The 284,319-nt window shown below is 49.4% G+C and overlaps 4 protein-coding genes and 2 pseudogenes across 6 annotated transcripts; 4 read left to right on the top strand and 2 right to left on the bottom strand.

Moving 5' to 3' along the window:
- Positions 1–9,482: 9,482 nt before the first annotated feature.
- LOC138990600 (U6 spliceosomal RNA) lies at positions 9,483–9,574 on the top strand (annotated as a pseudogene).
- Positions 9,575–42,587: 33,013 nt separating this feature from the next.
- On the top strand, positions 42,588–57,192 carry GTPBP4 (GTP binding protein 4). The gene is made up of 17 exons (XM_005901803.3): positions 42,588–42,740; positions 43,575–43,745; positions 45,008–45,111; positions 45,192–45,328; positions 46,349–46,449; positions 46,651–46,743; positions 47,363–47,554; positions 47,631–47,696; positions 48,623–48,712; positions 49,161–49,271; positions 50,545–50,622; positions 50,880–50,931; positions 51,371–51,471; positions 53,208–53,405; positions 54,292–54,357; positions 55,499–55,642; positions 56,506–57,192. The coding sequence occupies exons 1-17, from the start codon at positions 42,693–42,695 to the stop codon at positions 56,656–56,658; spliced, it is 1,905 nt and encodes a 634-aa protein (XP_005901865.2). The 5' UTR covers positions 42,588–42,692; the 3' UTR covers positions 56,659–57,192.
- A 2,304-nt stretch (positions 57,193–59,496) lies between these two features.
- On the bottom strand, positions 59,497–63,672 carry IDI1 (isopentenyl-diphosphate delta isomerase 1). Its single transcript, XM_070381220.1, has 5 exons — positions 63,346–63,672; positions 62,932–63,104; positions 62,699–62,791; positions 62,122–62,252; positions 59,497–61,169 (listed from the first exon to the last, which is right to left on the bottom strand). Exons 1-5 carry the CDS (start codon positions 63,492–63,494, stop codon positions 60,852–60,854), a joined length of 864 nt encoding a protein of 287 aa, XP_070237321.1. The 5' UTR covers positions 63,495–63,672; the 3' UTR covers positions 59,497–60,851.
- Positions 63,673–66,525: 2,853 nt separating this feature from the next.
- WDR37 (WD repeat domain 37) lies at positions 66,526–99,956 on the top strand. 3 transcript variants are annotated; one of them, XM_070381218.1, is made up of 14 exons: positions 66,526–66,664; positions 76,932–77,109; positions 80,154–80,250; positions 81,202–81,297; positions 81,563–81,627; positions 85,662–85,797; positions 86,900–86,971; positions 88,248–88,292; positions 89,732–89,808; positions 91,217–91,457; positions 92,512–92,653; positions 96,925–97,059; positions 97,511–97,625; positions 98,805–99,956. In XM_070381218.1, exons 2-14 carry the CDS (start codon positions 76,972–76,974, stop codon positions 98,934–98,936), a joined length of 1,491 nt encoding a protein of 496 aa, XP_070237319.1. In that variant the 5' UTR covers positions 66,526–66,664; positions 76,932–76,971; the 3' UTR covers positions 98,937–99,956. The 3 variants fall into 3 exon arrangements, with proteins under 3 accessions (XP_070237319.1, XP_070237320.1, XP_070237318.1); XM_070381219.1 differs by lacking the exon at positions 66,526–66,664 and adding an exon at positions 67,020–67,173 and having other exon boundaries at positions 91,220–91,457; XM_070381217.1 differs by lacking the exon at positions 66,526–66,664 and adding an exon at positions 67,020–67,173.
- A 1,598-nt stretch (positions 99,957–101,554) lies between these two features.
- LOC138990412 (metallothionein-2A pseudogene) lies at positions 101,555–109,960 on the top strand (annotated as a pseudogene).
- A 4,407-nt stretch (positions 109,961–114,367) lies between these two features.
- ADARB2 (adenosine deaminase RNA specific B2 (inactive)) lies at positions 114,368–179,415 on the bottom strand. The gene is made up of 9 exons (XM_070382013.1): positions 179,340–179,415; positions 176,813–177,687; positions 136,688–136,802; positions 128,382–128,550; positions 126,997–127,148; positions 122,045–122,213; positions 119,221–119,402; positions 117,003–117,181; positions 114,368–116,589 (listed from the first exon to the last, which is right to left on the bottom strand). The coding sequence occupies exons 1-9, from the start codon at positions 179,413–179,415 to the stop codon at positions 116,413–116,415; spliced, it is 2,094 nt and encodes a 697-aa protein (XP_070238114.1). The 3' UTR covers positions 114,368–116,412.
- Positions 179,416–284,319: the final 104,904 nt, after the last annotated feature.

Raw genomic sequence — 284,319 nt, 5'->3', positions numbered from 1 at the left:
TTCTCTCCCAGTTAGTTTTAGTAGCCTCACAGCTGATCTTACCCACCATTCACCATGCCAGCTTACTTTTCCTTTAAAACCATCCCCCTCTGAGTTGAGACTTCTTGGTTGCCCCAGAGGGTGAAGTCCAAATTATCTTTCATGGGCTAGCACACCCTTCACAAGCTAGCTCACAGTACACACCCCCCCCCCCCCGCGCTTTTTTTTTTCTTGCCCTAGGGTTAGATACCGTAACCTTCAAATCACATTCTCTTTAACAGGCATTTTTGAAGGCCTTGGGGTAGTCTCTGGGTGTGAATATGAATGACACACAGGCTTTACACTCTATGACCCTACCGTTTACTAAAAGACCAATCAGCAGGTAGTCACCGGAGTGTGCTAAGTCCTGTTAGGGAACAGAACAAAGCGAGGAGCACTAGTTCTAGAGTGTTTGCAGTTCACGAAGTTTTGAGTGGAGTGTCTTCATTCCTGAGCACGTTGGTCTTTTGGTGTCCTTCTGCTTCCACTTCTGGTAAAGTCTAGCTTATTTTTCAAGTTACACAAGTGTCAATCATTTGTATATTTTCCATTCAGAAAATTGATTTCCCTCCTGGGCCCTGGTAGCCCTCACCACATCCCTGCTGTACTCAAGGTCTGTGCCAAGTGCTGGGGAGATGCCCCAGGGCAGCACCGACCATAAGACAGATGAACAGATAGCAAGGGATAAAGAGGAGTAAGGATTACAATGGTATGTGCACGGATTGCCCAGGTAGCAAGCACACAGGAGGGTCTGCAGCCAGCTTGGGAAGGAATCAAATAAAGAGATAAGTAGACGAAGGCCAAAGAGACCGCAGTGGAGGGGCTGTCAACACAACTTCCAGCAGGGAGAGAGGACATAGTTGAACATGACAAAGCATGAAACCAATCTGGTAAGGTGGGTGGAAGGCATGGGAGTCTGGAGGGGTAAGCATGGTAAGAACCCCAAGGGTCTTCTAAACCGCTTAGGATGTTTGAATTTGTTAGTGAGTCAAGATTTTTATTAGGAGACAAAAGAGGGCTTGTAAAAGGTTTTAAGTTCACAGAGAATCTCTGGCCCCAAAAAGTCATTGAAGTAGAAATGCAATAAGGAACTAACTTAGTCAAATTAGATGGAACTATCAAACTGAATATGACAGTAACACATTAGAATGCATTGGGAAATAAAAGATTGCATGAGTTCTTACTAAATAGAAATAAATAAGTAAAAAAAGTGATAGAGATGCAGAATAAAAAGGGAAAGGTGTTCCTTAGAGTAGAAGGCTGACTAATGAATGGAGAAGGAATTAATTATTTTTTAAATTACCATGTTGCAACTATGGTAGCATTTATTCTGGCAAGAGTCATCAGTGAATGCTGAAAATCAGTGAGTAAAAGTTGTTGAGTAAAAAGTTGTGTATGCCATTTCATGGCTTTTTAGTTGCTTATAAGTTATTGATTTCAAAGGGGGAAAAGGTATTTTTCCAGTTAAACATGATGGTGTTATCACTCACCTAGAGCCAGACATCCTGGAATGTGAAGTCAAGTAGGCCTTAGGAAGCATCACTAAGAACAAAGCTAGTGGAGGTGATGGAATCCCAGTTGAGCTATTTCAAATCCTAAAAGATGATGCTTTGAAGATGCTGCACTCAATGTGTCAGCAGATTTGGAAAACTCAGCAGTGGCCACAGGACTGGAAAAGGTCAGTTTTCATTCCAATCCCAAAGAAAGGCAATGCCAAAGAATGCGCAAACTACCGCATAGTTGCACTCATCTCACACACTAGTGAAGTAATGCTCAAAATTCTCCAAACTGGGCTTCAGCAATATATGAACCCTGAACTTCCAGATGTACAAGCTGGTTTTAGAAAAGGCAGAGGAACCAGAGATCAAACTGCCAACATCTGCTGGATCATGGAAAAAGCAAGAGAGTTCCAAAAAAACATCTATTTCTGCTTTATTGACTATGCCAAAACCTTTGACTGTGTGGATCACAATAAACTGTGGAAAATTCTGAAAGAGATGGGAATACCAGACCACCTGACCTGCTTCTTGAGAAACCTATATGCAGGTCAGGAAGCAACAGTTAGAACTGGACATGGAACAACAGACTGATTCCAAATAGGAAAAGGAGTATGTCAAGGCTGTATATTGTCACCCTGCTTATTTAACTAATATGCAGAGTACATCATGAGAAACACCGAGCTGGATGAAGCACTAACTGGAATCAAGATTGCCAGGAGAAATATCAATCACCTCAGATATGCAGATGACACCACCCTTATGGCAGAGTGAAGAACTAAAGAGCCTCTTGATGAAAGTGAAAGGAGAGTGAAAAAGTTGGCTTAAAGCTCAACATTCAGAAAACGAAGATCATGGCATCTGGTCCCATCACTTCATGGCAAACAGATGGGAAAACAGTGGAAACAGTGACTGACTATTTTTTGAGGGGCTCCCAAATCACTGCAGATGGTGATTGCAGCCATGAAATTAAAAGATGCTTACTCCTTGGAAGGAAAGTTATGACCAACCTAGACAGCATATTAAAAAACAGAGACATTACTTTGCCAACAGAGGTCCGTCTAGTCAAGGCTATGGTTTTTCCAGTGGTCATGTATGGATGTGAGAGTTGGACTATAAAGAAAGCTGAGCGACAAAGAATTGATGCTTTTGAACCGTGGTGTTGGAGAAGACTCTTGAGAGTCCCTTGGACTGCAAGGAGATCCAACGAATCCATCCTAAAGGAGATCAGTCCTGGGCGTTCATTGGAAGGACTGATGTTGAAGCTGAAACTCCAATACTTTGGTCATCTGATGCAAAGGGCTGACTCATCTGAAAAGACTCTGATGCTGGGAGGGATTGAGGGCAGGAGGAGATTGGGACGACAGAGGATGAGATGGCTGAATGGCATCACCGACTCAAAGGACATGAGTTTGGGAAAACTCCGGAAGTTGGTGATCGACAGGGAGGCCTGGCATGCTGCGGTTCATGGGGTCGCAAAGAGTCGGACATGACTGAGTGACTGAACTGATCTGAACAGTGGATAAATATGATGGACCCTATCTTAACTGAGGGGTGAAAGTTGGCATCTCGTGTAATGGTGCCCTGCTGACGTCACGTGATATCGGTAATGTCATGTTCCAGTCAAGCCACAAACTAATCATGATGGATAATCACAAACTCAAACTGAAGACATTCTACAAAACTGTCAGTCTTCAAAAATATGAAGGCTGAGGACTTCCCTGGCAGTCCCTGGTTAGGACTCTGCACTTTTGCGCTCAGACAGCTAGGGTTCAACCCCTGATCCAGGAACTAAGATCCCACAAGCCTCACGGTGCAGCCATAAAAGGCAGCGAAAGGTTGAGGAACTTTTCAAAATTTAAGGAGACTAAGGAGATATGGCAACTAAATGTAACGTATGATCCAGGACTAGATCCTTGATCAGAATAAAATTTACTATAGAGATCATAATTAGAATCTCTATATGGAATCTTCTGATCTTACAATCAAGGTTCAATTTTCCCAATTGGATTTATTTGTAAATTGTTTTGTGGCTCAGTAAGAAGATATCTTTGATCTTAGAAGATATAAACTGATGTATTTAGAGGAGAGGGATCAAGACATCTGCAAGTTTCTCTCAAATAGTTCAGTGGAATACACACATACACACTTACACAGAAAGAGAATATAACAGAACCTTAATTAGTGAACTAGATGTGAGATATGTGTTTGTAACTCGCCTGTAGATATAAGGCTCGTCAAGCAGAGAGTTTTCCTTTAGAGATATATTTGTTGTTGTTTAGTGATCAGTCATGTCTGACTCTTTGCAATCCCATGGACTGTAGCCCTCCAGGTTCTGTCCAGGGAATTCTCTAGGCAAGAATACTGGAGTGGGTAGCCATTCCCTTCTCCAGGGGATCTTCCCCACCCAAATCTGGGTCTCCTGAATTGCAGGCAGATTCTTTACCATCTGAGCCACCAGGGAAGCCCTTAGAGATATACACTGAAGTATTTATGAATGATACTGTATTATGTATATCTAGCATTTGATTCCAAACCATCTAAAGGAAGGTGAAAAGTGAAGTGAAGTCGTTCAGTCGTGTCCGACTCTTTGCAACCCCATGGACTGTAGCTTACCAGGCTCCTCTGTCCATGGGATTTTCCAGGCAATTGTACTGGAGTGGGTTGCCATTTCCTTCTCTAGGGGATCTGCCCAACCCAGAGATTGAACCCGGGTCTCCCGCATTGTAGACAGATGCTTTAACGTCTGAGCCACCAGGGAAGTAAAGGAAGGTGGTCAGCAGGAATACATAAGAAATAATGGGACAAGCTAGTGTGTTGAAAATTGTTGAAAGCTGGTGATGGATACATGGGGGCTCATGAAACTCTTCTCCCTACTTTTGAATATGTTTTTAAATTCCTCATGATAATAAAAATATGGTGATAAAATGGAGGGTTTCAATTCATTACAAATATTCCATGAGCACGTGTGGCCCAAAAAGCAGTCAGAGAGAAGGACTGCATTTCCCAGGATGTTCTACAGCCCTCCCTCAGGAGGAACAATAGGGCCAAACCTCTGGTTCTGGAAACTGAGAGGTTGGGAGGGTGGGGCAGAGCTGTGTCCACAGGTGCCAGCCCTCAGGGGGAGAAGGCCTGAGGGCCTCCAGGGGAGATCAATTTTGGCAACAGGAGCCATATCTAGAGCGAGTTTCTGAGGAACTTTTCTGTGTAGCGTATGTTGTAACACCCCGGAGCCAGTTCCTAGTAGAGACCTAGTAGATGCTTCTGTAGTTGGATTGTGTTTTCCTTTGAAAGTATCTCTGTTCTCAGCCAAGGGTGCTTCCTGTGATGGCGGCTTAAATTCCTACTATTTTTGGCAATATCTTCTGGGATAGTTGACCTACATAGTCCTGTCTGCACTGAGGCAAATGCGTCACTCCAGGCCTCAGAAAAGGTGGTATTTTCACTATGATTGCTGCCTGCCTGTCACTCTCATTGAAAGCAAGATAAGTGGATGAATCATGAGAGACATCCCGTTTGGATGTTTCAGGCAGAGGACTAGACTTAACAAGCATGTTAAGTGCACGTTCTCCTCAGCCCCACATCCATGTCCCTCAGAGGCATTCCTCTAAGGGGAGGGAAGGTTGCTGTCTAGACACCCCTGTCTCCAGAGTTCTAGACTGTGCGTGGCTGCCACCGGACGCTGCCCTGTGTTCTTCCCTGCGGCTCTCCTGGCTTCCTTGGCCCATCTCCCCCAGGCCGGAGTTGGCCCCGCACACTCTAGGATGGAGCATGTGTGCCAGGGGGTGCTGTGCTGGCTTCTCAGTAGTCTCCCGAGAAGCGTGCCTCTCACCCCCACCCCCACTCCAGGCTCCCCTGAGGAGGACCCCTCAGTCCTTTAAAAGCTGGGCAGCTCCTGTTGCTGCCTAGTGGTGATGAGCTGTCAGGGTCAGGGGAGGGAGCCTCTAAACACCACCTGGAGGGGCCTGAGGTTTCCCTCCCGGATTCTGAACTGAGTAGTTTCCTAGGCACACCGAGCCACTCCACCTCTGTGTGTTTCCCTTCTGAGACTCCCCTCTTCCTTCCGGCTGGTTGTCTTCCACAGTTTCCACGACTCAGCCCAGACCCTTTGACCCCTCCAGGAAGCCTTCTCTGAATCCCTGCCCAGCCCCTCCCCGGGGCGTCAGGGCCATCCACGGCTCTGCATCACAGTTCCTCCTGCTTTGAGTAGGAGCACCAGTGTGTGTGGTCGTTTATCTCCTCCTTAGGAATTTCGCAAACGCAGGAACTTCATTCATCCTCATTGTTATTCATCATTCATAGATGTCTGCTGAACTGAACTCGTTCCAGCTCTGCAAGCTCACCCACCAGCCTGTGGCAGGTTTTTGTCCTTTCTCAGTGAGCTGCTTCTGACACCATTCACCACAATGAGTCCAGCAGGCTTGGAATCCTTATCATTTGCACTTTTTTCCCCCACTAGATTCCATGGTAATAGCAATTTTTGTTTCCTTGTTTATTGGTTTTGATATCATAACATTTGGAGAAGGAAATGGTAACCCATTCCAGTATTCTTGCCTGGAGAATTCCATGGACAGAGGAGCCTGGCAGTTTGCAGTCCACAGGGTTGCCAAGAGTAAGACAAGACTGAGTGACTTAACACAACAACCATCATAACCTTAAATAACATATACTACAGTTGTGTGACTATTTTCCACACATCAGCATTTTCCTCTGGATATATTTTAGTCACTTTGATCAGACTTGGGAGACTGTTTCCTTGATTCGGTTAGCGCAACACTTAAGTCTCATCGGAAGCACAGCCATCACAGTCAGACACAGAACACCAGACGTGGCGCTGCAGCCTGAGGGACGACTGAAGTTCCATTTGGAGGCATCTTTGAACTCACTGAGCAGACATCACGAGCAAAGCTTACCCTCCCAAGTTGAAGAATCTTATGGATAAAACGTTATCACCGAAATTAAATGGTGGCAGACATGTCCAAGGAATGTTGCAGGGATTTGACCCTTTATGAAACGTGTGATAGATAACTGTGTGGAGGTGGCAACTGGTGGGCAACACAACAGTCCTGGGATGGTGGCAGCACGAGGAAAGAGCGTCACCACGTTAGAAGCCAGGGAAGAAGCACGAACAATGGCTATGTCACCAGCGAGATCAACAGCATGCATCCCCTCTCCACACTTCACTAGGAGAAAAATTGACTCGTGTACATTTTCTTACTGAACTTTTTTGTTAAATAAGCTTTCATAATAGTCATCCAAAAAAAAAAAAAAAAACACCACAGCAGGCACCACAGTTGGAGTTGCCACCAAGAAAGTAAGTCTAAACCAGTGTATGTCCATTCTTTTTACCTTCAGTTTCTAAGGGTAACGTCTTCTGACCTTGTACCCTGACTCTGGGTGTATTACCCTCTTTGAATACACAGTCTCCACACATTTGTTAACGTGAACAAATATGCAACACCTACACACATAAAGACAAATATGCATCACAAATTTTTCATTATGTCAGATGTTTCAATTTATCTTTTTCTTTGGAAGTATCTCCTCACATTTAGGATTAAAATATTTTTCTAACAACCAAGTTTCACTGAAGTCCTAGTGAAATAGCCATTATCTTACATATGGGAAAAGTGAGCTAATGTAGAGTTTTCACACTTTTGAAAAAAAAAAGCCAAGGCCCATAATAAGAAATACATTTTATAGTACAGGCCATTATACACACACGCACGTGTGCGCACACACACATACACATACATACACATGAAACCAAAGTTTCATGAAATATTGTTAATGGTGGCACACCTTTGTGAATGTACTTAATGCCACAGATTGTACACTTAAAAATGATTAAAATGGTCAGTTTTATGTTATATATGTTTTAGCACAGTTTTTAAGAAGTTTTATGAGGTAATATTTACCCTTACTTTATGCCATTTTCTTTGATCTCTTCTATTTTTGTTAATTCTAGTTATCATCCTTTAAGTTGATTTATGACTCACCATGATCACCGCTGGCTGGTGAAATGCTGACCTGAGGACTTGGAAGGTGAACTTGTTCACTCCATTTTCATACAGTTTACTGGGCTGGTGGCTTTTCCAAAGCATTTGAAATAGCTGCTGCTCCACCGTTACTTCCTGAAGAACCCATGGATGGAAGAGCCTGGCGGGCTACAGTTCATGGGTTTGCAGAGAGTTGGACATGACTGAGAAACTTTATTACTATTCAGTTCAGTTCAGTCGCTCAGTCACGTCCGGCTCTTTGCGACCCCATGAACCGCAGCACACCAGGCCTCCCTGTCCATCACCAGCTCCCGGAGCCTACCCAAACTCATGTCCATTGAGTCGGTGATGCCATCCAACCATCTTATCCTCTGTTGTCCCCTTCTCCTCCTGCCCTCAATCTTTCCCAGCATCAGGATCTTTTCAAATGAGTCAGTTCTTCCCATCAGGTGGCCAAAGTATTGGAGTTTGAGCTTCAGCATCAGTCCTTCCAATGAATATTCAGGACTGATTTCCTTTAGGATGGACTGGTTGGATCTCTTTGCAGTCCAAGTGATTCTCAAGAGTCTTCTCCAACACCACAGTTCAAAAGCATCAATTCTTCTGTACTCAGCTTTCTTTATAGTCCAACTCTCACATCCATACATGACTACTGGAAAAACCACAGCCTTGACTCGATGGACCTTTGTAATTATTACTATTACTATTAATAAAAAGGAGTGAGTAAAATCAAGCTAGCAATTCCCTGTATATGTGTGTATGAAACTGAACTGAAAACTGAAGCATTCACTCAGTGGTGTCCAACTTTTTGTGACCCTGTGAACTATAGCCCATCAGGCTCCTCTAAGATTTTCCAGGCAAGAATACTAAGTGCATTGCCATTTCCTTTTCCAGAGGGTCTTCCCCACCCAGATCTCCTGCATTGCAGGCAGATTCTTTACAGTCTGAGCCACCAGGGAAGTCCATGTGTGTATAAGTCACTATTTTTGAAGGCCAAGTTTGGGGCCATGTTTAGAAAGTATGACATAATTGTATAAATTATATCTTAACTTGCAAATCTTTCCTTCCTTAATTTGACGTCTGTAAGTATGTGATTCTGTAGATTACTATTTTTATCTTTAGCACTAGAGGTTATAAATGCTGAAGGCATCTTCAGGGATCAGAGAGTTAACAGAAACATGGGGACTGGCTGGGGTGACATAAGGGAGTTTGCCCAGCCTGGAGGCGCTCAGAGTCCAATAAAAACAAACACACAAACTGCTGTGTCCACAGGGGTCTTTATGTAACCCACAGCCTGTGTTTGAGATCTCACTTACACACAGTTGTTTCAAGAGGTTTGACCATGAAAGCCAAGAAGGGAAAAGTAGGTTCCCTACTTTCCCTACTGAACAGTAGGTTCAGGGAGTGACCACGGAGTGATAGGAGAGACTTTTAAGAAGCAGAAAAATTGAATACACAGAATGGGAGCATAGCAAACATCACAGCAGTGTTCTGAATTGTTGCAATCCTGGTTTTGGATCTGTAATATTAATACTGATGAGGGTGTTATTTGTAGTTCCTATCAGTAATGTAGAATTTTATCCAGCACTCCATAGTGCTTTTATATAATATTAGTAATTATGACTGCCATGTCTTTACCATTTTGAATGTATAAGATGTTTTCCACTGCACAGTCTCAGATCCCTAAAATGACAGTGGAATGTCAATTACCATCATTTCCACTGTATAGGTAAGGAAAGGGAACCCAGAGATGTAAACTAATCTGCCAGCAAGTGGGAATCCAGACTTCCAGACTCTGTACGTTTTCCATCGCCCCATACTGTGTTCCGCATCTCTGTCCACAGAATGGAGGTCCAATCATGCAAACCTCACATCTCACTAGGTGGAAATTTTTTCTGCTATACCTTACCTAATGTGGCAAAGTGGAAGACAAATAACTTTCTATATAAAGAAGCAATCAAACTTGCACTTGCTTCAGCAGCACATATACTAAAATTGGAATGATACAGAGAAGCTTTGCCCAAGGATGACATGCAAATTCGTGAAGCATTCCATATATTTAGGACCTACTGTATACCACAGGGAACTCTGCCCAATAATCTGAAATGACTATATGGGAAAGGAATCTAGAAGGGAGTTGATATATGCGTATGTACAACCAATTCACTTTGTTGTACACCTGAAACTAAAATTACATTGAAATCAACTATACTCCAATAAAATTTTTTTAAAAACCTACTGAAAATTGTTATAAGAAAAAAAGAAAAAGAATCAACCAGGCTTATTATAATACTCTCTGATAAAATTTAGTCAGACTGTGACATCTATGCTCAGAGGAGAATAGCTTCATTTCTACTAGAAGAAAATGGGGTCCCCTAGCCCTAAGCACACCTTCAGATGAATCGCAGCCCAAGCTCACTTGTTGACCCAGCCTCCTGAGATGCCCAGCCTGAGAACTACCTACCTATGCCTCTTTCACGAGCCTGACTCCTTTTTGAAATGGTGAACTGGAACTGACAGGACCTAACAGAAACAGAAGAGATTAAGAAAGATGTGGCAAGAATACACAGAACCAAACAAAACCACAAAGGGGTAGTCACTAACCAGAGCCAGACATCATGGAATGTGAAGTCAAATGGGCCTTAGGAAACATTACTATGAATAAATGGGCCTTAGGAAACATTACTACGTGACAGAATTCCAGTTGAGCTATTTAAAATCCTAAAAACGATGCTGTTAAAGTGCTGCACAAAATATGTCAGCAAATTTGGAAAACTCAGCAGTGGCCACAGGACTAGAAAAGGTCAGTTTTCATTCTAATCACAAAGAAGGACAATGCTAAAGAATGCTCAAACTACCCATACAACTGGACTCATTTCACATGCTAGTACAGTTATGCTCAAAATCCTTCAAGCTAGGCTTTAGCAGTACATGAACCAAAACGTCCAGATGTATAAACTGGGTTTAGAAAAGGCAGAGGAACCAGAGATCAAATTGCCAACAATCATTGGATCATAGAGAAAGCAAGGGAATTCCAGAAAAACATCTACTTCTGCTTCACTGACTACGCTAAAGCCTTTGATTGTGTGGATCACAACAAACTGTGGAAAATTCTTAAAGAGATGGGAATACCAGACCACCTTACCTGTCTCCTGAGAAACCTGTATGCAGGTCAAGAAGCAACAGTTAGAGCCAGACATGGAGCAATGGACTGGTTCAGAATTGGGAAAGGAGTGACAGCTGGATACTGTCACCTTGCTTATTTAACTTCTATGCAGAGTACATCATTCAGAACGCCAGGCTGGATAACTCACAAACTAGAATCAAGATTGCTGGGAGAAATATCAACAACCTCAGAGAAGCAGATGATACCATTCTAATGGCAGAAAGTGAAGAGGAACTAAAGAGCCCATCAATGAGGGAGAAAGAGGAGAGTGAAAAAACTGGCTTGAAACTCAACATTCAAAAAGCTAAAATCATGGTATCCAGTCCCTTCACTTCATGGCAAATAGAAGGGGAAAAGTGGAAGCAGTGACAAACTTTATATTCTTGGGCTCCAAAATCACTGCTGACAGTGACTGCAGCCATGAAATTAAAAGATGCTTGCTCCTTGGAAGGAAAGCTATGAGAAACTTAGACAGTGTGTTAAAGAGCAGAGACATCACTTCGCCAACGAAGGTCCATATAGTCAAAGCTATGGTTTTTCCTGTAGTCATGTACAGATGTGACAGTTGGACCATAAAGAAGGGTGAGTGCCTAAAAACTGATGCTTTTGAATTGTGGTGCTGGAGAAGACTCTTGAGAGTCCCTTGGCCTGCAAGGAGATGAAACCAGTCAATCCTAAAGGAAATCAACCCTGAATATTCATTGGAAGGACTGATGCTGAGGCTTCAATACTTTGGCCACCTGAATTGAAGAGCTGTTTCACTGGTAAAGACCCTGATGTTAGGAAAGATCAAAGTCAGGAGGAGGCGGCAGAGATGAGATAGTTTGATAGCATCACTGACTCTATGGACATGAATTTGATCAAACTCCAGAAGATAATAAAGGAAAGGGGAGCCTGGCATACTGAAGTCCATGAGGTTGCAAAAGTTGGATATGACTTAGCGATGAATGACAGTAACAATCTGTTATGGTTTGAATATGTTCACCCAGAATTTATATGTATGGTTGTGTTTAGAAATGAGGTATCTAAGGAAATGATTAAGGTTCAAAGCAACCATAAGGGTGGGGACTTGTGAAAAGAGACATGGACAGCTCTGGGTGCCCTCACCCCTCAGGGCTGACCAAGGAAGGGCCAAGCGAGGACAGGGCCAGAATGTGGCCAGGAAGCAGCCTTTTCAGTGACCGAACTGGCTAGGATCTTGATCTTGCACTTCTGGCCTCCAGAACTGTGAGAAAATAAATTTCTACTGTTGAATCCACCCAGTCTACAGTACTTACAGCCAGGAATATCACAGTGCTGAAAGAATTGACCCCTTGGGGAAAAGTCTCTATAAATAGTACTTGCTTCCCGGTACTTTTCTAAATGTATCTGTTCTCAAGTTAACACCACATTATAGAATACTGAAATTCAACTGCTAAAAATAAAAGTAGACTTTTAATTTCCACATTCTGTATGAAAATTTCTGGAAAGGCCTTTACATTCCTTAACCTCCTCACAGATTGTGTGTTTTATATCAGCTCTTAATTACAGAGGCTGGTGTTTAAATGAATATATAAAGACTTATAAAGATTTTTAAGTAGTCAAATTTGAGAATAATTGTTATTCTTATAAATAGGTATCAGTTCAGTTCAGTTCAGTCGCTCAGTTGTGTCCGACTCTTTGCGACCCCATGAATTGCAGCACGCCAGGCCTCCCTGTCCATCACCAACTCCCAGAGTTCACTCAAACTCACATCCATCGAGTCGGTGATGCCATCCAGCCATCTCATCCTCTGTCGTCCCCTTCTCCTCCTGCCTCCGATCCCTCCCAGCATCAGAGTCTTTTCCAATGAGTCAACTCTTCGCATGAGGTGGCCAAAGTACTGGAGTTTCAGCTTTAGCATCATTCCTTTCAAAGAACACCCAGGATTGATCTCCTTCAGAATGGACTGGTTGGATCTCCTTGCAGTCCAAGGGACTCTCAAGAGTCTTCTCCAGCACCACAGTTCAAAAGCATCAATTCTTCAGCACTCAGCTCTCTTCACAGTCCAACTCTCACATCCATACATGACCACTGGAAAAACCATAGCCTTGACTAGACGGACCTTTGTTGGCAAAGTAATGTCTCTGCTTTTGAATATGCTATCTAGGTTGGTCATAACTTTCCTTCCAAGGAGTAAGCATCTTTTAATTTCATGGCTGCAATCACCATCTGCAGTGATTTGGGAGCCCCAAAAAATAAAGTCTGACACTGTTTCCACTGTCTCCCCATCTATTTCCCATGAAGTGATAGAACCAGATGCCATGATCTTAATTTTCTGAATGTTGAGCTTTAAGCCAACATTTTCACTCTCCTTTTTCACTTTGATCAAGAGGCTTTTTAGTTCCTCTTCATTTTCTGCCATAAGGGTGGTGTCATCTGCATATCTGAGGTGATTGATATTTCTCCCGGCAATCTTGATTCCAGCTTGTGCTTCTTCCAGCCCAGCGTTTCTCATGATGTACTCTGCATATAAGTTAAATAAGCAGGGTGATAATATACAGCCTTGACATACTCCTTTTCCTATTTGGAATCAGTCTGTTGTTCCATGTCCAGTTCTAACTGTTGCTTCCTGACCTGCATAGAGACTTCTCAAGAGGCAGGTCAGGTGGTCTGGTATTCCCATCTCTTTCAGAATTTTCCACAGTTTATTGTGATCCACACAGTCAAAGGTTTTGGCATAGTCAATAAAGCAGAAGTAGATGTTTTTCTGGAACTCTCTTGCTTTTTCCATGATCCAGCAGATGTTGGCAGTTTGATCTCTGATTCCTCTGCCTTTTCTAAAACCAGCTTGTACATCTGAAAGTTCATGGTTCACATATTGCTGAAGCCCAGCTTGGAGAATTTTGAGCATTACTTTACTAGTGTGTGAGATGAGTGCAACTATGCGGTAGTTTGCGCATTCTTTGGCATTGCCTTTCTTTGGGATTGGAATGAAAACTGACCTTTTCCAGTCCTGTGGCCACTGCTGAGTTTTCCAAATTTGCTGGCATATTGAGTACAGCACTTTCACAGCATCATCTTTCAGGATTTGAAATAGCTCAACTGGAATTCCATTACCTCCATTAGCTTTGTTCATAGTGATGCTTTATAAGGCCTACTTGACTTCACATTCCAGGATGTCTGGCTCTAGGTGATTGATCACACCATCGTGATGATCTTGGTCATGAAGCTCTTTTTTGTACAGTTCTGCTGTGCATTCTTGCCACCTCTTCTTAACATCTTCTGCTTCTGTTAGGTCCATACCATTTCTGTCCTTTATCGAGCCCATCTTTGCATCAAATGTTCCCTTGGTATCTCTAATTTTCTTGAAGAGACCTCTAGTCTTTCCCATTCTGTTGTTTTCCTCTATTTCTTTGCATTGATTGCTGAGGAAGGCTTTCTTTTATCTCCTTGCTATTCTTTGGAACTCTGCATTCAGATGCTTATATCTTTCCTTTTCTCCTTTGCTTTTTGCTTCTCTTCTTTTCACAGCTATTTGTAAGGCCTCCCCAGACAGCCATTTTGCTTTTTTGCATTTCTTTTCCATGAGGATGGTCTTGATCCCTGTCTCCTGTACAATGTCACGAACCTCCGTCCATAAATAGATATACCTCCGTCCATAAATAGGTATGCTGCTGCTGCTAAGTCGCTTCAGTCGTGTCTGACTCTGTGCGGCCCATAGACGGCAGCCCGTCGGGCTCCACGGTCCCTGGGATTCTCCAGGCAAGAACACTGGAGTGGGTTGCCATTTCCTTCTCCAATGCATGAAAGTGAAAGTGAAGTTGCTCAGTCGTGTCCGACTCTTAACGATCCCTTGGACTGAAGCCTGCTAGGCTCCTCCTTCCATGGGATTTTCCAGGCAAGAGTACTGGAGTGGGGTGCCATCGCCTTTTAGGTATACATTTGTCCAAATTGCTTTTCTGGTAACTTTTAGGGTAGTTCGAGTGGTGGTCTCTCCAGTTGTTAAAAGAATCCTAAAAGACCAGAGGAGCAAGCATTTCCTCTCAGGTCTGTCCTCTAGCGACTGTGTCTGCGTGAGGGATGGCCACATGGGTGCAAAGAGCACTGGTCTGTGGGCCCCAGTTCTGAATAGCATCCAGCAAGTTATTTCAAGTTATTAATGTTCATTTCTCCCATTTGTTGAATCAAAGGATTGAACCATGTTATAACTAAACAGAGCAGCTACATTAGATTTTAGAAAAACACTAGAAAAAAATACCCTTCTTAAAAAAATAAATGTAGGGATAATGACTTCAGTCCAAGCTAACTGGAAAGGAAAACTGTCATAATTTTGACTCTGAAATACTTTTATCTGCTGAGTTCCTTCTTTAGGGTGAAAAGGAAGCAAGAGCCAGCATTTCATCATCAAAACCAGTATATCTTGCCAATTCTTGCCAACACGCAAACAAAAAACCGTTTTGTTCTGCTTCTTTCAGGCATGGAAAAATATGACTCAGTTCTGTCCTCAGTACAAGTGGCAGAGGCACTGTGGTGACCCACATTTCCAACCAGAGGGCATGAGCCTTGGGCCATGGTCGGTGGTGGTACATAGTGAGACACCAGGAACCAGGGAGGAAGTCCGTGACCCAGTAGAACCAAAAAGGAAGTAGGCTGTGGCCCTGGCAGGGAGGTTAAGAAGTCTCAGATTTTCTTGATTGACTGATGAACAGAGGTTCCTTTAAATGTAGAAAGCTCCTAAATCATGAGGTTGATATACAATTTTTAAAAATTAATGAATCGAAAAAAAAAAAAATAATGAATCGAAGTGTCTTAACTCTTGATATGGTCAGATGGCTGACGGTGTGATGCTGACTGGTGAAAGGCTTCTCGAGGCAGAGTCTGTGACAGTACACTCACTGTGTTGACAGGCAGGTCTCCACTCTGGACGGACAGGGGGAAAACGCCTCCCAAATGCAGAAGGCACACTGCCTTCCTGTTTCTTTATTAAACTTTTCATTTGGAGGTAATTCTATTAATAGCTTCCCATGCCGAGAGGTCAGAGGCCCCTCTCCCCAGTTCCCCCATGGCGGCAGAACGCACAGTTGGAGGGCAGCATCCCCCCAGACACCGATGTTGATGGAGGCACAGGGCACTCCATCACCAGGGGTCCCACTCACTGAGTCGTTAGAGGCACACCACTTCCTCCTCAGTCCTGGCAGCCACTGATGTCTCCTCCATTTCCACAATTCTTTTCATTTCAAGAATGTCCTATAAATGGAATTGTACAGTTAGTAACCTTTTGGCATTCGCTTCTTTCATTCAGCATAATTCTCTGAAGAGTTGTTCAGATGGTTGTACGTCTGCGTCAATAGTTCATTCCTTTTTGTCACTGAGTGCTATTCCGTGGAATGGATGGACCACAGTTTTACCATTCACTCAAGGAAGACATCTGGGTTGTTTCCATAGGGATATTACAGACAGAGCTGCTGTGGACGCTTGTGTACAGGTTTCTGTGTGAATGTAAGTCTTCATTTCTGTTGGATAAACGCCCAGGAATGTAATTACTGTGTTGCATGTTTAGTTTGTTAAGAAACAGCCAAACTGTTTTCCAGAGTGTTTGCACCAGTTTGTATCTCCACCAGCAGGACATGGGTGATCAAGTTTCTCCCTTTCCTCACCAGTACTGGGTGCTGCCATCATTTTTAATTTTTGCCATTCTGGTACATGTACAGTGATAACTCCTTGTGGTTTTAACTTGTATTTCCATTATGGTTCTTTATGTTGAACATTGTTTCCTATGCTTATTTGCCATCATTGCATCCCCTTCAGTGAAATATCTTTTCCTAATTTTTACCCATTTGTAATTGTATCATTTGTTTTTTACTGCTGAATTGAATTTTGAGAGTTCTTTACGTAGTTGAGATACTAGTCCTTTGTTGGATATTTCCCTTGTGAACATTTTCTCCCAGTCTATGGGTTTGTCTTTTCATCTTCTTAGCATGGTCTTTTGCAAAAGATGGAGTGGGAGGGCCTTTCAGGAAGGGCTTTGGGTTGTGCACAAGCATAGCACAATGATTGACTTTCTTGTCAGGAACACACAGGATTTTTGACAGGCAAAGAGACTGACAATAATAATACCTCACACGTGGCTCTTTGGCCCAAATCTTACCCTTTGGTGCCTTTTAGGCAGAGGGGCCTCCTCTACGCACTTTGGCTTGAATGATGGGAAACTTCAACTTCTAATGTTTGCTGAGAGAAGCCAAACTTTTAAGTGAGAAATGTGATATGTGGTAAATACTTTCACAAACATTTCTAAAGGTAATCAAGAGAGAAATAAAAATGGAACATCTGTTGAGAAAGGTCGTAAAGTAAGACCATTGCTTATTTTGAAATTCCTCCTTGGAACTCAGACAGTTCCAGTAAGATATGTTAGTTGGCCGATGCCACCATTCTTTCCACATTCAGGAAAGTTCAGGAATGTTTTCTGTTACAAAATCACTGGGAAATCTGATGGCAAGTCTATGCCTCCATAACTGGCAGAGTTTTGTCCTTGTGCACTCTGTGCGGGTGCCCAGAGAAGACCTCTCCCCTCTGCCTGCGAGGTTGCTGCTGACCTTCTGGGGAGGTGATGAGCATTCTTACTTCTCCTCACACCTTTCCTTAAAACAGTAAGACCCTTTCTATTTCTTGAAAGCATGTCTCTTCCTCTACTGTTGCCCAGTGCCTGGAATAGTCTTCAGTTACACAGTTACAGGGTCTGAGCAGGCCTGCTGACATGCAAGGCCTGGTCTCCAGCGCCACAACCTCAGCAGCTGCAGGGTCTGGATGGCGTGACTGTTTCCGGCCCTCAACCCCAGCAGCCTGGGCTCCAGGCTCCATGGCCTGCGGGGCTGCCACGTCGGGGGCCTTTGAGTTCCACCTGTGGGTCTCATGAGTGTGAGTCTGAAGAGCCTGCTTTAACACAGATGGGCCCGCAGCCTTCTGACTACGTCGGCCACATGGGAGGTGAGGCAAGTGTGTCCCGTGCTCTGGGTGTGCCCGCCTGAGGGGTCTCAGCGCACGGACGAGGTCTCAGCCAACTCAGAAACCTTGAGCAGAGTCCACAGACACTTTCCCTGAAAAATGACTTTCTGTCATTTAGCACAGACATACCCGAAGGTCCTTCTGTGGAACCATGGCGAAAGCCCTTACTTAGAGCCGGACAGCGACCTCTTACCCACAGCGCAAATGAACCCTTGACAAAGTCAAGGCTGATACCCACTCAGCGACAGCAGAGCCAAATGAGGTGCTCTGTTCATCATCTTTGTCCAGTTGGCGTTCAAAATTCCAGGATTTTTAATTGAAAATAACCAGAAAAACTCTCAAAATTCGAAATCCTCAAGATTCATAAAGATTGCTATTTACTGCACTACAATCTAATCTTGCTTTTGATTTAAAAATATTATCATTTTTTAGAGCTGCATTGTGATCCTCTTCATCCTGTTTCTAGTGTTAGACTGTCTACATCTATTTGTTAGCATAACCGGGGCACACCCACTCCAGTAGCCTGCAGGATTCGTGCCCTGGGTGGAGTGTGGACCAGGCCATGGCAGGCCGGCAGCAAGTGCAGTGATAGCAGACCTACCATTTGGAATCTCCGGTGCTTGGCAGAAATCTGGTGCATGGTGGGTTTACTGTTCATTCTGAATAGTTGTGTGAGTGAACATGCTTTGTGAACACGCAGCTTTATTTTGTTGGTCTGAAGATTCTGGTTCTGAATACCTCAGACTCTTATGTTTGCCTAAAAAGTACAGGCTTTCCAGGTGGTAAAAGCACAACCTACATTATGGTGAAGAACCGCCATAAACTGGAGCCAAGGACTCCCCTGCTCTGGAAGAGGGCAGAGTGGCCCTGCATGGGCAGTGGGAGCATCTGCTTAGGGTTCCGGGAACACACACACTGCAGCCTGGTTCAGAGATCTGGGGTCTTCATTACAAACAGTCTCACTAGACTTGCAGGAAATCAGCGTCTCCTCTAGGCTGGTCCTGTCAGTGCCGATCAAAGACCCCACGGTTCCATTTCTGCTGCGATAATTAACAGTGAGCCCCCGCAACTCACCTCCCCGCTCAGGAGCCAGCGAGGGTGCAGGGCTTGGAGCTGCCACTGTTGTGGATGAATGTGGAATGTTAGGAGAGCCAGGGGTTTCAGGGAAAAACAGGCAAAATACCTTGAAGTGACTCTTCCACCCCAGCCCAGCCTGGGGCCACTTCTCCTGGTGCACGGCTCACAGCTGTAGTGGTTAGGACACTGTTACCACTTGGCCATGTTTCCAGGAAGGAGCCTCGGAGCCTGGAGAGCAAGCAGCTCTGGAGGAGAGAGTTGTTGAGAAGGGTCACGCAGCACTTCGGGGCGGGGACCAGCATGCAAGTGTGGAGGGGGCCAGCATGGTGCCTGTGAGAGGAAGTGGGTCAGAACGCTGTGCCCAAGCCCAGCTCTGCACAAAGGAGCAGAGGCGCTCTTCCTGGCCCTATGACCCTGGGCTGCACAGCCTGACCCCTCTGCAGGACCGGCCTTGGGCTGGGGCCCCAGGGAACCTTACAGACAGACGAGCAGTCAGGGCACTGCGCTGCCTTGGCTGCCCACTTTGACTGTGAATTTGCTGACTTGCTTACCCATTATAGACCTCAGTTTACCCATCTGTAAGATGGGGATCGTACCATCTCCCTCACAGCTGCTCAGAGTTGGGCAGCTGACTTGTGTAGTCACTCAGTAAACAGCAGCTCTGTTTTATTCACCCAAACCGACACTGTGCGTGTATGCATGCTAAGTTACTTCAGTCGTGTCTGACTCTTTGCGACCCCATGGATGGTACCCTGCCAGGCTCCTCTGTCCATGGGATTCTCCAGGCAAGAATAGTGGAGTGGGTTGCCATTTCCTTCTCCAGGGGATCTTCCTGACACAGGGATCAAACCCTCATCTCTTATGTCTCCTGCATTGGCAGGTGGGTTCTTTACCACTAGTGCCTCTCAGGAAGCCCCAAACTGACACTGCTTGCTGCTGCTTGCTGCTTCAGTCGTGTCTGACTCTGTGATCCTATGGACTATGGAGCCTGCCAGGCTCCTCTGTCTGTGGGATTCTCTAGGTGAGAGTACTAGAGTCTTTTGCTTTGCCCTCCTCCAGGGGATCTTTCCCACCCAGGGACTGAACCTGGGTCTCCTGCATTGCAGGCAGGTTCTTTACTGCTGAGCCACCAGGGAAGCCCCAAACCAACACTCCTATTACCTAATTCACCATCACTGTACATTAGATCTGCACACAGAGACACTTTGATTTGCCTGCACTGTCTTAGGCAAGTCAGCGGACAGTTGAAATACCCTTGGTGACACTGTTCTGAACATCACTGGTGGATTAACTCTGGGTCTGTGGCTCACGTGTAACTCGAGGTCCCCGAGCAGTATGTCAGGAAGCACTGCCTTCATGGATGGAAAGCCTCAGGAGTCACTGGCTCCCTCCTGCCTGTTAAGAGCCTGCGCTCAGCACCGCTGCAGACACTCCTATGTGTAGAGGCCACGCATGGTCGTCTGCCTCAGGCTGTGTTTATTCCTGGGGAATAGTGACTCACCAGCTGCTGAAAATATTGTGACTTTGGGTTTTTTGTGACAGCCTCTCCACGTTTCCTTCCTGCAGGGCCATTTCATTTAATTATAGCATAGTAGTAAACTGCGGCGATTCTGTACATCCTCACTGAGCAGATGCATTTACATCTTTGTTGTCAGTGGGAGCTGCTTGACGAAAATACGTGGCATTCGCTTGTGGAGTTCTCGCAGCTGTAGGCACGCAGCACTGTCCTTTGCTCCTTGGGGGCTGTTGTCCATCTTTCCTTCTCCAGGACTTTTCGCCCCTCCGCCAGGTCCAGAGGGGACCTCAGGTATGTGCAGAGGGGACTGTGTGCTGCAGCAAGCCGATGGATGGGTGGTGATGGAAAGGAAGTGTCTCCTCTTTCTTCATCTTTATGCCTGCTAGTTGTGAACTCCAGAATTTTCTAGAATTCTACCTAAAGACAGAGTTAGCCCAGTGAGAAAGGAAAAAGAACTGAAACATAAACACTGACTCGTTCATGATCCAGAATCACTTACCATGTTAATACACTGACCTCTTGTTTCATCTGAGTTTTTTCATCTATATATAGTTTCATCTTTACCCATAGCTTCTTTGCAGAATAAAAGGAAAAACGAAGACAGCAGGCACAACAGAGGCAGCCACGTCGGCTACAAATGCTCCTAAAGCTCTCTTCACTTATAAACCTGGGCAGACCCCCCAGGGACCCCTGAGGCCCCTGAGACATGTAAGGACACAAGGACCACAGGCAGAACTGGAATAAAGAGCCCCAGAGGCTGTGGTGCTGAAGCCAGAAATAGGCAAGAACTTTAAAAATGTGAAGCTAGTAGACCCTTCGGCAACTTTCAGGACAGTATTATGTACTTGAAAGAAGAGCAGACCGCCAGGAGGAACACCACTACAAGAAAGAGTTGTAGGGAATTTTAAACATAATTTTTATTTTGTTAATTTTTTATTATAAATTTTGTTGATTTTTTAAGGTATTATGGGTTATTTTTGCAGTCTTCAAAATTAGGTGGTTGAGTCTTAGTTTAAAAAACAACAACAAAAATCCTCTATTGTATACTCTGTACTCAACACGGGGAGGTGGGAATAAAATATACTTTTTAAAAGAAATAAGTTACAAAATTCAAAGGACCAACCTAATAACAGAATGGATTCAGGGATGTGAACTCCAGGTACAGAGTGTGTTTGAGGGAATCTAGACTATGCAGTAAAAGCACAGGGTGAGGGGGTTTCTGCTTTCATCAGTGTGGGAACAGTAAATCTTCTCAGCCTCCCTGAAAATACTTGGAGAGGCCACGGGTTAAAAACCTGGGAAAAGCAGAAGGACTAACCAAGATCCGGGAAGATGGGGAAGCGGGGCTGAGCAGGTGGAGCCGGCCTTGACCCAGGAACGAGGGGCCGGGGCGAAGCTGCCTGTAGGCTGACTCAGAGCTGACCCTCAAGGCTGGGAGCAGGTCACCCCATAGAGACCATCCTGGCTGTGTGGCCCTGGGGTGCCCAGACACTCTCCAGCCCTCACATGGTACCCCTATCCTCCTGGAGGCCGCAAGACACAGCTCATTGCTCCTGCGTGGTCCCTGGTCGCTCTGTGCACACGAGAAGAGTGGAGAGGTGGCCCTTCACCAAGAAGGTGTGCCAGTCACTGGCCCAGCAGGCAGGCAGCTTCATGCAGCCCAGGTGCAGACAGAGGAGGGAGGGCTGTCTGCAGGGACCCGTGAGGAAAGACGTGCCATCGGCCATGGTAGGTGGGGACTCGTGCCCGGAAACCACGTGTGGCTGTGAGGGGTGCTGGCATGCATCAGGACTCGGAGGTCAGAGGGGCTCTCTGAGGAGTTGGGGGGAAGTGAGGCTGTTCCGGGGGAGATCAGGGCTCCAGCGGGCCTGTGGCGGGGGCTGAGCAGCTGGCACAGGGTGCTTCAGAGTTAAAGTCAGAGAGGTGGCGGGGGGAGGGCAGCCACAGGAGCTGGGACTCAGGTGCCTGTCAGACACATGTCCTGTGGCAGGTCTTCCTCCAGTACCTCCTATCCAAGAGCCAACCCTATGAGGTGATGTGGGGTCTGCATCCCCAGCCCTGGGACCTGGGGAGGGTGGAGCAAGGTGGAGCCCACCACCTTGCTGGGCTTCCCTGGTGGCTCAGACAGTAAAGAACCCGCCTGCAATGCAGGAGATCTAGGTTCAGTCCCTGGGTGGGAAAGATCCACTGGAGGAGGGCATGGCAACCCACTCCAGTGTTCTGGCCTGGAGAATCCCATGGACAGAGGAGCCTGGCGGACTATAGTCCATAGGGTCACAAAGAGCTGGACATGACTGAGCGACTAAGCACAGCACAGCCAGGGGCAGGAGGGGCAGGGCCTGCCAGGGGCCCAGCTCTGGGAGCACCCATGTTGTTGTGCAGGGCCTGGGAGCGGGCTTGAGGTCTGACAGCCCAGGCCAAGCTCCTGGCTGGCCTCTGGGAGCCCAACCACATCAGGCACGTGCTGCCTGGAGCAGGGCCTGCCCGAAGTGCAGCGGCCTGGATGAAACACAGGAGGTGCAGTTGGCCTGCAGCTTGTTCCTCACCAGCAGGGACTGCGACTGTGCGGGCACACGGCCATGGTCGGGAGTGGAGGTGGGGTGAGTGGTGACACAGCAAGGAAGCAGGGGGCCCCAGGGTCTCTGCGGGGGAGCTACATTCCCGCTATTATCATGGCTGCCCGGCTGCTGCAATGTCCGGCTTGGTTGATGGAGCCTCTGTCCCGAAGGCCTGTAATTCCACAGCTGCCATGGTGTGCAGGGGCCGACGGTGGTGTTTTTGTCCACATTTCACAGGTCAGTCTTGGACAGACAGAAATCACGACTTGCTTCTCACTGTGCAAACCCAGCAGCAAGGAGGGCCTCACAACCGCTCTGGTAGGGGATCCAATCTGTGATGGTGGCAGACACTTTGTTGAGATGATTGTGTGTTTTTGTAAATTAATTATTTAATTGTGGCTGCAATGGGTCTTTGTCGCTGCTCGAGGGCTTTCTCTGGTTGCAGTGAGGGTGACTTTTCCTCGCAGGGCATGGGCTTCTTACTGGCTGGCTTCTTTTGCTGTGGAGCATGGGCTCTAGGGTGTGCAAGCTTTCTCTAGTTGTGGTGCATGGCCTTCTCGTCATGGTGGCTTCTCTTGCTGCGGGGCACAGGCTCTGAGGTGTGGGACCTCAGTAGCTGCGGCCCATGGGCTCTAGGGCACAGGCTCAGTAGTGGTGATGTGTGGGCTTTAGTGGCCCATGACATGTGGGGTCTTCCTGGATCTGGGATGGAACTTGTTTCCCCTGCATTGGCAGGCGGATTCCTACCCACTGGAGCACCAGGCAAGTCCGTGATGATTGTGTTTTGAATTGACTGTTTCACCTGCTGTAAAAAGCAGGAGTTGGGGGGCTGACAGTGAGAGGTGAGTATGGGAGGGTTCCCACCAAAGCCCTCCTTAACTTTGTCTTTTCACTGTGGGGACTCACCATGCAGGCGATTCCTCTTGGCCCTGGATGTGCTGGTCTGGGGAACGGGGTGACAGAGGGGAAACACCTTCCCTCTGTGGCCATCAGTTTTTGTGTTCCCCTGGGCTGTTGCAGTTTCTTAATTGAACAGTGGAAACAGTGACAGACTTTATTTTCTTGGGCTCCAAAATCACTGCAGATGGTGACTGCAGCCATGAAATTAAAAGATGCTTACTCCTTGGAAGAAAAGTTATGACCAACCTAGACAGCATATTAAAAAACAGAGACATTACTTTGCCAACAAAGGTCTGTCTAGTCAAAGCTATGGTTTTCCCAGTAGTCACGTATGGATGTGAGAGCTGGACTATAAAGAAAGCTGAGCGCTGAAGAATTGATGCTTTTCAACTGTGGTGTTGGAGAAGACTCTTGAGGGTCTTGGACAGCAAGGAGATCCAACTAGTCCATTCTAAAGGAAATCAGTCCTGAATATTCATTGGAAGGACTGATGCTGAAGCTCTAATACTTTGGCCACCTGATGCAAAGAACTGACTCACTGGAAAAGACGCTGATGCTGGGAAAGATTGAAGGCAGGAGGAGAAGGGGACGACAGAGGATGAATGGTCGGATGGCATCACCGACTCAATGGATATGCGTTTGAATAAACTCTGGGAGTTGGTGATGGTCAGGGAGGCCTGGCATGCTGCAGTCCATGGGGTCACAAAGAGTCGGACATGACGGAACAACTGAACTGAATTGAGCTGAACTGAATTGAACTCCAGAGCTCTTCCAAGGGTGTTATCACCCTGGGTAGTTGTTTTAGTTGTTGTTTCTGTGGAAGGACACAGCCTGGGACCGCCTCGTCCTCACCTTGCTGACGTCACCTGCATCTCTACTCTTCGTCAACCCCCTGGGACTATAGCCAGTGGAGGAGCCCCACTCCATGGGTGCCAGGTGTGCTACGTGGTGGTGGAGGGTCAGGCTGGTAACCTAAATACAGTGCCTAAATACAATACAGATTTTTCTTTCCGGGCCCCAGCCCCTCGCAAGTTTAGAAATGTGTTTCTAGCACTTCTGCATTTCCTGAGCCAACTCACCTCTCTGTGGGTCTGACGCTGATTAAACAATACCAATGGCTGATAAATTTCTAAAGTTCTTTCTCATGAAATTACCACTCCTAAAACCATGTGGAACTCAGGTCATTGTGTTTTCAATAAGGTATTTTATTCCCCAGGCAAAGTATGTCTGCCTGTTGCCTGGAATGTGTAGCTTACGTTCTCTCACTCCATGGATTTAAGAGAGCTTTTCCAGCCTTCAAGACACATTGGAAAATCCAAAGGGCTTAATACTCTTTCTGCTCTAAGTTTTAGCAGGAAATAAGCAAAGCAAACACTGTTCTCTTAGCTGGAATAACTTGAAACTACACTGGTAACTTTTCATATACACATGTAATCCCTTGAAAACCCTGGCAAGAAGGAAATGTGTGAGGGTATTTAGAGCCCTGGGTCTTTGTTTCTCCTTCTCATCCTGTCTGATGCAGACTGCTCCCTCCCCACTCTGGTCCCCACAGTGTGCCCCTTCACCTTCACGTACAGGAAGGCAGGGCGGGGTGGTGGTGCACCACCTGCAGGAGGAGAGCCTCCTGGCTGGGCTTCTGGTCTACCCATCAAACCAGAGGCTTCTTTATGCAGCTCTCCTAGGGTCTGACTCAGACCAGCTTTCCACTTTCAAACTGCTGACCCCATGAACCCTGAGTGATTCCATCAAATTATACATGCACCAGCCCCTACGGCTAAATGTAATAGCATGGAGCTTGATTTGGACCACAACTATGTAGTCACCTTACCAGAGTACTTACAGGGCTCCCGTCTGCATGCCCAAGACTACCCTGGCATCTAAGAGGCACTCAGGTACATTGTCTATGACAGAAAACCTTTCAGTTATTATTTTGTTCAGCCTAAAATGACAAAGACTAAGCAGGTTCCACAGGACTGCTTCCCTGTCAATGGTGGGCTGTGGGCTGCAGGTCACCATGCTGCTTCTAGGAGCTTCTCGTAGAGGCCCAGCCCCTTGTACCAACAGGCAGGTCAGAGCTGGGCATTCTGAGCAAATAGAAACTCTACAAATGGGACCAAGGACAGTGATGGGATGAATCTGTTATGTAGACAAATACTGAAAAAAGCTTAGTTTTCAAGATCCTGGTATTTACATTTCTGGCCTTGTCTGTAGCTTGAGCTGTAATCCATGTTTTGTTCCTTTAGAGTCTGTCATCCTGTGAAGGGAATAAAATCCGAATCAAAATACAGCTAAGCCTGAAGCCCCAAGCCTAACAACCCTCCAGACTGTTTATAAGCATCTTTGACAATGGGAGAATAAAAGCCAGTCCTCTTGGTGGATCTGGAAGTGTCCCTTCTCCTCTCTCAGCCACAAACCAACCCTCTTGGTTTCCTGCATAAATCTGTACAGCAGCCCCTTGACTTTGGCATTTCCTCCCTTTCCTTGAATCACCTTTTATTGGACTCTTCTAATTACAAAAGCAGTGCATGTTTATTGCCATTCATATGGAAAACACAGAAGATCCCAAAGCAGAAAACAATAACTTCCCACATTCCCCCATCAAGAAAGAAACACTCTTGGGAATTCCCTGGTGGTTCAGTGGCTAAGACTCCCCACTCCCAGGAGGCCCGGGTTAGGTCCTTGGTCGGGAAACTAGAACCTGAATATCACAGCCAAAAAGAATCCATAGGCTGTAACTAAGAACTGCCGCAGCCAAATAAATTTTAAAAATGATTTTAAAATTAAAAAATAGAAAGAAACTCTCTTTAGTTGTTGAGATAAGACCTTCTAATGATGTGTGCGTGTTTATGAAAGTGGGATCTGATGTTTGTGGCTTTTCCACTGTCTGTGATAACCATTGGTACACAGGTGGGTCAAGTTGTGTGGTAGTTTCTGGAAGTTTTTCTCAACAATTCACCTTGAGCCAGGAGGTCGAGGACACCTCATACAGGCAGAGGGACTTGGAGGGCTCCTGGTTCATAAGGAGCTCCTGGAGCAGTGACACGTCAGCCCTGGGCTGCCAGCCTGCCTGCTCTCTCTGTAGAGAGAAACTGCATTGTCTACACCGCTCTCCTTCTGCTTTGTCTTACTCCCTTCAAAAGTGAAAGTGAAAGTCACCAAGCTGTGTCTGACTCTGCGAGCCAACGGACTGTAGCTCATCAGGCTCGTTCTTTCCATGGAATTCTCCGGGCCAGAATACTGGAGTGGGTAGCCATTTCCTTCTCCAGGAGATCTTCCGAACCCAGGGACTGAACCCAGGTCTCCCACATTGCAGGTGGATCCTTTGCTGTCTGAGCCACCAAGGAAGCCTAAATGTTCTGCTATACATGCCTGTTAAACACACAGGACCACCAGCCTCTACCCCTTGGGTTTGTGTTAGCCTGTTTCACTGATTGCAGAGGTCTTCACTGAACAACCACTTCTATTCACTGCTGGTCCAGGCCCTAGGGACACTGCAGTGAGAAAACAGGTCCTCACCCTCATGGACTCACTTCCCAGAGTGGAAGACACTGCGTGTGCTAAGTTGATTCAGTCCTGTCCAACACTCTGCGACCCCATGGACTCTGTCCATGGATTCTCCAGTCAAGAATACTGGAGTGGGGTGTAATACCCTCCTCCAGGGGATTTCCCTGACCCAGGGATCAAACCTGCGTCTCTTATACCTCCTGCATTGGCAGGCAGGTTCTTTACCACTAACACAAGCTGGGAAGCCCAGAAGACACTACGTCAGTGACTAAATAAGATCGTTTTTGATAGTGATAAGTGACCAAACTGGGGTGTGTATTATCTTCCTATTAGTGCTGGAACAAGTTATTGCAGACAGTGGATTAAACAACATAGATTAATCTTCTTACAGTTTTGGAGGCCAGAAATCTGAAATGGATTTCAATGAGCTAAAATCAAGGTGTCTGCAGTTCTGTGTTCCTTCCTGTGGGCTCACGGGGAAAACTTGTCCCTTAATTTTCCAGCTGATAGAGGCTACCCACGTTTGTTGGCTCCTGGCCATTCCTCTGTCTTTCAAACCGGCAACGGCTGTACTGAGATCAAGCCCTCCGACCCTGACTCTCCTGCCTCCCTGTCCATTTTAAGGACCCCTGTGATTACCCTGCGCCCTCTCAGGTAATCTGGAATTCCCTATTGTAAGGTCAGCTGGTTAGCTCTCTTAGTCCATCTGCTACTTAACTTACCCTTTGCAAGGTGCAGTGTTACGTTTGGGAGGTCTAGGATTTCAGAGGGGGACATCTTTGGAGCAATGTAAAATAAATTAATTTTTTTAAAGAAAAAAAAGAAGCCAGCTGAGATTCGGAAAGGGACTGCATTGCGTCTGTAGATTAACTTGGAGATTATTCCCATCTGAGCAACATAACATCTTCCAATTCATGAACATAGGATATTTTTCCATTTATTCATTTTATTTAATCTTCATCAACAAGGTTTTATAATTTTCAAAGTACGAGTTCTAAACTTCTTATGTTGTTCCTAAGTGTTTTATTCTCTTTGATGCTATTGTAAATACAATTTTCTTAACTCCACTTTTTTTATTGTTCCATGCAAATATATAGAAGTATGGTTCATTTTTGTATTTTGACGTTATATCTTGCAACCTTGGATTCGTTATTATTTCTAGTACTTTTTAACAGGTTCTTTAAGATTTTCTATATACAATATCACGTAACCTGTGAACAGAGAGAGTTTTACTTCTTCCTTTCCAATCCATATGCTTTTTTCCCTTTCCTAATTGCCCTTGGGCTAGCACTTATAATTTTTTCTTTATTGTTCTTTAGATTTTATAATCTCTATGTTCTATCTTCAAACTTGCTGACTATTGCTAATGCCAGTTCTCATTTACGGCTCCTCTAGTGAATTTTTCATTTTTGTTATTGTACTTTTCAGCTTCAGAATTTCTGTTTGTTTCTTTAAATTTTTTTTTATCATTTGTCTTATTGGTGTTATATACTTGATGTGACATTGTCATCATCATACCTTTTTTTACTTCTTTAATTATGGTTTTCTTTAGTTCTTTGAACATTATTTATAGTGGCTATTTTGAAGTTTTAGATAAGATCTGGTCACTCTCACCAGCACTTTTTGTTGCTTGCTTTTTCCTTTTTTCCTGGTGTCCGGGTCATCCTTTCCTTTGCATGTGTTGTAATTGCAATGTCTGTTTTTTATTCTTCTTTATTTTTTTCATTTAGCAATGCAGCATTAATATTTTCCCATGTCAGTAAAAGATTATCCTGTGATATTATTTTATATGGCTATATATAGATTTTAATTGGCTCTTTAAGAATGAGTACCCCAGGGGGTAGATGGGAGGGAGATTCAAGAGGCTGGGGATATATAGATATATAGTTATGACTGATTCAATATGTTGTACAGCAGAAACCAACACAACATTGTAAAGCAGTTATCCTCCAGTTAAAAAGGAAAGAAGAATGAGTATCCCAATTACTCATATACTAACAAATAAAAAAACACTCTACTTTTGTTTTTGCTTTAATTATATTCACTTATTTTTTAACACTTATTTTCACAATTTTTTAATCATTCGGAGTGCTTAAAGACCATGACTTCTACTCTGCACCGCAGGACCAGGGCTGAAGCTCAGAAGCTGGTTTCCCGTTTCCTTAATCAGTAAACAGGCTGTGAGACAGGCCTTCATTCTCCCATTCCATGTGTGTGGAGGTTGATGCTCAGGGATGAGTTCATTGCCCAGAGTCACACAGCTGGTGAGCTGTTGATCTCCGTTTGATTTCTGGTCAATCCAGTTTCAAAGACCAGCTCCTGACTGCTGCTGCCTCTCTAATGAGAGGAGAGTTTTCAAACACGGTGTAGATTCCCCAACAAAGCACCCAAAAGTCAAGTGAAAAGTGAAGATAAAGATGGAAGATATAAAGGAAGGACACCCAGGAATTGTTGCTAATGTTCTATTTCATACCCTGAGGGGTTGTTACATCGATGTTTCCAATTATTTGATTTTCAAATGTATGTTGTGCTTCAAAAATTTTAAAGATAGTAAAAAGGGTGTGTTTGTGTAGGATAGATTCTGTGCAGATCTGATTATAGGTTGAGAAGAGATAAAGGAATCAAAGGATCAAAAACATAATAAGATCGAAGTGTTAAAAGAAAAATCCCGAGTTATAAGGGTTTAGAACTTTGATACTTGAGAGGATTAGGGAAACATTTGTTTCTCATCTGCAGTTAATTTCTTCACTTGTGGGGCATAAGTAACATTCTCCAGGAGCTGAATTACATTCTTTCATAACACATCTTTCTCTTTCTCGACTTGTGCCTGTGTTAGCCTGGCATTTCCATAGCTGTAATACTGCTTGTTTTCTCCCAGTTTGCTTCTTCCTTAGTTTTTTCTCAGTGCTCCGTAAGGGGATGTGTTCTTGCTCCTTCTGAGAACAAATGCCCCTCCAGCTCCTGGAGGCTGAGGAGAGAGAGGTGGGCTGCCCTCTCCTCACCTTATTGTGTTTCCCCTCCCTCCCTGACACACAGGGAAGCTTCAGCTGTGTGCACAGGTTTGCAACCCCCTCCAGTATTCCTGCCTGGAGAATCCCACAGACAGAGGAGCCTGGTGGGCTACAGTCCAGGGGGTCGCACAGAGTTGGACACGACTCAAGCAACTTAGCATGCATGCACGTGTTGGGACTGCCTGCCCAGTAATCAGCTGTCTGAAAAGTGGTTGAACACGTTCTGAGATCCAGTACTGAGCAATCCCTGTGGCTCAGTGGTAAAGAATTCGCCTGCAATGCAGGAGATGTGGGTTCAATCCCTGGATCAGCAAGATCCCCTGGAGGAGGAAATAGCAGCCCACTCCAGTATTCTCGCCTGGGAAATCCATGGACAGAGGAGGTTGGCGGGCTACAGTCCCATGGGGTCACAGAGTGTTAGACATGACTGAGCGGCTGAACGAGAGCAAGTGAACGCTGTGGTGGCTGCGGGAAAACAGGGGAGGACTGGAAAGCGAGGCATGCTCGGCCCTTCCCCCCGCGTCCCCGTGCCCAACTGGTGGCTTCCCTGCAGGCACTGCCTTGCTGCCACTGCCATCTCAGGTCTGTCTCAGGACCAGGTGGATCTGCTCAGTTTGTCTCCGGCAGTGCACAGGCTTCGTTCACCTCTTTCGTTTCCCACCTTAGCTGCCATTCTCTTCTTGGCTCCCTGTGGTCTTGCACATGGCCTCCTATTTCTAAATGAAAATTCTTTATTTATGCAGACTCAGCACAGCCAGCAACAGTCATGGGATCCTCCTGATTGATCCTGATCAAAGATGCGGCTCTGAGAGAGCGGAATGCTGAGAACCACAGGCAGAGTCAGTGCTCGGACAGGACCGAGCCTTCTGTTCACCACAAATAAAGAGCACTTCATTGTCCATTTTCAGGCTGCCCCACAGGGAAGCAAGTTGTGCCTCCCCAGACAGGTTTCTGGGCTGTTTGATGTATGTTTGTCCAGAAACCTCATCTTGTGTCTCTGTGAGGATAGTGCTGGGAAGGTGAAGATAAGGTGTATGCGGAAGCCAACCCCACCCAGGCAGTCACATGGAAACTTCCCCTTCTAGGGCAGAAAATTGATATTTTAAATACCTAATTCTCATCTTGTAGGATGATAACAGTTTTCCTATCAAGAAGTGAATGTCAGACTTCCCAGGTGGTCCAGTGGTTAAGGAGCCACCTGCCGATGCAGAGGATGTGGGTTCAATCCCTATTCCAGGAAGATCCCACAGGCCTCGGGGCAACTAAACCTGTGTGACACGACTGCTGAGCCTGTGCTCTAGAGCCCATGCTCTGCAACAAGAGAAGCCACCCCAGTGAGAAGCCCCCACACTCCACACCCAGAGAAAGCCCTCTCACAGCAACAGAGACCCAGAGCGGCCAAAAATAAATGAATAAATATTTTTTTAAAAAAGGAGAAATGCATGCCCTTGCTCACATGCTAAGCTCACTGTCTCACATACATGCAGCTGTTATATGATAGCTCTTGCCAACAGCTTATCTGCGGTGAGACAGCAGGGCTCTGTGGCACTTTCAACCTGTCTCAGTCATGTGTCTTGAAATAAATAAGCATCCTTTTCTGTGGAGGATGGACCCTTTCCTACCAGCCACCAAGCCGTCGTTGGGAAATAATTATACTCTTGACAGACTTAAAATTTTTGCCTTTATGTTTAAACCAGGAAAGAGTTTATGACTGTTAGGAATCCACTCAGAAGCCTAGAGTTGGTATGAAAACTAAACTTGCAGTTTTTATTTAACAGGTGCAGAAACAAGCTTTCTCAAAGCACCCCTGACCTGACTAAAGGGGTCTCCTCTTTGGGGCGGCTTCTCCTCCCAGCACAACACTGAGAACCAGCATCCTGTGAGCCGCCTATCTGGGGATCCCAGTGACCATGAAGAAGACGGTGAGACCACTGGCACCTGACAAACAGTATCTAAACTCTCTTATCTCTCGTGCGTTTTCCTAAAAACCCATTCTTTCCTAAAGGCAGCAGCTTATTCTTCCCACAGGAACCTCCTTGCCCTTCTCCCTTCCATTTGAAGGTGGACACAGAAGCCCCAGGTTCTAACCACCGCCTTCAGTGACTCATGCCTCCCTCCCTCTTCTCTCCCAGTAGACCATGTAACATGGTCTATTACGTAGTCCTTGCTCAGGAAAAATTCTCGAGCCGGGCCTTTAGCAGTGAACAGACATTTAGATTCAATAGCCACTGAGATTCTGTCTCCAAGACCCTGTACTCCTTACAGCATAAAAACTTCATTATGTTGGAAACTGGTAATTTGTAATAATCTCACTGGCTCAAGCTGTACTCTGCCTTCGAGTTCATAAAAGGCTCTTTAAAGCAAGTAAAGCTGCTTGAGAGCAAACTGAGGTCAAACATTATAGATGAACCAATCAAACCATCTGTGTGCTAATTGAAGGGATTCTTAGAGAGTTTCCAAACGAGTCTTTTCTACTTAGTAACCCTTTATTAGCATGTTTTTGGTTACTTAGATGTACTTGACTTTTCACTAATTCCGTTGGCCTTGCCTCCGATTAGCCTAAATTGATAGCATTGTGCTCCATGTGAGCATCTTAACTATAGATGCAGATAGAGATGTTAATGAGGTCTCTCTGATCAAACGAGCTTTGTAAAGATGAGTCAATGAGTATGGAGACGAGGATGGAGACTTTGCCTTCCTAGTGAGCTGTTGTAAACTTGGTTCTCCTGAAAGTCCAGCATCTGACAGTTTCATCTGCTTTGCTGATGATCTTTCAGAAAGTAGAAATGCCTTAAGCTAAGCTAAGCTAAGCCAAGTAGCTTCAGTGGTGTCCGACTGTGTGACCCCATAGATGGCAGCCCACCAGGCTCCCCCGTCCCTGGGATTCTCCAAGCAAGAACACTGGAGTGGGTTGCCATTGCCTTCTCCAATATATGAAAGTGAAAAGTGAAAGCGAAGTCGCTCAGTCATGTCCGACTCAGCGACCCCATGGACTACAGCCTAGCAGGCTCCTCCATCCATGGGATTTTCCAGGCAAGAGTACTGGAGTGGGGTACCATTGCCTTCTCCATGAAATGCCTTAGAACCGCAAAGAAGAGCTTGGCAGGGCGGTGTGTCGCAGGAGAATGCTGTCATGTCGCAATGCCTGGAGCAAGGGGCTCCAGACTCTAGTTCTCTGCCTAGCACAGACCATGTCCAGGCACCAGGTCTGGCACCATATTGTAAGAAAGACTTGGGCAGGGGCTTCCCTGGTGGCTCAGTGGTAAAGAATCCACCTGCCAACGCAGAAGACATGGGTTCTAACTCTGGTCTGGGAAGATCCCACATGCTGATGAGCAACAAAGCCCAGGCACCACAGCTACTGAGTCCACACGCTGCAGCTACTGAGGCCCAAGCAGCCTAGAGCCGTTGGTCTACAAGAGTAGAGAAGCCTGAGCACTGCAGCTAGAGAGTAGCCCTCATTCTCTGCCACTACAGCAATGCTACTTTAGGGGTGTTGTTGGGGAGTGCAGCCCTGGGCACGCCCCCTGCATCCCTGAGCTTTCCACTGAGGATGAGCGTGGGGTGGTCACGATAGGAATGTCCTGAATATGGGCCTCCACTGTCCCCTTGGGCCTTTTCACTGCTCAGGTTTACTGGGTGGGAGCAGCAACTCTCCTCACTGAGATTAGATCCTACCACCAACACCGACAGAAGGAGGCACAGATGTGGATGTAAGCTGACTTAAAAAACTACAGTCGTCTGGCATGTTTGCATTTATGGATTAGATAACTATACATTTGTATAGCTCCATGGCAGAGCAACCAATGAGTAGCACATTCTGGAAAGAGGATTTTAGTTAATTTGAGAGGAAATTTATAACCATCGGTGCTAGCTGGCAATAGGATGGAGAGATTTGAGAAACCACGAGCCTCTACTCATAAATGGAAACTTGAGTTGATGTCTCTCCTTCAGGGTGTTTCAAAGGAAAATGCCGTGATGGGTGCTGCAGATGGCACCGAGGGCTCTCTGCCAGGCCCTGGACATCTGGACTCCATGTACGAATCACTGGAATCCCCACCCCAACATGGGGGCAGGACTGTCGTTCTGAGTGGCTGGTGAATATTTACACGGCGTCCTCTGAGAGCAGTGCTGGGGCTTCCTCATCATATCAACCAGCACTGACAGCAGCTGAAGAGTAATTTTACTCTGGCTCCTAGGATGAGCACCAGCTATAGCAGCTCTGATCCTCCTCAAAGCTGGGCTGTATCTTCTTCCTGGGGATCTAAGGAATTTGTTCTCCTTTCTTTCTTTCTTTTTTTTTTTTATGGTAGCTAGAATGCTACACTGAGCATCAAGAGAGAAGAAATTTGAAGTAAAACCTGGAAGCTCAACAGGCAGAATTAGAGGCAAAGGAAATGGAAGACAGAGATTGAGAAGAAAGAAAAGAAACATTCCAAGTGTTGCTTCCAGGCCAGGCTGGAGTTTTATTACAGGATGTCTTAGTGCTCCAAGTGTTGGGCTTGGCTTGCCTGTCCTCCGGTGACGGGTGTGCTGTGTGTCAGGTGAAGTTGTCAGCGTTTGCAAAACCAATTAAAGTGGCATTAGTGCGCCGGTATGCGTGTGGGTGTGTGCACATGTGCGCGCACACACACACGTGTGCTAAGCTGCCCATGTTGTGTTTACGCCCTGTTTCTGGGCAGTTATTCAACTCAAACACTCATTTAGAAAAAAGTTATTTGAGCAAACTCTCAAAACAGAAATTTGTTCTTTAATTTTAATTATTTTTTATTTTATTGGAAATGTCAAGGCTTCAGTCAATTCAAATATTGGTTCAAAGTGTAGAAAAGTAACTTTTCCTTTCTATTTGCAACAGGCTTGTAAAAATTATTTTTGCTACTCTTGTGACTTATTATTAAGTTCTAGGTACTGCTACAGGTGTTAAACACAGGATAAGAGTAGATGTAAATCTTCCCTGATAGCTCAGTTGGTAAAGAATCCACCTGCAATGCAGGAGACACCGGTTTGATTCCTGTGTCGGGAAGATCCCCTGGAGAAGGAATAGGCTACCCACTCCAGTATTCTGGCCTGGAGAATCCCATGGACTGTACAGTCTGTGGGGTTGCAAAGAGTCGGACACGACTGAGCAACTTTCACTTTATTGCTCTTTAAGTATAGAACATATCCCCAAATTATATAATACAAACAATGGGACATGGAGGTGACCAAAATTATTTTGTAACAACAGTTGGGAAAAAAAGTATTTTTTCCTCAATTTGTAACAATGTCTGATCTTGATTTCACATTATTCAGTGGCCTAAACATACTTGCACATCAGGAAAATATTTTGGGAAGTCTATTTTAGGCCGTGGCAAAGTGGCTTTGGGGGAACTCACTCTCCTGGTAATAATAATCATAAACTCTGAATTAAATATTAAAAATAATAGTTTGAAGATGTCAGAGCTGAAACAAAAGCAGACAGAATCTAGGAGGTCATGATCCTTGAAACAAGAGAAGCAAACCCATGCATGCAGTTCAGACACATTCACCTCACTGGCTCCCCCAGGGCTCCTGCTGGCTTCCCTAAACACTCATCCCTAGAGCTCGTGATGACAGTTACCTGTTCTTTTCTGACTTTACTTCGTCCTGGGTTTTTCCTATTTCATACTCCCCCACTGTGGAGTAGAGTATATTTTTGTTACCTTCCTTGTGTTCCTTTAGGACGGGGCAGGATATATGTCTAGACATCAGTATATGAGAAAATGAAGTAATGCTGATAGTGTGATGGGTGTTCCTCTGGAGCTACATTCTGGAGCTCTGGGACCACCTGCTTGCTGGGGGACCCCAGGCAAATCTCTTTGTGCCTCAGGTCCCTGATTTTTGAAAGGGTGGACTCACAGGGCTGACGTGAAGATTAAAGGAGAGACTAGGGTTCAAGTGCAAGCACCCAGACGGTGGGTGGGAGGTGTCTTGGTGAGTGGAAACGAGGGCTTGGGGCCAAGGGTGTGGGTTAAAACCCAGGCTCCCCCCTCACTGGCTGGGGCTGTGTGAGCTTCTCAGCCTCTGTGAATCTTGGTTTCATTTGTTAAATAGGAGTACAACTTGTTTCACAGGATTCTGTATGGGTCAAGTCAGAGAGGATCCGAAGCACATCCAGCCAAGAGTGGGGTGCACCAGGCGCTCAGTCCTGGATCTCCCTGTCCTTCCTGCCACTGCAGTGTTGTCGGGACTCACTTCGGACCCCAGGGCCTCGGCCACAGTCTGGCTCTTGCAGATGCCAGGGGACTCCAGGCTGTAGAGCTGTGGTTAGGTCGCTGGTGTAACTGGGTCCTGGGCGCTGAGATCTAGGGGCTGCCCTCCTGCAGTGAGAGGTGGGGAGGATGCAGAACAGCACAGGCCAGGAGACTCCGGACAGCGGTGTGTTCACGGGGGTATTCCTCCCCTGGGAACCGGCCAGATCCCAGGCCCTGGGGGTGAAGTTGGACCGTGGCGGATCTCAGGACTCTGGCCCAATGGGCTGCAGGTTAAAGCCAAATGCCAGTTCTGGGCAGGAACAGCGTAGCAGGCAGGGCTGGCCCTCCCTGAGCCCTGGCCAGGGTGGTGGGCGGGCTCCGGCCCTGAGGGTGGGGTGCAGGAGGGCCTTCTCCATCCCACCCTCCCCACACTCCTCCCCCACCTTCCTTGCTCCATCTGTGGTCAGGTCAGAGCTGTAGGGTCGTCTGTGTGTCCGTGGTTCCCACCCTTGTATCTCTGGCCCCGGCCTCGACACCAAACAGCACAGACAGCTGCACTGAGCAGCCCCCTCGCCGTGTCCCAGCCAAGCACCAACCGTGTTCTCAGGCTCTTCCTGGTCCTCTCAGTGGTGGGTGGCCCAGGCCCAGACCAGTGTCCCCTCCACTCCCCTTCTTAGACACCCCAGTCCAGACCCGCAAGCTTCCCTCGGGCTTCCCGGAGTCCACAGTGTGCTTCCTCCACCATCTTCACCGTGACTGGTTATGATTCTAGAATTTTCCTAAATGATGGGGAATTGGTCAGTGGTGACCTCATAGCATTCTCAGGAGACAAGTTTAAGTTCTGCTCACGATTCCAGAGACAGAGTCAAGGAGTCAAGTGATTCTCACAAAAGCAGCAGAACTGAGCTCGGCTTGTGTGACTACACTGCTTTGTCTGCTCGGGAGATTTTCAGGGCTGGTCTTCACAAGTGCTGATTTTAACGAGCTGCAAGTGGACACTGGGTCCGAGGGATACCTCTGTCAGCAGGTGGCCCATGTATTTAAGCTGGGTGCCAGTGCCCCCGAGTCCTCCTCGCCCCTCACCCTCTGTTGTAGCCGTGCACGGGCACCCAGCTGGTCATCCTAGGGCAGCTTGCCCGAGACCCCAGTCCACCCCACATCAAGGTTGTCTTCTGGTCTCAGGAGCTTCCATCCAGTAAGCCTGAGAGTCAGTGGCAGGGGCGCTGGAACCTCGGGCTGCAGGTCCCTTGGATGCTCAGTGTGGCCCCGGAAAGATCGTTCATTCCCTGTTCACCATCCGCAGTGACTAAGGGCTGGACTTGGCGGTTGGGCAGTCAGGTCGGAACTCCGGTTCCAAGTCTGATGAGCTGTGTGACCACAGGGAGCTGACTCAGTGGCTCTGTGCCTCATTTCCCCTTATGTGAAACAGAGTCAGTGATGGTGCTTGTACAGAGAGCTGGTATGTGAGTCAAATTATTGACAATTTGTAAAGACACTGTAAAAGTGTCTGGCTCATAGACATGCTGTCTGAACATAGCTGAATACACTGATTCATTTGACCGGTGCTGATTAAGCCTGGCTTATGGGCAAGCAGTGTGCTAGATGCTGACGATGTAACAGTTCAGTGGCTTAGCCAGGTCAGCGGTCGCATGGACTGCCTGGTGCCACAGGGCCCAGGCTAATCCCCTTGAGACAAAGGCCCTCGAGGTGGCTCTGAGTGTGTGGGCGGGAGGGTGCCTCTGCTAGCAGAGTCCAGTTACAGCGTCTGCAACCGGGGGTCTCCAGACCGAGCCCAGAGGGTGCAGGCCAGGACATCGGAGCTACTGGTTGCCTTCCTGCTAAGGTCTCAACACTTTCACTGTTTAAGGTGAAAACATTAGTTTCGATATTAATCTGTTTTCAGCAAAGCCACATGAATGATATTTAAAAGTTGCTTTATGTTTATCTTTGCAGTAACAAGTTAGCTGGTTCAATTACCCCATTTACCACCTGGAAGGGTGACTTGGCAGCGAGCTTGCACACATGCCACACTCACTGGATGTGTGGATGGCTGAGGGACAGGGACCAGGCCTTTGGACTTCCAGGAGCACTGGACTTCGCAGGGGGGCAGAGTGCTGCCTGAGGGAAGTCACCCAGAAGCCTGGCACCGTGGGTGTGGGCTTGTTTGCCTGATCAAGTTGTTTGGTCAGCTGTTGGTTCCATTCTCAGATTTTACCTGAGGAGAGTAAGCGGCTTCCCCGAGGTTTAGGCAGTTGTTTCTGCTGTATCACAAAGTCTCAGCTGTGGAGTGTTCTCTATGGCCCCCCTGCACCCCACTTTGTCTCTGGGGAGAGTCACCTGCGGCCACAAGGAGCAGGCACTCAGTTTCACCAGGCAGCTGTCCTCCTATCTGCCCCTGCAGCCAAGCTGCCTCATTTGGGGTCAGGCACTGCCTGACTACTCTGTGGGACAGGTGTCTGGGTGCACCCCTTTGAGGGGCCCCCCCACTGCTGTTAGCTGGAGGTCTGGAGCTGAGGGAGGAGCTGTGAAAGGGGGAACCCCAAGTAGCACAGAGCAAGTGTTGCCCCGGCTGCACCAGCTTTCCACTGGCTGACCTCCGCTGTCCTTCTCAGAGGCCCGGGGCAGTGTTGCCAGGGTGGGAAACATCAGGAGGGCATACAGTCTTCCCTCGAGGGGCCATGGGAAGTAAGCTGGACCTGGGGGACACCCGAGTCATACTGAACAAGCCACCAGAACACAGTTTCTGGGGACGCAAGGAGGGACTGCCAGGTGCAGTCCTAACGTCTCATGCCAGATCTGCATGACCTTCGGCTACGTGACTAATCCCCACACAAAGGCTCCTTTTAGGTATGAAGTTTGGTCACAGTTCCTGGCACAGACTCTGCTGAAGGATGTACTTTTCGTCAATCAGAACTATAGCAACAAGGCAGCAAAGTAGAGAGACCAATCCCAACATAAAGAGGCCTGGGGACAAGCCCTTTGGCTGCAAAGTGCCCCGGTAGTCGGAAGTCACCAGAAAGCACGCTGGGCACCCTGGGGAGTGTCCTTCACCAGGCTCGTGGTCTGAGGAGCCCTGGTCACTGGACACCCTGGTGCACGGGCACCATGAGCTTGGGAACTGGCCATTGGCCCACCCACTCTCCTGAGAAAGGGTCTGGGAGCCCAGCTGCGTGTCCAGGGACGTGTGGTCCAGACGCATACCTGCCCCTGGGAAGCCATGCCCCGGCCGGTGGAGTGGAGGCTGAATGGATGCTTGGCGGCTTGCCTTGGTGCCTTGTCCTGCCTCTGGGTCTCTTTTCCCCCGAGTCACAGTGCTCGTGTGTCCATCCAGATGGGCCTGGTGGCTGAGCAGAGGGTTTCACCCGTGGCCTGGGCACACAGACACCAGGGCAGGGTTTCACCTGCTAGTTCTTGTCCCTCAAAGGCTGGCACATGGCTCAGGTTCTGCGTGACTGTGCTGATTCTGTTGCCACACGTTGAACTGAGACTCCCTGGTGAGAAGCTAGGCATTCAACATGCTTCATGGCAACGCTCAGGGCACGACCACGTGCTGCCCCAATGAGGTTTCCATACAGAATTGATTTGCGGTGGTCTGTGTGCGAGTACCTCTTTCCAGGGCTTTGAGGACAGGTCACTCAACGTGGCTTTCATAGCTGTGAGTGCAGGGCTTGTCAGCAGCTCAAGAGTTTAGCGTTTTAGGTGAATATGATTTCAGATTCACGGCTGAATCATAAAAATATCAAGGACTTGTCCACTTCCCATTAACAGGATGTAGGAAGTCCTCTGAGGTTTTCCTCTGACAGGATATTTTTAATGTGCTTTCTCTTTGTCAAGGTTATGTTTCTGTTTCTCTAGTGGTTCCCCTTCTTTTCTGTCGAACAAGAAGACTTCAACTGTTCTTCGTAAAACCAAGAAAATCATGTATCCGATATATTATCATCATTAAAAAAAAATTCTGTCCCCTCCATATACTGTCTATATACATGACTAAGTTAGGGGACAGTTGAGAAGATGCTGGCCTTCAGCAGGGCCTGGGGTCCTGTCACTTGGAGCACCTTTGGGGAGAAGCAAGCCTCTGGTCTTGGTTTAGTGGCACATCACAAGCTTGTTGAGAATATTATTATACTAAAAAGTAAAGCACAGTCCTACACAACTGGTAAGAAATTGTTTTATTATTGCTTAGAGCTAAGAGCTAAAGAAAGGATATTTGTTATTTAGAGCAAAGGACTGGTTGAATTTATATAAACAGAATAGTTTTTGACGAGGAGGAATGGACCATATAAGAGTGAGGGGGGAAGACTGAAGGACACACAGGTACCTGAGGAAGAGACGGGTGTGAGCACAGCTCTGTGCCTCTCAGGAACGGTGGGCACAGCTGTCTGGGGTTAAGCAAATGATCCTGATGAGTCTAATCACCTCTCAGGCCTCCTTTGGAAGTGCCACAGACTCAGGAGGCACGCTTATAACACCCACGACACAAAAAAAGGGCAGTACAGCTAGTGACAGATGAGAGAATCCTGACCCTCTAGAATTACTTTCTGCGTTGGAATTTGGGGAGTGTAGGAGACGTTTTCACGTAAGAAGGAGAGGACTTGCTAAAAGGATCTGAGAAGTCAAGGGGCGCGGAGATGATGCAGGGGCAGAGCAGCTGCTGGTGGACAGCAGGGATGTGGGTGGCCACCCGGCTTCAAGCCCCACTGCTGCCCCTTATCTGTGACAGGCTAGTGGCAGCCTTGCTGGGCCTCAGTGCCCTGCCCACTCACAGCGTTGCTGTAGGGTTGAAATGAGTTCACACATGGGCAGGTGCTTTGGACAGCGCACCACACCCGGTCACACACAGGTAGTTTCCCGCAGGATGTGCTCCTGGGCTCTACAAGGGAGTGGCCACCCTTTAGCAGGTTACAGAGGCCAGTGTCTCAGTGCCCCAGCCTTCTCCACGGAGCCGACCGCAGCCCTCTGCCTTGGGTGGGCTTTTCCTGCCCTACCCCTCATCTGTGGGGTTTTGCGGGTCTCAGGGGCCATCTCCTTCCTTCTGACCTCATCTCACCCACAGCCTGTTTTGCACTCGCAGCAGGTCAGCCCGGCTCTGGGCTGCCCCTTCAACTGCCCCTCTTCACAGGACCCGGAAGATGGACCATCTGCAGTCTGATTCTCAGAAAGGCTGTGCTGCAAATCTGGAATTGTGCCCACAGGCAGTGCACAACTGATTGGAAGTGTCTGGTCCATACAGGCATTTGGGGCCACCCCCGGCAGGCAGAGTAAAGATGTGGGGCAAAGTTCCAGGTGGAGTTCGTTGGGGCAAGGCAGTGCGCAGGTCAGTCAGCCACGGTCAGGGGAGCAGAGATGCTAAGACAAGAGCCAGGGTCACCGAGGCGGAGGGATAGATGAGGGGCTTCTGAGGCAGAAGAGGGACAAAAGGCCTGCGGCTGGCCTGGGTTGGGGGAAGGCTGGCAGCTCCGGTGGGGCCAAGATGGGGTGGGTGGTAGTGTAGGGTCGCCAGCGGGGCCTCGCGGGGGAGGAGAGGCGTCCCTTGTCGCACAAGGCTGGGCCTCCACAGCCTTCATTTAATAAGAAGCAGGGGACTTCCCTGGCGGTCCGGTGGTTAAGACTGAGATTTCACTGGAGGGGCGGATGTTCCATCCCTGGTGGGGATTCTAAGATCCCACCCGCCTCGCCGACCAAAAAATTTAAAAAAAGGAAGCGCGCTCACCGGGGGAGAAGCGACGTGAGCGCGGAAGGAGCAGACCCGCGCGCCCCCCACCTTCCTCTCACCCAGCCAGAGCCCGCGCCCGCTCCCCCAGACCCCCCGATCCGGTGACCCCAGACCCCCCGATCTCCGGAGACCCCAGACTCCCCGAAACCCCTGGAGCCCTCCGAGCCCCTCTGACCCCCCTACCCTCACCCCCCAGGCTCCCAAAGTCCCCCCAGACCCCTGGCCCAGGTCAGCCAGACCCTGGACCCGGCTGGGCAGCACTGATGCCCGGGGACGCCTCTCAAGACGCTCCCCTTTCCGCGGTGGGGACCGGACCTCAGCGCCGCCTTCCCGGCGCAGTTCTCCCGCCGCGCGCGCCCTCCGCTCCGGCCCCGCGACCCCTCCTCCGGCCAGGCGAGGGCGCTGTGTGACCCCGAGGCCGTGCGTGGGGAGCAGGGAGCGCCGGAACTGACGCACCGCCTACGCACCGCAGGAGGAAGTCTCGTCCTTCTCGGCGGAAGTTATTCCCGGCTCCTCGGCGGAAGTCCGGGCGGCTGTCCCCTCGTGGCGAATCGCTGGCATGGCGCACTACAACTTCAAGAAGATCACGGTGGTGCCGTCCGCCAAGGTAGGAGGCCCCAAGGGCCCTTCTGCCCCCGCTTTTCTCGGCCAGGTCGCGGGACGCTGGGGCTCCGGTCTGTAACGGTGGGCTGGAAGGGGCCGCCTTCCCCTCCAGGCCCCTTAGATCACGTTCTCTCGAGATTCGGACCCCCTGATTTGGGGTCCTCCCAGAGAGTGGGGGCCCTTCCTCAAAGATTAGGGCCCTCAGGGTGTTGGAATCTGCCCGGAGGAGAGGGGAGAGTCAGGAAGCTCTGTGAAGTAGGTGGGTCTGCGTCGTGTCTGTCAGACGGACGACCGGCGGCAGCGTGCCTCCCAGAGCCGGCGGTGCCTCCCAGAGCAGACAGCGTGGCATGCCGATCTTCTTGGACGGCTTGCTCTGGACTTCATGCCGGAGTTTTTCATGTCCACCTTTCCTTGGGAAATTGAAAACAGCGGGTTTTCGTCTTACCGGTTATTGTGTGTGCTGTCAGAACTGGAGATACACAAACCGAAATAGTAGAACTGTATCTCCTTAAAACATTCTTTTTTCCTGATTTGTGCTTGAGTTTTCTGGGTACTTACCTTTCAGATGGTTTTAGGTATATGGAAGTTACGATAATGTCAAGAGTGTGGGATAAAATTTATTTCAGCAGGCATTTGCTGAGTGTTTTCATAAAGGCAAGGAACCATAAAGATGAACAGAGCTTTACATTGAAGATTTAATTAGAATAAGTGTTCGTAGTTTAAAATAGAAAGTGTTTGTAGTTTAAAATACATTGTTGAACATTAGTCTTTTAAGGTGATTTCAAATAAGTGGGTGAAAGGAGACATTTTTGGTGTAACTGTCTTTATTTTATTGCAGGACTTTATTGACCTGACATTATCGAAGACTCAACGAAAGACTCCGACAGTTATCCACAAACATTACCAAATCCATCGCATTAGACATTTTTATATGAGGAAAGTCAAATTTACTCAGCAGAATTACCATGACAGACTCTCACAAATTCTAACCGATTTCCCCAAATTGGATGTAAGTGACTGTGGGATGAAAGCGATTATGTAAATATGAACCTTTAGGCAAGGTTAAACCAGGTGTGTCTACTTAGTTGACTGATAGTGAAGGAAAGAGGAAATAATTGACTTGTCAAAGTTTACTCCGAAAGTTAGTAACAAAACTGGGAGCAGATTGGAGGTTTTTTGATTCCTTAGTATCTTTTTTCCCCAGTGAAACTCCTATTTTTGAAAGCCTTGGGCTTTCTCTGTAATCTCTAGGCTGTGGGGACAGTTGGGATTCTGAAAGCTGTGGACTGAATTCAGAAGCCCAAGGTCCTGGTGGCCTATGTGCGTCCTCCTCTCCTTCTTTACAAGGCGCCCTTTCCTGTGGCTTCAGATGGGGCCAGTGGCTTGAGGCCCAGCAGTGTGTGTTATTTTGTTGTTGAGGCTGATGGTCAGTGTGCTTTTCTTATGAGAGGCAGTCTCATGGGGCGCTGCCTTCTTCACTGAGCCCCCGAAGTTAGGCCCTGCTGCACCGAGCTATCTGCCTGTGTGCTTAGCTGCAGGATGCAGGAGTGGACCCTGCCTGTGGAGCCCCTGAATGGGACCACGTGGTTGTGAAGTTGCTGAGGTGATGATGGATGTGGGGTCTGCAATACAGCCTGAGAGCCTCAACTGCCCTGAGGTAGTCCCTGAAGGTGGGTTAAGGCTGAGAGAAGAGATTGGTTCATGTGACAGAAACTGCTGGTGTAAAATTCTAGGACCTGATGCTAGTGCTTAGTGGCCACTGGCTGGATGAGGGTATAATTTCTGGAGAAAGTGCAGGTACTTCGGAAAGTACATGAGGATGAAAAATGCAGTGAGGATGAGGTGACAGCACCAGGAAACACCTGTACAAATAGAAGAGGAGCAAAGAGATGGGGGTTTTAAAACTTTCTTCTTAAGTTTTGGGCAATAACAGCACATTTACAGGTTGACGGGACTGGCTGGATGGATGGGAAAGTATTTCTGGAGCTCTCTTCTCGAGCCCAAGGGGTGGGCTCTGGTGCCCAGATGGAGTTGGGCCTGGCCAGGCCTGCACAGGGCAGGTGGACTTCGCTTCCCTGCTGACTCTATTTTTCTTCTGTGACTAAATAGTCACTGAGAGAGGCTTGGGGAGAAGATTGAGGGGGGAGGGTGAGCGATGAGGAAGAGCAGAAGGTATGATGTGTTTCCCTAGGAAGTTATGTTCAAGTGTTAGCCACACACAGGAGGAGAACCTGCCAGACCAAGGTGACCATTCTGTTGTTCTTGTTACAGGATATTCATCCATTTTATGCAGATTTGATGAACATTCTCTATGACAAGGATCATTACAAGTTGGCTCTAGGACAAATAAACATTGCCAAAAATTTAGTGGACAAGTAAGGGATTTTCTTACTGTAGTATCTTTTAAGTTACTGTCAAAGGAGAGCAAAATCTTACATGTTTTTCTGTTTTTCAGCGTTGCAAAAGATTATGTGCGGCTCATGAAATATGGTGATTCTCTGTACCGCTGCAAGCAACTGAAACGCGCTGCTCTCGGGCGGATGTGTACTATTATTAAAAGACAGAAGCAGAGTTTGGAATATTTGGAACAAGGTACTTGTTATGCATCAGCAACTAACTACTTGTTAGTGCATTCTGTTAAAGTACTTGATTATTATCAAGAGTTATTTTTATAATGTTTATTTTTGTTTTCTTATAGAGATCAAAGGAACAAATTATTTTTCCCAGTCTAGCCTTTAAGAAAGTCTAAGAGGTTAGATGTGATTGAAAAAGCAGCTAGAACTTAATTAATACTTACATGTTAATAGCACTATTAAAAACATTTATGTCTTTCAAATTTAATAGGCAAGGCATGTACATTATAAATGGCCGGGAGATACCAAAATGTATAAAAATAAAGTGACCTGTAATTTTACCTGTTACTGATATTTTAGTGTAAAACATGTTAGCATCAAACTGCTACTCCAGTTTTGTTACCTAATAGTTTTATTCAGTAGGCGATTTCTGAATTAATGTAGAATAATTTTTATTGAAACAACTTTGTGCTGTTTTGTATGCGTATATATTTTTACATTTCAGTTATTTTTAACTGATTTGATTTTGATTCCCTCCCCCAGCATCTTGCATGTAATTTGCAACAAGATCATAACTGTGAGCTGCTTTGACAGTGCTTCCAGTCATCGGTTAGGTCTTTAGGTGGCCCGCCCAGTGGTGCTGCTGGAGCAGTCGAGGTCCCGAGGGTTGCTTGTTACGTGGAAAAGGAGTCCTGTAGGCCAGGAAGTGCTAGAGCGCACACTCGGTCGAATCGCCCTTTCAAACTCTACTCTCTTGCTCAGTCCTCTGGGTTGTGTGGTCTGGGCCCCACCTCAATCTGCTGGGTGGGAATCCACGCTGTTTGGACCTGGGAGGAGGGTTCTGGGTTCAGCCTGGATGCCCCTGCAGCTGGCCCCTCCTCCATTCATTCATATTTTCTCGTCACGTGTGTGAACATTGTTGGAGTGTGGTAACATGGCCACAGGCCTGGAGTGTACAGCTAAGTTGAGCAGACCGTCAGCTTTGAGTCGCTTATGCTTTTTCATGAAGTTAAGCACATTTACTTTCGCCTTCTCACAGTGCGTCAGCATCTGTCCCGTCTGCCCACCATTGACCCGAACACGAGGACCTTACTTCTGTGCGGGTACCCCAACGTTGGCAAGTCCAGCTTCATCAACAAGGTTGGTGCTGCCCCCGCACTGACCGAGGACCCGCTTGCGTAGGCTGAGGGGGGCCGCCCGGTCTGTGCTGGCTCCTGTCTTAGCAGTCTAGTCACGTGAGGTGTCGTGGGGTCTCTTCTGACCCCCGATAGTCTTGATGCTGTGCGGCTGAGGCGTTTGTTCTGGGAGGATGTGAAAGTCAGGACCTGTGGTTTGTTCTAGGTGACGAGAGCAGATGTGGATGTCCAGCCCTATGCCTTCACCACCAAGTCTCTGTTTGTGGGGCACATGGATTACAAGTATCTGCGCTGGCAGGTGAGCGCTGGCCTGGGGCGTGCGGCCTCATTCCTGGCGTCCAGCTCTGGGCTTCCCACCGATGAGGGTCTGCCCATGTCCAGGGAGCCTGGGGAGCAGGTCCTGGGTCGCCAGAGCACCCCCCACCCCCCATGGACAGGCTCCAGGGCCGCATGGGGGCCGCTGTCTGTACTCAGGTGAACTTGGGACACAGCGGCTCCCAGTGTGGCGTCTGTGCTCTGCTTACAGCAGGACTTCTGATTGATGCATCCTCAGAAACCCAGAAAGGGTGGCGCAGCCTGTGTCCACAGTTGAATGTGATATTGTAAACAGTAGTGTTGTTCTGAGCACTCGGGGTGTGCTGGTTAATCCAGGGCTCATAGAAAGAGCAGTCCTCTTTCCACCCAGCCCTCAGCGTTGCTGGTTAATCCAGGGCTCATGGAAAGAGCAGTCCTCTTTCTACCCAGCCCTCAGCGTCACTGGTGAGCTCGTTCCTCAGTGAGGACCCCTCCCCCGGTCTTCACTTGTCCTTTCCCACTGCCTTGTTCCTTCACCGTGGTCAGTGGGGAGCTCCATCAGGGCTGGTCTAGGTCTGTGGGCACCCTCGGCCTGTGTGCTGGGCTGACTTGTCTGCCCACAGGTGGTGGACACCCCTGGGATCCTGGACCACCCTCTGGAGGACCGCAACACCATCGAGATGCAGGCCATCACGGCGCTGGCCCACCTGCGAGCCGCAGTGCTGTACGTGATGGACCTGTCAGAGCAGTGTGGCCATGGGCTCGCGGAGCAGCTGGAACTCTTCCGGAACCTCAGGCCACTCTTTGTCAACAAGGTGGGTATGGGCCGGTGCGGTCTTCTGTGAGTAATGGCGAAGGTGATGATTTCATTAGTTTTCTTCCTCGCTGCAGCCTCTTATCGTCGTAGCAAACAAATGTGATGTGAAGAAGATCTCTGAGCTTTCTGAGGACAATCAGGTAAATCACCTCGATGTTTTCAAAATTTCCTGCTGATTCGGAACCTCGTCTCCCACAACCGGAGTTGACAAGGAATGTTAGTGACGCTAGTTCACAGTGTTTTGTTTTACGGTTGAGATTATGTCCTTAGTGACTGAGTCGCTGTAACCTCACGGATGTCCATCAGTGGCAGAGGGACCATGAGGTTTCCTGTGGCCTCTCTCAGAGGCCGTGGGGCTGGCAGTGCCTGTGGTCAGAGCGGCAGCCCCAGGAGCTGCTTGTTGGGAAGGGCTGTCTCTCAGTTGGGCACCTGGGCAGGTGGCATGGGTGCGGGTAGCCACACTGGTCATGCTGTGATTGGTGTTTCCAGGGAGGAGGGGCCTAGGAGGGAAGCAGAGCTCCACCCTGAGCAGCCTGAAGTCCTGAGCTGGCACTTGTTTCTGGATCGGGGGCTCGTGGTCAGGCCGGCAGCGAGGTGTCAGGTAGCCTTGGTGGAGGTGCAGGTGGGGTCCCTCTTAGGGTCTTGGTGGTTCGTTTGTCGATGAGTCGTACTTGTTGCTGAGGTGTTTTCTCAGGAATTATCTTAGGCTGAGGAAGCCAGGTATTTATAAAGAACAACATTGAGAGCATTGTCTGTGAAGATGTATCTTGGTTTTGCCAAGGTTCTCTTCAGAAGGGTAGGCCTCACAGAATGTCCCTGAGTGCCTCAGGTTTGCTTCCTGCACTCTGGTTTGATTCTCCCCATAATGTGCATTGTCTTAATCACAGCAGGATTTAGGGACAAATAAATAACAGTTCTGGGAGATGTTCTTCAGAAGAATTAAAAACCACAGAGGTGTTTGTTGTGAGTAGCATCTGTAGCACCTGTTTGAGGAGGAGGACGGTTTGTGGATGGGAACTGAAAATAAATGCCACAGCTCGTGTTTACTCATCCGTTGTGTTCCCAGAAAATATTTCTAGACCTGCAGGCGGAAGGCTTTCCTGTGGTGGAGACCAGTACACTGACGGAGGAGGGGGTTATCAGAGTGAAGACAGAGGTCAGTGCACCCTGTAAGCAGGCCAGTCCCTTCCTTGGTAGGAGCTTGGCCAGCCCCGAGTGCCAGCAGCCCTGCTGAGAGATGCGTCTGGGTTCCCTATCGCTTCTGCGCCCCCTCCTCCTGCCCTGTGAGTGTTGGGAATGGGGGTCACACCCACCATGGGTCGTCTGCCCCGGTCCTGCCCCCTCGGTTCCTGCATTGGCCTGGGCTTGCCCTGACCCAGGAAGGGAGACAGCACCCGCTCCCCACTCCAGGAGCACACAGTCTGCCCTGGGCAACTTACTGAACTTGGGGGTCCTAGCACCCAGCTCGCAGAGGCTGTTCTGAGAGCGTGGCAGGTTCCAACCTCGGGCCCATCTGGCGTGGGGCTCTGGCTCCTGGGCCCTTTCAGACATGATGGGACATTGGATGCCCCATGACCTAGCACCGTGTGTTCTCACCCTCCTAGGCTTGTGACAGGCTTTTAGCTCATCGTGTTGAAACCAAAATGAAGGGAAATAAAGTGAATGAGGTACTGAACAGACTGCACTTGGCTGTTCCCAGCAGGAGAGATGACAAGGTGAGAACTCCTATGGAGGCCCTGGAGGCAGGGCTTGTGGGGCTGGTGGGGTTTCCTGGGTGCGCTTAGATCAAGGTCACGCTGTGTGTGTGTCAGGATTGAAAAGGTGAAAGGAAAGGAGGAGCCAGGTTAAATTGCTGCTCCCTCCACCAGAGGCTGCCTCCTGCAGCTCGTCTCGTTTATCTTTCCAGAAACATTCTGGCATATCAGCTTTTCTCAAGTTTTAAATAGGGTGGGATGCATAGGTCTCTTTTTTTAATTGCAAGTTTATCGGTAGAGTGAAATTTAAGACATGGCATCAAAAATGTCATTGTTCTCAAAAGGGCACTGGAAGTTTATGCTCCTGACGTTTTGAGAGTGCACACTTCCTGTTCTATCAGTATGACGGACCACAGATGGTTCTGTTGTCATGGTGTGTTTTCTTTTTGTCTTTCTTGCACAGCTTTTGGGATCTCAGTCCCCTGACCGGGGATGATTGAACCTGGAACCTGGCAGTGAAGGCCGGAATCCTAACCACTAGGCTGCCAGGGAATTTTCACTTGTTTTTTTTTTGTTGTTGTTGTTATTAATTATTTTGATGTTTTTCATGTATTCTATTCATTCAGCACTAATTTTTGGTGACCAGTCTAGGAACTAACAGTAGGTAAAGATCATTGCCAGTGACATTTGTTACTGTAAAACTATTTGTTCACAGAAAGTTGTGCCAGTTTTCAGTTTTTCTTCAGTACCACACATTTTTTTCTCCAAAATAAAGTGAAAAGTATAAGAAGTAATGTTTCTACATTGTGGTTTTAGGCAGTCGCACTCACTGATTATTCAACTTGATTGTTTCTAGTTACTGAACATTGTGTGGAACTGGGTATTTCATGGTGATTAACATACTGATTGACTTCTTCACTTCTGTAGGTTGATTATCTCTTATTGATTTCTAATTTTTATATTAAGGAAGTCAGACTCTTATGTGTTCTATGTATGTGTGCTCAGTCACTTCAGTCGTGTACGACTCTTTAGGAGCCCATGGACTGTAGCCTGCCAGGCTCCTCTGTCTGTGGGGTTCTCCAGGTAAGAATACATGTGTTGCCATGCCTTCCTCCAGGGGATCATCCCGACCCAGAGGTCCAACCCACGTCTCTTATATCTCCTGCATTGCAGGAGGTTTCTTTATTGCTAGCTTCACCTGGGAAGCTCTGTACATTCTGTAGACATTTTTTTTCTTTTTGTGTTTTGATTCAGCAAGCATTTCACATGGGTATTTCCAATCATATTTTCACAGGAGAGGCCCCCGTTCATCCCTGAAGGCGTGGTGGCACGCAGGAAGAGGATGGAGCTCGGGGAGCCAAAGAGGAGGCGGGTGGGTGAGGGAGCCCCAGGCCTGTGCTGGAGTGGGGACGGGGGCGCCTGGGAGCATAATCCCCAGGGCTGGGACCCTCTCTGGTGTCGGGGGACAGGGCTGCCAGGGGTGGAAGCAGGTTTCCCACTGGAAGTTGGTGCTGAGCTTCAAGTGGCAAAAGGTTGGAGAGGGGTAATGCCATGGGTCTGGGGGGCACCCGGCAGTTCTGGCCCTGGGGGTCGGAAGTGCTGATGAAAACTGTTACATTTTCGTTGCAGGAACGGGACCTGGAACTGGAGATGGGAGATGATTATATTCTGGATCTTCAAAGTAAGGGCTCAAGTGTGGTAGTTTAAGATGCTAGGTGTGGGAAGAGTATGAGGGTACCTTAGTGGGTACAAGTTGTCCAGCATTTTGTTAGTTTAATTTCTTGAAGGTGAAAGGTTGCCAGGATGCTGAGATTTTTTCCTTCCGAAGTAGGTTTCTCTTGTTTTTGGTGAGGGATTATTTTTGTACCTTTCCTAGTGTATAATGCTGGGCCAGGCTGATACCATCGATAGTCTCTTGTCCATGCCTTAGGACTCTTGGTTTTGGGGTACTGATGGGCCCTGGCATGAGCGTGGAATAGTCCTCTGCTCGAGCACATTACCTTGTTTACCTGGCACTGAGCACAGATGCTCTACTGTCTTTGCAAATGTGGGACTTGGTTAAGTGGTAACTCTTGGGCATCCAGTAATTGAAGATTTTTTTGTTGTTTTTTGACCTTTAGAGTACTGGGATATAATGAATTCATCTGAGAAATACGACAAGATCCCTGAGATCTGGGAAGGCCATAACATAGCCGACTATATCGACCCTGACATCATGCAGGTTTGTGTCCCTGGTGACACCGTGTGACTTTTACTCCTCTTCAACTTGACCCAGGAGATACGAGCATAACTTCCCACTCCACTTTGTCCTTGGCCCTTGTTCCTTCTGCGCCCACTGAGAGCCTGGGCTTTGCCACCTGGGGCCCCGTGTTCAGCCCTGTGTCCCTCCACCTGAGGCTGGTGCACACTCTTTCCTCCACCAGACCTCCCTCCCTGTCTTCCTCTGCTGGGCTCAGGGTGCCTCCTTCATGAAGGACTCTCACGTGTGGACACCCTAGTCACCTGCCCCACCCCGCCTCACCCCATGAGTGGACCCTCTGCTGCGGCTGCCCACTCCCCAGCCTGACCCTCCTCTTCCCTGCTCCTGCTCTGGCACTCGCGGCTGGCCCCCTCCTCACTTGATATTTCTTAACATACGAGTGTCCACAAGTTTCTTTCTTTTTTAAAAAAACAAAGCCTTCCTTAGACCCTGTGTTCCCCTTCAGTTGCAGTCCTGAGTCACGTCTTTCTTAATGTGTGAAAGTGTGCGATCGAGTGGCATCTAGTACATAGGTGGTGGTGTGCAGCCACCACCTCCCTGTGGTCCCAGAGCCTTTTCATTTTCATCATCCCTGAGTAACTCCCAGCTCTGACAGCACTTCTCCCCTCCCTGGCCTCGGGCGGCCGCATCCTCTTTTGTCTCTGTCAGCTTGCCTATAAAGTGGAGTCACACTCTAAGTTGGCCTCCCACTGAGCATGGTATTTTCAAGGTTTGTCCCTGTTGTAGCATGTGTCAGCTTTCTTCCTCCCTCTTTCTTAGTGTTCTATTTCAAATGAATGGCACATTCTATATAGTATTATAGTTCATACTCTCATCCATGGATGGACATAAGACTGTTCCATGCCGCCACTTTACCTTCTTTAGAAAGAATCACTCCCAACTCCATCTTTGTTTCCATCTTTTGGGTGTCATGGTTCATGTATTAGTATTGAGTATTTTCAACATGTCTGGGCAGATTCCTAGGTGAATTTCTGGATTATAAGGTAATTTTATGTCTTTCTTTTTGAGGACCTGCCAGTTCTCTGATGGTGTCCTTGATTTATATTTCATGTCTTCATCTCTTCACTTGTGCCTCTTGCTCTGTCTCTTATTGTGTAGCAGCACGCTTCCACAGTCTGGACTCTGATGGCCCATGATTGGCTTCACCTTGCCTATCCCCTTCCAGTCTCCTTCCCTCCTTCTGCCTTATCACAGTAGTGATGGGAGCACCTTTGACTTGGGCTCTTGTTGAGGTTTATTATACATTTTTATTTTATTTTATTATTATACATTTTTAAAGATGTTATTATCCGTACAGCTAATGAGCTTGTATTTGGAACGGCTTTGGGATGGATACACAGGCTGTCCTGGTCCAAGGCCAGTTTGGGTTGATATTTATGGTTCTAAGAACAGAGCTTTTGTGTACCTGCTAGGAGAGAGGGGAACCTTTTACGTGTTTTCACCTTGGAGTTGGGAGTGATTCTTTCTAAAGAAGGTGAAGAAGTGGCATGGAACAGTCCGCTTCTGTTGGTGTAGTCTTCTTGCTCATCTCAGTGCCTATTTGCGGGGAGGTGAGCCTTGCCGAGGCCATGTGAGCCTGAACCGGGGCATTTGTACCACCTCAAAAAGCTTAGGAGAAACCTGGTCTTTATAAAGGTTGTTGTACTTATGTATGAGTTTTCCATTGTTGACTTTAATTATGGTTTTTTTAAAAAAAGAAATTGGAAGAGTTAGAAAAAGAAGAAGAACTAAGAACAGCTGCTGGAGAATATGACAGTGAATCTGAAAGTGAAGATGAAGAAATGGCGGAGATTCGACAGCTGGCAAAACAGATTAGGGAAAAAAAAAAGCTGAAGATTCTACAGTCCAGAGAGAAGGACACACAGGGGCCCAGGATGCCTCGGACGGCCAAGAAGGCAAGTGTTGTGCTCAAGAGTCAGTGGTTCTTTGTGTGTGGTCGTCTGTATGGCCCTGCCTTTTGGTTGGTGTAAGTTGACTTTTGAGGTTGGCTGAGTGTTGACATTCTATATTGAGTGTTCCACCCTTTCTTGGTGACTTTCACTGTTGGATTCAACTACTTTGTAGCTGTACAAATGAAGATCGTGAGTTATGGGTAAATTTGTGGAGGTAAACTCATCAGTTAACACGTCCTTATTCTTCAATTCTTTATTGGTCAGGACTTCCCTTTTACTTTCTTCAGAAACCTAATGCAGTCTAACTCAGAGCCAGAGTGGTTTATCTGAGCCCTGTGACTGGTTAGGATGGGGAGGTTCACGCTGAGGCACAAGTGGATTGGATGGAGCCAGGGTCCTCTGGTCCTCAGGTCTGTCTCCTTGGGCCCTGGCTCTTGTCTGGAGTCACCGCGCCCAGGGAAGGAGGGTGGTGTGGGGGATGGTTGAGTGAGCTGGGCCAGGCTGTCTGCATGGAGCACACGTGTGTGTTTGACATGCGGTTTCTGTGTGGTGGCGGATGACGGGGACAGCTGTGGCATTGCTGTGTCCCTCCACCATGGGGGAGGAGCTGCTGGCCTCTTGGGTCTGCATGTGGGAACCCCTGGGGAGCTGAGTGGAACCTGGGGGCCACGCGTACGTTGTCCTGTGTGTAATATGTAATCACCCAGAAAATGTTAATTTTTATGTTATGTAATGAGTTGTCCAAAAACATGCATGTGAGCCTAAGTAAAAGAGTTTCTAAAATAAGTGTATCTTGGATCATTGTTCTGTACATTTTTCCTTGAGTTTTTTTTTTTTTTTAAGGTTTCATCAAACTAACTGTTTAAAACAATGTCGTTTCCCCTTTCAGGTTCAGCGGAAGGTGTTGGAGGATGAGATGCGCAGTCTTGGTGTTGATATGGACGACAAAGACAATGTGAGTGTAGACGGCCGGGGTTGGGGTGGGGCACTGTCCTGGGAACCAGGGCAGGAACAGGTTACGGAGTAGTTGGCGCTTCTGGGGTTTGTGTTGAGAATTAACGTTGTTTTGCACAGTTCTTATTCTTTAGCTATGACTTTGATTTTGGTGACCAGTGTCTTCACATCGAGCTTTAATTAGCTTCAGTTTAGACAAAATAAACGGGAGGTGGTGCTGAGTGCCTATGTGTGAGAGGAACATAGGCTGGTAAATAGTTCGAAGCCATGCCTCAGACCCCAGAGGTTAGAAGGCATTTCACATACCTTTTTTAGTGTCCTAGTTTTTCTTGATGAATTGAGCCAGAGTACACATCATTGTATGAAAGAGCATCTTGACGTTCTGGATTATTTCTCAAAGCAGTTTCTCAGAAGTGGAATTACCGAAACAAGGAAAACCATCGTGTTAGACTAATCGGATTTTGATGAGCCATGTGTGCTGTTCACATTATGTCTCCTGACTAATGATTATTGGATGCTGGGCTCTTGGCCTGCCTTCCTCTCACATTGCTGTGCAGTCTTATTTCCAGACAGTAACCTGAGGGACACCTTGAGCAGCGGCCTGCAGAACTTGTCCTCAGCACCTGAGTCTTTGCTCAGCTTCCCGGCTGAGCTTTCTGGCGGCCAGTAACTGCAGAAGTGGGGTGAGAAGGAGGGCCGCTCTTGACATAAATTGTGCTGCTTAGGAGGTTGAACAGGCAGCTCTGAGTAGCACACAGCAGCTGTGTGAGTGAAGACGAATATTTGACCAGTAATTAATGGGGACTGTGTCTACTTTATTGTTTTACAGTGTTTTGTTTGTTTGTTTGTTTGTTTATTTTGGCCATACTGTGCTGCATTTAGGATCTTAGTTCCATGACCAGGGACTGAACCTGCATCCCCTACGGTGGAAGGGAGGACTTTTCCCCACTGGTCCACCAGGGGAGGCCCTGACTATTTATGTTTTAAATGTATTTAGCTTGTTCATGACAGTTCTACAAGCCCTTCATGTGCCTTCTCCCCCCACTGGAGTAATTTCATGTTTGTCCCTAAGGCCGGGTCCCCAAGGTGCCAGGACCTCAAGGCACTGGGAATCCGAGGCACTGAAGCCTACTCTGTTTCAGGCCCATTATGCAGTCCAGGCCAGAAGGTCTCGGAGCATCACCAGGAAGAGGAAGCGGGAAGACTCTGTCCTGCCCGCCTCTGTGACCCGCAGTCACAGCTGTTCTCGGCCTCCACGTGATGTCTCTGGTCTCCGGGATGTCAAGGTTAGTCCCTGTAACGAGTAGCTAATAAAACAGTAGCCTCTACGGTTGACCCCTCAGGGGGTCGGGGCAAACACTTGGAGCCGCAGAGATTGTGGGGTGGGTGGTGGAGTGCGCTTTTCTGAGTGCTGCACCCCGAGGGTTGGTCTTGGCCCCTGCACAGCTGGGTGTCCATGGGCCTTTTCTTCACGCTTGTGTGTTCCTTCTCAGGGTGGACAGAGCAGGGTATTGCAGTAGCCTTGCAGCCTGAGCCTTGGTCCCAGCCACTCAGGGCTATGCTAGGAAACAGTCCTGCTCAGAGCCTGGACATGGGGCCCTCACCCACCACAGGAGAGAGCTGTTTGGGGCAGTCTTTTGGAAAAGACACTTTGGATGTGTATAGTCTCTTTTTTGTGGCAACTACTACTTCTTCTCTTTAAATACAAAAATGGTCAGTTTCAGCATTTTGAAAATTCATATAGATGAGAAAGTTTGTATATAAACTGACAAGCAGTGTGCTTTCAGGGAGCCATTTCGTCCAGTAATCTGGACTTAATACCAGCATTGCCACTTGTCAGTCAGGTACGAGTAGCTCCATGGCCGGATCTCCGTGCCCTCATCTGCTGAGAGGGAAGTAGAACAGAACAAAGTACCTCATCTTGCAGGTCTGAGAGTGTCTGGTCCTCACAGATACTAGACTGGTCTGGTACAGTTTCCATCCTGCAGGTACTGTGGTGTGTCCACGGGAAAATGGTGTGAGTGATGCTCACCAGGGCTTCTCTTCACAGCACAGACCTGGACTGTTCACATCAAGTGTTAACAGGTAATGGAAATTCACTTGGAAATTTGGGTTTTCACAACTGATAGGTTTTTCTTTACCTTTATAGATGGTGAAGAAGGCCAAGACAATGATGAAGAATGCTCAGAAGAAGATGAATCGCTTGGGGAAGAAAGGGGAGGCAGACAGACATGTGTTTGACATGAAACCGAAGCATTTGCTCTCAGGAAAGAGGAAAGCTGGTAAAAAGGACAGGAGATAGTGTCCTTTGCCGCTGAAACACTTTGACCCGACTTTTTCCTGGTTTGGTTTCACAGAGCTGGGAGTCGTGATCTGTAAACTGAACAGAACAGTGAAGTAACTCAAGGACTTGATGCTTTGCTGAAAGCTATCGTTATGCCTTAACTGTATGGGTGTGGGTAATTTTTGTCACTGTATTATAGATATTTTGGGTGGGCAGTGGTTTCTCATTTCTGAAGTTTTGGTTGCTTCAGACTTGCAGGACAGGAAAGATTTATTGATGTGACTGTGTTGCTTTTGATGGACAAATCTTACTCTTGTGCAAGAGAGAACATTGGTTCAGTGCACATGAAGAGTCCCTTTTTGGCAAATGCACCTCTACTTGAGGGTGTGGACAGAAGTCTGAACTGGTGAAAGGTTACAGATACCAGCATGCCAGCAGTAAAAGGACTAAGTCAGCTCCTAGTCCTTTTGTTCAGTGCACCGTTTGATTTGTCTTCAACTGTTTTTATCCAAAATAAACTTCGAAAAGAAAGAAATTTTGATTTATTTGGTTGGTTTTTGTTTCAATTACAAACCACTGTCAGTTTGGGCAGGTGAAAAGGGAAAAAAGCAAATGACAATTCTTTTTTGTTTTCAAAGCAAAAAATACCTTTCTGTGGAGTAGAATGTTGCCTAAGTTGCTGAAGCAATTAAATGTGGGCATCTCCTGATTCAGTGTCCACTGCTGAAAACTAATTTGAGTGGAAATCATTATGAGGTTCACGCCCAGTAAAATGAAGGGAATTAGCATGTGAGAATATGAAGTGCTTACAGCAGCACTTCTTGACCACAAAACTGCCATGGCCACTGCTTTGCGTGCAGTTTCCAAGTCCCGTCTGCTCACTGTTGGTGTTTCTAAGTGCACCTTTGTGGGTCCTCCAGTGTTGAGAGGAGTAATTCAGGGCTTTTCTACACATAGGTGTGTTTGAAAGTTGCATTTTAGGGATCCAAAGTAAAGTAAAAGTTTTGTTTGTGCTGGGAAAGGTTATGTTCAGAGAAACCTGTTGAATGATATCAGGCGGAATGACCAGGGACACCCAGAGTCCCTCTCCTCTGGGATTATACTTTCAGTTCAGTTCAGTCCAGTCTCTCAGTCGTGTCCGACTCTTTGCGACCCATGAACTGCAGCATGCCAGGCCTCCATCACCAGCTCCCAGAGTTCACCCAAACCCATGTCCATTGTGTCGGTGATGCCATCCAACCTTCTCATCCTTTGTCGTCCCCTTCTCCTCCTGCCCTCAGTCTTCCCAGCATGAGGGTCTTTTCAGATGAGTCAGTTCTTCACATCAAGTGGCCAAAGTATTGGAGTTTCAGCTTCAACATCAGTCCTTCTAATGAATACCCAGGACTGATTTCCTTTAGGATGGACTGGTTGGATCTCCTTGCAGTCCAAGGGATTCTCAAGAGTCTTCTCCAACACCACAGTTCAAAAGCATCAATTCTTCTGCGCTCAGCTTTCTTTATAGTCCAACTCTCACGTCCATACACGACCACTGGAAAAACCATAGCCTGGACTAGACAGGCCTGTGTTGACAAAGTAATGTCTCAACTTTTTAATATGCTGTCTAGGTTGGTCATAACTTTCCTTCCAAGGAGTAAGCGTCTTAATTTCATGGCTGCAGTCACCATCTGCAGTGCTTTTGGAGCCCCCAAAAATAGTTAGCCACTGTTTTCCCCATCTATTTGCCATGAAGTGATGGGACCAGATGCCATGATCTTAAGTTTTCTGAATGTTGAGTTTTAAGTCAACTTTTTCACTTTCCTCTTTCACCTTCATCAAGAGACTCTTTAGTTTCTTCACTTTCTGCCACAAGGGTGGTCATCTGCGTATCTGTTATTGATATTTCTCCCAGCAGTCTTTTTTTTTAAGGGACTCTCAAGAGTCTTCTCCAACACCATCCCAGCAATCTTGAATCCAGCTTGTGCTTCTTCCAGCCATGTTTCTCAAGATGTACTCTGCATATAAGTTAAATAAGCAGGGTGACAATATACAGCCATGACATACTCCTTTACCTATTTGCAACCAGTCTGTTGTTCCATGTCCCAAATGTTGCTTCCTGACCTACATACAGATTTCTCGAGGCAGGTCAGGCGGTCTGATATTCCCATCTCAGAATTTTCCTCTGGCAGAAACTCTGCTGACTCTTTGGGACTCAAGGAGTTTAAAGGCTGGCCTCTTCCCGTGGCGGGGAGGCCTTGGTGGTAAACCAGTTTGGGTCAGTTTTAGCCCCTGTAGCTCAGCATCAGCCTGTCTTCCCACTCCCAACCCCAAGTTGGTCACTGTGCCAGTGTTTCTGGAGCTGCCTGTTGGCATCAGATTGAGCCCTTAAAGGGCCTTGTCCTCCAAATACTGGGATTTTTGATTGGCAGTTGCTGCTTCTGATGGATACCTGTAAACAGATGGATACCTGCCAGAGGAATTTGAAGGGCCAGTGCTTATTTCTTTTTCCCCTGCATTTTTTCCTTTTTTACCCTTTTGAGAGCTAGAGATTTAAGAATTATGACTTCAAAAAGCACTGCCCGCTCAGGAATTTAGTAAGTCAACATGTTGATAAAAAAGAAACACACTTGGAAAAAGAACTGAGACCTGAAGACCTCAGAAGGCACAGATACCCACAACTAAAAATTCCCGTACAAAAATAGTGTGGAAAATGTGGTCCATTAAAGGAAAAAAACTAGGAAACCATCCTTCAGGAAGACCAGATGGCAGACTTACTAGACAAAGACTATAAAACAGCTGCTTTAAAGCTGTTGAAGAAGATACAGGAAGATGGAGACAGAAAAAACAATGCATGAACAAAATAGGAATATCAATAAAGTTTAATAGATGGTACCTTGTTCTGTACCTGTTGTCAGTGCTTTGTCCAGAATCTAAATATAAGACACCACTGCCCACACAGCAAGCAGTAGCCATTGTAGTTACCAAGTTTTTTGTAAGCTAAAGAACTAGAAATAATATAAACGCATTGTGAATGCATTTACCATGCTTAAGCTACCATAGGACTTTTCACCTATTACTGTATTGAAGTTGTAACAAATAAACAGTATCAAAATGTGGTAATTTATCTTTATTTTTATTGTTAGGTAAAGTTAATATTTGCCACAGTTTTGCCTGAAATTAATAGCATTCAAGGATAATAAAGCAGTCTTAAGGTTTCAAATGTGAAAAATCCATGGCAAGAGTTTAAAAAAGTTCTATTAGTCAAGGTACAGTTCAAATAATCATACATATTCCATAACCCAAATCTATTTAACATGAATATTAACCTGTTTTTGTTAATTTTCCTACGACATGGCCTGACTGCAGACAAGTCCTCCAGAAGACATTTAGCATATGGTGTCACTGGGGCTGCCATGGGGGGAGGGGTGCCAAAGGCGTTTTTTGGGTAGAACCTAAGGATGCTGCCATACAAGGCAAAGGATGAACCTTCAAAAAGAATTATCCAGCCTAAACTGCAGTGCCAGTTAGAAGAGCCTGTTGTTGAGTATGACTCAACTGACCCAAGTTCCATTTTACAAATAGTCTGTGTTCCTAGTAATTCTGAAAACCAGACTTTACTAATTGGCATGGACTATTTAAATAACTTCACCTAGCCAATGTCCCTACCAAAATCAATGTTAGACTTTTAAGTATCAAAAATACTTCCAGAATGATTAAACCACAAAATTAACTTTCAATGACAAAAATCATGTCATTTAATTCCTTGAACTGCTCTACTATATTTTATCTAACATGGGAAGTTAAACTGCAATGTTTTGAAGTAGATAAGCAAATAGCTTCCATTGCACATTTTTCTGGACCATGATAAAAGTTAAAAGATATGTCAAGCACCTGGAAGATAGTAAAGTGTATACAAGTCTTCTGAAAATGTTTATCACAATATATAAAAAATGAACACCACGTGTTTGTTTAAATGTGTCATAACCATCTGTTTAGACAGGTTAAGTTTATTTTGCTCTTTGTATAATCTCTCAAATTTTTTTTTATAAATTGCACATATATATGGGGTGTATGACATAAAATCAAGAATTCTTTTCTATACAAATTCTGGTTGTAAAGTATCAGTATTTCCAAGGATAGTTCCAGTGGGGAACCAGATTTTTTTAAAGTTCATTTTAAGTTTACTAACTATAGAAATTCTTCAGTACTTTAGTAACCATTCATCTCCACTTTTACATCCTGTGTATTTTCTCATGGTCAACAAACAGATTCAAACGATTTAAGTTATCCCACCACTTAAAGAGAAAAGTATCTGCAATAATTTGAAACCATGGGGTTATCTTAATTTCACCATGGGCCGCCTTTCCTAGAAGTTCTTCTAATTCTTCCTTTGTTACGTAGCAATAGCTTTTAATCTCATTGGGGTCTGGATTCAAGGTCACATTCTTCTTTACCAACAAAATGTAGTCAATTTCATGTTCTCCCCAGATACTATCAGATTGAGCCTTGTAGTGAATTCGTGTTAGATAATTAATTTCCTCTGGAGGAACCTAGGGTAAAAAAAAAAGAAAAACCTCCAAAACATCAACAAAAAAATAATCTAAATCAACCTACTACATTTCAGTAATACCTTGAACACAGAACTAGTTTTAGAATGATAATTTTTGAAACATCAATTTCCTATTACTACACGGAATACATAAAGTATATATACTGTGAAAGTGAAAGTCTCTCAGTCCTGTCCAACTCTTTGCGACCCCATGGACTACTATACAATCCACTGAATTCTCCAGATCAGAATACTGGAGTGGTTAGCTGTTCCCTTCTCCAAGGGATCTTCTCAACCCAGAGATTGAACCCAGGTCTCCCTCATTGCAAGCAGATTCTTTAAGAGCTGAGCGACCAGGGAAGCCCAAGAATACTGGAGTGTGTAGCCTATCCCTTCTCCAGGGGATCTTCCCAACCCAGGAAAACATGTATACTTGAAATAGTATTAAATAGTTTCAAGTCTGAAATTTTCCCCAAAGGACCAAAAATAGAAGATTTATTGAAAAATGTGTATTAAAGAAAATAGGAGAGTCACGCAAACTAGAAGTGTGACATTCCCCCTCGCATCTTAATTTATAGCAGGAAAAAAAATTCCCATTTTAACTAGATAAGAGAGATACTTTTATTTATTCAGGTCTTATTGAAAGGGGACAATTCCAGGAACAAGAGGATAATTTCAATTCACCCAATCCGGTCTGTAGTTTACAAGAAAATATTCATCTTTGGTCAATTATAAAACAGTCAACTTTACATACCGGTTAATAGATCAACCCATTGTGGTAGAGTTAAATATCTACAAGTATTATGAAGTCAAAATTTAACTTATTTAATGGGCTTTTTTGGGGCCTGAAAATAACCAAGTGATACAAAGCAGAGAGCTACACTTGAATTTAAAGTTTTACTAAAATTGTTTTAATGTATTCTAAATACATTTCAGCTGGTATGGTGGGTTACCTCTTCCATGGGAATTCCGAGTTCGGCCTTTAACCGCCTCTGTGCTGCTCTTCTTACTCCAATAGCATCATTTTCTTCCAGCTCACTTGGGTTGCTTAATGGGTGACTACAGCAAGTATTAGTAAAACACCCTGGAACATGTTAATGTTTATAAATATACAGAGATAAACTTTTTCTGAAAAATAGGAAGATTAAGAAAACTAAGTTTAAAAAGTAACAAAAATAAAATGATTCTGGAGAATTTAAAATCTGTTATAACGGGCTACCAGCGACCATTTTGTGAAAGACACAGGCAGATGTACATTTTTATGAATGCTTTCTTAACCCAAACGGTTAAACGGTCTTGTGTATAAGACACAAATGATCACAGACACATCTATACATACCCAGCAGCTCTTATCCTTTACTGCTGCTTTATTAGGTTGCATCCACCGTACAAGCTTCTCGTGTGAAGAAAATAAAACTCAGCAACTGACTAGAATTTTCTGATCTCGGCTACCAGAGATAGCCGAGACACGTGACAAATCAAATCAAAGCACGTACAGCTGCCAACAACACACAAAGGGTGAGCACTTGCCTGGGAAGGTAATCTTAGCGTCAGACCTCTGCTGCAGCAGCAGCTTGTTCTCGGTGTTGAACAAGAAGACACTGAAAGCTCGGTGCAACAGCCCTGACGGCGAGAGAGATGCGATGACCTGAGTCTCTGTCTCTGGCTCGCAAGGGCTCGGGCGGCCGGAGGGGGCGACGTGGTATTCCCGCCCTCCCTGCGCCCGAGGACCCCGGCCCGCCGCCCGCCGCCCTCGCGGGCACCTCTCTCGATGTTCTCGTTCAGGTGGCAGTTCTTCTTGGTCTCTGCCCCGATCCTCCGGTCGTTCTCGTCGACGAGGATGCACATCTCCGCCATGAGCTGCACCTGCCGCTCGTCCAGGTCGTCCGTGCTCACCTCCGGCATCGCCGCCCAGCCTCCGCGCCGCCCCGGGAACCTGGGGGCGTGGGTCCCAAAGTCGGAGGACGCCCCCACTGCCTCCCCAGCGCCGGGCCCCGGGCCGCGCTTACAGCCACCCGCGCTACCCACGCGCCGGGGACCCCGGGCCTCCGGCTACTTCCCCACACGGTTGGGTTAGACTACGGGATGCGATCCGGAAGCGCTCGGCCCGCCCCTCAGCGCGCAGAGCCCGGACCCCCGCCCGCCTCCCGACACCTCACAGACGCTCTCCTCCGTACCTGAGACACGAGCCGTCCACTGTAGGCTGCACCGCCGGGGGAGTATCCTTCAGACTCCGCCCCAAGGCACGGGCCCCGCCTCCGATCCGAGCCCCGCCCCCCGAGGCCGCGCGGCCAATTGCCCGCGCCGGGGCCAGGGCGCGCCACATTGCCGCCGGCCAATGGTGCGCCGGCCCGCGACCTACGTCACGGTCGCGCGGTGGTGCCACTCCAGATCTCCAGGCGTCTCCTCCCACGGCTCTGGGGTGCGGAACCTTCCCCAGGCCGCCGCGCGGGTGCTCTCGGTGCCTTCAGTACACAGCTGAGGTGACGCTCCTCGATGGCGGAACGGCCTGACGGAGGGCACTCGCTGACTAGGGTCCGAGTGAACGTCCGCTTACGTCTTGCCCTCGGCCCTGGCCGCTCTAGCCAATCGACGCGCCCGAGGCTTTGTGCTCGCGGCGCGTTGACGTCAGGCGTCTCCGCGCGCTCGGGGTCTGAGGCGCGGGGAGGCGCTTGTGTGAAGCGGTTCTGTGAGCTAAACAGACCTGTTGGTGAGCGTGAGCTGTCCCCGCCGGGTAGTGTGGCGACTTCAAAGTAACTAGACAGGTTTGTCACTATTTGTGAAGGAAAGGAGTTAGAAAACGACCTCTGCCAGTCGGGAGTTGCTGGCAAACCACCAGAAGGCGCGCACGCGAGAGAGACATGGCACAGATTCCCTGTCACAGGTCTCAGCAGGAACCAGCACCGACTGGCACCTTGATCCTGGACCTCAAGCCTCCAGACCCGAGACAATACATTTCTGTTGTTTAAGCCTGATTTGTGGCATTTTGTTACAGCAACCCTATCAAAGGAAAGCACTGTGGAAAACGTGGGCTTTGATGTGGACCTGGATTTTAATCCAATCTTTGCTCCATTGCATACTAGCTTTTTGAGTTTTGACAGCTAATTATAATATCCTCACGCTTAATTGGACTTCCCAGGTGGCGCTAGTGGTAAAGAACTCACCTGCCAATGCAGGTGATGTGAGACACAGGTTCAATCCCTGGGTTGAGAGGATCGCCTGGAGGGAGGCCCTGGCAACCTTCTCCAGTATTTTTGCCTGGAAAATCCCGTGGACAGAGGAGCCTGGCAGGCTACAGTCCATGGGGTCGCACAGAGTTGGACACAACTGAAGCGACTTAGCATGCTCGCATGTTTTAAGTTCAATTCAGAATAATTTGTACTTCAGTCGATTTATGTTAGTTTCTGGTGTACAGCAAAATGATAGTTTACACATTATTCTTTAACAGTATAGGTTATTACAAGATGTTGAATAAAGTTAGTTCCCTGTGGTACACAGTAAATCCTTGGATTCTGTTTATATATAGTAGTGTATATGTTAATCCCAATATAATTTTTCCATCCCACCTTTCCTCTTTGGTAGGCCTAAGTTTGTTTTTTGTATGAGTCTATTTCTGTTCTGTAAATTAAAGTTCATTTGTATCATACTGTAGATAGTTGGATGGCATTGCTGACTCCATGGACATGAGGATGGACATGAGTTTGAGCAACCTCAGGGAGTTGGTGATGAACAGGGAAGCCTGGCATGTTGCAGTCCATGGGGTCACAGAGTAGGACACAGTGACTGAACTGAACTTAGATCCCACCTACAAATATGTGTTTCGCTGACTTTCTTCGCACTGCGACAATCTCTAGGTTCATTCATGTTGCAAAAACTGTTAGTCGCTCAGTTGTGCCTGACTCTCTGCCACCCCATGGACTGCAGCCCACCAGGCTCCTCTGTCCATGAGATTTTCCAGGCAAGGATACTGGAGTGGGTTGCCATTTCCTTCTCCAGGGGATCTTCCCAACCCAGGGATCGAACCCAGGTCTCCTGCACTGCAGGCAAATTCTTTACTGACTGAGCTACAAGGGAAGCCTATTCATGTTGCAAAAGGTTTTTTTTTAATGAGTAGTATGCCATTGTGCACACGCACGCATGAGTGTATACACACATCTTTATCAATTGTGTGTGTGTATGTATACACACCACGTCTCTTACCCATTCCATTTGTTGATGGACATTCAGATTGCTTAATGTCTTGGCTATTGTGAATAGTGCTGCTGTGAACATTTGGGGGTACATGTATCTTTTGAAATTAAGAGCTTTGTCCAGGTATATGGTCAGTTGTGGGATTGCTGGATCATATGGTAGTTGTATTTTTAGTTTTTCAGGGAACCTCCACACTATTCTCCATAGTGGCTGTAGGTTCCTTCTTCTCCACACCCTCTCCAGCATTTACTATTAGTGGACTTTTTGATGATGGCCATTTGGACCAGTGTGAGGTGGTACCTCATTGCAGTTTTGATCAGCACTTTATTAGGTTGGCTTGACAATCAGACAAGTTAACAAATATGTTATGTGCCTGGCACACAGTGAGCCCTCAAAGTGTTGATTCCTTTCCCCTCTTATTTTTGTGACAGTTCTTTACAGTCATGGTTGACTTTTACAGAATTCTAAATATAGCAGAGAAAAGATTACCTCAATTATAACAACATCCTAAGTTTCACCCAAACTGTTGATGATGTGCTGCAAAATAAAACTACATGTTAGCACCTGAATCAATTGGGAGCTGATACTGTGGTTCACTCGGCATTCTACCTGCTCCCTCGCCCTGCAGAATGCCTTGTGCATATTACGTCCCTAACAAAATTGCTAGTTGAATAGTAGCTACAACCACCAAACTTGAAACCCTAAGTTCACCTTATATAATTGATTCTAGCAATAAACTTTTATTATACTGAATATTGAAGTAACCTCGGGTTTTATTGCACAAACTTTGTGGCTATTCGAATCCCCAAATACGTCGAGTTTGTTTCTTGTGAAACAATCGTACTAATGCTTCTCCAATTCGAATGATGAGCTTTAATCTGTATTAAAAAAAAAAATGCTCCCACGCGTCTGATTTCGTCTTTGCTTTAGGACTTTAAACGCCCAGCTGGTTGTTCCTAGAGCAGAGGCTGCCTGCGCACGCTGTAATTTTTCCAACCTGTACAAGGACAAGAAGGCCATCAGGTCCCACCTTTCGCGGCGAGACGCTGCCTTTGTTTCGTCTCCGCAGCCAATGGCGAACACACACTTCAGATCGGAGGCTGCAGGGGGTGAGTCACCCTCCGCAGATCCGCCGGGATCCAAGCGCAGCCGTCTCGCCCGCGCCGCCCCGGGAAGCGACGCCCGGGAAGCGGTTCCTGGGACACGAGGCGGTTCCGACTGGGGCCGGCGGCTCCAGAGACCCGACCCGGGTCCAGATGGACGCCGACCTGCGCCCGCCCGGGACGCCCTTGGGCCCCCGCCGCCGTGAGTACCCGCAGGTTCTCAGCGCCCCCGCGCCACGGGCGCCCGCCGCCCTTCGGTCCTCTGCGAGGACTTCAGATGGGCGCCGACACCGCAGGGCGAGGGTCGGGTGGTCCCGGTGCCCAGCTGTGTATTTGCCGCCGCCGCGACCCACTTGAAGGCCGCGGCGACCCACTAGAGGATCCCCGCCCCCGCGAGCAGCGGGTGGGACTTCCTGCGATGGACTGGACTTCCGGCGGTGCCAGCCGCGGGGCGAAGGCGGGACTTCCCGTCGGGCCTGCGCGTGGAGGATGGCGGGAGGGATTTCCGGCGTGGGGCGGAGGCGGGGCGGGGACTTCCGGCGCCGGAAGTGTGGGGCGTTGGGCTGCCGGGTCTTGGGGCCGCGTCTAGGCGGGACTCGGGGTCCTGTGCGTCCGCGTCCGTCCCGTGCCCCGCGTGGCTGGGAAGACACGGGCGGCAGCTCACTGCCGGGGTGGCACTGCGCAGCGGTGGGCTCGGAGGCGGCGTGACAGGTGAGTGCTGGCCCGCCATCTTCAGCCCGGGACCGCAGCCGCAGGCTGTGCGGCGGCGGCCTTCGCTGGGCCGGGTTGTCCTGGGGGGCCCCGCGCACCCGGACTTGGGCCCTGATTCCGTGCCTCTCTCCGACCCCAAGCCCGGCTGGGTCTGGACGGAGTTGGAACGCGCGCCCCTCGCCCAGAGCGGCTGGGGAGGCGGGTCCTTCGCCGCCTCCGGGAACCTCCCACCCCCGAGCGTGTCGGAGCCCGGGGTCCCCAGTACCATTGGGGGTGTGGAACCGCGCAAGGGGCGCCGCGACCTTGGGCTGGAGCGGCGGGCCGTGTCCAGCCTCGCGTCCTTCCGGGTGCTCGCACGGAAGCCCCGGCGCGTTTCCTTCCTCCCCAGGACCGGGCAGCTGCGCGCACCTGCTGTGCCTTGGTTGCGAGCTGATGCCGTCAGCCCCTTCCCCCGGGAGTACCGACGGCGCTCTGAGTTTCCAAGTGCTGCTTCTTCTCATACGACGACTAGACAGTTAAGAAGTTCATCCTTGATGCGAGCTCATTCTTTTAATAGAGGTCTTTAAGTAGCGTTGGTGGTTTTCCGGTTAGAAATGCCCCCAGTCCAGCATCAGGTCCAGAATTGGTGAGCGTGCCTTCGACTGGGTGGACGAACCTTTAGCCAGTTTACCGAGGCTGGACTGCGGAGCTGCCTTTGGTTGATGTCACTCAGCAGCTGAGTTTGTCGTTTGTCTTCCGGAATTGAGTAAGGGTACTTTTACAGTGAAGGGCTATGAAAAACTCTATCGGCTTTTCAGCTACGTTTTGTATTATTAAATGCCACATGTAGAGTATAGCTTTTAACCTTTTTTTTTTTTTTTTGCATGTTATTAACGTTCATGACATTTACTATTTAGTCAGTATTTTTCTTTGGCCAAAACTGTTTAAAAACGCCACTGAGTTTGAAATTGTGAGTATTGTTTTGTTTGTAGGGTATAGTAGGCATGTGGCATGCAAGGGCAAACCAGTTGCGCAGAAGGAGAGTTCATATTAAATTGATGTACTTGACCAATAGGATAGGGAGGTTGGATTCTTGGAGGGAACTATTTATACTTTTTTGGATGTGTTTAAAAAAACCGTAGGACCTTTTATTCATTAAACCTTCTGTTTAATGTGGTCATGTGCCCTGTCATGAAGCTTTTCTGGTGGCTCAGATGGTAAAGAACCCACCTGCCAATGCAGGAGACACAGGTTTGATCCCTGGGTCAGGAAGATTCCCTGGAGAAGGAAATGGGAACCCACTCCAGTATTCTTGCCTGGGAAATCCCATGGACAGAGGAGCCTGGCGGACTACAGTCGTTGGGTCGCAGAGTCGGATACGACTTAGTGACTAAACAAGAGCTAAAACCTCTTTGAAGGACCAAAGCCTCTTTCATATTTGTAATTATTTGAAATGTGTGTATTTGTGTAGAAATTGATGAGTGGGAAAAGATGACCAGTACGTTGACTATTTGGTGAGGTGACCAACAAAAGCAGGCAAAGCCCAGAGTAGTACCAGGTGGTTCATGGGGTTGAGGAAGGGGTTCAAGGCTCAGGGACAGGCCGGGTGAGAATCTTACAAGTTAGTAGTGAAGAAGACTGCTTATTTCTACTGAAGATTCAGACGCTGAACAAGCTGGTTATGTGATCCTTAAGGGAGACTATCATTGAGGTGGAAGGAAGGTTAATACTGCAATTTTCACACTTTGTGTAAGCAATTTGTAGAACCTTCGGAATGCATTAACTTCCCAGTTTACGTTTACCAGAGTATTTCTACTGATGACATTCTTAAGAAAGGAAAGAGAAGCTTTCTGCTATTTTACTTGCTTGATTGAAATATTTAGAGATTGTCACGTTTTTTCTTGAGCTTTGTGAAACAGGGTTTTGATATGTTTGTTCCTTTAAAAAACATAACATGAACTGTGAGGTGGCTGGGATAAATTTCTGTGTTGAAAATCTTAATAACTGAGATGCTTTATGAAGTTAGTTATTTAACGTGTACTTGCTGAAAAGAGAATTATATATACCTTCCTATTTTTTTTTAGCCTGGGAGTTGTTTTTTATTGAGTAAAACATACAGTAAATTCATACAGTGTGCTAGTTGTAAATGTGCAGCTCTGTGGATTTTTACCTATATATACATCTTTGTATAAGCATAAACCAGGTCAAGATAGGGAACATTTGCAGCACCCCAGAAGGCTCATTTTTGCCTCTTCCACCTGGGACCTTTAGTTTTTAAAGTGAAGAATATAATTTCTGGTTAAGATTCCTTTAAGTCACTTTGATTTCTTGGACAACTTTTGTATACGGCAGTTAAATAGTTTCTAAATGCTTCTATTAAAAAGTTATTGAAATACTCTTCAGTGGGATCATATGAGTTGCTTAAAGAATTTATGTTCAAATACTTTAAATTAAATATCAGTATCTTTTTTGTGTGTGTGTAAAATTCTGCCAACCACAGATTCTGCCATTGTTTTTCTTTATACTTTTGTCTCAACTGTCTCTAATTTCTATAGCTCAAATTTTTCAGATCTAAATTTCATGAAAAAGATTTGTTCCGTCATTTTCCATCAAAAATAATTTTTTGTGAGAGACAGTTTTATTCTGTGTTGCCTATAATAGTGTAATAGTGAAGTTGCTCAGTCGTGTCTGACTCTTTGTGACCCCATGGACTGTAGCCTATCAGGCTCCTCCGTCCATGGGATTTTCCAGGCAAGAGTGCTGGAGTGGGTTGCCATTTCCTTCTCCAGGGGATCTTCCGGACCCAGGGATCGAACCCAGGTCTTCCGCATTGCAGGCAGACGCTTTACCGTCTGAGCCACCTATATCTACCAGTAATACACTTTTCCCCCCTCTTATGCAGAAGAGCAGTTAAAAATGGTAAGGTATTGGACTTAGAGGCATGATGGGGTCAAAGAACCCGTCTTTACTTCAGTGTAGACTTCTCCCAGTTTTATACACGTTCTGTAGTTCTCTCTTCATCTCTAAACCTGTACACCCTGCCTCCTTGTATTTTGACATTCAAAGGCATTGCAAAAACAATACATTCAGTATTAGGTCCTGATTTCTCCATATCTGCTCTCTCATCTTGGTAATCTGACCTCTGTTTCACCTACCTGCTGCCTCAGAGAGGGGCTGTCCTTGTTACCTCTCTCTTCTTCCCCCTGCCCACCCCAATCCATTCATCCTCCTCTAATCTTAACTGTTATAATCTATTACCTCGACTGTTTCAGTAACTGCCTAATTGGCTTCTCATTCATGGTCGTCTTACTTTTTAGTGTATTTTTCACATAGCAGCCAGTCTACTGTTGCTTATTTGCGTAAAAAGTTTTAAGTGACTTTCCTTTTATTTTAGGATAAACTGTAAACAAAAGATTAGATTCTAAGCCTGTCACTCCACTTACCTTGCACTGTTCTGTCCATTGTTTGCTGTATTACAGATGTAGTATTTGTTTTTTAATATCTGGGCATTTTCCCATGCTATTCCTGTCCTTGAAATATCTCCTCCCTTTTCTGTTTTCCATGTGGTTAACTCTTAGGAATTCTTCAGTCTCAATTTGGATGCTGGCCTCTCAGAATGATCTTTGTAACTATTTAGCTAATAGCTGGTCTCATAATATTTGCACATGTCTTTTGTAGCACTCGTCACAATTTATAACTTCTGTAATAATTTTGAGATTGTGTGTATAATATCTGTCTTCCAACTCAAATCTTAAGCATTCTGAGAAGGTAGGAACCAAGTCTGTTTTGTTCACTACCGCATTTCCAATGCTCAGCCCATCCAGATGAGAGGAATACTGGTGAGTGACTTAATGAAGTAGTGCTATTATTATCCCTGCTTTAAAGATACAGAGTTAAGCCTTCAAAAGGTGGTTAAGTAACCTGACCAGGGTTACACAGTCTGTCAGTGGTAGATGTAGTGCTCATCCACCCATCAGATATTTGAGGATGTGTTTATGTCAGGCCTAACAAATACGGTACAAATACAGTAGTGGCCCCAGTTTACTGTGTCCCAGTCCTCACTGTGTTGATTGTGTAGTGGGGGAAACACATATTTAGTGAGTAAATCATAAATAGGATGTAAATACAAGCATGGCGAGAGTTAAGCAGTGCTGTGGCTAGTGGTCTTCAAGGGAGGCTGTTATGGGAAGTGACATTCAAGCTGAAGCTTCATGATGGAAGAGAGCCAGCCCTTTGAGGAGTTGGTGGGGATTTAGGTTTGTATGACTCTCAAACTCATGTGAGTGAAATAAGGTGTGATGGATAACACAGATTCTTACTGTCCTGTTGGTAGGTGAAGCCTCTGCCCTCTGCTTGAATGGGGGTTGGCCTTGTGGCTGGCTTTGACAGATAGAGTATACAAAAAAGCAAGGAAAATGGAAGATATATATATTTTAATGAGAATTTTTGAGATAAAAAGTTATCTTATTAAGTGTCCTTTTTAAAAAACATTTGAGAGTTAAATTTTGTCTATATCAGTTCAGTTCAGTTCAGTCGCTCAGTCGCGTCCGACTCTGCGACCTCATGAATTGCAGCACGCCAGGCCTCCCTGTCCATCACCATCTCCCGGAGTTCACTCAAACTCACGTCCATCGAGTCAGTGATGCCATCCAGCCATCTCATCCTCTGTCGTCCCCTTCTCCCCCTGCCCCCAATCCCTCCCAGCATCAGAGTCTTTTCCAATGAGTCAGCTCTTCGCATGAGGTGGCCAAAGTACTGGAGTTTCAGCTTTAGCATCACTCCTTCCAAAGAACACCCAGGACTGATCTCTGCAAAAAGTGATAATTTTAATAAATTAGTGAATTTCAAATTTTAAAACCTAAACACAAAGAACTAATTGACTGTCTTGAATGTACTTACTTTTTTGTTATTTTTTGTACAAGGCCTACACATGTTCAACTGGGGAGTCAAAAGATCTCTGGCTTTACAGTAGATGTATACTTTTCCTGTTGCTCCCACTAAGTACAGCTAAAAACAGTGGACATTAAATACAAAACAAATAAACAAACAAAAAAACAAACATGAGACTGAAAAGTGGAGAGAAGAAAGAAAACTGTAGGGGTATGGGGACCTGAGAACTGACTCAGGGCTAAGTTCCCTGGGTTTTCCTTTTGCCCCATACATCCTAGTCTTGGGCCTTGAGCAGCCACAACCCAGCAATGCCAAAGGGCTCAGCAAGCCCCGAGAAAGCTGGCCTTTGACCAGAAGACCAGGAAAGGGACAGCCTGCCAGACAGGACATGCTTAGAAAACATTGTGGCCCCACCTCACGCTGAGCGTCCCAGCTTGGGTAGGGAATCTAGTCTCTGACCCCTGACAAGCCTTGTGGGGACCACACTGTGCCGGGTGGGATCAGAGAGGCCTGGTGAGAAGCTGGGTTCTCATCTCTGTTGTGCGGTAACAAAGAACACACTCTTCTTTCCCGTTGGAATTGCCTCAGAAGAAACCTAGCAAAAGTTCAGGAATTTTACCGCCACCTGTGGTGATGAAGCTTGGAACCGCACAGTGACAAGGCGCCCTAGGCTCAGCTCAGCAGTGTGAATAGAGTCCAAGAGAGCTTCACCCAGCATCTGCAGGGGGACTTCCTCCTGGGTCAGAGGAGGCGGAATGGGGCGCACTTGCTTCCATCCCCACTTTCTATATCCATCTGGCAGAAACAAGGCCATACCCTTGTTTGCTGGCTGGGTCAGTATCAGAAGAGGCCTGCTGGAAGACTTAGATCAGGTCTCATGTCTGATAACAACACCCAGCATCCTGAGGCTTCTCACACCGAGGGGGAAGATGTCAACTTGAATCAGAAAAGGTAGCTAACAGCCACACAGGACCAATGCAGATATTAGAATTGTTTGACAAGATTTTAAAACAGTCGTGATAAAATTTTCAGTGAGGAGATAATAACACTTGAAGCAAATGAAAAATAGAAAATCTCAGGAAGAAAATATGGCATGTAAAGAAGAAACAAATGGAAATTTTAGAACTGGGGAGTACAATAGTGAGCTTGTGGAATCCATGAACTTGATGATAAAACAATGAAAATTACCCAGTCTGAACATTAGAGAGAAAATAGACTGGAAAAAAGTAAACTGAACCCCTGGGACCTGTGCCTTTACCAAGAGACCTGTCCTTATCAGGAAGAGAGGAGAGAGACAGTGGGGCTGAAAATATGTTTGAAGAAACACTGGCTAGGTATTTCCCAAGTTTGGCAAGCCATAAACCTATATATTCAAAACATATGGTGAAACCCAGGCAAGATAAATTCAAAGAAATCTGCTAAGCTGCCTCATAGTCAGACTTCTGAAACTAAAGATGAAAAAGCAATGGGAGAGAGAAATGTCCCTTTGTCTGTAGTTGATTTCTCATCACAGACTGCAGAGGCCAGAAGGAAGTAGTATGTTTTTCAAGTGCTGAAGGAAAAGAACCATCAGATCAGAATTCTCTATCAAGTGAAAACATCATTCACATGATTTGTTACCAGCAGAGCTACCCTGAAATAATAGAGGAAGTTCAACAGAAAGGAAATGCTGTAGGAACACCAGGAAGGAAGAAGAAACAATGGAGAGAGTAAATGAATTGGTAAATTCAATAGACATTCCTTCTCTGACTTAGGTTTGAAAGTTGAAGCACAGCTGTCTGATGTGGTTCTCAGTGTGTTTGGAGGAAACACTTGAGACGATCATGTTGTCATTGGGGAGGGCAGAGGGGTGTGGAGGAAGTAAAGCTTCAACACTCACCAGGAACTGGTAGAACGTTGGTGGTCAGCAGATTGATAAGCTGTGAAAAGATAATGAAAACTTAGCAGCCACTAAGAAAAGTTATACAAAAGAAACTCCAAAACAAGAGAAATCAGAAAGAAATTCCAAAAAATGTTAAAGTAACCTACAAGAAGGCAGAAAAAAAAGAAACAAAAGGAGAAAACAAACAATGAATTATGCACCATGCCCAAGTAGGATTTACTCCATGGATGCAAGTTTAGGTCAGTATTGAAAATCAGCAGTGTAATTGACCTGTTAGGGGCTTAGAAGAAAGCCATGTGCTCATATTAAGTGACTCCCAAAAAAACATGACACAGTTGACACTCCCTCGTAAAACTCTCAGAACGTGAACAGTTGAGGGGGACTTTCAACTTGATAAAATGATGTGTTTACCCAAAACCTACAGCTAATATACTTAATGGTGAAAACTGAGTATTTTTCAAGATTTCAAGTATTTCAAGATCCAAATAAAGAAAGGATGTTTGCTGTTACTTCTAATTCAACATAGCATTGGAATTTCTAGCCAAGTCAGTAAGATAAGAAAAGGAAATAAAGGCATGCAGATTAGAAAGGAAGAAGTAAGCTGTCCTTTTTTACATGACACAGTAGTCCACATAGGAGATGCTAAATAATCTACAGAAAAATCTTGAACTGGTAAATGAGTTCAACAAGAGCATAGGATACAAGCTTATTACACACAAATCAGTTGTATTTTTGTATACCAGCAATTTAAAATTGCACAAAAATATAATCTTCAGGGTTATTTGTATATATAGAACTTTTATGCGAAAACTACAAGCTGAGGAAGGAAATCAAAGATGATCTGAAACAGATCCTCTGTGTCCATAGATTGGAAGTCTCTACATAATAGACAAGCTAGTTCTGTCCAGATTAGTCAACAGATTAAACGCAGTTCTTATCAAAGTTCCGTCAGGAGTTTTGCAGATACGGATGAGATTATTCTAAATTTCTGTGGAAAGGCAAAGGAAGTGGGATGGCTAAAACATTGTGAAAAAGATGTGGTAGAAATCACAAGATGTATGATTTCAAGATAACACAGAACAGTGGAACAAAATAGAGAACCAAGAAATAATCCCATAGAAATATAGCCAATTGATTTTTGAGCAAGATGCCAAACTTGCTCAATTTGGTGTAGGATAGATTGTCTTTAGCATATGGTGCTAGAATAACAGGATACCACCAGAAAAAAAAAAACCCCAAAAACCTTGATCTAAACTTCACACTTTATTAAAAAAACAGTCCCAGAATAGCTTGTAAATTTAAATGTAACTGATAAAGCTAAAATTTTAAGAAGAAAACATAAAAATTTGGGAATTTAGGATTGGTGGAAAGTTCTTAGACATGACTCTAAAAGTATGAGTCTTAAAAATAATGGATGAGTTAGGACTTGATCAAAATTTAGAAGTTTTGGCAGAGTGGACCGTGTGTGAATTATATCTCAAACATTTTAAAAACTTGTTAGTTTTTTCCTGTAAACATACAGGAGTCAGAAGAAGTAGAAACTTCAGTTCAGTTCAGTCACTCAGTTGTGTATGACTTTTTGCGACCCCACGAACCGCAGCACGCCAGGCCTCCCTGTCCATCACCAACTCCTGGAGTTTACCCAAACTCATGTCTGTTGAGTCGGTGATGCTGTCCGACCATCTCATCCTCTGTCATCCCCTTCTCCTCCTGCCCTCAATCTTTCCCAGCATCAGGGTCTTTTTTAAGCGAGTCAGCTCTTCTCATCAGGTGGCCAAAGTATTGGAGTTTCAGCAAAAACCTATGTTATTGTCATAGTAGCTTTATTTGTAATAGTAAGAAACTGGAAAGGGCCAGAATTGTTTGCAGTAGGTGCATGGTTAAGACAGCTGTGCTGCATCCACAGGGGAGCAGCGCCAGCAGTCCACAGGAGGTGGCTGTGGTCCATTGGCGGGGGCGGGCTGAGAGCCCTAAGCTCAGGATCCCCAGAGGACATGCACTCTGCCACAGCAGAGTGGGGAGTGGAGGGCTGTGGGCTGGCTCCAGAGAAGGTGGGACACTGAGAGCCATTTTACAGTGAGGACCTACAGATACTGTCGGTTGTTGAAGAAGGAAGAAATATAAGTATATGGTTAAAATTACTTGCATTCACAAAGGTATTCTGGGAGAAGGAGGGAGCAGTGAGAGCAGAAAATGAGGAAGTGATATCCAAAATATCAATTTGCAGTTGAAGGAGTGTGTCCTGTGTAAATATACTGCTTAGAGTCATATTAACTAAGTAATGTGATTGTATTGTGAAGAGTTGTTCATGGTAGCAGGAAATGAATAATGCCCAAAATGGGGAAAGGAAAATGTGTTACGTGGATATTGGAATGCCATGCAGGATTTTGTGTGCTGTATGACGGTATGACGGCGGTGCTCACCGTAGGTGAGCCCCACGAGCGTGGCCGGTTCCCAGTGAGCGGTGTTGTGAGTGAGAAGGAAACTGGAGCCTACAAATGCTGACAGATCTCATTTGGGTTTTTACTTGACTCAGATGAGAGTATTTTAAACATGGGTTAAATAAAGCATTAAAATGTTATTTGTCCTTACCTTTTTAATGTGCTTGCTAGAAAATCTGCAGTCGCTTTTGGGGCTTGCATCGGATTTCTCTAGGAGGGCATAGCTCTGGAATCTGTAGCTGGAAAATGCAGTTAGAATTGGTTCCCCAGGGGAGTCGGGGAGTCTGCAGAGAGTGGGCTAAGGGAGAGTTCTCTATTTTAAACCCTTCTCTGCTGTTGATTTTTTAAAAGGGTGTTCATGAAATTTGATAAAAAAGTTACCTGTTTAACAAAGGCTGTGGTCTCTACCTTAAAACATGTGAATGTATTACGTTCTAATTTACATAGTAAATGTTAACATAATAAGGAAATTGGCAGTGGGCAGTTTCATCCCTATCCCCTGTTTTTCCTTCATTTCAGTTTGCCATATCAGAAATACCGTACTTGTTTTTCCTGTTCCTGTTTAGCTTCTTGCAGGAGTGACCAGGACCTCATCTTCCAGAAGTAATGCCCACAGAAAGCGGGAGTTGTTCAGCTGCTCGCCAAGCAAAACAGAAGCGCAAATCTCATAGCCTTTCCATACGGAGAACTAACAGCTCAGAGCAGGAGAGGACGGGCCTGCCCAGAGACATGTTAGAGGGACAGGTGAGTGTCTGGTGAAGATGTGAATCGTGTTGGCAGTGTTCAAAAAATAGCCCAGTGTGTACAGATCTCCAAAGTGGAGGGAAAGTGTGGGTTACCAAAACAAGCAGGCCCCCCATAGACCAGTGAAAATGACAGTCAAATGCAACAGCCTAAAGAGGCAGAATTCAATTTCTAGGTTAGTGTTACATATTGTAATAAATGTGGGTGTGATAGTCGGCTAGTTTTTATTCTTTGCACAGGCAGATTGACAGAGTACTTTTAGGCTTCTGTCTCACAGCCTCAAGAGGAGAGCAGAATCAGGTATAATGATCTTTGTTCTCTGAGGAGTTCTTGGAATCTGATCTTTCACTAACTTTTCTTGGCTTTATCCTGTGTCTGCTGTGTGAGTATATCTGCTGCTTATTACATTGTATGTCTTTCTGATAATTCGATGCCCCCTTTATTAAGTGATCTAATATTTTATTGACAAAGATAAGTTTGCTTCTTTTTCTAGTTCTTCTGTAATGAGTAAAACGTTAGGTTTTTAAAAGAACATTGTTTCTTAAGTCTAAATAAAAGCATATGTTATAGTAAAATAAATTGTAGATATATCTGCTATATGTTTATATAGGCGTAAGTATATGTGTGTGAATGTGCGCTCAAGTCATGTCCTACTCTGCGACCCCACGGACTGTAGCCCGCCAGGCTCCTCTGTCCTTGGGATTTCCCAGGCAAGAATATTGGAGTGGGTTCCCATTTCCTTCTCCAGGGAATCTTCCTGACCCAGGGATCGAACCCGTGTCTCTTGAGTTTCCTACTTTGGCAGGTGTAATCTTTACACGGTAGTAAAAGTATGAATACTGGGAATTCCCTGGTGGTCCAGTGGTTAGGACTCCCAAGTTTCCACCACAGGGGGCATGGGTTCAATCCCTGGTCAGGGAACCAAGATGACCTGCCCAACCCCGCCCCATATCTATCTATCTATGTAGATATAGATAATCATTCCTTTGCAGTTAGAACTGATTCATCCACCACAATGTTACAGGGAAATATGGTGTAAATCTGAGAAATTGGCTCATTTGCTGTTGACCTAAGAAGCTGGGACGTGGAGCATGTGCTGGCAGGATGCAGCTATGTGTGCTCAGAAAGTGGTGCTGTTGCTGGTGGGTGGGAAATGTTCACTTAGGGTCCTCTTATGTACTGACTGGGTGAATAATGAATTGGTTACATTTTAACTTAATTTGGAAATAAAATTGTAGATTGAAGGGGCCTCCAGAATGGCTTTGCCTGTTCTTGTGAGCTCGGATGGCCACAGCCAAGTGCCACAGATGGGAGATTAAATGGCAGACGCTTTTTTCTCTCCATCCTGGAGGTGGGCAGCTGGAGGTCAGGTGTGGGCAGGGTGGTCCTCCTGAGGCTTCCTTCCTGGATATGGACCCAATCTGTGTCCTCACACGTTCCTCCTCATCACTGGTGTCTGTGTCCTCGTCTCTTCTGACAAGGAATGCTTGAACCAGAGCTGTGCACTGAAACTTCTGTGGTGGAAGGTTCTAGATCTGTGCTACCTGTATGGGCGCCCAGAGCCACGTGTGACTGGTGGGACAGAGGAATTTAAAAATCGTGACTGACCTAGTTTTAAGGTTAGTCACATGTGACCGTCAGCTCCCCCACTGGCCAGTGCAGGTTGTCTAAGGGACTTTTAAACTGTTAGTCATCTCAGTTCTCAGCAGTGACCCTTTGTTGCTGCCCCTGATGGCATCTTTGGGGGTAACTCTGTGTGAGGGGCCTGTGTTCTCAGGGCTTCCGCGCCATCCCCATTGTGATGTAGAGCCAGCTGCCTCTCGGGTACCCCTTTGTGAGGGTCATTCAGAACCCTGCAGGTGGGTCGGTTCCTGTGGGCAGACGGGCAGCTCCCTGGGCTGGTGGGGGCACTTGGCCCGGTCCTGCGGCAGCAACGGCGGTTATGGCGTTGGATGTGGGCACCTGGCATGGTATGTGTGGCAGGCCTCAGGCTCCGAGTGGAGCCACAGGCGATACTCTGGACGGGATTACAGGCTTAACTGTCGGGCAGCCTTTATGGGAATTGGATTCTTGAATCAGAAGCAAGGAGGCAGCGGTGCTAGTTGTGGAGTGGGAAACCCATGTCTGCACTGGAGGCACTGACCCAGGCCAGGAAAGGGGCCTGCCTCTTCCATGCCAGCCGTGAAAATGCAGACTCTTCTAGAAGTTTCACTGAGTCGTAGCTTCATAGTGAAGCCCCTGCAGAGGCCTGGGACCTTCCACGCTGGTGTTTTCATTCAGCTGATTCGCCTTTCACTCTTACAGCTGAATTCACTTTTCTTCCTTGGAGCAATCTTTAAGTGCTGAGTAGAGCTATAGGAATGGAGAAGGCAGTGGCACCCCACTCCAGTACTCTTGCCTGGAAAATCCCATGGATGGAGGAGCCTAGTAGGCTGCAGTCCATGGGGTCGCTAAGAGTTGGACACGACTGAGTTACTTCACTTTCACTTTTCACTTTCATGCACTGGAGAAGGAAATGGCAACCCACTCCAGTGTTCTTGCCTGGAGAATCCCAGGGACGGGGGAGCCTGGTCGGCTGCCGCCTATGGGGTTGCACAGAGTCGGACACAACTGAAGTGACTTAGCGGCAGCAGAGTTACAGGAAGTGTCCAGTTTACTCTGCTTGGAGCACAGTGGATGTGAGGATTGTGAGGTACCACTTACTAAGATTGACTTGTGATGCCACATGCTGGAGCATCAGGGCTGTTCTTAGCTTCATCTCCCACAAACTCGGAGATTTTAAATAGGCTTGTTTCCTTCCTTGTAAAGGGAGTTACGTGTTTGAAGACCTGCTTGGCCTCAAAACCTGTGCCATCCTGGGAAACCATTTACACAATTTGGTTTTAGTTTCAGCTGTAGGAATTTGAAACTTGAAGTTCTTTTGAGTGTTTACGTAGAAGAAATAAAATATGTAATTCCGTTTGGAAAAAGTGTACTAGTGCTCGGTGTCAGAGCTCCTCATTCACTTACTCGTTCACTTTCAGCACAACCTTTTTTCTCTGCAGGATTCTAAGCTGCCTTCCTCGGTTCGCAGTACTCTTCTGGAACTGTTTGGTCAAATAGAAAGAGAATTTGAAAACCTTTATATTGAAAACTTAGAATGTGAGTATTTCTCTTATTTGAAATACTTTTATAACCTGTCACTTCTCCATATGGATATTTGAGAGTTTCATCTCTGGGTCACATTCACCTTTGTACCCCTTTTCTTTTCTGCTTTGACGTGTTTGGGGGGGCTTATGATGGCACTTGTTTACTATCTTCCAGCTCCGCACACTCAGGGCAGGGTCTGGGGGCAGGGGGTTGGGGGCGTCTGTCTCCTGCTGGAGTGGGTTGTGACCGCAGGTCCCTGCAGAGTGAGGACAGAGGCCCCATCTTGCGTTCCCGCACCCTGCGTCTGCTTCTCTTCTTCCCCATCTCCTGCCTTCCTCTTCCTTCTTCACGTCCACTGTGATTCAGTACTTTTCTCTTCACTTTTTTTCTGTTTTTGGTCGCACCGTGTGACTTGCATGACTAGTTCACCGACCAGGGAATGAACCCAGGCCCTTGGCAATGAAAGCCCAGAGTCCTAACCACTGGACCGCCAGGGAACTCCTCACTGTTAATTTTTTTCTTTTTTTCCCTTCAACTTTTAGTCTTTGAGATGTGTAGCCTTCACTTGACGCTCTGGTGCCAGACAACAGTAACGATAGTCAGGTTTTGTTATTGTACATTTCCCCTAATGATTTCAGGCGAGACTGTAAGTATTCTATTGAGTTTCAGACAGGACCAGAACAGTGTTTTTAAGTGCACAGAATAAAGTACAAAGGACACGAACTCTGTTGAAATCCAGGAGCCCCGTTTGGGGGTCAGTAGCACAGTGTCTTTCTGGGGTGGCGTGAGTGGTGGACTTTGTGTTTTTGGAATGTCTTTGAGTTTTTTGGAACTCTGTGGCCATCCTCTTGTTTACTGGTATATCATTCACGTGCTTGTTTAGACAATTCTAACATGCAACATTTTTATGTACTCAGTTTTGGAACTGGTGAATATACCTGAAAAGCACATTTTACTTTTCAGTGCGTAGAGAAGTCGAGACTCTTAATGAGCGCTTAGCAGCTGAAGGACAAGCGATCGATGGAGCAGAACTGAGTAAGGGCCAACTCAAGACGAAAGGTGAGGCTGGCTTCCTGCAGGCGACTGCAGGGAGAAAGTCTGACTCCAGTGCAGACTCGCTTCCTCTGCATGGTCAGCAAGCTTGAGTAGCATCCCTTGGATCCGGGTGTGGAAGGACGAGGAGGCTCCAGGAAGCCCATGTTTCTGCTGGTGTGGGCACACCCCGGGCTTGCATTGTCCTCCGTGTCCTTGAGCCATCTCCCCGTCCCAGCTCTGACATTCTTGCTTGTGTGATTTCTTGACGGTTGGTTCTGTGTCTCTGCAGCCAGTCACAGCACCAGCCAGCTTTCTCAGAAACTGAAGACCACCTACAAGGCCTCCACCAGCAAGGTATGTGTGGCTCTCGGGCCTTCATGAGTGTGTGGGTCTGCACGTAGTGCGATGGGAAGAGAGGAACCTAATATTTAAGACAAGTATTGTCGATGTTAAGTGGCTCCAGGGCAGAGGCACCTGGATGCTACCTATGCTGCTTACTGTGGCTGACACAGCATGTGTTAGTAGGTGTGGTCTTTTTTGTGGGAAAGTACATTTTTTATTGTTAATGTGGCTTGATGAGGAGATTCTGAATTCAGAGAAGCTAACAAATGGGTATAAAGCAATGGAACTTACATTGTGAGTTGTAGTTACGTTTTAGTTCATCTCTTCTTTAGTTTGCAAAGTATGATAAAAAAGTGAAGGTCCAAAGGCACAATAGAGACATTTGTCATATTTTGCTGTTTTACAAATCATCATTTAAAATGGCAAGGATTTAATTATTTGGGAATTAGTTTATCTCTGGCGGAATACTACTATGAAGTAATATTTTGAGGTGATTTGTGTGCATCTCTGCTTTGGGGTATTTGGAATAAACAAAATAAATTACCTGCCTTAAACGAGTGTATAGTACTTTTGCTTAATATTAGGAGGAAGTTGAAATTTGTGGTGAGTCTGCTATGAAGGCATAAATAGTTTTTTGTTAGCTTTTTATTTTTCCCTTAAGTAACTTAAGCTTGTATCCACAGTGAGATGAACTGCAATTCAAGGAGCAGCTTCAGTCTTAGGCTGTTTCTGCTTATTTGAAAGTCTTTGGTAACTTTTTGTTTTTTAAAAAACATGAATATTGCTGACATTTTCTTGTGTTTCCTTTGATAACTCTAGGATGTAAGTGGCTTACTAAAATTTTTTTGTTCTGTTATATCTAGCTTACATTTAGTAGTTTTGAATTTTTAAATAAACATTAAAGTACTTTTTTAAAATGTCAAGTGACATTACGTTCTTATTTAACTTCTTATGTTGTTTTGAATTATATTGTTTATTCCAGTTTATATATACAGTGTATGGTCTTAGAATTCCACAATTTTCTGATCATTTCTGAAGTAGAGGAAGAAAGGATTATATAGAGTCAACCTCTTACCATGAGTAGTAAAATTTAAGATTTGAACAAAGATAAGGATGTGTACAATAATTGCTTTTAAAAAATGTATTAGAAATACTAAAAGCCCCAGTCATTTTAGAGACTAAAAATTTATCTGAATTTATAAGAAACATACTATTAACGATCTTAGTAGCCTGTGCACACACCTTAAAGAGTGAAGGTGAAATGGAGTCCAGGTCTGCTCTGCTGCAGCGAGTGTTCTTGGAGGAGTGGATGGGTTCAATCTCCTCACCCCCAGCAGACCCGCCCCTCCTGGGGCCTGTGGACTGGCTCTGAGGCCTGTGGGGGCAGCACCACATGCTAACCAGCAAACTGTTTCCCAGGAACTTGTGAAATTGTTCACATAGGTTTTTATAAAGATAAGGTTCTTTTGCTGTGAAAAAGCCTCTCTTTGTTGTTGTTGTTCAGTCTCGCTAAGTCGTGTCCAACTCTTTGCGCCCCATGGACTGTAGCTCGCCAGGCTTCCCTGTCCTTCACTGTCTCCTGGAGTTTGCTCAAACTCATGTCCGTTTGAGTCGGTGATGCCATCCACCCATCTCATTCTCTGTTGTCCCCTTCTCCTCCTGCTCTCAATCTTTCTCAGCATCAGGGTCTTTTCCAGTGAGTTGGCTCTCTGCATCAGGTGGCCAGAGTATTAGAACTTGAGCATAGGTCCTTCTAATGAATATTCAGGGTTGATTTCCTTTAGCATAGACTGGTTGATCTCCTTGCAGACCAAGGAACTCAAGAGTCTTCTCCAACACCACAGTTCAGAATCATCAGTTCTTTGGTACTCAGCCTTTTTCATGGTTCAGTTCTCACATCTGTACATGACTATGGAAAGAGCCATAGCTTTCACTATATGAACCTTTGTTGGCAAAGTGATGTCTCTGCTTTTTAATATGCTATCTAGGTTTATCATAGCTTTCTTTCCAAGGAGCAAGCATCTTCTAATTTAATGACTGCAGTCACTGTCCAAAGTGATTTTGGAAACCAAGAAAATAAAATCTGCCACGGATTCCCCTTTTGTTTCTCCTGTTTGCCATGAAGTGATGGAACCGGATGCCATGATCAGTTTTCTGAATGTTGAGTTTTAAGCCAGTTTTTTAACTCTCCCAAGTCTTTGAGACCCCATAGATTGTAGCCTGCCAGGCTCTTCTGCCCATGGGGATTTCCAGGCAAGAATACAGAGTGGATTGCCATTTCCTCTTTCAGGGGATCTTCCAGACCTAGGGACCAAACCCGCATCTCTTGCATCTCCTTCATTGGCATCGGCAGGTGGATTCTTTACCACTAGCGCCACCTAGTGCTGGCGTGCTGCAGTCTGTGGGGTCAGACATGATTGAGCAACTGAACGCTGACAGGGGACTACAGCAAGCGCCACCTGGGAAGCCCTTTGTTTTTTAGAGTTTAAATTTTATTTTAGTGCAAAGGATAATTCGGAAGCATCCTTCTGCGTTTGCATCACAAGTGTTCCCTGGAGGTAATTCAGTCTCATGGGCCTCTGTGCAGTTATGCCTGAGTCCATATTTGGAAAACAGTGCTTCAGTGGTCAGAATGTGGCGTGCACCTGGAAGCGGTGCCTGAGACCATCTGCTTGGTGGCATCAGTCGCAATCCCTCTCCTCCAGCTTCACTGGAAATGTGGTTGGCACAAGTCTTGGCCATGGACCCGTGTTTCTGCTGGGCAAGTGGGGGCAGTTCATATCTCAGAACAGTGGTATCTGAGAAGTTGCCCACCACTTGTCATGAGCTTTGCCCCCGCCCCTCCTGAAAGTGTCTGGATGGCTTGTGGGATGTCAGTTCCCCAACCAGTGATGGAACCCGTGCACTTGGCAGTGAGTGCGCAGAGTCCTGACTGTGGGACCACCTGGGAAGTGCTGTCCCTCCTTTTACATTTAAGCCGAGTCAGGAGTGTGTACTGAAGAGTGAGTCTCTCTGCTGGAAGTCTGTTTCAGCCTTTCACTGTGTCAGGAATCATTTGAAGGCTCATGCTGGTGGTGGTGAAATAGTGGATTGTGTTTTAAGTGTTTATACTGAAATTAAACATAGATGCATTTTTAGGGCTTTGCTAAATCAGTGTTTAAAGCAGCTGTAGAATACCTCACACTTTTTTTTAAACTTGGTTTTACCATTTCAGTATTCTGATTAACTTTAAAGGCTGAAAAGCCATCTTTTATCCCAGAACAGTTAGAAAACCAAACCCTTTATGTTTTGTTAGCGTCTCCCTCAGGCCCTTCCATTGTGAGAGAAAGGGGGGCTGCGTGCTGTGTGGGTCATCCAGGACGGTGCCTCCTGACCGCTGGGCCTGAGTGTCCGTGCCAGACTGTGTGCCGCCTGAGGCCAGGGTCCGCTGGCCCTGCCCTGCCCCCTTCCCCCTCAGGAGCAGGGCTGGCTGAGGCTGTGCTCAGTGACCTCACCTGTTATTTTTTCATTCCTTCCCACCTTAGATTCTTTTTCTCCTGGTTTGGTGTGAGTTACTAAAAATAAGAAAATACAGGTCTCCCAATAGTAAGAGTAATTAGTGTTAAGGGTTTGGGGTGTACCTACCTGACTTTTTATGTCCTGCTTTTTTTTTTTTTTTGAGAATTTGGAAATGTTGTGTGATAGTTTCGGTTTGTGTATGAGGACATGTAAGGTACACAGACAGGCAGGCAGGCAGTGGGGGGTGGTTGTAGGGTTCTTCTGAGGCTTTTGTAAGGGCTTTGCCCTGCTTTGTGAGATCTAACTGCACTTACACTGTGTTGCTATAACGTTTTAAATTTTCTTTTCAATGATTTATGAATCATTTATAAATTTGATTTATAAATCATTGATTTATAAATCACTTTTGATAAATCACATTGATTTAGAAATCACTTTTGATAAATCACATTGATTTATAAATCACTTTTCAATGATTTATGTATTTCCAAACATATTTTTTTTTTAACTGAAACATATTTGCTCAATAAATTCCATCACAATTTCAGATCGTCTCCAGCTTCAAGACCACCACATCCCGGGCAGTGTGCCAGCTTGTGAAGGAGTATATTGGCCACCGGGATGGCATCTGGGATGTCAGTGTGGCAAGGACGCAGCCTGTGGTGCTGGGGACGGCGTCTGCTGGTGAGTCTGGAACCACCCCAGCCTGCGGCAGGGCCTTCCTGGAGGTAGTGTGGCCAAACGCTTAGCTGTGTGCCTATCGGCATCCGAGTGAGTGGCTGCGTTTGGAACCACTCACTGTCCGGGACGCTGTCCAGTGGCACAGGGTGGATTGCCTCTCCATGGCATTAGGTAGTTGTGATTGGCTTTCTTGTCAGCCATAGTCCGCGTACATTTGCTTTGATAGTGTATTGCACTTTTCCCCACTCGAGAGGCCCCTCCAAGGACATGCTGTTTGGTCTGACAGCGCCATGCTGGCCTGGTGTAGGGGTTCCACTGCCAGGAGTCCTGGGGCGGCATCAGAGAGCCCCGTTCTCCTCCTTGGAGAGGAAGTGTCTTCTGAGAGCTAATAACCTAATAACCCTTCAGAAAAAATTCCCGGAATTAAAAATGTGCTCACTTGTGGAAAAGGAGTGCCAACTTGTGAGAAGTTATGTGCTACATCCAGCCTTTCTGAGTGGGAATAGGAAATGTAAAGTCATTAGAATGATGAAGAAAGTTTTCTGTTGTTTAAAACTGTGTTCATACATGAGCACCGCAGATTATTTTGGAAATTTTAGCTTAAAAAGGATACAGATTCCTTTTTATGACTTCTGAAATCTCACATGGGTAATCAGCACTTTGTGTCAGGTTTCCTTAATGAGTGTCCTTTTTATCTTTGTTTTGGAGAGGTCCACAGAGCATGGGTTATCTCAGATAATTTGAAACTGGAGTTGGGTGCTGTTTGCATTTGAATATAGCTTGATGTTCTGAAAAGTCTTACTATTTCAAAAAGGTGAGGAGCCCATGACCCATGGACCCTGGTGTCTCAGGTCCCAGGCCTGGTGCTGGCAGCATGGCCATGCCCCAGGAGTCAGGTTCCCAGGTTCCCCTGCCAGTTCCATGGCCTCGGGCGGGTCACTGGCCCCCTGTCCTCTTGCATCAGTTGGATTACAGAGGAGTGTGAGCAAAATCCCATGAGATACTAGTGGTGATGAAACTTCTCAGTTTAGAATTTTTATCCTCCTGTTTAATTAAAAAGACTAATGTTGGCAGCGGCTCACTTGTGTTTGTTTGGATCTTGCAGATCACACAGCTCTGTTGTGGAGTATCGAGACGGGTCGGAGCCTCGCCAAGTACACGGGCCACGTGGGGTCAGGTGAGCCGTAGATCGCGGGGCGTCCCCTTATGGGTGCTGGGCCTCAGCCTCTTGCCTTGCACGGTCTGGGACTGACGTGTGTCCACTGGCTTCGCGCTGTCCAATTGCTGAGGCTCTGTGGTGCAGAGGTGCTGTATGTGAGCCCTGTGGGTGCTGGTGGCTGCTGGGCTCCTTGCTGCGGACACCATGGGCTGTCCCACTCTCCCTTCTTCCTTCTGGCGCCCCGGCTCTGGGCCTGTGTCTCGTTGCCCCTGGCCAGCTCACCCTTCACCCTGCACACAGACTTGGAGGTTGTGTCCACTACCCGCCTCCAGGGTCTGCTGTGTCCCCCACGGACTTGGGTAAACACCTCCTCTCCCCCTCCTCCCTGGCACATCTCCCGTCCTATCAGTGGGGGTGTACTGCTCTCCCATCGGGGCTGTGGGCCAGGTCCTGCTTGGCCCCCCACCCCTGCCTCGTCCACTGTCCCCTCCAGCTGGACCCTTCATCTCCCTCAGGACCATACCTGGGGGCTGTTGCTCCTGCAGTGGGTGTGACATACTGAGTACTCGTCAGCCTGAGCATTAAGAAAGCGTTAGCTTGTGTGACAAACCCATGGGGGCCTTGTGCTCATCCTTCTCACTGCCATCTCCACTTCTCAAAGTCAGCCACTTGGAACAGTTTTAAATCTTCTGCTCTTTCCTTCCATTTAGAAAAATAGCCTGTCTTATTGTTTGTTACTTTTTTGGGTTTTAGACAAGAGAGGGCTCCTGTTAAGAAGGGAGACGGGCTCTGTGTTCCTTGTCCTCGCCGCCGCCCTGTGCAGCCCGTGGCTCCCCGGGCACATGCCTCACTTGCAGTCCCCAGCTTTGCTGTCCTGAAGGGAGTAGTGGTCTCATTTCTGTGCACATTGTGAACTCGTGGCTTCTCTGAAGGGTGGGCGTGTGGGCAGTGAACAGTGTCCCCCACCATAATCTACCTTTGCCTTTTGTAATTAAGTTTTCTTTTTTCATCTTGGTTTACTTTTAGCCCTCAGTGACTTCTCAGTGTTTAAGAGATCAAGTATTGTTTTCCTGTGTAGCCGATTCTTGAGTGGTTTGGTAGTTCATATTTAGTTATTTTGCATTGTATCTTTGTTTTCTTTATTCATAGTTTAACGGAATGAGAAGACTTAATATTGAACTATCATAATTCTTTAGTTTTTAAATTTAACTTTACAACATATACTGTAGTTGTAATAGATATTGATGATATATTCTTATTGTAAACCTGTTTTTTCAATATTTTTACTTTGCAGTAAATTCCATAAAATTTCATCCATCAGAACAGTTGGCCCTCACCGGTATGTTGATTTTTTTTTTTTCTTTATTGAATAGTTATTGCTGATCTGAAAACAATTGTCATTCCTTTTCTTATCAGTAGCGTCAGGATTAGCCGTGCCATTCACAGAAGTTGGTCGTTAGTAGACATTTCACAAGTTGCATGAAAAATGAATAAAGAAAACAATACCAAGGGTTATTTTTAACCAGCAGTGGCCTGCGAGTTAGTTCGGTTCTCCTGGAGGTCTTTTTACAGAGCCTATCCCTGCTCCCCACTCTCTGACTCTCAGGCTCTCTCAGTCCCTGTGTGCACAGAAAGGAGGTCAGCGGTCCTGGCTTGGGCACCTCCAGGGCTTAGGTCTTCACTTCTTCCCAAGTGGTCCTCCCAGAAAGAGCTGTGGTCTCTTGGGTTTGTCTCTACCTCATCTAGTGGTCTTACAAACACTTTCATGGTCACAGTGAGGAGTTGGCCCATAAAACTGTGTGACCCTGTGGACCCCTGTCGTGTTTTGGGGACACGGATGTAACCTGGAGGGTGAGTGTGTGTCTAGACCAGTGACCAGCAGGCTTTTCTGTGAAGGACCAGAGTACCTGTTTTCATCTTCAGGCTGGTTTGAACAGGCCTGCACCTGTGGACAGGTGACCGCTAGTGAACGTCTGAGCTGACCTCTGGGGAGCCGTCAGCTGGGAGTGAAGCCTTGTTATGGGGGCCGTTTGTTGTGTGATTGGGGAGCCGGAGGGAGACCAGGGACAGCTGGGCTGGAGAGAGGGGGCTGAGGTTGAGACGTGTCGGCAGGCTGCGGTGGGGACAGAAGCCGGCAGAGTGGTGGCCTGGGGAGAGGAGGCACATGGGGCTGGGGCTGGATGCCAGCTCGAGAGGCCAGAAGGTCGGACACTTTGATGCCCTGAGGCCCATGCTACCATCCACTGCTTTGGGGAGCTTTGCAGCCTTTGCAGCTAGGGAAGGTGGAATCCAGACAGTGCTCCTGTCTGGGGTGGAGGCGGCCCTTTGGCATGTCTGCAGGCCATCTGTGCCTCTCAGCAGCCCTCTGTCTTTCCTGGGTTCTGAGCACCCCTCGCAGCCTGGCTACTGACAGTGAGGTCTCGGTACCAGCTGCTCCCTTGCCGGGGCGAGGTGCCTCCTGGTTCAGCAGACGGGATTGTGCACTCGAGTTACTGTGGACTTGGGTGTCTGTCGTCTTAGATTAGCCAGGTGGAGAATGAAATCCACGCCTTGTGAGTTTTCTCTGAGCCTTCAGAGCTTTCCACCTTGGGATGGAGGGAATTATTTTTATAGGTAATTATCTCGGGGCACCTTTGCTATTCCTGGGAACATCTCAGAAGAACCTGTTTAAGTCAAGTCAATCCCTTGTGATCCCTCAAGGAGTGGACTTAGCGGGGTCTCACCCATGCTCGTCTGCGTGCCGGTAACGCACTGCCCCGCCCCGCCTTCTCTCCTCAGCCTCTGGAGATCAGACTGCCCATGTGTGGAGGTATGCAGTCCAGCTGCCTGCTCCTCAGCCTGCGGCCGACTCTAGTGTAAGCAGCACGTTTACTTACCCTGAGAGCACGACCCGGGGTATGTCGGTGGGTTCTGGACATCTGTGAGTTTTAGGAGGAACTTAATGGTTTCTGTTGTGGACTGAATGTGTGTGTCCCCAAATCCATAGCTTAGAACCCTCACCCTGGGGGCTGTCCATGGAGATGGGCCTCTGAAGAAGTCACTGAGGTCAAGTGAGGTTGCAGGGTGGGGCTCTGACCAGCAGGATTGGTGTCTGGAGGAGAAGAGGCACCCGAGGGCTCCCTGTACCTTTTCCCTGCGTGCACTCAGGAGAGGCCAAGCGAGGCCACCGTCTGCCTGCCAGGACACCAGCCGGGTGCCAGGCCGCCCAGCAGACCAGGGCGTGCGTCTGTCTACATCGCCTGTGGTTACGTTTACTTTATCTTTTCCACAAAAGTTATAACATATACATATGTTAGTCCTTTAATTTTAAGGTTAGGTTAAATTTTTAGTGTTTTATGTATTTGATTGTAGACAACTTGTCTGTCTCTCATGTGAGATAAACCCTGTAGGTTAGTGGGGCGTGTGATGTCATTGTCACGTGGGTCAAGTTTTAATGTTGGTGACAAGTTAGGTTGCATGTTGAGAAGAACGGACCACAGGTTTAAACCACAGACCGCCCAGTTCCTACCTGTCCTGTCGGGTGTACTTGCACCACATCAGCCCAGTGCCACCTTTGGGTCCTCACGTGCGCTCTCATCCTCCTCCTGGGTGACTTGATCTGATCTTGTTTCTGTGGGGTGTGCACACAGGGGCCCTCCCTGGGCTGCTCCCGCAGGTGGGGGTCCTTGCAGGCCCAGGGCACTGGGTGAGTTCACGCTGTGAGGGTTTCTCTAGTTGCGGCGAGTGGGGGCTACTCTCCAGTTGTGATGCACAGGCTTCTCACTGCAGTGAGTGCTCTTGTTGCAGAGCATAGACTCCAGGATGCATGGGCTTCAGTAGTCTCAGCTCCCGGGCTCTGGAGCACAGAACTTGATAGTTGTGTCTCTCAGACTCAGTTCCTCTGAGGCATGTGGGGTCTTCCTGGACTAAGGATTGAACACATGTCTCCTTCATTGGCAGGTGGATTCTTTACCACTGAGCCTCCAGGGAAGCCACTTAAGAATTCATTTTTAATTGAGTGTGTTATGTATATATTTTTTATTTTAACAGAGATTTTATTTTAACTCTGCCGTGTTTGTAGACGTGACACACATATCCTTGTGTACGTGTGTCCATGTGGTGTGTGCTCCCACATGGTGTGTGTGTGCATGTTTACTTAGTGCCAGACACCCGCTGGGACGGTCATAATGGTCATTAAGTCCTGGAAGGATAGGCGGTAGCGGTCTGACTGTGCGGCTGGTCTGCAAGGTCAGGATCCCCAGGGACCTGCCTCTGCTTCCCCAGCAGCAGCTCTGTGGCGAGGACGAAGTGGAGTGCTCCGACAAGGACGAGCCTGATGCAGATGCCGACGCGTCCAGCGACTGTCCCACCATCCGGGCGCCGCTGACATCTCTGAAGAGCCACCAGGGAGTGGTCATAGCTGCTGACTGGCTGGTTGGCGGGAAGCAGGCAGTGACAGCCTCCTGGGACAGAACGGCCAACCTGTACGATGTGGAGACGTCAGAGCTCGTCCACTCCCTGACAGGTGCGTCGTGTGGGAGGGACTTCTCGTCTGGATTGAGTGTTGGCACAGCTGTGATTTTCAGAGATCCTCCTGAGTAATGGAGCCATTAGTGGCTAAATTTATCTTTTCTTCAGGGGGTGTAATTGCATCTAGAGATGTGCAGTATGTAGATATTTGAATGTGGTTGGTGTGTTAGCTTTTTTTTGGATTTAATTTCCACACACTTAGTATCTTAAAATAACATGCTGTTCCTTGGCCAGGAGTTTTGGGCACGTGCTTCCTGACGCTCTGATTATCAGGGGGTCGTGGGCGGGATGAGAATGCTGGCAGGGTTGTGCCCTCACCTGAGACCTGCGGTCCTCTTATTGCCATTGCAAGGATCCCTTTCCTGTGGCCGTTTGTCTGCCAGTTTTCGGCTGGGGGCAGCTTTCAGTACCTGGAGGCGGCTGCAGGCCCCCTCCCCCGGCCCTGACAGAGGCTTCTCACCACATGGTGTTGGCTTTCCTCCGGGCCAGCAGGAGCGAGTCTCTCTCAAGGCTCACCTGACTGTGGCAGGCCACCCAGGAAGTCTGGGTTTTTTTTTGACTAACTGAAAGCCATGCAATTTGGAGGCCTTAGTCATATCTGCAAAACCCATTTTGCGTTATAATGTACTGAGATCACCAGAACACCATCCCACACATCTGCAGGTTGTGCCCACATGCAGGGCAGGAGTCCAGCAGGGCGTGTATAGCCCCGTGCCCACCACCAGCCTTCATACCTGCTTGTCAGTGCATTTTGTCATTGAGTGACAGGGATGTCTCTCACCATGTGCTTCCCCCTTGGATTATTAGAGGTTCTTCTCACATGCGAAACTCAGAACTGTACTTGCTCACACATTTGGCCATTAGAGACCCTCCTGACCTTTCATCCGTCGGGGTCAGGAGTGTCCCTCCCACACTGCTCATTCAGCTCTTTCGAATGCACGAGGGGAAGGAACACGGGTCCCCCTTGATCCCACACACCGTCCCCGCAGCTGCTTTTCCCGGGAGCCGGGCGGGGGCCTCACTGTGACTGCGTCTTCCATCTCCCACAGGGCATGACCAGGAGCTGACGCACTGCTGCACGCACCCGACCCAGCGGCTGGTGGTGACCTCCTCTCGCGACACGACGTTCCGCCTGTGGGACTTCCGCGACCCTTCCATCCACTCCGTGAACGTGTTCCAGGGCCACACGGAGTGAGTCTCGGTCGCATAAATGTCTTTTTAACTGTGGTCTGGGCTGGGAGGTGACTGGGTTTTCTAGGATGGTTTCCTTGATCCTCCTAACCCAGTGGTTTTCTGAGCATTGAAACAAACACTCAGGTGTGCTGTTCTCAGGAGTGTGGCTCTTCTTCCCTTGTGTCACCCTGGAAAGTCCCTGTGGAGGGTTCTCAGTGGATGGTTGCTGACACACAGGCAGTGTTTCTTACTGTGTGACTGCATGTTTCATGTTATTATGATGTGGAACACACTTTAGGAAAGCTCATCTTAGGGCATATTTTCATTTATAGGGACTCAGCACAAGTTCTCTAGTGAAGTGTGTTAGACTCTTAACATCTTCCGTGATATGAGTACTTTAACTCGAAATACAGGTAATTCGAGTGTTCTGTGTGCTGGTTGTTCCTAAGGCAAGATGTAGCGGTGTAGGCTTCAGCATCACTGACTCAGTTCTGTAGCCCAGCTTCTCTAGGAGCTGGAAGAGATACTGTTTTCTCCTTTTTATTTCTGGTACTGTTACGTGGCTCCTGTGCCTTTTTCAGAAAGTAGGGTTTGAGATATAACACTATTGTGTAAGATAAACGAACGTCTGTAGGACGAGTCCCCCTGAGATCTGGCTGTATTATTTTTGCTGGGTGGAGAGAGAGCTCCGGGTGGAGTGTCTGTTCAGGGTTTTCATTGTACATTTGTGAAAGAGACAAATGAGCCCCCCACCCCCTTTTTGGTATGTTGCTTTTATTTTCACTCTGTATTATGAAATTTCTTCATTATAATAGGAATCTTAACAGGATTTATGTAGTGAAGCTTGGGGTCTGTATTATTACAAGCTTTTGGTGGCCCAAGGTATACCAATTTGACTGAAAAGCAATTTTAGAAACCTTTTGTAACCAGCTGTTTTCCTGATAAGTGGGGATTGTAGTGTGTTCTGTTCTTGGAAATGACAGAGATGTTTAGTTGGAAAAATTTGGAATGTCACAGGAGTTTCAACTATTGGCAGTTCACTTCTCATGTATTTCTGTCATCAGCCTTAGCCGAAACCCAGAACTTTTTGTCTGATGGGCTCGGTCCTTGTGCGTTCATGTGCTTTCCACCACCACCTGAGGATGGCCTGGTGGGGACGACGCCCTGGCCCCTCTGTGACTTGCAGTCAGTGGGGCTGGACTCCGGCCATGCGGGTTGGATCCAGGGCCGTAACGGCTCTCACTGTCACGAAACTTACTCTGACGCTGGAACCCCTGCTGCACTTGAGAGGAGCCCCCCAGCACCACCGCCTCCTGTGGAATGCGGCAGAGATGTCACCCTGTTTTTAGTTTCATTTTGCTTTGTTTCCATTGCGATAAAAAGGGGCCAGCAGTGGAGGCAGTCACTGGTCATTAAGCTTCCCCCGTGGGTGGCCGATGACTCCAGGCTGTGCCCAGCTGATGGTGTCTACACGTGCCATAAACTCTGGCATTGAAGAAATCAGAAATTAGCTCAGCACGGAATATTTCATTCTTAGAAATATCTGAGAATGCAGAGTTTTTTCTCTTTTTTTGCCTAAATTCCTTTCATACACTTGTTTACTTTATTCCTAGAGTGTGAACTCAGGTGCTTTCTTGTCTAAAGAAAACAAGATACGATGTCTCACAGAAAAATTTCTGTCTGCACTTCTTCTGGACCTGATAAGGTGTTGGCAGGATGCCTTGAGCTCCCTGGGGCAGGGAGCAGGGTGGGGCGGTGGTGGTGCCTGTAAGAGGTCGCACCCACGCCTCTACACGTGTTATGTTCCGTGAAGCCCGTGTCGCTTCTGATAGGTGCTGCATGCGGCTCTGAGGCCTATGTGCACGCGACCTTGTCAGGGCCCTCGGCTGGATAGTGTCAGTACCTTCTGTCGTGTATTTTCTCGTAGGACGCAGGGCCTGGCACGCGGTGATCGAGGGAGCGGTTCTGGGATTTAGCCTCATTGTGAAGTGGACAGGAGTGTCTGCACTGAGCCTGGGGGCGGCTGGAGAGGGGCATCAAGTGAGGTCTGGCCTTGCTTGCTGGAGTGTCCCCTGCCCTCCTCCAGGGGAAGCCAGACTTGAAATCCTAGAAAGAATCGGTGTGGTGCAAACCTGACTTCCTTTGAATGCTTGCTATCTCAGGGTCTGCTCCTTGGGGAGCTGGCCTTTCAGGACTCCTCAGAAGTTTGTGTCATTGGGAGATGAGTTTCCACTTCTCATTCAGGTATCTGAGATCGTGAACTGTGGGAGCCGAGCATTCTCTAACTTGGGGGTGCCAGTGCTCGTGGGGGCGGCGCTCTGAGGGCCCAGGGTGTCCCCAAGGATGGGTTCCTCCTCGGGGACCTTAGCGTCTTAAGCACAGCTTGGAGGCCAGTGGGTGGAAGGTGGGGGGCTGCCCGAGCCCTGTGAGCAGCATCGGTTAGGTCCTTGTGGGTTTGTGCGCAGCACTGTCAGGCAGGAGGGTGGCGTGGGCCATGTGTCACGTCACACCTGGGTCTGCACTCCACGTGCCCCTTACGCTGCCTGCAAAGGTGGAGGAGTGAGGGTCTGCCTGGGCCCCGTTGCTGAAATGTGTGCTCCCTGCCTTCTCACTCTGCCCCGTCGGATGCCCCATCCCCTTCAGCGTGAGAAGGCGCCTGCGGCCGGTGCCAGAGGAGTTGCTGCCTCCTGTCTCCGGGCTTCATTTTCCACATTGTGCACTTTCTTCCTTGGCTGGGAAGTTTCAGCAGATTGTTATGCAGAGCAGCCGCTTCCCTGTGTGATGGGGGGACAGCTGTGGGTCCTAATGAGGAGCCCAGCTTTCTGTCTCCGCTGATGGAGGCCCGCAGAGGGAGCGGAACGAATGTTCTAGGCGTGCCGCGGCAGCGGAGCCGCTCTGTCAGCTGGAGGCACACGCTCGGCTGCTCTCGGCGACAAGATAAATGAGGCGGTGGGCGCTGGTGGGGCCGGGCCTTCCACCGCCCCAAGGGACCGTGTGGGAGAGGCCTTGGGAGGACAGTCCTTGGAAGAACTGCAGCCAGCCTCTCTCTTTGATGCCCCACAATACCTGTCAGGGTCCTGATGCATTGAAACCCAGTGTCTTTCAGCATTTCATTAACAGGGTTTGACAAGCTTTGTGGGGACTTTTCCCACTAATTTAGCAGTGTTAACTGAGGTTTAACTGGGCCAGACCTCCTGAGACCTCACATCCACAGGGAGGTCGCCAGCAGTGGAGGTGTCTGCCCTAGGGCCTTGTCAGCGGCTGGGCCCTGATGGCCCTGTGACCTGAGGGGCAGCAGCACCTGGTTCCCACTCAAGCCCGCACTGTGTCCTTGTCGTCGGATGAGGAGTTTGGGTGACTCGTTGCGTTGCTCTTGGGGTTACCCTTGTCTCCATCTTTCTCCCTGTGGCGCCCTCGGCCTTTGACCTCAGCACAGTGCCCTCCAGGTCCATCCCTCTGTGTGGACACATCCTCTTTACCCAGTCCTCTGTCCATGGACTTTTTGGTTGCTTCTGTGTCGTGGCCGTTGTAAACAGGGCTGCCATGCACTTTGGGACGTGTGTATCTTTTTTATTTATTTATTTTTTCCAGTTAAATACCCAGGAGTGAAATTGCTGGGTCACATGATAGTTCTGTCTTTGAGGAATTTCCACAATGTTTTTCACAGTGGCTGCGCCAATTTACGTTTGCATCAGCATTGTAGGAGGGTTCCCTTTCTCCCCACCCTCTCCAACACTGATCGCTGTCTCTTTGGTGACGGCCATTCTGACAGGTGTGGAGTACCAGCTCACTGGGGTCTGGTGTGCATTTCCCTGGTGACTAGTGATGGTGAGCACGTTTTCATGGGCCTGTTTTCAGGTTTCATCTGTAAACCTCTCTTGGAGAAGTCTGTTCAGATCATTTTTTAAATGGTTTTTTTTGTTGTTGGAATGAATTTTTTTTCCAGTGCTCTGATTGAATTGTCTGAAAGTCTCAGTTGGGATGGATGTTTAATTGTCTGCTCTAGAGATTTCGGTGGGTCCTGTCTATCTGGCCCATCTTGTCTGGGAGCCTGCTCCTTGCTCCACTGCCGGGATGAGGTGAGGCCGCCTTGGAGAGGTCAGTGCGGCCCCTGTGTGCTGGCGGGGGTTAGCAGGAGAACCAGTGAGCGGAGTTGATGACTCATGGTGTCCACATCCCTGCCTCCCTGCCCGCCCGACAGGCCCTGGGGTGGCAGGATAGGGTGTCTGCTGTGCACTGTGGACAGGGACTTCCTGATGAGGTTCTGACCCCGTGCCCTCTCTTGGCAGCACTGTGACCTCTGCCGTGTTCACCGTGGGAGATAACGTGGTCTCTGGCAGTGACGACCGCACTGTGAAGGTCTGGGACCTGAAGAACATGCGGTCCCCCATTGCCACCATCCGCACAGACTCTGCCATCAACAGGTGATGGGTGCTCCCCCATGGACCATTAGGGTGGCCTTAAGGGGGCTTGTGGCATGTGTTGGCTTCCTGTAAACTTGTGTTCACTTGGTAGGGCCTTGGGAAAAGTGCTTTAGAGTCCCAGGAAAATATATTTTATTGATCCTCTAATGCACATTCTGTATTCTATAAATACTGAAACCTGGGTATAAAATCAGGTTGGTGTATTGAGCTTTTTAAGAATTAAGAATGAGTCATTTTTGGCCAGAGGTTACTGTGTAGCACATGTAAGTTACAGGTGAGTAACTCAGCCCGTTTTCTAATGCCATAGGCTGGTAACACCTTGGTTTGCTAATGTGTTTTGGCTTGAAGAGTGGAATGTGTGAAACCCCCACTACATTATCGCCTATAATGTCAAAAACTCGTGTTGTCACTGTTGGTTACGTAACTTACTTTTCTCTCCTACACATTGTAGGATCAATGTGTGCGTTGGCCAAAAAATCATCGCCCTCCCCCATGACAACCGCCAGGTGAGGCTGTTTGACATGTCGGGTGTGCGGCTGGCCAGGCTTCCACGCAGCAGTCGGCAGGTGCGTGCTGGGGCCGCCTATGCGGGCGGCTGGGGGCGGGGCCCGCTTTCTGACCTGGGGAGCTCCCAGCCAGCCTGGCTGTGTTCAGTGCTCCAGGAGCCCCTCCTGAAAGAAAGAAGTTAATTCTCACAGTGGGTTTTAATTACCCAAGTACATTCAAAACAACAGTCTCACATGCAGTCAGCAGAAGAAAGTTCACAATTTTACACCCTTTTCTTACCAGGTCTCCATCAGAAGTACTTGGTCATTTGACTCGAGAGCGCTGGGGCCCAGTGAGCAGAGGGGTGTGAGTGGGAGCATGGACCTGATGGGGGTGCTCTGGGCCCTCCACTCCCCAGCTCCCTAGCCCCTCCCCTTGCTGTGAGGTCACTGACACCAGTGTCCTGCCGTGGGCCTGGCGGTTGTGGTCTCTCGTCCAGAGCCCTGACTTCAGTGCCTGTCTCAGGTGACCCGCTGCAGTTTTCTCAGTGGTCATGGAGGGGAGGTCTTGATCCTGCGGTGGACGTCCCTCCACTGGTGGCCCTGGGCCTCTGGCCCGGGAAGGCCTCCCCAGTGTGTGGATGACACCCGCCATGGGGACGTCTTGCAGAGGGAATTTTGGTGCTGTTCTGTTGAGAGTCTGTTTTACTTACGGGATTTCTGTCAGCTTTTCTGAATTTTGCCCTGTACCTGTTGTATATTATAGTAACAGGTCAGTGTGTCCACTTTAAACTCCCCAGATAGCCCTCAGTGTTTGTTCCAGCATTCTGAAGGTGGCAGGAATCTACTTGAAAGGCTACTTATTTTATCTTTGTTTTATTTGGCACCAAAGGTATATTTCTAGCTCCTTTATTCCTTGAAGCAATTATTTGTTCAAAGGTACTTAGGGTCTTTGAGTGAATTATATTTGTTTCTTCCCACATCATCCATCTTCACTTATTCATTAAAACATCCCAGAGGGGCCGTTTCTGTATTCTTCCTGTTGACTGCTGTCTGACTCCTGTTCTTGGAGAAAGGGTCCTGAGGCGCTGGTTGGGCTGCACTGAGATCAGCCGTGTTCCCACCCCTCTTTTTGCGGCAGCTCCCCCAGCAGCACAGGAGGTCTCCTGACTGGTCCAATTCACGGCCCCCCTTTCTGACGGGTCGTGGGGGTGTGGTCCTGCTCAGGCCCTGCTCTGACGGCGCTGTGCCTGGTTGCAGGGCCACCGGCGGATGGTGTGCGGCTCAGCCTGGAGCGAGGACCACCCTGTGTGCAACCTGTTCACCTGCGGTTTTGACCGGCAGGCCATCGGCTGGAACATCAACATCCCAGCTCTGCTGCAGGAGAAGTGAGGGCCGTTCCGAGGCTCCCGCCGGCCGGGGACCGTGCCTGCCGGCTCGCTGGGCGCTGGGACGCCGCGGCTGTGGGCGGTGGGCCTGAGCAGGGTGCTCTCTCCTCGCTGTACCCAGCTTGCATGAAGTGTCCAGAGGTGTGCCCTGTTGCTTCTTTCCGTTTTGTGTGTGTGGGCATTGCGGCCGTGAGGTGGAGCCCCTTCCATGGCCGCTGGTGTAGTGAGTCCTTGGTGTGTCGGGTGACAGGAGGGCGGGGCGTCTGGGTGAGTGGTCAGTGGTCTCTGGAGCGATGGTGCGTGTGTGCCTGTCCGGCAGGAGTGGGCAGAGACCTCACGTCTGTGTGGGGTTCTGGCGTGTGCTAACTCAGCTTCACCTCTGTGTTCTGTTACAGTTGTGAAATCTGCTTGGATTTTAGAAGTTAAAAAAAGCGTAGAATGTTGAATTTGCAACATTTGGACAGTTTCTTTTGAAAAGAAAAAATTTCTGCTCTTTTTATGGAAAACCATTTCAATCTCCTGAGGTATCTCATGCTGGCAAATTCTGAAATAGAATGGTTCTAATCACTGATTCCAGACATTAAGTAAAATTTAAAGCACTTTAGTTTATAGCTGTGGTTATAAACAGTTTTTAGAAGTTTCAGATGACTTGTCCATTGAATGTGACTTGACCTTTCTAGAAGGCCCTGCTACCTGAAGACAAACCTTATTTATTTTCTACACCTTGGGTTTGCATTTTTCCAAGTGGGTTCACTTCCTGGCGGCATCTGAGAGCCAGCAATGCAAATAAATGAGTTCTACCTCAGACATGAAGTATTTGGGAAACTTGGGGTGTCACTGTTACTGGCTCAGGCACTTGTGATTTAGAGCTGGAATGAACTCATCCAGAAGGCAGGAGAGGTGGGCGCAGCGATGGCCCTGCCCAGGAAGGGCTGCCAGCGGCCCCTTCTGCCTGGAGCCTGTTGCTCCTGCCTTCTCAGGACTTTCTGTCCAGTGTTCACGAGTCGTGTTTCTTGTTGAGTTACAGTTTGATAGCGAGACATCTCAGTGCCCCCCAGCCTCTCCCTGCCCCGTTTGTAACCCTTGGAGGCTGTCTTGGGACAGGCACGGAGAGGGACACTGGAAGCCATCGTGTCGGCCTCGTCCTGTCACCGCTTCCGTTTTGTGGTGTCACAGGTGGGGCAGCCTGAATGCTGGTCCTTCGCCCGCGGGTCCTTCGGTCAGGCCCCATGGTAGCTGACCTCAGGCCTCTCGGCCCTGGATGGTCAGGACTGGGTCGGGGTCAGACCCAGTCAGACCCCTGGCTGGCTGGGAGGGAGACCTGAGGAGCGAGGGTGAGACGGCAGGAGTTTCAGGGCAGCTTTACAGCAGTGGCGGCTCAGGAGCTGATGTTGGAGTCCGGTATTCCCTGACTGCGGTGTGAGGATGGCCCCCACCCTGGGTCTTACTTGGAGCTGCCCCCCTGCCCCTGCACATACCGGCCTCTCTCCTGCTTTAGTCTCACAGCTGAGTGTCTTACTAGAGTCACTGCTAGGAACATTGGAAAATGTCTGCACATCATTGTGCCAGACTTACCCAGATCTCTGCCTGCTGAAACAATGGGAAGCGAGTGAACTCAGCGTGTGTGCCAGCCGTGTGGCCGTGTGGATGAGGCTCCACACGCAGCCCCATCTCTCTCCCCCCGCCCCCTCCCTCCCCAGGGCTTGGCCCTTCTCAGGAGTGGGACCCGCCACTGTGGTCACAGGGCGTCTTCACGCGTCACAAAGGAGCTGGGGGTGCTGTATGTGCACACCTGTTTGTGCACATGAGTGTGCGCGGGATGTGTGTGCGTGCGGCTGCAGTGAAATCATGTGGCCCACTGCCTTGATCTCATCTGAAGCAGTGTTTGGAAGTGGGAGTGGTTTTGTCCATGTGCTGACGAGTCCAGAATTTCCTGTCACAGGAGGAGGAAATGTGTGTTTACTGGAGACCGTGTGTCAAGAGAATTTCTTGAGAGGTGTGTTGTTGGACAAACGACACCCTTTCTCAGCCACTGCACATCAGTTTCTGCAGAGTGAAAATTCTGTACCTATTCTGGAACTGAAGAATCCTATGTAAATCATCTGTTGCTTGAATCTGTGAAAAATAAGGTTTTTTGGGGGGAAAGTGTGCATTTTAAGTGTTGTGTAGAAGAAGGTGTTTTTACTGTGTTGATGTAATTGTTCATAAATGTTCAGTGTCTTCATTGCAGTATGAGATTCATTAAAAACCCATGTTCTGTAACTGTTGTTGTGAAAGTGTTGTTATTAGGAGTTTAAAAAAAATTATTTGGCTTTTTTTCATGTTTTTGCTTTGGGTAAAGCATTGTTAATGGCTACTGAACATCACAATCATGTAGAAAGTGAACAAGTTAATTATAGTATTGCCCATTTGAAAAACTTTACTTTTAGACTTCAAAGCTCAATTGTGTTTTATTTTCTGTTATACTATAATTAAATAAACCACGTTACACTTCTCCATTCCTGCATCGCCACCCCAAAATTTCTGAAGGGAGTTAATAACTTGACGAACTACAGTCCTTTGTCAAAATTCCTCAGTTTAATAAGACACTTGTCCTGTCCTTACTATAGTTAAGCTTGTTTGAAAGTTGAAAACAATTGCAGTTACAGAAAGTGACCTGTTACAGAGAGAGGGCCTGTTTTCTGTGTTGAATTCATGCTGGGACTGGCCGTAGCCCTGCTCACTGTCCTGTTCTCAGCCACGTGGATGGAGCTGCATCTGCCATGGGAGCCGTGGCAGGTGGCTCCTGGGAACCCAGCAGGTGGCAGGGCCTTCCCCGGGGTGTCCTCCAGCCCCGCCCCAGACCAGGAGGACTTGCCACCCCAGTCCTGTGGGCCGCAGGCACACATTCAATCCCCAGAGCGCAGAGCTTCTCCATAATTTCTCCCTTATCCTACTCTTCGAAAATGTGAGTATTACCTAGATTTCATAATTATACCTTCAGTTGCGTTTAAAGTTCGTGTTAGTACAAAGAATTGAGAAGGCAAGGCTTGTATTGCTTTGATTTCATCAAAATGCCACCAAGACGTGTCTCCCTCACTGTGCACAGGTTTTCTGTTTTCACTGAATAAATTGGGAGTCAAGGAAATCATTCCCTACGTTGAGAGTGCCTCTGCTTTACATCAGCACATGTTGTGCAGTCCCTCTTGTATGAAGAGACTGAAAATGAAGTCACAAAAGTGCCCTGAGTTTAAAACCAGATTTCTAAGAACATTAAGCAGCTTAGGGCCAACATGCAGGTAGACTGAGCACCCTTTGGTGCCTTGCAGACTGTGTGCTTTTTGGGCTGGACAGGGTCTCCAGGGAGAGGACCTTCAAATCAGAGCCTCCCGTCAAGGCTGAAGAGAGTGTCATGAAGTGAGAGGGACAAGAGCAAGGTTTCGGCCACTCGAGAAGCGTGACCGGGTGTGGAGGGCGTCCATGATGGAGGCAGCTTGGTCAGGCTTGAGAAGGGTGGCTTACTCCATGTGCGCTAGGCACCTCCAGACGAGTGCATGGGAGTCTGGTTCCATGGGATTCGTGGTGAGTGTCTAGCTGAGGCAGCAGGGCTTATCCCATGATGAGGGCAGTTCGCAGGTCCCGTCAGGCTAGCACACAGATGTCCGTGGTACCCAAAGGGTGCTACCGTGTGTGAGAAGGACCCCCTTCTCCCCCCTCCCAATGATAGGGAAATGCTGGGAAATTTTAGCTATGATTTGGAGACTGTAGTTGTTACCTGGGCCAAGTTCATCTACCCCGTGCTGCCGGGCCCCTTGTCACCACCGGCCCACAACCCCATCCTCCCACCTGCATGCTGGGTGAGCTGTTGCATGCTCCACCAGCCCAGACATGGCTATTATAGTGCTGCCTGGGAAATCTTGGAACTGGAACTGAGAAAGTCCATTTCTCTCCAGTAGTTCAGCTATGTGAAAATATGCCAGGTGCTTCTAAGTGAAGAGAAAATAACTACGATTCTGTGCTCAGCAAGACCTCCTTCAGGAATGAGTGTGAAGTGATGGTCTGTGGATAAACAGAAGCAGTTTTTACCAGCACCCCTCCCCTAAGGGACCTTTCAGTTCAGTTCAGTCGCTCAGTTGTGTCCAACTCTTTGTGACCCCTTGAACCACAGCACACCAGGCCTCCCTGTCCATCACCAACTCCCGGAGTCCACCCAAACCCATGTCCATTGTGTCGGTGATGCCATCCAACCATCTCATCCTCTGTCGTCCCCTTCTCCTCCTGCCCTCAATCTTTCCCAGCATCAGGGTCTTTTCAAATGAGTCAGCTCTCCACATCAGGTGGCCAAAGTATTGGAGTTTCAGCTTCAACGTCAGTCCCTCCAGTGAACACCCAGGACTGAAAATGTAAAGGGACCTTTACAAGGATGTTCTGTAAGAAGAAAAAGTCACAAAGGCATGGTTTCAAATGGACCAGTACACTGGCACACATCTGCACCAAGTTACGTCTGATTGGAGATTGGGTTTTAAATATCTGTTTTTGTTCTGCTGGGGTTTGAAAGAATAAGGCCTTAAGTTATTAAATATTTATAGAGAAATTTCAATGCTAACCACAAAGAAAAGCACCTTGGAAAGAAAAAAGAAATGGTTAGACACGGTTACTGTGAGGGACTGGGAAATACGGTAAATGAGAGTAGGGTAGAAGTGAGGTTTTATTGTATTTCTTTTTATAGTTTTTGGAATTTCAGAACCTTTGAAATACATCACGTTATCTGAGAAGTTTTTGCTTTTTTGAACATGTGACAAAAAGAGGGTTAAAATCAACCATATTTTAAATATTTTAAAACTTTAACATAGATATTAGAAAAGACATAAAATGACAGACCATCAGGTTTATTAATAGGAAGAGTCCATATTATAAAAGTGTCAGTTCTCCCCATATTGGCAAGTAGATACAGTGCAGTTCCAATCCAAATCACCCAGGTTTTTTTTGAGGCATTGGACAGTGTGGTTCCTAAGTTTTATTAGAAAGAGCAAAGGCCAGGGTTAACAAGATGCCCAAGAAGAGAAAAGAGGAGGCAAGAAAAGAGAAGAAAAAATTTACCTCAAGTCTGGCAGGGCTGTAGTATGCAGAGTGAGGGGTTTGCACAGAGTGGGAAATTGACCAATATAACAAAGATATCAAAGTCAATTCATGCATAAATGAAAACCTGAACCATTTCAGCTCATATAGTCATAGATCAGCGGGGGGAAATGAATGGTTCTAGTACTACTGGTTATTCATGTGGAGGAAGATAGTAAAACTGGATCCCTGTCTCACACACCAAGGGTTTCCCTGGTGGCTCAGACTCCTGCAATGCAGGAGATGCAGGTTTGATCTCTGGGGTTGGGAGTGGATACCCACTCAGGTGTTCTTGCCTGGAGGATCCCATGGACAGAGGAGCCTGGGGGGCTATAGTTCATGGGGGTCACGAAGAGTCAGATATGACTAACTAACACACCCACATCTCACAACAGAAGGAGAATCAATTCCAGCATTATATGTGAAAGACAGAACATTAAAAGAAAAACTGAAAAATTCTTAAAGAGATGATAATACCAGACCATTTTACCTGTCTCCTGCGAAACCTGTATGCAGGTCAAGAAGCAACAGTTAGAACTGCACATGGAGCAACAGACTGGTTCAAAATTGGGAAAGGAGTATGACAAGGCTGTATATTTTCACTCTGCTTATTTAACTTCTATGCAGAGTACATGTGAAATGCCAGGCTGGATGAAACACAAGCTGGAATCAAGATTGCTGGGAGAAATAACAACCTCAGATATGCAGATAACACCACCCTAATGGTAGAAAGTGAAGAACTAAAGAGCCTCTTGATGAGGGTAAAAGAGGAGAGTGAAAAAGCTGGCTTAGAACTCAGCGTTCAAAAAGCTAAGATCTTGGCATCCAGTCTCATCACTTCATGGCAGATAGAAGGGGAAAAGTAGAAGTAATGACAAATTTTATTTTCTTGGGCTCCAGAATCACTGCAGATGGTGACTGCAGCCATGAAATTAAAAGATGCTTGTTCCTTGGAAGGAAAACTGACAAACCTAGACAGAGTATTAAAAAGCAGAGATATCACCTTGCTGACAAAGGTCTAAATACTCAAAGCTATGGTTTTTCCAGTAGTCATGTATGGATGTGAGAGTTGGACCATAAAGAAGTCTGAGTGCCAAAGAATTGATGCTTTTGAACTGTGGTGCTGGAGAAGACTCTTGAGAGTCCCTTGGCCTGCAAGGAGATGAAACCAGTCAATCCTAAAGGAAATCAACCCTGAATATTCATTGGAAGGACTGATGCTGAAGCTCCAATACTTGGGCCACCTGATGCAAAGAGTCAACTCATTTGAATGATGCTGGGAAAGATTGGAGGCAAAAGGAGAAGGGGCAGCAGAGAATGAAATGGTTAGATAGCGTCACTAACTCAATGGACATGAATTTGAGCAAACTCCAGGAGATAGTGAAGGACAGGGGAGCCTGGCGAGCTCTAGTCCCTGGGCTTGCAAAGAGCACATGTTCAAGGTCATAGCACCAAACATGGAACAACCGGCACACACCACCAGGGACTGGAAAGCAAATCTTGGTACATCTACACAGCAAAATGTGACATAACAGAAACTGGATGACTCACATGCAGCTGTGTGCAACTGTTGGACCGTATGAAACCTCGTGAGGCATGAGCCATCCAGCCTTGCATGTGATCATAGCCTCGTATTTTGTGGGATGAAACCCAACATTCCGAATGGTCCTCTGTAGGCCAGAAATAGGGCTGGAGTGAAGGAAATGGTGAGATCAGGAGGAGCTGAGACTGGCACCATGCCATTCCTCATCTGGATCCTGGGCACACAGGTGCTGGTCCTGATCTTGACAGTGGGCACATGGGTGCCGATCCTGATCTGGACAGTGGGCACACGGGCACCGGCCCTGACCTGGATGGTGGGCACACGGGTGCTGGCCCTGACCTGGATGGTGGGCACATGGACGCCGGCCCTGATCTGGAGGGTGGGCACACGGGGGCAGGTCCTGATCTGGACGCTGGGCACACGGGTGCGTGTTCCAGTTCTCACACTGTATAACCTGAGTGCTCCTACAGATGTTCCTTTAATGTGTCTAACATAATACAACCAAGATAATAGAAACAGTTCTAAAGAGAAAGTGTTGGATCAAGTGAATGCTGGTAAGATGAGGGAATTTGTAGTAATATTTTTCCCCACATCAGTTTCATGCTTATTGCAAACCCTGTTTTTTCACTTCAGATACTAGTTCTTCCACTTACAAACGTGTAAATTGTCTGAATTGTCTCATTTTCCGTCATTGTATGTTCCATGGGAGGAAACGCAAAGCCAATTTTGTTCCAAGATCATGTTCTTGAGAAAAGCAGTCACTGAGCACACGCCCCGTTGCCATCCTCGCCATCCTTTGTGCAGTCGTCTCTGGACCCCAGCCCTGCTTCAGTTCGCCGTGGATCCCAACCGCTCCTGCACCGCAGGTGGGTCCTGCACATGTGCCGGCTCTTGCAAATGCAGAGATTGCAAGGCACCTCCTGCAGGAAGAGCTGCTGCGCCTGTGGCCGCATGGGCCGTGCCATGTGTGCCAGGGCTGCAGCTGCAGAAGGGCCTCAGACACGTGCACCCGCTGCGCCTGAAGGCGGGGAGGGCCTGCTGTCCAGTGTAAAAAGAACAACATGTACAAACGTGCAGGTTTTAAAAAATGCAACCTGACATGTTTGTTACATCCCTTTCTTTCTTTCTTTTTTGTCCTATAAAATACAAGAATGATAATAACAGTGGTTGGCTTTAAAAAAAAATAGTCATGAAGGCAGTTGTCAAAAGGCAGAAGTTTATACTGGCAAAATTGGGTTGTTGGTCAGATATAGTTTATAAATCCTGGCTTTATTTATTTATTTATTTTTTTTGTAGTTGGCACATCTTGACATGAGCCATAGATGCTATTTTGAATTCTCAATGCCTTTTATTAGATCTTTAAATCAATTACTACTAATATGATGAGAAATTCAGAGTTTTCAACCAGTTTTAAATCCTGGCTTTAAAGTGGGAAATGTAATAAGGATTTCATTTACCAGGTGTGATCATAAAACAATAAAAGTAGTTTTCTTATGTTCCTCATAAGTGGGGACTGAAGGCAATTTCAAATCCAGGAGACAGTCCAAAAATTGTGTTGAGTGGGGGCCACGTGCCAGAATAAGACTTTTTATTCTCACAGTCTTGTTTCGGGGAAAGCAGCATTTATTTGGCTAAGTGGGTAAGTTCTCATATATTTGCTAAAATAAAATCATTTTCTACAATGCATATGTATTACTAATGTCTTCTACCTCTGAATTGATTCTCAACAAATAATATAAAAATGTCCTGCTGGTGAACTTTTTCTGCTTTTTCAGTGATACAATTATTTGTGTATGTTCTGTAACTAGTTCTCTCTATTGTAAATAGGAACCTGATTTTCCTTTTTTTAGACACAGTTTTATTGGGGTCTAATTGAACGTGTGAAATACACTGATCATATATGAAGTGTAAAATAGGTATGGATGGGGCAGAGGTGCTGGAGGTTACGGAGCCAGGGTTTCAAAACTACTCTGGTTAACACGCTAAGGGCTTTAGTGGGAATGGTGGACAGTGTGCGAGAGCTGATGGGAGTGATGTGGAAACCATAAGAAAGACCAAAACCCTGGGGCAGACATGAAGAACGCCTCTGAGGACCGTTCAGTAGACTGGACTGAGTGTCTAAACATGGGTCAATAGAATCGTCCCAAACAGGAATCCAAAGAGGAAAAAACAAAAAAGTCAGAATAGAACATCCAGGGACAGTTACAGAAAGGTGTGATGTCCACATTTGGGAACTGGAGGAGAGGACGGAGCAAGGAGATTTGAAATAATAATAGCTGAGAATTTCCTAAAAGTAATGACATAAAGCAGACCACAAATCAGAGATGCTGGGGGGTGCCTTCAAGTGCAGAAAGGCCAGAAAATCAACACTTGGGCACGTCACATTCAAACTGCAGAACAGCGAAAACAAAATCTAGAACGTACCGCGAATATACCACAGCTAGGACAGAGGGATGAGAGGAGCATGGGACGTTTCATCAGAAACCACGCCGGCGAGAGGAGAGTCAGATAGTACGTGTGCACGTGTGTACAGAGCAGTCATCGTGCTCATGGATTCTGTGGTCGAGTTCAGAAAGGGTGTGTCAGAGGTGACTGTTTTCTCCTCCACGATGTCTGAGAGGATCGCACGCTGGGAGCAGTGCAGTCACAGCTCTGGAGTCATCTGCAGGTGTCTTCATGTGCATCTGGCCCCTGAGCTGGCTTGATATGGAAGGCTGGCTCAGCTCAGAAGCTGCCTCTCGTGTGGACTAGGTTCATGGCATGAAGGCCTCAGGGAAATCTTCCTCGGCAGGGGCCCAGATGTCAACAGTGAGCGTCCCGTCTGTGGGGCAGAAGTGGGGGCCCGTGGCACCCTGTCTGCCCGGGCACTGCCTTGGGTGCTTGTGTATTAGCTGCTCACTGAGCCTCACGGCCACAGTTTACGGGTAGGTGGTCTCTTCCCAGTGTTTCAGCGTGGACCAGAGAGGGAAGGGGGGTTCTGGCTGAGACAGTCCAGCTCTGGGGTTGGTGCTGATGCTGCTGACAAGCTGACCCTGGCATCAGGTCTCTGCCCATCTGGCCCCTGGGGCTCCCAGGCTGTGGCCGTGCTTCCAGCTGCCTTGTCCCCACACCTGCCCACTGGGCACCTGCTCTGACCACGTCCACATGTGTCACCCCCAGGGGACAGGATGGTGGGTGTCTTCTCTGAGCTGTGGGGTGTCCAGGGGCAGAGGAGCCCCCTTCCGGGAGAGGGTCCAGCAACAGGCAAGAAGGGCAGTGAATGTGTTGGGTCTAGTCCCTCTGCAGTGACCTTGACTTATCTCTGAATCTCTGCACACTTCCCAGTGGCTACCTCTTGAGATAGTCCCTACGAGCATTTATAAATTAGGGCTTCTGATGTCTCTCCTCGAGGCAGGGCAGCTTGCATTTCCCTTTTCTCACCTCTGGACTCTTCCTGCGGATGACCCTGCCCAGGGTGGTCTTGTCCTGTCTTCACGCCCCCACAAGGTGCCCTTGCCTCCCTATGATTATTCCAGCACCCCCACCCCTGGCACCAGACTTGCCTGGTCACTTGGTTTGTGGCCTCCTTGTTTCATTGGAAAGCAGTGCTGTCCACTGCTAATTATGTCTTGCCTGTGTTGTGAACACCATTTAATTTCTTTTTAAATTGCTTTGTGTTCATTGCCACCAACTAGTCTATGAGCTCTTTGGGACTAGAGAGCACATGTGTTTTATTATCTCTAAGGATAGAGGACGATGGGTTGTTCATAGCAAGTCTCAATAAATACTATTTATTGAAGAACCTGGAGAGTGATCACTTTGACTCTTCCTGTTAGTGAACGGTTGGAGTCCTGTGATGGCAAGGAGGGCGGAAAACCTCCAGACTCGAGTAGTAACTCATCATTATGACTATTTATTACCAAAAACAAACACATTCCCCTTAACATACTTAATGAATCCTTGTCACAACCCTTTGCTGCAGGTATGATTCTGTTGTTAAAAGATGAGGGATTGGGGTTCAAAGGCAGGAGCCGCCTTGCTCAGAGCTGTGGGTGAGTGCGGTCTTCCCTGATGCCAAAGTGAAAGTTGCCCAGTTATGTCCGACTCTGCGACCCCATGGACCATACTGTCGTGGGTAGCCTTTCCCTCCTCCAGAGGATCTTCCCAACCCAGGGATCGAACCCAGGACTCCCACATTGCAGGCGGATTCTTTCCCAGCTGAGCCACAGGGGAAGCCCAAGAATACTGGCGTGGGTAGCCTATCCCTTCTCCAGCGCACCTTCCCGACCCAGGGATCAAACTGGATTCCCCTGCATGGCAGGCAGATTTTTCACCAGCTGAGCCACCAGGGAAGCCCCAAGTCACCGTGCAAACAGCCTCCACCCACTGAGGAAACCAACCAACCAGGTGCTGGATAAGCTGAGGTCAGTGCAAAGAGATTCATGGGTCCTCAGGGCACCCCAGTTCGGGTGGCAGCTGAGTCCCTGCTGGACAGGGTGGGTGGTCCACAGAGCACCCCTAGTCCCCGTGAGCTCTCGGTGTGGAGAACAGGTTTTTCTTGAAAACTTGAAGCAGCCCTCGCTGAGGGGCCTCAGTTCTGGGGTTTAGTGGAGAAGCTCAGCAGCCTCACTCGCTCCTTGCACCGGGCACCTGAGGCGCGGCCTCGCAGAGCAGAGCGGGCTCTCAGGTGGGATGTCCGCAGGAGGGAGGCAGAGACTGGCCATCACAGTCACAGCCACAGGCAAGGTGGGCGAGGCTGCTGCCTTCGGGGCTGAGCTGCAGTTCTGCATTCCCAGCCAGGCCTCTCCTCCTGTCTGTGGCCGCAGGCCTCCACAAGAGCTGCTTCCCTGAGGGCACGAAGGCTGCCTGCCTGGACGGGCCCCTTGGCTCAGCCAGGCAGCGAGTGTCACCTGTCCCGGGCTCGCTCGTCCATGTGCCTCAGCCTGGGGAGGGGACGATGGATTTTAGTCCCCCCTCTTCCCCCAACGTGGGCTCCCCAGGCTGGGGGTGAGAGTCAGAAGTCACTCTGGACACTGACCCCTCGCGGAACAGAGCTCAGGGCGGAGAGCCCCCCCCCACTGGCCTCTTGCAGACGCTCCAGGTGCGGTCCTGGCCGAGGTGGTCACCGCCTGTGACACTGCCCTGCCGGGTCAGGATGGAGAAGAAATCCCACATGCAGGGAGGAAGGTTCCCTTCTCCCGTGATTAGACGTGGCCTGACTCACCCACAGGGAACTGCAAGTGTGGTGGACACTTATCCTTCTGGCTACTGGCTTTCTGAACCCGCTTCTCTATGCAGGGACCCCAACCGTGGCAGAAGCAGAGCCTGAGGCCTGGAGGCTGGGTCTGGGGGGAGAGTGGCCAAGGGGGGCTGACGTCCCTGACGGTGTGTCTGGCTCAGCCCCAGCCCAGGGCATTCAAGGCCAGAGGTCAGCCTTGGTCTGCCCCTGCGTCCTCGGCCTCTGGGGGGGCTGTCCTAGCCTCACACAGTCCCCACTCCTTGCAGGTAGGAGCCCATGGGGACCGGAAGCAGCTGCCGCTTGGTGAGAGGGGTTCTCCGAGTGTGCAAAGGAATTGTGGACGCTCCTCCTCCCCTTGTGTCCAGGACCTGTCTCCCTGAGGGTTCACAGTGCTGCTGAGCGACCAGCCCGGGTGCCCTGCTCCCCGTGGGGCGACTTGCCGGTCACGTGGTCACTGTCCTGTCCCTTAAACTTGGGTGATGTCGGGTCTGAGGAGCCCCCACATGGAGTCTGGGTGGCCCCCTGTCCAGACCTCAGGCTAACTCTCCCCGGGCCACTTTCCCGGGAGGAAGGACCCTGAGCTGACCTGCTGGCTGCCAGGTGCTGTTCGTCTCCTGTGGGCGGGTGTGGTCCCCCCCCAACTCCAGCTCCAGCTGGAGTCACCCTGGGGGGAGGGCGACTCTCGGTGGACTTCGTCTGTGAGGCCTGGGGGACAGCCTGAGTCATCTGCCTGTGCGGACACTCTTGTGGCCCCACCTGTGACAGCAGGGTGGTCACACGCTGCCTGCATTCAGCCCATTCACCTCATCTGGAGTGTCGGTCCCAGGAGTCCCTGTCCCCCGAGTCCCTGTCCCCCGAGTCCCTGTCCCCCCCGGAGTCCCCTCCCCCGAGTCCCTGTCCCTGGAGTCCTCGTCCCCGGAGTCCCTGTCCTCTCGGAGTCCCTGCCCCCGGAGTCCATGTCCCCAGAGTTCCTGTCCCCTGAGTCCCTGTGTCTGGAGTCCCTGTCCCCGGAGTCCCAGTCCCCCGAGTCCCTGCTCCCCAAATCCCTGTCTCCCTGGAGTCCCTGTCCCCGGAGTCCCTGTCCCCGGAGCCCCTGTCCCCTGAGTCCCTGTCCCTCGAGTCCCTGTCCCTCGAGTCCCTGTCCCCCAAGTCCCTGTCCCCCCAGAGTCCCTGTCCCCCAAGTCCCTGTCCAGCAGAGTCCCTATCCCTGGCCTCTGGCCACCAGGGGGCATCTGTTGTCCTTTTCACCTTGGGCTCGTTTCCCTCCAGACTGGGGGGCTCAGACCCCTTTGCCTGAGGCCTGATCTCAGATGCACTCCTGTAAGAAGATGAAAGTTCAGAAGCTGACCCTGCTGATTCTTCGTGGGGGCAGAACTGTGGACTCTGAGCCCCTAGAACTCTGCTTGATGAGAAACGCCCAACACCCAAGGAAAGCACAATTGTGCTTAATGTTTTTATTCACTTAACAGAAACATTCACTTATCAGATTTCACTGAAGTGCAATTTACAGAACTCAGAGGCAAATTAACATATGTAAATTCATATTTTAAGGTTTCGGATTTTTTTTTTTACAAATATTACAAATGTACATCGATCGTTAACAATATTGCCATTCAGTCATGCTTTTCATGTACATACTTTGATTTAAGAATTACTATTTATTAAGTTCATTTTGCTTAAAAAATGCTGAAAATTAACTGGGCACTGCTGGGAAAGTGTTTTTCCTTTTTTACTGATGTGTGTACTGCGGAGTGGTAGAAACCTAGTGCCTGTGTGACACGAGGCCCTCGAGTCCAGGTCGTTTGGAGGGTATTTCTCCCCCGGCTTCCTTTCTCGCAGGAGTTGGGAACCAGGTGTTTCTTTCTCCAGGGCCGGTGCTGCCCGCACATCCCTGCAGCAGTGATACGATCTACATTTCAGAGCTGTGGTGTCAGTGTCCCTTTTGGTGAACAGGCTCCAGGGGTCTGAAGAGCCTGAACACGAAATCACGGGAACACGCCAGGGGCCGCCTAGTCCTGAGCAAAGACCTGAAACAGTCAACGAAGTGGGGCTCAGGGCAGACACGCCCCTGAGACCTGATGCTCAGTGGTACCAGGATGGGGGGTCAGGCAAAGGAAAGTGAGGAGGTCGAGGAGGGAGAAAGCGTGAGAAAGAAGAGGCAGCTGAAGGCAGCGGCTGCCTCTGCCTCTTGTTTCTGCCTCCCCCACCCACCACCTGCACTCTTCATTTGATCTGATTCAGTTTGTGGGAGGATCTTAGCAGGAGCTGGAGCATCCCGCATTCTCAGAACCCACCGTGCATCAGCTGGGGGTGAGTCAGGACCGGGCAGGGGTGGGCAGGGGCCCCCAGGGGCCCTCCCGAGTCAGAGCTTCCTCCCCACCGCCCACCCCCTGCAGGGACTCCATGCAGGGCCAGGGAGTATGTGGGACGATGGGGAGGAGCTCAGGCTCACCTGGCCGCTGAGGGGTGGTCCATAAACAGGCTTTCCTGACTTCCCTTTGGTCTCATCAGAAAGTGCTATTTGTTGTATTTTGGGGCCAATTAGACGAATTCATTGGAATGGCTTCTTAAAAAATGGGTATAGAAGTTTCTCTAAATTAAAAATGTCTAAGATTCAAATGTCTTTTTAATTTCTTTAAACAAGATACTATAGACACATCTTGAAATTTTTAATCTAAAAAATAGGATTTCATCAAAATACTCTAACTATTCTCTTCTGGGCATTGATATACCTTGTATTTACTATTTATGGCTCTCCAGACATGATAAACATTATACTGAAAAAAAAGAAAGAAAAAATGCATTTAACTTTACCGGTAAGAACAGAATACTTGAAAAAGGAATCATGTGGGAAAATATGAGCTGCGCCTGCTTGAAAAGCTCGTCAACGGTTCTGAGGAACAGTGGACGTTAAGACACCGTAGCCTCCAGCCATGAACAGGCTCAGAGAGGAGCAAAAGGCAACAGCAGTTATAGACCTGCACATCCTTTGCTTGGTAAAAACAAAACACAAATCTCGAATTGAGCAACTCGCTGTCACATGTGCGACCCGCTGCCCCCTCCCGGTTCTGCAGGTGGGTCCCGCCAAGACGCTCTGCACACGGAGCCCCAGGCCTTCCCGCAGGGAGCCGTGTGCGCTGGGGAGGGAGGTGGACGCCATGGCGCGGGTGGATGTGACCCAGCAGGGCAAGTGTGAGTGCGGAGGCATAGATGGTGCTCCAGCAGGTTCTGCGGGCGGTGGACGGTGGGCCCTTTCGTTGGCTCTGTCCTGCTTTCAGGGGAACTCAAGTTTTCTTCTCACAGAGGCTACAGGAGGGGTCCAGGAGGTGTCTGGCTCTGCTTGACTCATATTCCCCAGGTTTTTTTCCCCGCCTAAGCAGGGCCAGGCTCCTGGGGCTGGAGAGGAGGGAGAGGCACCTCTGGGCTCTGGGATGACCTGAGCTGGGCCCTCCCACCACCCCAGACCTCCTCCTCGAGCTTTCAGTCGTCCCAGCTCCTGCCCCCGCTTGCCCTCCTGTGCCAGGAACCCCGGGGCCCTTCCTCGTTTCCTGCTTACTCATGGCAAAGTGCCAGGCCCTGAGCCCTGGCTTTCTGCTGCCCTTGGACCCTTGTCTTGCTGCAGGCGGGCCCTGCAGACTCCTTGTCCACCTCTCCTGCCTAGAAGCACCGTTCTGACACGACAGACTGGCCCCAGACTGGTGCTTACGGGCACTGGGTGTCAGGTGCCAGCCTCCTCCAGGAGCAGATGTTTACATAATCAGTTGGGGTACTTTGTGGAAACCCAGTGCCTCAGATGAATGTGAACATGCAGCCCTGACCCAGGCCCTGGGGGAGGCTCAAGATGGGTGAGTGGGCGCCTTCTGAGCCCCTAAGCAGGTACTTTGGGCAGTGCCCCTGCCTCATTTGTGGGTCGCCCCCCCACCCCGCATCTTCCCTGGCATTTGCTCCCTGTGCCGGGAGCTCCTTCGTATGAAGTGTGGACGGTGTCCCTGAGGATCAGCTCAGGGTGCTGCGAGCTGGGGTTCTGCTCAGAGCCAGGACCAGGCTGTGCCTCCAGCCTCGAGAGCAGGGCTCCAACTCAGGCTCCAGAGTCAGAGTCACAACCGGCCCAAGGCCTCTGGCTGAGCTTCGTTTGGTGAGATGTCGGAGGATCAGAGACTTACATCAACTGGCCTTGACCCTGGCTGTGTAAGAATTAAGATTTTACTGTCTTTCCTCAGTTCTTAGGAAAGATCCCTATGAGTCATCTGTTTGCAAGAACGTTTTCATCTCTCTTGAAACTTTATCTCGGAAAAGTTGTTCACTGCCGAGCCAGTCTTCTCTTGTCAAAGAACTAGAGTGCTGAGTTTGACTTTATATTAAATCCTAGGAGAAGCGTCTCCTTCCAGACTTGTGATGAATACCGGCAGCTCGCTTTGTCTCGCTTTTGCCCCGTTGTTGTGGGATCTGTGAATGCAACGCTGTGCCTGCATTTGTCAGGTTAAGTGAGGAGCCCGGGCTGCTGTGGAGCTTTGCTGTTTCTATTTTGCACCATGAACGCCAGATCTTTTAACTGGAGGAACGAGGGGCTGGTTGACCAGCATGATGGAGCCAGACATGAGTCCTCAGTGGTGAGAGGCGTACGATGGGCTGAGGGTGTCCTGGGTGTCTCCCCACTGCATGGAGCGGGCTCAGGTTCCTGCCCCCTCAATCCCGGGCCCCCCAGGTGCACGGGGCAGGGGACCCAGAAGTGGCAGAACCCTGCCTGCTGCGCTGCTGCAGCTGCTTGAGTGAAGGGTTTGTCGTTCAGGACGGAGATCAGAGAGCCAAGATCGGGGACCAAGATCCGGCAGGTTCCGTGTGCTCTGGGCTTGCTTCTAATAAAGCTCAGGCACAAGGGCAGGACTCAGTCTGGGACGAGACGACCCCGAGTGGCTCAGACCTTGTCTGTGCTGTTGAGTCATCATCCACCAGGGATGCAGCCATGGGAGCGATGGTGTGGGGCCCTCGTCACCGGATGTCCGCAGGTGGGTTCCTCAGGCCCTTGATCGTGGCCCTGGTGCTTTGGGAACTGACCCTTTGCTCTGTGAGGATGGTTCACTCTCTGGTCCTGTTTTGGGGCTGCTTAATATCATGCACCTCAAGTCCTTTTGAAAGGAAGTGGAATAAAAACTGAAACCGATGAACGCGACAGCTCGTGCTTTCTGGCTTCTTTGGGGAGGAGCCCATGGCTTTTCTCTTCACTCGTGGCTTACCCTGAAGTCCCACACACTGTGCTTGTGGGAGCCCCTCGGTCAGGAGGTGCGTGGCGGGGTTGGGGCGCTGGGTGGGCCTGGCTGCTCCTCACCAGCTGCACCTCGGCACTTTTCAAGGCAGCACTTGGCACCTCCGGCCCGAATGGAAGCTCCCTTGGACACACGGGGGAGGGAGACAGGGCCATCTGTGCTGGAAGCGGGGTGTGGTGGGCAACCTCGGTCCTGGCCTCCTGGGAGTGGCCGTCAGAGAAGCACCACGCCCCTAACCCAAGGCAAGTTGCTCACCCGAGCTTGGACACGCGTGTTTCTGGAAACCAGAGGAAAGCGAACGCTTGGTGCGGGTCAGCACCGTGGGGGCGCCCGCCGCACGCAGCGTGCCCCGCCAGCCTCACAGCGCTAGCAGGAACTGGTCTTGCTCGGGTGGCTTCCTCACCCACGTGCCTAGGCCGGCCTTCTGGAACGCTCTGCACAGCTGCTGTTTGACGGCCTGGTAGGTGCGTGCCCCCAGCTTGGCCTCACAGTACATGGATGGCGTGTCCCCATGCCGTGGGATCCGTGTGCTCAGCTGTGGAACAGAGCGAGAGGGGCCATGAGCCCGCCGGGAGTGGCCTGGCCAGTGGGGGCCGTGGTGGGGGCTCCAACTGCTCGCTGGCCAGTCCGCAGCCCTGATACTCACTGCCATGTAACTGAGGGCACCTAACCTTAGAGCATCTGTCTCCTTCTGTCTGAACCGGAACCACATTGACTCTGAAGTCCCCGTAGACTTTTCATGGGCTGGGCCGGCCACAGCTGTTCACCACTGAGCCCCTTTCCATCTGTTTCTGGGGCCACAGGGAGAGCCTGCTGCGGGTGGGGGACGTGCTTGGAGGGGCCATGTCCAGGGTCCCTGGAGGACCAGTTGGCATGTTTGCGGTCACCTGGCCCCACCTGTGCCCCCCGCCACCCCCTGCCCTCAGACCCTGAGGGAGCAGCTCTCACCTTGCCATAGAGCCGCGCCCAGCGCGCCGAGAGCCTGTGCTTGCAGAGCCGAGAGGAGCGGCCACAGCTCCGCCTCCCAGTGGTGGCATCGATGACCTCCACGTCTGCTGTGCCCACCACCCAGTTCACGCTGAAGTGGGGTGCCTTCCCAGGCTGTCGCGCTTCCGCCTGACTCACTCCTGCCAAGAGAGGCCAGGTGCCGGGTGTGAGCGCTGCCCGCCCAGTGGGGACCGGGGCTGAGGGAGGGGTGGGCGGCCGCTGTCACTGGGCTTGGGCGCACTCAGGGCGTTGGAGGTAAGGCTGTCCAGTGAGGACACAGCCCATGTGTCCCCTCTCTGGATGTTTGTCCTGTGGACTGGGGAATGGATGGAGTCACGGGAAGGCCGCCTGAGAACACGTGTTCATGGGGCACCTGCTGCGTGCCAGCTTCCCACGGGGTGGATGCCAGGGTCACGGACACAAGATGGAGTGAAAAGAAGCGAGGCCTGAGGATGCAGGGCCACTGGCATGGCGAGGTGAGCAGAGGGCCCAGTGTGGACTGGAAACTGGCCTGTGTTTACATTTCAGGACAGCAGAGCATTAAACCGGTTCCTTCTAAGCCCAGGGGCTACTGTAGATTCTAAACCACAGAGGACGGTGGCCTCGAGGAAGGGCGCTGACCCTGGGCTCTCGGCCACGTGCCCTCCATGCCCTTCCACTCTGTGTGCAGCCAACATGGCCAGTCCCCGGGTCCTGCTGAGGTCACACAGGAGTGGGCAGAGGACGCGCTTGGCCTCGTATTCATGGTCCTGACGCTACAGGGTGTTCAGCCCAGCTCCTCCTCACCCCCACCCCCTTGGCCCTCCCGACACCTGGATCCAGCCACGGGGCACCCCTCCTGTCCGCATGCTGCTCCTCTGCAGCCTGCTACTCCCGAGTGGATGGCTGGATGGCTGGACAGTGGACGGGACCACTTAGTTCCCAGGGCAGCAGCGCCTGGTGCCGGAAGTCACTGCACTGCAGACCCAGCTCCTGTGGGCACCAACCCCCCAGGAAAGCCACCCCCAGGCTGTTGGTGGCCATCACCTGCCTGGGCTCCGGCCTGGGGACCCCTGGGCACAGCTTTGGGTCAGACTTGCAGGCACCGTTCATGGTGGGGAAGCGTGTGAGGGGACCCCGTCCACCACAGGTCTGCCCAGGGTCACAGCGAGGAAAGCTGGGCCATGGTCCTAGATGGCTCCTGCGACCCCTGTCCCATGACCTCCCTGCAGTTTGCCGAGGCCCCTCTCTGGCCCTGGCATCTGAGGGGGCTCCCTAATTCTGGCAGAGGGTTGCAGGTCTTAGGAACAGAGTCTCGTGTGTAAGAAGCCTGGGTCTCTGAGCACCAGGCAGTCCCAGCCCCGATGCTCTCCTGCCCTCTCTGAGCTCTGGGGTCCGAGATGCTATCCTTGGCCAGGGACCACTGTAGGGGTGGGGGGACCAGGGGTGGGAGGTGCCTCCTCTGGGGAGCTGGCCTGGCCTGTGGGTGCCCTCACAGCTTAGTGCCTTCTGTTTTCACTGCCACCCTGCGGGTACCACCAGTGCCCCTCGGCTCCTAAGTGAACAATTTCAGGGTCCCAGGCGCTCCTAGGCTGACTCTCACCACAGCCCTCCACCGTCTCTGTCTCCTCTTTCTGAGGATCTCGTCCAAGCCCAAGCCCTGGACCGGCTGGCCTCTGTGGGTCTACATGTGTCTGCCCAGCCCCACTGCAGGGGAGGAGCACAGGGAGCACAGAAACGCCCCTCTTCTACCTTCCCGGGGCCGCCGGTCAGGACAGGCTCTTCGGGATGGAGGGTCACCCCCACAGACCCCAGAGCTAGGCGGCTGCCAGGGCATAGCCATGTGACTCCTGGTCCTCAGGATCCCGGGCTGTGCCCCCTCCCAGGGTGGGGGTGCTGGGGGGACTCTCAGGAACTCGCTCCTGGATCAGGTCGGGGTGGCCGGTGGCCCTGGGTCCCCTCCGCCGTTGGACACGCGTGCTCATTGCCTGTGCTTCTGTGGCCCCGCAGACATGGCCCTGACAGTAACACCGCGCATGCGGGGAGTCCACCCTGGACTGTCACCAGTGCCTTCATCTGCCCGTCTGGTCTCCCAGGTACCGGGCGCTGGGTCTTAAGCAGCTGTAGGCCCGACCCGGAAAGCCTGCCCTGGGGCCCAGGGCTTGATACAGGGGTGTGCGTCTGGGGATGGCCTCCTTACCGCTGAGCAGGGGCCGGTTGTGCCGGTAGGAGGCAGGCAGCTGGCCGATGTCCTGGGTCCGGTGGCTCATGACGCGGAAGAGGTGGCCTGTGTGGCGCAGGCTGCCCACCACGATGCTGTGCAGGTACACGGGCTCGATGAAGTGGCAGAGCAGCGCGCCCTGCAGGCCCAGCACGTTCCACCTGGGGGGAGATGGGGGTCAGGCCCTGGGTGCCCGGCCCAGGGGGACCTGGCAGTGGGTGGGGCCTGCTCCGGTGACCCAACGAGTTCGCTGGGCTCTGGGCTGCTTTGACTTCAGGGGCCCTGAGCAGAGCATGGGGCTCCGAAATGAAAGCTGCTCTGGGTGCGTGTCGGCTTCTGCCAGCAAAGGTGACAGGGCCCTTGTCAGACTTTCCCCTAAATTTGGGTGGAACAAGGTTCTGCGTATGTGTTATTTAAGGCAGGATTCTGCGGTTTCCATTCTAAATAATTTGCTTAAAATCCAGCCTCCACCCGCCGCACAAGCATCACGCAGCTAATTTCTTACATCATTGTTCTTTTCATTAATTAACATTTCTCTACGGTTAGAGTGATTATTGTGGGGCCTCCACGCTGCACATTTCCTTTCATGATTAATAAGGAGTCATTATATTTCCCTTTCCCGAAGCAGTCAATTAACACAGAATTCTTTCCATTAATTACCGAACGCTCAAACCAGCAGGCCTACCTGGAGAGCAGTCTGCTCTGGGAACCTGTGACACCAATTGCCTTAAAAAGTTCTCTTTAAATTTTATTCCAAAAACACAAGCAATTTAGCTGGCGATATTAATTTGCCTCAGAAGCATCGAGGTGAATGAGAAACATCTTTTAATCTCATGCAAGAAAAGGCAGCCATCTGGCTGGCGAGCATGGAGGCGCATCCCCTCCTCCATAAGTGCGGGTCATTAAAGTAATGTGCTCACCCACATAAAACTCAAGTGGAATATAAAAGGTAATATTTACACACAAACAGTTTAGTCCCACAATTTAAACAGTCATTGGTTTTATGAAACGTTTACTTTAGCCTATCAGATTTGCATAACTTCACTTAAAAAAATGATTGTGGTCATTTCTGTGAGTCACATCCTGTCTCCTTGAAAGGAGTGGAGGGCTGTCCTTGGGGTTTGGTGGGCGATTTTCCCAGAGAGGTGGTGTCCGAAAGGTATGAAGGAGAGGACATTGCTGGAGGCATGAGATGCCGCAGAGTGGACATCCCCATGGATAACAAAGCCCTTTCTTAAACGATGAGGTCAGCGTTCCAGAGGCCGTCCATGGACTGGCTTGGAACAAAGCTGTATCTGAATGGTTCTGGCTGTGGGATTGTCTAAAGACAAACAAATTCTGTATCTGGCTTCCTCCTAATCACCTTCGCAGCAGAGATGATCAGCTTTCTCCTGGGCTGGCTGTAGGAGTTTAACTTGTCCAGCCAATGCTGTTGATAAAGCCAAAGTCACCCTGAATACAAACTGGAGAGTTTTCAGTTTTCTGGAGGGAATGGGAGAATGCCTTTCTTCTAGTTCAAACAGTGATATCACCGCAATGTTGACAGAGAAGAAAGTTCTAGATCTGGTTTCAGTGTAGATAATCCTAAAGAAATACGTTTGTGTCTGTCTGTCAGTCACTGAAACACCAACGATACCTGAGGGGCGATTCTGGGAAGCTGGCCTCTTTAATGAGGGATACACTCTCTGGACCCGGGCGGCCCCAGCCCAGACTGCCCTGCCCACACTCAGAGGGAGGGACCCCCGTGGCCCGAGATCTCAGCACAGAAGTCCCTGGACAGCAGCTGTAACTACTTGCAGTTCATTTTTATGGAGAAAGTTTTAATCTGTTCATTTAAAGACACATTGCAATCGATAATCAAGTTCAGGTGCTTAAAATTAGAAACCATATCTAAAGGAACATTAGTTCCAGAAGATTTAGACTTTTATAAGCCTCTGGACTCTGAGAGACAAGAGCTAAAGACCCCCAAAACCCGTTCCCCGTCCTTTCAGGAGGTGGCGTTTTGGCGTTCGCCTGTGACGGAGGATCGCTTCTCATAGCCAGGCCAGAAAGACCGGCCATGTCCGTGAGAACTGTCGATGCCCCACACCACGCTGGCCTCGTAGCGAGTTTCACTCTCTGTCCCCTGATGTTTGAGGTCCTAGAGGCGGTGAATCTTCATTTCTGCCTCATCTGTCCACTTCACTTTCTAGGGGTCAGTCAGAGGCCCAGCGCTCTTGGGGTAGCAGGAGGACTCCCTCATGCTAGACACAGCTGCTTTTCCCTCTTGATGAGGGGTGAGAACATCACAAAGGAGGGCGCATTTTTTTCTGACAGAGGAGCCAGCTGATGCTACGGGCACTTCTCTTTGCTGCAAAAATCAGTGCTTTGGTTTATGCGGTTGGGCCAGGGTGGTCGGTCCCTCCAGGGCAGTAAGCAGCCCTGTTTCTCCTGCAGCCTGTTGGTCATTTCCCTCAAGATTCTAGATCCCTGTTTACAGGAGCTCAGGTTTTATCTGTTGTGTAGCCCAGGAAGCCACAGGGGCGCCGAGTGTACCTGGGCCACCTCCATGTGCAGGGTCAGGGTCCAGGGCCTGGGGTCCCTGCTGCCCGGCTCCCCAAGTCCCTGAGTGTCTGCCTCTCTGAGCCTTGGCTGCCCCTCTGACAGTTCTGCCTGACTCTCCATGGAGGTGGGGGATGTGGACAGAGTCCGGGACTGCAGGGTGCACCTCAGTACCAGACTAGGCCCCTCTCCGGGACCACAGCCCTCGTCTCCCTCCCCACACCAGGGCGGCTCTCACGTGAGGAAAGGAAATTGCTGTTACCTGGCAATCTTGTCTGTGCAGGACATGGTGACCAGCTGCTCGCCCAGCAGGACGCCATCCCAGGTCTGCACCGTGCCTGGGCCGCGCACAGGCACCGTCCCCTCCCCAGACTCGATCTTTGTGCGCAGGTGCCCCCGGAACTTCCTGGCCAGGTGCTTGCTGCTGCTCACTAGGAGATGAGAGCCGTGTAAGATTTGGGGGGTGGGTGGGAAGGGGGCCTCACTAGGGGATGAGAGCCACGTAAGACGGGGGTGGGGGGCCGCATATGATGGGTGGGGGGGTACTGGGCAGCACCTCTGGGCGGGACGGGCTCATGTAGATGTGGAGGAGCTGGAACATGACTCCACCCTGGTCCAGCTCGGCCAGCGTTGCACCACAGTTTGGACACTGACCATCAGAGGCTCTGCAGCTGTCTGGTCTCTGAACACTGAGCATAGGCAGGCTAGAGGAGGAGCCGCGTGTACAGCGTTGACGTCTGGGCTCCTTCTCACCTCTTGAGAAGTTCTTTTCACCTTTGTGGCCATTCAGAAACCACACTTAGTTTCCAGGCAGCGGGCTGCAAACCCAGTCTAAATCTGAGTCCTGGCTCTATGGTCTCCCAACTGTGTAGCCTTGGAAAAACTACTTAAGACCACTGTGATAGTTACTTCTTCTAAAAATGGGGACAGTGGGGTTACCTCTCTCCTAGGTTGAGGGACTGAGATGGGACCTGGGAGCCCAGAGCTGCTCCCAAGGGTCTGGTGGGGGGGGTGTCTCTACACCCAGAAGTGACACCAGCAGGTGGGGTACTGCCTTGTCACTGTTCCCCATCTTTCCTCTCCAGAGCCCCCACACTCACACACACCACAGTTACATGAAGCACTGGCTTGAACAAGACAGATTAACTTTACTACTTTGTCTTTTTAAAAAATTTCTGTACACTTAGTCTGCATTATATTGTATTATAAAAATGCTTAACTGCTTTGCATGCAAATTATATGTGAAATATCATAGTGATATCAGCACTGATATACACACCATGACATGGATGGACAGTAGATGCCTTCTTTACAAGGTTTCTATATAAGTTTTAGAATTCATGAAAATGCATTACGTTTTTGCATACCTCACTGAACAATAGATGACATTTGAGTATACATGGGCACCTTCTCTTACAGACCTCAGATAATTCTTGGCATATGTTCTCATGGTTTCTAAGAACTGAAGTTCCTTTCCAACATATTAATAGCACCCAGAGGCCATCTCTGGGGAAGAAAGTCATTGCACTACTCAAAGAGGTTTCAGGTTGTGACTGACCGTGCTACCAACCAGGTCCTTGGCAATGTGAGGTCCAGTTTGGACTGGCCTCTGAGTCTTCTCTGGAAGGGAGAAACAAGCTGAGAGGCTGAGCCTGGGGATGCCTGGCTCTCCCCTGGCTAGAGCCTGAATCTCTTCTTTGCCATTTTACATGGCACTAGGACTCACGCCTGCAGTCAGGGCAGCAGCCGAGAGGAGCTGCCCCACTCCCTGAGGTCAGGGTCGGTGGCTGAGAGGAGCTACCCCATGCCCAAAGAGCTGCTGCTACACAGGCGCAGGAGGGCTGAGAGGAGCTACCCCATGCCCGGAAGTCAGGGGCAGCTGAGATGAGCTACCGTATGCCTGAGGTCAGAGGCGGCTGAGAGGAGCAACACCATGCCCTGAGGTCAGGGGAGGCAGCCAAGAGGAGCAACCCCACGCCCAAGGAGCTGCGGCTGCGTCAGCACAGGAGGGCCGAGAGGAGCTACTCCATGTTCAAGGTCAGGAGGGGCGGCCATGAGGAGATACCCCTCGTCCAAGGTAAGGCAGCAGTGGCTGTGCTTTGCTGGAGCAGCCATGAAGAGATACCCCATGTCCAAGGTAAGAGAAACCCTAGTAAGACGGTGTTGCGAGAGGGCATCAGAGGGCAGACACACTGAAACCATAATCACAGAAAACTAGCCAATCTGATCACATGGACCACAGCCTTGTCTAACTCAATGAAGCTAAGCCATGCCGTGTGGGGCCACCCAGGACGGGCAGGTCATGGTGGAGAGGTCTGACAGAATGTGGTCCACTGGAGAAGGGAATAGCAAACCACTTCAGTATTCTTGCCTTGAGAACCCCATGAACAGTATGAAAAGGCAAAATGATAGGATACTGAAAGGCGAACTCCCTGGGTTGGTAGGTGCCCAATATGTTACTGGAGATCAGTGGAGAAATAACTCCAGAAAGAATGAAGGGATGGAGCCAAAGCAAAAACAATACCCAGTTGTGGATGTGACTGGTGATAGAACCAAGGTCCGATGCTGTAAAGAGCAATATTGCATAGGAACCTGGAATGTGAGGTCCATGAATCAAGGCAAATTGGAAGTGGTCAAACAGGAGATGGCAAGAGCGAACGTCGACATTCTAGGAATCAGTGAACTAAAATGGACTGGAATGGGTGAATTTAACTCAGATGACCATTATATCTACTACTGTGGGCAGGAATCCCTTAGAAGAAATGGAGTAGCCATCATGGTTAACAAAAGAGTCCAAAATGCAGTACTTGGATGCAATCTCAAAAATGACAGAATGATCTCTGTTCGTTTCCAAGGCAAACCATTCAATATCACAGTAATCCAAGCCTATGCCCCAGCCAGTAACACTGAAGAAGCTGAAGTTGAACGGTTCTTTGAAGACCTACAAGACCTTTTAGAACTAACACCCCCAAAAGATATCCTTTTCATTATAGGGGACTGGAATGCAAAAGTAGGAAGTCAAGAAACACCTGGAGTAACAGGCAAATTTGGCCTTGGAGTATAGAATGAAGCAGGGCAAAGGCTAACAGAGTTTTGCCAAGAGAACACACTTGTCATAGCAAACACCCTCTTCCAACAACACAAGAGAAGACTCTACACATGGACATCACCAGATGTCCAACACCAAAACCAGATTGATTATATTCTTTGCAGCCAAAGATGGAGAAGCTCTATACAGTCAGCAAAAACAAGACCGGGAGCTGACTGTGGCTCATATCATGAACTCCTTATTGTCAAATTCAGACTTAAATTGAAGAAAATGGGGAAAACCACTAGACCATTCAGGTATGATCTAAATCAAATTCCTTATGATTATACATATTATACATACAGTGGAAGTGAGAAATAGATTTAAGGGCCTAGATCTGATAGACAGAGTGCCTGATGAACTATGGACGGAGGTTCATGACATTGTACAGGAGACAGGGATCAAGACCATCCCCATGGAAAAGAAATGCAAAAAAGCAAAATGGCTGTCTGAGGAGGCCTTACAAATGGCTGTGAAAAGAAGAGAAGCGAAAAGCTAAGGAGAAAAGGAAAGATATAAGCATCTGAATGCAGAGTTCCAAAGAATAGCGAGGAGAGATAAGAAAGCCTTCCTCAGCGATCAATGCAAAGAAATAGAAGAAAACAACAGAATGGGAAAGACTAGAGATCTCTTCAAGAAAATTACAGATACCAAGGGAACATTTCATGCAAAGATGGGCTCAATAAAGGACAGACATGGTATGGACCTAACAGGAGCAGAAGATATTAAGAAGAGGTGGCAAGAATACATAGGAGAATTGTACAAAAAAGAGCTTCATGACCAAGATAATCACAATGGTGTGATTACTCACCTAGAGACAGACATCCTGGAATGTGAAGTCAAGTGGGCCTTAGAAAGCATCACTACGAACAAAGCTAGTGGAGGTGATGGAATTCCAGTTGAGCTATTTCAAATCCTGAAAGATGATGCTGTGAAAGTGCTGCAATCAATATGCCAGCAAATTTGGAAAACTCAGCAGTGGCCACAGGACTGGAAAAGGTTAGTTTTCATCCCAATCCCAAAGAAAGGCAATGCCAAAGAATGCTCAAACTACCGCACAATTGCACTCATCTCACACACTAATAAAGTAATGCTCAAAATTCTCCAAGCCAGGCTTCAGCAATATGTGAACCATGAACTTCCAGATGTTCAAGCTGGTTTTAGAAAAGACAGAGGAACCAGAGATCAAATTGCCAACATTGCTGGATCATGGAAAAAGCAAGAGAGTTCCAGAAAAACATCTATTTCTGCTTTATTAACTATGCCGAAGCCTTTGACTGTGTGGATCACAATAAACTGTGGAAAATTCTGAAAGAGATGGGAAAGAAGAGGAACTAAAAAGCCTCTTGATGAAAGTGAAAGAGGAGAGTGAAAAAGTTGGCTTAAAGCTCAACATTCAGAAAATTAAGATCATGGCATCTGGTCCCATCACTTCATGGGAAATGGATGGGGAAACAGTGGAAACAGTGTCAGACCTTATTTTGGGGGCTCCAAAATCACTGCAGATGGTGATTGCAGCCATGAGATTAAAAGACACTTACTCCTTGGAAGGAAAGTTATGACCAACCTAGACACCATATTCAAAAGGCAGAGACATTACTTTGCCAACAAAGGTCCGTCTAGTCAAGGCTATGGTTTTTCCAGTGGTCAAGTATAGATGTGAGAGTTGGACTGTGAAGAAAGCTGAGTGCCGAAGAATTGATGCTTTTGAACTGTGGTGTTGGAGAAGACTCTTGACAGTCCCTTGGACTTCAAGGAGATCCAACCAGTCCATCCTAAAGGAGACCAATTCTGGGTGTTGATTGGAAGGACTGATGCTGAAGCTGAAACTTCAATACTTTGGCCACCTCATCGAAGAGTTGACTCGTTGGAAAAGACTCTGATGCTGGGAGGGAATGGGGGCAGAAGGAGAAGGGACGACAGAGGATGCGATAGCTGGATGGCATCACCGACTCGATGGACATGAATTTGAGTGAACTCTGGGAGTCGGAGTTGGACAGGGAGGCCTGGCATGCTGCGATTCATGGGGTTGCAGTGTAGGACACGACTGAGCGACTGAACTGAACTGAGGACTCAGGTGACAGTGATGACGCTGGTGATGCTGGTGATGGAGCCCGCTTACTCACGCTCGGCCGCGCGCTCGTGGGGTGAGTGCAGGCGTGCGTCTCCGCAGGGCGAGGCGCTCAGGTACAGGTGAAACAGGACTCCGTCTCGCAGCCGGAAGCCGCCCTCTTTCAGCCGCTCGAAGATGGAACGCTCGCTGTCCTCGCGCCGCTTGCTGTAGACGGGCGGATGCTCAGCCGCGATACGCGGCTGGGCCCCCAGGCTCGGCTCACAGCCGCCCCCGCACCTCCCGCGTGTCTCCCCCCGCGTGGAGCCCCCTGGGTCTGGCCCCCACTGTCCTCCCCGATCTGCGTCCTCGGGGCCGTGACCCTGATTGCGTGTCTGTGCTGGGGGTCATAGGGCCCCGAGTTCCCTAGGGGACCGTCTACACTGTACCAGGTTCTGAGTCAGATGAAGAATGGGGACAGAGAGGCGCGGCCCCCCAGGAACTCTGTACGTAGACCCCTCCGGCCGCCCGCACAGGGGAGCCCCCTTCACAGAAGAGCCTCCCCTCAGCACGGAGGAGCACCCCCTGCACGGAGGAGCTCCCCACCCCCGCACGGAGGAGCCCGGCTGCGGCCCTCCAGCGGCCCCGCCCACACCCCCGTCCTGCCGGTCACCGCCCCCTTCCTCCGGGTCCAGCTGTTTCACACGTCTTGCCCCGTTGCTGATTGCTCACACAGGCGGAGCCTGGGAACCCCTTGTGTCCCACCAGCCTCTCTGCCTCCCGACTCTACGCCAGGCCCCCAGCCACAGTTCCCCAGAACCTTGGGGCAAACGCGCATCCTGGCTTTCTGCAGCCATTGCTGGTCCCCTCCCCACCATCCCCCAGAGCAGGGGCCCGGGTGTCCATTCCCCCTGCCCTCAGCCTGCAGCTGGGAGCCAGCGCACAGCCAGGCCCGGGCAATGGTGACACACCCAGAGTCAGGGGTGTTTGGAAACATTTCTGACCTGGACACTCAGGGCAGAAACCCCTCCCCACGTTAGGTGAGATCTCCAGCTCTCTTCCCCACGTTCAGCCCAGGCCGACCTACTGTGGGCCTGGAACTGAGGAGAAGCTGCAGATCAGGGGCTCGGATAAAACTTCCCAGAGTGTATGAAGGCCTTGCTCCCTGTGCGTCTGCTCAGCACCCCTGGGCCTGTGCCCGCTCTGTGCGGCTGCTGGGACCCTGTGTTAGAGGGTGTGGGGGACAGCAGACCTGGCCGAGATGCCTGCTGTGCTCGGGGCCACCGAGAGTCTGCCCCTGCCTAGGGGGTCCTCAAGTGAGACGCCTCTGGGACGGCCCAGTGAAGAGCCGCGTGCTTTCGGGGCACGGCTGCTGGCAGGTGCAGGGCTGGCCAGGACCAAGGGGCCACCAGGACAGGGGATGCCAGGACAGAGGGACACAGGTGCAGGCCTCGTGCTCACCTCAGGTGCAGCTCCAGCTGTGCGTATAGGAAGTGGACCAGCGCCCGCCTGGCCAGGATCTCCGCATGGCAGTCGTTGACCACCAGCCCCTGGTCGTTGATGTGCTCGCCGCTGATGCACTTCGTCCCCGAGGACAGGACAACCACCTGGGCTTGCCTGGCGTCCAGGCCTGGGGAACAGAGGAGGCATCAGAGCCCGCGGCCACTGCCCTCCCTGCGGGCACTGAGTCTGCTCTCCCCGTCTGTCCCCACCCCTCCCCCCAACCTGAGTCTCAAGTTTATAAATAGACAGCCAGCTGGCCAGCGGAAGGTGCTGGGGAACCCGGGAACCCTGCCGTCACCTGACCCTTGGCCAAGGATCACCCCCTAACTGGAAGACTCCCTGAGGGTGGGCCTGATGCCCACGTGTCCCCTCTGGTCCTGTCCAGGGCTATGCAAGCTGCTTCCTAGCCAAGCTTTCGGGTCTATGGGGAGCCCTCAGGGATATTGTTATGTAAGTAAGGAAAGCAGCTCCTGCTGCTGGGGGTCCAGAGCCCTAAACCCCGGGGCGTGGGGTGGGGTCACAAAGCCCTGCGGAACAGGAGACAGGACTGTGAGACCACCTTGAGCCAACCCGACCTGTGGTGAAGCTGAGACCCTGATTTCCAGGTTAAATCCTGAGTCCTGGCTTTCCTGAGAGCCATGCCTCCACTCAGAGGGTACCAAGGGCTCCTCCCAGAGTGACCCCCCTCCCCCAGTACATGTATCTGAAGATCAAAAGCTCTTCAAAGGTACAGCTTTACCCAGCTTCTCATTGGCGCCTTAGTTAGTCCCGACCCCTCAGAACATCCTTGGACCTGCAGCCGCCTTGGTGGGTGTGGGGGGCAATAGGAGCTGATGAACTCCGTGGCTTTCCTGACACTTCTTCCTTTCTTCTATCCTTTTCTTTCTCTCCTCCCTCCCTTCCAGCCACCTCTTTCACAAGCAGCTGTGCCCAGCGTGGACAACTGATGGTCATAATTAGGGAGAAAGTGGAATATTTTGTTGAATAAGATAAGATGGTTTAAACACCCTAAAGCTACCCCTGGCACATAGACAAACATTAGATGTTAGTGTTTTTTCTGTTATTTGTTCACTAACAAACTTAGTGTTATGTTTCCACTAAATTTAGAGACTGGAAAAAAGATGGGGATAGTTTATTGCCGCCAGAGAAAATAGGGAGTAGGTTTTCCCCCCATGAAATCTTTGGGGCAGTTACATGCTTGGCTGTGACTTGATGACCATCTACATGTGGCATCTGAATGGCTTTGATGGTAGCGTCTGATTTCAGAAGAACACGGCCCAGGTTCAGTCATCTTCCCTTCTTCATGTACTCCTGACACTTGTCGCCTTCCTCATGCAGGTGGACATAGGCATTTCTGGGATGTAGCCCACAGTCAGGGCTGCTGCCCATCACCTGGTTGAGCTCTGACCCAGTGGGACCTGGTGAATTCTTCTAAACTCCTGTTCATCTGCATGTGAGCCGGGAGTGGGCTGGGTGGTCCTCATGTTCTTTCTTGCTCCATTTTAAGGGGAGACATTTACCATAAATAAGTCAGCACGCATGCTATGTGGGGTCAGTGGTAAATCTGTCCTGCATTTTGTGGTTTAAACTAACAGTTTAAACCCCAGATTTAAAATCAATTGTCCATCACACTCCTCGTTTCAAGGTGTCCGCCCCTTGGAATCTCAATGTGCCCTGTGTCTCCATGGAGACGTTTTGTCAACTAAACTGTTATTATGACTGACTCCTTGGAATCCAGTTTGTCATTTACCATCTTTCACCGCAGCACGGGGCTTCTGTCCAGTTCATTTGCTCCTACTCATCTCCCCTGCATCCTCCTGGGCATAAATAAAATACCCCACTTTTAATTTTACTATTGAAGCAACTGCCAGTCATTCAGGAAAAGAGGAAAAGAAAGCATTTGGGAATATGGGGACAAAGTCCTTGAATCCTGCCTCTGTGAGGCCTCTGTGAAGGTGGACATTCCTTTTTGCTCCTGGCGGCAGAAAGAAGTCTCAACTGTATTTGATCTGTCAGGATCTATTGAGTGCCAATGGGAAAGCAATGTTTAAGTGCCAGTTCTTCTCGAGCCAGAGTCCAGCCTAACTCTCCACCTCCTTGCTCACCTGAGCAAAATGCACGCAACAAAGCACCTCTTACATCTCTTAACATCTCATGACTCTGAAAGGTTGACTGACGTTCCGATGCTGAGCTCATCAGCGCTTCCAGTTTTCCCAGAGAAGACAGGCCTGGCCGCTGCCCAGAGGGCCTGGCATTCTGGATGGGGCTGTCCTGGGCTGTGCTCTCCACTGCCCAACTTCAAGGAGGTGTGTTTTTTCAGGGCGGGTATAAATCCCAGGCATTCATGTATGTTTAAAGCTGCATGTTAACTTAAATGGGAAAGAGTTAACTTAAACGGGAAAGAGTGAAACCAAAGCTTCTAACTTTTGCAGGCCAGGCTGGCAAAAGACAGTTTTAAATGTAAACTTCTAAAAATATACACTAGGGAACCCCTTTTTTGGCTCTTTCATAACCTTAGACCTAAGCAGTTGCATGGACAGATCTTCAGCACTGTGCCTTGAGTTGTGTCCAGGGCCACGTGGATGAAGGACTGGAGCCTGTGGCTGCATCTTAGCTCTGCATACCCCCCCCCCATCAGATGTGAGGGTCACCTGACCTCTTGGTCTTGGTGTCTGTACTTCTTCAAATTGATAATAAAGATTCCCTCCTTTCCCACTTCTCGGGGTTGGTGCAATCAACTGATAGGCGTATGTGAAAATGCTATAAAAATTGCAGTTTTCATATCAACTGAGACTCATGACAAACAGCTGCTCAGAAATTGCTTCTTCGTGGGAGCGTGGGCACCGTCAGAACAGAGCTTGACCCGGGCTCCACCGAACACGGTCCAGATTTGGGTCCAGAGGCTCTGATCCTCCTCCATTTCCAGCCCCACGGGAAGGAGGGGTTCCAGGGAGAGCGTGGCTGGGGGCAGGGCTTGACCGCCAGGACCTGGGAGTGGAGGGCGTGGGAATGGGCCTGCCTTCCAGCTCTGACCGCAGAGAAAGCATGATGCTGAGTTGGGCTGAGAGCAGGCAGAGCCTGTGTCCCATTTTAATTCAGGGGCTGCCCCCCTGGAGCGGATGCGTGGGGTTGAGGGACACCTGGCAGGAGGTTCATCTCCTCGCTTCGGCCTCGGGTGGTCCCTTGTGGATGACCAACTCCTGCCCACTCCGCTCAAGGAGGCGCCTGCATGGGGAAACAGGGTGGGTGGGGTGGGCAGCATTTCTGTTCGGGTGGGAAATCCGTGCGTGGTGCCTACGATGACTGGACCAATATTTTACTCACAAATATGGATGTTCAGACAGAAATCATAACCAGGATAAAAGGGAAAAACTGAAACTAAAGAAAGACTCCACCGATCACAGAGGAATCACTGTGATTAGGGACCAGAGACAGGATCAGTAATGTGCTGGTGAGTCAGAGAAACCTGAAGAGACTGGCTGGCAGTGAAACAAGAAGAGCATCCTCTGAAGAAATAGGAACCAGAGGACAAGCCAGGAGTTGTGGACAGTAGCTTGCAAAAATTAGAACACAGGGCAGCTGAAGAGCTGTCACATACACAGGGAATTTCCAGGAACACAGAGTAAAAGGTAGATTAACAGCAAGTCTTCCCTGGTGGCTCAGATGGTTAAGAATCTGCCTGTAATACAGGAAACCTGAGTTCGATCCCTGGGTCAGGAAGATCCCCTGGAGAAGGGAAGGGCAAACCAGTCCAGTATTCTTGCCTGGAAAATTCTAGGAACACAGAGTAAAAGGTAGATTAACAGGAAGGTGAAAGACAGGGAGTTAGCTGAGAATGTTGAAAATTTGACAAAAATGTGAATGAAAGAAGGAATTTATCAAATAAATGATACAGGAAAAATTGCAAAATAAATGACTTAAATATGTCAGGGAAGGTGACTGGCTCACACCTACATGGTCTTATGAAATTACGTAGCATTCAAGTGAAAAAGACCATGCCCTCCCGTGGCAGGGGTGGGGCGACTACTGCAAACAGATGTCAGTTAGGACATTCCTAGTCAGAGATACTGGATAAGAGAGCAGAGAAAAGCCCTGGAAGATACCCAGGGCAAGCAAGTGTGAGCTCAGACACCCCAGCTCACCCTCCCAGGAGCAAGAGACCTGGGTTAAGAAGCTCCTGGAGACGTGGAGATTCAGTTTCCATCCTATGCATTTTAAAGATGTTTCTAGAGACAGAAGGAGGATGGCATGGATGCTGAGACAGTGGTCCAGGTGGGTGGTATGGGACCCCTGGTCTGGTGGGCAGAGACTCCAGCACCAGTGCACCCCGCAGGTGCGAGGGCTTGGAGGTCATGTGACCACCCCCCCCAAAAGTGGTTTAAGGAAGTCTAGCTGGTTGGACCAACCTTCAGTGTCACATGGTCTGAGAGGTGGGGGGCTTGAGGATGGATGTGACCCAATAGGGGGAAAGGCTCTTTCCTCAGAGATGCACCCCCACCTGCGGCTGAGAACTGTGAGATTCCTGCAAGCCACCTGACTTTGCCACGCGACTTACAGCATCCTGAGTGTGGATGCTGCTTAGTGGTAGTCTTAAACCCATGGTGGAGGTGAGATAGAGGAGATGGCCAAGGCACAGAACACAGAAGAGAGTATGAACACCATCGCTGATGACATAAAAATCCATCCACATGCAGAGACGTCACCGGGGGAAGACAGGGTTGACACCACCAGCCCCAATTTACAAAATGGAAAGTGGAGACGCCCCATCCAATCTAACAGGGTGAAAAGCAAAGGGTTAAGTGTATATTATAGACACAGAAATGGAAAATAACATAATATCCATTTTTAATAGTGTGAATCAATTGATAAGATTTAGAATAGAAAATCTTGAAACATAGAACCAAAACAGTATTTAGAGTCACAAGAGCAAAATCTAAAATTATTAAAATGTCTGCCTCCCAAGAATATACAATGGATTAAAGACAATCTCTTTAACAAGTAGTGCTGGGAAAACTGGTCAACCACTTGTAAAAGAATGAAACTAGAACATTTTCTAACACCATATACAAAAATAAACTCAAAATGGATTAAAGATCTAAATGTAAGACCAGAAACTATAAAACTCCTAGAGGAGAACATAGGCAAAACACTCTCCGACATACATCACAGCAGGATCCTCTATGACCCACCTCCCAGAATATTGGAAATAAAAGCAAAAATAAACAAATGGGACCTAATTAAACTTAAAAGCTTCTGCACAACAAAGGAAACTATAAGCAAGGTGAAAAGACAGCCTTCAGAATGGGAGAAAATAATAGCAAATGAAGCAACTGACAAACAACTAATCTCAAAAATATACAAGCAACTCCTACAGCTCAATTCCAGAAAAATAAATGACCCAATCAAAAAATGGGCCAAAGAACTAAATAGACATTTCTCCAAAGAAGACATACAGATGGCTAACAAACACATGAAAAGATGTTCAACATCACTCATTATCAGAGAAATGCAAATCAAAACCACTATGAGGTACCATTTCACGCCAGTCAGAATGGCTGCTATCCAAAAGTCTACAAGCAATAAATGCTGGAGAGGGTGCAGAGAAAAGGGAACCCTCTTACACTGTTGGTGGGAATGCAAACTAGTACAGCCACTATGGAGAACAGTGTGGAGATTCCTTAAAAAACTGGAAATAGAACTGCCATATGACCCAGCAATCCCACTGCTGGGCATACACACTGAGGAAACCAGAATTGAAAGAAACACGTGTACCCCAATGTTCATCACAGCACTGTTTATAATAGCCAGGACATGGAAGCAACCTAGATGTCCATCAGCAGATGAATGGATAAGAAAGCTGTGGTACATATACACAATGGAGTATTACTCAGCCATTAATAAGAATACATTTGAATCAGTTCTAATGAGGTGGATGAAACTGGAGCCTATTATATAGAGTGAAGTAAGCCAGAAAGAAAAACACCAATACAGTATACTAACACATATATATGGAATTTAGAAAGATGGTAACAATAACCCTGTATATGAGACAGCAAAAGAGACACTGATGTATAGAACAGTCTTTTGGACTCTGTGGGAGAGGGAGAGGGTGGGATGATTTGGGAGAATGGCAATGAAACATGTATAATATCATGTATGAAATGAGTTGCCAGTCCAGGTTTGATGCAAGATACTGGATGCTTGGGGCTGGTACACTGGGACGACCCAGAGGGATGGTACAGGGAGGGAGGAGGGAGGAGGGTTCAGGATGGGGAACATGTGTATACCTGTGGCGGATTCATTTCGATATATGGCAAAACCAATACAATATTGTAAAGTCAAAAAATAAAATTAAAAAAATAAATAAATAAAATGTCTGCCTCCGAGTTTGCCTGGGGGCAAGGATGGAAACTTCCATTTGTAAGTTCTCTTCTCTTTGTGCTTTTCCCAGTGAATGCAGTGTTTTCATAAAGGTAAAAGTGGTGCTGTTCATAAGTATATATTTCTGCCATTGTATTTTTCAGAGTGGCTACAAAACGGCATCAGTCTCACTCGTGAGATAATTGATGTGGGTGAACTGGCTTCCTGCCTAAAAATGGAGGGGATGACATGTCAGGTTTTATTTCAAAATAAACTTAATTTATAACATTGTAATATATGTTATAAAAGCTAGAAAAAGACACATCACCCCCTTTTAGAGTTTCTTAGGCATTTGCTTGGATAACTGAATTAGAATTATGATTACATTGCCCATCACCTTTAAGTAAGTGAATATTTGAAAATATTTCTATTAGTTGTTTTGCAAAATATTTCCCAATCTCTTTTTAATCAACAAGTTTACTAAACCTTCTCTTTATAACAGGAAAGTAAATTTCAGTAATTTATTCTTCCATGGTCATAAGTTACTAATCAGTGTAGGTTTACCATGTAAAGTCTCACATTCATGTAATATTGCACGCATATGTGCTCAGTCATCTCAGTCCTGTCCAACTCTTTGCAACCCTACATAGCTCGCCAGACTCTGTCCATGGGATTCTCCAGGCAGCAACACTGGAGTGGGTTGCCACACCCTCCTCCAGGGGAATCTTCCCAACCCAGGGATTGAACCTGTGGCTCCTGTGTTTATGCATTGGCAGATGGATTCTTTACCACTGAGCCACTGGGGAAGCCCATGCTATATTGGGTTGGCCAAAAAATTCGTTTGAGGTTTTCCATAACATTTTATGGAAATGCATTTTATGCATTTAGTTTCTTTACGTGGATTGCCTGCCTTAGTTGGATTGAGGGCTGCCTCCAGCGGCAGTGGTCTGGACTGGGGAGGGGGGCTCTTAGCCCTTAGTTTGGGACATGTTTTATTCTATCAAGGCAGAGTGGCAGGGTTACAGAATCCTGGTGGCTCCCGTGGGGCACCTGCTCCAAATTCAACAGTGTCACTGATGGAAGAGACTTGCCTTTGACTTAGAGCATTACCCTTATAAAGTGATTCTTACTTTTCAGAGCTCTTCATGTCCTGTGTCCTAGTCACCAGCTTACCCTGGGAGGAGGCATTTTCATTTCCATTTTCCCAGTGTGGAAAGACTGAGTGAGAGTCCTCATGCTGCTGCCCCGACCCCAGTGGCCTTGCACTCGGTGGCCCTGGAGGAGCCTCTGGTGTCTGGAGTGAGAGGGAAGCGGGCCAGTTGTCTGGCTTCTAACACCCATGCTTTTGGACAATAATCGTTCCCTGGTAGGTCATTACCAGCTCACCCCAAACTTTGCAGCTAGAAACAGTTGAATTCAAATAACCAGATGGCTAGTTACTATTAGTAGGTTGTTTAATAGTGAGATGTTTTCACCCAAATTGATGGTTTAAAACTAAGCATCACTTTCTTGAACCTGGCTGGTAAGAGCAGCCTTGATGGGCTGTTTGTTGCTGTTCTGTCACCGTCCGTGAGCGGTTAGGGGTGGAGGCTGGAGAAGGCCTGCCTTCTGTCTCCTGCAACGGGTTTGTTCAGGGTGGTGTGCGCCCTGAGAAGGGGATTGAGGAATCTCGGGGTAAGGGATTCCCTGTGGAGCCTGACCCTGGCTGAGCTCCTGTAGGCAGGATGCTGCAGTCCCCCCGACGACGAGGTGTGGGGACATGCCTGACAAAAAGGGACTGCTGTGCCCTCCGGTCGCCCTTCTTCGGGGTTCTGGGGGGTGGACTGTCTGCTCTGTTCCGTGTCTTCATGGGGAGGGGGTCCTGTTTCCAGGCTCGCCCCCTCTTCCCGGCGGGGAGGTGTTACCTCGGGTCATGACGATCCCGGCCAGCGCCTTGTGGCGGGCGTGCGCTGAGGCCAGGCCCGCAGCCAGCTCTCGGAACTTCTGTGTGACCAGCTGGGACACGGCATCTGCGAACTCCTGGAAAACACAAGCAGCAGCCTTGTGACCGCGCCTCCTCCCTCCTCCACTCTGCCCGCGGCCCACTGCCCGCTCTGTGACCCCCTGGCCTCAAGATGGCAAGCTGGCCACAGCGATTCTGGCCCAGCGTGGCCCCGGGGCACGAGCCCCCAAGCAGGACCCTGGGGGGACTGTCCCTGCCTCCTTCCCGCCTCGCAGAGGCTTCCTCCAGTTGCCGGTGAGCTGGTGCTCACACCACTGACAACCGGTTCCCACTTTCTTCCCTGTGTCACAGAACCAATCACCCCAACACCCAGGAATCACCCCAACATCTGGGAACCGCCCTTTCTCTTCAGTGACTTCCCAGGTGCTTCCTGGATGGCGGGGTCCAGAGCTCCCCACCCCCGCTTCTGAGTGCCCCCTCCCACCCTGTCCCCATCCAGCCTCTGAACCACCCGTCCTCCATCAAGACCTTCCTTTAAACATCTCCCCTACAGGTCTTTTTTCTTTATCCTTTTAAGGGGTCCTTGACATTTATGTTAAGCGTATTTCTCAATTAACATTTTATAAAGGTGAATGTAGAAAGAAAAAAGCAAAGATTTCTTTAACTTTTCTTACTCTGGGTGGAGGACAGTCTAATTAAGATGTACAGGGGTATTTAGCCGGTTAAAATTTATCTCTTTGGTATTTAACCAGTATCACTTCCTAGGGCGGCTTTGAGACGTCTTGCTTCTTTGGTATTTAACCAGCATTACTTTCTAGGGTGGCTTTGAAAAGTCTCGCTCGTAGTTTTGCCAGGGGGAGTTTTATGGAATGTTTATATATTGAACTATGACCCTTAGTTTTTCTGGGTTTAAAAGTCAGAAGAAGAGAATCGTGAATAACCACCTGCATTAGAAAAGTGCATGTCCTCTGTTAAGGCACTGAGGTGTCTCCTCAGACCTGGGAAATGAACAGACTGGGGCTTCATAAGGAACTCAGCCTGGAGCTTTCTGTGCTCAGGCCTCCTTCCCTCACAAACCTTCTCCACCCCCCACCCCCCAGTCCCCCGTCTCCCCAGCCCCCCATCCCTCATCCCCAGCACTGCAACTATTTTCAGTGATTGGCTTTAATTAGATCACATACATGCTTGCAGCTGCATGTAGTTCTTCATAGTTGGATTTGTATGTGTAAATGCTGTTGATTACGTGGTGTGTTAGAAACCAGGCAGAAACTTAGAATTCACGTTGGGAGACGCAGACTTACCATCTAATTTAACACTAGGAATTTTTAATGTTTTAATCACTTGAGATTTAATACATACAGTCAACTCTGGTTACTGCAAACCCAACTAATCAGACTCTGAGATAATTTGATTTTTCTCCATTTGGTTTATGGTAGAAGCAGCTAAATGCTCAAAAGCAAGCTCGTGTCTTGAATTATTTTTGTAAGTTCAGGTTCCAGGGTGCCTCCATGGACTCTGTGGAGCTCCTTCAGTCTCCTAGGGTGGAGGTGAGCACCCCAACCAACAGCAAACTTTGAGGGGGTCTTTCCAGCCCACTTTCCAGGTCAGAAGCAACAGTTAGAACTGGACATGGAACAACAGACTGGTTCCAAATAGGAAAAAGAGTACGTCAAGGCTGTATATTGTCACCCTGCTTATTCAACTTATATGCAGAGTACAGCATAAGAAACACTGGGCTGGAGGAAGCACAAGCTGGAATCAAGATTGCTGGGAGAAATATCAATAACCTCAGATATGCAGATGACACCACCCTTATGGCAGAAATTGAAGAGGAACTAAAAAGCCTCTTGATGAAAGTGAAAGAGGAGAGTGAAAAAGTTGACTTAAAGCTAAACATTCAGAAAACGAAGATCATGGCATCTGGTCCCATCACTTCATGGGAAATGGATGGGGAAACAGTGGAAACAGTGTCAGACCTTATTTTTTTGGGCTCCGAAATCACTACAGATGGTGACTGCAACCATGAAATTAAAAGACGCTTACTTCTTGGAAGGAAAGTTATGACCAACCTAGACACCATATTCAAAAACAGAGACATTACTTTGCCAACAAAGGTCAAGGCTATAGTTTTTCCATGGTCATGTATGGATGTGAGAGTTGGACTGTGAAGAAAGCTGAGGGCTGAAAAATTGATGCTTTTGAACTGTGGTGTTGGAGAAGACTCTTGAGAGTCCCTTGGACTGCAAGGAGATCCAACCAGTCCATTCTGAAGATCAGCCCTGGCATTTCTTTGGAAGGAATGATGCTAAAGCTGAAACTCCAGTACTTTGGCCACCTCATGCAAAGAGTTGACTCATTGGAAAAGACTCTGATGCTGAGAGGGATTGGGGGCAGGAGGAGAAGGGGACAACAGAGGATGAGATGGCTGGATGGCATCACCGACTCGATGGACATGAGTTTGAGTGAACTCTGGGAGTTGGTGATGGACAGGGAGGCCTGGCGTGCTGCGATTCATGGGGTCGCAAAGAGTTGGACACGACTGAGCGACTGAACTGAACTGAACTGAACGTCCAGCCCACAGGCTGCACATTGCAGCATCAATGCTTTCTGGTCTAGTCCGTCCCTGATGGGGAGGAGAGGGGTCCTACAGAGATCCAGGAGTCTGGTCTAGTCCGTCCTAGGGGGAGAGGAGAGGTCCTACAGAGACCCCCCAGTCTGGTCTAGTCCATCCTGGGGGGAGGGGAGGGATCCTACAGAGACCCCCGAGTCTGGTCTGGTTCAGCCCCTGGGCACAAGCCCAGCAAGAGTTGTGGTGAAGCCCCTCCTGGCACCCTCAGGGTGGGTGGTCTGCCTATCAGGACAGTGGACAGGGAGATTCTGGTGGGGTCTGGGTGGGGCAGTAGAGGCTGGATGTGGGAATGGGTGAGAAGCCAGCTTTGCAATATCGAAAGCCCTGTGCAGAGAAGCTCTAAAGACACACTGCAAAAATCCTGAATAATGAGCTGAAGCATCATTTGCAACACAAATTCCTTGTTAAATATGAAAAAGAGGATGTCTGGCGGCTGGTGATTTAGCTTCCGAAGGTCCCTGGGTAGCGGGAGAGGGTCACTCTGTCTTCCCCAAGTGGGTCACAGCCTCTCTTGGGGTTTACAGTGGGAGGAAACGTGATGCCCAGGGGCCCGCCGCCTCCCCCATGCCCCCTTCTCTCTGCAGGAGCAGATGGGATGACTGGGGTAGGGGCTGCAGAGTCTGCAGAGCTGCCCAGCCCCTTCAGGGCCTGACGAGCTCCGTCTGGGGTCCACTGATGCTTTTCGTGCAGAACTTGGCACAGGTTGGACACTTGGAACAGAAGCAATCAGAGGAGAGCGGACTGGCTTCTGGTTAAACGATGGTGATCGTCAGGTGGCTCTGCTTCCAGAGCTTAAGTGGGGAAGTTGGCTCGGCATTTAATGAGCTGCACGTTCCCAGCGAAAACAGGAATGCAATGCTACTTGTGTGTATGTGGTCCGCATGCTGCCCGCCGGCCCCAATTACCGAGGCAAATTACCAGCCTTATTCAAATAGGAAAAATAAACTTTAAATAGGACCACCAAAAGACTCAAACTCCACTTATTTCCAACACTAATATTTTGAAAGGCCTAAGTAAATAAAATGAGTTGCAGGAGCAGTCCTTGGGGTAAAATTGACATTCAGCCAAAGTGGGGAGGATATTAAAATCCATAGATTATGAGGGAGAGAGCTGTGGGTAAATATTTTCCTGCTGAAATCCCGCCTTCGGGTTTATGCTGCTGGAATATCAGAAAGGTTAGATTTGCATATGGGCAGGGCAGGATGGGGCACCCTCGCCCTCCTGTCCACCTTGTCCACAGCACATGAGGTGAGTGGGCATCCAGAGGTGGAGGCAGGCTGCCAGCGGTTGAGACAGTGGGGCTGACTTGTGTCCTCTCTTGGCCGTCCATGCGGCCGGAACTGGGAAGGCTGGAGAAAAGCTGCGGGGATGGTCATCAGGCCGCCAGAGGGCGGGCATGGCTCAGAGGGGGCCCCATGAACACGAACAGGCGAGGATCTTCCCCCGCCTCCCTCTCAACGTTCTTCTGGGTCTGAGGAAAAGCTGGTCTCTGGGCCTCGGTCATGGCTCCTGTTTACTGACAATGGCAATAAAGCCTCATTCATTTCAAAGTCAGGGACTGGTGAACACGTGTGCAACGATTCAATTATTCTATATCTTGAATTACTGAATGCCTATAACGAATCTGAAAGAAGGTATGAAAGATGGAAGGCCTTTGTCACCCTTTCCCAGCACCATGGAAAAGCTCTGAACTTGGCACAGAGCTCGGATAGTGATGGTCGAGATGGCCATTCCAGTAACAGCTTCTCTGGTGCCCACGACTCCCCTGGGCCGTCCCTCCCCGCTCCCTGGATGACCCTGACCCCGAGTTGTGCCATCTGCTGGGCGCGCTTTCAAAGAACCTGGACGACGGGTGAACATCGAGGGGCCCGGAAGGCTGTGTATTGACTTGACCTACACCCCTGGGCACGGATATGTGAATGCGTCGGTTGTAAGGAGCAATCACACACACATCAAAGCTCCACGCAGCCAAGTTTAGTGAAAATTTGGCAATTTGGGGTGAGAAGATGCTCATCAGTTAGGCCATTTGCTGATCTTTTATCACCTGGAGTCAGGCTGACCGCACTGCCGGCGGACTGGCTGGTCTACACTCGTCTTTCTGACTCGTCCATCCTGCTGTCAGCCTCGGGCCAGGTGTTCTGGGGTCACTGATGAACATTGTATTCATCAGCCCAGTGCCCGGGTGGCACCTTCCTGATCATCTTGGCAACAGCAGTGTCCACACCCCCCCCCACATACACCCCCGCCCACATACACCCCCCCCCACACCCCCACACCCGCACATACACCCCCCCATACACCCCCCACATACACATCCCCCCACCACACATACACCCCCCACCCCCCAACACATACACCCCCCCCACACACACACCCCCACACCCACACATACACCCCCAAACGCCCCCCACACATACACATCCCCCCCCACCCCCACACACATATGCACCCCACACACACCCACCAACCCACACACACCCACACTCCACACACATACACACACATACACACACCCACCCTCAACACATACACACCCCACACACACCCACCAACCCACACACACCCACACTCCACACACATACACACACATACACACACACACCCTTAACACATACACACCCCACACACATACACACCCCACCCACCCCACACCCCACACACACCCACCCCTCACACACCCCCACTCCACCCACACCCCCACCCCCACACACCCCCACCCCACCCCTAACACCCCCACCCTCCACACACACCCCACCCACACACCCCCCACCCTTAACACCCCCACCCTCCATACACACACCCACCCCACACACACACACACACACACACACTCCTACCCTCCACACACACCCACCCCCTACACACCTCACCCCTCAAACACCCCCCACACTGCACACACCCCCATCCATACCCCCACTCCACACACACCCACCTTCCACATACACACCCACCCACACTCACACCCCCCACACCTCCCACACATACACATCCCCACCCCCACACACACACCCCCCCACACATACACACCCCCCCACACATCCACCCTCAACACATACACACCCCACACACACCCCCCACCCCCACCTCCCCACTCCCAGCCCCTCACACCCCCCTCACCCACCCTGCACACACCCCCATCCCGCACACACCCACCCTCCACACACACACACCCCCCAGACCCCCACCCTCACCCCAACATCCCCACCCTCCACACACACCCCTACCCTACACACACACACTAACACACACCCTCATTCCCCACACACCCTCACCCCAACATGCACCCACCCTCCACACACACTCCCACACCACACACAGCCCCACCCACACACACCCACACCCCACACACACCCCCACCCCACACATATGCCAACCCCCACACACCCCCACCCCACACACATCCCACCCCATACACACCCCACCCCACACACACCCCACCCCACACACACCCCACCCCCACATCCCACCCCACACACACCCCACCCCACACACACCCCCACCCCACACATATGCCAACCCCACACACCCCACCCCACACACATCCCACCCCACACACACCCCCACCCACACACACCCCACCCCACACACCCCACCCCACACACATCCCACCCCACACACACCCCACCCCACACACCCCCACCCCACACACACCCACACCACACCCTCCCCATACCACAACACACCCATCCTCAACACACATCCACCCTCCAGACACACACCTACTTCACACACACCCACACCACACACATCCCCACATCACACACACACCCACCCCTCACACACCCCCACACTACACACACCCCCACACCACACACACGCCCACCCTCCACAGCCCCCTACCCCAAGACCCCCATCCCACACACACACCACTCCCCCACCCCACAAACCCCAAAGTGTATGTTGCCTTTGGGGCCTCTGGAGCGCCCCCAAACCCCCACCCTAGGGCAGGGAAATTAATCAAAATTTATTGAGCAAGACACTAGTGGGTTTCAAGTCTGATTTCAAGCTTCTGAAATCCAGAGATGAGTCAGATGGGGTCCTCTGTCTGAAGGAGCCCCTGACTGAATATCCCCCCAGGGCTGGGGGCCTGCCTGGAGCTGAGTGACCAGGGCAGCCCATCCCCTTCACCTACATATAGACCCAGAGGGGCCGCTGTGGTCACCTGTCCACAGCCCAGCAAGCTGAGGGGAAGTAAGGAGACCCCACGTTTGTTACCTTGAATAACTGAGAGTTGAGGTTGTGTGCACAAATGCCAGTGTATCTACATATCGATTAGGTAAATTGTAGTTACTCACAATTATCTGAATGGTTAGATATAGACATATTCATTTAAACATGTTAACAGCAGTTACTGCTTTAACAATTAACTTCAATACAATAAACATGTAGAAGAAAACTAAAACCACATTGGAAAATGTGATATTTCTGCTTTTGTTGCACTGGTGCTTTCTCAGGGAGATATTTTGCATCTGGGTCTAATTAGAATCTTTAAATTCTCATTAGTGTGAAAACATGAGGACGTGCACAGATGAGGGCCTCTGTTTGGGGCTGATTCATGGCTGTTTGAGCTCATCTGGATCGAAGACGACGTAAACAAGAAGAATCACTGCTGCGCATCAAGAGGGAAGGGCTCTCTGTGGGGAGCGCAGCCCCTCAGAGGAAGCGGCGTTTACTTTCTTAGCTTTTGTTAAATTTGGGAGCAGTTGTTTAGCTATTGCCTGAATAGCAAGGGAGCCTCACACCTGTTCTGAGAAATTACCAGGACATCAACGCCGTTCTCCAAATGCTGAGCTCTCAGACCCTTCATCTCGTGACTTGGACCCTAATCTCATCTCTTTACCCTGAGAATCAGTTCCCAAAGGAGAAATAAAGTTGGTTAAAATTGCTAACTAGCTTTGAACAGCACACCTGTAGTGCTGACTGAAGCTGGGACTGGGCAATTCTTCAAGTTCATGGAGGCCCGAGACCAGGGATCCACCACCACGTGCTTCCTGTGTGAGACACGTGGGAGAGGCAGCTGGACATCCATAGTGGAGAAGGTTGTTGTCCCCGCTCCCTGGACACAGCACCACGGGACACACACCTGGGCCCTTGACCTGGTTCTTCCCACTCTGGGAACCAGCGCCACCCCCGGGCCACCACGCATGCCACCAGCTGGTGCCTGGCACCACAGCAAGTGAAGAGCTTTCCCACTGAAGCCAGTCCTTAAAGTCTGGAAAGGGCGACCGTCCCTTCAACTCACAGACACCAAGGCAAGATGTGACTACCAGGAGCATAAAGGACATGGAGCCATGACACCAAAACACGTTTCCAGTAAACGGCACTGGGAAAACCGGAGATTTACAAGTTTCCTGAGAAAGGATTCAAAACAACTGTTTTAACAGAAGCTCACTGAACTACGAGAGAACGCAGATAGACAGCTCAACAAAACCAGGAAAGCAATTCATGCACAAAACGAGGAGCTTAATGGAGACAGAAATCATTAAACAGAACCAAACAGAAATTCGGGAGCTGGAGAATACAATGACTGTGATGAAAAAACACAGCAGGGAGCTTCACCAGCAGACCTGGTCGAGCAGGAATTCCTCTTTCTAGAGAAATCTGTGAACTCAAAGACAAGTCACTTGGAACTATCCAGGGGAGAAGAAAGGAAAAAAAGATGGACAGGAGAGGGATTTATGGGACACGGTTAAAGGACCGATGGACACGTTAAGGGAGCCCAGAAGAGCAGAGGCAGAACAAGAGGCAGAAAGCTTAAAGAAACAGCGATAAAAAAGCTTCCTGAACCTGGAGAAGGAAACAGACACAGACTAAGGGAGCAAAGGATCCTAAGCGGTTTGAGCAGGACGAGGTCTATGCCAGGACATGCCGTGATTCCATGACGGAAGTCGAAGACAGACAGAGGCTTCTGAAAGCAGCAAGAGGCAAGGGACTCATCCTGCTTAAGGGACGCCCGTGAGGTCCCCACTGGGTTTTTCAGCAGAAACCTCGCAGGCCACAGAGGTGCATTCAAAGCACCAAGGAAAGAAAAAGGCCACTCTTTGAAAATGAAGGTGTCTCCCAGGCAGACAAAGCTGAGGGATCACATACTTGAGACCAGCCTCGCGATGCGTGTGCACACACACCATGGAGTTGTGTTCACCTTTATGAAAAAGGGGATACTGAGTCTGCGGCAACGTGGATGGGCCTGGAGGACACAGAAACCCGAGGTACTCGTGGAATCTACAGGAGCGCTGGGTGATGCTGCAAATTCTCTGAAGACAAATGGGCCGTGGAGACAATGCCCCCAGGTGTGTCGGAAGCACGGCAGATCCTCTGGGGTGACAGTGGGTTCTTACCAGATTCATATCTGGCAGTGCTCGGCCAGAGGCACCTGCACTCTGAAAGGATTTGGCGTCGCCCCACTGAGCGCCTTTATCTCAGTGAAAGGGACTGTGTCTTCACATCCTGCCCCCACGGATGGATGAAGGGCCCTCAGAGGCGGCGGAGGGACAAAGAGCCCTTGTTGTGGGCGCGGTCCGAGTCCCCAGGCGTCCTCTGGGCAGAACGGACACTTGGGAGCTGCCCCGGGGACCAGAGGCCCAGGGTCCCCAAAGCCTGGTGGCCGTCTCAGGAGTGGGGATGAGCCTTCAGGGCCTCGGGGGTAGGGTGGGGGGAGACTGCGTGGCGGTCAGTGTCTGCCCCAGCCTGGCCTGGCCACCGAGCTGCTTGGCCACCAAGCTGGTGTCCAGGCTCCACAGGGCGTCCAGCTCCACCTGGGAATGGTGGCCTTCCTGACTCTATGTGTGGACACTGAGCGTGGCCTTTGCCTCACTCCTCAGGCACAGACTGGACCCTGGCACCCCAGGGTTGGGAGCTGCTCCACGTGGGGCCTCGGGCCTCACCCATCCACACCTTCCACTGAAGACATGGGGCCCAGGGTGGATCCTCACCTGGGAAGGTCAGCTGACAAGTGGAGGCCTGAGGGTCGCTCCCCTCACCAGTGCCCCCACCACACTCAGCAAGAATCAGGACCCACAGCAGGAAGTCAGTCCCATGTGGTTCCAGATGGGTCCCCGAATGCCCCACCCCCTTAGCCTTGCATGGACGCAGCATCCCTGGGTCCTGCCCTCAGCCTCCTTGTCAAGGTCACTGTCCCCAGGACGCTCTACTGGGCTGGGCGTTGAGCCCAGAGCATGGGGTCCACGCTTACCCTGACCCTTAACCACGCTCCGCTTCCCCATCCACACCACACCACACCCGTCCGTCCATCCGTCCTTCTGTCCTGAGATTCCCAGCCTGTCCCAGAGGGAATCTCAACTAAACTAAGAGAACCTAGAGCACCAGGGCTTGCACTTGGAACAGAGCAGACAAAACAAATGTCTGTCCAGAGCGAAATAGAAAACAATTTGTAAGTTACATTCCCAATAAGCATCACTTTACTGCAAAGCCTACTTATCCCCTGGTTAGACAGAGTGCTGGGCTCTGAGGCTGGTCTGGGTCCTTCCTTCTCTGTGAGGACATCTGGGATCATGACACACAGACCGAGCTGGCAGCTTTCTCTTTCTCCTGATACAACGAGGCGGCTGTTTGCAGGGGCCTTGCTGCACCCGGGGCGGGGGAGGGGCCTGCGTCCCCTCGTGGGGTGGAGGCGGCACTGCATGGTGAAACTCCGTCCCTCCCCTGGACGTTGTGCATCTGGGGGAGGTGACCCCGGTCCTCCATCTGAGGTCTTGGCCCACTCCTGGCAAGTCTGCGACCCGGGGGCCCAGGTCAAGGACTGAGGCAGAGGTGTGTGTGTACCATGGCTGCAGCCTGTTCTCCATGTGAGGGTCCTTGTTAGGGGATGATGCTGGCATGAGAACCAGCCAGGAGTTTCCTCAATAACTTGGGGGGAGAAAAAACCCATAGCCTTCAGGAGCAGGTATGTTGCTAAGAAACCAACATTTTTTGACTGAAAAGTTGAACGTTTTTAGAAGAGTTTTTGTCTCATCCACAGAGAGAGAGAGAGAAGAAGGAGAGATTTCTAAGCAGCCTGACTTTTCCTGGGATTGGTTTTCCTTCCTTCCCCTCAGTCTTTCTTCTTGTGCACATTTAAAGACCTGCTGATAGGTTTTGGAGAGCAATCTGCCTTTGTTGTGAGCGTCTCGGATTTTCCCTTCGCGTTCTAAGGGCACTTCCCAGGAAGGCTTGGAGATGCCACACAGACTATTATGCCAGTGGAGGTCTGTCCAGTTTCTGATAAAACCAGAACTAATTTATTTTTTGTTTATCCTCCGCTGCCTTTGACAAAGTTTCCTCTGGAGATGTGTATCTTCATTCTCAGCTCCTTGGGTTTGTCATCTTTTCGCGCTTTGTTTTGCAACTGACAAGGGGAAAAAAAATCTGACACCAACCTTGGAAGACGGTAATGCATTCAAGACTTTGTTTTCCTCACGGATCTGATAAAAATCTTGCCTAAAACCATGTCCAACCTTTTCAGCAGGAAGTCCAGATGGCCTTGCAGCCTGGATAACAGACTGCAGTCGCTGATGCTTCGTGGATTGTCGGATTGTCTTTCTCAAAACATAAGATGCAAAATGGAAGACAGCATCTGGGGTCCAGGCAGGGCTGGTTGGAGGGGCTGGCGGTCGTCGGGGAAGGGAGAGCAAGCAAAGGAGATATGTAAGATCCCATGGAAGACGGGCTTTTGCGAAGAAGGCTCCGTCAGGTGGGACAGGTTGGGGAGGTGGCTGAAGTCGGCTGCACAAAGGCTGGGTGATTGACAGGAGGGAGAACCGAACTTCCCTTCTGCTGCAGGTGAGCCGATAAAATCGGCCGGTGTGTCAGCGCTGTGTGCTGCGGAGGGCTCATTTCCGAGCCACTGGAGGCCGCCGTGTGGACATGTGTTGTCCGCTGAGTGTGGGCCTGGAGGCCCAGGGAGAATGGAGTTGCCCTGGCAGGTGGGAGGGAGGTCTCCCCATTTCCCTTTCCTTCTCAGGACGAGTGACAATCCCCCTGAACTTGGTGGCTGCAGCTGGCAGATCCTGGGTGGATGACGTGTTTATGATCCCGCTGACAAGGCCTTTGGCTCTGGAAACGTGTGTGGGCCTGACTTCCAAGTGGCAGCCACGGAAATGGACTCAGAGCAGGCGGCAGACTCCTCAGTGACCCCCCTCGACGCTGCCAGGCCCAGGGAAGCTCTCCTATAGCCGTCGCCTCTTTACACTGAAGTTGCACCACCCCATCTGGTGGTGACACCATGGGATCAAGCCTCCCGGCCTTCTCTTTCTCTTCCAACTTCAGAGCTGTGTGGACCCTCTGACGCATCCAGCCAGCCTGCCTCCTCCCTTCGTGGGGCATCTCCTCCACCACACGTCACAGTAACTAGCTCCACCTCACCCACTGCTGTGTGTGTGCCCCGGTGTGAAGTGGTGGGTCACCACCTCACCCGCTTGCTAGCTTCTCCTGGGAGATTTAACAGCACCAGGGCAAGGATGCGCAGGGTGAGGACACATTTAACAGCACCCAGGGAAGGTCCCAGGGCAGGTCCCAGCTGCACCAGCAGGACGCCTGGGGTGAGGACAGAGGCAGGGGTGTGAGCTCACGTTCTCCTCCCGTGGGAACATCGCCAGTGTCTGTTGTGTGTGTCCATCTCCTCTCAGCTGTTCACAGAGAACAGTCCACTTCCAGTGTCCTGGGAAGGCCCAGCACAAGGCCCTTCTGTCTGGGGTCACATTGAACATCTAGGACGGAGCCCGGCACTGCCACGCTCACTGGTGGATGACTGGGGGCCAAGGGCCCGGATGTGACCCAGGAAGGAGAAAGGTCAGAAGAGTGAAAAACTGAGATGTTACACAGTCTTGGAAAGCCCACAAGGGAGTATGGAGCAGGAAGCTTGGCGGGGATGGCGTGCCATTTGGACAGCAGTCAAAGGCATCGAAATGAATTGGTTTGTACTTTTTGGCCTCTTAAAGCAACTTAGGAAAAGCTAAGATAAGGCTCTATAATTTCATGAGAAAAAATGGGGACAATGTGAGAGGTCACAATGCAGATAGAGAGGAAGAGGACCCTGAGTAGGGTGGACACAGTGGGCTGGTCATCGGAACGCCACATACCTTTGCTTCTACTCCTGCTAATGATGGGACTGCCTCTGTGCCTAGAATTCCGGTTTATTTAGAGACCACAAAAGACATGAAGGGGCTCATTAAGAATTTTTGATCTTTAGAGTTACCTAACTAAACTGTGGAACAGTGATAAATGGTTTTCTTTTGTTATTTCAAAATATTCTTCAGAGAAATAATCTCTACTGTCATCTAATATGGGAGAACTACAGCGTCTTTAAAACTTGAGTATTTACATGTGGAAGCAACCCCAGTGTCCATTGACAGAGGAATGGATGAAGAAGCTGTTGTACATATACATGATGGAATATTACTTAGCCATAAAAAGAATGGAATAATGCCATTTGTAGAAACATGGATGGATTTGGAGGGCACTATGCTCAGTGAAATAAGTCAGAGAAAGACGAATAGTATATAATATCACTTACACGTGGAATAATCCAAAAAATATAGCAAACTAGTGAATAAAGCAAAAGGCAGACTCACAGACACAGAGAAAACACTAGTAGTTACCATGGGTAGAGGGAAGCAGGGAAAGTGCTTATTACGGGATTATATGAAATCCAATATGTGAAACTTCTGTAAAATTGAAAAGCATTACAGAATTAAGAAAAGCCCCTGGTTCTGGTGTCCAAAGTGTGCAAGACAGACAGCACCAGGGGCAAGCCCATGGCCTGTGGAGACAGCGTGAGCGCTCTTGGGTGCTTCCCCTGCAGGACGGGGCCTGGCCAGGTGCGCAGACCACAGACCCCGAGCCGCATCACAGACACAAGGCCAAGGTGCAGGGCTCTTTATCTGCTTGTGTTAAACTCAAACCCCAGGGCTATTCAACCTCTGAATGTCGCAGACACGGATGACACCGAGCGGCCAAGTGACGCTGTCAGCTCCGGCCACTGACAGAGCGGGACAGCTCTCCACACGGGCGAGTCGCAGGTCAGCAGACCCGTGACGGAGGACGCTTACATGTGTCACTAAGGCAGCCGCTCTAGACAGTAGGCTGCCCGTGTCTAACGTGCGCTCATCAGGATGGAAGCCTGACGAGGGTGCGGGCAGGCCCAGCTTTCCTCGCTGTCTCTCTGTCTCTGTCTCTCTGTCTCCTCAGGGTTCATTAGTTTGGCTGATTAAAGAGTAGGGTGACTAATGAGAATCTACAGTGAATATCAGGCAGTGCCAAGAAATCATTATAGAATTCCTTGTAGTTTATTTCCTGTCATTGAATTTTGTGCTGATGGCTCTGGTCTAATCCTGTCAGGTAATTCATTTTTTTAAAAAAACAGACCTTAATTTTCAGAGCAGTTTTGGGTTCGCAGCAAAATTGAGGGGAAGGTACAAAGATTTCTTGTGTACTTGCCACCCCAGCCATGTACAGCCTTCCCCGCCGTCAATATCCCCCAAAGACGGTGCACTTGTCATTTTCTCTTTTAGACCGACCTGTGTGGCTTGTGGGATCTCAGCTCCCCAAGCAGGGGTTGAACTCTGACTCCCTGCAGTGGAAGCTCAGAGTCTCAACAATTGGACCCCCAGGGAAGTCCCACAAAACCTGCCTTTAAGCCCTGCAAAGACCAGGGAAAGCATGGACATGACCCCCCCCCGCCCCGCCCCCGCCCCCGTCCCCGCCACAAGTCATGCAGTTGGGCTTCCCACACTGGTGGACACCGCAGGGGTCCCCACATCAGGGTGTGACGGGCACCCTCACCTTTGGGGTCATGGCATCCCCCCGGTAGGTTATCACGTTTGTGATACCTCATGGACCTACACAGACACGTCATGGTCACCAGAGCACACAGCTTACATCAGACTTCTCTCCTGGTTTGTACCTTCTATGCGTTTGGACAAATGTGTAGCGAAAGGGTCCTTCATTTCTGTGTTGTGCAGAGTAGTTTCACGGCCCTAAAATCCTGTGTGCTCCCCGACCTCATCCATCACGCCCTTCCTGGTAACCATGGCAACCACTCATCTTTTACTGTCTCCAGAGTTCTGCCTCTTCCAGGTGTCATAGATCTGGAGTCATACAGTCTGCAGCCTCTCCCGTTCTGCTCATCTCACTTAGTGACATGCATTTAAGTTTTCGTCCTGCCTTCGCATGGCTGATGGCTCGTTTCTCTTTGCTCAGGGTGATGTTCCATTGTCTGGATGTAGCAGTTTATTCATCTACCACCTACTGAAGGGTGTCTTGTTTGCTCCCCAGTTTCAACAGTTGTGAATAAACTGCTATAAACAGATTTTTTTTTCCTTTGGTGGATATAAATTTTCAACTCCCTTATGTAAATATCAAAGGAGTTGGGTCATATGGTAACAGTGTGTTTAGTTCGTAAGAAACCACCAGGCTGTCGTCCATGGTGACTGCTCCGTCTTGCGTCCCACCAGCAAGTCCACATCCTTGCCTGCATTGGTGTTGTCAGCGTCCTGGTTTTGGCCTTGCTAAGAGGTGTGCAGTGCTATCTCACTGTCTTAATTTGCATTTCTAGGTTACTAATTTTTGAGCATACCATTTATTCTGGTGGGTGATCAGCAAGTTGGGGAATTTAAGCTTGGGTCATCTTTTAACTTTCTCTTTGGGAAAACAGGATGGAGAGAGAGCATGGGAGGTCTAGTCCTCTCCTAATTTAATTTTCTCAGTTGCAAAAGCTCTGAAAATGGTTTACAAATAGATGTGGTTTATTACAAGTTGGGTTTGGCAAGGATCAAACACTATCAGGCCCATGACTGAGATGTCCTCTGGGAAAAACAACACAGGCAGTAATTCTTTTATAAAATTAGGCTCTCTCTCAGATTTAGACTATTCCCCCCTCCCCCCAGCAGTAAACTCCACAGAGTTTTAGTGATTGTAGGGGTCTGACTGAGGGAGATGTTTGGGGAAGTCTCGCAGGCTGCCTCTAGGAAGTCCTGGGTGATAATAAACATGGTCTGTTTGCAGATGTTGAGCAGTGAACTTAGGAAACAAAACAAAACAAAAAACAGAGACTCTGCCAAGCGCCGTGGGGTTGATTTCAACTGGGCCCCTGACTGCTCAGTCTTATTTCACAGCACCGGTCTCTGTCCCATTCGCTTTCAGCTGGGTGGGTGTGGTGGTCCCTGAGCCCCTGGGCACATGTAGTGAACCTGGGTCTGCTCCTGGTTCAGGGGATCTGCAGGCTGTGGCTGGTTGTGCTGGGGTTCAGAGGCGCTTGTTGTTGTTCAGTCGCTAAGTTGTGTCCAACTCTCTGTAACCCCATGGACTGCAGCACACCAGACCTCCCTCTCCTCCACCATCTCTCAGAGTTTGCTCAGATTTGTGTCCATTGAATCAGGGATGCTATTCAACCATCTCATCCTCTGTTGTCACCTTCTCCTCTTGCCTTCAATCTTTGCTGGCATCAGGGTCTTTTCAAATGAGTTGGCTCTTCATATCAGGTGGCCAAAGTATTGAAGATTCAGCTTCAGCATCAGTCCTTCTCATGAATATTCAGGACTAATTTCCTCTAGGATTGACTGGTTTGATCTCCTTGCAGTCCAAGGGACTCTCAAGAGTCTTCTCCAACACCACAGTTCAAAAGCATCAATTCTTCAGTGCTCAGCTTTCTTTATGGTCCAACTCTCACATCCTTACATGACTACTGGAAAAACCATAGCTTTGACTATGTGGACCTTTGTTGGCAAAGTGAAGTCTCTGCTTTTAAATACACTGTTCAAGTTTGTCATAGCTTTCCTTCCAAGGAACAAGTGTCTTTTAATTTCATGGATTCAGTCACCATCCACAGTGATTGTGGAGCCCAAGAAAATAAAATCTGTCACTGTTTCCACTTTCTCCCCATCTATTTGCCATGACCTTATGGGACTGGAAGCCAAGATTTTAGTTTTTTGAATGTTGAGTTTTAAAGCAGCTTTTCCACTCTTCTCTTTCACCCTCATCAGTGGCACAATCAGCTGCAATTAGCAGTGATTCTTTTTTATTTTTTGGTTTGTTTCTGGCTTAGATTTAAAATTTGAGAAGTTTTTTGAAATGTCCCAGGACCGATGACTGTCGTCCCAGCAACAGAGACTTTGGTAAAATGACTCATGATGGTTTTTGCCCTGCGCACGTGGGTTCCAGTTTAGGATGTGGGAGGCGGGCTGAGCCATGGGCCGTGCTTCCAGGTCCAGACCCCCTTCTGAGGTCAGCCGAGGTTGTGGCTGCACAGTCAGGGATGCTCTGTCTGAGGCGAATCTGCCTCCCTCTCTGCCTCTGCCTCCGCGTTTCTCACATCTGTTTTCAGGCCTGTTTCCTCCTTTGTTCCTGGCAGCGCACCTCCAAGGTCCCGCCTTCTGCTGGTCTGACTCAGGAAGTACCATGCGTCTGGCCAGCTCATCCTGCCTGCCCTCCACGTCCTGGCTGCCCTCCACGTTCTGGCTTCACTGCGGTCCTGCCTGCTCGCATCTGAGCCCAGCGTGTCTCTTCATTCACCTCCCTGGTCCCCCTAGGCTTGAGTTCAGGACCACCTGCCACCCTCCCCTGTGATTTCCTGCGGCTCCATCATGCTCTCATTTGCTCAGCAGGTGTTAATGGGCCTGTTGTGGACCAAGCGCTGGGCCATGTACTGGGAACAAGCAAATAGGATGCGGTCGGTGGTCAGGCTGGGTGAGAGTCTGATGGCGATCTCCACGGCACCCGGTGATGGAAATGCTCCAGGTGGCTGTGTTTACAATTCTTGAACTGAGCCTTAGGTGGGGCGTCATCTGCATTGGAAGATAAGCTATAAGGTCCTATGAGCAAACGTCCCTGGGAGAGTGGACATCACAGCCACTGGTGTTGGTACTGCCCAGGATGGGCCCTCTTGAGCCAGGGGTTAGCTAAAGCTCCCTCCGCCCCCTATGTGAGGAGGAGGAGGGGAAGTTGGAGGCCGTCCTGCCCTTTGCAGTCACATCAGGGACTTGTCAGCATCCCCCATTGCTCCCCCACCAGCCTGCCCTGCTCCCTGAGGCCCCTAAAACTTGTCCTGCATCCTCCACCCTCGGGACCTTGTCCCCAGACCTGGCCCCTGCTCCCCAGATGGTGGAAGGTGGTTAAATGAAGTTCTTCTGGAACCGGTGGGCCGGATCTTAAGCCTTCCTGAGAAGTGAAGTGTAATTTAAGAAACTGGAAGAAACGATTGCTCTTGGTCCTAATCCCAGAGTCTGCACTCACTCCAGCGAGCAGCTAATCCCCGCGACTCTGCGACCCCGCGGGTCCTTAATTACCAGCGTCTCCGGCTCCTCTGCAGGCGCTGCCTGAGCAGCGTCTGTCGCTCAAATAGACTCATGTGAAAATAAAGCACCGAGATCAATAATTCAACTTGGAGGTGAAATGGAACAGAAAAACAACTCTCCCCTTTGCTTGCTCCCGGACTCCCAGGCACTGATTTTTCATGGATGCGCTGACCTCCACTTTCCATCCAGAGGTCTCAGGCCTGGGTGGCAAGTGGGCAGCTTTGAGGTGACCCGGACGCAGGGGCGAGGGTGCCCCTCTCCAGATGTGGGCTCCATGTTGTGGCTTCTGCATTTTGTGGAAACAAAGGCTATGCGGTGCATCTTCCGGGAGCCGAGGGCCAGCCCCTAGGGGTGCACTGGCCATCTCAGCTCCAGTCAGGGCCACTGTATGAGGGGCTGTGATAGGAGGGGCCGTGACCGTGTCCACGGCAGGGTCACGGCAGGAGGAAGCCATGGAGGTGTGGGCTACGCTGCTGCCTTTATCTTAACCACTTCACACTTTTTTCTACCCTGATCAGATGCCTAAGATTGGCTGACCCCTGATAAGTTGTACTGAAGGGTCCAGTGAAGGCCATGTACTCCCCACAGCCTTTGTCACTGCTTTCTGGGAAGACAGAAGAGAGACAGATGACAGACAGGCACCGGCCTGGGTGCAGGGCCACCTTCTGGCCCCAGTCCAGGGAGGTGTGGGCACAGAGGCCTTGACACGGGGGCTTCAGAGCAGAGACCACAGGGAGGCTCCACCAGGGCCTTTGGCCACACTCCTGTTCATACAAAGCTTTCAAAAAATGTGCTTCTGCCTACTCACTCTTGGAGTCAGAAAATTTCCAAGCTGCCATGACCGTCCATGCCTCTGCTGACAGCTGGCAGCACTGAGGACTCTCGTGCGACCTTGGCTGGTGACCTTTGAGATGGAGGTCTGGGAACCAACTGTCTGGAAAGTTCTGTGGGGTGGCTTCCAGCATCACCTTACAATGAAGGAACTATGGACGGTGAGTGTGGGGAGCCCAGGGGAGCTCAGATGAGGAGGGCTGCCGACTCAGGGCCACTGCAGAGGGTCCAGGTCCCTGCTACAGTCCCTACAGAGTCGCACAAGTGTCCACAGATGGGGGACAAGCTTCCACAGACGGGGGATGAGCATCCACAGACGAGGGACGTGTGTCCACAGATGGGGGGACGTGTGTCCACAGACGGGGGACGAGCATCCACAGACGGGGGACGTGCGTCCACAGATGGGGGAACAAGCGTCCACAGATGGGGGGACAAGCGTCCAAAGACAGGGGACGTGCATCCACAGTTGGGAGACGAGCGTCCACAGATGGGGGATGAGTGTTCACAGACGGGGTGCAGTCTGTCAGCAACACCAAGAAGCAGCGCTTCCTCTGACACCTGTCCCGTTTCGGCAGCGAGGGCTCCCCTAGGCACCCAGTGCCCACCTTGCCTGCAGCCTGCTCATTCCCACATGTGGAGGCCACGGCTGCCCCCCAGGAGGCTGGGAGGAAGTCTTAAAAACTGGGGACAGCAGCTGACCAGAGGCATCCACCCCAGCGCCATCCCTCCTGTCCTGGCCCCCTTCCTCTTGGGACAACCTCCCCCAGGCCCTGTCTGTCTGCCCCTCACCCGCCCTGAGTGGCGAGGCCCCGGGAGGGGCTGCAGATCCCAGGGGCAGACGTGCTGGGTGCAGGCCGCTCCTCACCTGACCTGAGCTTCCCCGGATGTGTGGATGACCCGCCTCACAAGGATGAGAGAGGCCCGGCCACAAACAAGTCAGACAGTGGCCACAGAAGTTCCCTCAGATCCCTGGAAGGGGCAGAAGTTATCCAGGGAAGCAAACCGATACAGTGGGCGCCATGCCTGGGCAGCCCCCCTGAGGGCCTCTCTGCTCTCTCGGCTTTTGCTGTTAGTGTAGAACTTTCTAGAACACTCTTCTTTTGCCTCGGGATGAGAGGAAGATGGTGGTGGGGAGGCCGCAGGACATCAGCTCTTTAGATGGCCTCCCTCTCCTCCCCGACTGGACAAGTGCAGGCCAGCTGCCCCACTGCATGGACATGCTTCCAAGACCCCCACCTGCATCGCTCGCTTCTTGGAGGGTCCCTTCTGTAGTCCTGTGGGTTATCTCCCCATGTGATCTCTGCACACATCTGCTGCCATCAGGATGGCCTGAGCCCAAGGTCCCCTGGTTTCCCCCAGCTCGCTGACCGCTGCCCCAGGCACAGCGCCCTGGATGCCAGTGCTGGTCTGGCCCGCGTTCCCTTGGTGCCCAGCACGCCGGATGTTGTGAGGTATTGATATGGTTCCACCAGACTTCCTCCTGACATTTGATTTATGGCTCTAGGTGTTCTTTTTCACCTCTCAGCAGTCGATAAGGGATCAGAGGAAATGTCACATTCTCAGTGCTGAGCCCAGAGGGGCCTGTCTCAGCCAGCAGGTGTACCGAGGTGGCTCCCCACCTTTGGTGGGGTTCCCAGTGGCTGGGGGTCAGGACTGAACCCCTCCCTGGCGCCCCCAACGTTTCAAATATTTATCACAGTAAATATCAACCTCTAGAATATTGCCTTCGTTTAAGCTTTTCACATCCCAATGATTTTTTATTATTTCCATCGACCAAAATAAATGAAGAAAATGTTTTAGACTACACTTGAAAGCATGTAAAAATCAATAACTGGATTTTAAAAGATTTAAAATGTCTTGAATACATTCATTTTTCAAACATTTCCTTCTGATCTTTAAATAGCTTTTCTTGGAGCATAACAATTTTTTGAAAAGTCAAATATGGAGCATTAAAGGTATAATTACCATTTTAATTATAACTCAATCATCCTATCTGCTCAGCATAGAAATTAAAGCTTTTATGGCAGAATTTTAGGCACTCACAAATGTTCAGGAGCAATTAATGTTACAAGTTTAATTTTTTTTTAAGCTGAGTATGAACTCTGCAGTTCTTAATTTCATCCTTGCTCAGACTGAGAAGTACAGACGCTCCCAGTTGTTATTTTAATTCCCAAGTGAATCCATTTGCACTTATGAGTCTGTTCCTGTGTCCCTCCCAGCTGCGGGACCGCGATGGCTAAGGGACCCTGAAGCCTGGCCTCCCCCTGGGGCCATGGGGCCGTAGCTCACCTGACTCCAGGCCTGCCACGTGGAGCATAGTCGGACAACCCACCCTGCACTGTTTAAAGTCGGTGGTGCCGTTAGATTCTTTGTACTTGGGAAGCAAAGAACAGGACAAAGCCTGAGGAACCTTATGGAGAGGGGCCCCGTGAGATCCTGGCCTGGACTTAAAGAAAGTGACTGGAGGGAAGCTTCCGAAGTCTCTATTTCTGCATTAATGAAAACATCGTTTGGCTAAAACTCAGCTAGATTTTCATTGCATTTAGCCCCGGAAATGAAATGCTGAAGTGGCAGCTTTCAGGTGGTTTTGCTGCGAATGCGTGTGTTGCTGGCTTCGTGTCTGAAGCCCAGGCTGCAGGGCTGGGCATGTGTGTGGCGTGTGCACTGCCGTGCAGAGTGCAACCTCACCATTTTTCTCCTGGTTAAAGCCCCGTCTAAGATCCGGTCCATTTCCTCACAGGCTGCCAAGCTCAGGCTAAAACAAAAATCATTTTTATGGGCATTGCTTCACGAAATAAAATAATTCCGTTTTTAGCAAGTCTGTGATGGGTGCCTCCCACCAGCATCTTGTGCTGGGTCCCTGCTTTGCTTGTCCCTGGAGCTGGTTTCTATGGTCTGCATTTTTCTCTCTTGTGCTTGCATCTTTCTTTTCTGCTTTTATTAAGAAAAATGGTATTGGAGACAGGCAGACAAAATTTAAAAATGGTCACCATACCAGTCCTCTGCACCTGAGGTGAAGCCTCATCCCTGACCGTGCCTACTCACCCTCTTGCACGGTCCTGACAGCCACACTGACACCAGCAGCCCAGAGCCAGAGGCACGGAGGAGCGTCTGGGGGCATACGATCTCCAGAGGGGATTCACGATATTATTGTTTCCAGGGAAGGAAGAACCGTAAAACTCTGAGTGAACATGACTTAGATCTATGGGCTCTGGGAGACCCTTTGTGTCAATCAGCCTACTCTCCAGGAGATGCCCCTTTCTTGGGTGCCCTTTTCAGATCTGGCTTCTCTAGGAGTCCTCAGTGCCCTCTGGGTGGGTAACATGAGTACCCGAGCATTGGAGTGGGGGGGTGCTCCCATGGACCTCCTGTGTGGCTTGGGGGTCCTGACAGCAGGGGTGGGCAGAGCTGGGGGCCGGGGGTGGAGCTGGCCAGTTCCTCCTGGCTCTGGCCCCCATGGGTGGGCAGCACCCCTCATTGCAGCCCCCTCATACTCCCATCCCTCATGGGATGTGGGTTCCTCAGCCGGGGCCACACTGTGGTCTGCAGGTGGGGTGGGGCAGTCACTCTGAAACCCTCCACGGCCCCAGAACCATGAGGGTTTCCTGCTGACCCCCATGGACACATGAGTACCAGGAGGGGGCTGCACTCTGTCTGAACTGGTTTGAAATGTTTGCTGCTCACATGTCTAGGTTCTGCCCATCTGAGAGGTGCATTCGGTGAAGAATATACCATGACTCTGTTAGACAAAGGAACATGCATGTCGCCTTCTAGTGTTCATTGCTGTGGGAGTTTTCTGGGAGCAGGAAGACCTGAAACAAACCTGCCCCCAGAGAAGGTGGAGCTGCTGCTGCTAGGATATGAAGCTGGAGGATGAGGCAGGACCAGGGGCCCATCTGGGCTTATCCTCACAGCTTGGAGGATGAGGCAGACAGAACCCAGAACCTGTTGCTGTCCCTGTCACCACTGTGAGGCTCTGCTGGGCTGGGACCTCTGGGGCTGTGGGTGGGACACCTCATCACCCTCTGCCCCCTCATGGACTGAGGGCTCAGCAAACGCCTGCCTAGGCCTTCAGGGTATTTGCACCTGGGGGTGCAGGGGGGCCTCTCCCGGTACCAGTTCCCCCATCGACAGGGCAGGAGGATCCCTCACTCTGCATAGGTTGGTCTCTTTGTGGGAGATGTCTGTGAATTCTGAAGTGTTGCCACAAGTGACCAAGAACAGCGGTCCTCTTGTCACCGTGAGCAGAGGAGGACCAATGGGTCCCGCCCCAACCACGGAGGTGTCTCCCCATCACCCTTGCCGACCCCAGCAGGCCCACAGACACTGGAGATGGAAAGTCGTCCAGAGGCGACATGGCCAGCTCCAGCAGCTGAGAAACGTGGCCTTGATTTCTGATGTTGGCCAGATGGCGACTTCCGAAGTCCTGGCTGAAGAACAGGAGGAAAATCCTAGAAACTGCCAGCAGAGGGTCAGAGGTTGCCATGCCCCAGAGAGTAACAACAGCGAGTACACCTTGGGAAACCAGCTCAAGAGCAAGCCCGGACCTATACGCCTGGGACAGACTTCATCATGTGTACAAATGTGCAGGAGGGAAGAATGTCAGAGGCAGGGAGAAAAGTCCTCATGAAGGTTTCCAGGATGATGGCAAGCAAGCAGTATCCTGCCTTTGGCTAACACCTCAAAATATGTGGCTGGGATAAAGCATAAAAATAGCTGAGGTAAACCACAGTGAGTGTTTACCAGACTCCCCAGGGTAGGTGGAAAAGAGCTTTCCAAGCAGAGAAGCAGAGAATGAGTCATATATCCAACAGATTGACTTCATCAGTTCAGTTCAGCTGTTCAGTCATGTCTGACTCTTTGCGACCCCATGAACTGCAGTATGCCAGACTTCCCTGTTCATCACCAACTCCCAGAGTTTACTCAAACTCATGTCCATCGAATTGGTGATGCCATCCAACCATCTTATTCTCTGTCATACCCTTCTCCTCCCACCTTCAATATTTCTTTCCCAGCATCAGGGTCTTTTCCAGTGAGTCAGTTCTTTGTATCTGGTAGCCAAAGTATTGGAGTTTCAGCTTCAACATCAGTTCTTCCAATGAATATTCAGGACTCATTTTCCTTTAGGATGGACTAGTTGGATCTCCTTGCAGTCCAAGGGACTCTCAAGAGTCTCGTCCAACACCGCAGTTCAAAAGCATCGATTGTTCGGTGCTCAGCTTTCTTTATAGTCCAACTCTCACATCCATACATGACTACTGGAAAAACCATAGCTTTGACTAGATGGACCTTCGTTGGCAAAGTAATGTCTCTGCTTTTTAATATGTTGTCTAGGTTGGTCATAACTTTCTTTCCAAGGAGCAAGTGTCTTGTAATTTCATGGCTGCAGTTACCATCCACAGTGATTTTGGAGCCCCCCAAAATAAAGTCTCTCACTTTTTCTACTGTTTCCTCATCTATTTGCCAAGAAGTGATGGGACCAGATACCATGACCTTAGTTTTCTGAATGTTGAGTTTTAAGCCAACTTTTTCACTCTCCCCTTTCACCTTCATCAAGAGGCTCTTTAGTTCTTCTTCACTTTCTGCCATAAATATGGTGTCATTCTGCATATCTGAGGTTACTGATATTTCTTCCAGCAGTCTTGATTCCAGCTTGTGCTTCATTCAGCCCAGCATTTCTCATGATGTACTCTGCATAGAAGTTAAATAAGTAGGGTGACAATATACAGCCTTGACATATTCCTTTCCCAATTTGGAATCAGTCTGTTGTTCCATGACCAGTTCTAACTCTAGAGAAATTAAAATTTTCTCTGCTTCAAAAACTCATCATCATAATTAAAAAAAAAAAAAAAAAGGGACCAAGATGTACACAGCCAATGACGATGGATTAGCACAATCTCCAACGAAATGATCATGAACCTAGTAGCTCCAGTGAGAAGAACTCACTGCAAAGGTGCCTCTTGTGTCTGATGGGCTGACAGCTGGTGTTTTTCCTTCTTTGGGGGCTGGCGATTGTGCATGCCTGCTTCCCCTCTGTCCTGAGCCTGAGTGTCCTCAACTTGTGTCATTGGTTCCTGTCACACCCTGCCCCTTGGGGACTAGAGGATAAATGCCACCAGTTGGTATGGTTCAATTCCTGGCTGGTAGACAGAACCATCTTGTCTTATCCTTCACCAATGCAAATTATTTCCTTTGGATGTATTCCCAGGGTGGAATCCCCACATGGATGTGTGTGAATGTCTCTGAGATTACTGATCACGGGCACCTCGTCTTTGGTGGGCACCAGGCCCGTGTAGGCTCCCTGCCCACTCCTACTCCACAGAGAACAGAGCAGGTCTCTGTTAATAAGTAAATGTCAAAATGGGGCTCCCTGGAGAGCTGAATTTAAGAGAGAGAAGGTGTGATTTATCTGAGTAAATGAATCTGCCAGATGGAGGGGCCAGTGCCTGCGTGTCCCCATGACATCCCACAGGTGCCACTTTGGTGTGAGCTGGCCTTTCCATGAGGCAGCCTTGGAACCCTGGCCCGGCTGACCTTAGTGAAGGCAGAATGCCCTCCCTCAAGTGGAGAAGAATGACCGGTCCAGGTTCAACTGGTAGTTCTTAGTTAAGAACTGTACCAACTCAGACACTGTCAGGATTCTAGGTGCAGGATAATGTGTCTTGGGGGCAGGTGGTGTGGATGTAACCGAGTCTGAAAACTGTGGGGACCTGCACCCAGAGTCCCAGGAACTGTGAAAAGTGGACACCACTTGTGCGGATGTGGAGATAAGCCCTTGGGGGTGTAAGTTTGCTTCCACGGGTGGGGTCGGGAGCCCTGGGGGTCTGTGCGGGTCACGGTGGATGCCAGTAACCCCAATGAGAAAGGACTCGTCAGCCTCAGAGGACGGTTCCAGGCCGTGCTCCGTTAGGGAATCCGTGGACCCCCGGCCCCCTCTGTGCCCTTTCAGTAGCTGGGGCATCACGAGAGCAAGGCCTGCATTCCACCCGCTCATGGAACAAACCACGCAGGGCTCGGCCCCTCACCTCCACACCAGCCAGTGCTCTCCCTGTTTTGTTGTTGAACAGTTCAAACCATGTCATGGGTTTCAGTGTTGCTGTTATCATGCTTTTTTGTAGATCTTCCCAGAGCAGGGCCCAGGCCCCCGATGGTCTGTAACACGGGGAGATATCCTGCCACCTCCCAGCAGTGTGTGTGTCAAACCTACCCCAGGAGCTCCACGCTGAAACTCTGCCTTAACTTTGTTCATCAAGAGACAGCCCCAGGGCAGGGACTGCAGAGGGCCATCTTTGCTAATTCATGACCGATAGGGCTCGGCGGGTTCTCAGATTCAGCACAAAGTTCACACTCGCAGGCTTGCAGCCGCTGGCAGCTTTGTAGAGAAAGGGTTTAGCAAAACGCCACAATATTGCATTTCAGCATGACACAGAGCCCTTGGCAGCCGCCTCGCGTTCTGAGCCTGCTGCCAGTTGAGATGTAAAAGCTGTCAGACTATTTCTAAATGGAAATCCAGGCGTTCACAACAATGAAAGTGGGAATAAAATAATAAGAAAAACTTCTGCTATTAAATCTGTTTCAGTGATCCTTAAAAGTTTAAATAATTAAATCTATTAAAATGTATCATGTGTTCAAAATATTTCAGACTGGAAATCGAACACACTGACATTTCCAGTGTTGGAGCCACTGTCTACCTAGTGAGGGGGCTGGCTCCAGGCAGCAGGACTGTGTGCAAAGGCCCGCACGCTGACCGCACTTCCCTCTGTCCATGTCTCAGCCACAGTCCTTCCGGCCATGGCTCCTGCCTGACTCCCTGCTCCGCACACTCGTGGGGATGCACAGTTCTCACGCACGGCACCCTGACACTGCAGTAAGCGCTGCCTCTCGGCCCCTTTGAGACCCACACGTGGCGGCTTGAGGCAGAGAGCCTCCCAGCCACGCGCTGACCCCGATGCTGGGTGTCCTGGGGCAGCCAATCATGCCGAGTGGGACACAACCGGGTTCAGAAGACCCAGGATGGTGACCTGTGACTGGGGCCTTAGGACTCATCCTAGGGAGTGTTTTCCAGGACTGAAGGGGCAGGGTCGGTGTCCAGTGTCCCCCTGGAAGGGCACTTCCTTATGTGGTATTTCTGGACAAGTAGGGGCTGACTGGATGGTCACTGAGCCTCATCCTGGTTTTCTTGTGTCTGCAGCCAGGAGAGACACAGGTGGGTCCACTCAGCCACATGCTTACCTGGTTTCCGGTCAGCCATGCGTTCTCCTGTTTCTGGTCAGGTGTGGACAGACGTCGACAGACTGGAGCACGTGTGAGGGGATGGCCTCCCCAGGGCGGGTGGTCCACCAGCATGGCCTTGCAGATGCTATGTTGGAACCCAGGGATGTCCAGACTTTCTGATTATAATGAGGACACCTGAAGTTGTTTTGGACATTCACTCCCTATATGCATTTTAATTCATTTCCAGATGACATAAACCATTCTATTCATGCTGCTGCTGCTATTGCTGCTAAGTCGCTTCAGTCGTGTCTGACTCTGTGCGACACCATAGATGGCAGCCCATCAGGCTCCCACATCCCTGGGATTCTCCAGGCAAGAACACTGGAGTGGGTTGCCATTTCCTTCTCCAATGCATGAAAGTGAAAAAATAAAGTGAAGTCGCTCAGTCGTGTCCGACTCTTCGCCACCCCATGGACTGCAGCCTACCAGGCTCCTCCATCCATGGGATTTTCCAGGCAAGAGTACTGGAGTGGGGTGCCATCGCCTTCTCTGTCTTTTCATGCTACTCGTACACAAATATGCAAATTATAAAGCAGTGAGATACGTTCCATAGACGGGCGACAGATGGGAACTTCCTCAGCCTGACAAGGAGCCTCTACCAAAATCCACGGCTCATGTCAGACCCACTTGCTTTCAGAGGCACATCTTATAACTCAGCAAGAAAGACCCAAGGGAAACAGTTCAAGGGTCTGGATAGGTATTTCTCCAGAGAAGATGCACTGGCACGCAGCACATTGAAAGGCACTTAGTATCCTCAGTCATCAGAGCAATGCAAGTCCACACCTGTGAGACGCGATTTCTACCTACTGGAGTGGCTGAAACAAAGACGATGAGCTTGTGGAGACATCAGAGCCTCATGTGCTGCTAGTGGGATTGCAAGACAATGCGATCAGTTTGAAAAGAGTTTGGAAGTTTCTCAAAATGTTAAATACATTTCGAAACAGCAGTTCCACAGTGAGGTATCTACCCAAGAGGAATGAAAAATATGTCCACACAGACGTGTGTGCCAGAATGTGCACAGTAGCATTATTCATAGTAGCCAAAGTGGAACAACCCAAATGCTGAATGGACTAACACATGGATAAATGTGAAAGTTGCTCAGTCATGTCTGACTCTTTGCGACTCCATGGACTATGCAGTTTGTGGAATACTCCAGGCCAGAATACTAGAGTGGGTAGCTGTTTCCTTCTCCAGGGGATTTCCCAATCCAGGGATCAAACCCAGGTCTCCTGCATTGCAGGTGGATTCTTTACCAGCTGAGCCACAAGGGAAGCCCAAGAATACTGGAGTGGGTAGCCTATCCCTTCTCCAGAGAATATTCCTGATCCAGGAATTGAACCGGGGTCCCCTGCATTGCAGGTGGGTCCTTTACCAACTGAGCTATTATCAGGGAAGCCCACACAGATAAGTATTATCTTACATAGAGAAATAAAACTAGTTAAATCCATAAAAATGGAGTATCATTTGGCATAAAAATAAATGAAATACATTGTACAACGTGATGGACCTGAAAAACATTATGCTCCATGAAAGAAGCCGGACAATGTCATGTATTATATGAGTCCATTTACATGAAACACCCAGAATAGGCGAATCCTAAGAGAGAGAAAGTGGGTGAGTGGTGGCCGGGCCTGGGGGTGGGGGGAAAGTACTGGTGGGCTTTAAGGATGAAATGTCTTAAGATTAGACACAATGGTGGCTGCGGAACTCTGGGAATATGCCACAAACCACTTTAAAAAGAAGAATTTTATGCTACCTGATTTATATCTCAATAAAATTGTTATAAAATACTGAGATTAAAATACAAAGTTTTGAAACATCTAGGTTCTCAACTGTCTGCGCCTTCCACACTTTGGGACTTTAGCACACTGTGCTAATCAGTATGGACCCACAGACTCATCCACTCAGAATTCCTTAGAAAGCTTCTAGGGCTTTTTCTGGAATCTCCTTTCCAGGAGACATGGTGGTTGCCATTTGGGCTGTTTGCTTCCAGAAAAGCTGATCTTGTCAACATCAGGACGCTGTATAAGATGTGGATACATGAGACTCAGAATGTCATTTACCGATTCCTCCACTTAAACACGTGTAAACATGAAGATCAGTCACCCTGAGAGTTAAAATCCCAAATCTACAGAGGGAAGCCTGGAAATGCTTTTAACCATTGGCGTTATTTTGGTGTCTGCTGCTGCTGCCGCCAAGTTGCTTCAGTCGTGTCCAACTCTGTGACACCATAGACGGCAGCCCACCAGGCTCCCCTGTCCCTGGGATTCTCCAGGCAAGAACACTGGAGTGGGTTGCCATTTCCTTCTCTAATATTTTGGTGTCTAATAGATGTCAAATATTCCAACTGAGAACGGTGTATTTTTGATGGTTTGACATAGAATTCAAAGGACCCTAGGACAGTGCAGGTGCTCGCCTGTTGAAGGCAGGGGATTCATGCCACTGAGGACCACAGCCTTCCACCCACCCCACCCCCTCTTTTACACGTCTTTGTGATTTTGGTTCTGTGATGTTATCTGTTCAATACAGAAACCACTAACTGGTTACTGCAGTGAATTTGGACAGGATGAATCAATTTATTTGAGAAAGAATCCCAGATTTTTAAACAATTTGTTTCGCTAACTTATGGACTAAAAGTCATTGATCTGATTCATAGTTACCATTTTCCTCTCCTATATTCTGGGCTTTCCACGCTGTTCCCTGTCTCCTGCCTGTCCTTAGAAGAAGGTAAGAAACTGCCCGCATAGCCAACCCTCAGACACTTCTGCTGGCGGCAGCATGGGCCCCTCATTCTGGCTGCAAGCGAGCATCTTGGAGCTCAGCCCCAAGCTCAGAAGGAAGTGCTGACCCTTCTCTCACCCACCACCACCTCACCCGATGTGCCCGGCCCAGCTGAGCACACTCAGTTTCTGCTCTCGCTCCATGGTTTTGGTGACTTTGGTGCTGTAATTGTTCCTTTTTACACAACACTCCACCAACCAGACTTTGCCTTGTGTTGCCAGAGGGACTGTGCCCCCGTGTGCACCACACATCTGAATTTTCCCCCACCGAGCCCCGTGTCTTGGGACCCTGGCCTTCCCAGCCTCCAGGGGCAGCGGGAGTGGGCATGGGGCCCACAGGCATGCAGATGGCATTGTGGGTGAACGAGAGTCAGGCCCGGACACTGGGTTCTGGGTCCACGTCCGGGCCACCATGTCAACTCCACCGCTGTGTGCAGTGGTATAGCTCAGAGTCATGAGAATGATTGTGGGCTCAGGAGGTGACTGTCTTCACATCTCTGTGCTTTTTCTCATCCTGTCAACACTTAACACTTGTAAACAGGCACAGCATTTGTGTTGAACAGAGAAAACTTTGCAGGAAAACAAAGACAAAGCACAGAGGAAGGAGACTGGGGCGGTGGAGCGGCGGCACATGGTCACTAAGTGTAGGCGGGGAAGACCCCCTGAGACAAGGGAGGGGCTGGCTGTCTGCACTGGCTGGGGAGACGAGACTGCGGTGAGAGGCCAGTGGGCCCACTGTCTGTCCCTCTGTGTGTCCACTGCCTGTTCCCCGTCTGTCCCCCTGCCTGTCCCCCTGTCTGTCTCCCTCTCTGTCCCCCTGTATGTCTCTCTCTCTGTCTCCCCGTCTGTCCCCTGTCTGTCCCCCTGTCTCCCTGTCTGTCTCCCCGTCTGTCCCCCTCTCTGTCCCCCTGTCTGTCCCCTGTCTGTCCCCTGTCTGTCCCCCTGTCTGTCCCTCATCTGCCTCCCTCTCTGTCCCCCTGTCTCCCTGTCTGTCCCACTGTCTGTCCCCCTGTCTGTCCCCTGACTGTCCCCCTCTCTGTCTCTCTCTCTGTCCCCCTGTCTGTTCCCCTCTCTGACTCCCTGTCTGTCCCCTGTCTGTCTCCCTGTTTGTCCCCCTGTCTGTCCCCTGTCAGTCTCTGCCGTCTGTCCCCCTGTCTGTCTCCTGTCTGTCTCCCTGTCTGTCTCCCCTGCCTGTCCCTCTATCTGTCCCCTTTCTCTGCACTGCTGCTCTATCATGCTTGAGTGCAGTTACTTCCCATTTGAAGGGGCATAAAGGCAGCCGAACTGAACCCCGAATCCGCCCCCTCCTGCCTCTCCTGCCCACCTGGTGAAACAGGAAACTGGACCCAAGCAGCCCAGTGGTCCTTCTGTAAGTGCAGATAACCCTCGTAACAGATGCGCTTATCACTCAGGTTCTGGAACAAGAGGTAACAAGTAGCCGGAGTGTAGCAGGAGTTACCTCTGCACTGGCCGTCTCTGAACGTTTTGTATCTTGTTCTCATTTACACCCTTCCCCAATGTTCATTATGAAGTTTTAGCAGGACTAAGAATCATTTGGAGTACTTGTTAAAAATGCAGCCCAAGATATTCTGATTTGGTGATTTCAGAATAAGGGCCAGGTTCTGCTCTTAAACATGGCGCCCAGGCAAACCTTACACAGGAGACATTGGGCCACAACTTGGAAAACACTCAAGGGCCAGAGCTTCCTCTTACACACTTGTGTGTGTTCCCAGCCCCTGGTACATTGCCTGGGGCAGAGTGCTGTCCCTTATATGTGTAGGATGATGGATGGATGGATGGATGGATGGATACGTGGAAACCGATGTCTTTGCCAGTGGGCCTGCTATTGGCAAGCCATGGGTGGGACTATGAACAAAACTTGACAGTCATTTATGCCTTTTCTAAACCTTAGGAAATATTTTTATATGTCTTATAAGAATAAATCAGTTCCTGTAACAGGAAGAACTCTGTCACTTTTCTCGGATTTCAAAAGTCATCAAGGCAAAATTTGCAGCCCCCAGTTTTCTCACTGTTTCTGCAACTAGCTCTTTGCCCGGCTCATCCTATGTAGCACAAGGAACTCAGACGTGTTTGCATCACAATAAACTGCCTGCCACGTGGGTCTTAACGTTTGGCTGCTGTGGTTAATATGACCATTCATAGCATGTTTCCACATATTTTCATTACAACTGAAAACATAATTAACTCTTATTCAAAAAGAATTTGTTTGTGAAATCCGGTGATTTCTAGATGTGTCCCCCATTTTCGGAAACTCCAACACGCGGTCATCCAAATTCATGGGATGCATAAATGAACTACTCTCTGCACCCCTGTAAGATCCCCCAAGAGGCTCCCAGACCACGGGACTCTGTGACGCACTTAAAATGTCACTCCCTTTAGTAATCAGACACACCCCAATGGAATGCTGCAGCATCTCCATTAAGGCGATTACCTCGTTATCGTGATGATTTTCCTGTCCATCTCTCATGCTCACTATGACTTAATGCATTTTATCATGTTTATCTTTGTTTGTTCAGGTTTTCCGTACTTGGTGCCTATTTAATGCCCTGAGCAGTTGAAGAACATTAAGGACATTAAGCAGTTGAAGGATATTAAGCAGTGCCTTTCACTGGACCCCTTCAGATTTCTCAAACATCATGTGAACCCCCAAATGTTCATAAAGTCAGAGTCCTTGCTTTAGAAAGGCAGATAATTCTGTATTATGATGCATGGGCACCACATGGCTGTGGGAGGAAAATGAAGGGCTTGAGGGTTCTTGGAATATTTCTTCTTGTTATAAAGTAAGAATGACCTTTGCAACTCCGTTTAGGCTCAGCTGCTCATGAATTACGAGGTGTTCCTCTCGGAGAGACACTTCCTGCAGCCCACTCGCCCTCAGAAGACCACAGAAGTTCTCTGCAGGAAAAATTACCCTTTCTTAGTCCTCTGAGGGTAGCCCATGTCAGGCAGAGTTTTATTATTGTCCTTAGTCCGGGGAAGAATTACTTTCGAGAAGTTTCGGCTCATTACTTCTGGTCTTCATCAGCTGTTCTCGGGGGCTGTGGCCTTTAGTGCACACGGCAGCCCCTCCCCACTCTGCTGGGCTCCCCCTGACCACGGAGACAGAGCAGGTGGCCTGATAGCAGAGCCAGACTCAGGAGACCCCGGAGCTGGGCCATTTCAGAATGAATTCCAAGAGACTTATCCCTTTTTATTTAAAGACCTGTTTTGTGAGTTTTATATGTAACCAAAAGTTATATGTAACTTTTTTGAATCAGGCCCAACTGCCCAATTGAATCAGGCCCAACTGGCCATCCGAAGTATTGTCTAGAATGATCTGGAATTTTTTCATTGTGTGAATTTCCCATTTTGGGTGGCTCCCCCCAGCCACAGCTCCTATGATGAGAGCTGGCAATAGTCCAGGCCTCTGGGAGGCTCCTTCATGTTTCTCAGAGTGGACGGAGCGGTGGGGCCAATGGTTTTAGGCTGGAAAGAGACAACTTTCCTTGCTGTCTTGTCCCAGCCATTCGACCTGGGGAGTGGCGGGCAGATGCTGTCTGTAGGGCTTGGAGGCTGGGATCTGCCAGCTGCTCACCTGGACATTCATGTCAGTCTAGATTCATCTCCAGTCACCAGCATGTTCTGTGGTTCCATAGTCTGAATTCAAAGCATCTTCCCTCCTAAGACTCTTTTCAATTCTTGGTTAGATGGCTTATGGCTTTGTTGTCTGTCGGAGTCTCTTTCCTGGCTGACAACTCCCCACCCTGCCCCCCCATAACCTGTCTGCAGGGTCACAGCAACTTTTCCCTGAAGCCAGCTCTCTGCCTGGAGAAAAGCGGATGCAATCTGGTCTGCAGCAGGGTCAATGCTGACACAGCCGCACCTCTGCTGAGCTGACTCAGGGAAGCAGGCGGGGGCCTTGTTGTTGGGCCCCCTTCCTCCGGGAGCCGTCAGAGCCTCTGTCCATCCCTGTCCTTGTTTGTGTAATCGCCCACATGGCCCCTGGGCTGTATTCCTGCTTGCCTCCCGACTGCATTGATTATGAAAGACAAACACCACCAAACACGGCCCAAATACCAACCAGCCCCGGGTAGAGGGGTTTTGTGCCAAACTTTGACAATTGTCCAGTCAACACATCCATTTAGAAGGAGGGCTTTCTATGGGCACAGGTGTCCTGGTCACTCAGAAGAGCGATGGAGTGTCCATTGACGACATGTCCCTACTCTCCTGAGTGCACACGTGACGTTGAACCCTGAGCACAGGGGTAGGGTGCCGTCGGCTTCTGATAAGAATGGTGTTAATTTGCTTCTTGCTCGAGGACAGTCTCCTGAGACAACAGGGTGTTCACGGCCAAGCAGAAAGGGAGCGGGACCTCTGTGGAGCAGGGCTGCCCCACAGTCCATCTCTGGGGGCAGGGCAGAGGCAAATGGCCACTGGGCACCCGCCCTCCATCGTGTGCAGGCCCCCAGCTCCATGGGTAGAGGTGCTGTCCCCTGGGGATGCTCCCCTTTGTCTCCTCTGGCTCTTTGCATGTGGGCTTCCTCCCAGTTGCCGTGTTTTTTTCTGCTGTCCGTCCTCATCATTGTGACAACATGTCCCCAAGGAAGAGGGGGCCCGTCCCTCCCCACAAAGCCTGCTGTCTACACAGCCAGGGGCAGGCTCTGTGCTGACAAAGGTGATCTTCTCGTGAGGGAGTCGGCTTGCTCCCCTGCTCTGTTGTTTTGGGGCTCTCACCTGGGAGCCCCCTTTCTGCTGCTGGCCCTCCTGCTCTGGCACACTCTGTCCCCTGTGTCACTCCCACCATGACAGGCCATGCACTGCCCCATTGTTCAGGCGGATCCGTTTCCTCGACAAACCTGTAAAAGTGTTGGGAACTCAGGGTGGGCAGCCTGGAGCCTGACGGAGGGTCTCTGCCCTCCGCCTTCCTGTGATCCTCCTCCCAGCTTCACCAGCCAGACTTTGGCTGGAGAATTTCATGAGTGGGGCCCCCTCCATGGTTCTGTGAGGCTCAGATGTGCTAATATATGTAAAGTGTGTACAGCAACATGTGATACAGTCAGTGTCTGATACGTATCAGCTCCTCACATCACTATGGGTCACCCCGGCATTGCCAGTGTCAGTCGTGGCTGTGGAATCGTGAGCAAGTGGGGAAGCTTGGTTTACAGCCTCTGCTTAATTGATCAACACTCATGTTAACTGTATTTGATGACACCAAACACTGAATGGGGAACATACAGGTTTAAAGACACAATTATCTCTTCTAACTTCAATTGTGTCAAACTTCAGTAGAAATTCAGATGCTGGGGCTATTATATAAATGTAGATGGTACATTGTATCCATCATGCTTAAGTGTACAAGTGTACATTGTATTGTACGATTATATTGTATATACACTGTGTATACATTATATAGGTTGTGTTGTACAAATTATATTTTGTAGATACTGTATATACATTGTACAGATTATATCATATAAATTAAATTGTGTACACATTGAGTATACAGTTGTACAAATTATATCACATAAATTATATTGTGTATACATTGTATCAAAGTTATATTGTGTGTGCATTGTACAAATTGTATCATATAAATTATACTGGATATACATTGTACAGATTGTATCATATAAGCTATATTTTGTATACATTGTACCTTGTACAAATTGTATCATATAAATTATATTGTATAGACACTGTGTATACATTGTATAGATTGTATGAGTTTATTGTGTAGGCACTGCATGTACAGCTTGTATCATATAAGTTACATTGTGTACACATTGTATGTGCACTGTGTCAATGCACATATGTATTGTTAGCATCTACAGAGCCTTCAGCAGCCTCACTGCAGGGGTTTTTGGAGATAGGGGCCAGGGTACGTGTGTGACAGCAGCCAGGGGACCCATCACTCCTGTCTGGCATTCAGTGCTTCTACTGAGGAGATGAGGATGTGGGGAAGGCCAGTGCTGGCTGGACAGGCAGGAGGGTAGAAGGCTGCTCTTTCCTCCACAAGGACCACAAGAGGGTGTCTGTGGCCATAGATCACAGATGGAGCCAAGGAGTTGAATGCAAGGAGGCTTCCTGGACAATCATGGCCTCGCCTCAGGGAGAATGGCCATGGCTAAGCACGAAACACTGAAAGGGAGGTGGATGGGCTGCTGGGACCATGGGCCCCTGCAGACCCGGCGGCGGACACGTGGCCAGGGCAGAGCTGACTGGAGCATTTGGGGGAGTGAGGCCACTGGGGCTCAGGAGGGGGGCCTCACGGGGTCCCAGTGCTTTTTTGGGGTGTCCTCAGGGGAAAACACCTTGGATGGTATTGAGCCATCTCGAAGCTGAGCAGGTGTGATTTCCACCCTCTGTAATTCAGGCCCATTTGAAATCTGAGGGCCCACTGTTGCTGATCTGTCGAGGTGACACTAGTGAATATTCTGCGGGTAGGGTGGAGGTCAGCAGGGGTGTGAAACCAGACAACCTGTGAGGTGGCCGGGCAGCAGGGGAGGGCTCTGTTGTGTCCCCAAGTGCAGCTGTTGAGGTTGAGATGCAGTCAGCCCTGGGTCTAAACTTGGAGCTCAGATCCAAGTTTGCGGTAAAGGGCTGACCTCTGGAGGCATTTTTATTTCCATGATGATACATGTCCCTTGGCTCCCCCTCCCAGCAGAGAGCTGTGCCATTAGGGAGCAGACAAGGTGTTCTGGGCACCTGACCAATGGCCAGGCCTGGCCGGGGCCATCCGCTCCCTGGGAGGACCTGCAAAGGGCTTGGTCAGCATGCAGCCTTGGTAGCTGGTTTCAAACGCACACCCTCCCACCCTTGGGGAGAACGTGTGCTGCCTGATTTGACTGTATCTTTCAGACACTGTTAGTACCACCGCAGCCTGACATGGAAATTTAAAAAAAGAAAGAAAAACAAAGAAAGGGCATCACTGAGGGTGAAAGACTTCGGAGCAAGACAAGCCCGTGGTTTTCACACGAGGGGCTGTGCGTCACCATCTCCCCTCCCCTTCCTGCCAGATCCCTGTAACTTTCAGTCACTTTCTTCTCTATCACGTGACTGATGCTCTTCCATTTCCACAGAGCAGAAGCACTGAGAGACAAGGCTTTCTGGTGGAATTTAATGCTGTTGTGAATCCCAGAATCCCAGTCTTCTCATGCCAGGGGTGAGGAATAAGACCACAGAGACACAGGTCTTATGATTTTTACCTTTTTCTCTTTTAACAATGATGTTCCAGCTAATGAGCATTTATATTCTGTCATGGTCTTGTTATTGCGTCCACACTTCTTGTGAACCTAGAGGAAATCTGAGCTTCAGGCCTGCCCCCCACCTCCCTCTGGTCTCCGCAGGCACCTCATCAGTGGTGTTTGCACAGTGTCCACTCACTAAGGCCTGCGATGGGCAGTAGAGAATTTAACAAAGCTGTGTTCTCGTCACTCTGGCAAAGAGTCCTGAAGTCAGATCTTGTGAAATTGAAGGGAGGGACCAGCCTGGTTCTTAGACACCCCTCATGTTGAGGAGGTGGTGGAAATCTAACATGTCCATGATTTTAATCTTCATTGAGAATGTTATTCTTCAGAACTGCTTCAGACTCAAGGCCAAAACCAGCCTAAATGACTCTTTCCCGCTGGACAGGGGTGCTCAGCCTGGAGGGAGCCTCACTTGTCCAAGAAGGGTGGTATCTGGGCACCGAGGGCAGGGGTCCCTGGGGGCGGATCCCTGGGGTCTGAGCTGAGGGGTTTCTGGGGGACTGAGTTGTTTAGAGTTGTCCTCAGGATGGGTAGAGCCTCTGACCCACTGAGCCAGCCCCGCTGAGATCTGCTCTGGGCTGAGGCTGAACACCTGTGTGGCATCAGCACTGACCCACCTGTGTGGCATCAGCACTGCAGATGCCTGGTCCTGGGCTTCCTGCAGCCAGAAGTCCCACACTGCCGACTGATCATACTGGCGGGCCTGGCGAGCAAACCATCGAACAAGACCCCAGGTGTCCTGTGCACCGAGCCTGCCCCAGAGCAGAGAGCGCCAAATCCTGAGCTGTATACCCCAGGGTCAGAGGCCAGGTCTCTCCATGGTGAACGCTGCCCCGCCCCCACCTGCCCTGGACTCAGGCAGGGGCCTTACAGACCTTCCTGGGGTGTGCACAGCAGGGCCAGGGGCATGACTCCTGACATAGGTGCTGGCGGCGCAGTTACATGGGTGACAGGTTGTGACCCTGGTGACCAGGACTGGCATGAGTGGAAAGGATGCATTGCAGACAGCATAGACACCTGGGCAGAGGAGGCAGAGGAGCTGTGTCTACAGGGACCCTGGAGTCTCTGAATCTAGACCACGTCCAAGGTGGGCTCTGGACTTAATAAGGCCCCAGAGGTTGCCTGGTGCTGAAAGGGGAGCAGGCGACGTGCTCCAGGACAGCCCGGGGTGATGGATGGGCCGCAGCCTCCTGCTGCTCCCTACCCTCCATACCCGTCATCCGGGTGGGTGTTAGCCGACTGTCAGGGAGGAATTTTTAGCGGTGGCAGCTTTCACTGATGTGCTGCATTCTGGGGTCAAACGACCGTTACAAAGCAGCAGTGCCGCCCGGTTCCTGCGTCTCGAGAGCACAGGGTTGACAACGTGAAAGGAAAGGCGTCATGGCGGGCTCACCGACATCCTTCAGCCCTCATGAAGGTGTGTGTGTGTGTGGGCGAGTGTGCACAGCAGAATTGGAGGAAGGGCTCTGCTCACTAAATAGCGTCGAGCAGAGGAGGGAGGCCTTCATGGGCAGCCCAGGTCACCCGGCCTGAGAGGGGCTGGGGGGCTGCCTTGGAAGGTGTTGGGGGGTCAGAGCTACAGACGAGGTGGAGACACCAGGCTGAGGAGAGGGGGAGAGACAGGTGGGGGCGTCAGGAAGGGACAGCAGGGCCACCACGCTCCAGGCCAGGACTCATGTCAACACCAAACACTCGCCTCTGTCCACACTGTGTATCATCTGAGGCTGTGTGGGAGGCGAGACACGGGGAGATAACGGGCCAACCCCTCCAATTTGCTCCTAGAATGTGCAGTAAACATTTGAAAATTAATGAAGGAATTGGGGGCAGAGGTAGCAGGAGAAACAGCTGCCCCCGGGGTTCCCCATTCAGCAGTTTCTGTCCGTCATGTGGCTGAATTGTGGGGACCAGACTGGTACCTGCTGGGCCCGTCCATGCTCTATGCTTGCCAGAGTCAGAGAACTGCTCACTGGATGGATGAGAGGATGGACAGATGGACAAATGGGTAGAGGGATGGACGGACGGTCGGACGCTGGCTCCTGGCTGTGATCTGACATGAGGGCTCTGTCCAGCACCCCTCCAGCACCCCGAGTCCACCCCCAGTAGACACATGACCTCCTCAGGCAAACAGTGGATTCTATGTGAGGTGCTGTGACATGAGGATGCCCTGGTCTGAGCAGAGATTTACAAGTGCCGAGCTCTGACTAGGGACCCTGTGCAGACTGAGGGCTTTTAACTGAAAAACCTCTCCCCCACTGATGAGGAAGTGGATGAGGGGGACTTCTTGTGTCAGCTCAGAGGGGACAATGCTCATAGATGAGCAGAAGGAGGAGGAGGCAGGTGAATATGTCCCAACACCAGGACGGTGCGCAGGACGCCTCCCCTGTGCGGGGCTGAGCTCCATGAGGTGCTCGCGTGTTGTGGGTGACAAGCCCCTGAGGCAGGGAGGGGCGGGTCCCCTTTGAGCTCCTCGCCCACCCAGCCCTCTGTTCCGGCAGAACTCCAGCCCCAGAGTCAGAGACGCAGCCCAGACCTGCGCCAAACACGCCAACTGCACAGAACATGCCAATGGGCACCAAACAAACCAGTGGGCACTGAACACGCTGACCTACACTGAACACACCAATGGACACTGAACACGCCGACAGGCACTGAACACCCAACGGGCCCTGAACACGCCAATGGGCACCGAACATACCAATGACGGGCACCGAGGGGCCGTCCTGCTGTGCTGCCCTCTCGGGGGCAGGGAGCCCTCCCCCCACTGCCCTGTCCCTTGTGGCCAGCATCACTATTGCCAAAACAGCTGGCTGCCCAGCTCTCCATCACCTTTGCCCAGTCCCCCGGCATTCCTTCCCTTCCCACATTTGCTTTCAGGCTCTCTGTCCCCAAATCCGAGCTCAGCTTCTGCACCAAGGCAGGAGGGGCAGCACCTGCTTGTTTGGGAGGCATAGGAGCCCCCCACACAGGGGGATGGAGCAGGGGGACTGCCTGCTGCCCCCACCCCACTCCGCCCCCTGGCAGCCACCCGAGGGCTCTCACCTGGGGCAGGAGGTGACTTCTACTCCTGCTGGGGACGTGGCCGGGCAGCCGAATGTCGAAGAGGGCCTGCAGGGCAGCCTGGGCAGCCTGGCCCTTGGCCAGCTTCTTGCTGCGTCCCGAGCCCTCGAACGTCCTCCCGTCCACGCTGACTGCCATGACGAAGCTCTGGGCGCGCCGCTTCTCAGGCTCCGAGAGGCACACATAGCGCAGGCCGGAGCGCAGCTCGTTCAACAGCACCACGGGGTTCCCGGTGCCCGGGGCCGTGGGCCCCCCCAGGCCCAGGTCCAGTGGGTGGCCCAGGAGCCGGCCCCGCTGGCAGGCCGTGGACAGGCACTCGGGGGCAGGGGGGCGGCGGCCCCCTGGGAAGCCCTCGCTGGGAGCTGCAGGCTCGAACCGCTGGAACAGGGCGTCGGGGAAGTCAGCCTGGTCGGAGGTGAAGTCAGGGGCCATGCCGCCGGGGGCTGGGGGTGCCTGGCCAGCGTTGGGGAGCTGCACGAAGGAGCGGAGGGCCAGCTCTGCTGCCCGCATCTTGGCTTTCTTCTTGGTGGGCCCGGTGCCCTCGAAGGTGAGTCCGTTGACGTCCACGGCCACGGCGAAGATGGGTGCGTGCACCGGGCCGGTCTGTGACACCATGCGGAACTGCAGGCCTGGCCGCAGCTCGTGCAGCTGCACCAGTGCATTCTTGGGTGCTACAGACCATGAAAGCCGCCTCCACAGCAGCCTCAGGGGACACAGGTGCCCACCATTGCCCTCCTCCAGCGGCCGCTTCCTCTTCAGGCCGGGCACGCCCCCTCGGGCCCTGTCCCCGGCTGGCGGTGGCCTGGCCTCCAGGTTGCTCACATTGCGGTTCTCCTTGACGTCGGCACTGCTGGTACCTGGAGGGGAGACAGACCGTGTGACCCAGGGCTGTGGGGACAGCGGGCCCTGCTGCTGATGACCCCTCTCAGCACCTGGGCCAAGAGGCGGGAATAACCCGCAGTTTCCCAAACTGGAGGTAAAGATGGAGAGAGTAACAGCTCAACCCCTGGAACCCACAGCAGAGTGCCCAGAAACTCTCTGGGAGCTCTCCATGTTCTTACTGATCTCCCAGATGTGGGATGGGGGAGGCAGTGTGTGTGATCAAAGTGGCTGGTGTGGCGGCCGCCTCCTGAGTCTCTCAGGAGAAGGTTTATCTTGGAGGAACCACCTGGCAGGCCCAGCCTGTCCTCCTCCTGGCCTGAGATTGCGTCCACACCCTCTGGTCATCATCCCAGATCTGTCAGCCTCAAAGTTTAAAGTGAGTCGGGCAGATCCAAGCATGGAGGAAGACCCCACCCATGTTGATCGGTAATTAATAAAAGCTGGTAGAAGTGCAGTCTCCCAGGCTATCTTGATACATGCTCTGGGGGTGATGCCACTCATGGTTTCTGCAGACAGGCAGATTACCTCCTCCCAACACAGCCTCCCAAGTAGTCTGCATGAAGTCAGGGAAGCTGCAGGGCAGGGCAGTGGTCATTCTGTGGCTCTGGGTCAAAAAGGTGAGAGGTCAAAGTCCCCCACGACCATAGTGAATGTGTGTGACCTTGGGCAGCCCCTCCACCTGCCTCAACTCCATTTTCTTAAGATGGAAACTGGGTTTGGCAGCTCTTGCCTCAGGGGTTACTGTTAGGTTGAGCTGGGGAACATGTGTAAAGGACAAGACCCCTGACACAGAGCAGAATCAGATGCAGTTCTGAAAACAGCAGGCAAGGGGAGGCAGACACTTGTAGGCCTGTCCAGGCCAACTCCCCTGCTTATTTCAGGAGCTGGGGTTCCCAATGAATTTCCTGGAAATTCCAGGACCCCCAGAAAAGAGGGCTGGAGTGCTCCTGCCCCCAAAGAGCCTGGCCCTGTGCCAATTCTGAGACCAGGCCTGGGGACCCCCATGATGAACCCCTAGACACACCCGTTACTCCTTGGTCACCCACCCAAGAGCCTCAGTGACCATCAGCGGGCTGCCTGCTCCTACAAGCACATGCCTGACTCTGGCTGAAAAGGTAGTCAGTTATCCCCTGTCAGATAACACTGAAATGCAAGACGTGTTCTGATTGTGTGGACCATCTCACCCTCCATGCTTTCCTGCCTCAAGCAAGAGGGGTGCCCTGCCCAACACACGCACTCAACTCTCCCTCTCCTCACAGCCATCCGCTCTGGTCTCCTTGGCGTGTGTGCTGTCCAGATCTGCAACTCCCCTGCCCCCCTCCCTCTGGGTGTCTCTCCAGTTTCACAAGCCAAATGCAGTTTCAACAGTAGGCACCCGTCCAACTTTTTCCTTGTTAAATAACTGGACATACTGTTCAAAGAGGCTGTGTTCACTTTCCTTTCTCTTTTTGGTTTGGAGGGAAAAGCAAAGAAAAGAGAGGAGAGGTGGTCAGGAGAACTAGTATCTTTTCTTGCAATGCCTGGAGTTCTCAGTCACATGGTCACTGCCTGGATTTCCTACCACTGTGTGGGGATGGGATCCCAATTGGGGGGCTGGGACCCCGGCTCTGGGGAAGGAGCTGCTTACTGAGGTTGTCCTCATCCTCTGCGTGCATGGCCCCAGGGTTCAGGCGTTTGAAGGGAGCGATGAAGGCTGACAACATGCTCACTTTGTCTGGAAAGAAAAGAACAGGAAATGCACTTTTGACACCAAGTTTCAGAAAAACTCAGTGCTTTCACATGTTCTCATTACTGGGGATTTGGACATGGGAAGTTGAAAGTTCATTTTGGTTTTAGCCTCTCCCTTTTGGTTTAGTTTTTTATTGAATTTCTGACAGCATTTTATCAAATTCCCCTCTCCATTCAATATTAAACTTTATGATCTCCATCTTTCTTATTTTCTTATTTTTGGTGTCTCCATGTCCCCACAGAGAGGAGCGAGGCAAACTGAGACCTGTCTCAGATAAATGAGCTTTCTGCAAACAGAGCCATGACCCTCCTCCCCAGAGGTGGAGACCTCGCTCTGTGGACTGAAAGCGCCTGAAAAAAAAGGACTTCTCAAAACTGTAACAAATACTTGATGTGTGTTTGAGCAGAAGATGACAGGACAGGAGGAGGGAGCAGGGTTGAGGGCGTGGAGGGTCCCTTGAAATGGGAGTGGTCATTGAGTGGCAAGAGGAGCCCGGGAGCCCCCGCCTGCAACCCTAGGGGTGGTCCTGGCTGCAGACTCCCCTGGGGGCAGCACAGAGGGCAACTCGAACCCAGGACGAGGTGGTGCTTGGGACCAACAGGCTCAGCTATTCCCTCTAAACAGAGACCAAGGGCTGAAATAAGAGAATAACCGAGGAAGGGACCAAAAGGAAGACTCCCTATTTCAGAACCCTGGCCCCGACCCCCAAGTGAGTCCATAGGAGAACTCAGCCCTGATGCCCCCGGAGCTCCTCTGCTAAGACCTTCAGGGCTGCAGCATCCCTGACTTTCCACGTGACCTTAGGAAACCACGTGTTCTTAGGAAACCACGGATGGAAGCATGCCGCTGCTCATCCCATGTGTCAGAGGTCACCACAAGGTCACCCCTGCCCTTCCCGCTGGCTGGGGTGTCCAGGGCCCCCGCCAGGGACACTTTCTGCATCCTCCATGCCTGGTGCTGCCTGTGTCTGCTCTGTGCTCAGACAAGAGCCCTGCTCCGGGCACAGCTCTGCGATCTTCTGCGGAAACCTCAGCTGTGCCGCCGACTCCAGACCCAGGCCTGGAACGTGCTCTTTCTCTTTCTGTTCTGAGCCTGCTTTCTCTTTAGCCGGGCTTTCCAGAGGCCAGGGGAGTTCATGCTGAAATTCATTCAGGAGCCTGTTAACAGCTGTTGTTTCCAGCAGGGACAGGCAACAATATAATGCTCACTCAGAGAACAATAAATAACTCAAATACGGGAGGTTGCTCCCTCTTCATTCAGCCGAACAAGAGGAATCAGCCAGGGAAGGCCCCACTCCTACCCTTGCGGCTGTGCCAATTTATTGTGTGGGAATGAAATCTCTTCTTGAGTTATAATTTCATTAAAGGAGCCCAGTAATATTCCAGAGCGAGTGTGAAGCTCAAATGATTTAGTCTGGAGCATTTTGAAATGAAATTAAAATTTTCTAATAAACAGGGCTCCCAGCCAGACACCCACAAAACACACCAAGCCGTTTCAGAGCTCACCTTAGACAAACTGTGAAATACTTAGAGATGGTTTTCCATCCATCAGTGTCCTCCATTTCTAGGGTGGCCAGAGTTGTCAAATAAAAATTCAAGACATCTAGTGAAGACTGAGTTTTGGATACATGGAAGATATTTTTCTGTGTACATCTCTATAATATTGTGTGGGGCATACACACACTACAAAAATTATTACTTATCTGAAATGCAAATTTAAGGCAAAAGACTTGAATAAACATTTCTACAAGAAAAATGCACAAATGGCCAATAAGCACATGAACAGATATTCAACATCATCAGGGAAACGGAAATCAGAACTAGGGTGAGACAGCCTCTCACACATGTTAGTCTGGCTGCTATTAAAAAAAACAAGAAAATAATACATGTGGGTGAGGATGTGTAGAAATCAGAACGCAGTGCACGGCTGGTGGGAGTGTAAAACAGTGCAGCCACTGGGAAGCGCATATTTCCACTCAGGTGTCAATCCAGAAGAACCAACAGGGGGACTCAAAGAGTTACAGCACGCCCATGTTCAAAGCAGTGTGACGCACAACAGCCAAATGGGGAGGCAACCCAGGTGTCCACAGGTAGACGGACGGATGTGGTCTGTACACACAAGGGAACATTATTCATCCTTGAAATGGAAGAGGATTCTGACGCAGGCTACAGCACGCTGAACCTTGGGGACATGGTGCTAACCAAGGAAGCCAGCCACAAAAGGACAAATGCAGTGTGACCATGTCTGTGAGGCCCCTGCTGCTGCTAAGTCGCTTCAGTTGTGTCCGACTCTGTGCGACACCATAGACGGCAGCCCACCAGGCTCCCCCGTCCCTGGGATTCTCCAGGCAAGAACACTGGAGTGGGTTGCCATTTCCTTCTCCAATGCATGAAAGTGAAAAGTGAAAGTGAAGTCGCTCAGTCGTGTCCGACTCATAGCGACCCCACGGACTGCAGCTTACCAGGCTCCTCCGTCCATGGGATTTTCCAGGCAAGAGTACTGGAGTGGGGTGCCATTGCCTTCTCCTGTGAGGCCCCTGCTGCTGCTGCTAAGTCACTTCAGTAGAGACGTATAAATCACCGAGACAGGCGGGAGGATGGCCCCCAGGGGCTGGAGGAGGGAAACGGGGCTGGTCAGTGAGTGAAGACAGAGCCCAGCCTGAGGAAATGAGGAAGCTGGATGTGGAGGTGGTGGTGGCTGTATAACATAGAGACATACTTAACATCACTGAGCTACATGCTGGAGCACGGGTAATACTGCACCTTTTATATTTTGTATGTTTTACTACAATTTAAAAAATAAAAAGCAATTCAGGTTTAACTGCACATGCTGTGGATTTTTTGGTAACCCTAGCCCTTCACTGGTTGATTCACTTCTCTGGTGTGGTGGGTTTGGATTTCAGGTCGGCTGAAACCACTCAGACAAGCCAGGCAGAAAGCCTCAGAGATGCTGAGTCAGCTCACCAGACTCTGGGTACCGCCACCTGCTGGGATGCTTCAGGAGGGAGAAGTAGTTACCCTGACAGCATGTGTACTCTCGGTGGGAAACAGCGACTCCTAGGAAGGACACACAGGGTCTTCTCTTTTTATCACAGTGCACAGCTTGTGGGATCTTAGCTCCCCAACCAGGGATCAAAGTGCTGTGACAGGGACTTCCCTGGTGGTCCAGTGGCTGAGACTCTGCGCTCCCAATGCAGGGGGCCTGGGTTCGATCCCTGGACAAGGAGCTAGATCCCACATGCAGCAACTAAGACCCAGTGCAGCCAAATTAAAATAAATAAATGATCAAAGTGCTGTGAAAGCACAGAGCCCTAACCACTGGGTGCTAGGGAATTCCCTCAGACCGAATCTTTAGAAGGTCATTAGGGAAAAGGGTGAGGAACTGCATTTTCTATTTAGAAAAATTCCAAGACAAATTATTTGCTGTTGGTGCCTTCTTCGTGGTTGTTTCCTGGACACAGGCCTGTCAAGGCATCTACTTTTGCAGGTTCCAGGTGAGCAGAGCCCCAGTGCCCAGCTGCTTCTGTCTCTGTGTTTCTCACAGTCGTTTGAAAATCTGGCTTCATGCAGGTCACAGACTGATGGAAAATAGAGGCCCTGCTTTTGTTATTCTCAGTTCTGGATGGTTTGGGTCTGCTGAGAGCAGCTGGTTAACAGGCCTCTCTCTGGAGAGTCAGAGGAAGGAGGGGGTCTTTCTCCTGGGAAAGCAGCCGAACGGGCTGGGCCTCTCTGCCTGAGGACGGGTCTGTGGCTCTCAGCTCAGGCCTGGCGTCCCTGTGAACCAGCCGGACATTGTTCTGTGTGAGAGGCTCCTGTGAGGACAGCATGCAGGCCAGCCTCCAGTCATGAGTGATTTGGGAGGATGTTCAGGTCATTAGTATAATGGCATTTTCAATGAGCTACTTGGAATGAATGATCCAGGACATTTGTATTATAAACCTTATTACTCAGTGCAAACAACTGCAAAATAAATGGCTTTGGCCCACGTTAAAGTGATTTCGTGTGTTTTTGGAGCACGTGTGGGGCAGAAGCCACTTCCTGGAAATGCTCGAGATCACATTGAGAATATTGATAATGAAGAAGAAATACAATTTGGTGATGACATAAAGATAGAAAAATGGAACAAAGTGGATGGTTCAAGAAATGGAATCATACTTGTGTGATCAACCGACCTTCAACAAAGGTCTCAGAGTCTCACGCTGGGGTGAAAGAAAGTCTTTTTAACAAGATGTGCTGAAAAACTACATCATCTTGGAAAAAAGTGAATTCTGAGCTCTATCTTGTATCATAATGAAAATGGTCACAAGATCAATGAAATATATATTCCTTCAAGAATGCATTCGTTCATTCATATATATTCGTTCAAGATGAAACCTGAGCCAGAGCATTTGCAGAAATGTTATTTGAGTCAGCTCTCATTGGGAAGCATCCCAAGGGCCTGGTAACATAAGGATGTGAACATGGACTGTTTTAAATTCATATTGTGGCTGTGATCAACAATAACAAGGATTGAGGATTAAGATACATTATGACACAGATGAATCTCTAGAACATCATGTTGTGCAAAAATCCAGGTGTAAAAGACAAGGTTCCTTGCGATCCCAGAAAAGGCACAGCCCCCCTTGGCAACGGGTCATGCAGAGGTCACACACTGGTCACACTAGGGCCAGGGAGGCTGGCTGGGAGGGTGGGGTCTTTCCGGGAGGATGAAACCTCCCACGTGTAGTCAGAGACATGTGTTACACGGGTGTGCATTTGCCCCTGGACTGTGACACACACACTTTGTTGCATTTCTCTGTGTGCAAATTATATCTCAATTATTTAAAAATAATAAAAGATACAAAATGTGACTGGACAAGAAACTAAACGACAAGAAGTGAGCATCAGAGCACGATTTACTACGACGAGAAGTGAGCATCAGAGCACAATTTACTCTAGGAAGGAGAAACCCGAGGTGACAGATATTAAAGTGAACTGTATGTGCAGTCAGGCCTCCTAGTCAGGGCCTGGGGTTTTCGCTTTCTCTTTTGCTTACTTTGTAGATTTGGAAGCTCAAATTCATTTAAAGGGCTTTAAGAAGACAAGGCCAAAGACAAGGCCCTTTGGGGCTGTCCTCGGACACATGAACCCAGAGGCAGAACGAGCCCGTGTGAGTGGATGGTTAGGAGCGTCAGGCCCTGTCAATGCCCTGCAGCCATGGAGCCTCAGTTTACCCATGAGGACTGAGGAGTCGTGCAAAGGTCCAAGGGTTCGGACCGTGCTGTTGTGAACTCCGTGTTTGCTTTCACAGACTGTTTTGTTTATCAACAGTTTATGAAACAATTTTTACCAATTAAGATGAAAATTTAGGAAAAACCCTTTGGGGCAGGAGTCCATGTCAGTTACTTGGAAAATCTACCCATGTGAAATAACATGTTTGCTGGAACAAACATGTTACTTTTTGTTTTTGCTAAAAACCATAATTGCTAAAATGCCTGCAGATTTGATCTTTTCCTCTGCCTCCTGAGAAGCACTAAATAGTTCACAGGTTATTTTTAAAAATGAGATCAGTTCAGCACTTGGTCCTGCCCTATTTCAGCCATTTGGAGTGAGGTTTTGTGCTCTGTCCTTGGTGTCTGTGGGCCACACGCGGCCACGTCCGCACAGCTCGGTGACAGCTGGAAGCGTCAGAGCGTGGTCAGCACCTTCGGGCTACAAACCCAGCTCTTTCGGTGCTCCCTCCTTGTGTTTCCTCTTCCCCAGACGTGCTCTGACAGACGGCCCCCAGGCCTGACCCACTTTCATTCCTGCCGTGGCTGCTCCCCCAGCACAGGTGTGTCGCGAACTGATGCTTCTATCCAAACAGAGACGAGGACCAGCCTGAGCAGGCGGGCTGCCCGGGAAGCCAGAGAACAATTAACCTCCGTGCAGGCAGTAGGGGGGAGGCAAGATGCTCTCTCGCTGATTTTCAGGAACATGAATTTTAAGGGACTGTGTTCAAGCTGCCATCTCTGAGCTGGGAGTTCAGGCAGAGAAAGATTCTGGGCCTGTGACACGAGAGGGTCTGCTTCTCACCAGCCGGGCTCAGCTGGTAATGCCCAGGGGATAAGATCATGAGTTTGGTCTTGAAACTTGTAGCCAGCCTGTCTGTTCCTCATTCACTGTATCGGCTGAACAGTGTCCTCCCCAAATTCATGTAAGTCCTGACCTCCAGGACTCAGAATGTGACCACATTGGAAGATGGACCTGTAAGATGTGATGAAGGTACAGTGAGGCTGCGAGGGTGGGTTGTGATCCCCTGTGACCGGGACGAAGAGATGAGGACAGACGCTCATGGAGGAACGACTGCGTGAGGACACAGGGAGAAGGCAGTGTCCACGTGCCCCGGGCAGAGGCCTCGGGAGGATGGGCCTGCCCACACCTGACCTCCAGCCACCGGGGCACACTACTATATTCACTCAGCAGAGCTTTATCAAATGCAAGTTAGCTGCTCCCAGAATCAATACTTTCACACACTGATGCCAAGAAGGAACAGTGTGAGGAGCCTGTCCTGTCCAGGGGGCCCAAAGAGGTGGGGGGAACCGCATCTCACTGGAGGTGGCCTGACCACTCAATTATACCCCTACCCCTTTAGGGTCGGCCCCAGAGCCACGTGTTCTTGTGCTGAAACGTGAGTCTGGGCTGGGTCAGAGGGGTGGGGGCCAGGCTGGCTGAGGGCCCCTGTGCAGAGGCTCTGGGCAGTTCTGGAACTTGGCATCTAGGTTGGGTGGACCCCCCCACTGTGGGCCTGGAGCCTTGGTTCTGAACTGGGGGCCCAGGGGGCCCGAGGGCAGCAAACATAAAGTTCTGGATGGTGAGTGGGGGGAAGGAAAAGAGGGGGAAGGGGAGAGGGGTAGGGGGAGAAGGAGGGCAAGAGAGAAAGAGCTCATCCAAGACACTCTGAGGCCGGGACACAGGTCCCAGTGTGCCCGCACTCGCTTGCCCCCCACATGTCATCAGGTCCAACTACACCTGGATTATTTTGGGAACTGGGGGAGGGGCGCCTGAAACCACACCAGCTTCCCCCAGATATTGCTCTGCACGTCACATAAACAGTGGGTTCAAAGGACTGACATGTGACTGACGGGGACTCTTTGCAAGAAAGTGCATCTAAATAAGAAAAAGAAATCCTCATCTACAGGAGTGTGGTCACACTGTACTCAGACCTGTGCAGAGTCTAAGGTGGGTGTTCACACTGCACTCAGGCCTGTGCGGAGTCTGAGATGTGTGTTCACACCGCCCTCAGGCCTGTGCAGAGTCTAAGGTGGGTGTTCACACTGCGCTCAGGCCTGTGCGGAGTCTGAGATGTGTGTTCACACCGCCATCAGGCCTGTGCAGCATCTAAGGTGTGTGTTCACACTGCGCTCAGGCCTGTGTGGAGTCTGAGGTGTGTATTCACACTGCACTCAGGCCTGTGTGGCATCTGAGGTGTGTGTTCGCACCGCCCCCAGGCCTGTGTGGAGTCTGCATTCTCCTCCTGATGCTCTGTTGTGATCGGCACACAGGCCGGTGTAGACACCACTCTGGTGATGGAGGAGGCAGAGGTTGTCCAGCGAGATTACCCTGTCTGTTGTGTGTCACAGCCCAGCACCGCCCAGGTTTGGAGGCAGGCCTGAACACAGGAGTAAGAGACACGAGCAGAAAAGGGGGCGAGTGTTGGGACAGATGGGCTGTGGGCACATGCCTCTGGGCGCTCTCGGGCAGGGTCTGGATGGGGTGGCCCCGGCACTGACAAGGCCTGGGGGCCTGGGCTGCCTGATGGGCGGCTCCTGGCTCCTTTGGAGCATGAGGCCATTTACAGAACGACACACTGCTTGTGAAATATTAGTTTCTTATTACTTCTAGTGAGCAGCAGACTGGGTGGAAAGCAGTGTGGTAGATGGATTTTCTATAAGATGGGCCACGTGTGTGTTCTCTATTAGATGCCATGAAAATCAATCTGCAACCTGGTTCAGGCTGGTAAAATTAGATCTAAAACTATTTAATTCTGTTTCAAGAGTGTCTTCCCATCTGATGCCTGGCCTGCGGACACACAGTGATAAAACACCCTGAGTTATTGGCGGCTGCGTGCTCGTCTGTCTGGGGAGACGCACCTGGTGTTACAACGGCCGGAGACCGGGACACAGTGCAAGTCCCCCATCCCTGTGAGGCTCCTTTTAATGCTATTATTTTGCATTCAGCCCAGTTTGGTAATAAGATGTGGCAAATGGATGTTTTTAATTTTTCTGAGGACCTGTTTCTGTGTGTTTGGAGTCAAGCCCCACGATACAGAGTAACTGTTTGGGGCGGGGTGTTGGGAGCTGGAGCGACACTCAAACACAGGGATGGGGTGTGGATTCGAACCACTGCTTTTTCAGTAGGAAGCTTCTCTCTTTGGGGGCTCTTGTAAGAACTGCAGAATCGAGGGTTTCCATGGTTGCCTCATCAGGCACTAACCTTGCCGACAAACACCTCTTGTGGCTCCTGCTGGCAGGAGAGTCCATGTTACTCTGAGCTGAGACCAAGGCCCTCCCAGGGCTCTGAGTGTCACCCGTGGAGTGTCAGCAGCGCTGGCCTCAGGCCCGCACCCTCCTTCTCGGCTCCTTGGCTCCTGTGGAGCTCCCTTCCCAGCGGTGCTGGTTGGAGACAAGCGAGGGGCAGTGCCACAGCCCCAGCTGCCTGTGTGCCTGGGGTCTGGTTGCCCTTGGGACTCAGAGAGGACTGGGCACCATGCACCTTCTGGAGCTCGGAGGCCGAGGGCACCCCGGATGAGGTGCCTTCCTGCTGACCGGCTCCTGCTTCTCTGTACCTTCCTTATGACGAGCTCCTACATTGCATTTAATTAAAATGTAAGTGTATTGTTTCAACACGAGGACGAACAGGAGGCAAACCCTTTCTTTGAACCAAGCAAGTTCAAGGACACCCCTGGATCATGGCTGTGTGGACACTGTAGCTCATGGTCACCGTGTCTGGGATCTGAGAGTTTGCGTGCCAGGCGCCTGACCAAGGAGCTTCCCCGGGGCCAGCCAGCTCCTGGGGACACGTCTCTGAGTGTGTGGGCCCTTCTTCTGCGATGGGCTCGGGAGTGATGATGGGCTATGTGTCTGGTCCCCAGGCAGCAAGCTGACAGCCTACCCTTGAGTCTCGAGATGACCAATAATGCCACAAAGACAGAGCCACCCCCTGCCCCCGCGGGCTGTCACTACACTGCTGGCATGCATCAGAGTGGCAAGGACAGAGCCAGGCCAGGGCACTGGGATGCACGACTCCACTCTGGTCACCCGTGCGCCTGGTGAAAACATGTCATCTCATGACTTAGTGATCCGCTCTCTAGCTGCCTCAGTGTGGGCTTCGGGGCAGCATCGAGAGCTGTGAGCTGCCCAGGACCTGGAGTCTGCCCCACTTGCCGAGACAGAATTGGCTGATTAAGGAAAATCCAGGGACCTAAAGGATGCTGACCAGACCCCCAGAGACTAAGTGATGGACAGTGGGTCTGAAATCCCCAAATCTGAGCTGGAAAGAAATATATTAGGACTATCTCTTTCATCCCCAAGGAAGCAGTAGGTTAAGCCCTGGAGCAGATCCTTTCTACTGGTTCTTCTCATTAAAATTGTTCAAAAACTTGTAACTTGCTGAACCCTACCTCTCTTTTTGCCCACATTAAGCTAAATCTCAGGTGGAAGCTTCCTATATGCAAGTCCTGGCATTAAAGCTGAGTGGGGCTGCAGAGCCCCTGACCTGCCTCCTCCGTCCCCGGGGAGCCCTCCTACCTGCTCCCGGCAGGTCCTCAGAGATCCTGGGTATAGCACCAGTTGATTGAGGACAGCCCCCCACCTCCTCCCCGGCCCAGGGCCTGTAACAGGCTTGATGCTGCTTATTTGGGTGTTACTGGTATCGACTATGTCTCAAGAAGAAAGAGTTAAACATCAATTTTCTGTATCACCTCAACTAACACTCGGGGCAGTTGTTAGTTGCTAGTATTGCCTCCTTCTCATCAATAAGAAAACCGAGGCATGGAAGGATTACATGATTTGCTCACACTCAGGCTCTGACTCACGGCTTCTGCAGAGCAACCATGTCCGCAGAGCCCTCAGCCCACAGACCCTGCGAATTGTGAGTTCTGGGGAAATGCAAGGGCTGTTCCCAGGGCTGTGAAAGTGCCTGCATACAGTAAGTGTCACCTGTATGCTCAACAGAATCAATTCTGCAGTAACAGCTATTGTTTTTCTGCTTTGTCAGAAACACAACATTGTAAATCCACTATGCGTCAATAAAAAAGTCATGGCCAATGATGGGGACCAGGTCACCGGAGTGGACCCTGGGTGGAGAAAAGATGGGTTCAGTACCACCTGGGACTTGCCTTCAGAAAAGCAGAAGAGCAGAGTCTGTTGCTTCATTGCTGCTAGTGCCATTTCTCTATGTAAATTCTCTAAAACTTCTGTTTAGAACAACTTTTTCCTGGAACTGACTTGGAAACACGACAGAAGTAGAGACTCCAGCAGGGCTGACGCCTTTGTTTCTACTTTGTCCTGATTGAGTCACCAGGAATTTTGAGGAGGGCTCTTGTTTCTGAGAAATTGTCAAGGACTCCATGCAGATGTTTGGGGTGAAGGCAACAATTGAGTTGCAGATGCCTGGTTGAGCGCCCTTCTCTCAGCGAGCCCAGTACTTCCCGTGAGCTGGGATACTGGGGTGGGGGGCGGCCCTCCGTGGGGGTCAGGCCTAGGGCAGCCCTCGGGTCTTCAAGCAAAGTTGCAAAACATCCTCAAGAGCTGGGCTTGTCTGCTGCCGCCTGGACCACGCAAGTGTGTTGAGAAGGGAGATGGGAAACATTCGCTGGAAGGAGAGTTTGCTGAACAAAGGAATGTAAAATATCTGTGTGCAAATCTAAGCCAACTTGAGTTTAGCTCTGTGGGTTTGGGACTCTGTTCCTGCTTCAAAATTGCTCTTTTCTCTTTAGAGCTATTATATCTATAAATTCAAAACTATCCAGAACAGCAGAACGTACTTCTTCTGAGCCCATGCACAAAGACCGCAGAAGGCCTGCTACCCGAGTCAATGCGGGGAGACCTGATGGTAGTGACCTGTGCACGCATCCTGGAAGGGTCTGGAGGCTCTGGTGTGGGGCAGTGTTGGTGTGCCCAGCTCCAGCTCTGGGCAGGTCCACTGGTCCCCAGGAGATGTGGGAGTAGCTCTTGGTCCCACTGTGGAGCCATGCCCCACCTCAACCCCTGCGAGCCGGTCACCCTCTGTGCCCCCATTTTCTCCCCTTGCTACAGAAGGAGCAGCTTCCCACGAGTTATCATGAGCATCACCATGGCAACCCCATCCAGGTGCAGGCCTCTTGGGGACACTGATAGTCCCTTCCCCCCCACGCCTGTCCCGGTTCTCCCCACTTGGGACCCACCCACAGACAGCGGGGACCAGAGCCTACAGGAGGGCGGCTGGGCCCTGGGGCCAAGGACTCTGGGCCTGGATGGGAGGATGAGTGGATGGTAGGTGGGCAGAATTATGGATGGAAGGGCCCATACGTGGAGAGTATGGGGATGAGAGATGGGCAGACACTTCACCTCATCAGAGCTGGAGAGTACAGTTGGGAATATCGAGACACCAACCGAGAATGAAAGCACTCTTTCTGTGCGTGAGGCTGCGATGTCACAAAATGATCATTTGGTTCGGTTTTCCTTAACCATTTCATCAAATTGGTTTTGTGTAAATAAGCTGCTTCAATTGAGTGGATTAGCTGTTTATTAAAATTAAAAATAGTGATTCAGTTTCTGGAAAGGATAAAACTAGACGAGGAAAAGTTATTTGCTTGATTGAGTCGATGTATGTCTTATACTCTTTTTGTAAGTGTAACGACATAGCCCTGGAAGAAACAGATTCTCCCTTAACACTGGATTTGGGGCAAATAACAAGGTTAAGGAGATGGGCATGTGGACAGCACTGGTTTCAAGACAAACAAGAAGGAAGCAGGGGGTTGCATACACACACAAAAATGCAAAGCGACACATTTGGCTACTGTGTCTGGGAAGCTACGCTTGATTTTGTATATGATTTAAATGCATCGATAGAATCTGGTGAATGGAGATGGACTCTCACTATAATATACTTAAGCAGTGAAGAGAAAAACAGTGTGGGAGGTCTGTCTGGGCTCCCAAAGTGGGCTGGGTTCTAGGGGAGCCAGGAGCCACCCCTCGAAGGGAATAGGGAGTCTGGAGGCTGGGTCATGGTGTGCAATGGTGCTGTGCACTCCACGGTTTTGTTAACTTCCATTACAGCCCCTCCAAGCAGTTTTCGTCAGATAACCGTCGAGTTCCACGTCCAAGGCTACCGCTCGGACGACCTGCCGAAGCAGGAGTCTCCTCTCTCACCGCTGGATCTACATGTCGAGTACGCACTCGTTAGCTTTTGCACAACATTGCTGTGCTCGCTTTAAGACTCTTCAGATTAAAGATGCATCAAAGTGATTCAGTTCTCTAAGTTGTGGGCCAGAAATCAGTGTCTCTCTGGACATTATCCCAGAGTAAAATGTAGCACAAATCGCTTTTAAAAATTAATAATTCACAAAATCTATGGGCTAAGCCTGGTCTGGCTTGAGAAGATAAGTAAAATAAATATTATAAAGTCAATTTTTAAATAATCTGTGGCATGGAATTTAAGCACAAGAGAAAACATTTAGCAATTAGGCAGGAACATTCACTATATGATGAAATGTGAATAATAATATTTAAAAGCCGTGCACCCTGCTCGCCAGCAGGAAACCCCTTCTGCAGCTCTAACCTGGTGCACACAACTTGTGCCATTTCTCTGTTTCATGAGTCCTGCCTGGAGATGTTCCTGTTTGATCAGTTACTTTTATAAGTGCTTTTACATCGACAGCTCTGTGTAAGGCTGACGAGAAGTGGCAGAGGCAGATGTTTGATGAGGTGGTGTCAGACCAGTGCAGTCACGGGAAATAACATAATTAGATCCGTCACTAGCTGGTAACCAGTGCGGGCGTATTTATCTAATTATCAAGACTGCTCATTGACATCCGAGGAGGTTTCATCATAAGAGGTTTACATGATTTAGAGTTCAGGCTGATCTCCCGACTCTATCTACAAAACAGAAGCTGGCCTCTGGGTTACATCTTTTTACGATGAAGAATAAAACCCCCAATGGCTGATGGCAGGCCCTCATCATCCAGAAAGAGGATCAACTGAAAAGGCAGAGGACCCGGAGCAGCGAGAGGGGAGTGCAGTGTCCTCGGACTCGGGACCCTGGCTGCAGAGGGTGGAGGACCACATCCAGGACTGTGACTCACGCCCAGGACAAACCAGAACACGGTCCCGAGGCATGGGTGCTGAGGCTTCCTCCCTTCCTCCCCGGGAGCCTGCATTGCCCGTCTACCCTGAGTGGGTCAGTGCAGAGGAGACTGAGAGGGCAGTCTTGGCATCTGAGTCCCCGGGTCCTTGCTCTCTGCTCTGCTGTGTTCTGTGTCCCCCTCCCTCTGTGCAGGGGAACCACTCAAGGCCCCACACCTCCCACCTCCAGTCAAAGCGCTAGCAAGAGTCAAGGCCAACGACAGCAAACACACAGATAGAAGTTCAGTGTCACTCACTATTAGAGAAACGCAAGTCAAAACTACAATGAGGTCCCACCTCACACTGCTCAGAATGGCCTTCATCAACAAGTCTACCAACAATAAATGCTGGAGAGGTGTGGGGAAAAGGCAACCCTCCTACACTGTTGGTGGGAATGTAAATTTGTACAGATGCTATGGAAAAGTATATGGAAGTTCCTCAGAAAACTAAAATGACAATTAGTATCAACAATAACTTTCTTGGGCATACATCTGGAGAAAACTCTAATTCAATAAGGCATGGGCACCCCTATGGTCACTGCAGCACTGTTTACAAAAGCCAAGATATGGAAGCAGCCTAAATGTACACTGACAGATGGATAAATGGATAAAGAAGATGTGGTATGTGTATATATATATATAATGAAATATTGCTCAGCCGTAAAAAAGAATGAAATAATGCCACTTGGAGCAATGTGGATGGACCTAGAGATTGTCATACTGAGTGAAGTAAATCAGACAAACAGAAATACCATATGACATATCTTATACGTGGAATCTAAAATATGACATGAACATATTTATGAAATAGAAACAGACTCAGACATAGAGAACAGATTTGAGGTTCCCCAGTCCCAAGGGGGCGGAGAAGGCAATGGCACTCCACTCCAGCACTCTTGCCTGGAAAATCCCATGGCTGCAGTCCATGGGGTCGCCATGAGTCGGACACGACTGAGCGATTTCACTTTCACTTTTCACTTTCATGCTTTGGAGAAGGAAATGGCAACCCACTCCAGTGTTCTTGCCTGGAGAACCCCAGGGGTGGGGGAGCCTGGTGGGCTGCCGTCTATGGGGTCGCGCAGAGTTGGACACAACTGAAGTGACTTAGTAGCAGCAGCAGCAGTCCCAAGGGGGACTGGGGAAGGGAGGCAAGGATGGAGAGTTTGGAATTAGCAGATGCAAATTATAAGATTTAGAACATATAAACTATAAGGTCTTACGTGCAGGGAACCACACCGAGTCTCCTATGATGAACCACAATGGAGAAGACTATGAAGAAGGTTACACATATGTGTAACTGAGCCACTTGTTGACCAGCAGAAGCTAATGCAACATTGTAAATCAACTATGCTTCAATAAAAAAAAAGTCAAGGCCAATGATGGTGGCCAGGTCACTAGGGTGGAGAAAGAATGGGTTCAGGTACCACCTGGGACCTGCCTTGATCTAATCCAGACAAAAGGAACCTTCTGCACTCAGGTGGAGTCAGAGATTTTGCTGCAGACAGTATCTGAGTCCTCTAAATTCATACGTGGAAACCTGACTCCCAGTGTGGTGGTGTCAGGAGGGGGCCTCATCTCATGGGAGGTGATGAGGTCTTGAGGGTGGAACCCCTAGGATGGGATCTGTGTCTTTGTAACGAGATCCCGAGAGCCCCTGCCCCTCCTGCATGTGAGGACCCAGCGAGAAGATGCAGTCTGTGAACCAGGAAGTGGGCCTTCACCAGACACAGTGGTGCTTTGATCTTGGACCCACAGCCTCCAGAGTTGTGGGGAAGGACTCCTGCTGGGGTCCTTTATTATAGCAGCTTGAACAGACCAACTAGTCTCACGGTCAAGAACAGCACATGCCTATGCTCACAGGTTCTGCAGTCCTTGCCTACTGTGTGAATTTGCACAGGGTGCTGGTTTCTAGGCCAGGGGGCCTGCTATGACTTAGGGATCTGAACTCCAGCTATGCTCAACATAACTAAAATAATGGCACTCAAGTGACCCCAGTTTTAACTTCAGGGTTGTTACCCAATGATGTCAAGCAAGCCAATGGATTTTTCTGGGTAAAAGTTGGCTACTTCTAAAAGCTGCGGGAGTCTGGGGGCCTCAGGGGTTATGTGGGGTTGGAACAGTCTTCACAAGGGTCCTTTGATTACAGAATCTTATCCATGTATTGAAAAAAAAATTCATTGACAACTTCAGGCCAGACGTGATTCTACATCCTGGGGGTGCAGCAGTGAACTCACTCATCCCTGCAGGGGTCCTGTGACGAGTGAAGACACATGGCACCTTGGAGCAGGACAACGACACCCACCCTGCTGGTCTCTGTTGGTGACAAGCCCCACAGCTTGCCCATCTGGAGCCACGGGTAGAATGAGGCTGTCTGCTTGTCCTGCAGAGCCCGGGGCATGGGCTGCCCAACTTCCACAGCCAGTGATGGTGCCTGGACCAGCCCCTTCTCTGCCCAGCATCCTGGACCCCCATCCCCACCCTCCACCCCCTGCAGGGCTCCACCCTGGCTCCAGCTCGCCTCTCAAGCCACACCCCTGCCTCTTCCCCCAAGCAAGAGGCCCCGGGACACAGGGAGCCTCCCGGCCTCGGGCTACTGCTCACGCCGCTCTTTGCCTCCCCACCTGAATTTGCTGCTGCTTACTTTCCCCCATTCATCTGAGTCCCACTCAGTCCTCAAGGCTGATTTCTATTCCTGAGTCCTCTCTAGGACCTGCATGAGCTCCTAGAAACCTCCCTGTCCTCCTCTCTCCTAAAACACTCGTGATCTCAAGCCTCACCAGCCTCATCAGAGGATGCTGTGTGCCAGCCGGGCTTTCACAGTGTTCCCCATCCACAAGGGGATGCTCAGCTTTTCTGGAGGTGGGGCATCAATTCCTCTTTCACACAGTTCTTCATACCCAGTGGGTTCTAGATACACAGTCGGTCCTCAAAGACTGTTGACTTGTCACTGAGAAGCGTGGGAGAATATTAAAATGTTTTCATGGGACTTAGGAGTAAGTGGAGTCCAGGGTTATCGCCCAACTACCCACTAGTCTAGTGGACACTCTGTCCATGGACAAGAATACATGCTGTGCATCCCACGTGGGTCTATGTTGAAGCCGTGGTTCCAAATCTCACGGAGCAGATTGCTTACTCTGCAGACTCTTCCTGGTGTGTACGGACTTGTGATAAAACTTCATATTCTCGTGGTGGTGACAGGATTGGGGGGAGGTCACAAATAACTTTCATGTGCCCCTGGAGAGCTTGATCACTGGTTGGCCTAATTTCCCTGGATCATCTCCTAGGAAAGTTTCAGCCATAGCTGTGAGGCCAGCTCCCCAAATTGTCCATTCAGTGCACACGTAAACTCAGCACTTTGTGTCTCCAAACAGTGCACCAGGAGACAGAAGAGAGAAAGAGAGAGAGGGAGGAGATAAATAAAGAATAGAAGGCACAGATGGGCCTGGACAGTTTCTCATTGCTTGTTCCATATGATAGAACTCAACACATCTGGTCGGCTACGAAAAGCATCTTTGCACTAATTTGTTTGTCAGTATCCATTGAGAGGACGATCTGTCATCCTGTCGTATTCTGGTTGCCCCGAGATGTCTGAAGACAAGGCTAGCCACAAATTGGAACAGTGGCCACCAGGGAGCAAGCAGTGGAAACCACCAGCTGTTCTAAGTAACATCAACTGTGATATTTTTGAAGCTGAAATTTCAGCCTCACTTCTCCAAAGGCATTTAGCAGCTGCAGGAAAAAAAAGCTCGTCACTGTAACAGGGGAATGAGTCTATTTCTCCTCATGTCCTGGTGTGTGTGTATTTGTATGTGTGTGTGTGTGTGTGTGTGCGCATGTGTGTGTATATCTGTATCAGAGGAATGAGTCTATTTCTCCTCATGTCCTGGTGTGTGTATATGTACATATGTGCATGTGTGCACGTGTGCGCAAGTGCCTGCATGCTAACCTTCATTACTGGCTGGAAAAACAATGGAACGAGATGGTAAGAATTCAAAGAGAATGCGACCTCTGTTGTGCTCCTTGGAATCCAAGTCTTTCTGGTCCAAGGAAACACAGACCATGGTTGTCTAATTTGTCTTGATTTGCAGGAACAGGAATTGAGATTTCATTGTGTTGCCTCATTTGATTTCGTGACGGTGTCATCTGGCCACGGCACCCCGTCTTCTGTCCTCACCACACCTCATTCCCCACCTGCTCTGCAGGACATATGATGCTAAATGGCATTCATTTGTTTAAATTTCTGTCTCCCTGAGTAAGTTTTAATCTTCCCGGAGATTATGCTTTGCCCTGGAACACCACAGACGCTCAACAAACATCACTTGGGTTGAACTAATTTAAATTCCTGTCTTTTAACGAGGCAGGAAGTGTGCTGACACATTGTACCTAACGGACTGCTGGTCAGCATCCCCAAGGTTTGCTGTACTTTGCTGTCCTGTCCCCGTTCAACAGGCCTCCGTGGAGAACTGCAGTGCAGTAGGTACTACATTCAGGCTCCTTGGGGTCTCATTAAGGACGATTGGGGTGTCTAAGGCAGAGGTCCTTCCTTTGCTCCTCTCCTGAGGTCTCCTGGGCTGCCCCCCGAGAGCTGGCTCTGCTCTGGCCTGGGTGACCCGTCCACACCCTCCTTGTCTTTCTCCATTTGTCAGCAGGTTGATGTACAACCCGACTGACACGATGCCCGTGGCATGTAGCGCACGTGCTGGAACAGACTCACAAACTCTGACTCAGCCAGAATCAGAGCCCCCCAGCTGCACATCCGTCACCGAGTAAGGTGTTCAGAGAGGAAGGAGAGGAGGGTTCAGTGTGGGCCGTGTGGTATGGTGAACTCCGTGGGGTGGCGTGGTTGGAGAGGCCAGATGAGCTCCAAGCTCCTCCCTCTGCTTGGGCTGGTCCCGTGAGCTGTGCTGTGTTCGTCAGGGGCTGTGCTTATATTTTATATTTGCTAAGAAGTGACAAAGCCAAACTAATACAGAGAATGGGAGTCAAGGTCTGACGTGCAGAGAAGCCTGTGGTTTAGCTGATGGTGGTATTCAGGCTTCCGGGTCAGAAGCCATATGGCACATGGGTCACTGCACGGATAGCCAGTCTCCAGGCGCAGGAGCCCTCAGTGAGGGCTTTACTGACATGGCTATTTGATTGAAGTTTTTTCTCAGGATCCTGTAGATTTCAGGACTACATTACTTTGTTTCTACATGCCCTCAGTGTAACACCTGATGTCTCTGGGGGATGCTTAGCTATTAACTGAATGAATGAATTAAAGCTTGGGAAGAGAGAAAAAACCATTAGATTGACTTATGTACATTATGACCTACTCAAATTGCTGGAGAATACAAAAACTGACTTTGCTTAATTAACTTGCATAAACGTACTGAACACAGTCAGCCCCTCCAGCTTCTCAGAGCAACAGTCAACAGAGGTAAGAATAAAGCTCCCTAATTCTCCAAATTTTTACGAAATATGGTTGGTCGTACTTTTTCATGAAGTCTTAGCTGATTACTCTGATCTTTACGTTTGCACTTTTGCTAAGGACGTTTTTTCCTTAGTGCATTTTGATCTAGGGTGCTGACTTACTTTTCCAAACAGAAAGTCCTAAATCACGAAGTCCCAAGTCTCTAGTGGAGGTTGAGATTGCAGTCTGTCTCTTCTGTCTGACAGCAAACCTTGCTGTCTGGCTCGTGGTGTAGGTTTAAGAAATATTTGCTCAGAAGGGAAGGGAAAGGTCCCAAGGATTGTCTTCTCTTTTATCTTCCTATGTTATTGATTATCATCCTTCCTGAGTCAGTTGTCCTGGGGCAGGAGGGGTTGGGCTGACTGCATGGACCCCCAAGGGTGAGGCAGATGTCAGGCTCACCTTGTACACCAGAGCCTAGCACAGCAGGGGACCCTCCATTCTTGAAGAATGAATAAACGGCTAAGCGAATGTCCCATTTTAAAGGTGGTTTCAGGTGTGGATGAAGCTGCTGCTGCTGCTGCTAAGTCGCTTCAGTCGTGTCCGAAACTGTGTGACCCCAGGGACGGCAGCCCACGAGGTTCCCCTGTCCCTGGGATTCTCCAGGCAAGAACACTGGAGTGGGTTGCCATTTCCTTCTCCAATGCATGAAAGTGAAAAGTGAAAAGTGAAAGTGAAGTCGCTCAGTCGTGTCCGACTCTTAGCGACCCCACGGACTGCAGCCTACCAGGCTCCTCCATGGGATTTTCCAGGCAAGAGTACTGGAGTGGGGTGCCATTGCCTTCTCCTAGATGAAGCTGGCTGATACGAAAAAAGCCCTTTGTTTTCTAACTCAGTCCAACTTTAAAAACGTAGTCTTTTATTTGCCATCTGGTCCCTAATGAATTCAAGTTGACATTTAAACCCTGAGGTAAGGGCTCCCCTAGTGGCTCAGCGGTAAAGAATCCGCCTGCCAACGCAGAAGACACGGGTTTGATCACTGATCCAGGAAGATTCCACATGCTGCTGAGCGACTAAGCCCTTATGCCACAACTACTGAACCTGAGCCCAAGTGCTGCAATGACTGAAGCCCACACGCACTTGAGCCCGGGCTCTGCAACAACAGAAGCTGCCACAAGGAGAAGCTTGTGCCCCACAGCGAGAGAGTGGCCCCAGCTGGTCACAACTGGAGAACAGCCCTTGCAGCAATGAAGAAGCAGCACAGCCAAAAGCAAATAAAATAAATACGTAAAATAAAATAAAAAAAAACAACCCTGAGGCAAGCTTTGAGAAAGGCAATTATCATAATCCAAGAGGGAGGAGAATGAAGAGAGAATAAGGGAAGAAGTTGTGAGAGAGGAAGGGGAGCATCGGAAAAGAGAACCAAGGTCACCACCATCACAACTGTTCCTGAACTGAGTCAAATTCAGGAGTGTGAGTCAAATTAAGACAGATGCATCTCACGTGTCCCTCAGACTGTTTTGCGTAGCGGGTAATGCAGGGCGTTAAAAGACCTATTCTTATTGCTTAATGAGCCTGACTGGAGGCCATATGTGTGATGGATTTTTAAATGATTTGAGGGGAAGAGGGAAAGGCAGCAAACAGTGCATCCAGGGAGGTGGATTAAGCACTCGGATCACCGGCTGCGTCTGGGTCGTTTCACATTCTTACAACCGCCTTGTACAACTGCGCCTGCGTCACAGACGTGGCGCCTGAGTCTTGCCACCGAGTTCACAGGACAGACACCAGTGGACGAGGCCCCGACTAGCTGTGCCCGGCCGCTGTCTCGACGTCTTCCCCAGGACCGTGAGTTAGTGTCAGAACAGCTGCCTCTTTCACTGATGAGGGGTGAGGGGAGGCAAGTTTCCAGGAGAAGAAGAGAGAAGATAGAAATACCATCCCGCAGAGAAGTTCCTCTCCCATATCATTCATAATAGGAGATTCAGTAAGATGTGTGCTGCTGCTAAGTCGCTTCAGTCGTGTCCAACTCTGCGACCCCATAGACGGCAGCTCACCAGGCTCCCCCGTCCCTGGGATTCTCCAGGCAAGAACACTGGAGTGGGTTGCCATTTCCTTCTCCAATGCATGAAAGTGAAAAGTGAAAGTGAAGTCGCTCAGCCCTATCGACTCTTAGCGACCCCATGAACTGCAGCCTACCAGGCTCCGCCGTCCATGGGATTTTCCAGGCAAGAGTACTGGAGTGGAGTGCCATTGCCTTCTCCGAGTAAGATGTGTAATCATCTTTAAAAAGAAAATTGTTTCACAGGAAGCCTTGTAGAAAAGCCACTTGAGATGGGACAAGCCTCTAATGACCACTGGCACCCCCTCAACCTGCGTCTTATTAACCAAACAAACATTGGTGGAGGAGAATGCATGATTTGCAAACTCCAGGGCATCTCCTGTAATGTAACATTTTGTAAGAGAGACTACTTTCACATGGCTGTCTTTGTGTGTGTGCGTGTGTGTGTGTGTGTGTACATGTGTGTGCATGTGTATGTGTGTATGGAATAAATAAACTTATTCATGCATAGCAGCTCCTCAGAAAACGCTCACTGTTACCAACTGTCTATTCATTTTCTAGAATTTTCAATATGAAGAATCATCATGAGGGAAACCTACAATTTCCTATCAGCTATCATTTTTTAATTTCTTTTGTAATTAGCCTGGATCACTTTTTGTTGTAAAGAAACTCTTTACTGATTTTTGGTGAACATGTTAATTTCTTGTGCTTAAAAGCTCGTAATATTGGTGGTTTAAAAGGCAATTATGCTTGGCTTTTCATTCAAAAGCTTCTTTGATATTACAAAATAATGATAGGTGACAGTGTGATAGGATTGGAATTGGGTTAGTCTTCATGTAATGCTTTTTAGTGTTATAAACACTTTCATAATAATAAAAAAAGCATTTACATTGTGAACACTAAATTTTTGTTTCCTAAAAATTTCCACCTTCCAAAGCTTTTAGGGAACAGGACGCTAAAGCATGTTAATGTGCTCAGATGAGTCTGAGTTTCCCTTGGGGAGAAGCTACCTGAACTGCCATTTAAAGTTTTACATTTCTGCTCTAAATGAATGATTTCGTTTAAGTAAAAGGTCTTATTTTCTATGATGAAAATTCATCTGCTTCATATAACTCTGGAGCATCTTGATTTATTACTGCCTATATTTTCTTCCAAGGAGAATATTCTTCCAGAGACATTATGCAAGAATCCTTATATTTCTTACTCTTTGGCATTTTCTATTAATCTCATCATATCTGTGGTCAGGCTTTTTGGATACAAAATTAGAAATATATAGTAGCTACATATTTGGATAAATACAGTTGTGGGAATTCATACCCTGCTCAGCTGAATGAGCCTGCCTAGAGTGGCCAGGAGCTGTGTTAAGGGCTCTTAGAGAGTTAAGAAACATTTTCCAGGGAGAGAGGAAGGGGGTTGGAAATACTCTGTTTCAATCTTCTAGGAAGAAATGCATAAAGTTTGTTAAAATAAATTTTTTGAAATTGTTTTTGTAAAGTAGTGTTAGTCACTCAGTCATGTCCGACTCTTTGCGACTCCGTGGACTGTGGCCCGCCAGGCTCCTCTGTCCATGGGATTCTCCAGGCAAGAATACTAGGAGTGGATTGCCAATCCCTTCTCCAGTTTTTGTAAAAGACGTAAATAAAGAAAAGCTTTTCTACAAATTCGTGGGGATATAGACACTAGTATATGTATATGTGTGGGCTTTCCTGGTAGCTCAGCTGTTAAAAGAACCCTCCTTTCAAGAGACTCAAGAGTTGTGGGTTCGATCCCTGGGTTGGGAGATCCCCTGGAGAAGGAAATGGCAACCCACTCCAGTATTCTTGCCTGGAAAATTCCATGGAGAGAGGAGCCATGGGGTCACAAAGAGTCAGGCACGACTGAGCATGCATGCATATACATATATCTAATTGTGATTTACACATATTACATTGTGTTAGTTTATGTACATTTACAGCATATGCCTATGAGGTCATAGTTACAGACACAGTTAAGAAGAGTGTGGACAGGGTACATCAGGAGCCGCTCTCCAGCAGGAACATGCACAGACAGACAGGCAGACATGGTTTACCAGCAGGTGGAGTCAAGCAGCATCTTGAGCAGTATCTGTGTGTCCGGTGCTGACCCAAGAGGGGCTGCTCTGGGACTTCCCTGGGGGGCCAGGGGCTGAGACTCTGTGCTACCAACGTAGGGGTCCCAGGTTCAATCCCTGGTCGGGGAACCTGGTCCCACATGCTACAACTAAGACCCAATGCAGCCAAATAAATAAATAAATACATAAAAAAAGAAAGACACTGATCTAAAAGACATGTGGAATAAACTTAGGCCCAGGTAATGCCTGGAACCACATCAGCGAATGGAGCTTAAGTGAACTTTGTGTCCCTGTGAACGTCCTGCTCAACCAGAAACGCAGGGCAGGCGGCCTGGCCCCACCCTCCGGGCAGCTCTGGGCCTTCTTGCCCATCCAGGACTCACTGAGGGCTCCAGTCAGATATTGTCAGTTTTCTCTTCCTTGTTCTTTTCTTTATCCTATAAATCTTCCTACCCACCCTCCCCACACTGCACATTTCTAAAGAAGAGACCATCCACCTCCTGAAGGATGTTTGCATCACATGAATTGTCTTCTTAGATCATTTTTAACAGACTTAAATGAAACATCTCCTCTCTGTAAGAGACTTGAACTTTGAGGGATGATGACTCACTGGCACAAAGGGAAAATCATTAGTAGCAAGAGACACATGAAGACAGGAACTTGGAGTTCATCCGAGTGCAGGTGGAAAAATGATTTTGATGGCCTGTGGGGAAGGAAGGGGCTTGGGAGAGTGACCTGTGTCCATCAGCAGGCAAACACTTCAGACAGGAGCAGAGACTCGGAAGTGGAATGGACATGGGATGTGCAGGAAAATGGTGAAGATTAAAATGAGCCAGAGATAAGATGCACATTATACTTTGAGTAAATAAGAACCAGCTTGCATGCATGCTAAGTTGTGTCCGACTCTTTGCGACCTCACAGACTGTAGCCCACCAGGGTCCTCTATCCATGGGGATTCTCCAGGCAAGTATACTAGAGTGGGTTGCCATGCCCTCCTCCAGGGGATCTTCCCAACTCAGGAACTGAACCCGCATCTCTTACTACTCATGCACTGGCAGGTGGGTTCTTTACTGCTAGCACCACCTGGGAAGCCAAATAAGAACCCTACATAGTTATTTTGAAGAAAATTTCTATCTTTATTTTTCATGTGAGATTCTAGAGCTAAGGTCTAGTGTCTTACGCACTCATGTACCAACAGCCTGATGGCTCCAGTCCACACAGGAGAGTGGGGATTTTTGGGGTTGCCCTGCCACTGCCCCCACCCCTAATACTGGGACCCTCTCCCCTCTTTCCGGGGAAGGCAGCTCAGTGTGGTCATGTCAAGTCTGGATTTGGGGCTCAGGAAGTATTCATCTTTTTTCTTTTTTTTGGTGGCTGGAGGCAATCATCCACTTTTTGCTCCTCTAGTCTTCACTGCACATTTATTTCACTAGACTTTGCAACCACTGATGAACCACATAAAACTAAATAAAAGAGACCGAATTTCAAACTAGACTCAAGAACATGTTTGCTGAATGACCTTGGGTCAGTCATTCTGCTTCTCATGATTTTAACCATATCCATTCTATGTGTAATATTCTGTCTCATATCTCTAATATTCCATAACATTTTCTCCCATGCATGAGTTATTTCCCTTACTCTTTCTTCCCCTTTTCCCATTTTCGGTGCATAGACTATGTATCTTTATAATATGTAGCTTCCTGGCTTCACAGATTGGAGCCCCTCAGTCCACAGACATCCTCAAACGTAGCACAACTTCAGTGTCATCAAGATGAATAACAGTCATGGATTTTACTTTCAATTTTATTTTTTAGTTACCACAGCCTAATTTATTGGTTGTCTGTCCTAGAGGCTACTCTGCACTGATTTTCTAAAAAATGGCTAATGTCTAATGTAAATCAATCAAGGGTTGCCACACTCCAGTCCAAGGTAAACAAATGTGAACCAAATATTAATAGTGAAATACTGTTGTATTTTCCAGAGTCCTGTGGAAGACTTAAGTGGGATCCTAGAAATGGGAGTCTGTTTTAAATAGAGAAATGGAGTCTTCAGCTGAACAAAAGCTGTGAAGATTAGTTCACTAGTTTCTGTGCTTCAGCTGAGTCTGGGAAAGACCTGGCAATGAAAACTCATGTGCACACACTCCCATCAGTCATTGCTGTAGCTGAGGGAATGAAGAGCTTGCAAACTGCAGAAGTATTTTGTGATTATAGTTTCTTCTTAGGTTCAATGTCACCATTTTTCAGCCCCCTCAGTAGTATCAGCTTGACACTACCATATACATATTCCTGAGTACAACTGTCAGGTAGACCAGATGTCAGCTTTTGGACCTGTGGATGAGGTGCCTAGTTTCATTTGCTGTTGGGTAGTTAATAACTTCTGTTTTCTGAACTGTCCTTTATCATCCAGCCAGAGAAGGATAGCTTAGATTCTTAGGGGAAAAGCATAGGAAAAGAAATGTTTTTAGAGAATATTTTTCCTCCAACAAGCTAAACTGTCTGAAAAAAATTATTTTCTGGGAAAACAATATTCCTGTCTATTGTTTTCATTGGGCTTCCCTGAAGCCTCGCCTGCTAAGGAATCTGCCTGCAATGTGGGAGACCTGGGTTCGATTCCTGGGTTTCGAAGATTCCTGGAGAAGGGAATGGCTACCCACTCCAGTATTCTGGCCTGGAGAATTTCATGGACTGTATAGTCCATGGGGTCATAATTGTTTTCATTATTTTTTTCATATGCACTGCTTTTAACCTGTGCTTCCTAGCATCTGAAAGGAAGAAGCATTTGTGTGATTAATCTTTCAAAATAAACAGGCAACTCTAAGAAAAGTTGTTGCAGAAAATTGTTTTCATACAGTTCTTAATTTTGGGGGACAATTTAATAATAATGGTAATAATAGCTAACATTATTTTCCTAAGCTCTTAATATGTATCATCTCAGTAAACTGTCACATTCAATCATTATTAGGTAGGTATTACTTTTCACATATGTAAAATCAGACAGGAAGTAAAGCCAATCATTTTTATTTATTTCCATAAGATTTTATGTTGTACTTTTTCCTGTGGCAATTTGTTAATGTCGCGATAATCAAAAGTGGTTTTAACACTGATTGGAGTGCTAAGTAATTTGTACAGAGGGGTTTCCTTTAATTTTAAAAACTGACATTGACAACAGCATTTTCCTGTCTTTAATACAGATGAAGGAACTGAGCTCAGAGAAATGAAGTAACTGTGCTAATTCCGTTATTCTGAATTCTCTTTTTATATTGTGGAGATGACAAGAAATTATTCATTTGATTTTACATTGTAAGTCAATTCATAAGTGAATGTGTGGCTTTCCAACACAGTGGCCCCATTAACATTGGAAAAAATGAAACAAAATTCAGATAAGAGGCAGGTTCAGTTTTAAGCAACACACGCTAAAAAATTTCTTGAAATAGGATCTTCCCATAGCTTTCTCATAACTGTGAAGTTGAATACCCCATGGAGATATCATATTAAGCGACTGAAATTTAAATCACATCACTATACAACGCCTGGATTATTCACATTTTTCCAGGAAAGCTTTTCTCCGCACTGCCCTGGTCCGGCAGGTTCCCCCGGCTGTGATCCAGAGGTGAACAGAAGAGTCGGGGGCTTCTCTCTGGGTCAGCAAGTTTGCTGACGTCCTCCCATCACTTCATCCCCATCGTGTCTTGTCTGCGCCTCCACAACTAAACGTGCTGATTTCATGTTTTGATCTAGGTTTCAGATTTCCTTTTCTTTAGTGTGTGTTAGCGTTTCCTTTTTTAGACGCTGAGCTCCTATCCAAGGCCTGATGGGGAGGGCCATGCAGTGCTTGAACTGAGCTGGGAAAAGGCAAACATTTATAGCAGCTCTGTCGGTTTAAACGATGACTATTATCCTAGGCTCGTGCCTTTGCTGGCCAACCGACAACGAGTATTTTCATAAAATGAAAGAACAAGTAGCTGCCCTCTTGAGAATGAGGCACTCAGTCCTTATTAAATTAACTGAAAAGATCAATGCGAACGCAGTCAAACCTTATATTGTATGTGATAAAAACAGAAGACAGAAAAGTTCAGTTTAATGCTTTGTCTCTTCTGTTTTTGTTCCTTACAAAACTTGGGAGGATAACAAAGAGAACTCTGATCTCATGTGAAATGGAAATGGACTGAGAGATGCTCAAGGGAAAACGTCCGCATGAACTGAATGGACAACAGGAAAGGGGGCAAGTGCATCCAGCCCGTCTGGAGAACAAGGGGCCCAGGCTGATGGGAGACAGCATACAGATGAGGCAAAATACCACAGAGACGTGAAGACACTGTACGTGGAACTGACCCCCACAATGGGAAGGTCTGACAAGTAGCGTGCGCAAGAGAAAAATCAAAGCTTCCCAAGGTGAGGCCAAGTGCAAACTAATTAAAAATTTTCCTTCAAGTAGGCAGAGACCCGGGGGAAAGAACTCGCCCAAACCAAAGCCGGCCTCTCTGCCTTCCTCCTGGGACCCACTTGCTCTTAACTGTGCCCTCCTCCCACTCACGTGGGACAGCAGTGGACCCAGAGCCCAGGGCTCATGCATGCCCCAGCCTTCTGTGGCTATTTCCCCCCTCGTCTTCTCTGTCCTCGGTTTCCTTCCCCATCAGACAAGCAAATTGATTCTCATCTTAGTATCATTCTGTTTGCTAACCAGATGGTGCCGGGTCTGTCATACAGAGCAACCACTTTGCTTCTCCCTGACAAACCAAACAACAGCCGTGTTTAACCCTGTCCTTTGATCTTCAATTGGCTCTTTATGAGAGGGGCAGCCTGTGTGTGGGATCAGAGGCATGGAAAATTCCAACAACCTTCAAGTCACAGGGTCTGTTTCACAAGTGTTGCAAATGGTAAGAAACTTTCTTATCATTTTCCAGATATGAGTATGAGTTGAGCTGATGTCCCAGCTTAGATTTAATTGAGATTCAAAGGGGAAAGAGTGAAAATGCCAATAAGTGAGAGTTATCTGAGAATACTAAGGAAGTCAATTGATTAAAAAAACTCAACATCAGTAGCTTATTTTTTTCTTGGAGAATATTAGAAAAAAATGGGGAAGTGAGATGTTTTCCTAATTAGTAAGGGAGTGTAGAGCCCTGCCTGGGTAACTGGCGTGTCCTCCGCCCCGTGCTGCCCTGTCAGTTGGCAGCTGTGCTCCTTTGGGGAACTCACTTGAGCTCTCTGAGCTTGAGTTTGTCCTTTTGCTTAAAAAACAAAAGTAATGTCATTTGTCTTACGGTGTTCATGTGCGGGTTTAATGTTATATGTGTGGGTTCACCTATTACAGTGCTGGGTTTGTGACAGATTGGGGTAAATGCTGCTTTCTCGTGTGTTTGTGCAGTCTTTTTTCTCTCCCTAAAACTCGTTTCAAAGTGCTTGACTTCGGCCTTGGGAGGGATGTTTGTTTCAGAATGTTTCAACCTATGCAGTTGTCAAATGTTCTGTTTCATTCTTCTCCTTAATTTAATTACAGCACTTGGTTTCCCCGAAGCTCATGACTTCATTAAGAAAATATTTTAAAATTGACTGTTTAATCACTTAATTGTAAAACATGAATGGAACTTCAGAGTTAATTAAAGCTGGTGGGTAAGAGTTTAATTGTGACTTTCTGTGCTGGTTTACCGTGTGTCTCAATAGATTGAATCTGGCTTCTCTGCGCTGGCAGGTCAGCAGGCACCTCTCTGGAGCACGAACAGAAGTATAGAGGGGAGGAGGAGGGCCCCCAGACACTGGGGGAGGACCCCCCGGGCACTGGGGGAGGGGTCCTCACTCTGCCTATACCGGCATCTGAGATGATCCTGGAGAGAACTTACATAATCTCTTTGGGTTTCAGTTTTCTCTTCTGCAAGATGGGCTTTTTACCCCTCTTTCCCGAAGGCATTGTGAGGATGAAATGACTTTCTTTCATGGTCCTTGGGAGTTAACAACCACCTGACCCTCAGGCTGGATGAGAAAAGATGTGGGTGCAGAGAACATGCTGTGAGTTGAATGTGTGTGTCCCTCCAATTATCGTGTTGTGTCCTGATCCCAAGGGGATAGTAGGAGGGGCGATTCTGGGAGGCGATGAGGCCATGAGTGTGGAGCCCTCAGGATGGGATTAGTGTCGTTATAAAGGAGACCCCAGAGAGCCCCTGCCTGCTTCCTCCAGGTGAGGACACAGCAAGAAGATGCTGTCTGTGAACCAGGAAGCAGGTCCTCATCAGACCTCATCAGACTTTGATCTTGGACATCCAGCCTCCAGTTGGGAGATGAATGTCCAGTGTTTATAAGCTGCCCAGTTTGCAGTGTTCTGTTCTATCAGCCTGGGTAGACTAAGACAATTGCCTCAAACAAACACACTTAACAAATACAAAATCACAAATAGGTTCAAAGTAAAAGGACAGGAAAATCTGTGCTGTGAGAACACCAAGAAGTAGAAAGCTGGAGTCTCTGTATCAGACGAAGGAGTTTTCAGACCAGAAAGTATTACTAGGGATAAAGAAAGTCACTTCCTGTGGATGAAAATGTCAATTCATTAAGAGGACAGAACCATGCTGAAAGTTTATGCAGCAAACAGAACTTTGAGCCAATAGCACTGCCAGGAGAAACAAACAAATCTACTGAGACAGTGGAGATTGCAACATCTGTCTCTCAGAAAGTCGTGGGACAGCTGGAAACAACCTGTGACCTGAGTGTCCCTCCGAAAGCAGCCCACACGTGTCCCCAAGTGCTGGACGTGGACCCAGCCACATGGCCCAGCACCCGGCATTTACAGGGACTCAGGAGACATGCAGAGAACAGCACAGGGCAGAGCAGGTTCTCTCATGGTGACATTTGGAGGGGGAACAGCAGTTCCTGGCAATCTAGGGAGAGGAAGAGATTGAGAGGGCAGTCAGAGTGCTCTGGATGGGATGTGGGAGAGAAGACACCTGGCCCTAACCCCCTCCTGGTCCTGGTTCTTGCAGATGGCAGGGAACCCACAACTGGCTCGAGGCTGGGACATGTCTGGAAAGTGTGTGCCCATGACCTGCACCACATCCACCCTGGACGTGGTGGGTGGAAGTTTCATTTTTTTATTTTTAGAAACCTCCCCAGATGACTCCCATATGCAGCCACGTGGGACCTACTGCTCACCCTCCCAGCACATGGTGGCCCAGCTGGAGTTGCTGGGCCCTCACATCCAGGAGGAGCTGGCTACTGCCCTTCTTGCCCAGGGCCATCACCCTACAGACAGACAGATCTGTTACTCCTCTCCCACACCCCCTTCTCATTGCTATCATTACCATCATGTCCACCCAACACGGATGCCGTTTGTGGCTGGGGGCAGTCACCCTGAGTTTGGCAGGACTTGCTCCTTCCCGTGAGACATTCCATGAGCATTTCTGAGACTCAGGCTCCCCATCTGTGAGGCAGGGGTGATGACAGTCAGACTCTCAGAGGTGGTGCTGAGCTGACTGACACCTGGGTGAACATTCAGGACCAAGGACAGCGCTGGTGGAGGTACTTTTGGCTGCTGATCCATTGATAGTGATATCAGTATCAACAACAAGAGCTTTGCTGCAGAGCTCATCTCCTTCAGGACACAGAGCTGGGGAGAGCTTGGAGCAGAGCCAGTTCAAAACCCGGGATGCAACTTGGAAGGTGGTGTGGTTGGTTCCGGCTCACAGAGCTGGAAAAATGGGGGGAGGTGAAGTGGCTGAGAACAGCATGGAAGGTTTCATCGAAGTGTGGAGTGGCCTCGCTGTGGGGGCACATGTGTGCAAATGGGTCAGAGAACTTGTCAAAAGAGTGAAAAGTAGAATAAGAAGAGAAAAATTAAGTTAATAAAAGGAGCATAGTTCAGAGCACTGGGTGTAAGAGGAAGTGAGGTGCAAGTGTTATAAAGTGAACTGTGGGTAAAAGACATACAGTTGAACATGTGTGACCTGTAATTGCCTTTTTGAGACAAAGCTGATGAGAGCCAGAGGAGAAGATAGGTGGAGGTGAGGATACTGTCGTAGACTTGGAAGGATCTGGACAAACCAGGGAAGGAAGGACCCTCTGTGGGGGGTGGGGGCTACTCCACCTGCAGCGGCCCCTGTGTCAACCACCATCCTCCCTGAGGCGCGGGGCCCAGAGATGTCCAAACATCCTCCTGGAGGCAAATTCCACCCAAGTATTTGAAAAGTATTAACACATTTAAGTGAAGGTGAAGGTGAAAGAAGCTCAGTCATATCCGACTCTTTGCAACCCCAAGGACTGTAGCCCGCCAGGCTCCTCTGTCAATGGGGATTCTCCAGGCAAGAATACTGGAGTGGGTTGCCATGCCCTCCTCCAGGGGATCTTCCCAACCTAGGGATTGAACCCAGGTATCCTGCATTGCAGGTGGATTCTTTACCAGCTTAGCCACCGGGAAAGCCCCAATACATTTGAGTAGTTTAAGTATCACAGGATTTGCAGCCACATCTTAACAGTAAAATTAACATGGAAACAACATGGAGTGGAATCAAAGGTCACAGGGGCTTGAGGAGGCAGCAGGAGATCTCAAACAGACTGCATTTGCAGCGACGGGCTTTGGCCCTGTGCCCGGACAAGAAGGCTTCTGAGCTCATTTTTCTCTGCTGCTCAGAGTCCTTTCATGGACAGTCCCAATGGGCATTGAGCCCCTGACTGCATAAGTGGTGGTGACCGGGAGCATCTCGGCTCCAGGGACCCCTGTCTGGTGAAGAGGAGTCACCTTCCAGCAGTGTCACCTTCCCTGGTGGCACCAGGCTTGGGGCTCTGACCAGCAGGGGTGACACATCTTGAGATGGGGGACCACAGGCCAAAGTGGTCCCACCTGAGAGGCGAGTGGGAACTGGGAGAGACATGGTTTTAGCTTTCGTTTCAGGTCAGAAAGATGCACAGGTGTCTACACTATTGAGGAATCTAGAGGCTTGATTCTTTTTTCAAACTTTAAACATTTTATTTAATATTGGGGTATAGCCGATTACCAATGTTGTGGTAGTTTCAGGTAAACAGAGAAGGGACCCAGCTACAAACATCCAGGCTGGCACATAACACTGAGCAGAATTCCATGTGCTATACAAAAGGTCCATGTTGGTTGTCCATTTTGAATATAGCAGAGTGTGTCTATGACCTTTCCAAACTCCCTAATCATCTCTCCCCCCTGGTAACCATAAGCTCATTTTCTAAGTCTGTGAGACTCTTTCTGTTTTGTAAATAAGTTAGTTTCTATCATTTCTTTTTAGATTCCACATACAAGGGATATCATATGATATTTCTTCTCTGTTGGACTTATTTCACTCAGATGACCCTCTCTAGGCCCATCCATGTTGCTGCAAATGGCATTATTTCATTCATCTTAATGGCTGAGTAATATTACATATTACTGCATATATGTACCATATCTTTTTTATTCACTCCGGAGGCCTGATTTGTAACATCAGTTGATGACAAAAGCTGTTTCTGGAGTGAGGAAGATGGCCAAGAGTCGAAACTGAGAGCCATGCTGCTCAGTGTGCTGAATGAGGTTTTGCTCCAGGTTTCTGTTTCAAGCCCGGAGCCGTGACGTGGCAGAAACACTGACCACACTGGGCTGACTGCACTTTGTGGGCTCCATGTGTCCCTGGGAGTCAGGCTTCCTCTCCAGGTGACCCTATGTACCACTGGACATGGCATGAGCAACTATGAGCCCCTGCCCCAGGGAAGCCTCATGCTTCAGTTAAAAAAAACAAAGAGCAGCAGAAAGAAATCATGAAAACCATACAGGAAGGAAGGGTGCAGGTCTCCACGCCCCACAAAGCAGGTGACTGTCTCCACAGGAGGGTGAGCGACTCATCAAACAGTATCTCAGGTTTTTGTTAAGAGGAAGATGGGGCCGTAATCCAGGGGTACCTCTTGGGGGTGATGCTGTGCTACTTCAGCTCCCCAGTTCCTGACCACCCAGAAGCCCTCCTCGGTTCACCAAGGGCCCCAGCCTGGCCCTGGCTGTCCTTCCCCTGATTGGCACCCAGGACTATGACAACATGTGACCGAGACATCATGTGACCCGCTGCCACACAGCCCGGTCTGTCCTGCAGCCCTCCTGTCGCTTGCCCATGCTTGCTGGGTGCTCAGCCCTCGCTTCCCTTTATCCGCGTTTCTCATGTTGGGGTCCTGTGCTCCTTCAGACACTGACCCTGTTCTTCCTCATCCGTGTTGTTCAGCTCCCCCTTTATCACCAAGGTAAAATATTAGCAAAGTCATTCACCCACAATCTTACCCACTTTCTCCCCTTTTGTTTCAACCCCTCCTGTCACTTCTGTTTCCCTCACTTAACTCCTCCCAGGGCCCTCCACATCAGCAATTCCGCAGCGAAGGATTCTCAGAGCAGAAGTCAAATTCCTGGTGAAAGAGAATTCCCCAAAGAGAAGCCTCATGGAGACATACAAAGTCAGGTCCTGGTTAGCAGAAACGAAAGGTATTGTGTGGAAAGAGTGACCTAGTGCTGGGTGCTTCCTGCAAAGTAGTTCCCATGAAATTGAAATATGGTCAGAATCTCGGTTCCAATTTTATTTCTATTAGGTGCTCAGTGGCTAAATTAAGAACTTTCTGGATCCCTCATTTAGATAAAACCTTAACTATTAACCTCTAATAATGTCATCATTTCACTGAGTAGAAAAGAAAACATCTGGGTGAGTTCAATGAGCCAAGGGTGTGGACAGAAGGCCTCAGCATTCTAATTGTATCTCGCTGACCTTGATGGAGGGTGTGAGCCAGGAGGGAGGGTGCGTGCTAGTGGTGACCTCCTGCCGTGGGAGTGGATGGAAACTCTGTGCTGGGCACGCAGGCGAGGGGAGCAGAGGGCCCCTTCCTCACCATGAGAGGGGCTCCTCATGTTGAACTCCATCCTCAGCTCTGTGCCCACTTTTCTTCTGCCCTTAAAAACTGGTGATGATTTGTCTCCTTTTGTCTGGTCTCCTGTGTATATCAGGCTTTCTCAGTCTCGGGGACGAGTGTCCCTAAGGTCTCTGCCCCCCTGCTCTCCCCTGCCTAGATGTGGCCTTGCACTTTGCAATCATGGCCAAGGGGTTGGCGCTGCAGATGGCTCCGTCCTGGTGGCCACACCTCTGGTCACTCTTTCAGGCTGGTGGGTTCCCTGCCGCCCTAGGGGTGGGGCCTCATGTTTCTGACCCTGCCTTTATTGGGCATTTCTGGTTCTTCCCTAGTTTGAATTTGATCTCTAAGGGGACTGAACAAGAACCCAGGGTCATACGTTTCCCCAAAAGTGAATTCTGTGGATCTGTGTGCAGGTGGATTTATTCTAGAGGTGCTCCCTGGAGCCCTGACCCCTGACCCCTGAAGCAGAGGTGGAGAAGGCCCTGGGCTCAGCCCTGGGGACCCCGGGAGATGACCTACAACCTGCTCCCTAGTCCCAAGGACAGATAGGAAGTTAGGGGTTCCTTAACAGTGGTGTAGGAGTTGGGGTGCTTGGCTGTTGCCAGATAAGTTCCCACTGAGTCAGATGCTCCCGCAGAAGAGGTTATAGGGTGCTGAGAAAGAGGAGGGGCTGACAGTGTCTGCTGTGTGTTCTTAAGAATCTGTCCTAGAAAAGCAAAAGCATAAAAAAAGCCTGTTGTCAAAGTTTGGAAAGTGATTATGTTCTCAGCTGTGAGCATTCCTACATGAGCAGAAAAATTAACCTGCAGCTGCATTTAACTAGTATTTTCTGGAAAGAGTCCTGACAGACACTTGTGTCAGGTAACACCTCATAAGACCACACAAGACACCGTGAAATGCGGGAGGTGAAGCCGACCCCCACTGTCTTTGTGTGAGGGATGGCTACACACAGGAAACCCAGCACGCCTGGAACAGTCACCTTCTGAGGATGGGAAAAGCCAACCCTGGGCCCTACTGGCCTCTTCAGTGGACCATCGGTGCTCACAGGTCACGTGAGGGTCGCAGTCTCAGCCAAAACGGAGTGGCCTCCAAGCTCCACTCTCAGGCTGGGAGCCATGGCTGTGCCACGAGTGGACATGCCTGATATCAGGCGAGGGGACATGCATGCCTGGGGACAGGACATGCCTGACATGCGGTGAGGGTCACACGTGCCCGGGAGGGGGGTGGACATTGAGGAGTGGCCTGGAGGGACATGAGCTCACTGCAGGAGGGCCAGAGCTCTTTGTGTTCCCAGTGAGGGGGCCAGGAGAGCTGAGCCTCCGCTCACAGACCCACAGAGAAGAGTGAATCTGGTCTCCTTTTCAGAGAGAGGTCACAGATGATCTTGGTGTTTGTTAAAGGACAGAGGCATGAAAAGAGGATGAAGTTAGAAGCCTGGGTTTGTAGACAGTGGGAGAGTGGAGGCCCAGGGCTGCCCCTGGCTATCAGATGCAGGTGTGAGGGGATGGGGGCCTGGTCTGCAGGCAGAGAGGAATGTTTGAAGACAGGAGCTGCCCGTGTCAGACAACAGAGTTCGCTTTTGTGTGTGATGATGACTTTTCAGCTGCACAAATCTGGCGTCATGATGACTGAGCAAGTCCAGGGAGATATCAGATGTGAAAGCACAGGTCCGCTGTGACGCCAAGTACCAACCTATGTCTGTGGTCCCACAGAAGACACGTCTGTGTCTGCATTTGAGTAATTGAGGGGCAAGTTGGGACTTCTCCCTTTCCATAGCTGTCTGGCTCTTTTTCTTAGGCTAAGTTACCAACATCCATTGGATCATCGAAAAAGCAAGAGAGTTCCAGAAAAATATCTACTTTTGCTTTATTGACTATGCCAAAGCCTTTGACTGTGGATCACAACAAACTGTGGAAAATTCAAGAGATGGGAATACCAGACCACCTGATCTGCCTCCTGAGAAATTTGTATGCAGGTCAAAAAGCAACAGTCAGAACTGGACATGGAACTACACACTGGTTCCAAATAGCAAAAGGAGTATGTCAAGGCTGTATATTGTCATCCTGCTTATTTAACTTGTATGCAGAGTACATCATGAGAAATCCTGGACTGGATGAAGCACAAGCTAGAATTAAGATTGCTGGGAGAAATATCAATCACCTCAGATGTGCAGATGATACCACTCTTATGGCAGAAAGCAAAGAAGAACTAAAGAGCCTCTTGATGAAAATGAAAGAGGAGAGCGAAAACAGTTGGCTTAAAGCTCTACATTCAGAAAACTAAGATCATGGCATCTGGCCCCATCACTTCATGGCAAATAGATGGGGAAACAGTGGAAACAGTGAGAGACTTTATTTTTTGGGGCTCCAAAATCAGTGCAGATGGTGACTGCAGCCATAAAATTAAAAGACCCTTGCTCCTTGGAAGAAAAGTTATGACCAGCCTAGACACTTTATTAAAAAGCAGAGACATTACTTTGCCAACAAAGATTTGTCTAGTCAAAGCTATGGTTTTTCCAGTAGTCATGTATGGATGTGAGAGTTGAACCGTAAAGAAAGTTGAGCACCGAAGAATTGATGCTTTTGAACTGTGGTGTTGGAAAGACTCTTGAGAGTCCCTTGGACTGCAAGGAGATCAAACCAGTCAATCCTAAAGGAAATAAGTCCTGAATATTCATTGAAAGTTTTGATGTTGAAGCTGAAACTCCAATACTTTGGCCACGTGATGTGAAGAACTGACTCATTTGAAAAGACCCTGATGCTGGGAAAGATTGAAGGTGGGAGGAGAAGGGGATGACAGAGGATGAGATGGTTGGATGGCATCACTGAGTCAATGGACATTAGTTTGAGTAAGCTCCGGGAGTTGGTGATGGACAGGGAAGCCTGGCGTGCTGCAGTCCATGGGGTCACAAAGAGTCAGACATGACTGAGCGACTGAACTGAACTGAAAGAATTTCTGAGAAACTGATGCTCTCGAATGCCAGCCCTGAGCATCTGAGTCAGTGGAGCTGAGAGCCTTCACTCCTGGGCGTCCAGCTGATGCTGGCCTTGCCACTCAGGACTGCACTCTGAGAACCACTGTCTGTGCCATCTTACGTTCACCTTGGAGGAATGACGTCAGCAAGACTGGGGACCGCGGAGCTCTGAGCCCCACAAAACACTAAGTGAGCAACAACAGACCGACTGAAGCAGCTCTGCGGGAGCTGCAGTGACCAGGCCCCCCAGTAGCTGGGCAGAGGCTCAGGCCAGAAGCTGAGCCCACAGCAGGGGGAGTTCTATGGTGTTCTGCTCACTCGTGTCCTGTCCCTGCTATGCAGCATGCAGTGTGAGCAAGGAGCCACAGGCTCCTGTTTCAGACAGGAGGAGAAGAGAGGAAGTTGCTTGCGATGCTCTGGCTCATCTGGAAGCAGCTGGTCTCTGTCTCACCTGGGCCAGGACAACTGCCAGCCAGTAATTCTACATCCAAAAAATTGTCCTTCAGAAATGAGGAAGAAATGAAGACATTTTCAGATAAACGAAAACTGAAAGAGTTCTTTACCAATAGACCTTCCCCGCAGTAAATGCTAAGGACTTAACAACGGAACAACAATCGGTACACAATACAGAAAGACACGATTTGTGATATCAGTAACAAAGTGTGGAGGGCGAAGTGACATAACAGTAGAATTTTTGTATGTCATTGGAGCTACGTTTTCCATTTAAAATAGACTCTTATGACTTTAGGATGTTTTACATGATTCCCATGGTAACTACAGAGAAAGTATTTATGAAATATACAGCAGGGGAAGCGAGGAGGGAACAAGAAGTTGTCACTCTGAAAAATCAACTAAACACAAAGGAATGCAGTAAGGTAGGACATGAGGAAGAAAACTGTAAGACATACAGAAAGCGAATAGCAAAATGACAGAAATTAATCCTTTCCTGTCAGTCCTTACTTTCAGTGTAAGTGGATTAAACTCCCCAAAGACAGAGAGTGGCAAAACGGATAAAAAGAAACAAAAATAGGATCCAACCCAATGTCTGTAAGGGACTCACTTTAGATGTCAGGACAAAAAGGAGCTGAAGGTGAAAGGACTGACGATGAGATTCCACATCAGCTGCGACCAAAAGAGATCAGGGGTGGCCACACTTACCTCAGAGCTCCTAAATATTGTCAAACATCGACGGAACTGAAGGGCGCAACAGGATCCCTGCAATAATAGTGGGAGACACCAACGCTCCTTTTCCAATAATGGACAGAGCCCCCAGACAGAAGATCAATAAGCAGACAGAGGCTTTGAACAACACAGCAGCCACCTGAGCCTAACAGAACACCCCACCTGCCGGCAGCAAAACGCACATTTTCCTCCAGTACACATCGAACCTTCTCCCCAATGAGCACAAAACAGATATTATTAAATTTAAGAAGACTGAAATCATGGAAAACATCATTTTTGATCACAATAGAACAAAACTAGGAGTCAGTAGCAGATGAAAATTATAAAATCCACAGACATGTAGAAATTAAAGAATACTCTCTGGAACAACCAAAAGATGAAAGAAAAAAAATCACAAGAGAAATTAGAAATTATTTTGAGATAAATGGAAACAAAAACATGCCATACCAAAATGCATGGGATGCTGAGAAAGCAGTGCCATGAGGGAAATTTACAAGTGTAAGCATGTACTTTCAAAAAGAAAGCATCTCAAATAATCTAACTTTTTACCTTAAGGGACAGAGAAAGGAGAGTAAAATGAACTCAGAGCAATGACTACTCTATGAAATACTTATACAATCATGTTCACAGAAGCCAAAAGTTGGAAGCAACCCATCATCCCAATGCATGAATGGATATTCAAAATGCTGTGTATATGTACAGCAGAATCTATTTCCTTAAAAGGGGAATTTTGACATGCTGCAACTTGGGTGATCCTTGAAAACATCTTTCTAAGTGAAAAAAGCCAACGGGAAAGAATGCTGCACAATTACACGTACACGTGCTATTAATACTTGGAACAGTCAAAGTCACAGAGACAAAGATGGACAGTCACAGGTGCTGAAGGAGAGTGTGTAAGCGGGACAGCGTCTCAGTTTGGGAAGACGAAGGGCTTCTGTGGACAGATGGTGGTGATGGACACGTGGCAGAGTAAGTGGTTAAGATGGGACATTACGTTACGTGTATTTTATAACAATTAAAGAAAGAGATGAGACCAAGATTCATGAGCAATTCCATCCTGTCTCCTAAAGCTCTGCAGGAATTCAGTCCACCCCGTATTTCCATATCAACCAGCAGCAGAGGAAGCTCTCCGTGATTTCAGTCACATCAAACTTTCCTGACAAAACTCAGCCCTGGAGTCAAGGCTTCAACTGCTTTTCTTCCTCTGTGCAGAAAAGAGTGGCTCCACTGTCCCTGAACTACGTGATTTTTGCAGGTACAGTTTATTTACAAGCAGACTACGTGCTGCTGCTGTGTGTGTGCATCCACAGACGTCCGTGAGGAGGGACTGCAGCTGAGAAGGAGGTGGTTTGTCAAGGACCAGATGCCTCCGTGTTCTTTGCCAGATGAAAGTCAGGTGCCACCTGGGAGAAGTTTCCCCATTTGGTATGTATTTAAAAATAGTCACTCTCTGAATTTAAAATGTTAATTTATAACAATTATGATGAGCAAAATAATTAGGAAATAGAGATTTACTGTCTCAGGGTGCTGGCTAATTCAGACTTTGATGATATTGAATGACCGATGTGTCTGTGGACTAACCAGCTGAGTGGATGGACAAAAACCGAAAATCCAAAAAAAAAAAAAACTTTTAAAAAAGAAAACAGAGGCAATGATTGAACAATAATGCATAGATAAAAACTATTGCTGTTTTTTTTTTTTTTTCAGTGTTACAGCTCCATTTTATTTAGAAGATAGCAAGAGGGAGAGAGGGAGAGAGGGAGAGAGGGAGAGAGACAGAGAGAGAGAGAGAGAGAAAGAAAAGAGCACACGCACGCGGGAGAGAGAGTCCGAGAGAAAGCATTTTGGCTCCTCCTTTTATATGTTTTTTCTTCCACCTGGGCCTGCCATATGCAAATGGGGCTTAGCCAGGAGTGCTGTTTGTTCTGTTTGTTCTGCCTGAAGTCTTCACTCTGGTCCTCGGACCTTCCTTGTCTTTTAGCCACTGCCATTTTGGACTCCTTTTCCCTATTCTACCTACCTAACATTCCTCCCTCAAGAGATGGGAGGCCCAATTCTTTGGGAATAGGGGCATCGAGGTCTTTCTGGCTACTTCCTGCTGAACTGGGGCAGCGAGGGGTATTGGGCCTCCCCCTCTTGCTAGTCTCAAGCATCAGAGTCCTTATAGCGGTGTCCAAGGGTGTGTGATATTTTCCGTGGTCAGCTGTAGTTTTATATCTTTGTTGAACTGGCACTGCATGTTGTAGCTGGTTGACCTGGTGGCAGAGGCTTAGCCTCTATGGAGACTACTGCATACCCGGCTCTTCTTTTTCCATCCAAGACAAAGCTGCTTCCGTCAGTGTACCAGATTTCCTCAGGATTGGTCGGAGGATCTTCTGACAATCCCTCTTGGGGTTTTGTCCAGTGGTCCAAGGTTTCTTAACTGGAATCTTCTGGAATCTGAGACTGGGCTACGTGAGCTTTCTGCTGAGTTCGGTTTTCATTGTCCTGGTTTCCAGCACGATGGGCCTTCCCCTGCACTGGGTTTCTTCACCTTCTGCTTCTAGCGTGGGAGCTTCGCTGAGTTGGGCTCCTGTTGTGCTTGGCCTCTTCCACGCAGAGGTTGTTTCAGCCAGGTTAAATCCGAGTCACGGCCCCATAGATGTCACGCGAGTGTATGTTCCTCGGTTCTTTGTCTTGTTACAACAAAGATTTGGAGCAACGGACATTAAAGCCCTCCACGCATCACAGCTCTCGGGTCTTGGACAAACCGTGTTACAGCTCTTAGGCAATTCAGTGTTACAGCTCCATTTTATTTAGAAGATAGCAAGAGGAGAGAGAGAGGAGAGAGAGAGAGAGAGAGAGAGAAAGAAAAGAGTGCATGCACGTGGGAGAGAGAGTCCCTGTTTTTTTTTTTTTTAATGGAAAGTTAAGCTCAGGGACTTCTGGTGGGCTGTGGTCCACAGGGTCACAAGGAGTCAGACACGACTTAGCAACTGAACAACAACAAATGCTCTGGTCGGAATTAGCACTGTGTTTGGGATCTGCCTTTTTACTTTCTGAAAAAGTTTAACATTTGGATCCAATTTTTCCACAGCATCATAAAAGCTTTTTTAATTGGGATGGTTAATGCTTTAAAAATGAATATTCTTACTACTATTTTTTAGGGAATCAGATATTTTATGATTGTTTATTTCTGAACTTTTTAATGGATACAAAACTATTTCCTGGTCATCCGGCTACAGAATTTACTAAAAGCAAGTGATATTTGTGTAAGGAAACTATTCCCCTCTCTCAGCTACCACCACACAAACATGTTATATAAATGCAAACACAAACCCTTAAGCTAAAAGAATTCTTTTTTCTTTGATACCTCTCACTTAAAGGATTGTACCAATTCATAAATTGACCAGCTCACCATAAATGGTTGCAAGTTTTCATTGGTAACAGGACATTCAGAATAAATAATTTTGTTGTCAATGTGTGTGTGCCTTTTACTGACAAAGTAACAAAAGAGCTGAAGGAACTGTATAATTTCATGCACAACCAAATGTTTCAAAGCAGTGAAACAGGGCTTTTACCTAATTTCCCCAGGGACTATTTGGAGAGAAAGCTTGGAGGACTTCGCAGGTCTCCTCTGCCAGTGAGAACAGAACCCGCTTGTTCCCTGCCAGTCTTGCTGTCTCTCCAGGAAACACCTGACCCCGAACTCAACCGAACAGCTGACTCATCGATTCCAGCAGTGCCTGGTCAAGATTGCTTCTGGACCATCACCCCAAGGTGCCCACCAGCATCAGCTGTGTCCTGGGCTCTGCCTACCCCGCTCCTCTTCCCTGCTTGCAAACCTGCTTGAACATCTCCCATTCCAGGTCCAAACCCCAGACCCCAGCCTCCAGGCCTGGAGACGGTGATCATCTGCCATTTGAGCTCATCTGGGGCACTCATTACAGCCCACCAGAAGTTCCCCGCCCTGGCATCACCCCAACACGGACCCCCCTGCCAACAGCTAGGCTCCCAAGAGGTTCTCTTTCCATCCAGCCCCCAGAAGGGGCCACCACTTTGCTTGGGTCTCCAGTTAATCGCCAGGGCATCCTCACCCGCCCTCCAGAACAGTCTGGCATCCTCCCCATTTGGCCTCCTGCCACAGCCTGAGGCCTGGTCTCCGTGCTCATGGGGCCTCCACTGGCCAAGGTGTTCTTGGCTCACATCTCCTGACTCCCTCCTTCGCCGATAATCATGTCAATGCTAACCTGATGGGCAATCTCACCGAGAGAGCCTCATGGAAGAAGCTGTGTGAAATGAGGTGCTGTCTATCAACGCATAGTCACTCCTTAATATACAGTTTCTAAAATTTCATATCAGATCTGCTTAAAGTGGGATAGACCCCGACACGCAGTGGACCGAATGTCAAAGAGGCACTTCTGTGTACAATATGCTGATGGGCTTTATGGTCACATCAACACGCTAGTTTGGACATTATATACTGTGTTGCTCTGATAATCTTTCCTAAGATGGAAAAGTGGTTATTTTGACTCAACTGAATTGGCTCCTTTAAGATCAGAATCCGCTTTGTGCCATGGATGAGGCTGTGAGGAGGCAATTTCAGAGGCAATCTTAAGTTTTAAATGCTGACGAGGAAGTGCTGCACCGGTGACGTCATGAAGACGGCCTGAAAACCAGGTTATTTCTGCTCACTACAGCCCTGGTGCTTGTGGGCCATTTTCCATTTCAAATATCTCATCCCATTGTCTTCACAAATACACGTGTACTTGTCAGGTCAGCTGTCCTGGTGTATGGTTCAGAAATATGGTCCCTGTAATTACAGTCCTTCCCAGGGCGAGGACAGGAGCATCCACTCTTAATCCCTTTAACAGAGAGCTGAGGATTTATCTCCCGCCAAATGAAAATGGAGAAATTTCAAGGGCAATTTATCTAATTCTCTTTCTGCCTATAATTTTTTAAAAGAAGTTTTCCCTGATGAGGAAAAGTGTGTTTTTAAGAGGGATTTGGATCTCTCATGCATTCCCTGGCCTCTGATCGACTTTAAATAATTGTCCTAATTAAGCACCAAGGTGAGTTTCTAAATCATTTTTTTTTCCCTTGAAGGAGCGTGGATGATTTTGAGCTTATTTTATAGTTACTTTGCCATCGGGATTCTAATTTCCAAAGCAAACCTATTCAGGCTTTCTTCCAGCTTTCCAGACCCACGTTTTCTTGCCAGTGGCCCCTCTCCTCTATCTGTAACCTGCTTCTTTCTCAGTCTCTGTGACAGCCTCTGGGGGCTCTGGTGGCCCCTCTGTCCACGTGCTCATGTGTGTTTATTTGTGTGTGTGAGTGTGTGTGTATGTGTGTGTTTGTGTGTGGAATTTCATGCTGGCTAATTGTCCCCGTAAAACTTCCTGTGAATGGGAGCTGTGGCCTGAGGGTTTCTGTTCCCCAGATTCATGTGCTGACCCTGAGCCCCAAGGGATGGCGTCAGAGGTCTGGCCCCGGGAGGTCAGTAGGTTGTGGGGTAGAGCCCCCAGGATGGGACAACAGGGCCGCTGCCCAGCCTCCAGGTGAGGACAAGGAACCTGCCAGTACCTGGCCTTGGACTCCACCCGCTGGACCACGAGGAGCAGCGTGTGCTGTTGATGAGCTGCCAGGCCTGTGCGTTTGTTATAGCCCCTGTGGACAAGGCCCGTGTCCCGTACAAACCGTCACAGCTTCCAGCCGAGCTGGATGGCTGTGTAAACACGCCTCTGCCAACTGCTGGGGCCGCAGCATGACCAGAGACTGGTGGTGACAGTGCAGAACTGCAGCGGGGAGGCAGGTGTGTGGGACAGAGGATGACCCTGCATGTGTGTGTGTGTAAACACAGCTACTCACTCACAGGAGGAGTGAGAGGACTTGTAAACACCATTTATAATGAATAGTGGAGGCCACCTGCCCTGTAGATGCCCATGTGTCTAATGTGCAAGTGGTGACATGCCCATTCAGCCCTGCTTCCTGCACCTCCTGCCTCCCACCCCTGCAGGGCATCCCTGTCAGCTGTGGGAAACCGCCTGGCACTGGGCAGGGCCTGGATGGGAACCCTGGGGCTGGAGGAGAGTCATTGGGCCTGGAGGAGAGACCCTGGGCCTGGAGGGGAGACCCTGGGCCTGGAGGGGAGACCCTGGGCCTGGAGGAGAAACCCTGGGCCTGGAGGAGACCCTGGGCCTGGAGGGGAGACCCTGGGCCTGGAGGGGAGACCCTGGGCCTGGAGAAGAGACCTGGGCCTGGAGGAGAGACCTGGGCCTGGAGGGGAGACCCTGGGCCTGGAGGGGAGACCCTGGGTCTGGAGGAGACCCTGGGCCTGGAGGGGAGACCCTGGGCCTGGAGGGGAGACCCTGGGCCTGGAGGAGAGACCCTGGGCCTGGAGGAGACCCTGGGCCTGGAGGGGAGACCCTGGGCTTGGAGGAGACCCTGGGCCTGGAGGGGAGACCTGGGCCTGGAGGAGAGACCCTTGGCCTGGCGGGGAGACCCTGGGCCTGAGGGGGCACCCTCTTCCTCCTCAGAGATCACTGTCCTCCTTCGGGACCATTGTCCCCCTCAGGCACATGAGTGATAGCCCTGTAGGGTTATGTGGTTTCTCCCTCTGAACGCAGTTAACAGGCACACTCATGTCAGTAATGAGTCATTTTACATCTGATTAATGAAAGGCCTTCACTCTCTCCTGGTGCAGATCATAAACAAATGTTCCACTCTACTTTTTATAATTGACGAAATGATTCTCTCTGAACCTGAATGCCTGCGAGGGATTTCGGTTCAGATCTACCTTAGAACATGGCTTAAAACCACTGGATTCATCCAGATTAACAACTCGTGCTTTCAAGGTGTCCCCTGCTTTTTTAAAAAAGTGCTTTTTGTTTACTTGTTAGTTTTTTTTTTTTGGCTGCGCTGGGCCTTCATTGTTGCACGTGGACTTTCTGTAGTTACACTGCATGGGGGCCACTTTTCCTTGTGGTTCGGGGCTTCTCATTGCGGTAACTTCTCTTGTTGCTGAGTACAGGCCCTAGGGTGCATGGGCTTCTCTTGTTGCTGAGTACAGGCCTCAGGGTGCATGGGCTTGTGGGCTCAGCAGCTGTGGTGCTCGGGCAGTAATGTGGCTCAGGGCTCAGCTGCTGGCTCAGTAATGGGCTCAGGCTCAGCAGTCGTGGCTCACGGGCTCAGTAATGTGGCTCATGGGCTCAGCAGTCGTGGCTCACGGGCTCAGTAATGTGGCTCATAGGCTCAGCAGTCGGGCTCAGTAATGTGGCTCATAGGCTCAGCAGTAATGGCACGGGCTCAGTAATGGCTCAGCAGTTGTGGCTTGTGGGCTCAGTAATGTGGCTCATAGGCTCAGCAGTCGTGGCTCACGGGCTCAGTAATGTGGCTCATAGGCTCAGCAGTCGTGGCTCACGGGCTCAGTAATGTGGCTCATAGGCTCAGCAGTTGTGGCTCACGGGCTCAGTAATGTGGCTCATAGGCTCAGCAGTCGTGGCTCACGGGCTCAGTAATGTGGCTCATAGGCTCAGCAGTTGTGGCTCGTGGGCTTTGTTGCTCTGCAGCATGTGTAATCTTCCGGCACCAGGGGTGGAACCTGTGTCTCCTGCACTGGCAGGTGAACTCTTATCCATTTTACCACCAGGGAAGTCTGAGGTGCACTTTTAAGGGAACAAAAAGACAAGTCACAAGTCTCTCCATCTCCCACAGTCCCTTGTAAAGCAGGAGAGCATCTGGGTTTATGTCCACCACGTGAGAGTTACCCTAGTTTCTGTCTGCATCTGTCTTTAGCAGTTTAAGTGCCTATCAGTTTAGCTCTTGGCACCAAATGGAGAGGCTCAGGACTCGGAAAGAGAGTCTGTGTGAAAAGATGTCACTGGGTTTCAAGCTCCTGTCTGTGCTTCAGAGCCAGCGTCTTTCTGAGTGAACAACAACAAAAAAAAAAACAAAAAAAACCAAAAAAAACCACTCGGTTAGGTTTTCAAGAACTAATTAAGGCCTGTGCAGCTTTGTGAGAAACAACCTCATCCTTTTCAGGCCCTGAGAATTATCCTGAGCTTGGATGGTACCTCGGGAGCGGTTCCAACCATCTCTGTGCCGGTCACAGCAACGTCATTGCTGCGGAGCCTCCACTGCTGGTGCCCAAGCAAGAGGAGGATTAGGGGTCCTTGACACCTCACGTGGGCACTGAGCCCGCTGCAGGGGCCCGAGGAGCCAACACGTGCTGGCCAGCTCTGTTCCCACGTCGGCAAGTGGAACTCAGAATGGGCATCGCCAGTGTTCCTGATACAGTTCTGGTGCTCTGTGCTCTGGGAAAATAAACACAAATGTTTGTGTTGGCGGACGGCACAGTCTCCATCCAGTCCCTTTATTCCACCGTGAGCTTTTTATCTAAAAGCACATTAAGCTCGCGGGGAGCTGGCTCTGCCACCACACCAGTCCCTCTTCATGAAATGAGAGCTGTCCGTCTGCGATGCGGCGGCCGGGTAATGTCATCCCTCTGCTGTCATTGTAAGTGCTCCTGTGCAGGGACTGCCCTCCTTCTGCAATCACAGTGGGATCCAAGTTGGGCTCTGATGGGCCACGTGCCAGGCCGGCACTGACAGCAGGCACTGCTCAGCCAGCATGCTCTTAGCCTGTCATCCGGGCAAGATTGTCAGGATCAATTCTGTCCTTTTTCCTGAGCTTTTCCCTCTAAAATAACATTATCACTTGAAAGTGCAAGTATTTATGAAGCTGAAAAGTAGAAGAAAAATGGCACCAAGAAAATAAAGTCAGGGCCCGTTGCCTGTTGAGTCTGTTGTGGGAACTGGTCTCAGATGGAGGCTGGAGATGGACTGTCCATGACCCTGGGGAGTGAAGGCCAGTCTTCTTGGCGGGCCTCTTGCTCCAGGTCTGCAGGGGAGCTGCCACCTTCCCTGGTGCTGTGGGCTGACCAGGTCTCTCCATCCGACGTCTACCCTTCCCATCTGGGCAGATCCACTGCTAGACAATCTCACAGCAGCATCCAAATGCTTTGGGAGGGAGGAGGCAGCCAGCTGAGGGGTTGGGGGAAGGTGGAAACACCAGCCACGTCTGAGGGCCCATGAGGAGCTGTGTCCAAACCTTTCCTCCCTCCTTGGCTGATGCCAGCACCGTAAGAGGTGGTTCTATGAGAGCCTGGACTCCAGCGGGCTGTAACCTGAAAGCTTCCATGGCACACGTGTGGCCAAGGGCCTCTTGCTGCTCCTCGAGTCTAGAACGTGCTGTTACCTGTGCGAGGTTACTATGTCACAACCTTCCTTTTGTTGGCAAAATGCAAAGTTTTCAGATAATATTTAGTGGTCACATCTTATGTCATCTTTAGTCCCTTGCCTAATTCGGAATTATTATTATTATTATTATTTAGTATTCTGATCTTAGAATTTATCTTTTAAAAGTGAAAATAGTTTTGAAAACCATTAGCTACTCCAAATTTTACTTAATTGATGGTTACCAATTTTAATACCACACTTTCATGCTCTCATAAAAGTTAAATTTGCTGGCTTATTGAGAGGTCCCAAAGGAAGAAAACCTCTAGAATAGATTTGTGGAACAAGGAGGGGTGATCAAGTTAGGTAACAATTAGCACAAGAATATGGATGTACCTTACTGAATTGATTGGTTTGATAGTAGTTTCTTAATTTATAATTTATTCATTCCTGTATGTATCATATTTTAAAAACAGCTTTATTGGGTTATAATTGATTTACAGGAGTCTGGATGTACTTAATGCACACAATTTGATGAGTGTGGCGATATGCATATACACATGGAACCATCACCACATCAGGATAGCAAACACCCCTCACCTTCACGCTTCCCTCTGCTGCTCCTGTTCTTGGTGACAAGAACATTCAATGTGAGACCTGCTGTCTTAAACTTTAAGTGCACAGTCAGTATTGTAACTACACACGCCGTGTTGCACAGTAGAAATGAGAAGTTAGTCATCTTTCCTAACTTAAATTTTTTACCTTTTGAAGGAAAATTACTCCCAGCCCTTAGAAACCACCATTTTACTCTCTGCTTTAAGCATCTGATGACCTCATATAATGGGATCATGCAGTACTTGTCTTTCTGTGACTAGCTTGTTTCACTCAGCGTAATGTCTTCAAAGTTCATCTGAGCTGTTGCACATGGCAAGATATCCTTCCTTTTAAAGACTGAATAAGATTCTATTGTATGTATATGCACATTTTATTTATCTATTCACCCATCGGCAGACATTTAGATTGTTTCCATATTTTGGCTATTGTGAATAAGGCTGCATCAAATCTTCAACTCTTCCAAAAAACTGATGAAGAAGGAACATTTCTCCAGATGAGGCCAACATCACCCTAATGCCAAAGCCAGACAAAGATCCTGCAAGAAAATCCAATACCCAATATCCCTGATGAATATAGATGTAAAAATTCTCAATAAAATACTAGAAAATTGAATAAGAAAGCATAGTAAAAAGATTGTACACCATGATCAAATGGGATTTATCTCTGAGATGTAATGATGGTTCAATATATGCAAATCAGTAACAGTGATATAGCACATTCACATTCACAGAATGAAGGATAAAAATATGATTATCTCAGTAGATGTGAAAAAAGTATATGGCAAAATAAAAAATCTGTTCATAATAAAAGTTAAACAAACTAAGAACAGAAGAGATTTAATTCAAAATAATAAAGGTCATGCATGACAGGAGCATAGCTAATGCCAAATTCAATGGTGAAGAGTTGAAAACGTTTCCTCTAACATCAGGAATAAGGCAAGGATGCCCACTCTTGCCACTTCTAGTCAATATAGTGGGGAAGTCCTAACCAGAGCAATTAGATAAGTAAAATTTTCTGTTTAAAGATAGCATGATCTTATATGTAGAAAATCCTGAAGACTCCACAAAAAAACTAAGTAATAAATAAATTCAGTAAATTTGCAGGATAAAAACTCAGTATACAGATATCTGTCATTTTTCTGTACATGAAGAATGAACTAAGCAAGGAGGAAATTAAAAAACCAAGGCCATGCATGTTCAAAAGAATAAAATACTTAAAAATAAACTTAACCAATATGTAAGAGACATGTACACTGAAAAGTGCAAATCACTGATGAGAGAAATTGAAGAAGACACAAACAAATGGGACAACTTCCCATGTTTATGGATTGAAAGACAATATTGTTAAAATAGCTATACTAGCCAAAGTAATCTACACAGTCAATGCAACCTCTATCAAAATCCCAATGGCTTTTTTTTTTTTTTACAGAAAATTGTTAAAAATCCTAAAATTCATAGGAAGCACAAAAAACCTCAAATAGCCAAAGTCATTTTTTCTTGAGAAAGAAAAACAAACAGGGAAGTAACACTTTTTGATTTCAAAATATGTCACAAAGCTGCACTAGTTGAAACAGTATGGTACGGCACTTGGAGATAAGCATGGATGGGATTTGAATGGGGAATGAGGAGCAGTCTGGGTGAAGCAAATGTGCTTCACATGGATGGATATGTGAGCGTGAGGAGTCTGGATGTCGGCAAGGCAGCCAGAGAGCTGTGGATATGTAGCACTGGAAGGTCCCTTCAAGTTCATGTTTCAGACTTTCTGAAATAGTCCCTTTAGCAGGAAAGATACCCTAAGCCATCTCCCGAAACCATTTTTGTTTGCAGCAAAATAACTCAGATAACCACAACTGTTTCCAGTGCAACCACGTTCAAAGGGCATTAGGTGCGTATCTATTTTTATCAAAGGGGTATTGATTACCAATATCTGAAATGTAATACATATATCTTTCCAATTCCAGTGATTGGAAATTATAAGCCAAAATATTATTGATGCAAATATGCATTGCTCTACACTACAGGCACTGTGCAAGTGAAAATGTTAGTCACTCAGTCTTGTCCAACTCTTTGCGACCCCATGGACTGTAGCCCACCAGGCTCCTCTGTCCATGGGATTCTCCAGGCAAGAATACTAGAGTGGGTAGCCATTCCCTTCTCCAGGGGATCTTCTCCAGGGGATCTTCCTGACCCAGGGATTGAACCCAGATCTCTTGCATTACAGGCAGATTCTTTACTGTCTGAGCCACCAGGAAAGCCCTGTCGGGGTAACAACAGGCACGGTAGGAATAACAAATGATATGGAACAAAGGTCACTGGAAGGATGAAGCTGAATGAACATAACTTTATATTCAGATTGAAAAGCAGCAACTTAAAATCACGACTACCTCAAAATAGCATTAAAAAGGTATTCTTTTCACAATCCTGCAGGAATCCCACTTACATTTAAAGGAGCTTTGTAACAGCCAAGATTTATCATAAACACATCATTTCACTCTTTATTAACTCTAGAACACCAATTTTTAAAATAAAGTTTATGTCATAATGACATGGCAGATTACATGCAAGCGATCTTTAGATGTAAATATAGGCCAACTCTATTGTGCAAATTGCTTCTAAGAACCACAGAAAGGAGAACCCATAAGATACATTTCTCAGCGGCCTCGCACCTGCTGCCAAATGTCCCAAAGGAGGACTTTCCAGCATCCAAAGAATGTGAGCTCACTTCCACAAACACTTCACCCCACACTCAGAGTGCTCCAGAAGGCTTTCTTACATTATTGTAATCTGCATCCCTGTAAAATACACCCTAGGGAATTCTATTTCTATATGTCTTCAATTAGCAGGAGAAAACTAATTGTTCTTGTTCTGGTTTTCATTTTGTGGGGAGGGGTCTCTTGTCAAGCTTTGTGTTGCTCCGTCTCCTATTTATTGCAGTTTGCACTCCCGTTCTAACAACCACTACACTGCCCCTGCTTCCAGGTGTTTGTGCCTTCAGGAATTTATGATTTATTTCCACATGTGAAAACACCGAACGAGGCAGGACCAAGGACAGTGCCCACACCTCCCCGTTAGCCATCATTCTTCCCTGAACAGTGGCCTCCGGATATCGCCATTTGAACAAAGCAGTCGTCTTTGCTTGTGGTCATTTAGACGATTACAAATCAAGTTTATTTATGCTGTAATTCAATACACAGTCATCATCTTGCCCTCGATGAAAGCAATTCAGTCTAAGAGCTCAACACACATAGTGGGCATCTCCCATGTGACAGGTAAGGAGACCACTGAGATGAACGAGATTCGGTGTCTACACCTGAGAAAGTGGATCCAACAGCACCGTGAGTGCAATGGTAGGGCGGATGCGCGGGTGAGAGGGTGGGTGAGGCCACGATGGTGCATCATTGTGTATTTGTGCTTCATCTCAGGATGTAAAGGCCCCTGGAGTGAGTCTTAGAAACGCCTTCCCAGGCAGATGAGGAGGTTGCTGCATGAATTTTCAGGCAACAGAGATCAATGTCTGTTGTGTCTAAAATACACAGTTTTTGTTTCGTCTCAAACCTAGGTGAGAAATCGTTTGTCTTGGAGACAAACACGCTGCTCTGACGACAGAGGGGGCGCCATGCACCTCCAACAGAAGAGTCGCAGGTGAAGGTGAGACGCCATCAACTGTGTCTTGAGGGAGCCTGACTTCTGCAGCAGAGAAGTGGCCTAGGGTGGGCGGGGAGCTAGGTCAGCACAGGAGAGACCAGCAACGGGGGCAGGGCCCCCCAGGGGCTGGCCTCATAGAAGCGTGTGGGGGCCTGGGACTGAGGGTGACAGAGCCTCAGGGGGGCAGTCACCCTAGGGAGCCAGGCTGCCTGCCTGTTGGGGTGTCCCCACTCAGTAGGACCCTCCAAGAAGGCACCTCAGGCCCTGTGGGGCCCCAGACGCAGAGCTCCTCGCCTGGCCTGGGCGGTTTGCGGGGTCTGGTCATGAAGGCCTCATAAACAGCTCCTGAGAGAAGGCCTGAATGACTGACAGCCCAGAGGCCACGGCCTGATGGCGCCGTGAGTGGATCTGCTCCTGCTTCCATGGAAACGCACAAGCTTGGGAGACAAGGTGCGGGTTTTAATGACAGACTTCTTTTTATAACTTCCCTACTTTATCCTCTTCCATCTGACCGCCGTTCCCATGGCAACCGGATCAGAAAGGCCATCGGCAGCCGGAACTCCGATCTGCCCAGAGGATTTCAAGACTGTGAGCCCGGCTCCTCCGGGAGGCTCACCCCAATGTGTGTCGGCTGGGTGGAACCTGCTGCAAGGGTCCTGGACACTCGACTCCTGCTACGTGGATTGAACTGCAAAGGCTGCATCCAGGGGGGCAGGTGCAGGACCAAGTTCTGGTCCCACACTGTGGACCACTCTTACAATTAGAGAGAACAGTATTGGGCTGCCTATGGGTGGAGGAGGAGTACTCTTTGGCAAGTCACAGCAACTCTCCCAGAATGCCCCCCAGCACACGGGTTGAGAGTCCACGGCACACTTTGTTGCCACCTGAGGAAACCCCCTGGACTGTGCTGCCTCTTTGTCCACCCGCTGCTGTCAGCACCACAGAAGAGTCGGGTGTCCTGTCTGTTCACCTGCAGGCGCCAGGGCAGCCCCATCTACTCTTCTGATTGGCGGGGCTCACGATCCTTTACTGGGTGCCTGTTACCCTGACCACGTGATGATGTTCTGGAGAACAAGGAGAAGCTGCAGGTAAATACACGGGGTCATCGTCTCTGAAATGAACCTACAGAGGCCAGAATAAAGCATCAGCTTGTGCATCTCCTTTCAGACAAGAATATGACATTTCACATTCAAGGAACTTCTTCTTTGCTGCTATTGTCCTTAGACTTAAAGGCAAACTATTCTTTCTTTTTTTCTAAAAAAACTTTTTTCTAGTTTCTTTTTTTTCTAAAAATCTTATAGGATTTAAATTATAGATGCAAATGATGCTAAGAGCAAAAGTTGACAAAGATCATAAACTCCAAAGTGGCATTTTCAACACTCCTGCTCCTAACAACATATTTCCCTTGTCAGTTATCTTTCTGGACACTGTTGGTTGTAGGTCTTTGGGCTAACCACTCAGCTGCCTCGTTCTCATGTGGTTGCAAGTCTTTGGGATCTAAGTATCCCCATCATTGAAACAACAGGATCCCAAAGGTTTCATAAGTTGAGGCATCCTGAGTGACACTTACAATCCCACAGTAATTCCAAGAAAAGTGTAGTCATTTTGTCTTAGCAATGCAAGTATTTGCAGAAAACACTACCCAATGCTCTAGACAGCAAGTAATTTCAACAGCACTTTGCTTGAGAAGAAACGAAGGTCTGCCTGGAAAACTCAGAGACCTCTGTACTTCCCACCCTGAGATGCTGCTTTTCTGATCTCTGAATGGTATGCTTTACAGAGTAACAGCCAGAAAGTCATTTTGACTGTTACGTGATAACCAATAAATCTTTAAAAAGTGACCTGCCTTCTTCCATCTCTAACATGGAGAAACTAATGACCAAACAGAACAAAGGAGAACACCACGCAGCACTCAGCAGCTGCCTCTGCTGGCGTCACTGTGACCTGCGGTGACTCGAGGACACCGGTGCTGTCCCTGCCATCCAGGAGTTGGGCGTTCTTTCTCACCTTCTCATCTGCATATGTGTGAAGGCGGCCATGATGCAGTGTCATCTAAGAGGGCCGAGCGGAGCTTGTTCCAACAGGCCCGGTGCACTGAGTTTACGGTTGGACGCCATGGGAAGTGCTGGTCCTCCCGTCTCAGCCACGATGCAGAAGTAACATGATGGGAACACGTCTTCCCTCCCTCTGGGTACCCGTCCGCCTCCTCCTGATCAGAGGGGCTCTCAGCTCTGACGACATATCGCACATCACGGCCACTCCAGATCTGTCTCCCCGTTACTCTGCCTGCCTGTTTCCACACCCAGTATTTCTCGTTTAACAAATTGTTCTTGAGGTGATGTGTTCACAATAAGCCCATAAGCACAGCCGAAGCACAATTTCCTGCTCACTTCAGTCAAAATACATTAATCCTCTGGATATTTCCCGGGGACAATGCTATCTCTTTTGTGCAGACTTAATTTCTATCTTTCAGCTGCAAAGGAAACAAATCCTCAAAAATTGGTTTGAAAAGTGACACACAGAACCACTGGGCTAGAGTTCCTGTTGTGTGGAGTTCTCCTTAAACACTCGTCTTTGCAAGATGCACCGTCTGTCAGATACTCACGTGTAGGTGAAATTAAGAAGAGTCACTCCATGGCTGAGCCAGGGGGTCTTCCAGAGTTGCCAGGTCCTAACTTGGGGTAAGAGCCATGTCAACCCTGCCCCCCTTTCCCTTGCTCTGTCCTGCTCTGTCCCAGTTGCAAATCCAAGGAGACCCAGCACCACCTCAAGGCACAGGACTCAAGCCTTGCGATCTTCAAATAAACCTAAGCATCTAGGTGGTGGGGACTCAGGTGAACATACCCCGCTTAGCAGGAAACACTAAGGAAATCTGCCTTATTATGTAGGCTGGTAGGAAGATGTGCATCTGCTCCTGCATTTTACGTATGTGTATGCATAGAGATGCACCCTTAGGTAGGTGTGTATGGATGTGGGAATATGTATATGCATATAGGTACATATGCATGTGTGTTTGAAGGTAAACATGTAGGTGTGTAGGTAGAAGTACCTGTAGACAGTATGTAAATAGACACATAGGTAGGTGTGTATGTATGTAGCTACACATGTATATGTGAAGGTAAGTACGCAGGTACATATGTGGAGAAATAGGTAAGCAAGTATGTAGCTAAGTATGTACATATGTAGGTATGTGTGTAGGTGAGTATCTAGGAAGATATGTGAGTATGTGTGTAGGTATGTAGGAGGCAGGTGTGCACACAGGTGGGCACAGGTGCAGGGGGAGGGTGTGGACACAGGTGGGCACAGGTGCTAGGGCAGATGTGCACACAGGTAGGACAGGTGCAGGGGGTGGGTATGCACAAAGGTAGGACAGGTTCAGGAAGTGAGTGTGCACACAGGTAGGACAGGTGAAGGAGGCAGATGTGCACACAGGTAGGACAGGTGAAGGAGGTGGGTATGCACACAGGTGGGCACAGGTGCAGGAGATGGGTGTGGACACAGGTAGGAGAGGTACAGGGGGTGGGTGTGCACACAGGTAGGACAGGTGCAAGAGGTGAGTGTGCACACAGGTAGGACAGGTGCAAGAGGTGAGTGTGCACACAGGTAGGACAGGTACAGGGTGTGGGTGAGCACATAGGTAGGACAGGTGAAGGAGGTGGGTGTGCACACAGGTAGGACAGGCGCAGGAGGTGGGTGTGCACACAGGTAGGACAGGTTCAGGAGGTGAGTATGCACACAGGTAGGACAGGCGCAGGAGGTGGGTGTGCATAGTGGGACAAGTGCAGGAGGCAGGTGTGCACACAGGTAGGACAGGTGCAGGGTGTGGGTGTGCACACAGGTAAGACAGGTGCTGGAGACAGGTGTGTACAAGGTGGCACAAGGTCAGGGGTGGGTATACACACAGATAGGACAGGTGCAGGAGGTGAGTGTGCGCATAGGTGGGCACAGGTGCAGGAGGCAGGTGTGCACACAGGTAGGACAGGTGCAGGCATCACAGACTCCCGTGCACCAGCCTCTGGCACTGCCTGCTGGCTGAGGGATGGGTCGCACCAGGCCCCCTGGCCTGTGAGGTGTACACAGACTTGCTGGCTGCAACAGGGCTCGTCTCACAGGGAAGACCTGGCACCTGCTGGTGTGAGAACCCAGGGGGCTGTGGGCTCCTGTCCACCCACAGCCCTGCCCTCCCTGTTCTGGGACCGCATGTGTGCCTGGACCCCTGCCTGTTCACGTCTGACTCCAGTGGGACATGGGCCCCTGGGTGCCCAGGTTTCTCCTAAAGAGAATCAAAACAAGTGCTTCTGCCTGCTCTGGCTGCATCCTCGGATTTCAGCAGGGACAGTCTGAGCAGCCTGCTGGGGATTATGACCCATGTCAGCTCTGAGGTCTGTGTTCTGGCGCCTCTATGGCCTCATTCAAGCGAGAAACAGCCCAATTCCTAGGGGTGTCACATCTGCTGTCATTCACCTGACCAGAGGCCACGTGTGTGCACATGTGTGTGCATGTACATCTATGTGTGCTCATGTGTATTCACTGAGCACCAGGACATGTGTGACAGAAGTTTTCTTGGTGGCAGCTCTGACCACAACTTTTCAGTCATTTGGGACATGACAGATAGAATTCTGAAATACTGCAATATTGCCCCTAAATTCCAAAGCATTGTACTCCAAATAGGTCAGTCTAGATGGACGGTTGAGTAAATCACCTGATGAACTGAGCAATGTAGACAAAAAGTCTGAGAACTTTAGGTCAAGGGACCAAGAACACAATGTCTGCAGGGATCTGGGTCTCAGTTCAGATGAGCTGTGACCATGCACAGACAACGGGGGCTGCCGCCCGCAGTGAGGCTCTGCCGTGTTCTTCCTGGTCTGTGTGTTAATCTCTTACCTCGAGAGAGACGTGTGCACAGTCATTATCTACCTCAGAGAAAGGTAGCGGTGCAGAAGCGGTGATGGACAGTCCACACACGGATGACGGACAAGGGTCAGCAAGGCCACCTGTTGCCACAGAGTGTGGCCAGAACCACCAGGCATTTCAAGAGAAACCAGAAATCCAGGTTTACGGCTGGTATTCTCTGATGGAAGATGCTGAGGAAGTAGCTGGGATGTAGATCTATGGGATCTGTGTGTTGGTTTGGGGCTAGAAGAGGAAGGAGAGAAAAGGCAGAACTTCCCCTTAGTTTTCAACTTAGACCTTGCTCACTGAGTCCAGCTCAGCAGCAGGACTCTTTGCAGCTCCCGTGAGGAAGCAGGCAGGGGAGGCGACTCAGGATGTCTGGGCTTGGACCAGCTGCTCTGCCCTACCCCCTGCCCATCCCCCAGGCTCTATGGGTTCACCAAGCAGATGTCCCAGGACCCTGCTGTGACAGAAGTTACTGCTGAGACACAGTCAGGCTTAAAATCATAAACATGCGTGTGTGTATATATATATATATATATATGTATATATACAGTAGGTGAGATTTTGGAAAGCCACCTTGAATATAAAATGTTCAAGAAACATGTCTGTCATTCAGTTCAGGTGTCAGGCCTGTGCCAACCAAGTATATACGCCTCTCTGTATCTCTGCAGAGTTGAGAAGGGTCAAAGAAGGAGAGCAGGGGCAGCGATTCCGCCCACGAGTGAAAGGATGGCCTTGGCGTGGACAAGGACCCTTCCGGGAGTCCAGAGGAGGAAGGCAAAGATCACACAGAAGGAATTAACTGAATTTAGAGTAGACTTGAGTCCTTCCATCTTACTAATTTAAATATTATTATATCATCATCAGCTCATTTTTTAAGAATGGCATAAATTATAAAAGGGAGTCCTAATTTATTTCTTGATTTACTTCATGAAAACATTTAATGTGAAGGATCCATTCTATTTTTGTATATATATAAAAAATCTCCCTTAACTTAGGATTATTCTGTAATTTATACATTATTACTGACTTTTGAGGTGAGTAGCTTCTTTTAAAAGATATGGACATTGTCTCAGATTTGGTGAAGAAATGGATGTTTGAAAATTCTAAGTGGGTGCTGCCTTTTAAATCATATTCAAAAGTGACTCCCAGCACAATGAAAATGGCAATATTTGTTCACGCCACATGCTCGGGCCTCAGGAGCGGTGATCGGTGTCTGGGCTGCTGCCACGTGATGTGTCTTGGGTCCAGCACTTTGCCGCAGGCAGAAATCTTAATTAAGGCCTTTTCCAAAGAGCACCCGGGGGTGCATCACCAAATTGGAGTAAAAATAGATGAATGACCAAATGCCACCAGGGCAGGATCCCTCTGAAATCACATTTCCCCCAGAGGTCATGTCATCACTGACATGGTCAGCCTGAGGACCCTTCAGTTAGCCGTGACCTCCAGAGAGGAGGAGGCTAGCCCTGGGGAAGCGGGGCTGAGGATACAGTCTTGTGTATGCATACGTGTCTGCAGGCCCATGGCCCTAGCAGGGTGCTGACTGAGAGAAATATGGTCCCTGAGCATTCTCTCGTCCTAACTGGGTGCATTTATCCACTTTCTGTCAGGTGGGGGAGACCATAGTACTTCTGGGATCTCCAGGATGCTGCCTGACAGGCCTGTATCTCAGAGCAGACTCTACATCCAGTCATAGGACAGTCACACCCCTCCGAGGGGCATGGTCACAGATGGGTCGCTGTACTTCCGCACACAGACCCCTGGCAGCGAGCCTCTGGGACAACGATGCGGCTCAAATAGGGAGTCTGCTTCCTTCCAGGTTTCTCAGGGCTGTGCGAGCTATTGTGACCAAATGTTCCCCAATCTGCTCGTTCCTTAGCCAAAGTCATTCCCTGATACTTTTGCTCCAAGACACCTGACTGGCATCTTGTTTACTCAGGGGCCCGAGGGACTCATCTGTCATTGGGCGGGTGACTGTGTGACTCTGAAGTTTCTGTCCATCAGGGCACCAGCTCTGCAACGTCACCTGCTGGGCTCTGTACATTAATCCACTGTTCACACCTCTCAGCATTTTCTGATGGGGCATTTTTCTGTGATTTCAGAGGAACAAATCCCTTTATGGCTCCAAAGTAGTGTGTTTGCCCGGGAGCAGTAAATCCATAAATTTAGGGTTTTCTATTTGTGTTAGTAGAAGGAAGACAGAATCAATCTCAGAGTTTTTTTAAACCAAGAGGGAAATGTGAAGATGGAGAATGTTTCTGAATAATAATTCTTGGGCTAAACCCACTTCATCTATTTCAGCCTGGTCAGTCCTTAAATGAGATGAACTGCCTTCTCTTGTCCTGTCAATTTTGCCACTTCTTTTTAGGAATAATTTTATATCCTTAAAAAAATGGGATATAACTGACATGTAACACTGCTTGAATTTAAGGTGTAGGAATGCTGATGTATTCTTGCAAAATGATTGCCTTTGTAGTTGGAACTAACACCTCTACTCTGTCACAATCAGACAAAAGAATGGGTGGAGGATAGACAAAAATGTCTGATAGACATTTTTTTTTGAAGAAGAAGACATACAGATGGCCAACAGGTACATGAAAAGTTGCTCAGCATCACTAATCATCAGGGAGATGCAAGTCAAGCCACAGTGAGATGTCACCTGATGCCTGTTAGGATGCCCTTCTCTGAAAAAAACAAAAAGCAAAACAATAGAAAGTACCAATGTTGGCGAGGATGTGGAGAAAAGGGAACCCTGGTGTACTATGGTGGGAATGTCCGGGTGCAGCCACTGAGGAGAACAGCAAGGAGGTTTCTCAGAGATTTAAAACAGGAGTACAGTACCACCCAGGAGCACTACTGTGGGTGTTCAGCCAGAGGAAATGTGTCCTTTGGGTTTAATCAACTTTATGATCTGCGAGACACCCACCATTCTTGTGCTGCCCCTTGAATTATTAAGTAACCACTGATAACGAGAAATAGAGGGCAGCCATCCTTGTGTGTCCCCCTGGAAACTCACCCTTTGATTCCATCTTGTTCCCCCAGTTGTCATTCTGCCTGATGGTAACAGGACAACAAGTAAAGAGTGTCAACTGAGAGGCAGTTTTGACAGAGAAAGAGACAAAATGAAGAGATGCAGACTGAGCGGGCAGCACAACCCCGAGGACACCTGCTCAGACCTCCCTGGACACGGGGCCCGTGGTCCACATGCATCTTTCCACATGAACACACACCCTCCATGAGGTGGCAGCTGGTTTGAAAAGAGGAGACCAGAAGAGTCTGGGACCTTTTGCTGCCTGCACTCCCGCCTGGGGAGCCATCACCTCCCTGAGTCCCGCTTTCTGAGTTGCAGTCTGGACCACATGCACCTTGCTTAGGTAATGGGACTGTTGTAAAGATCACAGGACTTAAGAAAGATATTTAATTTGTAAAATGCTCCAAAATGGAGGCCACTGTGATTTCTCTGTACACTGTCAGGATGCCCCGACCCTCCATGCAGTGGCTCAGTGATACAAACATATGGCTCCTTCTGTAGCTTCTTACTGAGTCTCTGCGTCTCGATTTTGGGAGGTGAGCAGAGAGCAGCACAAAAAATGTCCTCTCTGGATTGGCCCTTACAGTCAGCGGCTGGAGACGGAGAGGAATCTGACTGGGATGGGCAGACCGTTGTGGGTGGCAAGGAGGCAGGGTCGGTGACGAGGACGATGCAGGAGGGTCCTTTATGCAGCACAGCTGATGTGGGCGGAGCCCTGCCCTCCACGGAAGCCACGTGGAGGTCCTACCCCCAGGGCCTCAGAACAACACCTTCGTGGACAGAAGGTGCTTGTAGGTGAAGTCAGTGGGGGTGAGTGAGACCACAGTGGAGTAGGGAGACCGTGACCCAACCCGCCAGCTGTCTTTGTGAGAAGACGGGTCTCAGAGACCACCCGGTCTGGGGGATGGGGGCACCTTCCCTTGCAGCCCTGCCCACACCCTGGGCTGGGTCCCGCCTCCAGAGCTGGGAGGGGCTGATGCGACTCAGTGTGAGGGGGGTCATCTGAGGCTAGACCCGGTGGGGGGTGAGGGGATATTGGGGGTACATCTGTGAATCAGGAACAGCTGCCACCTTCCTGTTGGCTCCACGGGTCCCACAGGGGAGCTGCAGGACCAGCGAGGGTGCAGATAGCCGGTGGGGATTGGCGGGGGGGGGGTGCTTCAGAAGGGACCACGTGGATGAGGGGTGCTCGACTTGATGGCCCCGGCCTCGGGGAGGGCCATGAGCCTGGTCGTCAGGACATGGCACTCAGACCTCAGGGGCACTCCCGGCCACCTGGCTGTTCCCACATGTGGTGTGGCTGTGGGACACAGACTGGGGCAGGCCACCCACACGTGACGCAACGAGACACACACCCATCATCAGAGCCTTGCCCTGGGCCATGGTGGCTGCACAATGTGCTTTTTGGTCAAGTAAGTAAGAAAATTGGCCCCAGACTGAAAAATTAAAACTTTGCATTTTTGGCAACACTGGGTCAATTGTAGTATTTTCTTTTTATTATTTGATAATGGGAGAGGGAAAAAAATTAAATTACTTATTTTTGCCTAATTCCTGGTGATTTATGCCAGCTTTTGTTTCTTTCTTTGAATATATATTTTGCAGTACGATCACATGTTCCAGTTTTAGACCCTGATAGATTCAGGTCAGAACAATGGACACATTATTCTGGCTTGCGGTGGGCAGGGAGTGCTGGATGGGGGTGGGGGAGGGGATAAAGCCTGAATGTTCTGTGTCTCCATGAGTCACAAAAAAAGTCACAAAGCAAGGAAGTGTTGCTGCGTTCACGCTCGCAGCACTTTCTGCCTTGGTCCTCTCCATGGCCTGTGGGGACCTATGTCCTCATTTATTCACACACCAAGTATCTACAAGGTGCTCGGTGTGGGAAAGACAGTGCTGTAACAGAGGTGTGGTCCTGCCCTCGGTCCCTGTTTCCCCCCACTTTAAATTCTTCTATAAACAGATTTGAAAAGCTCGACAGAATGAGCACATGGTTTTAGCCAGTAGCCGTGTCTCCTGGAAATCAGCTTTGGGTCTGAGGTTGACAAACTGTCTTTGACTGAAACAGTGTCCTTGTCTGGATTCCCGCTTCTTGTTTACCTTTAAACACGGAGACACATTTGTGTGAGTGGCGAACTGAAAGCCGGCACTTGCTGGAGATCTTCTGCTCCACGGTGAAAGCCACAGTAACAACACCGTCAGCTGTGAATGCCCGGGGAAAATAACCCTTTGTTCTAATTTTTAAAATCTGCGGACGAAAACAGCACTCATGGGGCCCATAGCCCAGGCAGTAGATTAAAAGCCTGTTAAATGCTATTTTCAGCTTGGCAGAACACCAACTGCGGGCTACCCTTCAGCTCCACTTCCTTTGAAATATGGCAACGTCACCGTAGCCAGGTGACCACACTGAAGTGTCATTTTGGAATGATTAAACAACTGTACACACAGGCGGAACTAGGCTTACTCTCCAATTCCTGACCATAAAGCGCAGGCTGAGTCAAGGGGGGAATGAGGGCTTTGACCTCCCAAATGCCCACGTGGGTCCCAAACCACTCCAAATAAATGTGTGAAAGTGAAGTTGCTCAGTCGTGTCCGATTCTTCGCGACTCCATGGTCTGCAGCCTACCAGGCTCCTCCGTCCATGGGATTTTCCAGGCAAGAGTGCTGGAGTGGGGTGCTCTAGTAAAAAAGTATGCGTGGTGGGTCAGCGCTGCTCAAGACAAGCCACTTCCTTTACCAACCCCACCCCAACTATAAACCCTTCCTATATTGAAATTCTTTAGTTATCTCTGGTTAAAAACCCAAAACTTGTGCTGATTTAGTGATTTTCTAGGCTTTCTATTTTTTTTTATTATTATTTTAAATTCTCAAGCAAACCACGGGTATAACTTGTATATTTCTGTGCAGGCAGGCTTGGACCACCCACTAATTTTAAACAGTTTGATTTTGGCTAAAATAGTTTTTAGACCACAATTTGCATAATATGGTTGGTTTGAGAGTTGCATTTTAGCATAAGTGGTAGAAATCGGCAATATGAATTAAGTCTTGCTACAAAACCAATCTTGCAAAAATAGTTCCTCGGTTACAGCATGTGGCTTTAAGAGAATCATCAGTAAAAGGCAATAGATCTATGCTGGAGGAAATTTCCCGGTTTTATGTCAAATATGTAAAGTTTACACCAAGAAAGTCACCTTTATGTTCATTTATAAATGCTTCCAGAGAATTTCTACCTTCTAAGGACAAAAAGACAGCTTGTAGCTTCCAGATTCAATGAAAAGTGTCTCAGGGGCTATGGTGCCAAGTAAAAATAAACCCGATCCAGGGCCACCACGCAGTGTGCACACGCACACCGAGACCGAGGAAGACGATTCCCGTCCAGTGCTGCATGTGGGTACGGTGTAGTCTTACAGAGGATCTGGGGCGGCATTCGGGCATTAAGGTGTGTGAGCTTTAGACATATTCCATGTCACTGAGTTATAAATACAGACTAGAATCCAACCTTCCTGTTTGGGTATAAAGTATAATCCTTTCTAGTTGTCACAGTTGTCATTACCATCACTTCGTCATCACCACCGTTATCACCAGTATCACCACCACCATTATCCACATCACCATCACCACCGCCACCATCACCACCACCACCATTATCCATGTCACCACCACCACCACCACCACCACCATTATCCATGTCACCATCACCACCACCACCATTATCCATGTCACCATCACCACCACCATCACCACCACCACCGTTACCTATGTCACCATCACCACCACCACCATTATCCACGTCACCATCACCACCACCATCACCACCACCACCATTATCCATGTCACCATCACCACCACTACCATTATCCATGTCAACATCACCACCACCATCACCACCACCACAGTTATCCATGTCACCATCACCACCACCATTATCCATGTCACCATCACCATCACCACCACCACCGTTATCCATGTCACCATCACCACCACCACCATTATCCATGTCACCATCACCATCACCACCACCACTGTTATCCATGTCACCATCACCACCACCATCACCACCACCATTATCCATGTCACCACCACCACCACCACCATTATCCATGTCACCATCACCACCACCACCATTATCCATGTCACCATCACCATTACCACCACCACCACCACCGTTATCCATGTCACCACCACCACCACCATTATCCATGTCACCATCACCATCACCACCACCACCGTTATCCATGTCACCATCACCACCACCACCATTATCCATGTCACCATCACCATCACCACCACCATCACCACCACCACTGTTATCCATGTCACCATCACCACCACCACCATTATCCATGTCACCACCACCACCACCACCATTATCCATGTCACCATCACCACCACCACCACCATTATCCATGTCACCATCACCACCACCACCATTATCCATGTCACCATCACCATTACCACCACCACCACCACCATTATCCATGTCACCATCACCACCACCATCACCACCACCACCGTTATCCATGTCACCATCACCACCACCACCATTATCCATGTCACCATCACCATCACCACCACCATCACCACCACCACCGTTATCCATGTCACCATCACCACCACCATCACCACCACCACCATTATCCATGTCACCATCACCACCACCATTATCCATGTCACCATCACCACCACCACCACCATTATCCATGTCACCATGACCATCATCACCGCCACCACTACCATTATCCATGTCACCATCACCATCACCACCACCACCACCATTATCCATGTCACCATCACCATCACCACCACCACCACCATTATCCATGTCACCATCACCATCACCACCACCACCATTATCCATGTCACCATCACCATCATCACTGCCACCACCACCATTATCCATGTCACCATCACCATCATCACCATCACCACCACCATAATGTAACTGAACTTCCATCTTGCAGAGAGCACTGCACACTGGGCTATGAGCAATGGGTGCGTCATCGTGCATTTGCAAAACAAAAGGATAAAAACAAATTTTGGGTGAGTTAGTAGCAAAGAACAATTTAATTAGGCCAATAAAATAGGAATCAAATAGGCACACTGCCATCATGCTAAATTCTGTCCATCTCTTAGAGGTAGGTACAGTTAGATAGGAGCAGTTCCTTGCTGCCCAAGCAAAGAAGTTGTGATCTCTGACAAGATTCACAATAATCACAAAATAAAAACAAACTGCTTGTTCTGGAAAAGCCTGGTCTTGCTGAGTTCAAAGCCTGGAGATGGATTTCTAGCATGTCCTGTTGATCAGCTTAAACATTTATGAAAGTTTTAAATGTGGTATACTTTGGCCATCTGTTGCCCAGAGCTGACTCATTGGAGAAGACCCTGATGCTGGGAAAAATTAAGGGCAAGAGGAGGAGGGGACAATAGAGGACAAGATGGCTGGATGGCATTGCTGATTCAAGGGACATGAGTTTGACCCAACTCCGGGAGATGGTGATGGACAGGGAAGCCAGGTGTGCTGAAGTTCATGGGGTCGCAGAGAGTCGGACTTGACTGAGAGACTGAACTGAACTGAACTGTGGAGAGTCTCCATTCTCCTGGAATAGCCCACAGAGGATGGTGTGTGTATATTCTAATTTTTGTAGAATTTCATGTCCAGAGCTCCCTCCAGGTTCTCAAAGACAATCTTCTAAATGTGCGTGTCAGACCACTTGCACCAGAATCAATGCAGTGACCTGATAAACGCGGGGTCCTGGGCTCTGCCCCAGATGGGATCACCAAACAGGAACCAGGCATCTGCATTTTAATAAATGGACCGTGTGAACCCTCTCGACTACATCACTAGGACTTTTTCTTCAGACACACGTGCTCACCCCAACTCACTCACTCACTGTTTCTCACAACTACCCTTAATTAAAAACGGAAGCCAGTGCGGAGCAGGTTATAAGGAGCCATTTGAGGAGGCCGGGATCCGACTGCTCAGCTGTATCACGCCCCTCATCCCACAGCCTGTTTGGATCCAAGGGTGAATGTAAACCAGCTGGGGGATTTATGGACTTCTTGTCCTTCAGACAATCCTCCATAAATATCGCTTCTCCCCGCTGGGCATTTCAGGAGGATTAGAAAACAGAATTCAAGGTTTTCTTCACTGACAAGAACCCAGAGGCCAGTAGCTCTGTGTCTTGCTGAGGACAAAGCCATGTGATTTGTGAACCAGCCGGCTGAGGGCAGGGTTATTTTATTCTCTTTCTAGGAACTCCACATCCTGAACAGTCATCACCCTCCCCAACACGAGAGCTGGCCAGTGATGGACCCTGTCTGTGCCCGCTTGGGGAACAGCCAGGTGGGATGGGAAATGAACCTGCAATTGCCAGGCAGTTCCAGAGCTGAGCCGATGGCTAGTGACCTGTTGGTCGGCAGAGAGCATGCGGACAGCACCTCCAGGAGTCACGGAGAACTGACTCTGTCTCTGCCATTTCCACCAGGTGCCAACCCCAACCAAGGTGAGCTGCCCGGGGTGCTGCCCCACCTGTACCCATGGGCCTGGCCCTGCCCCCGCTGCTCCACCCACTGAGATGCTTCTGCATCTCACAATGTTGTTTCCTGCATCTATACCAAGAAAGACAACCATCTTCTGTAGTGTGGGAAGCAGGAGTGTGCACACACACACACACTCCACACATGCATACTGTACACATGCACACACACACACATACGCTGTACACTGTACACATGCACACACATGCTGCACACTGCACACACACACACTCACACACACACAAACATATACAAGTCTGAGGTGGCCTCACTGCAGCGAGCACTGCCCCGGGGCTGCGGGGACAGGCCTGGGGCTGAAATCATCTGTTTCCCAAAATTGGGATCATGGTGTCTGACTATTGCATGAAAATAATCTTTATACATGCAAGTATGAATTATTTTTCAATAAATGTTGCCAGGATGCCTGTGTTTCGGGTGGGGCTGGGTAATAACGTAACCATATGGCACCATCTCTCTTCTCCCGCCATTCTACTCATTTCCTGTTTTTTCTGCTGCAATTGAGCATCTTAATTATGTTTTAAATAACTCATGGAAAAACATTAGGAAATAGCAGTAAGGTTAAGCTTAAATCCACGATCTGCAGTAAAACTTACAAGAAGAAACTGAAAGGACGCCCTGTCTCCACTACTAGCACTTCATTGTCTAAACCATGCCACTCCTCCCAGCAACTCAGAACCTTCTGTTTCTCCAGAACTCAGCTCAGGTGTCGCCTCTCCCCACCTGATGCTCTGAAACTTCCGACCTGACCTTAGTGCTGTCTGTCCGTCCAGGCTTCACAGGTGGCGCCAGTGGTAAAGAACCCACCTGCAATGCAGGAGACATAAGAGACATGGGTTTGATCCCTGCATCGGGAAGATCCCCCGGAGGAGGCGTGGCAACCCACTCCAGTATTCTTGGCTGGAGAATCCCCACGGACAGAGGAGCCTGTGGGCTGCAGTGCACAGGGTCGCAAAGAGTCAGACGCGACTGAAGCGACTGAGCATGCATGCATGCAAACGTGCAGTTTTGTTCGTTTTTTAGAGCTACATTTTTTCAACATCTGGAAAGGTCTTGAAGGTATTTTTACGTTTATTTTTGCTAACAGAAGATCACAGCTTTGTGTCACACCTGACATTAAAAACAATTGTACTAGACTCTGCAATTCTCAAAACCAGGAATCACGCTCTACAAAACACACTTGGGACGTTCCATGAGCACAACCACTGTGTGCAGGTTGTGCCCATCTCCGCACGGTCAGAAAGCCTGGGGGCCGCGGTTAAGCGGAGACGGACCATGGCCGTGAAGACAGGCAGGGGCAAGGACTGTGAAAGCAGCCGCTTTCTTTTCAGGCAGAACAAACGACTCCGACACCCCTTTCCTCTCGGGGAAGTTCACGGTTGGGTGGCTGAGTCGCAGGGAGGTTAAGCGAGCTCCCTGCGGCATCTTCTGCCACACACACCTTCCTGCTGAAAGCTCATTCTGCTTGAATTAGAGCCTGAGCACCTTCCAGCCCCGAGTCATTTGCTCCAACTGCGAACCCAGGGGGCCCACTGCTGGGGCCCCCGCCGCCTGGCACCCCATGGCGCTTGCTCGCCGTCCTCGCCATCTGTTTGTCAACAGACGTCTTCTTTTATCCACAGACCCCGGACTCTTTTGTCTGTCTCTTTGTGTGCATGTGTGGTGTATCAAAAAAAAAGACAGTAAGTGATTTTTAAATTTCATCCTTTTTCATGACTTTTCTTATTCTTGATATCAAGATCAGGACACACTCTGGTAATTATTACCAGTTATTTGTTTTACTATCGGATAATACACACTAACCCTTGACCTGATCATCTATACTAATGTATCTTTGGGTAAAATAATATGCGTCTAAACCATTAGGTGTGCTAACTGCTGTGAAGATCCTCTGAATATTTTTCACACGAAGATGAGTAATGCTAGTCAGAAAAAATTTAATGACTTGTTTGTTTATGAAAGTTTGAATTTGGTCGCGAGGTTCATTTCCAGTTTGCCTCCAGTAACCACTCTGAAATAGAGAGGGTCTGCCTGCCGGACTCATGGTTTCTGGGGGGAGAGACTATAACACCCTGTGGAAAGTTCTGAATGACCGAGCTTCAGGTCTAGAGGTGCCAGAGGTCACCCCGCCCAGTCCCTCTGAGCTGGGGGGTGAGCCCCAGCTTGGGTGTCTTCATGCCTGAGACCAAGCATCATTGCTAACGGATAGTGAGGAAGTCCTGGAGCATTTGCTGCTGATCCCTGGGTCCCCCCAGAGCCTAAAACTCAGGAGGACGCTGCTGGGAAGCCCCTGGGCTGGAATGTTCTCATCCCCCCAACCCCCCACTGAAGCACTTTACTTGCCCTTCAAACAGTTATGAAGGCCTTTCCTGATGTCGGGGGCAGGTTGCCATGGTGCCAAGTAACCCCAACCCTCCACCTGCGGGATGGTGAGGGCCCAGTGCTGGGCCTGGTGCTGGACCCGGGGCTGGGCGGGGAGGTGAGCAGATGGGCTCATGGGCTCAGCCTGGAGTTGGAGTGAGGGGGAGGCTGCGCCCTCTGGGAGATGCCCCCCACTGCCGCCACACAGCCCAGGAGGGCTTCCTGTGGGCAGAGGCCTTGTTCCCTCCTGCCCCTGTCCCTCCCTCCTGATTATCACAATCGACACCTGCCCTGGGCACCTCGGCTCCTGATGCTAGTTTGACAGCTGCGTTCCCTGGAGTCTGTGTCCCCCAGCCTCATCTATGCTGGATCAGGGTGACAGTTTTCAACAGGGATTAGCATCTGTGAGTGCAGCTTACACTGCAGCATCAGGTCGTGCAGAGAAGGGATGTGGAGACACTGCACCATCTCCCCGCCCGCCCTACGAGTAGGCTCAGAACTCAGGTGAGGAGATGGGCTGTCCCTGGAGGGGTCTCTGCTGGGGTGAGTCCTCTGGGCCAGACAGGCAACTGGCAGAGAACCAGGGCGGGGGGTGGGGGAGGTGGATCATCAACAGGAAGTGGGGAGACCAGTGGGGAGAGGGCTGGACCCAGTGTCCCTCAGGGCCTGGAGGCTGGGCAGGCACAGATGGCTAGTCTCTCCAGCCCCTCAGGGCTTCCACATGGGCCCTGTGGTTGAGACTTTCCTCAGACCTCTGGTGTTTGATCCAGGCTCCGTGATTCATTCAAGTGTGAGTCCAGGTGAGCTGGGGAGCCTCCAGACTTTAGTGTTCTAAACTGCACAACAGGGCTTCCCTGGTGGTACAGTGGATACGAACCTGCCCGCCAGTGCAGGGGACCCAGGTTCCACCCCTGGTCCAGGAAGATCCCACATGCCACGGAGCAAATGAGCCGGAGTGGGGTAACTCCTGAAGCCCATGTGCCAGGGCAAAGAGAAGCCCGCAACCAGAGCCTGCACCCCACAACTAGAGGGGAGCCCCTGCTTGCGGCAACTAGAGAAAGCGTGCAGCAACGAAGACCCAGTGCAACCAAGGTGACCACACAACAGAAAGAAGTACAAATGCCAAAGTCAAGTGCCCTTCAGGGTCAAGGGAGGTCATCAGCACCTGCATGACCCAGCCCAGCACAGCCAGGACGTCACTCACCGTAGGTCCTTAGCAACACGGTGGGAGAACCTGGGCGGATGGAGGGCCTCCTGGGGAGGCTGCCCCCTGCCAGCAAACGTCTCCCAAGAGCAGGGAGCAGCGGGTAGAGGCCGAGGCTGGTGGACCCTGGCCTGGCTCCACTGCTGGTAACACCTGGCCCAGCGTCCTCACCTCCAACGTGAGGAGAGTCCAGCTCAGCTCCCTGGGCTGCTGGTCTATGTGCCCCTGCACAGCTTGTGGACATGGCCAGGTCATGCTGGTCTTGTCCTTAGTGACCTCGGGGCCTGAAGGGCTCCCAGGAGTGCCTCCGTGAACCCAGGCTCAAGTGAGGGCTGACCCCCAGATCGGCCTTCAGGGGAGGACGCCTTGTGAGCTGTCCATGCAGACGGAAGGCAAGAGCCACTATAAACAGGCCGCATTTCAGAGGAGCCAGGTCCATAAAGACCCCATAATCGTGCTCGTTTCCTGCTTTTATGGTGTGCCATGGATTAGGTGATTAGAGTGCTTTTTGGGGCTAATGGCAACAGCATGTTGAACTAAAATGCCGTTCCTGGGTAAAACCATCAATCTCGTTGACTTCACCCACAAACACATGACACTGGGGGGTTGCTGATATGCTTTTATGATCTCCTGTCAGAGAGGGTACCGTTATCACACTTAATAAACTGTTCTTTGGGGGCTTCCTTTTAATTTTATTTTTTATGCAATCATGGGAGCCCATAACCAATAAATTCAGCCTGATGCTTTCTCACTATTAACTAATCCCAAAGCAGCCCTCTGGGGTCTGCCCTGCACAAACCCTTCAAAGAATTTGTGCAGGATATTGGAAATGATATCCACCCTGGGACGGGGATTTAAGGACTAAGCTGCTACTGTTTTCTTTGACGTTAGAGTTACAACTCGGCTAAATGTCATTTAGTCAAAACGCTGCATTCTGCAGGATTTGCAGATGGGACTGACTATTTGCCTTTAATAAATTCATTGACTCGCGGAAGCAGTGTTAGAGCATTTGTTTGAGGAAAGGATGGGCGAGTGGCACAGACTGCGGACACCCAGCTTCTCATTAGGTCCTTGCAGTCTCCAAAGTGTTTGAACCCAGATGGAGCTCCTGGGTCTTTCTGGAAAACACTGTAACAGCTGCAGAATGGGAAGGGAATTCAAATGAGGCGCTGAGCCCTCACCAGGACGAGAACTGGGCCCCCACCAGGACACGGACCCGCAGCAAGGCCTTCTCATTCTTTCCTTGAGTCGAAGCTGGGCTTTTAAATTGTGTTTTAACCCAAATGGCTTCTGAGCTCTGCCATCTCTACCCACACTCACTGAAGCGGTCTCTTTAGTTTCAGCCACAGAGGGCACTGGGTGGCAGATGACGATCTGGTTCTAACTGTGGGCTTAGTTTCTCTTTAGTGTTTCATGTTAATGAAGCTACCGTGAGACCTTGGGAGGCGCCGCCACAGGCCCTCAGGATGCCGTGATAATTGCTGCTCACCCTGGATCAGTACCTCCCTCGGGGCAGCCACTTCTTCACTAGAATCTGACCTAAATCTGCACCTGAACATTAAAACCTGTTGCCACAAAATCAGTGACAATCACATATCATTACAGAAGGAACTCAGTCCAAGGGCTCGTTTCTTTCGCTTGCTTTGTTCTACTTGCTTGTGTTGCCCCGGGGTTGGGTGGGGCCTCATTGGGGAGCACGTCAGATGCTGGTGACTGTGATCGTGATCGCTGAGTAGCTGACTTCAGCAGAGAGGTGATTATGGGAAAGACTTTCACTGCCTGTTTACTGAGCCTCTCCCGCATGGTGGCCTTGTTCTCATGCTTGGAAGGAACAAGGAATGAGACAGCTGGAATCTTTTTTCTCATGCAGCTCAAATTCCAGCTGGAGGAGGCAGGTTACATGTGTGTGCATGTTTGTGTGGGCATGCAGGCAGCAAGTCCTTTTGAAGACACACAAAATCAGCAGGACAAGAGAGATGGGGCTCGGGCGGGCCTCGGGGCCTGGCGGGAATGGACAGAGGGCACAGGCAGTGCCTGCATGAGGCTCCAGACCAGGGGCCCACGTGGCTGTCAGGTCCTCAGCTCAGCTGCATGGGGCCAGTGTTGCTGGGTCCATTTCACAGACAAGAAACCTCAAGTTTCTGAAGAATCAAGGTCGTGGGTATTAAGCAGAAGGCTCAGTGTTCAGACTCAAGACCTCAAGGTCAGACACCCGGGTTTGCCTGCACATTCAGCTCGCTGCTCTCAGGCTGGACCTCCCGCCATAGACTGGAGACACGTGAGGCTGCCCTAGGGCATCAGGGAGATGTCGCTGGTCTGAGGAGTACTCACCGTGGCTCTATCTCAGAGCCTCTCACACGGTGAACATTTGACAAGTACTTGCTGAGCAGAAGGGGGGCTGCCCCATGGATTCCTATGAAATTCACCTGACAGTTTATTCGGGTGTTTGCCAGTCCTAAGGGCCCTGCTTCATTCACCCTGAGCTGCGGGACACCCCTGGATAATGACTTGGACAAGAAACCCCGGTGGTGGGGTCTGGCTGCGCCGTGATTTTGCGGGGCGTCCTGAAGCAGCTCCACGTGCAGGTCACCCTGATCAAGGGCACAGCAGGTGGGTGTTCTTTCTTCTGTCTTGGGACTCACTTCTTGCCTGTGTGAGTGTGGGACGTGGTTGGTTCGGCTGCTCCAGGTTGGTGTGTAAATCGTGGGAGAGTCTTCCACCATAACGTGTGGCCCCATCTGTCCAGGCAAGGGGAATGCCAGGATCATGTGGCCTCTCGTCCAGCAGGACCACCTGAGAGCGGCGGGTGGGTTTGTTCGGTGGGGAGCAGCTGTGGAGTGGAACTGTGCTGTCTATCGACTCTGAGAAGTCAGAGCTGATCAGGCCCCTCTCTGCGGCGGGAGCTGCGACAGGCCCCCTGCAGTGAAAGCCCTCGGGTCCTGAACGTGTTTCCGTGTCTGCCCACCCTCCCTGCTCCCCAGCCTGGCCTGTCTGTCCTGTGTGGCCCACCCCCTCATGCCAGCTGTGACCTGAGCGTCCGTCTGTTCCCCCCACTCCCCCTCGCCCCCGGGAAGCCAAGGCAGGCCCTCTGATGGGTACCTAACAGCCTGGTTCATGGAGGCCCTCTCCTCATTTCCCCATCTCCCGTTTCCAGAGGTGGCTGGAGCCTGTCGCTCCAGCTCACACCTGGACCTGGACACCTGCTTATTTACCTGTGCAGTAAGTAAGCTTATTTACACCTACTTATTTACCTATGCTGCGGGTCTCTGCTTTGGAAAACCAAGGTTGGCGTGGGCTCCTATGATAATGTTGTCTGTTTCAAACTGCAATAAGGACGTGGGAAGGAATGCCTGTTTGAGTGGGTAGCACACTGGCCTCGCCCGAGTGCCCTTCACTAGAGCCCCGGCGCACATGCCCCCCTGACCAAGGTAGAGATAAGGAGAGCCATGCCGTGCTCCAGGGGACATTATGGGACGGTGACAAGAGGACAGCCAGTGGCCTCCCCGGAGGCATTTGGACTTTCGAGGTCTCAGCAATGATAGCAAAGAGGTGATCTGCCAGGCAGTTTATTTAAGCCCATTTGTTTGTAAACCAGCCCGACACATGTGCAGAGTGAGGAGCGGTGAGACAGACGTGCCCACGCCGGGCAGCGAGTGAACGCTGCTGTGAGCAGCCAGGCTGGATCCTGGCCATGCTCGATCCAGGGATGCGTCTTGCCGGCCCCCTACCCCTGGAGGTGGAATTTCCATCAGGAAATTTCATATTCCAGGCCTGAGCAGCTGTGCCAGTGAGACAGAGATAACATCACTCACACGCTGCCCTGGATGGAGCTCTCGCTTCCCAGCGTCCTTTATCAGAAAACAGTGGTGTTTGCTTAAGTGGTGAATTAGACAGGAAATGATTCTAAATCATTTCCTCCTTCAGATTGTTTAAGCAAATGAACACCAAGAAGCAGATTTTACTGTCCTTTATATTCTCACTAAAAGCGAAGTGAGCTGGGCAGATCCTGGAATGCTGTAACTTTCTCTGGGCAAAAGCAACTATGGATGCTGGCATTGTCAGAGAAAGTGCCCAGGTGTTGGATGTCAGCTGCGGGTTTGGTAAATCAGCCTTCACTGTGCACCAGGAAAGGAGAGGGACACGCTGGCACTTTTCACATGCTGGGATCTAAGTGTTTATGTTTATTTTTTCCTTTTCTCCATTTCCTGACCTACCTTCTACCTACATTCACCTACTGACCTTGCTAATACCGTAGGCTACCTGGGTCCCTGATGAGCAACCATCCTGAAATGCACACAGCCTTCCCAGCAGCTTGCCCAGGAGCCGTGGGTCCAGGGAGCCCCACCCACGGTGACAGGGAATAATGATGAGAACACTTTCGAGAATCACAAGATTGGTCCTAGCTCTGCTGCTAGCCAATCAGGACATCGTTTAATGTCATCACGTCTTTGTTCCTTCATCTGAATCACCAGACTGTAGGCTCCACAGGGCATAGTTCCCCCACAGCTGCAGCTTTGGCGTGGAGGATGGAGCCTGTTACCTGCAGTAATGTTTCTGCAGAGTGGCTAGACTGAAAGCCCCTGAGTTCATGTCATCTGCATTCGTTTCTGCTGGATATGGGTCATGCCCCACAGGAAGACAGTTCAGGGAAGATGGCATCACACGTTTCCCAGGTGATAGGTTCTCAGGGATTTCCCATGTCCTGCATGATGAGGATATCAAGTAACATTTAAGTATTTACCACATATATGACACCAAGATGTAAACGTCTCAGATGGTTCCTTAACCTTTTACAAAAGGCCAGGATCTACACTGAAGTGCCCAGTTTGGCAGCATATGCTCCAGAAGGGTCCACCGAGCCCATCTTGGTCGCCATCCACCATCTTTCCTCATTTGGACTCTGTTGGTTCAAAATCCGTTGTGGCAGAGACTGGCACACACCCGGGGGTGCTTGGTATTTCTGTCCAAAAGTGCTCAAGTGTGTCCTGCAGATTGGTGGCTATAAACTACACAGAAGTCATGGAGACTGTGTGCATCGTAGAACTAGGGCATGTTTCCTATGTGAAGAGTGTTACCCTTTCCCACTGCTGCACACTCAGGATTTCCATGTCCCAGGTGGTACCAGGATGCAGTGGTTAAGAAGGTTCTGAAATCCAACAGCCTCGGGAGCGAATTCTGACTTAAGCTGCTGATCACCTGAACCGTCTTGGGTATCATTTTCTAATCTCTGTAATTCTCAGTTTTTCAGGCATAATCCTCAGTTAAAAATGTCTGTCTCACATGGTTGTTGAGAAAAATCAAAGGGATTTGCAATAACCACACAGTTGCCTGGAGCGGTTACAAATGGCAATCACCATCGTATTGCTGGTGCTGTGATGCCCTTAAAGTGTGTCCTGTGTCTCTGGTGCGTCTGGCTGTGGCAGTGAAGTCCATGCCAACAGACTGGCACTCAGTCTGCAGGAATCTGAGAGACAAAGTCTCAGGTCCCCTCCTCCAGGACGGAAGGCTGGACGTGGGGCACCTGTGACCCTGGATGTGGTGGGTCCCTGAGTGGGGGCCTTACTGAAGCTGGAGTCCTTCCTGTGAACCAACAGGTGGAGTGAACTGCACCTCGCTCACGTGGGGTCCCACGGATTTTCAAGCTCAGAGCCTCCTGTCTTCCCACGACTCTTGGAAATCCCCCGTTTTTGAACCTTGCTGCCCCTTTTTCTTCCTCGGTGTGTGTCTCCTTGCACAGCAGGTTCCTTACCTCCTGGTGAAGACCTAGAGCAATCGCCCTCTCCTTAGCAGTCATGTTTCTTTCATACTCTCACAGTTCATTTCTGAACGAGTGCACCTGAACCCTGGCCTTCTGCTGCCCCGGGGAACGTCCCAGGCCTGCTGCTCAGCGCAGTGACTGTGTTTGGGGCAGTGTGTGCCCGAGACACAGGATCTCCTTCTGGACCTCTGCCCCTTGCTGCTATTCATTCGATGCCTCATTTGGGCTGCTTTTCCCCGCAGTGTGGATGACTCCGTGCTCTTACTGGAGGGGGAATTACAGGGGGAATTTGGTTATTGGTTATGAAGCCCTTAAGCTCTCCTTTCAGGCATATTTCCACCTTGACCTCCCTGCACTGTGGGCCCTGCTGGCACTGGGCCAACTTGGGCCTCCAGCCCCTCAACAACAGGAGCCCTGTCCAACACATCTGTTGGCAAATTGATGGGCTAAGGCCTGAGTCTGAGATCAGCAGGGTTATTATTAATATTAATAGACTTAGGCTTTAGATCTGTGCTTCTTCAGATCTAAAGGGGACGGTACGGCGGTTCTATATGGCAGTTCTATATGAGTGTGTTTGGTCAGGTGGCCACTTAATTAATAATAACAAGTGACTATTCACTTAGATACAGAATTTAGAAGTTGGATAATATTGTATCATTTTAAACTAAGATAATAAATTTCAAGTATTAATATGCAAGCAAAAACATGACGTAGTCTTAATGTCTAACATTAGATTTGAGGGTGGAATGCCAGTGTGTTCAGTGGGGTTGGGACCACACAGCTGAGAATGGGCAAAGGAGGAGGGGGGTCTCTGTACATGTGAATGTCCCCTCCTCACCCGCTCTGCGCTGGGCTTCGGCAGGGCCTCCTCACACCACCCTCCTGTCTCTGCCAGCACAGGTCTGGCATTTCCATCATCATCAAGTCCAGCAGACCAGGGTGCTTAGGATTCTCTAGTTCCTTAATGCAGTAATTTTATTCTGGCCTGTAGTTCCCAGTTATTAGTGACTCTTTCACCCTCAACACAGCCAGCGATCCCAGTGGCCAGAGGAACAAGTGCTTTGCTCTGGGTTCAGTCCCGTTCATGCACCCTTTCCCTGTCTCATCACCTAGTCAGCCTGGTGAAAGTGAAAGTTGCTTAGTCATGTCCAACTCTTTGCAACCCCATGGACTATACAGTCCATGGAATTCTCCAGGCCAGAATACTGCAGTGGGTAGCCTCTCCCTTCCCCAGGGGATCTTCCCAACTCAGGGATCGAACCCAGGTCTCTTGCATTGCAAGCGGATTCTTTACCAGCTGAACCACCAGGGAAGCCTAAGAATACTGGAGTGGGTAGCCTATCCCTTCTCCAGCGGATCTTCCTGACCCAGGAATTGAACTGGGATCTCCTGCACTGCAGGCGGACTCTTTACCAACTGGGCTATGAGGGAAGCCCTTATTTCCATGTCCAGTCTGCTCTCCTGTCAATCTCCTCTTTTGAAAACACTCATGCTGTGTATTATACACATGTATCGAGTGGTTTCTGTGTCATCCCAATCAGTTTGATTTATTTGTTTGCTCATCATCCATCCATTTATTCCTTAATTTCTGTGAAGCTTTTCACTCATTTGCTCCATACTTATTATGTTCCAGACAATGTCTGGGGAATGTGGAGATAGATAGATGATAAATACATGAGAGATGATAGGCGAAATGACAGGTAGATACATGGTAGACGCACCATCACAGAATTCTGTGGGAGCGTCTAAGGTGCAACACATTCTCTGAGACGATGGATGTATTCAGTGCAATCGAGCAAACACAAGGTCTAGGCTTTTGATTCCTATACACTCAAGCCCACAGAAGTTTCATAGTCATGGAATCACTAAATTCAAGCTCCATTAGGATTATAGCCATTCATTCCTAAAACTCCGCAGCAAATATATAACATAAAATCCAAGCGATCAGGGTTCTTTAATCACTTCTTTTCCCATCACAAACACACATCCATTTCCTTGGTCTTTCCAGCATTCTTTTCAGACCCGGAGGCATCACAATTCTGAGTTTTCAGTTCCTCAAACGAGACTGGATTACGGGTCAGCAAGAAAGCGGAGCGCCTGAGCATGGAGCCTAAAAGCTTTGGAGCAGTGGATCTAATGAAAAATTTAATATCTCCCACTTCCTCTTTCTATTGCCTTTTTGTTTGGTTTTCACGGGAATCTATTTCTGTGAGTGTTTGCTGCAGCAAGACGCATCCCTGCTCTTAGCCTTAGGTTAAGAGAGCAGTGTAGCTGAGTGATCGCCTGGATGGAGTGGTAGGGAGGGGTTGGGCAGGGTCATCATGCGTGTGTGAGCTCACACGTGTGGGTGTCCACATGTGACGTATGCATGTGCTCTGGGGTTCCAGGAATCAACAGGCTGTGGATGAGAGAGGCAATGGGAAGGTCTGTAACTCGACACTTAATATTTCCAGCCTCAGAAATTGCAGTCTGGCTGATATGAAATACACAAAGAACAGACGAATAAAATCTATGCTTGAGCCTCAAGATTTAAATGTAATTTATGTCCACGAATACACGGTGCCATCTCTTTTCACCCTTCTGTCTTCATAGCTAACTGCCAATTTAAGTAAGCACCCCTGCCTTAGTGATGGGCTTTAGTAATAAAATGATAATAACTTCACAATAAGGATGAGATTTGGTAAATCCTGACTTTCACATCAGGGGACCACCTCAGGAAGCACTTTATGTGCTAATAGCTGTGAGAAGGCTGCACCCTGACTTGAATAATTTCTTTCTCTTGGGTACTTTTGGGGAAGGAGGGATTCCAGGATCTACTTGTAATGTGTGCATGTCAAGATACAAACAGGTTCATCTTTATAGAACTCATTATACTGAAAATTTGAAATGGTCATAATTAAAGCTGCAGAATAAAATAATCAAACACTGGCATTGTCCTTTCCTTCAGAAATCTCATAATTCCATCTGGCAGAGAAGACCTCCAATCTGGAAACACTGATTTCACTTACTCCAGTTCTTTTTACTCTAAAACCTTCTCCTAGTTCTTTGACTTTTCTGAAACACTTCAGATCTCTGTTTTGCACAGTTTACTGAAATGCTGCTTCTCTATAGAGGGCCTTTCAATTCAAAGTATTTCAAACAAAACTGCCACCACCACCACCACCAAACTGTTTTCAACAGCTTGAGGTGACTGTCCCCAGTTCAGCTGTGGGGGCTGAGTGCAGTGAGGGAGGGGCTTGGCTACTGGCAGAGCACCCGGGCGTGCCCAGGGGAAGGGCGGCCTGGGGGGCAGCCTGGGCTGCACCGAGAGAGGATGCCCTGAGCTGTGCAAGGGCACAGGGGGGAGGTGAGGCCCTGAGAGTGAGTCCTGGGCGAGAAGCTTCCTGAGCGCTGGGATCTATGCTTGTCGACAATTATGTGAAATACAGAGAACGGGTCCCTGGCACAGAGCTGTCACTTCCCAAGCAGACCCCATTCAGGTTGTGGAACCTTCGCGTCTAGGGGCGATATCAACCCCATGAGCACAGAGGGAGGGTCACTGGCCCACTGTTTAATCCAGGAAACTGGCCAGTCATATTTCTGATTATCTTTGTGTCCTTGAAAATGAAAATCAATGATGAACAAGCTTTGAATATCCCCAAACTATTTATTGAGCAGCTGTAAGCGAACTCCGTAAAATCGTCAATGTCATGTATGCTGGTGCTGTGTTAGCAGCACCTTGGTTCCTCCTTGTAAGAGGGGCATCACCGAACACTGGTCAACACTGTAAGACAAAGCTTTTGCTTTCACAGGACCGGAGGTGGTGATTCCACTGAAGATATCACAGATAAACAAAGATCCCAGAGTACAGGAAGCAGCAACCTAGTTTCTGGGTATTTAAAAACTTCTTCATCATTGCTTTTCATTTTAAGTCAATCAGGCAAGTGAAATAATAATAAAAACTAACCCTTTCCCACAGCTGGCAGGAAGGCTTTCATTCCTGTTGTGAAGATCACTCATAATAAAGCCCATCAATATATGTACAGGATGCTTACAGATTAAAGATGTAACGTGTGATGCTATCTTATTTGCTGAAATGGAATGAGATATTAGAATAATTTCCCCTCCGTTTAATCACGTGTCTACTGGAGGAGCAGGACAGCCTGGCAGCTGAGACATTTGGAGCCGTATGGGCGAGGACATCAGATGGATGACTGAGAGGAGCGGGTGATCCTGCTGCCGCAGGGCAGGGGGTGGGGAGGAGGAGTGATGGGTCTTTGCTGTCGCTAACATTCAAAAATCTATCACTCTGGATGCACAAATTAAAATTACTCACTAAGCAAGAATGCCATTGAACTGTACCTTATAAAACTCCTGGAGTAAGTGAAGAAGTGCCAGGCTGATATATCTGTGCAGTAAGAGACATATAATCATGCCACCATCAATAACAGCCCCACGCTTTATGGACCCTGTTCTTCCCGAGGCGGCCGTGAATAACAGAGCTGCACACACAGCCTTCTGCCAGGATCAGAGTGGGCGGCCTTCTACCTGCACCACTCCCGCCTCCATCTGAGCAGGTCCACATCCACTCATCCTTATAGCTGTTAGCCTGTGCAGACTTTTCAACGCACTTCAAACGATGCACCTCCATTTATGGTCCTTTCAGACCACCAGGAATCTATCTTCACAGTGCCTAGCCACGCTTCAGTCTTCTTTACATATCACTTCCCATCGGTGAACAATCATCTATTGAGTCCTTGCTGCATATCAAGCACTGAGTTAAGACTTACACATATGCTAAATTATTTCACAGGTTGTGCAAGATGATTCTACGAGGTTCATATGCTACCCCTTTCCTGGGTTGGTAAATGGTGGCACAGACTTGGTAAGTTGTCTGGGCCTGGAGGAAGGCCTGGGGGCCTAGTTCTGCACCACTCCACCACCCCGGATTTTCTGTCCCCAACCCCCATCTGCACCCCTCTCCCACCCCAGGGTTTCTGCCCCTACACTCATCAGTCACAATCAGGTTCTCATGCCCTCTGGGTGAGGAAGGTCCTTCCGTGGTCAAGGGATGCTCTCCCTCTGTAGTCAAAATAAATAGATGCCTTTTTAGATTTCCTTTCCATGAAGATGGGATAGATGTGTACATGTAACTGACTCAATTTTCTTACAGTAGAAACTAACACATTGTGAAAAAACCATACTCCAGTAAAAAAGGTGGAATGAGGCCTTGACAGCTCGGGGGAAACAGTTCCGTTGATGCTTCAGGGGTCTGTGGAGTCGGGGTTGGGGCCAGGTCCCCGAATTAGAGGCTTTCTCAGTGGCCTTCCTGTGGTAAGCAGATCTAGGCTAGACTGCGGCCAGCTCACCACAGCTTTCAGGGCCGGCACAGAGCGCCACACAGGCAGGGCATGGTTAGGGGCCCTCGGATAAAGGAATCAGCCGACAGGCTTTGTCTTTTCAGCAGATCAGAGGTCATTTAACAAATCTGACCTCACAGATCAAAGATAACAAGGGCCTGTGGGGCCCATGTGCTTCCTCCCAGGGACTCTCCCATGAAAGGTGTACCAGACCCTGCGTGAGACACCTGACTGCTTCCTGGGCCTCAAGCTGTTGACGGTTCCTAATTCAAAGTCCATGTCCAGCCCAAAACAGACCACCGGGTCTCCGACCCCAGCCTGATGGTGGCTCAGTGAGCAGTTTATTCACTAACGTGGTAACTTCACCAGCTGATCATCGTTCTAGCCAAGCAGTAACTGCATATGTTAAACCCAAGTTTTCTTCCTAAAAAAGGGATGAAAGAATTCCATGCCTGATTTCCCACATTACTTCAAATTCCTGCCAGCTCTCTGTCTTTTCTGCTGTTTTCAGAAACCATCACAAGCATCTCTGGCTGCAAACTGACATCAAATACATCTACGCCTGCAATTTGAATCAGAGCAAAACATCCCTGTGCACTGTCCCCGAAGAGTTAATTATTACTGTTTGCGCCGTCTGCTTTCTGCGGGCATTTTCTTGATCAGCAGTGTCTCTTACCCTGAAGACAAATCATCCTTTGAGTGTGATGTGGATGTTCTGTTTTCTCCTCCGAGATACTATGTCAATCTCGGATTCCCTGTACTGTCTTTTTGTTTCTCTTTTAAGAAACTGGCAAAACAAATATCAGAGAGTAGTTCTTCACCCTCATTGTCCCGTCTGAATCTCATCTGAGGGCAGGAGGAGACCAACGTGCCAGCTCACAGTCAGGCTGAGAAAAGAACCTTCTCTTGTTCTGCCTTTTGTTCTATTCAGGCCTTCAACTGCTGGGATGAGGCCCACCACTCTGGGAGGGCAATCTGCTTACTCAGTCTTCCGACTCAAATGTGAATCTCACCAGGAAACACCCTCACAGACACTTCCAGAAGCCATGCTTTACCTGTCTGGGCATCTGTGGCCCAGTGCAGATGACACCACACATCGACAGGTCAGGCAGCAGGACACAGGTGGGTCCAGCTCTCCTCGAGCCCTCGGGGGCCCTGGCGCCTTGCTACCCCTCCAGTGTCTTTCTCACTTGGGCATTTTATTATAAAGCCCTCAATGCTGATGACTGGTGGTTCAGCCAAGGGTGCCCTTGTGCAGGCTGTGGGGCAAGTCCTCTGGCCCTTCAACTTGGTCAGTGGTGAACTCAGGGGGGTCCCTGGGCCCCTGAGCCCTCAGGCCATGGGCAGACACGTTGGGGTGGACCACATTTTGGGTGCCCCGAAGGGAATTCAGTGGATGTTCAGAGCCCAGGCCTCCCTGGGGATCTGGTTCTTCAGGTGGGGTTGGGGGGGACCCCGGGTGAGGCAGTGAGGACCCCTGGGACAGCCCACTTCTATCTTTGGAGTCCTGGGCTCCTGTGGAGAACTTGGATGCCCCAGGAGATGCCCACAGAGTATCACATGAATGCAGAGATGCTGCCCATGGCTCCTCCACGGCTCCTCCCACAAGCCCTGCGGCTGGAAGCCGTCACTCACACACATCTGCCTCTCTTCACTCCTCGGCACTTCTTAAACTGTGTCCAGGCAGACATGCCCTCTCCATTCTCAGGAGGGCCCGCACAGCTTGCCCCTCACCCAGAGGCCTCCCCTTACCCTGTCCTCATGCACACGGCCCCTGACACAGCAGAAGTGAAGTGGCTGAAAGTCGTTGCCTGTCCCCACCCCAGGCCGGCATGCTCAGGGATTCCCAGGCACCTCTTTCCGCCCCATCTGTCCAGGCTCTGGGAGCCCCGCGGCATCGCTGTCCTGGGGGATGCAGGAGACAGAGAGGACCCCCACTGGCTTTTCCATCCCATCCTGTCCTGAGCAGGTGCCGAGCGCCCAGGAGCCTCCCTCCCGGCCCCGTGAACCTCTCCTGACTGCCTCGAGAGAGACGAGACCCACAGCATCGGTGCACCCGAGCTGTTGGTAAACAGGACAGACGGAGCTGATGCCGCACGGTTTCCTCAGATTAAATGTATCTCATCCTCAGATTTATACGGCACTTTATGGCTCCTGCAAATGACTGCCTCGGCCCTGCAAAGTAATTCCACCCTGTCATATTTGTCTTTGGAAATTGTAACAAATTACGGTGATTTATAACCTCAGACTCGACTCTCCCGTTTCTCCCCAGACGGCTGTGCCTCTGGGGGCCAGACCCCACCGTCCATTTGTTCCGTGTGAGGTGACAGGGAGGCATGTTTCATCTCCCTCCTGACACCTGCTTCCCTTTGAGGGGAACCTGTCAGCATCGCTCATGTTGTCACTGCACCTTCCAGGTTCTGAGCTGCCTGGACACTGCTTACCTGCACCTCCCGATGAGGTGTGATGTCCACCCACGCTGGGTGGATGGTGCGTCCACAGTCTCCTCGTCTCCAGCTCTGGCCCCGCCAGCCCTGCTCTGTCCCACAGGAGGAGGCCAGTGTGGGGCCGTGGCCGCAGGCCCAGGCCTCCTGCAGTGGACACACACCTCCCACCAAGGCCTCTAGTCTCCTGACCCCACTGGAAGCAAGTGCCTCTTCACCCTTGGTTTTCAGGACGATCTGGAATCCTGGCCTCTAAGAGTAGGAAGAAAAAGGACTTGCGGGAGACCTGAGAGTACAAGGCCTGCGGGGGGCTGCTGGCTGAACGGTAGCCCCGAATTCAGATGACGGTGTCAGGAGAGGGGCTTTGGCCACTTCTGGGAGGTGATGAGGTCATGAAGGTGGAGCCCCCAGGATGGGATCAGGGTCCTTCTAAAGAGACTGCAGAGAGCTCCCCGGTCCTCTCTCAGGTGAGGACACGAAAGAGAAGATGCACCTGGGAGCAGAAGAGAGGCCCATAAAGAAAGGACAAATGCTTATCAAACGCTCCTTTGGGGGTCAGGGAAGAAGAGAACAGCTGAGGGCAGTGAGGATATGCTGGGAGCTTTATCCTAGAAATGCAGGCGCCGCCAAGAGGACCTGGGGATGCACTGCTGGCCAGGCCATGGACATGGGAACTGGGAGTGGGCTGAGGGAATCCTCTGGGCTCAGGGTGCCTGGCCAGCAGAGCCTCCTCTGCTGGCTGATCAGACTCTGAGGGTCACACACATCTGCCTGGAGGGACCACCCCTCACATGGCAGCAAGAGCTGGGCCGGACAGGCCTCTGCCTTCTGGCCAGTCCTTCCAGGGGCCACAGAAAAGGGGCGGCCCTCATGGGACACACTTGCTGACCAGCAGCCTCATACTGCCCTGCCCCGTCCAGCTTCCGCTTCACAGGACATCAGGTCCAGCTGCCCCAAGGCCGGGGTGTGAGGTCTCCAGGATGACTCTCAGAGAACTGGCCCTTTTTCTCTAAAAATGAGAGAAAGGCAAAACTGAGGGGGGTTGTGGACATGGTGAGGCCGAGGATTATGGGTCCTGCCGTGACCCCACCCCTGACCTGGGAACTGGCTCCAGCCTCGCCTCACTAGGGGGTGTGAAGCCATTCAGCCCTGGTGACAATCCTGTGATTATTTACAGGGCTGGGATCAAATGTGTATTTTATGTGACGAGTGGGAAGTGTCAGAATGAGCCACATACAAAGTGGTGACAAAAGAAATCATTTCAATAAAATTACATAATGTACAACAAATCATTGAAACAGCCACATTAAGCACGATTTGCAGGCAACATAGCATTATACAATTTTTGACACTCTGCAGAGAGGTATTAGGTCTGAAGTAACTAGGTTGAGAAAGCAATTTGCAGAATTTCTGTTCTTTTAGCTGGTTTGAAAGCAGTGATTTTTTTTTTTTTTTTTTTTTTGTGGCTGACAAGTGAACAAAAAACAATAATTGAATAGCACCATTTCACCCGGAAGGCAGACTGATAATTAGAGGTGGAGCAGACAGTGGGATGTTATCTCAACAGTGGCAGCTCAGAGTCCTTTTCAGCTGAGAACCAAATCCAGGCCCCTGTTCTCAACAACGAGAAGAGGAGTGTGTGTTCCGTTCCTCATCCCTGGTGGCCTCTGTTCTCCTGTCTTGACGGCAGGTCCACAGGCCCTACTTGGGAGGGGATGTCCAGGGATGTCCCCGGGGACAGAGGATTTCTCTGGAGTCAACATAGGCAGAAATGTACAGTCAGTAAATCAGTATATGCCACTGAGACCTCCAGGAACCCTCCTCTGAGACTCCTTGCAGAATGCTCCACTGGACAGGATTCTCCCTGCACATCTTAGGAGGCAGGGCCCGACCCAGACATGGTTTAGACCTGACATCCAGGCCCACAGGTTTCCAAGGCTGGCACTTGGTCCTGGGTAGTCGAGGCCGTGGAGACGAGGCTGCATGGAGACTGCAATCTTGCCCCGTCTGGCTGGTGGTGTAGGTGGGTGCACGGGAAGGAATGTCCCCCAGCCCCATCACATGCTTAGCCCCAGAAACATGAGTCGGTTACGGGACCCTGAAGAGCTGACGCTCAAGGTCCTCTGCCCTCCTTTCCCTGCCCCCACCAGCCATGCCAGGTCCTTCAAGACCTGGAAGAAGGACCCCAAGGAGGGCATCCACGAGGTGGATGGATCCTGGGGCCTGGTGTGATTAGTGCGCTGGAAGCACGGTTTAAAATAGCTCCTCCTCCCCGTGCGAGTCGCAGACAAAAAGCCTGCTATTTAGTATTCCATTTTTGATAGCTCATTGTATCTAAAAAGAGATCAATTAAAGCTCTCACGAACCTCTCAGACTTAATGGGAGGACAATTTAGACATCAGAGCACCGACAATGCCGTTCTAGTTGCATTTATTGTTTTGGAACTATTTGCATCTCCTGTAGAGCCTCTGCAGATGAGCGGATTCACACAGCAAAAGAAACGTTTGCATCCGAAGGAAGATAAATTGTCACTGACTTCATTCTTCAACGGGTGAAGGGAGCCTTTGAAACGGGAAGCACCCCTGACAAATGATGTGGTGAAACACCCGTGCCTGCTGCTCTGGGTGACGGGGGCTTGTGTTCACCACCCCCCATCCTGAGGGAAGAGAGCTGGTAACTTCTGAGCCCGGAGGGTGTGCAGCCATGGCTTCTCTGCAGAGGAGGGCTTGTGTCACAGAGATCAAGCTGGTCCCATCCAAGTGGACTTTGTCTCTATTTCAGGAACTTCTATCTTGCAAAAAGGGGCTTCTCAGTGTTTCTGAGAACCCACAAAAGCTGCTGTTGAAAGTAAGACTTGAAAGCACACAGAGTTCATGCTGAGGGGCTGCTTTCTGTGTGGACAGCGGAGCAGGGCTGCGGGGGGTGGGGGTTGGATCAAGGCAGATCCCACTGTCCCCGCTCAGCACACCCCAGGGGCTCCATAAGAACGGGATGTGCAGCTAAGATGTGGGCCACGCCGGCCACATTGCCAGTGTGATACTGGACAGGGCAAAGCATGCTGTCCTGTCTGAGGAAGCCAAGCGCCAGCACCCTGGACAGCTCACCCTGCAGCCCAGCAAGGGGATGGGCATTGTCCAAGGTGTCCCGGGCACCCTTGGCCTTGGCTGTGCCATCCTGTTCTCCATGAGCTCTATCTGCGAGCTGGGTTACACTGAGAGAACACGCCAAAGCACTGGATTTGTTTTCCTCTCCTGTCTCTGAGCAAGTCTCCACGCCCCCGTCTTCGTTGCTTTGTTCTCTCTGAATTTCCTGGAAGTGCTGACCTCAAAGAACTGCAGAGATGCCTTCCTCCCTGTTCCTTGGCTTGTGACAGAGAGCACCAGCAATTATCTAAGAAAGCTCTGTTTTTCGAGGCCACTGTACTAATTTATCTGGCTCTGAAACCTCGGCATCACCACATGTCTTTGAAAACCAAGAAAAACGTGGAAGACATTTTTGCTGCTAAAAACTGTGGAAGGGACGTCATCTCTCTGGCTGGTTAAAGCTGAGTGGCTCATGTGGGTGACACGCCCTGCTTCCCAGAGACCTGGAGGCACCAGTCCATCCAGTGGCTTTGGGGTTAAGTGACTTGATTGTAGGAGGAGGTTGCAGAGCCCACAGAGGTGGTGGAGACTTTGGGGAGCATGTGGCAGTTACCCTGACTCCACAGAGGGGAAAGCCCAGACCCCAGGCTCCCTCCCCTGGAAAGAACGAGGCTAGAAGGCAGCAGAGCTAGGACCCCCAGCACTGCCTTCCACCTGGACATGATGCGCTTGGGGCAGCCGCTTGGGCCATGACCAGATGAAGTGGTGCAGAATTCAGAGACGTCAGCATAAGGTGCTTTTAAAGCATGAAAATGGTAGAAGAGCGCTGTGCTGTGGCCTGAGTTATGCTCCTCAAATTCACATGTGAAGTCCTGACCCCAGGACCCCAGAGGTGACTGCGTTTGGAGATGGGCCTTTATAGAGGGGATAAAGGAATCACGACGTCATGTGGGGGCTCCTGATCCCATGTGACTGGGGTCCTTATAAGAAAGGAGGTGAGGACACAGACACACACAGAGGGATGACCACAGGAGGACACAGGAGAAGATAGTATCCACGCCTGGGAGAGAGGGCTCGGGAGGAGCCAGCCTGCTCGCCCTGGATATCGGACAACCAGTCTCCAGGACTGGGTGGTGATGAACACCTGCTGCTTAAACCACCAGACTGTGCCCAGCGCTGCCCTGGGTCAGTGGACATGGTGTAAAAGCCCCACTGCAAAATGGAGAGTGGACAGTGGAGCAGACCCTAACCTCGGCTAGGGGGCCTGAGCAAACGATGTCAAGCACCCTGAGGGAGGCTGAGTGTGGTGGGCTTCTGCCCCGGCCCTGGTGTGGTCCTTCATCAGCAGAATGCTGGGGACCTCCTGATGTGGGTGTGCAGCCCCTGGCCCGTGTTCGCCCTCTCTGAGCGGTGGGACCTGTCACTGTGACAGGGCAGCACATCCAGGGTGCACTCTGAGAGCAGGGGCGGCAGACCCGCACGTCACCTGTGCACCCCGTGTGACCTCCCGGGCTGGGGAGCAGCGGGTGCAGGGAGCAGTGGGTGGTCTGCTCTGCACTGGGTCAGGGTCCTACAGGTAAGGGTCAGAGGATATCTTTCTTACACCGACAACTAAATCTATGAGGAAGGAGGACAGACGTTCAGACTCACTAAGGTGCCAGCTTTGGTGGGACCTCAGCCAGGCCTGGCCCAGGGAAATGGGGAAGGGGACCCCCAGGTCTCCACAGGTACTTCTACATTTCCTGTCTGCTTTGGTTTTTGTTTCCTATGGAATCAAACTATTAATTAATTCATTGATGTGGTCACTCATTCAGCAAATGCTTGTAAGATGTTTTGAGGCAGAAACTGTACACCAGCCTCACAGGCTGCGCCCATTGTATCTGGAAGGTTCTGGGCTGAGATGGGGCAGCCGGCTGGAGCACAGGGCCCGCGGTGACATTCCCACCACCACGAGGAGACAGCCCAGCCCTGGCAAGCTTCTCTCACTGCCACCAGACACCAGGTGGCTGTTAATGTTGGGAAATTACTGTTTTAATCATTAATTACCAAATAAATGTCACTTTGCTGGTACAATATATGCAGTGATTTCTGTCATAAATTGACATCTGTAAGTCATAAATTGCTTAGTTTTAGCTGCTTTTAATTGCTGCGTTTTCCCAAGCTGCACGGCACATGCATTTTGGATTCGGTTCAAACTCCACTGGCTCCGGCGCCTCTGAGAACCGCCCTTGATCATGCCAATGCTGGATTCTGCGGGGTCAGTGGAGTGAGAGAGGCCTCTGCCCTGACCCAGGAGGGCAGGCTCGGCAAACGGGAAGAGCACGCCTCATCAGAGAGGTGATTCCAGCCTTGAAGGAAGTGTGGTTCCCGCCAGGAAAACGGAAATCAAAAGGAAGGATGCGCTAATGGGCCCTAGGCGTCCGCATTGCTCAGAAACATCTCGTTCCTTCTGTTTGATTTCAAAGAAGCTATTCCTGGAGGAGTCACAGTCCTTTCTGCCTAGAGGCCTAAAAATACATGTGTTGAGAGGGAGATGCAGTGGGTCAGAGACAAAGAAGGCATTGGAGCCAGGCTGAAAAGCTCACAGCTTCTCCTTCCCTGCACTGACTATCACAGGCATGAGCACCTGGTCCCCACGTGCATGCCAGCTCATCTGCAAATGAGGTCCACGCTCCCTGAGGACAGGAGAACTCTGGAACTGGAGGAATGACAGCAGAGGTGGCCTGAAGCCCGTGACCTCCCTGGGTGCCCAGGAGGGCCTGCCTCTGGCTGGCCTTCCCCTGGCCGGCCTTCCCCTCTCTGTCTTGCGGGGCAGGCCGGTCTCCAGGTCCCCACCTGCTCGCTCTGTCCCAGCCCAGGCCTCTGTGATTCTGGCCACATCTGGTTTTCTCTCATCTTCCCAGCCCTTCCCTTGCCCACAGAACCAGCTCTCTGTGTTCGTATCTCTGTGTGAATCCACGGAGGAGGCTTTGTTCTCTGATGGGGACCTGTTGGGAGACACCCATCTTCCCAGTTGGAACTGGAGACGGAGAGAAGGACCCAGACATCTGCTGGCTCTGGGCGCTCTGCACCCTGCATACCAGCCTCCCTGCTGCACACCTCCCCACCCCAACTCCCTGCAATCACCCTAGTCCCACTGGCTCCTGACCCAGCGGAACCCCAGGCCTGGCCTTCGCCCTGCTCCACTCCCCAGCCTCCCTGCCGTGTGTCCACTCGGGGCTGCAGCTCAGCTGTCCCAGGTCCAGCAAGATGACTGGTGGATGGACCACACAGCTCTAACAGAGCATGTCAGACCTGGTCTGCTGCCCAGTCATCCTTCTAAAGAAAAGTGGGGCAAACACTGTTTGGGAGATGCTCAAGGAACCACCTGTGTGTTTTGGTGAGCATGCGGGCTGGCCTGCCTGTCCTGGGAGAAAAGGAGGTTCTGGCCCTGGCCATGAGAGCACCTGTTCTTACACCAGCTGCTGTGTTGGTTCTCGTGACCCCAGCGCTCACATCTCCATCTCTATCTAACTGTTCTCGAGGATAAGCCAGGAGTCCAGCCTCTTTGCACAGGCTGGTCCAATACTTTTGTGATGTTATTTCTCCTCCTGGTTGAGACTAGTCTGGAAAAAGCCCAGAAGGGCCCTGGGCATGTGTGCAGGGCCACTGGACCTCTTGCTGTTTGTGAGTAAGATCGGCTGCCTTCACGTGCAGCCCTCACCCTTGGTCCCTGTGCCTAGGGGGCTGGCTCCCTGGTTTCCTGGGGACTGGCACATCTACACGCCTGGTGCCTCTGCACTTTGCTTCCACGGTGATCCTGATTTCTTTCCCCAGTTGCTGCCCTAAAGACCAGGTCCTGTGAAGTCCTGGTTGCTCCCCTTGGTCACTGCCCAACGCGAGAGAGTCAGATCCTGGGGGATACAGGGGATACAGGGCTGGGAGTTAGGGGAGACGAGAATAAAGCACACCCGTCAGTAGTATCTGGTCGTCATGTGTCTCAGTGATGTTTACTCTTGACAGCATATGGCTGATTCAACTGGAGGAAACAGCTCTGACTATTATTTAAAACTAAAGCCACTTCGGAGATAATTTGCATCCTAAACAGAGAGTTGAAGTTGCACACTCTTTACTTTTACATGTTCTATATAGAATCACTCTGAACACACAATGTACAACCATTTTAACAATAAAGTCTTAATTTATACTACTGCTATCTGTTCTTGTCTTAAATTGCTTCCAAAAAACTGTTTTCTTTTAAATTCTAAAATGTAGCTAAAGTGATTTTTATGAACATATAATGATGTGGCTATGATTGACTCAAAAGCAATAAGAAAACCAGACACAATACATAAATATAAAACACTCCTTTCAGAAAAGAAGATAAAACTCTGGGGGTGAGAGGAACAGAATTCAAGTCAGAATTCTCTTCAGTTTAGACTTCAGGGCAGACATGGGGAATTGAAGAGCTTTACAAAGTGAAGGGCTACACGCTCTCATTAATTCCAGTGATGGTAGATGCTGGCTTGAGTGCCTTTGACAATCACAGGAAGTCTACGGGTCCTGTCCTGAGAAAAATAAACCTGCTGACAGTCTTGTGTGCTCGCGTGGAAGGTGGTGGTCTGACCTGAAACCACCCATTCTCCTGTTGAGACTCCTGACACAACCCACCGCATCTGGACTGTTTCTCCCAGTTGGCCTTAAACCTTGGACACATTTGCCTCTTAACACACAAGATGAGACAGAAAGAGAGAGACTGAGACAGAGGGGGAGAGAGACAGAGACAGAGAGAGAAGGACAGAGAGTGGGAGCGCCAGAGAGGTACAGAGACAGGCAGAGAGAGGGAGCGACAGAGCCCAAGACAGAGAGACACAGAGACAGAGAGAGGGAGAGACAGAGAGACGGAGAAAGAGGGAGAGAGACAGAGAGAGGGAGAGACAGAGAGACACAGACAGAGAGGCCCAGAGAGAAGGAGAGACACAGAGACACAGAGAGAGGGAGAGACAGAGAGACAGAGACAGAGAGACGGAGAAAGAGGGAGAGAGAGAGATACAGACAGACACAGGTAAAGAGAGGGAGAGACAGAGAGACAGAGACAGAGAGATGGAGAAAGAGAGAGAGACAGAGAGAGGGAGAGACAGAGACCAAGACAGAGAGACACAGAGAGAAGGAGAGACACAGAGACACAGAGACAGAGAGAGGGAGAGACAGAGAGACGGAGAAAGAGGGAGAGAGACAGAGAGAGGGAGAGACAGAGAGACACAGACAGAGAGACACAGAGAGAAGGAGAGACACAGAGACACAGAGAGAGGGAGAAACAGAGAGACAGAGAGACGGAGAAAGAGAGAGAAAGACAGAGAGAGGGAGAGAGACACAGAGGTACAGAGAGAGGGAGAGACAGAGAGACACAGAGAGAGGGAGAAACAGAGAGACAGAGACAGAGAGACGGACAAAGAGGGAGAGAGACAGAGAGGTACAGAGAGAGGGAGAGACAGAGACGGAGAGATGCGGAGAGAGGGAGGGAAAGACAGAGAAAGGGAGAGACAGAGAGACACAGAGATGGTGATGAAAAGACAGGGACAGAGAAGCGGAGAGGCAGAGAGGGAGGCAGGAGACACGGAGCTGGGACATGAGCTGACTGGCTCCATAGCAGTGACCCCCATCCCATCCAAGGGCGCCCGGCGTCCCCGCCGCACTCTGGCTGAGCCTCACAGCTCCTGGGGTGGGGGCGGCACCCGGCCTCTGTGCCCGGGATGAGCAGCTGAGGTCTCCCTGGGCTCCCACGCGGCCCCTTCTTCAGTTTCTGCTTTTACTCTTAGCTCCATCTGGAGGCGCCCCAGGAAACTTGTGTTTCCCTCAGCACCTGCCTGCTTTTGGACCTTCGAAGCGTCCACTCACTGGGTCTTCCAATCAATCGAGGACTGAATTGTCTGTGAACCTACTTCTCTAGACAGAGAAATTGTTTTCTAAGAATATCATTTTTTTCTTTAAAACACAAAACCAAGGCTGGTTTAATAAGATACTATGCTCAAATTAATCCCATTTCTTTATTCCAGTAAATCAGTATTGAATATTGTGAAAAAAACCCTTTCTAAAAACAACTTCAAATGTGCCCCCGAATTAAGGTATGTTAAACAGGAAAGACAGGCCCCCAGTTTCTTCCCCCGCATGTCTGTGTGTCTCCTCCTGCCTTTGGATGCCCGCCCACACCATGGAGGCAGAGCGCATGCATCTTTGGAGCACAGACAGTTGCATGAACTGTTGCTGAACTAAGAGTCCTTTTGGACATGTGACTTTTGATCTGCTTTTGTTTTTTTTAAAGCCTGCATGACAGTATTTGTTTGCAGTTTCATGGAAATATGTACAGTGTGCTTGCTCATAAAACCATAATTTATTTGTCAGGTATGCTTTCTCTGTTTTTTTTCCCTCTGTGAGTTCAGGGAATGAACCAGAGCAACCACACCTTCCATCCAGAGCAGAACATCCAGATGTGAGCAGTGCTCCTGCTGAGGACTCTGGGGGAGTAGGGGGTAGTGCGTGTCCGCCGGGGGCTCAAGCACGTTGACTGAGAAGCCGCGGAGCTGGGCTTGGGAATGGCTCCTCTCCTCCTCCCACCACCATCTTGGGGGCTCAGGGTCCCGCCGGTCCCCACCCAGGGTGTGGACATCCCTGCTCTGGGCCCCTGCCTTCTCCCTCGTGATGGCAGGGCCTTGACGTTGGTCCATAGTGTGTGGCAGCCGGGAGGTGGGGCCCCGCTGCCCTTTCTGTCCTAAGAGGAGGAGACCTAATTGAGCAAAACTCAGGTCCTGACTGCGGTGGAGGCTTCTGGGTCCTGGAAACCCAGGCAGGGGTCTGGGGGTAGTGGGAGGGAGTCAGAGCCCCGCACATTGAGGCTGCCCGCCTCCCTGGGCACAGGCTCCGCATGGCCTGTCCTGGGAGGGTCTGGTTGTCAGAGGCGGCTGGGTTGGGGGAGGTGGTGTCCTCGAGCGTCAAATATTGGTCAGAAATGAGTTGAGAAGGCCAGCAGCTCAATGCAGTTTTGTTTAAGCTTCAAATGCTGAGGACCAAGCGCCTGGCACACCAGGCCCACCTGCCACTCAAGACAGGAAGGGAGCCGTGGGACGCTCACCTGGGCCCCGGAATATATCTGGGCTTGCTGCTCAGGGAGGCAGGACTGTCCATGCAAAGAAACTGAACGCCCAGCAAGGCCTGAGAAGTAACACGCAACCGTGTTGGTCAGAAGCCCAGACACGTCCAGGGAGGCGAGTGTGGACCTTGGGGTTTGAGGGAGGGACCGTGGGTCTGGGGGGGAGGGGGATGTCCTGGTCTGGAGTGAGAGGAGGGTGGGTAGCTTGGGGTGGTTGTGGGTGTGGACGGGCAGTTAGGTGTGGGCAGGGCTGGCCCCTCCTTTGGGTGTAGTTGGCCGTCTTCTCCTGGTGTCCCCATCTCCTCTTCTTATAAGGACCCCAGTCCTATGGGAACAGGGCCCACCTGTGACCTCATTTCATCTTCATCACCTCCATCACCTCCTTAAGTCCCATCTCTACCTGCCATCACCTCTGGGATCCTGGGGGCGGGGCTTCCACATGGGAATTTAGCAGGCACACGGGTCAGCTTGTCACAGGCTTTTCCATGACCTGCCATGGGGCAGCAGGGAGTGGGGTGGGTAAGAGGGATGTGGAGGTGTTTTCTAGGATGTAGGACACCTGGAGTGGTATGGACAGACAGACATGCAGTCCTGAAATGAGAAACTTCAGGCGGTCCTATTCTAACAGGGCCCTCAGTTTCCCAACTTTCCTTCACAAGTTATTAAACTGAATTGGTTCTGTGGGTGAGTTAAGATTATTGATAGAGCAGGATGAATCAATAGCAGTAAAACCTTAATAAGTAGAGCTAATTAATTCACCCCTCACAAAGCAGCTTGCCTGGGTCTGGATTTTACGAGCAGAGCAATTCTGCTGTTTTGTTTCCTAAAAAGAATTAAAACTCATATATTCCCCTGCCTAAGAAGCTGCTGTAAATCAATGGCCAGGCTGCCTGGCTCATTAAAAGGCAGAGGTGTGAGTCTGTCGTTGCATGACCAGCCACTCCTCCAGGTGGGAGAAATGACGACTCCATTGTGCCAGTGCCAGGGTTGTGACCACGGGGAAATGGGGCCCTGAAGACACCAGAGCAGTGAGAAATGGGATAGACAGAGTGCATGAGGCCCCGCTGGTCTGCGAGACCCCCTGCGGTGCCAGCATCTTCCTGTAATCCTTCGCCTTTTCCACCTGTGGTGTCCCCGGCCAGGTGATGGTGGGGCCCAAAGCTCTGCGGCCGTTCCTGTTGGGGGTCCGGGCCCTTCCATGCAGCGGAGGGGCAGGCACCTCTGTCTGCTCCTGGAGGAGCCACCTGTGCCCCCACAGACGTGGGAACACTGTTCTCCAGGGTCAGTGGTGTTGGAGGTGCCCTGCCTGCCTCCCTGGAAACACCCGTGCTGGGGTCTTAGGGAGACCAGGCTCTTCCAGGAGCCCTGGGGGGCCAACTAGGGATGGGATGTGTGTGCACAGAGCGGGGCACTGCAGGGCTTATGGGCGACCCCAGGCAGGCCAGGACATGCTGGGCATCCTTCACGGGCCTTACACAGCCCTGTGACTTTGGAGGTCATCTGGCTGAGGCCTGTCCCCATGTCCAGTCTTGGGGATGTGGCGCTTGGGGAACGATGTCCCAGGTCACACCTGAGGGTCCCTGCTGCCCCCTGGTGTGGGGGGAAGTCCTTCCCCTGAGTCTGGGACACGGTAGCCATGGGGCTGGGGGCATCTCCACCACCCCTGAGATGGGGGAGGCGGTGAATGCCCAGCACTGTGCCCTCATGGCCGGCAGGCGGGGGGCGCTCAGCTATCTAGCCACTGATTAGCACTCAGGTCCCCTGACCACCTTCGGGTTGTAAGGGCATCAGCCCAAGACCCCAAAGCTCTTGGGGGTTCATCATGCTGCTCAGGAAACGGCACTTGGAAGAGCACTTGGAGCAGAGGCCACAAGCAGGCCCGTCCCACCAGCACGGGGTCACCACCCACACATGGGGACCAGCAGACAGTCTAGGCCCAGGGGTCCACCCACTCCTCACAGCTCCCAGGGTGAACCCCACCCACTACAAACTGCACCGAGACTCGTGCTTCCCTGAGTGACCGGTGGGCTGCGGCCCAGGGGATTCCCGAGGCAGACCTCAGTGTTCTCAGATGACGGCTGGTCCAGTCTGGCCACGCACTTGTTCTTACAGCTGATCCACGTCATTTCTGGATTTTATTAAAGAAAGATGAAAATCGGGGAATTACAGGACACACGTAACTCAAAGTTAATAATCACTTGTGAGAAGAAGCCTGTTGGCTCCATCAGAGAGCTTGCTGATCAGCAGTGAAGGGCACGCTAGGTTGCCTGTGTGCTCAGTCACACATGATGCTGTCACAGGCGCAGAGGGGACCCAGGGGCTCTGCATCCAGACGTCTTTACGGACAGGAAGGCTTCACGGAGCACAAAACAGGGTGCAGGTCACGCGAATGTCCAGTTTATCACCCAGGAAAGAGTGCCAGCAGGAGGAGGACGCCTTGACCCCCACTGGACTCTACCCTCATCACCTGGTGTCTCCATGCCATGCCCTCAGCACCCGATCGCCAAGCTCCCCAAGCCGGTGCACTGGCTGGCCGTGTGGGTCCATGTGACCAGCTCTTCTCCCTGACAGTGGAGCCCTGTTCAGGCAGCCACCTCCCCTGGAAACTCTCCCATCCCCAACCAAGCCCCGTGGGCCCAGCTCATAAAGCACCGACCGTCTACACGCTCAGAGGATTCGGTTTGGCGGTTGAGACTCACAACGAGTCATCTCTTACAGACGACGCAATCTGACTGCCTAGTCTCCAAACTAGAGGGTGTACCTGGTTCTAGACAGTGAGCTTTCACTGGTCTTCCTTTTTTGAATGAGGAACTATGTCATAAAGCTTCTTCTTTTTAAGAGGTTTTATTTTTTAGAGCAGTTTTACAGACTCATCCAATATGCCTACATTCCCAGCTTTGCCATTTATTCCAGAGGGACAGCAGCTACTTCGTCTGAGAGCAGGAGACCCTGCCTCACCTTGAGGCTGTGACCTTGGGCAGGTTAGGAACCTCAGGGCGAGTCTGTAAAAGGGAACAGCAGGACTGAGAGCACACGGAGGAGGCTTCTGAGTATGGTACCACCTCGAGGGGTTACCGCTCTGAGTACTAAATGTGCGTGTGTGTATATACATATACATAAAATGTATATATATTTCTACATCTATAGAGATCTAGCCAGGAGCCCAGCCCAGGTGATGGATGGGAGGCTGGATGGCCACGGGAAGTGGGCTTGGCCATGTGGTTTGAGGGCCACCGAGTCCTGAACGTAAGAAACTCAACCAGTTGGTGGGATAGTAGGGAATGGCAGAAAGAAGTGAGGTCTTTCATGTGTGAAGATCAACAAGGGTGGACACTTAGAAAATGTCTAAAACAGGGCCCTGGTCCTGACTTTACCTTCCCAGGTAACCACCTGGTCCCAAGGGATTAATCCACTCATGGTCCTCATCAGGTAGAATAGCAACTTCTCCCCGACCATCATCTTTCAAGTGCAAACGGGAACCCATTTTTCCTGGGAAACCAGGAGAACACAGACTTCCTTCTGAACAAATACTGGATTCCTGGTTTCCCCTTGATTATTTAATGTCACTTAAACAACACCGTCATTATTATAGAAGAGAAAAAATATGTGCCACACAAATTCCATTTCTATTCAAAACGTACTTTGGGTTTGTAAGTGGTTTAAAGGAATACATAAAATGGCTCTTTTATTAACTTGTTAAAATGTGAAACGATAAACAGAAATGAAATACAATGTAATGAAATCAATATATAAGCTAGGTTTGTTTTTAATTATGACTTAAATTAACTAGCGTATCTCCATATGGAAGAATTAATTGCCAAAACAGAAATAAAGTCTATAAATGTATACTCAATTACACCAGGGAATTGCAAATTTTCTGTCTTCTGGCACTCAAAAGATTTTCTCTTAAATTCTGGTTAGGATGATCATAACTACACATATACTCATTTCTCCACCAAGGGTTCTCATCTCCTTTCTTGTTTATACATAATCTGGCTACAAAATTGGTTTTCCTATAGGCAAGGTTTTGACCTCAAAGAAATGGAGTGATTTCTGGTACAGACTTCTGAGGGTGAATCGAGCTCCTCTGACCCTCAAGGGTCCCTCTGTCAAGAGAAGAGACTGCTCACGCCTTCATCCAGAGAACAGGAAAGCTAGGTTTTGTTTTAAATACATGACTTGCTTGCTTATTTTGAAAAACAAAAATATTTCAGAAGCACTGGTCCATGGGGCTGGTGACCTTGCTCGGGGCTGGTGACCTTGCCGGGGCAGGTTTCAGGCCCCTCCTCCATTCGTGGCTGCATCCCCAGCAGGTGTGAAACCATATCCGTTAAAGCTTCCAGACAAAGAAGATCCTGGGGACCCCCCAGTTCTCTACGGGTCAGGCCACGGACTCGCCTTTTCCCCTGAATTTTCAACACTGAATGCTGCCTTTCTGTGATGTGAGGGACCAGATTCTGCAGCTGGCAGTTCCAATTAAAGCCGGTTTGGGGTTTTCTGAGGAGGGATCCCTGCCCAACTCCAAGGCTCTGACAAGCGGTTCTCTTGGGTCCCTACCCTGAACTCAGGCTCAGAATTGACCCTGACGGACCTGGGGCTCTTCTATCTCTGTTCTCTGGGTAAGACCTGTCACGTCTCGGGATTTGGGGCTGACTGGGCATGGAAGCTCCCTAGCAGCCTCTAATCGGAGTCATTTCAAGAAGATGGTGACTTCCAACTCCAGAGTCCCAAGGACCCCTCTGATCCCATTTGGCACGGCAGGTTCCTGTGATACAGTGCACCCTCCCTACAGAAATGCTTGGACCCTGGGCCTCGGCCACCAGTGATGGCCCAGAGAGAATGAACAGTCAGTGGTGGGTCTGGGCATGGATCCCAGCAACACGTGGGCACAGGCCCAGCAGGACCTGGGAGATGCAGGAAGGAACCACACAGAGGGGGTAGCCAGATGGGGGGGGGGAACCCTTGATGTGGTCACTGCTGAAGGAGGGGGTGGGCCATCGCACACAAAATGTCACTGAGAACCCACCTCTTTGCAGATACAGGAGGGTCTCCTGTGGGCACTCAGGCTTCTAGAAAATGGTGCTGTGGACAGATGAATGTCTCCCAGGCCACTCCAGGCCAGTGGGAACCCAAGACGTTCATTCCAAGTCTGATGGCTGGGCATCTCAGGGACACTGGGACCCTGTGGAGGTCCAGGGTTTTCTGGAGGCCACTTCTGGGGTGAAGGGTCATGGGTGGGAGCCCCATGTGCAGTGGGCACCCCTCTGGGCAGCATGGGTGGTCTCCTTCCCAGGGACCAGGGAGCCCTGGGGGTTTTGTGCGAGAAATAAAACTGCATCTGGAGGAGAGAGCATCCTAGTAGAGTCAGAATCAGAGGTGAATCCTCAGCCTGCACTTAATTCACTTGTAAGGTGACATCACACACGTCCCTGACCCTCACAGCCTCAGAACCTGAGCAGAAGTGGCTCGAGGCTTTCTTCTCCAGGTGTGTCCCACTTGATGCTCACGAGTCTGATGCACAAATTATTACTGTGGTTCCATAAACCCCCCTGGGGTATCATTCAATCTGCACTGTTCCTTTCCTTCACAGCCGACAATCTCCCGAGCTCTGAATGCTGAAACGCACTTGGAGCAGGGGTGGTGGGCAGGCCATCAGCCTACCTGGATGTGAGGAGCCCTGAGGAGGAATGAGACGGGTTCCAGACACGCCTGTGGGGACGTGGGCTCCAAATTCCACCCTCTGGCCAGGCATCAGGGCCTCCCACCATGGCCCTGAGGCAGGTTCCCGTTTAAGTCCTTCTTTCTCCCTCTTAAACACACATTGCCCCCTCCAGCCAAGTCTTATTTCGTCAGTGCTGCTCAGGGTCAGCCTACTGACCTGACTGATTTGACTCTACTGCTTGCATTTTTGGGTGACCGGCATGGACCCAGAGACAGCTCTGGGCAGTGGGGCTACATTTGGGGTGGGGTCCTAAGTGGAGCCCCTGGGCTCAGCCCCCACCCTCAGGTGGCTCTGCTCTGTCTTCCCTTCAGTGTCCGGATGGCAGGTAGAGCTCCTCTCTGTTTTCTCTCTTCTGCACTAAGGAACCTCCTATCTCTGCCTCTGTCCCCGCCTCCCTCCCCTCTCACCGGGAATACCACCCGTCATGTTTGATGAGACAGCAGGATTGCGTTCTTCTTGTTCGACATGATTCCACGGGTTCCTCGACATGGAAAACTCCTTAGGGCAGAAACGTGGTTCAGCACAATTTCATCTATTATTCAACGATCTCTGTGTAGCTCTGGTGTCTTGTAAGTGATAAATTATTATAAAGAAAGAAAATCTGCTTGCCAGTTAGTCTGGGGAAACGCAAGATCAAATTCTTCCAGCCAGCATTATTCACCCCGATTGTGAGCCCAGGACTGGGGCTCCTAGCCCCTGGGAGGGGTTTCTGTTCACTGCCTTTCCTGACACAGGTGGTGTTTACACCTCCCTGTCATCCCCAGTTCTCCAATCGTGGTGGGATCACTGTGCAGCGAATCCGAGGCTCAGGAGATCCTTCGTGTCAGTTATGCGCTCAGCCTCCATCCCCAGCCCCCATCCTGATTCTGACACAGGGAGCGGCCCTGACCCTCTGTCTCCATGACACCCTGTCCTGGTCCCTCATGTTCCCCTCAGCCATGCCTTCATTTCCCCTCCTGCTTCATCATGGAGTCAGTCCACGGCACTCGATAGCCTTGAATTTATTTTACATTAAACATCCTTTGAGGAATTTGCAATTAGAAGTAAAAATAATAATGATCATTAAGAAATTATAATTTCCAAAGCATGTTCTACTGTACACTATTTCTGTGAAATACTCTGACAGGTTTTTTTTTTTTTTTTTTTTACAAAGGGAGAGAGTTCTATCTTAAAGAGTTTGGAGAAGTCTTCTTTAAACTTATTGATTGGTTGATTATTTGTTCTCTTATTGCTGTGGGACTCCTCAGAAAAGTCAAATGTGAGTGAATCTACAAGAAAGCTTGTTGTTGTTGTTCAGTTGCTAAGTCATGTCTGACTCTTTGAGACACCATGGACTGCAGCACGCCAGGCTCCTCTGTCCTGCAATATCACCTGGAGTTTGATACAGTTCGCGTCCATTGAGTTGGTGAAGCTATCTAACCTTTATCTCATCATCTGCTGCCTCCTTCTCCTCCTGCATTCAGTCTTTGCCAGCATCAGGGTCATTTCCAATGAGCTGGCTCTTCACTTTAGGTGGCCGAACTATTGGAGCTTCAGCTTCAGCATCAGTCCTTCCAATGAATATTCAGGGTTGATTTCCTTTAGGACTGATTAATTGGTTTGATCTCCTTATTATCCAAGGGACTCTCAAGAGTCTTCTCCAGCACCATAATCCAAAAGCATCAATTCTTCAGTGTCAGCCTTCTTCAGGACCCAACTCTCACATCTATACGTGATTACTGGTATATAGACCTTTGTTGGCAAAGTGACGTCTCTGCTTTTTAATATGCTGTCTAGGTTTGTCATAGCTTTCCTTTCAAGGAGCAAGCGACTTTTAATTTCAAGGCTTCAGTCACCATCCACAGTGATTTTGGAGCCCAAGAAAAGAAAATCTGTTACTGCTTCCACATTTTCCCCTTCTACTTTCCATGGAGAGATGGGACTGGATGCCATGATTTTAGGTTTTTGAATGTTGAGTTTCAGGGCAGCCTTTTTACTCTCTTCTTTTACCTTCATCAAGAGGCTCTTTAGTTCCTCTTCACTTTCTGCCATTACAGTGGTATCATCTGTATATCTGAGGTTATTGATGTTTCTCCTAGCAATCTTGATTACAGCTTGAGCTTCATCCAGTCTGGCATTTTGCATGATGTCCTCTGCATGTGTGCTTAGTCACTCGTCGTGTCTGTCTCTTTGTGACCCCACGAACTATGGTCCGCCAGGCTCCTCTGTCCATGGGGATTCTCCAGGCAAGAATACTGGAGTGGGTTGCCGTGCCCTCCTTCAGGGGATCTTCCCAACCCAGGGATCGAACCCAGGTCTCCCACATCGCAGGCAGATTATTTACCAGCTGAGCCAGCAGGGAAGCCCTGCATAGGGCTTCTTATTTACTCTGCATAGAAGTTAAATAAGCAGGGTGATGATATGCAGCCTTGATGTACTCCTTTCCCAATTTTGAACCAGTCAGTTGCTCCATGCCCAGTTCTAACTGTTGCTTCTTGACCTGGATGTATGTTTCTTGGAGGTAGGTAAGGTGGTCTGGTTTTCATCTCTCCAAGAATTTGCCACAGTTTGTTGTGATCCAGACAGTCAAAAGCTTTAGCATAGACAATGAAGCAGAAGCAGATGTTTTTCTGGAATTCCCTTACTTTCTTTATGATCCAGCGGATGTTGGCAATTTGATCTCAGGTTCCTCTGCCTCTTTGAAACCCAGCCTGTACATCTGGAAGTTCTTGGTCCTCTACTGCTCAAGTTTTGAGCATAACCCACTAGCTTGTGAAATAAGTGCAGTTGAATAGGTAGTTTAAACATTCTTTGGCATTGCTGTTCTTTGCTGTTTGGTTTTTTCCCTGAATTTGTTTGACCTCCACCCTTTCCCTCTTTGTTTCCTATTATAGTGCTTGATGGGTTGGTTTGGGAAAACTTCATACAAATGTTGCCTGAGAGAGCCCTGACTGTCTACCGGAGGTCCTGAATGTGACCCTGTCTCATCAGGGCTCTGGGGGCTTTGGGACGAGTCGGGGAATGCAGCGGGCCTGGGGCTGCATGGCCACCTGCTAACGGCACAACCACTGTTTCTTCTCTGCTGACTCAAGAGCTCATTTCTGTTTTGGTGCGTGGGCTGCCAAGTGCCAGGTTCCATCTCATGCCCTGACTGGCTCCTCTGCTAGGGTCTCAGTGGTGGGGCCACTTCCATCCCCACTGAGTTTGGTGGGGAAGGGTTTGGGCTCGGACCTAGGCTCTGAGTCGACGCTGCTGATTATTTGTCAAAGGGCCCAGACTCCTCGAGTCCCAGTCCAGGCTCTGGGAGTTGCCAGCACACAGGCTCTGACAGACACTGGGAAACCCCTTCAAAGTTACGGAAACGTTCGTTCAGCTGGTGGTCGACAAAAGATGCAGTGAGGGTGGGAAATGCTCACAAAGCCTCTGCAACTGACGCCAGGGAGTGATCCTGGAGCCCAAAAACCCCACAGGCGAGACTCATGGAGCTAAAGTGAGGGGTACTCCCCTTGGCTTTTCCTGTGTCAAGGTCAAAGTGTAGCCTGTCTGCTTCTGGTGTGACTGTCTCCATAGCAACTGTCTCCATGGCAGCGCCTCCTGCTGGACTCACGAAGGCTCACTGGGCCGTAGACCATGTTAAACAATTTTGACTACACTGGTGAGGAGTCCATGATGACACACCATGATGATGGGTCTTTCTTTTGAAGAGTTGGAAGTCTTCGTGAAGGTTCACAGCCACGAATGACAGTAATGAAATGAAAATAAAACCTTTCAAGCCAAGCCCTCTGGGTTTCCCTTTCTTTCTTCTATTTTGATATATGTGTGTAACAAAATGAAGCAGATATTTAGGCGACTGTGGTAAGTTTTTTTTTTTTTTTTAAGAAAACATCATCTCTAAAGCAATTCCCTATCACCTGGGCCCAATTGCAAGCCCACAGGTAGACCCAGAGCCCATCTGGAACCGAAGGGTTCATGGTGAGCTTCCTGATGTAGGTCGTGAGGGCCTGTCTCCGTGCACAGTGCGAATTCCGCCCGGCATGAGCAGCTGCAGAGGCTGCTGGGAGGGGTGCCTCAGAGGGGGAGTAGGGCATCCCTGGGAGCTGGCTGTAGGACAAGCCCTGGAGCCCAGGGGTCACTCTGTGGTCACGCCCTCCCTAGGCGGTGGCCTGGGCAGGAGGTGGCTGCAGGGCCCCAGGCCAGAAGAGAGCACCTGGAAGGAGGTGGATGGCCAGGATGGGGGACCTATGTCAGGGAATGGCACGACAGAACGGGGCCCCACAGAACCTTGTGCTTCTCTGGGCCTGCCTTCCAGGCTGGTTGCCCTGAAGGAAGCAGTGAGCCCCAAGGACAGAGCCTGCCTGCTGGCCTCTGAGGAAGCGAAGGTGGAGTGTGGCCCCTGGGAGGTACTCACGGTCTCCGTGCTGGACACACTTCCTTCCTGAACTGTGCAAGCAACCAGCCTGACTGACAGGGTGATGGTAACAGAAGGACTGGCAATTGTGTGGATGAATTTAGGAAGTGTTCCTGATGAGCACACAGCACCCCTTGAGCATCCCAGGTCTTGACTTGGTTCTGGATATCCTCCGTTACCTTTGACTTGCTTGACAAAGGTTCCAGGACTGAGGGGTACGTGGGAAACAGACCCCAGAGGCTACTGATGACATCACGCTGCATCATTAGGCCGAGTCATGGGTGAGTATCAGGTGGGTATCTGTAGGTGGGATGGTGACTGCAACCATGAAAATAAAAGACACTTGCTCCTTGGAAGGAAAGCTGTGACAAACCTAGACAGCATATTAAGAAGCAGAGACACCACTCTGCTGACAAAGGTCTGTATAGTCAAAGGTCTGTATAGCTATGGTTTTTCCAGTAGTCATGTGTGAATGTGAGAGGTGGACCATAAAGAAGTTTGAGTGCTGAAGAAATGATGCTTTTGAACTGTAGTGCTGGAGAAGACTCTTGAGAATCCCTTGGATTGCAAGGAAATCAAACCAGTCAGTCTTAAAGGAAATCAACCCAGAATATTCATTGGAAGGACTGATGCTGAAGCTGACACTCCAATACTTTGGCCATCTGATGGGAACAGCTGACTCATTGAAAAAGACCCAGATGCTGGGAAAGATTGAAGGCAGGAGGAGAAGGGGGTGGCAGAGGATGAGATGGTTGGATGGTGTTACTGATTCATTGGATATGAACTTGGGAAAACTCCGGAAGATGGTGAGGGACAGAGAAACCTGGTGTGCTACAGTCCATGGGGTCTCAAAGAGTTGGCCAGGACTTGGCAACTGAACAACAATAACAATTGTCATATGTTCTATGATGGCATCAACTTTTAGAGTTGTGATCAGTGATTTTCAAACTTTTTCAAATTACATGATAAGAAAGTGCATCGAAAATTTCTGGACTTAGATGGCTCTTATGCAGAGCCCATCCTGGCCTCTGGCTGGCTCACTGCCCCTCGGGGTCCACGTCTCCATAACAGGCAAGGCTGTAGCAGAGCTTTAACAGCCTGCCACACTAGATGGTATGTTTCCCTGGGTTCTAAACTCAGAGGCGCCCAACCATTTCCAGTAATAAATTTGGTGAGAAAGTTTGTGTGCGTCAAGCTCTGAATAAAATTACACTTTCCTCTGAGTTTTATCATTTCTGCCATGCTGAAGAAGCGTGGCATTTTTTATCTGCTTATTCGGCCGTGCCCCCAATATCGCAGCTAAAACTCAGAAGACTGAGATAAGGAAAAGGGCAAAATAGAATGGTCAGAGAATTCATAAGGTGCATTTTCCATGCAATTATTTTTGTAATGGCAGAATAAACCCATTTATATAATGGAGTTACACTAATAAATAGTATATTGAGTTTTCCTATTGGAAAAGTAATGAAAGGATGATGTGAATCTGATCTGTAGGAAACCAGGTTCAAGAAGCTGTTTCCAGAGTCCCAAGGGAAAGCTGGCTCCTCTGATTCCTTCCTTTTCTTGGAAAACCCAGCCTGTCTCTGTGACCTCAGGGTCTCTGTG

This window comes from Bos mutus, chromosome 13, assembly GCF_027580195.1.
Source record: "Bos mutus isolate GX-2022 chromosome 13, NWIPB_WYAK_1.1, whole genome shotgun sequence".
NCBI lineage: Eukaryota > Metazoa > Chordata > Mammalia > Artiodactyla > Bovidae > Bos > Bos mutus.
This window is presented reverse-complemented; position numbering and strand designations above follow the sequence as displayed.

What these genes read in the sequence shown, in the direction of transcription:
- IDI1 (XM_070381220.1), bottom strand. Translation starts at nt 63,494, where the DNA reads ATGTGGCGCGCCCTGGCCCCGGCGCGGGCAATTGGCCGCGCGGCCTCG. An exon ending in GTGGACGGCTCGTGTCTCAG is followed by an intron (nt 63,105 to 63,345) that starts GTACGGAGGAGA and finishes CCACGCCCCCAG; the next exon opens with GTTCCCGGGGCGGCGCGGAG. An exon ending in CGCTAAGATTACCTTCCCAG is followed by an intron (nt 62,253 to 62,698) that starts GCAAGTGCTCAC and finishes AACATGTTCCAG; the next exon opens with GGTGTTTTACTAATACTTGC.
- WDR37 (XM_070381218.1), top strand. Translation starts at nt 76,972, where the DNA reads ATGCCCACAGAAAGCGGGAGTTGTTCAGCTGCTCGCCAAGCAAAACAG. An exon ending in TTATATTGAAAACTTAGAAT is followed by an intron (nt 80,251 to 81,201) that starts GTGAGTATTTCT and finishes TTTACTTTTCAG; the next exon opens with TGCGTAGAGAAGTCGAGACT. An exon ending in CACGGGCCACGTGGGGTCAG is followed by an intron (nt 86,972 to 88,247) that starts GTGAGCCGTAGA and finishes TTTACTTTGCAG; the next exon opens with TAAATTCCATAAAATTTCAT.
- ADARB2 (XM_070382013.1), bottom strand. Translation starts at nt 179,415, where the DNA reads ATGTTGTCAGCCTTCATCGCTCCCTTCAAACGCCTGAACCCTGGGGCC. An exon ending in CGGGATCGTCATGACCCGAG is followed by an intron (nt 128,551 to 136,687) that starts GTAACACCTCCC and finishes TCTGTTCCCCAG; the next exon opens with GCCTGGACGCCAGGCAAGCC. An exon ending in CCACGAGCGCGCGGCCGAGC is followed by an intron (nt 122,214 to 126,996) that starts GTGAGTAAGCGG and finishes CTCATCTCCTAG; the next exon opens with TGAGCAGCAGCAAGCACCTG.
- GTPBP4 (XM_005901803.3), top strand. Translation starts at nt 42,693, where the DNA reads ATGGCGCACTACAACTTCAAGAAGATCACGGTGGTGCCGTCCGCCAAG. An exon ending in CCGATTTCCCCAAATTGGAT is followed by an intron (nt 43,746 to 45,007) that starts GTAAGTGACTGT and finishes TTCTTGTTACAG; the next exon opens with GATATTCATCCATTTTATGC. An exon ending in AGTCCAGCTTCATCAACAAG is followed by an intron (nt 46,450 to 46,650) that starts GTTGGTGCTGCC and finishes GGTTTGTTCTAG; the next exon opens with GTGACGAGAGCAGATGTGGA.